At 44.5% G+C, this 243793-nt stretch overlaps 1 protein-coding gene and 1 pseudogene across 2 annotated transcripts; one reads left to right on the top strand and one right to left on the bottom strand.

Annotated features, from left to right (window-relative positions):
* The first annotated feature begins 511 nt into the window (after positions 1–511).
* On the top strand, positions 512–154447 carry LOC137326667 (B-cell lymphoma/leukemia 11B-like). 2 transcript variants are annotated; one of them, XM_067991970.1, is made up of 4 exons: positions 512–720; positions 5745–6083; positions 150265–152146; positions 153378–154447. In XM_067991970.1, the coding sequence occupies exons 1-4, from the start codon at positions 666–668 to the stop codon at positions 153391–153393; spliced, it is 2292 nt and encodes a 763-aa protein (XP_067848071.1). In that variant the 5' UTR covers positions 512–665; the 3' UTR covers positions 153394–154447. The 2 variants fall into 2 exon arrangements, with proteins under 2 accessions (XP_067848071.1, XP_067848070.1); XM_067991969.1 differs by having other exon boundaries at positions 150265–154445.
* A 64197-nt stretch (positions 154448–218644) lies between these two features.
* LOC137326183 (histone H2B 1/2-like) lies at positions 218645–219012 on the bottom strand (annotated as a pseudogene).
* Between the last annotated feature and the right edge of the window lie 24781 nt (positions 219013–243793).

The following is a 243793-nucleotide window of genomic DNA, read 5'->3' as shown; positions in this document are numbered from 1 at the left end:
TTTGAATGCAAAAACACTGAAAGAAAGTTTCTTATAAAACAAATGCATTTTTGTTTCAAATAATAATAATAATAATAATTGCAAAGAACGCTTGCGGTGAGTAGTAGGTTCTGCAAACAACCCTTGTCAGGTCCGCCTCACCTTTAACTTTCAAATTTGAACGCAAAAGCATTGAGAGAAAGTTTCTTATGAAACAAATGCATTTTTGTTTCAAATAATAATAATTGCAAATAATGCTTGCGGGTTTGCAAAAACAACACACTTTTATCAGGTCTTGTCTGTCTGTCTTGTCTGTCTGTATGTATATGTGTGTGTGTGTGTGTGTGAGTGAGTGAGTGGCTGTGAATGAAAGCTTAGTATACAATGTGATTCCTTTGCCAGTAGTAGCCCCCATTGAGCTGGCGGCCAATTCACCGCCTTGACGTTCAAGTTCGCGGGCGCGTCACGTCCGCACTTGAACTTGGATTTCTCAGTGTGTTTGCTGCTGTAATGTGTGTGTGTGTGTGTGTGTGGTAGCAGCTCTCTCTCTCTCTCTCTGACGGCTATCCCACAATCCATCTCCATCCGCCATCTTTGCATTATTTCCAATTTATTTTCTGTCAGGGGCTCTGATGAAGATATTTTTCTCTGGAGTCTCCGGCTTTCCGCTCCAGATGTGACCGACTATGTCTCGCCGCAAGCAAGGCAACCCTCAGCATTTAAGTAAAAGGGAATTTTCGCGTAAGTAAAAAAATATATATAAAAAAATTATAATATATATATATAAATTATAATAAAAATTTATGCAAGATTTTTTTAAAAAAAATAATATTTTATCCTGACGTGAAATGTTATTGTTATTTTGGCTTTTTTTTAAATAAAAAGAGACAAAAATTGAGGTGAATGCACACTTAGCTCAAATGGTCAGGATGACAACAAAACGTTGAGACTTTTAATTCTGCAGAGTTAGTTTCTGAAAAAATTTAAAAATCGATTTGAAAGAAATTATACGCGTTTTTTTTATTTAAAAAATTGCAAATGTAATTTTTTTTAACCCCCTCAGAGCAGTGCATGTGTATCTTTGTGTGTAACAACTGGACATCGCTTTGCAATTTATTTTTATTTAGTTACATTTTTTTTCCTCTTTTTTTTCTTCTTCTTTGCATTTTACTGAACACCTTCCCCCCCCCCCTCCCTTACCCCCCGCAAAAAAAAAAGTTTGTGCAATAGAGAGTTGGAGTTATTTCTTTGCATCGGTCATTGCACGAGTGCCCGCTCTTGCCTATTTTTAATGTTTATTTTGTAGTTTTTGGTTTAAAAAAAATATTTGAAAACTTGCAAGTGGCGCGTGGAGCAGTGCTGCCCAGCGCGAGACAGTGGATGGAACGCGGCGGATCGCAACGTTCGAAACGTGGCCAAATAAGGAGAAAGTCGGAATATTTATGTTTTTTATTCTGCTAAAAATTTAAATAAATATATTCTTCCCCCTCCCCGAGAAAAAAAATAGCATAAATCCACTTTGCTGCGGAGACAGCCTGCGAGGTAACCCCCCTTTTCCAAACGAGCGATCCTTTTTTTTTTGTTATACAGAAATTCTGGGGGATTTATTTTCCCCCTTTTCAAAAAAAAAATTTTGCAATTGAATTCTTCCTGGGCAAAACAAAAAATGTGTTTTTTTTTTGGTGTGTGTGTTGTATGTGTCCGTGCAAAGGTTGCATATCATTTTTTTTTGTGTGTGGCTGAAGATCGGTTGCGTTTTTGCAAACTGCAAAAAAAGGTAAATGCATTTAATACGATTGGGATTCTTGGAGGGTGGACTGCATCTTGCTTGCAGATATTGGGTACTTTTTTTTAAAAAACAAAAACACAAAAAGAAAATGCTGCAATGAAAAGGACTTCCTAAATGGGGGATAAATCCAAGGCGTCTTTCTATTATTATTTTTTTTTTGGAAAAAAAAATAGACGCTCTTCTTGCTGCACGCTCCCGTCTTTATGGAGGAATAAAGCGCATACTTTTTTTGATTTGAGAGATCTGTAACTCGCTTAAAAAGGTAAATGCTGTCTGAGGCATTGGGATTTTGACAACGTGATATTGTTTTGAGGGGGAAAAAAAAGGTAACGATTTTTCTGAAAATGATTCCGGTCTTGACCCAGTGAATGTTTTAAAAAAATAAATAAATGATGGTGAATCGGAAGGCATGTTTTTTTTGTGTGTTTGTTTTTCCCCCCCTCCTCCTCCCCCCCCCTCTAAGTTTAATTTATTTTAATGTACAATTGTGTGATTAGATATTTTTTTGTATTTCCTCCTCCTCTTTCCCCCCTCCTCTCCTCCTCTCCTCCCCACCAAAGCTTGCTCTTCCCTCGCTGTCTATCCGGACCAGAGCAGCGCTCGGGAATACGAGAGCAAACTCGCGCTCTCCCCTTTTCGATACCTTTCTCCAGTGACAGAAAATGCCACATGCGCCTCGCCAGTGAAATCTCTCTCTCTCTCTCTCTCTCCCCCCACCACCATCATCACCCCCCCACTCCTTTTTTTTTTGTGTGCTCAATGCGCGGACACTGTCCGATTTTTTTTTAATGACACATTCCGACCTGCAACTTGCATCCTCCTTAAGCATCGCGAACCCCCCCCCCCCCCCCCGGACATTGCGATTTGTGCAGAGTGCAATGGGTGCTTTCTGTTTACCGATAAATAAATCCCTCCCTCCTAACCCCGTCGAGTCGCCGGGCAGTCGATGCATTGACTTGGGAGGGGGGGTGGTGGACAGAGAGTGAGAGATATTTAAAATACAGGTTTCAATGTGTGTATTTTTTGCACGAGTTCAGGCTTTGCTATTGAAATACCGTCTTTTTTTTTTGTGCGCGATGTTAAAGTAGATCATCCTGTGCACGGCCTGGCTGGGGGAAGGTTATTGAACGGCTGCAGAGACGGAGGAGGGTTAGACATTGAACTTGGGCTTGCACCAGGTCTGAGTTAGACTCCTGCCTGCCTTTGTTTTTGAATAAAGGGTTGGGGGGGTGTGTGTGTGTGTGTGTGCAAGCTTGAAGTTCCCATAAAGCCAGATTGGGGCTTTAGATGCAGTGGGAATGTGTGCTGCATAAGTCCGCCTTGCAAAAAAAAACTCAACTAAACAAAAATAAAAGACATACAATTACTACAATGAGTCAGATTTAGATAGTTGTAATTCTAATAAACTTTGTGCAGGGTTCCAACTTGCAGCCGCGTCCCGCGCTGGCGAGGGGCAGTGACGCGCGGCCGCCGCAAGGGGGCGCTCTAAGTCAACTCATCAATGCGCTAAAGCAAAAAAAAACCTGCTCTAGTGACCAGTTGCAAAGCGGCACCATTACCTACCTGTATTACTATCAGACATACATAATGCACAGTTTACATGTGTATATATATATACATAGGCATTTGGTACAGCATTGCACCGTCGCATTTTTTCTTCAAGGCAATGTATTATTTTATTTAAAAAGACTTATACCTTTTGCAATTCAAATAAATCAATGTATGTATGTGTATATATAAAATATCAATCCCTGGTACAACACAATCAGTTTGGTCAAACTAAAATACTGTATTGATCTTCAGAGGAACTTGGACGGTGAGATTGCAATTAAAATAATGGACTGGAACATCCAAAAACAATTTTTGATATTGTTTTTATTTGAATTAATTTAAAAGGTATCCAGCATCACATAATGCAAATTTAAATTGCATGGCCATGTCTTTTTTTTTAAAAAGAAAAGATCTTTGGTTTGTGTGTTTGGTGGGGGGGTTGGGGAGAGGAAAATGTTTGTCATATCTTCAGAAATATTTAGGATGCTGCAGTGATTTGGTTTATTTTTAACCGAAGGTAGCTATCTGAGAGAGAGAGAGAGAGCTCGTTGTGTTTGAAAACAAAGAAAATATATTAATTTTAAAATATCCGTTCAACTTTGTGATGGCAGAGCGTTTAAGACAAAAGAGACCCGTGTTTGTTTTTTTTTCCGGGTTCCTTAAACTAGCAAAGCCCAGGCCAACGATAAGGAGGGGAGTACTTCTACTTTGACAAGAGCTGAATGCTTCTGAGCTTCTGCCCTTCTTGCATTGTTTTCGTGCTCGTAAAACCCAGAATAAAACAAAAAGTGCCTTAAGCAAGTTATTTAGAAATAAATTAAAGCAGAGGGGATACACTTCAGCAGTTGTACACACGTCAATGAGTAGGTTAGATGAATATCATCATTTTCTTGCTAAAGTGACAGCAGATGTGGGAATTGATTAATGATAGAACGATCACCGAGAGTATATTTGCCTTTTCTGAGTCTTCTGATATTAAATATTGTAGGTTTTATTTCATGTTTCAGATGCAGATTTCTTTTTATGTGAAGGGTAATGTAGTCGGTGGTATCTCACCATTGCACTGCGTGTGGTTGTGTAGACTTATATAGGGTTTTTTTTCTCATATTTAGCAAAAAAATAAATAAGACTGCTTTGCTCGCACAAATCTATCTGTACACTCTGGTTTGTTGGAACAGTTTTGCTGCTGATTAATATTCCTTGAGAACCTGTTAAGGGTTTTCAAATAATGCAAAAAAAATAAAATAAATTGTACCACTGAAATAATGAGGCTTCTTGTAATCCTGTGACAGAGCAAGTTGTTAAACTTTGAGCGACTGTCTGTGGAGAGCACTAAAATGTTACGTGCTTGTCGGTACAATAGCCGAGGAGCTGAAAAGAGGCAGATGAATCAGAACATTCCTATTCACGCTTTGTCTTCCCAATCTCTCTCTCTCTCTCTCTCTCCCTCTTTGTTGTCCCCGTTTGTTAATTGTACCTATTAATGTATAAACCTATATACAAAATTTCAATGTGACGTTCTTACTTATCAGTATAACTTGATGAAATGACCTCACCAGTTTATTTACATGAAAAAAATATAAAATTGGTGATCACTTTAAAGTAGAAATGCAGCACTGGTTATCCTCAGCAAGTGCAACCTAACAAAAGGCCCCACAAACCACTAGTTGTGACGTTTTTATGTTAAAAATGTATTTCTTTGTATTAAGCTCGTTTTTTTTTGTTGTGGGGGGGGGGGAATTCTACTCATCAATAACTACAGCACCCTTGTCTCTTGGGGTACCACCGTGCATTGGCTGTCTGTAAATTTACACATATTTGTGATGCAGATTGGAGGGGCAAGAACTCTGTTCTCTCTTCTACACCCCCCCCCCCCCCCGAAAAAAAGCCAGCCATGGGTCTCTAGTGAATGACTACCACATTTAACACAACAAGAAAAAACCCCAACCAGTATATCAGTAAACATTAAATTAATCTGAATTAGGCAGGGGCGTTGGAGTAGCATTTATCTAGATTTACGATATTCAACAGCATTTGTATTAGAAAAGGCCCTTTTCTTTTAGTTTTGCAGATTTGTTTCCTGAGTGTCTTGCATCTGAAAACCTGCGTCTTGTTTCACTGACAACTGTGTGCAAGGTGTAAAAAAAAATGTTTAAAAAATGCTTTTGAGCCGTTGGCTCTGCTGAGGGCGTTTTTTTCTTTCTCGCAACTTCTTTATTTCACGTTTGTAAAAGATGTTTTTTTTTGTTTGATTGAGGGTGGTGGGGGGTCAGGTTGGTGGAAGAGTTTGGTCAGGTACGCTCGCGTCTGTCTTTCCGTGTAATGTATGAATCGCCCGTAAACCCAGGGAGATACGGGACCGTGTTGTAAATTGACTTTTTTGCTAAAAGGAGGCTCTCCTCTCTCTGTTCCCCGCGCCAAGCAGAGGCCGACCATGTGGAGACGACGAGCACGGACGAAGAGGACGCGGCCATCGCCGAGCCGGGCGGCGGCGACCGCGACCTGCTGACCTGCGGACAATGCCAGGCGCACTTCCCCCTGGCCGACATCCTCGTCTTTATCGAGCACAAGAGGAAGCAGTGCAACGCTGCTGGCATCTGCTTGGAGAAGGCAGTGGGTAAACGCAGCCCCTCGCCCCCGCACCCGGAGCCCAAGAGAGTGTCTGAGCCGGTCGAAATCGGGATCCAAGTCACGCCCGAAGAAGACGATCGTCTGCTAACACCCACGAAAGGAATTTGCCCGAAGCAGGAGAATCTTGCAGGAGGTAATGCATCTAATACCACTCAATGAACTGATAATTGGTCTGTTTTTGTTCCTCATTATGGTTTAATGTGTAGGTACAGTCACAGCGATTGATTTTCTCCCCCTACCCGCAACTCCCCCCCCCCCCCCTTTTGTTGAGAGATAAATTCAGTGTTTGCTTTAACCTTCATGAGCTTTTCAGAACTTTCCACTTTCCAAATGTTCCTGAATCTGAGCAGAGTTTAATAATACACGGGGAAAAAAAATGCCTGTCTCTTATTTGTGAGCTGCCTTTGCCATACTGCTACCTACACTATATATAGCAGGCATCAAGAGAATTGTCACACACCACACACACACACACACACACACACACACACACACACTCACTCTCTCTCGTGCTATAAATAGATAGGAGGAGGGTACTTTGTGTGTTGGCCCTTTGTGTGTTTTTATTTTAAGCATTTTTCAGGGCTTGCTGTTTTTATATATAATTTCATTGCTGTCACTACAGAGAGGCTCCTGGGATGCGTACACACTTTTGAGCGTAACTCTTCGAGAAGAGCTCACTTTAACTGTTAGCGCCGAGTTTTTTTTAAAAAAGAGGCGTTCTCAAACAGTCAGTGTGACACGGCGGGTGCTTTAAGGGTTAATAGGATGTCATTTGTGTTTTTTTTTTAAAAATGTGCCGATACCGATTCTCACATGCTGTAGAGCGGGGACTGATTTTACAAAGGGAAAAAATTCACGTGTTGCACCCAGAATCTAAAAGAGAAGAGTGGCATTTTGTTGACTAGAATATAAAAGGGGATTTCAGCTGCACCTTTCCTCCTCCCCACCCCACCAAAGAAAGCTTTGCTCACCCCGGAAGGAGAGGTTAACTTCATTCTCTACTCAAAAAAAATAATCAGAATGCAAGTTAGGCCTGAAGGTGAATGGTTGCATTTCCGTTTGACACTGTTTTCAAGTCCTGGATTCCCCCTTGCAAACTGCCCAGGTTGGATACTTTGTACGGGTGTGTAGTGGTTATGGCACTGGACTAGAAACCAGCAGTAGGCCGTGAGCTTAAGTCTTTCTACAGCAACTTGTGAAATTGGATTCAATAAAATCTGGTCATTTTTGGACTGGCACGGGGATGGTGGGGGGGGTGGGAATTAGTTTCCGGAATGGCACTTGGATCAGGCCGAGGAAGGGAGATGGGCATTGCTGACCTGTGCCGGTGCCATCTTAGATATACAATATTCGAAACCAGTGAGCTGTCCCGTGTTAGCGCCGCCAATGGAAGTAAAGTTTGGGAGCGCGCGAGTGGGCGGCTTCCTTGAGGTTATCAGCTCACGTGATCAGGAACTCTGCGCTTTCTTGCCATTGCACACGCACGTGTGTGCATGTGCGTGCGCACACACGTGCACAAGAGCATGCGCATGCGTGTTTGTATTCTTGTATTGTGGAAGCCTGTGCTGGCTTATCTTTCGGAATGCTACTCAACAGTAAATCACAGAAGATTAAACACTCCACATGGTGTGGACTTTTCACCTCAGAAACTCCTCCGACAGAATGCCACTTTTCTTCTTAAAATAAAAAAAAAGTGTATAATAATTTTGAAGTAATTATTTAAAATCCTCTATAGGGATACTAAGCAGCATTGTGAGTGTATTGGAGCATTAGAATATTTTATATAAAAAAGATAAAGCTTCAATGTAAATTGGAATGTTGTGGAATTTTAATTTTTTGTAAAAGGTTTACACGATATCGTATGATTCAGAATGAAACATGGTGTAACACATTTTTATTTAGGGGAGGGGGAGGGAGATTTGGACGAATAAGTTTATGTTCAGAGTTACGAATTTCAAAGTAATATTGGGAGAGGTGGGGTTCCAGTGTTGTTTTGTTTATTCGCCACGATTGACAAACTGCTTTTGTACTTATCGGGGTCCGAAAAATAAAATCGGTAAATTGGCTGGTTTAAGGCTGTCCTTGTATCATTGCTTTGCCTTCAGACAAAGTGATATGTTTGACTCTTGCAAATCACCTATGCTCTCCACCGCCCCCCCCCCCCCCCCACCACACACACGTATTCCCCCCCCCCCCTCCTCCTCCCTAGGAAGCTACTGGTGGGCCTTTTTGCTAAATTTAAAAGAGTGGGTGGGGTACCAAGGGGGGATTTAGTGTCTACGGGTGAGGGGCTTATCCAGAAATCCCAAAGTCATAATGAAAACAGAATGGCCCTCTTTGCTTCCCTTTGATGCGCTTGGCAGCCAGAGTACTCACAAGCCCCAGTGTTTTGTTTGCGATGATTTGCCTCAGACTCACAGGGTGTCCTTTTTTTTTAAAAAAAAAAGCAACGCAGATTAGAAAGCAACAAAAAAAAAATTGGTTTCAAGTTTTCCACTAATTGACATCATGTGAACACATTTTTAGCTTTAAAAGAAAAGAAACAAATCCGGGTGTTCGTATTTGAAACCAAAAAAAAAATCTGATAACCGCCAACAGCAAATCCCAGGCTCTCACATAGGGGATGGAACTGTCTGGTTGTTATGTTTTTTTTAATGAAATAAATTATTTCCGTGCTACATGATAAAGTGTTACAGCACGTTAATTATTGTGATGCTGCAGTTAATTCTACCGATTCCTCCCTCACCTCTTCTCTAAAGTGAAAGAGCCTTTTTCAAACTGTTATCCCACAATTTCCCGTTGCATGTGGATTTTCGCACCAGGGAAATAAACAGACGGACTTTGATTATTGTAGGCTTGTCATAGCGCAGCGTCCCAGCATATCCTTATATCTAGGCATCCATGTTTGAGAACAGTGACCAGCTTAGCAATTAGTAATTCAGCAGGAAATGAGGCTTATCAACACTTTGTCCAATGAGAGTCATTTTGTATATTTTAAAATGTCTGGCGTTGTTGGATGTCAGGTACCATTTGGCGCTGGGTGCTTAAATGCCTCTTTGTTAATAGCAAGGTAGAGAAAAATATTTTTTACAGAACTTTGGAAATATAGTTATGGAACTGTCCCAGCGTCTGCTGTGCGATGCGGCCTATTATTGTTTGACTTGACTTGCAGTGCTCTTGTTGTGCTTGCTTACACTGCTCTCTCACCGATGGGGGGGGGTCTCGTCTTTGCGCCACTACTGCATTTTCACAAACGGAATAAAATTGTTAATTGCAGAAATGTTTGAAAGCTGCTATGTTACTGCGTATGGCCCTTTTCTTCATGCTCACGCACAGACCCTCACACTCACACTCACGTACTCTCACGTTCACACAAACTCACACATCAAGGCTCCAGTGCAACCTCATGGTTTACGAGCTCGCCTTGCCTTGCCTGCAAAATTCATTGGGCCATAGTTGGATGCCTGTGCCTGGCACGCCCCTGGTGCACGCCAGAAGAATCTGATTCGTGCTATTTGTCTTTGCAATTTACATTTTAGAACTGAATGTAAAACTTGGCCAAGTCGGGCCCCAGATGTGTATAAACAGCCAGAGCTCTGCTCTCACAGTCACTGCTCTTATCTGGAGCCCCTTGGTTGCATTATGGCTCTGCAGCTCCTTTCCACCTCTGTTTTATGTGTTTTGTTCAGCCAGTGCAGTGGAACGTAGCCAGTCTTGAGTAAGCTTTGCTTGAATTCCCGGCCTCAACATCAAAGTTTATTTATACATGGTGGCCCTGATATATATACACTGAGACAGAAAGGTGAAAAAGGAGACCTAATTTAAAGGGGACATGTTTAGACACAGGAAAGAAAAAAAACTCTCTCTCACTGTCTGTGTGTCTGTCTCTCTTTTTCTGTCTTTGCATGTTTCTCTGTCTCATACGTCTGTTGCTGTCTGTCTCTGTCTCTCTCTGATGCTGTCTCTGTGCCAGTCTGTGTCTGTCTCTCTGTTGTCTGTTGGGATGAATTTCTTTCTGTGTCTCTGTCTGTCTATCTCTCTCTCTCTCTCTTTCCCTGCCCTCGTATTCTGTCTTTCTATCTCTTTTTCTCTGTGTCTGACTCCCTGGTTTTATTTTCCTCTCTGTTTCTCTTACTCTCTCTCTCCCTCTCTGTCTTGCTGTTTCACAGAGGTACTTGCCTTCAATTTCAAAGGGTTGTTTTTCATGAGCCGTGTCTGTTGCACAGGAGGGAGTGGAGAGAACAAATGTGGGGGTGGGGGTGAGGGAAGAGTCCCGTGTGAAACATTGTAAAGTTTTTTTTTATATAAGTTGTAACTGTTTGCCTTAAGACACAGTTAGTGATGAGGTTCACTTGAATTTGTTGTTACTTGCTGGATTGGGCAGCATTTTGCTGTTGAGTTTCATTCATAGGGCGATTGGAGCACAACTGGGGAATGGGAATTTGTCCCCTTTGCCCCTTGGAAATGGGGTGCATTTTCCCCCACGGTTCCCCACCCCCCCTCCTTTTCCTAAGCTCAGCGACTTTTCCTGGGGTACAGTTCCACCGATCTTCTACCTTGCTCAAATGGCCTTCTTCATGTGTGAAGCAAGGCAGTGATGATTGGTAGCATATTCAACCGTGAAAGGCAGTGCAGCCAACGAACCCGACCCTGTTCCGGGAACCCGATTCGCACGCAGACAGGCGTGCACTTAGCAGGGGTGGCGGGGGGTGTGGGGGGGTGGCGGGGCGATGAGGGTGGGGGAGCTGAATGGCGTTGAGGAATGGGGAGTCCTGGCTGGTTTCCTCTCTGTCCCCTCCCATCCTAGAGACCCCAAGACTAATTTTAGGGGTTACCCCTCCCCCTCCCGGCTGCTGTCCCCGCTGCATTGTTCGGTTGAACGCGTGTCCCGTGCCCCCTCACCCCATTATTGCTCGGTGACTTCCCAATGTGTTACAAGTCGTAGACAGCACATTAAAAAAAACAACAAAAGATAAAGATGTTTACCTCAAACTCACATGGAAAAAACTCCTCCTGAAACGTGGACTAATGTCTGGAGTGACTGGTGAAACAACGGGGCCTGTGCAGGAATAGGGGGATCCTGGGGCTAACTGAAAAGCACTTTGATCTCTCCTTGTGCTTTCATTAGCCTGAGGTACCCCCAGTCCTGCATAAAACCTGCTGAATCGTTCACTGTTCTGTTCAGCATGGACCGTCTGTGATGGATAAGTGCACAGATACGCTAATGTCAACCAGATTCCACGCAGCGTCCATTTAATTACAATCCCTGCTCTCTGCTGTTAAATTCTCAAATTTCAAAAATAATTTTTTTTTTCTTTTTGTTTGCGGCCTGGAATGTAAAACTAAGATTACATGTTCATTTACTCTTCTGGTGTTTTTTTTTAAAAGACAGTTGGGAATAATTGCCTGGGAATCAAGACCGTTTTTTTTTAATACACGGGATAGATTATAATCTATTTTGTAGGATGTCGGACAGTTAAACCTTGGCATTGTTGAACTCCCTGCAAAGCTTGTGGTACACTACTTTCAAAAACGAGATTTGCCTTTTGTGGTGCTCATACAATAGGCGAATTTGAGCTGTTCTGGCCTGGAGCGGGGAGGGGGGGGGTTCTGATTCATTTCCATTTTCCAGGAAACCTAATTCAGTTTAAAGCTGTTGTATGTTTTCGCAGGAATGCAGTTTTTTGTGAATTTTTGTCTTCAACAGATTCCTTTTTTTATAAAAAAAAAAGACAACTTGATTTTTTTTGTTTTTCTCCTCTACCCCCCCTCTCTTTTTCTCCCCCCCCCCCCCCCCCCCCCCCCCCCCACCGAGAGTTGGGTGGAGGGGTGGGGAAGGAATGATCCAGGCTACAGGGAGATGGCTTGCTGCCTCACCTCTCCCAGGGATGCACAGGTTTGACTGGCAGGCGGGATGGATGTAAAAGGGGCAGCAGTGGCGAACCAGAGATTTGCGACCTCCGAATGCCAGGGCATCAGATGTATTTTACCAACCCTGACGCTGGTCCTGGTGGAGCGACCGGGGCCCACATTTTTGCACTGCTTTCTATGGCACCTATCAGGGCAATTGGGACCAGATTTGCCCCATTTATATCACAGCGTTTTGCCAGGGAGTACAGCTGACGGCAAATTGCCAATAAAAAAAAACTACCCTTCTGATTTGGGAGAAAGTCTGGCCACCTACAGCCTCTCCCTGCCTTGACCTGCCCTAGATTGTGAAAACTGTGGAGTGAAGAATCATACCGAAACTTGTAAAGGGGGCAAGTATACAGTGTAGTCTGTCCACATTTCTCCCTTCAAACCCTCTGGCCTTACATCCCTTCTAAGTGCCTGGTCCTATTGACTCTGCGGCTACTACTTTGCGGGGCGGTTTCTACGTTGCAGGAACAATAGACAAGACATTTGCTCATTGCTCAGAAGCTGGGGGCGGTATGTGGAGGCGAGAGATCAGGGAACTGCACAGCTGACAATTGCAAGTGCGCAGAGGGCTCGGTCCAAAGGTGGCAGCTGTAGGAGGCAGCATTTATATCGAAGGGCGGGGAACACAGGTGTTTCCGGAATTGCTGGCAAAAGCCACCTCTTCAAGTGTCGGCTTGGCTCAGTGTTTAGTATTCTCACCTCTGAGTCAGATGGGCATGGGTTCAAGTCCCATTCTAGAGATTTGAGCACATAATCTAGACCGACACTTCAGCAGTACTGAAGGAGTGCTGCACTGCCGAAGGTGCCGTCTTTCGGTTGAGATGGTAAAATGAGGCCCTCGTCTCCCTGTTTTGGTGGACGTAAAAGATTCCTTGCATGATTCGAAGAAGAGCAGGGGAGTTCTCCCGGTGTGCTGGCCAGCATTGATCCCTGAACCAACGCTAGATTGTCACGTCATTTATCTCATTGTTGCCTGTGGGATCTTGCTGTGTGCATTGGCTGTTGTGTTTGCCTATATAACAGTGATGCATGCACTTAAAAAGTAATTTATTGGCTGCAAAACACTTTAGGACATCTTGTGGACATGAAAGATGCTTTATATATGAAAGATTGTTTATGGTAGCGCTGGCCCATTCATTTGACCACACAGCCACTGAAAGGGGCTGTCATTGACTGCAGTGTTTTAATACAAAGGGGCATTAGTAGGCTTTGGATGTGAAATTGATTTCTCACTTAACCTGCTTTCTCTATTTCCCTCCATCCCCCCTCAAAAAAAAACTGTGCATTAAGGATCCAATGACCCACGGACTCTGAAAAGAGGGAATGAGGTGCAGTCTGAAGCTTCCCAATATTTCCAGCGTTGGGGTTTAAGATGCTGGCAGTTTGGGATTAAACACGTCCAAACATCACCTTTTGACTTAACCCCAGAAGAAAGCAAGTGCTTTGCTACAGTTCTGATTGTTTGACTTCCGACATTCTCGTCTGTTTAATCAGCAGCTTTGATTTCCGATATTAACTGAACCACTGCCGGCTTTGTCGTAGTTTGGTGTCTAGTTATTTTTATCAGTCTTGCTTTCCCCCGCCTCCCCATCTCTTATGAATTCCAATTGGAATTTGGTGGAACCTCATACTAATGGGATGTGTGTGCAGGTCAGTATTTCAGGCTGGTGAAGACTAATTAGCTTGTGCTACGTGTCTGCCAGGGCTCAATACCAAAAGTATCGGCGCGTGCTTGTGTATGTGTAAAACCGAGGATGATGTAGCCCAGATAACTCACCTTGGATTAATGAGACTCAATGAAGCATTGGATCAGATCCCATTGCTTCCCCCTCCCACCCCCCCCCCCCCCCCGCCTCCCCGGTGGTTCAGTAGGTAAAAAGGTATCATTGCCTGCAATGGAACGGAGGCCAGGGAAGGTTTCCAGGTTAGGATCCCTGGTTACATTGCTGAGTTAGCCCACCTCAGTGGGGTGGTAGTTGGAATGCATCAGTGCTCCTGGGTTTTGGTGGGGGGGGGGTGGGGTTTATGGGGAGGAATCATTCACGGTTCCCACGCCTGATGGCTACCGGCGATGTTGATAGAAGGGGCACTCGCATGACTGTCGGGATGAGGACGGGATTGGTTTTAACTGTGTCTCCCCCGTCCCTCCTCTCCTCCTCCCGTCCCGTGCCAGGCGGACACTTGCTGTTTACAATCACCAGTTAAGTGAAGTACTAATGGGCATGTAGTTGTAGGGAGCAGTCCAGATCTGTGTGTTGACTTCAAATATAATTGCAGTTCTGTATGTGTGTGTTTGTTTTACTGGCCCGGATGTAAAAAAAAGGAAGAGGACCCTTGATGCTTGCTGGAAACCTTCACCTGGAAATGGCTCTTGTTTGATGGTTCTCGTAGTTTGGTTTTAATGTTTGTATTTTTTTTTTGCTCCCTGCTTTGGTCAGCAGTGTCCTGCCTCCCTGACAGGGAAACAGAAGACTTCATTTTGTTGTGATTTTTCAGTGGAATGGCGTTGGAAATTTAAAAAATAAAATAGATTAAGCATGCATTCTACAGCAGGGAAAGAGATTTTCAAGAAGTCTTTATGGGTCAGCCAGGAAATAAAGGCAATGGGGAGGGTGGGTGGGGAGTGGTGGAGATCGGGATGTGAAGCAGTGATTGAATAACAAATTGTGGGATTTATTTGATAGATCACTGCAGTTGGGCAAGAAGAAATCAGACAGGATGTCCGCATTGCCAGAAGACACTCCGATATTCCACTGTGTCTGTTATCACGTGTATTTATAGCCTGCCTCTCCCGTAGAGAAAGCTCACTCGACTTGGGGAGTCTGCAAACGAAAGCCAGGTTTCTGGAGAGGCCCTGCTCGAGCCACAGGAGAGGAGCTCAGCCGACTTGAGACACGCGGCCCTCCATTTGTTGGCTGAGCTCCGTGGCATGAATAGCGGCCCGCGTCGCAGACCGAGCGTGGCCTGGTGATTTAGGGCTGCCTCTCGGGTTAAAATAGACGTGGGGAGAGGTGGTGCAACGCACCTGCTCTCGGAGTCTCTCTGTGCCCACGGAGACCAGCTCCCAACTCTGCAGTGTGAAGGAGGCGGGTGGAGCTCGCTCTCCCGTGTTCGCGTGCAGTAATAATAATAGCGGCCTTAAGAGTTTCCCTTTTGATTTGAAGGCAGATTGTCGTGAGCTCTAAGACTACAGTGGATGAGCACCTTGTTGGTGTTGCCTTAGCTACCAGGCTCAGCTTTCGTTGAGTGGTTGTGATAGGGTTAGATGAAGAGGGCTGGGAGGTGGCTCGTGTGGAGCATAAACACCGGCATGGACCAGTTGGGCCGAATGGCCTGTTTCTGTGCTGTACATTCCATGTAATTCCTTCAGAACCCGGTAGACAGCGATAATGTCTGTTTTTTTTTTGATTACACGGGTGGTGGTATTGCTTCCATTCCCTGGCAACTTGATAACTTCCCGTGCCACTGATACAAAATACCCCCCCTGCTGGCTGCCACCCTGCGGTCATGCCTGCCCCTAACTCAAAGTGTTTCACCGTTACCTTTTTATATTTTTATCTTGTTTAAAAAAAACGCACACTGAAAACCGTGAGACGTCGATTCAATTGTAGCTCACGGCAAGGGGATTGGGGGGGGGCGGGGAGACACAAACCCAAACCGTGTCGTAGAAATACAGCACCCATGCGCTTTCCGTTCACGGTGTGACAGAGTCAGCAGACCCTTGTGTGTGCTTCCAATCCGCGGTCTATGACTTTAAGCCACTTAAAGAAAAGAAAGAAAGAACTTGCATTTATATAGCGCCTTTCACAACCTCAGGACGTCCCAAACGCTTCACAGCCAATGAAGTACTTCTTTGAAGTGTAGTCACTGTTGCAATGTAGGAAATACGGCAGTCAATTTGTGCACAGCAAGGCCCCACAAACAGCAATATGTTAATGACTAGGTAATCTTTTTTTCAGTGATGTTGGTTGAGGAATAAATATTGGCCAGGACACCAGGGAGAACTCCCCTGCTCTTTTTCAAAATAATACCATGGGATCTTTTACGTCCACCTGAGAGGGCAGATAGGGCCTTGATTTAACATCCCATCTGAAAGACGACACCTCTGGCATATGCAGAATTGGAGTGTCAACCTGGATTAATGTCCATCAAGCCCCATGTAGTGGGATTTGAACCTATAACCTTCTAACTCAAGGGGTGAGAATGTTACCCACTGAGCCACGGCTGACACCTTAACTGAACTGTGGTGGACGGGGTGTCCCGTAGGCAGCTCCCATTCTTGTACTCTGCCCTGATTATCACAGTAGTTTGTGAATCACTCCACTTGTACACAATAATCTCTTAGGAACAAAAACAGAAAATGCTGGAAAAGCTCAGCAAGTCAGGCAGCATCTGTGGAGAAAGAAACAGAGTTAACGTTTCAGGTCGAAGACCTTTCGTCAGAATTGGAAGATGTTAAAGAGTTAAAGTTTTTAAGCCTCTTAGGAACTGATGGGTAGCCCTTTTTTTTTTGCAATTAGCTGGCGAAGCAATCAGTGACTTTCGGTGACGGAGAAAGCGCAGTGCTCAAAAACGGTCTGCGTTCTGGTAATTCTCATATTAAAGTGAGCCTCCCAAATTCAGTATTAAAACCTCCAGGAGCTCAGCCAAGTGCCCATTCCTCCTGTGTTCGGCATATCGAGCCATCCTGGAAAGCAAAGTAATTTCCTCAAAAGCAAAATACTGCGGATGCTGGAAATCTGAAATAAAAACAGAAAATGCTGGAAATACTTAGCAAGTCTGGCGGAATCTGTTACAAACAGAGTTAACGTTTCAGGTCGAAGACCCTTTGTCAGAACTCTGACGTAGGGTCATCAACCTGAAACGTTAACTTGTTACTTTCTCCACAGATGCTGCCTGACTTGCTGAGTATTTCCAGCATTTTCTGCAAAGTAATTTCCTCGCTCACCTCCCCTCAAAAAAAAATCCCCCTCAACAGTTAGGGTTAAGGATTAGCTCTGTTCCAGGTTGCCTGGGTAGCTGTGGGATTTTGTGTCTCATATTACTGTACCTGAGCGATTGTGACTGGTTGGAACCTGTTGGCATTATTAGTCCGTTAACATGTGGGATCTAACTTTAATCAAGAATCACCTTTCTATCGAGAACTTCTTGGGCAAAAACAATTCCTTTGCCTCCGACCGCTGTACTGGAGCAGTAAGCGCGGGAGGTTTTTTTTAATGCTTCATACATTCTTGACAAGTGGAAGCTGAGGCCTTATCAAAAGGTGCTTTACTAAATTGTGCAGGAGTTGTCTCGTACTGCATCTAAGAGCCCCACACCTGCCAGATATTAACTAATGAGATTTCACCACCTCTAGTCGACAGATGAAGGCTTACAGCAGATGTGGCTGTTCTGTCCTTCTCATACCTGACTTTAGATGACCAGATTTGGTTAACTAACTATGTGGAGATTTGAAGCGGGACCTTGTAAGAGATTCTGGTGGATAGCGACGGCATAATTGAGTTCGGTTGCTTTTTTTTAATTAGATTTGAGATTTTAGAAAGGTTAGGTGAAGGGCCAAGATCCAAAGTGAAAAGAGTGGGGGAGAAGGTGAGGTAAATCGAAGAGTCTTTGGATCATAGGAGGAAGGAAAGGCTGTGGGAGGAAAGGAGTTCTATAGCTGTCAGGTCCTGGGACAGAATGAATTAGAGTAAAAGACATTGCGATGGCAGAGATCCCACCCACGGGCAAGGGAATCTTCACCATCACCCTCTCCCCTACTTTGCTGTGCACTCCTGACCAGCTAGCATGGAAGCATTGATGACTGCTTTAGAGAGATCTTTGATCCAGACAGTAGAGATGCTCCCTGATGAAGAAGCACTGCACCAAGTTGGCAAGGGAAGTAAAGAGAAGACAGGAGCATACTGTGTGAGAACGTATCCCTCACAGTATGCTCCAGCAATTTGTGTTAGTCTGTAACCCTTGTTCCTCCCATTAAATCATCAACAAAAAAGACTTGTTTGATTATCATACTACCGGTAAAAGTCTCAGCCGCAATATAGACTTGAGAATCATCAGGGCCTGATATTAAGATGTGAAGTAAAAGAACAATTTTAACTGGATTTCTTAAGTAGATTGAGATTGTTTTAAAGGGTCCATATTGCAGGACGCCAGGGTTGAAAAACCTGACATGCTAAACCCAGGAGACCTTTCTTCTTAAACTTCTGACTGTGTATTGTTACATCTCAGCCAGGAACTGTGTTTAATCTTTAATATGGAAAGTTATTTCCTTTCTTCCTTCCTTTATGAAACCCCCTGGTCCTTAGCACCTGCCAGGTACCTACAGACTCTCTCACTCGCTCTCGCGCTCTCTCTCACGCGCTCTCTCTCTCTCCTGTAAAACTCTTCCCTGTCTGCAGTCACATGACTGGTGTAGCCATTCCTTCGTCCCTTGGTTCTTACTTTTCATATACGGTTGTAATTAATATTGTCACTTCACTCATTAGAGTTAACATCTGAAGCGTTTTGTAACTTGGCAAATTTACAATATTCAACAGACTGTCCTTGTTAAGAAGATGCAGAGTAAAATCAACATTTGTCTTTAGGTTTAACTGTACCAAGCTTGTACCCTGTGCTTTATTAGGTGGCTGCCCCATCACTACTGTCACTAGCTGTTTTTAATTTAACACGATGGTGATGCTTTTTTTTCTTTTGTTGAAAAACACTTGAAGTGCCTGAAAGATGACGTGGCAACAAATTGCTCACCAGAAGATTAGAGGGTTAGGATTGCCTCATCATGGGAAGCCCCCACATTATTGTAGGCAAATTCTCCTACTGCTCCAAGCAGGCCACTGCGGTAGAGATATTTTGCCTGCCACGCTGACGGAGGGGGCAGCTAATGTGATCGTGGGTCGTTCCAATCGGGTCGGAAGACTTGTTAAAGTAGGCGCCATCTTTTCCAAGTGTGAAAGCTGGCAGGGACGCAAGAGAGGGCGAGGCCCATGGGCGTGGTCAGGGCTTGAGTTGTAATGTTTTCTTTTGCTGATGTTGAAAATTCGTGGAAAGCTTGAGTAACATTAATCGGTAAGGTGTTCACATAAGTGAAAACATTGCACCTTTTGATTCTGGTATGTTCATTAAAGTGCACATGTAACGAAGCTGCCCAGATAACCAGTGATTTAACTGGTGATTATTTGAGCCATGCAGGGCAGCAGGACATGGCTCAAGAGTTCAATCGCTGGACTGTGTTTAGCTAGCTGATCTCAGTGGTAGGGTGCTGTAGTTTGCCTGAGTGCTCCCCTGAGTTGGGGGAGGGGGATAAAATCAGCCAGGCTTCCCGCTCCTGATCACCATCCAGGAACCCCTCTTGGAAGCGTTAGGTACAAGTGTGTGTGAAATTGGACTTAGATGGAATCCATCTCGCTTGTGATGCCCCCCGCCCCCCGGCCAGTGGTCACCTAGCTTGCCACCTGAACTGAGATCAGGTCTTTCGCAGAGGGAAGGGACCGAATCTGTTTATCTAAACTGATAAATTGTGATGCGCAAAAGATGAAAGCTAATTTTTTTTTTAATGTTATTTTCGTCCTTTGTCAGTGGAGACACTGTTTTACAATGGTTACAGTTGTACTTTGAACCAGTCTCGAAAACATTGTCGACACTTATTAAAGTAAGGGCCACTGTGTAGTTTAGTTAAACATTACGTTCAAATGGCCTCTAGCAAAAAAATATTATAGACCAATTAAATGTGCGCAGCCATCTTTCGAAACAAACCCATGCTGCTCAGGCACGATGGGTTTAAACCCGCTTTGGGGGAAGGAAAGATTATTCTTTTGTATTCTGATGTCAGGTATAAAAGAAACGTATCACTTTTTTTTAGTTTTTTTTTTCTTTCTGTATTTTTAGAGGTGTCCTGGGGTGGGTTTTACGGGCTTGTAAAGATCTGTACAGTGGTCGTGAAGCTTCCTGTGCAGGAAGTTTTTTTATCCCTCTTTGTACAGAGTTAGTTGAGCTTGGCTGGGGGCCAGATCACCTCCAGTAAACGAGGATCCATTCCATGCACTGATTTAGACCGCGGTTTGGGGGTTGGGGTGGGGTGGGGGTGGGGGGGGGGTGGTTTGGAGAGCACACAAGTCCAAGGGCAGAAGCACTCCTTGCAACCCTTTATCTATTTGTTACTGATTAATGCTGCTGCTTGTTCAACGTGTGCTTTGTCCTCAGCCTTCAGGTTCTACCAGTGGTGCAAGGGCTTCTTTGTCGTGTACGGTTACATTCAGCAGAGTAGAGACAAGACATTCTTTGCTTTAGAGTTCAGAGACTGTGCTAGAGTAGCAAATGCCAACGTGACAGAGTCATTGCAACAGGCTGGGAAGTCAGTCAGACCTGTTCCGCACAATAGCAGGTGACCACTGCTTCTACACCTCCCGAGTAAATAAGAAGTTTGATAACTAAACAAGGAAACTCCACATCATAAACAAGGAAAGGCAGCAAGCAGTCAGATAAGATCTCTTAAAACCTGTGCAGAGACCAATTTGGAATTGATAATTTTTTTTTTATAAAAGGGAGTTTGTATTTTGACAGGAAACCAATACTGCCTGGAACGGCTATGTAGGAGGAAACTGCAGTGGTTCCTACTGCTTATTTTTAATTTTAAGTTTTAATTTTAGTTAAAGGGGAATTGGATAAATACTTGAAGGGGAAAAGTTTGCAGAGCTATGGGGAAAGGGTAGGGGAATGGGACTAATTGGATAGCTCTTTCAAAGAGCCGGCGCAGGCACGATGGGCCGAATGGACTCCTGCGCTGTATCATTCTATGATTTTGATAAAAAGGAGACCTGTTTCAAACAAAAGTTGTGGAATGGAGGTTAATGGACTACTTATCCTCGCTTAGTGCTGGTCCGACTATTCCTACCGCTCCCAAAATGGATGAACGAACGCCATTGCACTGAAGCGGAAGAAGGAGTAGGGGCGCAGAGGACTGCGGAGGCACGTGTCTTAACTGCAGGTACACCTGCAGGCAGCGACTCTGCCCAAATGGGGCGAGCTCCCTCAGCGTCGCAGAGGAGCGGAGCACAAAGGGGCACTCGGGCTGAGGGAGGCTGGGACCGAGGCGCGACGACCTGGTCCACAAAGGGGCACTCGGGCTGAGGGAGGCTGGGACCGAGGCGCGACGACCTGGTCCACAAAGGGGCACTCGGGCTGAGGGAGGCTGGGACCGAGGCGCGACGACCTGGTCCACAAAGGGGCACTCGGGCTGAGGGAGGCTGGGACCGAGGCGCGACGACCTGGTCCACAAAGGGGCACTCGGGCTGAGGGAGGCTGGGACCGAGGCGCGACGACCTGGTCCACAGAGGGGCACTCGGGCTGAGGGAGGCTGGGACCGAGGCGCGACGACCTGGTCCACAGAGGGGCACTCGGGCTGAGGGAGGCTGGGACCGAGGCGCGACGACCTGGTCCACAGAGGGGCACTCGGGCTGAGGGAGGCTGGGACCGAGGCGCGACGACCTGGTCCACAGAGGGGCACTCGGGCTGAGGGAGGCTGGGACCGAGGCGCGACGACCTGGTCCACAGAGGGGCACTCGGGCTGAGGGAGGCTGGGACCGAGGCGCGACGACCTGGTCCACAGAGGGGCACTCGGGCTGAGGGAGGCTGGGACCGAGGCGCGACGACCTGGTCCACAAATGGGCACTCGGGCTGAGGGAGGCTGGGACCGAGGCGCGACGACCTGGTCCACAAAGGGGCACTCGGGCTGAGGGAGGCTGGGACCGAGGCGCGACGACCTGGTCCACAAAGGGGCACTCGGGCTGAGGGAGGCTGGGACCGAGGCGCGACGACCTGGTCCACAGAGGGGCACTCGGGCTGAGGGAGGCTGGGACCGAGGCGCGACGACCTGGTCCACAGAGGGGCACTCGGGCTGAGGGAGGCTGGGACCGAGGCGCGACGACCTGGTCCACAAAGGTCTCCTGTGGCACTCAGCACGCACAATGCGCTGCCGGATGCGAGAGGAAGCCGTCACAGCTTTAATGCGGGGACCTCCCAGGCGTCGTGATGTAACTCTCGCTTTCTTTCCCCTGCAATAAAATGATGAGAGAATTGCAGTTTTTAAACAGTTTTTAAAAAAAAAAATTGGGATTGCTCTCCTTGGAGCAGAGAATGTTATGGGGGAGATTTAATAGAGGTGTTCAAAATGATGAGGGTTTTTGATAGATTAAATAAGGAGACACTGTTTCCACTGGCAGGAGGGTCGGTAACCAGAGGACACAGATTCAAGTCAATTGGCAAAAGAGCCAGAGGGGGACATGAGGAGGATTTTTTTTTACGCTGCGAATTGTTATGATCTGGAATGCACTGCCTGAAAAGGTGGTGGAAGCAGATTCAGTAGTAATTTTCAAAAGGGAATTGGATATAGACTTGGAAAGGCAAAAGTTTGCAGCGCTATGGGGAAAGAGCAGGTGTGTGGGACTATTTGGATAGCTCTTTCAAAGAGCCGGTGCAGGCACAATGGGCTGAATGGCCTCCTTCTGTGCTGTATGATCCTTTGATTAAATTGTTTAGCGGTAGTGCTCTATGTGTATTACTTGACGTGCATGCCCGGTTTTGGCTGTGCTGTTAAAGGGAAAGTACTGAGCGAAGGACACGCACCTCCCTCAGAGAGAAATCTGCAGGTGGAAAGCCCTCAGGCCACCTGAACACCACCCAGCGGCTGGGTAAAGGGCAGTGTGGGCTAGAGACATTTGGCGGAGGTGGTCCGCCCGATCTCTCAGATGGGGAATTGGACCCTAGGAGGTATTGTTGGTGATACTCACTGCACAAACGATTTACGTGTTTAGCGGAAGTGTTCACTTTTTTAAGATGTCGGACAAAGCTTTTGTGTGTTAATGTGGGCAGTTTCTGGATTAAGAGTGTCAAACGGTGCCACGTGAAACTGAAGTCTTTGTTCTAAGTGGCAAAGAATAGAATCTGGTTAAACTGGTGAGCTGTGCACTAGACCCTCATGTAGCATGTTTCCAGCATGCAGCTTGAGACTGACTCCATTGCCCATTGTCCACCTGCCATTGTAAACTGGAGATTCGTTAAAGAGGGGCTCTCGAGATATTTCAAAACTGAGATGGATAGATTTTTTTGTTGGCTAAGGGTATCAAGGTATTATGGATAGAAAGAGTTGAGATGCAGATCAGCCATGATCTAATTGAATGGTGGACCAGGCGGGAGGGGCTGAATGGCCTACTCCTATCCCTATGTTCCAGTATTAGAAGCTGGCATCACCACTTCACCATAGGATTCAGCGCAGCGTGGACAATTCTATTTAGCCTGCTTTGCACTCCTCCATTTCTCTCTCTTTCATCGACTCATACTCTGTTACAGTTCCACAAGTCCCAACAACCCCAAGTGCCACTCTTCGGTGTAGATTTCCCCCCCTGCGGTGGTGGTGGGGAGGGGTTGAACTGGTGGATCGACTGGCCGTTGTACACCCTGCTCCATTGTCCTTACTATTGAAGCCCAGGTGTGCAACGGGCGGCCAATCCGTTACCGGTAGTTTCCAGCCACTGCCGTGAGGGTAAAATCTACCCCTTAATGCCTGAGCCTAGAGAGTGAGTGATGGCAAACAGTATGATCATGGGAAGGCATCCCAGCCGAGCCTGATTCTGTCCGCGCACAATGTCCACACATGGACATGCATTCCACCAGTGAGCACGAGTAGTAATTCAGCTGATTCTCTTCCCCCTCCCCACCTCCCCCCCCCCCCCCACCTTGTCCTAACTGCCCCTGTGTGAGTTCAGCAAACTCAGCACAGGTTATGGGATGGAATTAGGCCCTATCTGATCTTTGCGGCTCCGTACCAAACACTTCACCAACAGAGCCACCGCTCAACCACATTTACACCCAAGTGGAGCTTTTGTACGGCAGACATTGTGCGGCACCGCTGCCGGTGCGGAGCCTTGCTGGACCCGAGCAAGGGTCAGAGACTTGGCTACAATATCGCACAGCCCCATTCTGCACCCGCGCTTCTGTCTAACGAGGCTCCCCAACAGGGGTGGTGCCTCGCAACTTCCCCCAGTATATTTCAGCTTTCCTCCTTTTCACATCAGTCCATTAAGCACAGCTGTATTATTTGGTATTGAATGGAAAGAAAATTCAGTCATCTTCACTTCCACTTATTCTTCAGAAATGCTGAGTGATTATGTAGTAGGTTAAACTCTACGTCGAGGTTGTTAAGTTCCTGCGTGGCTGCATACAACCAAGAGAGTTAATAGCACCGGAGTATCAATTATTTGCTTTTACGTAACCAGAAAAAGGCTGGGACAGCTGGTAGATCTGCTACAATTGGCCTCCGAGTCCCTTGGACTAAGAAGAGGAAAAGTCTGTAGAGGTTCTTAATCCTTAGCGCTGTCCGGGGAGTCTTGTTGGAAAATGCGCCTGTGTTGTAGATGTCAGGCCAGGACAGGGTAAGGCACGCCAAAGCTACTGATGCTCACTATCTAGGTTAACACTTGGGCAAGGTGCCAGAGGACAACTAGTGCCTGTGGAATTCTACCCTAACAAGAGTCATTGCCAGTGCTGCCCCATAGTTGACTAGCAGGTGCGGAGAAGAGTGATACCTGCCAATTTTTATCTAATGTCGTCTTACGACCCCATTAGTGAGGGGCATTTCCTCAGTGTGTTGCTGTACCCAACTACCCGTGTTGGCTCAGGAAGTCCGTTTGCAAATGTCAGTCTGGCTGAGGTTCAAACCTCTGCTGATAGAACAGCACTCTAATGCACTGCTACCCGCTCTTATTGCTGTACTATGAAAGGCTATTGTATTTAATGTATGGTTTTAAAATGTATGCACACAAGGCATATTTAAACAGCAGATTGATGTTCCTGCTTCTCGCCTTTGCAAATGCTAATCTGTGAATTGGTGATCAAAATGGGGTCAGTTTACCACCTCATTAATCAGTTTCTACTCATGGATGTCCAGTGTTAATACAGGCCGAGTTCTTTGAGCATTCCTAAACTCTCTGCTGTTACGGAAAGTACAGGACGTTTTTCAAAATGAATTAGTTTCCACACACTTGGTGTTGTGTCATCTGACAGCTCGTGTCAGGGATCATTTTCCTATTTCCAAATTATGCACTGTAGCTGTCAGTGCAAACTGGAACATCCCGGGCACCTTGCAGTACTGTAGGTGGGTTCAGAGGAAATCTTAATAGCGAGGTTAACTGTCTTTGGATGGAGCTGTTTTCAGTTTGCTTGGGTTGCCACTGGTGCGGAATCTGTTTCACCTATATTGTGTAGCAGATCCACAGTACTGGCAATAATGGAAGTGACTTTAATTTCTTACCAGATGACTAGGGAGGTGAGCATAGGTAGGATGGACTAATGGTGGAAAGTGGCAGATATTTAGGTTGTTCCATTTTGACGTACACCTCCAGAACTGGCAAAACCCACTACCTGTCCGGGCTAATGCAACGCAAACATCTTCAGGGGTGGACAAATGTAAGGAGTCTTACAACACCAGGTTATAGTCCAAATGCTTTATTTGTTGTTGGACTATAACCTGGTGTTGTAAGACTCCTTTCATTTGTCCACCCCAGTCCATCACCGGCATCTCCACATCACATCTTCAGGGGTGGGGAGGGGGGGGGGTCTGATTTTATTGCTTTTACATACTGTAGCAAAGGAGCTCCCGGAATTTCAAAGTAATTTCAGCATTAGGATTCACCTGTATTACTGCCTGTCGATGTTTTCAGAATGTGTTTACATGCTCAAGTCTCTTTATAAAAGCTGTTGTTTCAAATTTGACGGTGGAACACTTTTGTTATGTGTTCTGTAACAGTGTTAACAGTAAGAGGGGCTGAAACTTGATCCAGGGATTGACAAATCCCTGCAATAACTGAAGTGTTAGCCACTGACGGGCAGGGGTTGGAGCACTATATACTTTTCTGTTTTTGATACTTTAAAAAAAATTTAACTAGTTGATCTCCTGTAAAATTGTGTATCTCTCTTCCTGAAAGTGTGTCTGCTTTCTATCTCTATCTGTCGTTCTCTCTTTATGAACGCGCTTCATTTTCTTGTCATTCTCTATTTCTATTTATCTGTGGCTCTTTTTCACCCTCTCACCCTTTGTGTAAGTCTCTCTTTGTCTCTGTTTCCCCTTTGCATTATGCCTCTTTTTGTCTTTTTTTTCACGTGCCTGTCTTTTTTTTCTTTATGCCTTTCTCTTTTACTATTTCTCTGTACATTAAGCATTCTGAAAGTCTCTCACACACTCCCTTTCTTTGTACATCTTTCTGTGTGTGTCGTACACTCATCGGTCATAGAGGCCTCAGAGTCAACCTTCCAAACCTCTGCTAGCTTTAGAAATTATCCGGTCTCCCTCTCTCTCTGGGAACAAGGGGTTGGGTTGTAATGAGATCTTGTTTACCTTGCAGGAGGGAATTGGTGGGTCATGGCCTAAGATGCGAGGAAATGGGGGCAGAGCCTAGGGCTGGGCTTGAACTTTGGGGTTGGGGGGGAAGAGTTTGGCTGCAGAGTGATAATCTGGGTTGGAGTGAAGGGATTGGTTCCTGGTAACCATCAATGGTTATGTAGTACATAGACTAATCAGGTATTCAGGGCAAATTCTTTTTATATATGTAGCTACCAAATGGACTAATTACACCAATATTACAAATTGCCATTACAAAATCCCAAACACATGAATATATATTTAAAAAAATTATAATCCAAATATGTAGTAAATGAGTAAATAGAAAATTATGAGCAATACCAAATGGATGAATGATTCCCATATTGTAAGTGCAAATAGTCCAGGAGTAGACTGGGAGAGAGTGAATGGGAAGCATCTGGGAAGTGAGGTCGGGCAGATAGGTTGGCCGCACTTGGAGAGGAAAGAGGCTGGTGGGGAGTTGAGTGTGGCCAGTGGGCTATGCAAAGCGTAGTTTCATGTGGCTGAATGAACAGGCATGTTTTGTGTAGTCTATTAAAAATATGGATCCATACTGAATTACAAATAAATTGAAAGGTGTAGCTATTTGCTAATTTTTTTGGAAGGGGATGGGTGGGGGAATGTTCAGGTCCTGAGATGAGATTTATGGCCCAGGGCAGCACAGTCCTCCACTGTTGCAGTACATCATTTGTGCCACTAGGGGTTGTGTTATTGCCCACCTCTGCTCCCCCACACAAAGGAATGTTTCCTCCTGGATGGTTTATGCAAGTCTTTTCTTGGTTCATGCATGCATCTGAGATTAAACTAAGGGATTTTCAGCTACAGTTTTTACTTAAAAATGGTGCTGCCTTTGTGCCTCATTTTTGTCACGATGACTTCATACATGAGGATCAGAGTGATTGTCTGTATGATGCAGTGCCCCCCTTGACCTTTTTGCTCGTCGCAGGCAGGCTGTTTATCAAAAAGACTGACCTTCAAAGCTGTTGAATTTACCCTGATCCCAAGTGTGTAAAAACCCTGATCCCAAGTGTGTAAAAACCCTGATCCCAAGTGTGTAAAAACCCTGATCCCAAGTGTGTAAAACCCTGATCCCAAGTGTGTAAAAACCCTGATCCTAATTGTATAAAACCCTGATACCAAGAGTGTAAAAATCTTGATACTAATTGTGTAAAGTCCTGATCCTAATTGTGTAAAACCCAATCCTAATTGTGTAAAATCCTGATACCAAGAGTGTAAAAACCCTGATCCTAATCGTGTAAAAACCCTGATCCTAATTGTGCAAAACCCTGATACCAAGAGTGTAAAAATCCTGATCCTAATTGTGTAAAGCCCTGATCCTAATTGTGTAAAACCCGCTCCTAATTGTGTAAAACCCTGCTACCAAGAGTGTAAAAACCCTGTTCCTAATCGTGTAAAAACCCTGTTCCTAGTCGTGTAAAACCCTGTTCCTAATCGTGTAAAGCCCTGATCCTAATCATGTAAAACTTGATCCTAATCGTGTAAAACCCTGATCCTAAACATGTAAAACAACTAGAAGACAGGTTGCTGCCGACGGACTCATTTTATCAACTTATGGGTCTTTTAACTAACATCTTTTTTAAAAAGTGCAACAACTGGTGTATGATATAGAAAAAGGCTTTGGGGTGCAGCAGAGGCTAGAGGGATTTGAGATGTTGAAGGTAACCCTATCTTGGTGAATAGAATTGTGCTATAATTCACAGTATCCTTTTGTCTGACTCATGTTTTGTTGATTTTTTTTAAATGAGGAAATCTGGGTGATGAGAGCAGGGCCAACTTGTAGGAATTTGATCGAAAGCCAGCAGTCATAACAGATACTTTTTAAATAAACTATTTATATAAATAAATAGAAATAAAATTCACAATTGCGGTTGTGTCGGGTAAACAACTATAGGAAGTGGGACAAGTGTAGAAAATACCCAGCCAAGCATTTTAAGGTCACGTTGTATCATATCGCTTTAAATGTCTGTGTTGTGATGTGCGTTTTGTTGTGACTGCTGTCCTGTTTCACTTTGATTCTGGCCATACAACCTCAGCTTTGTAAACTGTTGGAACTACCGCTCTCGTTTCAACTTCAACAGAAGCCTCTTAATGGGCACCCCAGCGTGCCGAAAAGGACGCCCCCTTTATCCAGTCGTTTTCTACTAAGGATATGTGGCAGGACTAACGAGGCGTTAATTGAGGCTTGAGCAAGTGCTCCCTTTAAGCAGGCACTCCTGTAGGCGGGCACATGCTGCATTGTCTTGTCAGAAGGCAACTACATGTTTACACGTCTATCAGGCCGGCAGAGAAGAAACATTTAAAAGATAAATAAGCGTTTAAGGCAGGAATACGATTCTTGGGGTGAAGCTAGTCTGACTTGCCTGTTCTGACTGCCAGCAAAGTGGGTTTTATTGGACTGGATTTGGTTTGCTGGCGGCGGTGGAATGTTGTACATTATATATGGCACGGCGCGTGAAGGGATGTCAGCACTGGTGCAGCCGGCTGCCCAGGGGCCAGAAGGATAGCACAGTTGGTAGATCTCAGTGGGTGCTGGGGCGAAATGGCAAAGTCAAGTCATTTTGCAAAATGCACTTCATGGATTGATCTTATGCTTGAGGAGATGTCCCAATGCAGCTATTATAGAAAACTGTAAAAAAAAAATACCCTTGGCAGGAGCAGACTGAAACTGACCGCTGCTCTTTGGGCAGCAGTGTTCTCACCGGCAGGTCTCAGTAAAAGTGTTGGGCCCTTTCCCTTGCTTCTTCAGAGCAAACAGCTCTTTGTGCAAATGTATAAAATGCTGACTGACAGACAATAGCGCTCTGTGTGATTTCTAGTAATAACAGCCCGTTCTGCTGTGTGTTTACTGCCCCTGTTTCCCCAGTAAAAGTGTCACATTTATCCTGCACCCGTTCTGCAATGTGCTTCCTTTTTTGTTTGTTTGTCTGTCTGTGGCTACGTTGTAATAATGACTTGCAGCATTGGCAAAATATAAAGCTGGGGTTCATAGAGCCTTGACCTGCAGCCCACTCTCTTCGCAGACTGGACCAACCCAATTTTTTAAATGCCTGTAAAAGTGTGTTAGAAAGCCCACTGGCTAAAACATGGCCTCAAAGTACAGGGTACCACTGAATAGAATAGGTAAAATACTGCCTTAGTGTACAAGGTACCACTCATGCAATGGGATAGGTAAAACGCTGTCTTATATTACAAGATACCACTAATCAGAATAGGTAAAATACTGTCTCAGTGTACAGGGTAACAGGGAACAGAATAGGTAAAATACTGATTTAATATGCAGGACAGCACTAAATGGAATAGGTGAAATACTGACTTAGTGTACAGGGTACGACGCATGATGTGTGATAGGTAAAACACTGCCTCAATGTACAGGATACTTCTAAATAAAACAGGCAAAATACTACCTTGATGTACAGAGCACCAGTGAATAGAATAGGTAAAACACTGCCTAATACACAGGATGCACTGAACAGAATAGGTAAATTGCTGACTTAATGTTCAAAGAACTATTGAATCGAATAGGTAAAACATTGCCTTAATATACAGGCCAGGACTGAATAGAATAGATAAAACACTGCCTTAATATACAGGCCAGGGCTGAACAGAATAGATAAAACACTGACTTAATATACAGGCCAGGGCTGAACAGAATGGGTAAAACACTGCCTTAATATACAGGCCAGGATTGAACAGAATAGATAAAACACTGCCTTGGCGGGACTGAATAGAATGGGTAAAATGTTGGCTTAATAGACAGGGCAAGACTGAATAGAATGGGTGAAACACTGTCTTAATATGTAGGGAAGGACTGAATAGAATGGGTAAAATCTTGACTTAATAGAAGGGCAAGACTGAATAGAACAGGTAAAACACTGTTTTAATAGTCAGGGCAAGACTGAAGACAGTGTTTTACCCATTCTATTAATATGTAGGGCAGGACTGAATAGAATGGGTAAAATCTTGGCTTAATAGAAGGGCAGGACTGAATAGAACGCGTAAAACACTGTCTTAATATATAGGGCAGGACTGAATAGAATGGGTAAAATGTTGGCTTAATAGACAGGGCAAGACTGAATAGAATGGGTAAAACACTGTCTTAATATGTAGGGCAGGACTGTTGGCTTAATAGACAGGGAAAGACTAAATAGAACAGGTAAAATGCTGCCTTAATATACAGGACAGAATAGAATGGGTAAAATGCTGGCTTAATATACAGGGCAGGACTGAATAGAATAGATAAAACTCTGCCTTAATATACAGGGCTGGACAGAATAGAATGGGTAAAACACTGCCTTTAATACACAGGGGACCTCTGAATAGGATAGATCAAACAGTGCCTTAATATACCAGGTACCACTGAATTAAGAATGGGTAAAATACTGCCTTCATTTACAGGGCAGGACTGAATCGAATGGGTTAAACATTGCTTTAATATACAGGGCAGGACTGGATAGAATGGGTAAAACTCTTCCTTAATATACAGGGCAGGACTGAATAGGATGGGTGAAACATTGTCTTAATATGAAGGGCTGGACTGAATAGAATACATAAAACACTTCCTTAATATACAGGGCAGGACTGAATAGAATGTTTAAAAGACTGCCTTTAATACACAGGGGACCTCTGAATAGGATAGATCAAACATTACCTTAATATACTAGGTACCACTGAATGGAATAGATAAAACTGTATTTAAATATCTGGTACTAATGAATGGAATAGGTTAAAGCACTGCCTTAATATACAGGGCAGGACTGAATAGAATGGGTAAAACACTGTGTTAGTATACAGGGGACCTCTGAATAGAATGGGTAAAACACTGTGTTAGTATACAGGGCAGGACTGAATAGAATGGGTAAAACACTGCCTTAATATACAGGGCAGGACTGAATAGAATGGGTAAAACACTGCCTTAATATACAGGGCAGGACTGAATAGAATGGGTAAAACATTGTCTTAATATACAGGGCAGGACTGAATAGAATGGGTAAAACATTGTCTTAATATACAGGGCAGGACTGAATAGAATGGGTAAAACACTGTGTTAGTATACAGGGCAGGACTGAATAGAATGGGTAAAACACTGTCTTAAATATACAGGGCAGGACTGAATAGAATAGGTAAAACATTGTCTTAATATACAGGGCAGGACTGAATAGAATGGGTAAAACATTGCCTTTAATACACAGGGCAGGATTGAATAGATTGGTCAGAACATTGCCTTTAATACACAGGGCAGGATTGAATAGAATGGGTGAAAGACTGCCTTAACGTACACAGTACCACCGAATTGAATGGGTAAAGCAGTGGCTTGATGTGCATCACTGTTGGTGTATGGTAAACTGCCGTATTTCATCCTTGATTCCTCAATTTATGTCCCTAAAGCTTCCAAAGCGAGTTCTGGCTTGGTGATAACCGTTCTAACAATGTCAGTCTGCCTTCAGTGAAATCATCTTTCCCTTTCTTCATTTCTTTGGTTTCTGTCAGAAATTGTAATGTAAATTTACAGTCCATGTATATGGCAAAAGACGGCAAATCTACATACTGCAGCTCTTGAGAATATAGAGCTGTACATATTGATTTCAAGGCTGTCATATCTGGGTATCGTCCGTGTTACACGTAGGTTTCGTTGTGTCATGTATTGCATACACTGCAGAGAAAGTGAGGAGAACCTCTGCATACTTCAGCAAGCTCTGTTTAAAGTATTAAGCACGATTGCTTCAGAAGCATTGTCGATACTTCTTGGACAATTCCTTAGAAAGGATGATCAGAAAATATCATCAATAAAAAAAGAGTTTGTCATCAGAAAAAAATGAAACTGGAATTATACTGGGGTATAGTCGTAGGACAGAGAATTACTTGGAAGAAGAAATGGCAGATAGAGTTGATTTTCATGTAACGGAATACTTGGAGTTAAAAAATAAAGGGATTACAGTTCATATTAATTAGCAAAATTATTATTGCTCAATAAAGCAAAACACAAAGGTGGCTGTAACCTGGATAGGATTGTCCGAATAGCCTGCAAAATACTCTTTCTGTACTTAGGGAGATGCAACCGCGGACTGCACAGGGTTAAATAAACTGACAGCCAGCTTTCTGCAGTACAAGATGATTTGTCGTGATTAGTTCAATTGCAGTAGGAGAAAGCGACTGCTAAAAGTACTTTGTAGGATCCTTAATTACGACATTTTTTTTGAAAACATGCATCTGAATGAGGAAGGAGCTATTGTTTGGTGGTTGCCGTGCACCGACTTCAGAGTATTCTCCTGGGCCCCATTTATTACAATCTAACAAGATACTATCTACTTTTGAAAATCTGTAAATATACTTCGGGATAAGACAGCTATATTCATAATTCATAGATACTAAAGAGGAAAAACGCTGTGTTTGATTTCGTGCAGATAGTACAGGGAGATGAAGGGGTAGGGGAGGATGAGGAGGATGTTTAACAAAGTGCTTTTTTATGCATGAGCCTTCAAAAGGCTTCTATCCAAAAGTGTAGACCGTAAGTGAAGATTTCCTCTGTGCGCTAGATGCCGTGGGATTGTAAACCCGTTCCTTTATAAATGTGTTTGTGATATCGCTACACCTGGCACACGCATGAAATCTTCCCGCGTGTTATATACGAATAAATATAGCTCATCTTTTTCTGTAACTTTCCTGTGTTGAATTAAAATCTTTGTATACATTTTTAACAATTTTTTTTCAATTCGCCCAACCCATATTTTCCTTGCTTAGTCACGGCCTTATTGTGTTTTTTTTATTAAATTAATATATATTTTTTTGCCTTGGGACTTCTTGCCAGCCATACAGCTGGAGAGGTGATTGGTGAGAACTACACAGCAGCAAAGTCGACATCCGTTTGGAGAAATGTTATTTAGAATCCAACGCAGTGTGGAGAAGGAACGTTTATTATCACTTCTTTTTTAAACTCTTACCGGCTGTGAAGATAGATTTAAAAGAGTTAAGAGGAGCTCCAAGAATGGGCTCTGAATGCATTTAATCGCACATCTAAATTTCTAATTGGGTACATCTCCCTTTCAAGATGAATAAATCTTTGCTCCCCCCACCCCCCCTTTCAAAAACAAAAACCTAAAGCATCAGTTTTCTTGGGTGTGAAGTCTGAAATTTTAACCCTTTGATACACAAACTGAACATATATCTATAGGATGAACAAATAAGTCTTTTGGATGATGTCGAGCTGCAGTACATTCTGAATTAGTCATATGAGGTAACCAGAAATGGGGTGAAGATGACTTGCCATCATTTTCCTTTACTTGGGAAGTAATATTTGAGCTGAGATTTTCCCTTCGACGACGGGACCTGTTTTATAAGGCTAAAGTGTGTTAAAAGGCATGGTGTGGAATTGCTTTTTTTTGTTGATAGTTTCGAAATATAATCTTGATAGGTTAACATGAAGGGTTTCTGCACACCGTATAAAATCGCTGGGCAGTTGCTAGAATAATACCAATTGAATCTTATTTGTATAAGTGTCAGCGGAAGAGTGATTTTGTTTCTTTGTGTTCTCCGGGAAGCTTTTGTCAGGGGGGTGGAAAATTGCTTAGCCTTTTCCGAGGACCAGCTGACTTTTTTTTAATAGTGCTACTTGTCTCTCCATTCGTGGCTGAAGAGCTGGAGTTTAGGATTAAACGTAACGCTATTTTGAGAAATGAACAAATTGGTCAGCAGGTTAACGCAAAGTTTGATGACCTAATTTAATCTAAACGCCGTTCTGTTTTTTTAAACAAGTTTACACTGTAACTCCCGAGCACATGTGAGGACCCGCTGATTTATCTCGGATCCCAGTTACCAGAGAAATAAAATGCACATTCTGTTGCCTGACTGTGCATTGTTCCCCTTGACGTACCTTTCTGTGCGCGCGAACATTACACGGCCCTTCTACTAAAACTAGGATTGTGCACGTTTCTGAATGGTATACTGACTTTTATTTCACTTTGTTAAAAAGCTGCAACACTTGACTTGACCAGGTTTGTACAGGAGTGAAATGAAAATCAGGATTATACTGAGCATTTACTGTGTGTGCGTGTGTGTGTGTAGATCTTCATTCCTCAACATGTTTTAATGCACCAATGCCCACATGTTACAAATTTTTGTAAGTTCATCCTCCCATGGGGAGACGTAGGTGAGAGCTTGGAAGGGCCAGTATCCATTCTGCCAGTGTCATGTAAATATCCAAAGTTTGTAGTGCTGACTACATTCGATGCACATTAGACCTCTTGATAGCGAAAGGCTTTTCTCTGCTTTTGCTTTGCAGACAGGGAACAAAGTTATAAATCTTCCAGGTTTCATTTATTACCATGAGGATTTAAATTTTTATTAGGCGTTATTGTGAGGCTGGCCCATCGCTGTGTATCCTGATATTCCAGTGGGTCAGTATCTTCAGCTGTCGGATACTGACACTAGAATTCCCAGTCACTGTATGTTTGTTGCTTGCTCTTGGTGAATCAGCCCTAGGTCTTTTTATACTGAAACCTGCAAGTCCAGTTTGCCTGGCAAAAAGTTCCATACATGTAGGAGACCCCCAGTTCCGTCCCTCCGCTCTTTCTACCCTAGGTGGGGTTGCCCAGCTACATGTATACAGATTCATCCTTGCTCCTTGCAGACCAGTAGCAAGGGGAAGGCAAGGGAATGCTACGTGAAGGTAGGGCAATTCCCAGCATCCATGGTGTAAGTGAAGAAGCGCTTTTAACAAGCATATTTCTTGATGGTACTTTTCACATGCTTTTGATGATCGGATAGTCTTGCCTTCTAATAATGTTCCCTTTTGCTGGAAAGCAAGATGGGAGCAGGTGCAGTACAGAATCCCATGCTTTTGGCTGGAGCGCAGGTACAGAGGGTGGGGAACAGAGCGCAGGTACAGAGGGTGGGGAACAGAGCGCAGGTACAGAGGGCAGGCTGGTTGGCAGAGTGAAAGTATAGAGGGTAAATCGCTTAATTGTGGTGAAATTGGCTTTGCTTAAATAATGTGCGCAGTAATGAATGGAATTGTATTGCTGGTGATCTGATTGTTCTGGAGATTCAGAGAAGTTACGAGTTCCATACAACTTAGCTGTGCTGTATTTTTTTATCGTAGCTTCTTGTTTGTTTCAATTCATTCTTTTGGCTTCTGATTTTTGCTTAGGAAACTGCCAGGGCCATTCTGTAACCATCAGAAGGAAGTGTCCAGCAGCAGTATGCTGAGTGACTCACACGCCTATCTACCTATATGATATCTTTTACATGTGAGCTCTCTCGTTGGTTCAGTGGAGGCTCACGTCTCAGATACGGTGAAAATAAATTCCACTCCTTTTTCTTATTGGTTATTTTTCGCAGTAGAATCACAGAAACAATCCGACGCAACGAGAAAAGTTTCAGTCTTCTTTCAGCCATCATGAGCGCTCCCTGCTTGCAGCTCAGCAAATATACTAAAAATATAACATAGCTGCGTAGTGCTTGGCGTAACGTTACTGATCCCGTCACCACCAGCACCTCCTGTCACGATCCCGTCACCACCAGCACCTCCTGTCACGATCCCGTGACCACCAGCACCTCCTGTCACGATCCCGTGACCACCAGCACCTCCTGTCACGATCCCGTCACCACCAGCACCTCCTGTAACAATCCCGTGACCACCAGCACCTCCTGTCACGATCCCGTCACCACCAGCACCTCCTGTAACAATCCCGTCACACCAGCACCTCCTGTCACGATCCCGTCACCACCAGCACCTCCTGTCACGATCCCGTGACCACCAGCACCTCCTGTCACGATCCCGTTATCACCAGCACCTCCTGTCACGATCCCGTCACCACCAGCACCTCCTGTCACGATCCCGTCATCACCAGCACCTCCTGTCACGATCCCGTCACCACCAGCACCTCCTGTCACGATCCCGTCACCACCAGCACCTCCTGTCACGATCCCGTCACCACCAGCACCTCCTGTCACGATCCCGTCACCACCAGCACCTCCTGTCACGATCCCGTCACCACCAGCACCTCCTGTCACGATCCCGTCACCACCAGCACCTCCTGTCACGATCCCGTCACCACCAGCACCTCCTGTCACGATCCCGTCACCACCAGCACTTCCTGTCACGATCCCGTCACACCAGCACTTCCTGTCACGATCCCGTCACCACCAGCACCTCCTGTCACGATCCCGTCACCACCAGCACCTCCTGTCACGATCCCGTCACCACCAGCACCTCCTGTCACGATCCCGTCACCACCAGCACCTCCTGTCACGATCCCGTCACCACCAGCACCTCCTGTCACGATCCCGTCACCACCAGCACCTCCTGTCACGATCCCGTCACCACCAGCACCTCCTGTCACGATCCCGTCACCACCAGCACCTCCTGTCACGATCCCGTCACCACCAGCACCTCCTGTCACGATCCCGTCACCACCAGCACCTCCTGTCACGATCCCGTCACCACCAGCACCTCCTGTCACGATCCCGTTATCACCAGCACCTCCTGTCACGATCCCGTTATCACCAGCACCTCCTGTCACGATCCCGTGACCACCAGCACCTCCTGTCATGATCCCGTCACCACCAGCACCTCCTGTCACGATCCTGTCACCACCAGCACCTCCTGTCACGATCCCGTCACCACCAGCACTTCCTGTCACGATCCTGTCACCACCAGCACCTCCTGTCACGATCCCGTCACCACCAGCACCTCCTGTCACAATCCTGTCACCACCAGCACTTCCTGTCACGATCCTGTCACCACCAGCACCTCCTGTCACGATCCCGTGACCACCAGCACCTCCTGTCACGATCCCGTCACCACCAGCACTTCCTGTCACGATCCTGTCACCACCAGCACCTCCTGTCACGATCCCGTGACCACCAGCACCTCCTGTCACGATCCCGTCACCACCAGCACCTCCTGTCACGATCCCGTCACCACCAGCACCTCCTGTCACGATCCCGTCACCACCAGCACCTCCTGTCACGATCCCGTCACCACCAGCACCTCCTGTCACGATCCCGTCACCACCAGCACCTCCTGTCACGATCCCGTCACCACCAGCACCTCCTGTCACGATCCCGTCACCACCAGCACCTCCTGTCACGATCCCGTCACCACCAGCACCTCCTGTCACGATCCCGTCACCACCAGCACCTCCTGTCACGATCCCGTCACCACCAGCACTTCCTGTCACGATCCCGTCACACCAGCACTTCCTGTCACGATCCTGTCACCACCAGCACCTCCTGTCACGATCCCGTCACCACCAGCACTTCCTGTCACGATCCTGTCACCACCAGCACCTCCTGTCACGATCCCGTCACCACCAGCACTGCCTGCTGGTTCTTCTTCAAGCAACCCATTCTGTGATAGGCCTCGACACTTGCCTTTCTCTTGCCGCTCACCCCACTGCAGCTGCCTACTCGCATTCGCTCCCAGACCGGCCCTCTCTCTCTAGCCTATGAGTGATGCTGCTGCAGATGTACTGGTTTTGTTAAATTTATTCTCCAGCTTGCAATGCAGCACATTCCTCTAACAGTCAGTCTGAGTGAGACTGTGAACAACAGTACAATACATAAAGCCTACTTAAGAATTAATTGGATGATACAATGGAGGTTTTGGTGGGGGGGGGAGGGCGGAGGGTATTAGGACCCCTCCAGACACATGAATCAAATGGACCGAATGGCCTTCCTCACCCATAATTATGTTGTGATCTTGCTTATGTACAAATCCAGGTTGTGTGATCCGTCACACCATCTACTGCTCTAGCCCAACTGTGGAACTCCTTACCTCCCTCAGTGTCACTTGGGATTGTATTTAAGGCTGTAATTCAATTGATTTGAATTTCCAGCCCTGTAGCTCACTCTCAGCTATCTCTCTCTTGTTCTGTGTGTAGCTGAGACCGATAACAACTGTGGTATCTTATCAAGTTGGATAAGGTGGTCGATCAATTGAAAGGAAAAAATCGAGTTTGAATTCGAGAGAGTTTTGGTGCTGGTTAGAGTCTAGATTAAAGAGGAATATTGCAAATGCCGGAAATCTGAAATTAAAAACAGAAAGTGCTGCAAATTCACAGCAGGTCAATCAACTTTTGAAAGGGAAAAGGCAGGTTAACGCTTCTGGGTAGATTGCCTTGGAGCCCAAATGCTCCTCATTTTCAGAGACTCTCCATCAAACAGGCAATAAACCGATTCAGAAATGGAACTCCGATAACATCAGTATCTTGGCAACGGTTAAAGATCTGATTATGAACTCATTAATGGCTTCCCTACAAGACTGAATGTCGATCAACTCACTCTCACAATGATGCTAAGCTGTAGGACTGATCCAGGGGGCGCGCACTCCACACTCCAAACTGAATTTTTCAGATCGCTAAAGATATCTGAGCTTACCCTGTGCTTTTAACTGCAGCCTGAGAGTTCACATTCACAGCAGCTGTGTAACCTGGATATTGCATGGCCTCGCCCCTCCCTGTCTCTGTAGCCTCTCCCAGCCCTACAACCCTCCGAGAGCTCTGCGCTCCTCCAATTCTGGCCTTTTGCTTATCCCTGATTTTCATTGCTCCACATTGGTGGTGGTGCCTTCAACTGACTAGGCCCTAAGTTCTGGAATTCCCTCCCTAAACCTCTCCGCCTCTATACCTCTCTCTCTTCCTTTAAGATGCTCCTTAAAACCTACCTCTTTGACCAAGATTTTGCTCACCTGTGTTAACATCTCCTTATGTGGCTTCATGTCAGATTTTGTTTGAAGCGCCTATGGGACATTTTAGTACGTTAAAGGCGCTATATAAATGCAAGTTGTTGTTGCCATGCAAAGACAACTAAAACAAAGAAATTAAAACACTTGTTTCATTCAGAAATAGTAAATAGAGAAACCCCTGCACTTCATTTCTCAGATCCCAGTTTTTATAAATTATTTCTTGGTATAATGTGAAGGTTTGAATTCAGCAGCTTATTTTAGATAGTTACTGAAATGTTGTATCTACTGTGCACTTTTACATCCCTTTTTATTAATGATTGCAATTTTGGCAGAAGGTGCATTTAATATTAAATGAATACTAGGCGACTGTCTACTTCTTCTGGTCTACAAAGTGCAACACACCGTAGTCCTCTAAAGGGACGGTTTGGATAATCATACTGAAAAGGATGTGTTTAATTTTCCCAAGGAGTGAGTTCCTGATTTCTTCCGGACGCTTGTCCAGGAATCAGACACGACGATAGATAGGGTGGGGAATTAAAAATTGGGAGCGGGGTTAAGGATATAAAAACCGTGAACTAATGGATTGCTCTAGTTACCCAAAGCAGATTGTGAAATACAGAGTTGGGGTAATTGGGAATTTTTTTTTCTTCCACTTATCTTACAGTTGGGAGCTTATCAACCAAATTGTTTAATTATTCGATTATCGAGCTGAGAGCAAAATACTCGACTACAAGACGTGGTCCTAAACCTTTCCGATTAAGAATGCCTCCAGCGTCCTAAGCAGTAATATGGCAGTGTTTTATTGAATGAATCCCAGCTCTTCCACGCGATGGCTTGCATTTTGTGCCATTATTAGTTTGACCTGTTCATAAACTAAAGACCATTTGTGCTAAATTACAAGTGGTGCAGCAGCAGGAGCTGAATGAACAGGGCCGTATGGGCTGAGGATTGCACCATGCCTGTATGTAGCAGCTGTCCTATGGACAGAATTTACAACAATTGATTGTTGGAGGCTAATCATCTCAGCCCCAGGACATTGCTGCAGGAGTTCCTCAAGGCAGTGTCCTAGGTCCAACCATCTTCAGTTGCTTCATCAATGACCTTCCCTCCATCATAAGGTCAGAAATGGGGATGTTCGCTGATGATTGCACAGTGTTCAGTTCCATTCGCAACCCCTCAGATAATGAAGCAGTCCGTGCCCGCATGCAGCAAGACCTGGACAACATCCAGGCTTGGGCTGTTAAGTGGCAAGTAACATTCGCGCCAGACAAGTGCCAGGCAATGACCATCTCCAACAAGAGAGAATCCAACCACCTCCCCTTGACATTCAGTGGCATTACCATCGCTGAATCCCCCACCATCAACATCCTGGGGTCATCATTGACTAGAAACTTAACTGGACCAGCCACATAAATGCTGTGGCTACGAGAGCAGGTCAGAGGCTGGATATTCTGCGGCGAATGACTCACCTCCTGACTCCCTAAAGTCTTTCCACCACCTACAAGGTACAAGTCAGGAGTGTGATGGAATACTCTCCACTTTCCTGGATGAGTGCAGCTCCAACAACACTCAAGAAGCTCGATACCATCCAGGACAAAGCAGCCCGCTTGATTGGCACCCCATCCACCACCCTAAACATTCATTCCCTTCATCACCGGCGCACTGTGGCTGCAGTGTGTACCGTCTACAGGATGCACTGCAACAACTCGCCAAGGCTTCTTCGACAGCACCTCCCAAACCCATGACTTTTACCACCTAGAAGGACAAGGGCAGCAAGCACATGGGAACAACACCACCTGCACGTTCCCCTCCAAGTCACACACCATCCCGACCTGGAAATATAACACCGCTCCTTCATCGTCGCTGGGTCAAAATCCTGGAACTCCCTTCCTAACAGCACTGTGGGAGAACCTTCACTACACGGACTGCAGCAGTTCAAGAAGGCGGCTCACCACCACCTTCTCAAGGGCAATTAGGGGTGGGCAATAAATGTTGGCCTTGCCAGCGATGCCCACATCCCATGAACGAATAATTTAAAAAATTAACTTTTTAAAAAATATTTCCTCTCTATGATATTCTATATTCTGATGAGACGTTAAACCGAGGCCCTGCCTGCCCTCTCTCAGGTGGACGTAAAAGATCCCATGGCATTATTTCGAAGAAGAACAGGGCAATTTTTTCCCCAATGTCCTACCTAATATTTATCCCTCAACCAAAGCCTAAAAACAGATTAACACAAAAGCAAAATACTTTGGATGCTGGAAATCTGAAATAAAAACACAAAATGCTGGAAATACTCAACAGATCAGGCAGCATCTGTGGAGAGAGAAACAGAGTTAACATTTCAGGTCAATGACCTTTCGGCAGAACCTAAAAACAAGTTGTCTGGTCATTATCACATTGCTGTTTGTGGGACCTTGCTGTGCGCAATTTGGCTGCCGCGTTTCCTACATTACAACACTTCAAAAAACAAAAACAAGAACAAAATGGTTGTAAAGTGCTTTGGGACGACCCGAGGTTGTGAAAGGCACTGTATAAATACAAGTCTTTGTTTTTCTTTTCCTTTCTCTTTCTCTTTTTCTTTCTTTCTCATTTTCTTTCTTTTTTTTCTTTCTTTCTTGTTATATGCATCTATATATATATATATATATATATAAGGGGTGTAAGGAGGCTTGTGTGGAGCGTAAACATCGGCCAGTTGAGAGGAATGGCCTGTTTCTGTGCTGTACATGCTATGTAATTATATGTAATTCTTCCTCCCTCCCTCTCTCTCTGTCTATCTATCTCTCTTTCTTTCATATTCCAACCCCCCCCCCCCCCTTTTTTGCTTTCCTATGCTTTTTTAGAGTCTGTGAGGTTACCTGCTTCTGGTCTCTGCTCCATAAGATGTTAATAAGCAGGGTGGGGGGGCATGAAAGCAGCCTCATGTGGACCTCCCCACCCCTAAAAAAGAGAAAAGAAGGGTTAACATTTGGACTGTAGATCATTTGTCAAACACAGTTTTGGCAAAAGGTTTTTCCTCGCTACAGATGCTGCCAGACCTGCCTTGTATCTCCAGCACTTTCTGTTCTAATTCATGATTCCTGGCTTTTGCAGTCTTTTTTCTCATGACTCCTTCTCTGATTTTCACACCTTCCTATTTGAGAAGAGTCTTGCTTCACAAGACGACCCGGAAGAGAGCGGGCCCACGTTGAGGGAAAATCACTGTCTTTCTGTCACTGTGCTTTGGTACTCCATTGTGAAGACAAAATCAATTTTGATTTGGAAAGGAATAAAAATAAATGCAGTATAGTCTGAAAGTTTGTGCTGTGACTGAAGCAAAGACACTTCCGGTGTTTATTTTTTTTTCCACTTTTGCCCTTTAAAACCTCATCTCAAATCAAAAGTTTAACCTTTGAAATCTGTTCATTTTCATTGCTGACCATTCTAAAGGGAAGACTTGCATTATTTCTAGCCCCTTTTACAATCTCGGGATGTCCCTAAATGCTTTACAGATAATGAAGTACTTTTGAAGTGTAGTCGCTGTTTTAATGTAGGAAACCAATTTGTGCACAGCAAATTCTATCACCCAGCCAGACTCTAGCACCGCTTTGTGAGATGTGCACTGCCCAGTAAGATTAGCAGTTAGAAAGGTTTAACGTTGAAAGTTGAGCGGAATGTCTTCGGGGGTCTCCCCACCCCCTCCCTTCCATCCTTTCAGTGCTAATTCCATCAGGACTTAGTCTGGAAACATTTATTTGAGTTACTTTGCCTGGCTTTGTTTCTCATGTTATACTTGTGGCAAAAGATATTACAATATTGTTCACAACACGCTGGGTTTGAAGTTCCAGCCTTGGAACTGTGTCAGGTTTTACTATTGCTCGTGATGCACAGATCTTCTGCCAGAATAATAGTGACCGACTGTGCTCTTTTCTTCAAACTATTCCATTTTTTTTCTTTTTATGTGTATTGCTACCAATGCTCCTCTTATGTAAAAGGCAGAAAACTTACTAACTTCTTGTTATGAAATCAGACAAGGGATTGGTGCTTATAACTACTTTAGGTGGTAATTTCTAAATACCAGTTCTCATTCCCCACCCCGCCACCACTACTGAGCTCTGGCAGGCCTAGCTGTGCACTGTAGGTGCAGTGAGCAAGAGAGAGCTGTGTGCCTTGAACCTCTGTCTCTGATCTGACTCGTGACCGTTTTGACCAGATTTGTAAAAAAAATGCCGAGAGACTCTTGAATAAAATATAAATGCAGTTTCTAAAAAAAATATTTGGAATGCTTAAAAGAAACAATTGCAAGATATATTAATTAAACGAAGAACGAATGATTTGATGTTCTGTAGAAGTGCAGCGTTTAGAGAGGCAGATTGCTGTCGTGGTTAAGGACAGTGTTAGTGTCCCTGCACCATATTGGTGCACTGAGGTATTCTTACTGAGGCCCTTTTAAAGTTGCGTGTGACTCACCTTTTATACAGAATCTGTGATCTTGAGCAAATTGTAACAACATTGAGTGCAACCCTTTTTTGCATTTTAATTATCCAGGGAGCAGAAACAGTTTGGGGAAAAATGACACCCACCCCCAGTAAGTGATCGCTCGTTACGGTTAAAATTCTGCCTCTGCAGATGCAACTGATGCACAGACGCACAGTGCTTCACAAAAGGCCACATTGTTCTTTTCTAACACCAAACCCTAGCTGACGTCTACCACAATAGGCTTCATTCTTTTTTTTTTGTTTTGTTTGGTGCGTTCTGAAGTGGAATGACGCCAACTTGATGCACTTGTCCCAGGCACAGGTAAGAAATCTTTGCTCATCCCGATATACTTTTCGCTTTGTAAACATAGCTATTCTGGCGTCGGTCTCTTTATCGGCATCCCACGTCCCACCGCATCGCGGACCACAATTGCCGGACCCTCTTCCCAAGTCCCTGCCATGGGTAGAGGACCACCTTCCATGCCCCTATCAATGCGACTCTTGAGTCAGCTACTAAGCATTTTTTTTTTGCCCACCTCGCCCACATGGCAGCTTTTGGCCTCATCCTGTCTTACGATATAGTTAAGGACGAGGGGACTAGGAATTCTTGCTGGTGGGGGCAATTACGAGGACAACCTTCGCATACTCAAAACTCTCTGGCACAGTCCGCTGGCACAGAGCTGCGTAATCCAGCAGCATACAGCTGATCCTAGTTTAAACTTGATGCGTTTCTGCATTGAGCGTTTCTTGTAGCTCGGAGAGTGACACACGTGCAATGGCCGCTTGTGTTTATGTTGCTAAAACCAGCTCCTTATCACTATGGCAGAATCGTGGACCCACAAACACTGCTCTCGCCCATGATCCAAGCTACAGAAATGCTTGATGCCGTGATTGTAGGACCTGGGCTCTGCAGCAGATAGTTGAGTTGACAGAGTACAATTGTACTTCCATTCACCCAGAATCCGCTTTCCACTCTGCAAAAACACATCTGAGGGTGAATTGTCCGAGTTTTTGCTCCTGCATTTTTGCTTCATCCGCCGGGATTGCAAGTCGGGAATTCGGCTGCACCGTTCAGCCGAAAATTCCTGCACCCGAATTTCTGATCTGTGCTCCCAGGGGAGGAAGCTCCGTGCCAGGAGAGCAGATTCTAAAGATAGCTCCCTCTCTAATGTAACTTTTTCGCAGAGCAGGTAAAGGGTTAACTCAGAGCATTCATTGTTTGTCGTGTTTTGGTCGTGTTTACATTCAGCTCTATTAGCACAAATGTGGAGCGGTAACTGATAAGATATTGATAACATATTTGTACTTAAATATTGAATTTACAATAATACAAATTACAAATAATACAATTTGTATTTAAAACGCTTTGGGACTTCCTGAGGTCGTGAAAGGCACCTATATAAATGCAGGTTCTTTCTTTATACAGAATGTAACCCAATCAAAAACAGTTTGGTACTTAAAGCTGAATTCTTATAGCACTGAAATTGTATGTGTGTGTCTGTGTGAATATAGTGTGTGTGTGTGTGTATGTGTCTGCGTGTTATAGTATTGCATGGTCACTCACAAAGATTACAAAATCATTCCAGATGAAGGCAGCCCTTAGGCCCACTTGATCTCATTCTTTCCAAATACAATGCCACCATCTTCCAGTTCAGGGATAGTCCTTCTGCGTACCATAAACTGGTGTCCCTATCAGACCGTGAGATACTGGAGAAGGGGAGATGATTCAGGGACAAATTAAAATGAGGCATTACTCAGAATTTTGTTTTCCATGTTTCTTTTCCGTCTGGGGATTTACTGATTACTTTTGAAGAATCAGTAAAAGTGCAGGGCTGTGTTCTTATACTGGGCAGACTGAAAGTCAGACTGATTTTGTAGATTGTGATTCACTATCTGTGTATCCTCAGAGCCGACTGATGAGCTGCTGGTAACAAATGTGTCCATGTTTTATTTTTCTCTTCTCTGTATAGATTATCCGTGTTTCATTTACTTTATTTCTGGAGATGACAGATAAAATCCCCAACCCCTCGCACAGTTGGAATCAATCCTGAAGTTCATGCAAATGTTACTGTTTCTGGCTCTTGCGCTCGAAACCTATTCTTTGGGAAAAATGAAGGCTGAGGTGCACCTTCTCCGAATGCACAAGTCCAGGTTAAGAAGGGAAGTGCAGCAACATTTTTAAATAAAATGGCATCCACCCAGCTCCGTGATGACACAGTGGGTTAATGCTCTGCCTGGTGTGGTACTGAACAGTGCAGACCAGGAAGCTCCCGGGTTCAACCTCTGGTCCATCTCAGCAGTGATGGCATTAGAATTGGTCTCTGCACCAGTCGGGTGGGGGATTCGGGGGGGAACCTGAGAGAATCAACTTCTGATCGGTGTATCCAGTGTGGTTTGCTGGAAGGTGTGAATGTCGGGTCCAGGGCGGGATCAGGCTTCACCGCGACGCACCCCACGGTTCAACGGCCTACCGCTGACGCCCGCACACGAAGGCTCGCACGCAAGGGAATTGCTACTTGGGCGAGAGACGGGGGAAGCTTCTGGGGTCTGTGTCACTGTATCCCAGGACGAGTTGGGAGAGGAGGGGACCCAAAAAAATAAGACCATTTGAAGACACGGCACAGTGTTCCCTACAAAACCCGAAAATCTATTCATTAGTGGATGGCACGATTGTGCCTTTTTAAATTTGCTATCTTCTTTTCATTGTGTTTTTTTTTTAAAAAGACATTTTAAAAAAAAACACACGCAAGTGCCAAGCTCTGGTTGTGCACCGCAGGCCCTCCCCCTTCCCAAATCTACCTCTTTCCATTTCCATTTTCTGCACACTTGCTCTTTGTTAATAATTCGGCAGCGCTCATTTGAATATTAAAAATTTCTTTAATCATCAAAGGCAGGAGCAGCTTCATGAATATTCATATTTTGACTGGATTCTAGTTCATTACCCTGCAGTAAAGCCAAACACTCATCAATCGCCTTCATTACGCCTGCTGCCGTTTTGATTGGCCGCCTGGTGTTGATCGATTCCTGATGAGTTGCTGTGTTTCTGTCAAAACTTACAACAACAGAAGAGAATTTTTTTTTCTCCCCTCCATGTAAGAGCATGGCCTTACAAACTTGTCAAGTTTCTACCTGCCCCCCCACCCCCTCCACCCTACCCACCCCCCCACCCAAAAAAAAAAATTCTCCCAGAAATTGATTCTGGTGCTGAATATTTGTCAAGAGAGTTGACGTAGGTTTAATTTGCATAATGACTTTGTACTTCTGCATTAATAAAATTTGCATATGAAGCTCTGTTAATTACTTTTGATCATGCTTTTTGCATTCATGCATGGTAATTTTCATGACTTTTGAGAATTAATGTCTTGGCGTGGGGGAGGGAGAGAGATGAGGGTGATGCTACTGTCATGTAGCTGCTGGGCCTCGCTGCTTTCTGTGTCCGCCCGTGGCTCACAGTCACCAACCATTCCCAAAAGCACTCTGGACCTACCTAGTTTTTAACTCTTGTGTGACATGTCCTCATTTTCGGGGGTTTTAAAACATTTTTTTTTTAGCCCTCTTGTTAAAGGCAGGTGACATGCACTGTTTAACCGCAGCTTTACGTATCAGCATTTTCACCATGGCTACGGCTCCTGTTGATTGAATAATCTGCTGTCATTTTTAAATCCTGACTTTATTCCCCGTTTCGGTGCTGTTTTGGTCTAGCATTCAATTTATACACAAGCACGCAAGGAGGGAGAAGTAAAAAAAAACCAGCTCGCGAGTAACTGTTAATCCTTCTCTGTCCTCCATCTATATGCAAGTGAAAGCTTATGCAAGCAGCCGCCTCTTTTGTGCTGTAGGAGTCAGGTATGAATAGCCGGCCCGGTGAGCTCACCATTATGTGCACGGGGTGAGGTGCAAATCTCTACTCCCTCTAGTTTTGATATTCCTTTAGTGTATGGAGAGATGGTAGAAGCTCTCAACCATTCCACTTTGCCGAAGTCTTTCCTGCAGTGCGGAGATTCTTCCTGATGCCCTTTGTATTGCAGTCTCACATTTCGCTGCCGCTAATATAGCTATGAGCTTGTTCAGAAATGGCGATGGAGCTTGCCTGTGATTTTTTTTTCAATCATCCATCCCTGTTCTAGCACGCTCACCGCCTACCCCCACACATGAAGAATGGGCCAGGTACCAGAGAGTGTCTGGGTTGACTGTGGAACCCTGCCCCAACATGAACTGGGATCATCTGGAGAGGAGGGAAAATAAGAGGGAGGGATGTTGAAGCCATTCCGGTTGCACATATAACGTTGATTACTCTTTGGCCCAGTTAGAACAACTTGCATTTATATAGCACCTTTAACATAGTAAAACATCCCAAGGCACTTCACAGGACCGATTATCACACAAAATTTGACACCGAGCCACGTAAGGAGATATTAGAACAGGTGACCAAAAGCTTGGTCAAAGAGACTAGTTTTAAGGAGGAGAGAGAGGTAAAGAGGCGGAGAGGTTTAGGGAGGGAATCCCAGAGCGTAGGGCCTAGGCAGCTGAAGGCATGGCCGCCAATGGTGGAGCGATTAGAATCGGGGATGCGCAAGAGGCCAGAATTGGAGGAGCGCAGAGATCTCGGAGAGTTGTTGGGCCGGAGGAGGTCATAGAGATAGGGTGGGGCAGGGCCATGGAGAGAATTGAAAACAAGGATGAGGATTTTAAAATCGAGGCGTGTCATTTTAAACAGTGCATTGCGGTGAGGAAGCAGTGCGTTGGCAGCACCCTCTGCTCTTTCAGTCCAAGGAAGGTACCGGAACAGCTTTTTAGGAAAATGTATTACTGAGTGCCAGGGCACTGAGAGGCTGACTCTCCTTCACTGCATAGAACAGTGCAGCTGATTTGCCAAAAAATAAAAGCGCTGATGATTTCTAATTTGTTAACCACAGAACAGAAATTCCTATTGAAATGTTGAAAGTTCAAACTTATGCCGAATTCTTTTTAACCCATAGTTAAAGAATAAAATTTACTGTGTCGGTGGATGTTCCCATTTTTAAAGTGGGGTGAAAAAAAAAATCAAAAGAACCCTATGTGGAGCAGATGTTTGAGGCCTGAAAGTGGGGGCACAATTTGGGCTGTTACATGGCATGACATGTGATATGCGGAAGAAGGAGATGTATTCCCTCAGCAGCTACCCCAGTGTATACAGCGCAGGTAGCATCTCAATCATTCTAAAACCCATGACTACTCGGTGAGATCCTTGTTACGTGTTGGATTGAGTGAGTATACACAATGCTTTTACGAGTTACACAGTTGTATGCACCTTTTGCCTTCCCATACCTGGTTGATTTTAACCCTCACTGGCTCAGGGAGCAGTCAGGCCAATTGTAACACCCAATTGTTGCCCACCTGAGATCAATTAACTCATTACAAATCGAACCTGGAACCTTTTTTCTGACGGTACGATGCTGGATGATGCCTTTCCCCACTAGGCTACTGGGAGAGCTCAACCCCAGATTGTTTGAAGATATCATTCTGTTAACGGTTTATCGAAGACACAATACCTGTGGTTTGAACTGTGAGTAGTAAGTTTGTTAAACCAAACCTACCGTGGATGATATTGATGAGCTTTCTTTTTTTTTTGTTTTGGTTAAGGTATTTTGACTAGCCGTTGCCAAAAGCCTACAGGATAGTTAGCAAGTATCATGACCAAAGTCACTGGTCTCCCGGGGTGATAGAAACTGCATTGTTTTTCATGTCAGAGTGCAGTTCTTATAGGGTCTGCGCTAAACTCTTTTCCTGAACGAGAAGGACGAGGTGAGCACGTGACTGGATTGGGGTGTGCTCAGCACTCTTGTGTCGAACCTCCTGCTCTCTTCCTTACGTCACCGCTTGTTAATTTATAGTTTCGCTTGTATCTTCAGCTGCTTCAACGTTGGTTCCGTGCCGTGTTAGCACCGCTGGTTCCCAGCCTCTGGGTCTGGCACAGCTGGTGGCAACCTCAATGTTACCTTGCTGGATTGACTAAAAGTCTGGCTGCTGGGAAGACTCCTTTTTTTTTCTTTTTTTTTTGCTGGCCGTGTGGGACCCACATGTTGGAAGGCAGCGGCACTAACGTGGCACAAAATCAACGTGAGCGAAGCTTCGGAGTCTCGGTGAACGTTCGTGCATTGATCCATTGGTCATCGCAAAGTTTTTTTGTTTCCCTCCCAGTTATCTGCCGGATGACTCAGTAGGAACAACATGTGGGCTTTCTGTCATCTAAGAATGGAGTATAGTGTTTGGTGGTTTCTGCACACGGCCTGATTTCCCCAGGGTCATGCCCAAAGGAGGCCGGGTAGTTTCAGGGGTGTCCGAGAAGGAAAACAAAGAAGCAAAGCGAGAAGCTGACCTTTGGTTTTTATTCTCCTTTTATTTCCCTTTGCTTGCTCCCTCCTCGTGCCATCCCAGGGCTTGCAGCTACTTCCAAGAGGCTGGGAATGAGAGCTGCCCGTCCATTTTGCTCCTCCTTATTCCCCCCTCCAACTCCAACAACAACAACAACACACTTATATAATGCCTTTAACATAGTAAAACGTCCCAAGGTCCCTTCACAGGAGTGTTATCGGACAAATAAATTTGACACCGAGCCATAGAAGGAGACATTAGGACAGGTGACTAAAAGCTTAGTCAAAAAGGGTTGGTTTTAAGGAGGGTCTTAAAGGTGGAGAGGATAACAGGTTTGGGTAGGGAACTCCAGAGCTTAGGGCCTAGACGGCTGAAGGCACGGCTGCCTATGGTGGGGCGAGGGAAGTGGGGGACACCTCTTCCTAGAGGCAGTATTGACCTCCGCTCAGAACACCGTCCCCTCCCCTCCCAGCAGTGATGCTGAGATTGGGGACTTGGTGGAGTGAAGAATCGGACCTGTGCGCAGCCTTATCTTATTACCTCAACCTCATTTTTTAATTTAAAATGCAACATATGAGAAGTTGGGTTTTGAAACTGGATCAGGGGAAATGATGAGATAAAGGAATTGTGAAACATTTCACACAATGTAAGATTTCAATTTGGTTGATTTTTTAAAAAAAAAATCACAAAATTAAAAATCCAGACAAATTTTGTTTTATTCATCTGATTTAACGCTATTTACCATCGGCGCTATAGAGTGAAATTAAGCTTCAACAAAATGTAAATCCTGTGAAAATAAAGCATTATACAGTATGTAACAATTCATCAGGAGAATTGATTGGTAAAGTATTTTTGCACGGCAAATTGTTCCCTACCACAGGGCGAAAATAGTTATCAAAGCTTTAATGGAATTAACAAATATAAATAAAGCCTAGAAAAATCATTTATGTTACACGCAGAAATTGTACTTTGAAAAAAATTCAATTTTTCACGCCCTGTTGGTTTAAAAATAGGCTTTCCCCAGCTCCTAGGTCCTTCACAAGAAAGCCTTTCAGTCCTGAGATTTGAACCAGCCGCAGAGGTGTTGATGTAGGTAATTTAGTCCCGAGAGTTGGGGCTTTTTGATAAATGCAGCAAATGAGAAGTGACGATTTGCACCAGGCCCCCTGAGTTGCTGAGGGGTATTGATTAAAGCTCTGCTAACCAATTATTATGGCAATTAAATAATCTGTCAATTATTGAAAGAAATAGTTGACTGTTCCGGTTAGGCGTGTAATCACCGTTTTTGCAGAGTAACAAGCTGACATCACGGTGAATGAACTCCTGCTTTTCTGCATCTGATTCAGTTAGCCAGCTAACAAACTAAAGTCACAAATGGTATTTCATGCAGCATTGCCGACAGGCTCGCTTAGATGGGGTTCCGAATGATGAAATTAAATGTGTACGTAGTCATATCTCATCCTCCCATAGTACCATTCTGTGCCTTCTCTGGCTTTATGATTGAATGGATGCATTGGCCATTCCCTGCTTCTGCAGTCCCGTCCCCTCAATACTCTGACTTGGAATCATAGAATTCCACAGCACAGAAGGAAGCCATCCAACCCATCGTGTCCACCCTGGGTTCTCTGAAGGAGCTATCCACTTAGTCCCATTTCCCTGCGCCCTTTCCCCGCGCACTTTCGAATTTTTCTTCAAATATTTATCCGCTTCCTTTTTAAAAGCTCTTACGGATTCTGCTGCCACCGTGGTTCCTGGAAGATCAGATCGAATGGTTCTGCCGTCCTAGTCCCGTAGACCAGTCGTGTTAATATTAAAAAGAACTCATCATGTGGAGGGAAATGGTGCATGGGTAGAGTTACCAGCCACAGTGATCTAACCGAGGGGTGCAAATCACATCACACGCCAGGGTTTGAAGGTCAAGTGGTTTCAAATAATTGTCTGAATCCCGGGATTAGATTATAGCCTTGAAGTAATTCTTTGGTTTCTGTTTATAATTTCTTGTTTTTAATGTTGCGTGGGAGCCTTACTGTGCTGTTGGTGCATTGTTGTGGCACCAGGAGCTGTGAATGTGAAAGTCTGTTGCTGGAGAGCTTCACATGATGACATTCACCCCAGAGAATTAATGGCTGCACTGTCACTGCATTTTATATATATATATTATATATATGTGTAATATATATATTAGCCTCTTCATCTCAGGGCTATTTTGAGAGTTTAAAAAGTCAGATTGTTTGCTGCACTTCGACACTTCCTTTTACTTACTGACCATTTTGAACTGATTCTCAATGTCATTTTCTTCAAATTTTGGCAGTGTCTTTACAAACTCCGTTATTATTATTATCTCACTGCCTGAAAGGAAGCAGATTCAATAGTAACTTTCAAAAAGATATATACTTGAAAAGGAAAAATGTTCAGGGCTCTGCAGAAAGTCCTACTCCCCTGCTCTAACAGGATTGCTCTTACAAAGAGCCGGCAATGGCACGATGGGCCGAATGGCCACCCTTCTGTGCTGTAAGATTCTATGATTCTAAATCGCAAGCTTATAGCACTGCGGTGACCTTTGCTCTGCGACAGTATTGGGGGGGTGGGGTGGGGGGGGGGGGGGCTTCTCCTACCCGTCGCTGGCCAGGTGTTGTAGCGGGGGTTAGTCTTCGGAAAGCAAATCTTCGCGGAGACGTTGAAGGAGGTTTGAGACGGGTATTGGTCAAGTTGTGGGGAAGCGCTGTATTGAAGGGACGGGCTGAGCTTTCCTTGAAACCTTTACGAGAATTGATTGCTGCGCAACCGTTCACCTGAGTGCGAGATAGGAGGGGAAATTCAGCTGCGGTCTGCCACTAACAAAACTTTTTTTTGCTAGAAAGATTTCTCTGTATTTTCACCCTATAACTGACGCAAATTCCCTGATTACGTTAGAAATATTCTACCTGCTTCTTTATTATTCACTGTAATAACACATATTCTTTGTTTTTTTAACCAAATTGCTCTTTGCAAAAATAAAATTCCTGTAAACAAAGAATTGACGTTTTGAATTGCTCTGGTCTCCGCGATGAAGTTGTGGTGGAAGTATATCTGGATGTGAAAATATTTGTGACAGAATCTCCTTTGCTGTCACTTCTACTGTAAAACTCCTTCGACCATTCAGGTGTCCGACGAACAGCACGGGTGTTGGTTCAATTCCCACTCCAGAGACTTGAACATAAAATCTAGGCTGACATTCCAGTGCAATACTGAGGGAGTGCCGCACTATCGGAGATGCCACCTTTCGGATGCGACATTAAACTGAGGCCCCGTCTGCCCTCTCAGAGGGATGTTCTCCTCCGGTGTCCTGGCCAATATTTATCCCTCAACCAACATCACTAAAAAAGTTTATCTGGTCATTTTGTAGAATCATAGAATGGTTACAGCACAGAAGGAGGCCATTCGGCCCATCGAGCCCGTGCTGGCTCTTTGTAAGAGCAATCTAGTTAGTCCCATTCCCCCGCTCTTTCCCCATAGCTCTGCTAATTTTTTCCCTTGAAGTATTTATCCAATTCCTTTTTGAAAGCCGTGATTGAATCTACTTCCACCACGCTTTCAGGCAGCGTATTCCAGACCACAACTACTCGCTGCGTAAAAAAGTTTTTCCTCATATCGCCTTTGGTTCTTTTGCCAGTCGCCTTAAATCTGTGTCCTCTGGTTCTCGACCCTCCCGCCAATGGGAAGAGTTTCTCTTTATTTACTTTATCTAAACCCTTCCTGATTTTGAACACTTCTATCAAATCTCCTCTTGACCTTCTCTGCTCTATGGAGAACAATCTCAGCTTCTCCAATCTATCCATTTAACTGAAGTCCCTCATACCTGGAATCATTCTAGTAAATCTTTTCTGCACCCTCTCCAAGGCCTTCATATCCTTCCTAAAGTGCGGCACCCAGAATTGGATACAATATCCCAGTTGTGGCCAAACCTGCACTCTATAAAGGTGGTTGTACTCTATGTCTCTATTTATAAAGCCCAAGATCCCGTATGCTTTTTTAACTGCTTTCTCAATCTGTCTTGCACCTTCAAAGATTTGTGTACATATACCCCCAGGCCTCTTTGTTCCTGCACTTCCCTTATTTGTACCATCTCATTGCTGTTTATGGGACCTTGCTGTGCGCAAATTGGCTGCCACGTTTCCTACATTACACCAGTGACTACACTTCAAAAAGCACTTCATGGGCTGTAAAGCGCTTTGGGACGTCCGGAGGTCGTGAAAGGCGCTATAGAAATGTAGGTCTTTCTTTTTTTTGGGTACACTAGGGGCAGGAAGAGCTGCTCTATCTGGAATTTTAAACTGTAGACGTGCCAGTCAGTACCTTATCTTCCACGGTCTCGGTGGATGGTTGATGGTAACACCTGAATCACGGTAGCCGCACCTAAACGCGCTGATTAAAGTTGGGGGTAATCTTGATGGACAAGGAGGAATCGCGCAACAAAAACTTCTAAACCGGGACCCCCTCCCCGCCTCCAAAAAAAAGGCCTGTAATAAACCAGCAGGATTGATGGAAGCTCCATCATTTCACCGTGACTATTGATCTTTTAAGATTTATCGTGCTGTCAGATTCCATTGCCTCTTAAGTCTTATTGCAGTCTTGCAAAGCAACTTTTACTGTATATGCAAGAGTTTTCAGTCTGTAGGTATTTGTGTTTTGCCTTCGCCCCCCCCCCCCCATTCAAAATGATTTGAAATGAATAATCTGAACTAATAGCAGACTGGACCTGGGCCGATAAGGTAATTTAATTTTAAACTCGCTTTGACCCAGAGATGTTCCTGCCAACAAAAAAAAGCGCTGCTCATCGCAGGCTGTGCAGCCAGCACCAGCACTGTCACTGTTCCCACATAGGGGAGGCTGCAGGACAGCTTTTGCAGGGAAGTACCAGAGATTTATTAGTGCACTACCGTATTAGTCAGGGAACAAAGAACACTTCTTTTATTTAAGGTCTACTTGAAAAATCATAGTATGAAAAATCATTTAAACAAAAAAAAAACCCAACAGGGTTTGCATATAATTTCCTGTCCCCTTCCCCCCCTCTCCAAAAATAAAATAAGTTTTTTGTTTTGTAGTTTTTTTTAAAAAGTTGTTGGCCCTTTTCTAGTTTTGGTGTCCGCTTCACTTTTCTAAGTGGGAGCCGTGTGACAGCGGGCAACTTGTGGACTCTTGTACGAAATGCAAGACCACCTGTGGGGAGGGAGGTGGGGGTGATCCTTTTCTATGGAGACGGAGTCTGTTCACTGTGGTTGCATTGAAGCCCCTCTGAAAGCTCACCTGAACAGAGAGGCAGCTGTACCCGTACCTGTCTGAGAGGGAGCGAGTGCGCTGTGTGTATCAAAACCCACTTGTCGGGTCTGACCGATCATGCTTCGCCAGGGCGCAGTTGTTTTAAAGCTGCACAATTTGTGACTTTGTTTTCTAACTGCTGTGCCTTCCCTAATGGACTGGAGGAAACTCCCTCCAGGGTGATGAGAGAAGAGAGAGAGAAAAAAAATCTTTGCACCGTCCCGTCCCCCCCCCCCGCAAGTACAGGCTGGCTGAGCTGCACAGCCCACCAGCGGCCTGGAATACGGCTGTCTCTCCCACTGGTGCCGTGTGTTTATACTGCAGCTGGAGCCTGAGGAGCAGCGGCACCTTGTTTACTGTACAGCTGCTGAAATCCGGACTGCTGCAGGGTAAATGCAGCATTAGCTGCTGGCCAACTCCGACACCATTGAAATGTACTTCTGTAGTATTCAGGTTGGAGCCTTTAGACCGACCGGACTGAAATAATTTTACAACTGCACTTGTAATTGTGACCTTTGCTCATCTTGTTAATCCCCTGTTGAGTCCTTGGCCATTTATACAGTATTTGTCCTGACCCATGATTGATGGTTAAAGCTCACTAACCCAAGTTTAGTTAAGCACCCAAACTAGTTTAGTTGAGCATCAATATGAATACGATCAGCCCATCTGAGGTCAGATCTAAAGTTAGTTGATAACATACCAGTGTATGTAGAACAGTTTATACTAATATATGTAATTCGTTAAGAACATTTATAATCAGATATATTTTGTTTAAAGAAAAATAGAGGGCTCACCCAAAGGATATGCTGAAAAGGTTAGATGAAGAGGGGTTGGGAGGAGGCTCATGTGGAGCATAAACACCAGCATTGACCAGTTGGGCCGAATGGCCTGTTTCTGTGCTGTAAATTCTTTGTAATTCCTTGCAAGTTTATCCAATGAGTGGTTGAGCTTTAGAGACCAGGAAAGTCCTAGGCCTCAGGCGTTACTGAGTGCTGAGTTAACTGATTTCAGCCAGAACAGTGGCCGGGGCAGCACAATTGGGCCCGGTACCCTGAGCTAGGAACACTGACTGCTGGACGGGAAAAGGCCAGGGTCCATCTCGCTCGCCTTCTACCATCTTGGTGGTCGCACGATACGATGGGAGGGAGCGCGAAAACTGGCCAGGGTTCTGGCTGCTAACCACCACCCTGCTGGAGATGCACACGAGTGGAGCCCAGGTGACAGACGGATGGGATCAGACTTAACCATGATGCGCTACGCAGTTGAATAGGTGCTGATGTTGCCATGGGAAGGAGAAAATGGGCGGATGGGGGACTGTCATTGGAAAAGACAATAAAGAAGGAACAGATCCAAATAGTAATTGGAGAAGAGAAAGATTTCCGATGTTTAATTTATTATTTACATATCTTCCTGAACTCTGAAAGGATTTGCAGATCCTGATCAGAATTTGCATCTATAATAAAACTCTACTTACAGGCCTGTTGGGAAGTAAAATCTAGAAAAGGAAAAGAGAATGTTATTTTTTTTTCTCCCTTTTTAAAGAAAGAACTTGCATTTATATAGCGCCTTTCATGTCCTCAGGACGTCCCAAACGCTTTACAGCCAATTAAGTAGAAAGATTATTATTTTTAAAGCATTCTTCCTTTTCTATAGACAGAACTTTGTTCTCAATCTTGCGGGACTGAGGGTATGAATGCATTGACTTATTCATAATGCATCTGTAGGTTATGTTGTGTGTGTGGGGTAAATTATGGCTCATTCTAAAGCTTTCGAGCTACTGAGAAGTATAAGATATTGCACCTGTGACCGTGAGTCACGGGCGTTCTTTCATGATAGTCCTATAAATCACAAGCGTGAGTGACTCACTTATGACGGTCTCTCACATAAGTGAAGTAATGCCCGGTCAGCAGTGCGATATTCTGTTCTTTCTGTGGGTTAGCTTTGATATGTATTCCGGAGCGTGTCGTACAGTGCGTTTCGAACCCTTTAACCAGAGAATACGGGGGAGTGGGGTTGGGTTGGTTAAACTCGATTGTTTTCGCTGCAGTTAATCTTTTGTATTCCGCTCCACCCTCTACGTGGATTCGGCGAGTAGCCGGGCCAGAAAGTCCCAGCGCCAGCCTCCAGCCTGTGCTGAGCTAGCTGATCTCAGCCAGGATAGCGATAGGGGGAGCGCAGCCTTGATCCTCAGTGCCCCCGGGTCAGGGGAGGGGGAAATAAATCGTCTCTGGCTCCTACCCTTGGTCACTGTGCACTGAAAGTATGCCCCGTGCGCAAATTGGGTGAATGACACGATTGGGGTACGTCTATGATGCAGCCCCCCCATTAGTCAAATAGCTTGTCGAGAGCCTCACTGTGAATCAGTGGGCACTCGGATGAGGTCTGGTAAGGTGATCGAGAGCTGTGGGACGGTACCGTACAGGAAGTCAGTGCCTTCAGCAGAGAAAAAAAATGTTTTAAGAAATTGGCAAGTGGAAGAAATTCCTTTGTATTCCTAGTTTGGAATCAGCATCCCATTGAAAAGATCGGAAAAATAACCGAGGAGAAGAGATGTGGAATTAATCACAAAATACTGAGCACCATATGGAGTAAATATAAATTGCACGAGGTTTTTTTTTGTGCGTAAAGTTATTTTGACTTTTTTTTTAGGCAAATGACCTGTTGAAGAACCATTGTGAAAATAGGATTGTGTTTAAAAAAAAAATTCAGAATAATCCAGTTTTTTTCACAAGGAAAATGTTCTTTTTCTTCTGGTTCAGTCAGTCATTAAAGAAAAACTTTAATCGACTGATTTTTATTTTTAACACCCTTACCCCTCCTGTGTATATGTTGGTTGTTTACTAGGACTCAAACACATAATGCTGTGCCCTCCGGGGACCAGCAATAAGCTGCTTTAAATGTAGATTAACAAAACAGTGTGCGCCTCTGCTACTAAAGCGGTGGAACAGAACACGCGCTTCAAAAACCCGTCTAAATTTAGTATTAAATCAAAGTTCTCTGTTTTAAATCCATGCAAGATGTTGCCATTTTAACTATGAAAGGGAGAGAGGGAGAGAGAGAGAGTTGGAAGCCTCTTTTTTTTTATTGCTGTCTTTAAATTGAGTTTGGTTGCCTCGCACAGCTGGTGCTCATTAAGATATGCACTATCAATAAAATAGCATGTGTAATTAATTTTTAATGCAGTATTGTAAGTAGCACTTTAAAGCAGTTCCAGTACATGGGGAATTTTTGATGACCAGTGAAGGAAGATGAAAGTGATTAGATCAGTTGTTAAAAATAGGAGACCTGACAGGACTCGGGGATAAAGTTGGGAAGCACGCAGGCGTGAATCTAGAGCCGTTTGTGCCAATAAAACCTTAAACTGAAAGGGGAGGATGGAGTGCAGTATCTGTTACCCCTGGATCAAAACTCCTGGCACCTTGACTTTGGGGGAGCATTGACCACCTATATTGCGTGTACGTGGTGAGTTGGTATTATTCATACCAATTGGTAGAAGGAACTTTATATAAAAAAAATCCTTGTTGGATATTCCATTAGGTGCGTGGGTTAATTGCTTCTATGTGCTGAGCCCATGCTCTAAACTGGGTGGGTGAGGCATCGGATGAAGGTGAGATGTCTCTTTCTTCTCTTTCCTCCCTCCGCCCCCCCCCCCCCCCCCCCCCGCCAAAAAATAAAATAATTTAAAAAACAAACGAGGGAAGGAAAATTCCAAGGCAGTCACTCAGCATGCTCCAGTCAAACTTCCCAGCAATGGGTTGGAGAATGGGATGTGGAGAGCCCTGAGAGCTGGCCACCATCCCAGCCAGTCAGATAGTCATGTTGGAAGATCTTGGTGAAGAGGGAATTAAAATGCAGCTTATGCTTAAAAAAAACACAAAAGCTGTTTGAGCTGTTCACTAACATTAAAGGTTAATGTATAAGGTTGTACAGCTGTTAGCTTGCATTTGAAGTTTGTCTGATTGTTTTATTTCTGCAGGTAATCAATACCAGCAAATATCTGTGTGGCTTTCATATAGTATACAAAACCAGTACATATTAATAAAGACATAAAAATATGTTTTATAAGCTCAATAAAATAATAAACTAGAACATAACTTTGATCTCCAAAATTTGGTGATGTACCTTTTTTTATTTTGTGTTTTTCATCAGTAAAACATGTAATGCAGTTGTCAACATAACAGGAGCTTCCATACAAGAAGACTTCAAACTCTGTGTTTACACCGACTCATAATGAAGACCATCGTTGGTCCATTGAGGGCTATTCATTCCAACGCAGGGAACAAAGGATGGCAGGCGAGAGAGATACCTGATAAAGCAAGAGAAGGCCAAACATTTGCACAGATCTAGTGGTATGGCACCACGATGCTAGTTGGGAATATGCTAGTCACGGTTTCTAAAGTTTGAGCAGGAGAATTTCTTCTCTTGGGTTCATGACCGTAGTGGAGACGGGCACCAAATGGCTTCTTTAAAAATGAATGAGACCTAGAAACTGGGCCAGAGTACTTTAAATGTGGATTTTATAGTCTGGGGTGGGAGTGTGTAGTGACCCGTCCTTGCATCTTCTCAAAGATTCTATATAGTTGAACTTGTCCTGTAGCCGTTGGATCTGTTAAGAATTACACATTGGCCCATAATACCGTATCTTTATTTTCTTCCAAGAACCTTTCTTTCTTGGATCACAAGTAGTGCATGCTTGGATTCCAGGCCATAACTGAGGTATTGTGTACAATTGTGGACACTGCACTTTGGGAAGGATGTTGAAGGCCTTAGAGAGGGTGCAGAAAAGATTTACTAGTCTGTTTCCAAGGACTTCAGTTGCGTGAACAGACTGGAGAAGCTGGGGTTGTTCTCCTTAGAGCAGAGATGGTTAAGAGGAGATTTGATAGAAGTGTTCAAAATCAGGAAGGGTTTAGATAAAGTAAATAAAGAGAAACTGTTCCCCTTGGCGGGAGGGTCGAGAATCAGAAGACACATTTAAGGTGATTGGCAAAATAACCAAAGGCGACACGAGGAAAAACTTTTTTACCCAGAGAGCAGTTATGATCTGGAATGCGCTGCCTGAAAGGGTGGTGGAAGCAAATTCAATCGTGGCTTTCAAAAAGGAATTGGATAAATACTTCAAGGGAAGACATTTTCAGGGCTACGGGGAAAGAGCGGGGGAATGGGACTAACTGGATTGCTGTTACGAAGAGCCGGCACGGGCTCAATGGGCCAAATGGCTTCCTTCTGCGCTGTAACCATTCTATGATTCAGGCAGGCTGTGAATTCGATTCAGTGAGATGCCAGGCCCTTCCTCCTCTCAGTTCACGTGAGGCGAATTCCAGCAGCTGCTGTGCTGAGTACTTAGCCCCATAAGGAGGAGGTTCATGGGAGTCCGGCTTCATAGAATCATATCTTGCCCCTTTATTGGCTAACCTGAGCCGCCAGCTAGCCAGAGAATGACGGGAAGTCCGGGGGTCGTGACAAAAGATCATGGCCTCGCCCCTCACACCGTTCTGTCAGCTGTAGGTGGGGGGGTGGGGTGGAGCGCTGGTAAAGTGTGCAGCAGATAGTGGCTCATCACAGGAGAGCAAATTAATAAATAAATGAGAGGCTCTTATTAGGATCCTTAAATAGGATATCCTGCAAGATATTTTCACAAGCCCCTGCAGCAAAGCGATCCGCATCTCCATGTCCTTTTTGTTTTGCAAGGAATTGGATGAGACAGAGTGACATTTTGTCAATACGTTGTGGTATTGCACCCGTGTATGAATCCATTAGGTTTTTTTTGGGAAATTGTTGGCTAACCTGACCTTTTTATTAATGTCAAGTGTCACAGAATTCTGTGGCACAAAATGAAAACGGGTCAGGATGAGAAATTTGATGTTTTTGCCCTCTTACCCCTCCTTTCTCATTCCGTTTCTAATTCAATAATGATAATCAACAAGAAGCTTGGATATGCGGAGAGACGACGGCCCACAGTGCCCAGGCAGCTCGGGCTGGCTCTTAACCCTTAAAGAGCTGCATCGACATGCTGTGCATGAAAGCAAACCATCCAGCCTGATTATATATACACACTGTCCTAAATTGCTTTTTTTTTGAGGGGGGTGGTGGGGGAAAGAGATTTTCTCTGTCCATTGTTTGCAGCGAGATTGTGAACACGTTCATTCGACTGCTGTTTTCAATTTCGCTATAAATAGCCTTCTCCCATTAGGATTCAGTACTTTTACAGAATTCTAATAATAATGATCAACATTAAAATGCAAGGCTGAAGCAGCAACAGTTTTTTTTCAATAAATCGCAGGCAAGTTATTGCTGGCTGTTTGGGCTGTTTCAAGCAAAATTTTTTCATTTCTGCAAGAACATACTTGCCGACTGTTCTGACTTAATCCCGCATCAGCCAGGTTTGTAGTGTCTTGTCCAGAGTCCAGATTTGCTGCAGAATTTTAAGAATGTGGTTCAAACACTTTTGAAAGACCACCGCAACCCACCGAAGGGAAATTTGCAAATTTGTCAGAAAATTGTCCTGTTGCAAATTTTGATGTTTTGTTGTGCAATAAATTACTGAAGAGATGTTGGAGCCTTTGTTATTATTCCGGGGGGTTTTAAAAGGGGGAAATGTCCCCCCTCATACAGACTCATGTACATGCACATGTGTTGTGTCTTTCACTCAAACATCAACTGGGTATGAATGTTGGAATTAAAGACCTTGTCAACCAGACAGAATAAAGATGGTAACTTGAGGTTCTGGGCAGCTAGCTAGCAGATGTTCTGTTGCAAAGATTGAAATGCTCAGTCACAAAAACACCTCAAAATCAAGTGGTAAAATATGCAAATCATCAGGTAGAAATTAATCAGAATGCCCATTGCACCACTTTTATTGGACTACTACCCAGGCCCTGAAACAAAAAAAATAGTGCCGCGATCCATCTATGTGGACATTTTGTCACTTGAGGACGCGTGTGCACATTTGGTAAAGTACGGCCAACTATCCGGTGAAGGAACAGATTGCCACATTTGGCAATCTGTTCCGAAACTGGGAAAGAGGGACAGGCTTATGGGCCTAACGGCATTTTCCTGTTTCTAAAAAAAAAATTAATTTTTTTTCAGGCATTCTTTGATCCTTCAGAGGTTTCTGAATCACAGGCACAGGGCGACACAGTAACTTCCCTTAATTGTATAATGCTGCGACAGGCAGTTTGAGAAATCGCCATCGAAAGAAATGAAGGGGATTTGGGGGTGGGGGGTGGGGGTAATGAGTCCCAGGATACAGACCCTTCATAAAAGAAAAGAATCAATTCCATTTCTGTGTTTGTCCTGCTCTTCCTAACGAACGCGAGGAAAACAGCACCAAGTGATGAAAGTATGGAGCACTTCAGCTCCCTATTGATTTTATGACTGCATTTTTATCTCTTGAAATGGTGCACTGGGCCATTGTGTCAGATCAATGGGCACTTTGACTGCTGCTGGTTAGAAGCTGGAAATCAAGTGGTAAAATATGCAAATCATCAGGTAGAAATTAATCAGAATGCCCAGAAATGCAATCAAGTGCATGTAAGTGTGTTCAATCGAGTAGGTTATGTTAACATAGGGAGACAAAAAAAAGGGGCAACTTTAGCCTCTTTCATAAATAAGTGGATGATGCAGTTAAGTGGTCGGTAGTCTTGTAACTTAAGCATTTTTTTTTTCACCTTCTGTTGAAGCTGATGCTCACAGGAAGCGAGGAGAGCTGTAATGTCGAGTGAAGCAGCAGAGGAGTAGGTTGCGAGGGTACTTACTGAAAACCAGAGAAAGCTTTTCCTTAGCGGCTCCCGCTATTTATCTGCTGCATTGCCGATTCTCCGCAGATCGGGGAGGTTCAGGATTGATGCCTTGTCCCGTGCTGAGTTACTTGTGGGCACCACAGCTGGCCTTGTCCCCGGGGTCAGGAAGGGGGAATATCGACCAGGGGTCCTTGCTGCTGATCATTGCCCAGCGATTCCTGCTGGAATTGTGTGTGCATAGTGCTTGTTGTGTAGATTCACACATCAGCACTTGGGCAAGGTACTAGACAGTGTGCGTCAGCCATGGCTCAGGTGGTAGCGCTCTTACCTCTGAGTCAGAAGGCTATGGGTTCAAGTCCCATTCCAGGAACTTGAGCACAAAATCTAGGCTGACACATATATTGAGGGGAGTGCTGCACTGTTGGAATTAAAGAACCTGTGCTGTGTCTTTTGGAGAAGAGCATGGAAGTTCTCCCTGGTGACCTGGCCAATATTTGTCCCTCAACCAACATCACTAAAACAGGTTATCTGGTCATTATCACATTGGTGATTATGGGACCTTGCTGTGCACAAATTGACTGCTGCGTTTCCTACAGTACAACAGTGACTGCACTTCAAAAGTACTTAATTGGCTGTAAAGCTCTTAGGGACGTCCTGAGGTCATAAAAGGCGCTATATAAAATGCAAGTTTTGTCTTTCTTTTATGTGGGGTTGTAGCAAGGGGAGAACATTGGTAAGCGGGTGAAAAGGAGAGCTCAGTGCGCAGGCATACAAAACTCATCCCGCCTCAGGCCAGCCTCCTGTCACCGGACCTCCCCATCCTTCACCATAGTTTGTCAATGGGGGCTCACACATGGACGTGTTACAAAGTTTTAATTGAAGTTGTGCAGAACCTTGGTTGTTTTTTTTTGTTGTTGTTGAAAATTTTGACAGGAGCTAGGCTCAGATCCCAAGATTTCTTAGCTAGGAGCTGCTGGCAGGGAGCTGAAATCTGGAGTAAGCACTAGAGAGTTTGGCAAGGAAGTGTGCGTTTCAATATCTACAAGGTGTGATTTAAGCAGGAGCTAAATTTAACTCTAAGAGATGTGGCTTCTGAACATGCAGATCTCGAGCTCCCCTTTTCATTTCAGGCCAAAGGCTGTGGCTCTGGGTCAGCTACATTACAGCACTGCCCGGTGTGCAACTAAGGCATACAGACCAGATGGTCCAAGATTTAACCCTGGTTAACATGCTTATAGGTTGCCTTCAGCTGCCTGGGTCCTAAGCTCTGGAGTTCCCTCCCTAAACCTCTCCGCCTCTCTCTCCTCCTTTTAAGACGCCCCTTAAAACCAACCTCTTTGACCAAATGGTCACCTGTCCTAATATCTCTTTGTGCCAAATTTTATCTGATAACGCTCCTGTGAAGTGCCTTGGGACATTTTACTATGTTAAAGGTGCTATATAAATGCAAGTTGTTGTTGTTGAAATTGTAAACCTGTTCTTTATAAATGGGTTTACATTTCCCTTACACTTAGTGCTCGGAGGAAATCCCCCCTCACTCAGAAGTTTAAGAGGTCGTGATGAAGATTACCGCCCCTGCCACATGTATTTAACTCGCAGTTACTGCTTCGCCCAGACTTTCGCATCGCAAGACAAAGTATACCTTCTATATTAAGTCTGTGTTCATTAATGCGCAAGTGCTCTCTGAGTCACCAGAGCTGAGTGACCCGTCGGTGCTCGTTGGCTCTGAAATGTTCTGAATTCTAGATGGCAGGAATGTCCTACGAGGTGTCCTCACTCCAACTGCTGCATGCAAAGTAAAGATTTCATACCTCGTTCACAAAGTAAACATTCACAACGCACCCTCCAGGGGATAATTTTGACTTTGGGCGATATCAAATCAGCCGCCCGCGATACGCCTCTCACGATTTTCATTTCAATCGGGAGAGATGGATAACGGGGCAGCTGATCCAATACCGCCCCGTTTGACAGTGTTGGCCAAAGTCAAAATTACCCCATCTCTATCTGTGTATTTTGACATGGTGCCTGAACCAACCTTTTTATTCCATCGCTCCGTCCCCTCCCATCCCCTTCCCGAGAACCTAAAGCAGATTTAAGGCTCCATTTCAGACCCTCGGAGTCCTTCAGTGCAGTGCAAAAAGCTGCTAATGTTTTGCAGCAGACCTCCAGCTGACTAGAAAGAATGACTTTTTTTTTATGTGTGTGTGATCTGACCAATGTAATAGGAAAGAGTCGGGGGGAAAACAAGATATCCATTTAAACCACCTCTGAGACGCAGGTCAGCTGGAACCTTTCATGTTGTTTCTGCCACACCGGCTGGAAGTAGCCACGGGAGTTGGAGACAGTAATCCTTTTGTCGGACAGCTCTGGTTAGAACCCGACTGCACGTCACTTCTCGTTATGCAATAAAGTTCAAATGGGGGAAAAAATTGGCAGTGATACTGTCCAAAAAAAAACATTTTCATTCTTTATAATAAAACAAGGCGACCAGGTAGAAAGAAAGCATACTCCTTCGTAGCCATTTAGTGGTGGAATTTATTTTATACACAGTATGCTGTAACAGTGTTTTTTGTGTGTCAAAACCAGCAGAGTGAGATTGTAATAAACCAGATTCAAATAACTTGTCTTTCTGGTTTGCTGCCTTTTCCATTTCAAGTATTATTGTATTTGTGGCGAAAAGGAAGGTTTATTTATTTATTTGGCTATGTGCCTATTTCATAATTTTTTAAAATCCTGTTGTCAGATATTTAAAAATATGTCTGCAACACCGAAGCCATGAAATGGCACAATGGGACACTAGTTTATGAACATTTAAAAGATTCATATGAAATTCCTTCCTCTGCTACTTTCACGGAGGCATTCTCTGCTTCAGATAACTGTGTTAATCACTCGATTAAATGAGCGGAATAAGGAAATTTGTCCTAACGTATTGAGCGCTTGCATGCCAGTGTCCCAGATTTTCACGGCCCCTGAGATTAATTTTGCTCCTCAGACTACGACAGACTTAAGGATAAATTTGAAACTCACGGAGCAGGGAAGCTCGTGCTATACGTGTGTATGTGTGTGTATATATGTATATATATGTATATATATATATAGTAACATGGAAACGGTACAACATTCTTCCCATCTTACCGTACACAAGAATTGTCAGCCATGATGTAATTACAGTATTTGCAATAGGTAACAACTAGATAAATAAAGAAGTATTTTTTAAAAAAGGCCCTTTTTTTAAGAACATTTAAAAAAAAAATTTTGACAAAGAATGTAACATTTGCATTTGGAAGTGAGGGGAATTCTGACATTCCACAGCATTGTGCCTGGATTAGCTTCACTGATGAAATCTCAGAGCCTTAGCTCAGAGCTTTAGTTCCTTGGGGAGGGAGGCCCAAAGTGTGAAACTCCCTTTCTGCTTTCTCGCCTTGATTTTGTGCTTTCCTTTCTCCTCTACTCCGCCAACACTCTTTTTTGAGCCGAAATGGTGTCTGAAGTTTCAAATCTTTGCCAAAGATCTTCTGGCACTCCAATTTAGAGGTCTTCAAGACTATGAAAGGTTAAGACCAGGAAAGTAGTGATGCATTGTTTCTAGTCAGTCAGTCAGACGGTAAAGGGAGAGAGCATAAATTTAAGATAAATCGCACAAAAAAAGAATTAAAAGAGGAGATCGGGGAAAAATAATCTTTAGAGAGGGTGGTTAGAATGTGGAATTCTGCACCACATTGTTGTTGAAGCTGGAGTCCATAAATTCTTTTAGAAGGGAATTATTTTTTTGATATATAGGAATATTAAAACGAGGTGGTGGGAAACACTGATGCAGACTTGATGGGTTGAATAGCCTGTTTCTGTATACTAGAACATTCTATGGTTCCAATTCCAGACTTTTTTTTAAAAACAACATCCCAACTATAGAAGTTTGGCCTCTGAATAAATGAAAAAGCTGCATTAAAAGTACCTGAATTGTACATCTTGGTGAGTTCAGATGAAGGATTTTGTCGATCAGAGCTTTAACAGTTTAAAACCTTTTCTTCTGGGATTTTCATTCAGTCTGTAATTTAAATTTTTTTTATCGTAACACACTTGTGTTTCCATTTAAAAATAAAAATGAAAGAAGGAATTGAGATTGTGAGAATGTGACGTTAAAAATATTCCGAAAATAAAACAAGACTGCGTTATTGCAAAAAAAAAGTTTTACAAATACATAGTAAGAAATACAGCAAAATAACAGCACAAGTGCAGTAGGAATAGCAACACTGAATAGTAAACATTGACCTCAACAAAGGGAAGGACGGCTGAAGAGAGAGAGTCCACATTAGCACTGTTCCATCACTAGACCTCAAGATAGCCAGAAAGGATTTAGTTAAAATTGACCATAAGAAAAAAATTGGCATCCCTCAAATTTTACTTCTCGTAAATGAAGGTATTTATGTGGCTGGGTGGTGGTGATTTGGGCAAAAGTTTGGGGTATTATGGAAGTGAAAAATTCTTTCAGTTCTCCAAATAAACAGGCTGTGTTATTTTAATGAGTGAAACTTTGGCCAGTGTTCTTCCTTTGTAGGCAGATGGTTGATTGGTACGGTTATGTGCTGTAATGCTAGTACTATAATAAGAGCCATAAGACCATAAGAGATAGGAGCAGGAGTAGGCCATTCGGCCCCTTGAGCCTGCTCCGCCATTTAATGAGATCATGGCTGATCTGATTTTTACCTCAACTCCACTTTCCCGCCTTTTTCCCCATATCCTTTGACTCCCTTGCTGATCAAAAATTTGCCTAGTGTGAGAAAGAGACAAATGAGCGCTCACTGACCCTGATCACAGTTGTTCAGAATGACTCAAAGAAAGTTTGCTGCGTTTGGCCTGTTGTACTGCTGCTGTTGTTGGCTCCCTTTTTGGGGCTGACTACCCTTAACGTTTTTCTTTGTGTTTGTTCAATTCCGTCTTGCCTCGATTTTAAAATTCTCATCCTTGTGTTCAAATCCCTCTGTGGCCTCGCCCCTCCCTCCCTATCCCTGTAACCTCCTCCGAGATCTATGCGCACCTCCAATTCTGGCCTCTTGCGCATCCCCGATTTTCACCGCCCCAGCATTGGCGGCTGTGCCGTCAGCTGCCTGGGCCCTAAGCATTGGAATTCCCTCCCTAAACCTTTCCGCCTCTCTGCCTCTCCTCCTTTAAGACACTCCTTAAAACCTACCTCTTTGACCAAGCTTTTGGCCACCGGTCTTAATATTTCCCTGTGTGGCTCGGTGTCAGATTTTGTTTGATAATGCTCCTGTGAATCGTCTTGGGATGTTTTGCTACATTAAAGGTGCTATATAAATGCAAGTTGTTGTATATTGTTGTTGTTGACTCAGGTTCAATAGTCGCTTGTGGTAAAGCATTATGAAGTCAAGTCCATGCATGGAAACCCAGGTTTTTTTTTAATTGGTTTGCAATAGCTAGCAACACATTATTACATTATAACCTGCACATAACACATGACACCCTGTGACTGGAGCCCGCTGTCAACCAAAACCTTTTCTTCTGGGATTTTCATTCAGTCCTTCATTTTTTTTCCCCTGTTGTTCATTTTCTGCCAGCACGCTCTTGTATTTCCATTTAAAAATATGAAAGAAGGAAATACATTTCTTGTTGTAAGATGTCATTATGTCCCATATGACATGTGACATTGAAGTAGCAGTGGTTGATGTGACCTTATTTTAAAATGCACCACTCTGGGAGATGGTTGTGAGCATGCATAATTTCTGTGAAGGCGTCTCATGGGCTTACGAGCATTCAAACTCTCGCTGTTGCCTGCAATCCCTAAATTATTTCAACTGTCCAGGAGGTTAAAATGCATGAAAAACAAAACGGGGGATGTAATTGTGATTGGGTCGGACGATGTCCCTCTGGAGAGATGCTGAATACCAAAAATATCCAGTGAGTTTGTTCAGAGATTGTTTTGCATTCTGTGGTTACTCGGGGGATGTTCTATTTATATAACACATTTGGTTTCCTTCATTTGTTATTTTTTTTAATGTTTTAGCTCAGATTGTGAGTGTTGGCAGGCAGCTCGCCCAATCCCGAATTCTCTGCTCCTCAACTGAGACTCAAACACACACTAGGGTTGCCAACCTTCCAGGATTGCCCTGGATTCTCCAGGAATTAAAGATTAATCACCAGGACACTGCTGCGAGCAAGTCCTGGAGGAAATTCATAGGGGCATTTTTAAAAAATTGTGTGTTTTTATAATTTTCTTTGAACATTTTAGTTAATTAGTTATAAAAATATTGGAGACGGGAAACAGAGCTGTTTGACTGACAGTTAAGAATCATCCAATTGGGCAACGAAGAGTCTGATCGCTTTCCAATCGGAGTGGGAAGGCGGAGCGCCGCGAGGATGGATGTGACGGGCGACCAATGGCAGGAGTGTGGGGGCGGGGCGGTTGGAGAAGAGGTGATGTGATGGGACCTCCAGGAATATGTCCAACCAGAGTTGGTAACCCTAACAAACACGCGCGCGCGCACACACACACACACACACACACACACACACACAGCAGGGGGGGGGGAAGGTTGGGGAGGGGCGGTCACTAGGTAGCGACTTGGCGCAGGAGCTGTGGCGTTTGTTTTCCCTCTGCAGCCCAGAGGCACTAAAGGCAGCGATGGCACCCTCACATAATGCCCTCAGTAAGCCAACTCAGTACAATGAGGGAATCAAACCCGGGGCTGCATAGCCTCGTACCACACCCCACTATGCTATCGAGGGAGCTACACAAAGATGTTTTTGTTTTGAAGTTCAAATGGGAATAAATGTACTGTTCGTGTTGGAGGAGGAAAAGAGGGGAAGGCTTTGTGCATTGGAAGCTGAATGAAATTGGGTTCTGGGTGTAGTATTGTACGTTTGATGCGTGATGCTCTTATGGGAGTGTTGTGACTGAGGTTATATTTGATAGGTAAAAGTCAACCGATCACAAATCTCATGCATGTAGTAAGGCACGTGAATGTTGATGTTTGAATCGGTGTAGAACTTCTTAGATCCACCAGTCCTATGGAGGACTCGGTCATCTGTCAATAGAAGAGCATAGTTAATATTTGTCTTTTACCTCCTTTAGGTACACGCTTCTTTGGCGAGTGAGAGTCTCAGATAGTTTAGAGGTGTGTAGGCAAATAAAGGGTTAATGTTAATGGAGTTGGAAATGACCATCACTTGTGGTGTTTGTCTTTTTAAAGGCAGCATTTCTTTCAGAGCTGTGTTTGCTAACGGGACCTTTGAAAATTATATTTATTACAACCAGGCACAGCTTCAGAAATGATGCACACCACGGAGTTGGCACATTCCCACTGTGATGGGGAAATGTACAGTCATTCCTTATTCCTGGTATCAATCCATGTTTTAGTAGCTAATGTTAAATAGGCAGTACCTCACTTTTAAAACCTTTCTACTTTTTTATGTTTCTTTTCTCTCCATATAATCCTAAAATTATATAGAATGTACCCGTGTCTGTGACATGGAATGAATCCATATGTAGCTAAGGGTGTGTTACGAGGCAGTAAAACATTTGTGCGTTCAGGTAACATCCTAAGCAATGAGACCGAACCCAGTTTAGTCGGTCAGTTTCCTCTGGACCTTGAGAATATATCATTTCTGTACATGTTCTGATTATAAGATATACGAAGGTGCTCACACCTTGGTGAGAATCAGTAGCCAGGTTGAGCAGGAGCCCACGACTGCACCATATGACTGCAAACGGCGGTGCTGTTGTGCCACGTGATTCATTACCAATGTGGACTTGGATTTTGCCCTGCTGTATTATATAATATCCAGAATTTAAGCTTGCCTTGTATATCCTGTTTAATTATCTGTTAACTGTTTTCTATCTAGCACTTTTTGCACATTACTTCCCAAATATAGCAATTTTCAGCACAGGACTCTGTGGCTGTTAACAGCAATCTGACACCCCCAGAATGTCTTGCTTTAACAAGCAGTGACAAAGCAGCACTTCACAATGATGCAAAGATGACATTGCTGCATAATTGGTTTAAAAATGAGAACGCAAATACAAGGTGACTGCTGGAAGCCCTCTATAGTACTTTGGGGAATTTTGAGATGGCTGCTATTCAGTTGCTTTAAATGGGGGTTAATTTATGTTCAGACCATTGTGTCTCCTGGTGGGCCCCACCAGTTAATGTAATTATTATCTGAGATATGATTTATTGGCTGGACCGTGGGATTAAAACAAGAGGGTCAATTTTTAAAAAATGTTACGTAGCAGAGTCTCTGCAGCAGCATAAAGATATCGCCACTGTAAGTTAGTTTTCATATAGCTTCCTATTTTCATTTATTCTCCCATTGATTTTTCCCCTCCTCTCCTGAAGGTGCTAATTGTTACTGGAGTAAAGTTCCACAGGTGCTGGCTGCCCCCTCAGTACCTCATCTTCATGTGTGAGCCCAGACAGTGAGTGTTGGCAGGGAATTCACCGTAGGGCCCGATCCTCCTCCTTTCCTTACCGAGGGCTGCCAACCCTCCAGGGAATTCCTGGAATCTCCAGGAATTGAAGATTAATACACCAGGACACTGCTGGGAACAACTCAGGGAGAAAAATCATAGGGGCATTAAAAACAAAACAAAAAAAATTTTCAACACTTTTTATTTGTTATAAGAATATTGGAGATGGAAAAGAAAAGGCTGTTTGACTGACAGTCAAGAATCACCCATTCGGGTAATGATGAATCCGTTCGCTTACCAGTTGGCGTGAGAAGGCGGTGCACTGTGAGAATGGACATGTTGAGCGACCAATGAGGGGAGTGTGGGGGCGGGGCAGTTAGAGGGAGGAGATCATGTGATGAAACCTCCAGGAATACATCCAGCCAGAGTTGGCAACCCTGTCGTTACCCTCCATCCGCACAGGCGTAGCATCCAGCAGCCGTTGGGTCAGTAACGGTTGCAAGCGGAAACCCTGGCTGATTATCTTTCCCATCCAGGCCAACTGCTCAGCCATCCCGCTACAACCTGGGATTGAACCTGGCACCGTAATGGCCTGCATGAGTGAGTGCTACATCGGGCCCTGCACTCACCATCTCAGCCATTGGGAGAGTGTCGTAACTAAGGTGAATATGTCAGCGCTCCGCATGTAACTTGATGCAGAAGCAGGCGTTACAATAGTGCCAGGGAGCAATGATCCCGTCTCTGTACCAATAATTGCACTTCCAGTTTCATAATGTTTATTTAACTGGTTTTTCGTACTGTTGGGTTCTGTTGTGCTGAAATGGTGTAGTGTGCAGGCCAACAAAGGTAATACCTAGACTGTAGGTATGCTGTACTGTGTAATGGGTACGCTAATGTCACAGATTCTCTGGTGTTTTTAGCAGTGGGTTACCAGTAGGTAAACTGCTCTGTGTGCATCTTGTGTATATCATGTTTTTTATTTCCATGCGGAAATGTTCCTGGTGTATTTTGGAAAGTTAACACCAGATTAGCTGTATGTTGCACATGTGGGGGAAAAGAAACATTAATGACATTTGGTACAGATTAGAGATGTGATTTAATTTAAACATTTAGTATTTTTTTTTAAAAAGATGGGCCTTCCAGTTCAGTGCTGTGTACAAAATTTCAATCACTTTACCAGAGAAAGAAAATCTGTCAGAATCTGGGCAGCGACATGAGATTTGATTAATTACTGTGCAAGTCTTTTCTTACCTTGCTCTTATCAAGTAATTTATTGAGTGAGCAGTGCATTCGCTCTTCCCAGTGTAGTGTGAGTCTGACTCACATGAGTGAGAACATCTAAGAGTAGTGCGAAACACACGTGAGTCCTCCACCAGTCCATAGCTGGTGGCTGCCCAGTCTTCTTTTGCAGATTGTATTTTTGTTTCAATTATATAATTTAACAATTTAAGATATCCTTCACTCCGAAAGAATAAACCAAGATATTTTATTGGCAAGTGTGAGTGTGAGGTCATCTTACAATCGTGCAAATATGGTAACATTGTCGTGCTTGGGAGATCCAGGCTCCTTTGCACTAGTTTTTTGTTCCACAGTGCTAACATACTGTCACCACGAAAATATTCTCCCTGTGTTTGATGTCATGCAGAATTGAAATTTGTTGTTTCCGCCCCTATGGAATTATTTTTGCTGTTAGAATGAAGTACAGTGTCTGATTGAATTGTAGTCGAGCTTTTTCTTGTAGGCGTTACGATAATGCACAGCAGGTAGGTAATAACTACTATAATTCCTTTCGCAAATGTAGTTCTTCAGATGAAGAATTGCAATTGAGATAATGCCCCATCTGATCAATCTGTGGGTTTGTAATCCGGAGGCCTGGACTAACAATCTGGAGGAGACGCAAGTTCAAATCCCACCACGGCAGTTTGAGAATTTGAATTCAGTTTTTAAAAATCTGGGAATAAAAAGCTGGTATCAGTAAAGAAGTGACCGTGAAGCTGTCGGATTGTCATAAAAACCTAACAGGCTCACTAATGCCCTTTAGGGAAGAATACCTGCCGGCCATACCAAGTCTGACCTATATGTTACTCCAGTCCCACATCTATGTAGTTGACTCTTAACTGCGCTCTGAAGTGGCTTAGCAAGCCCACTATATCAAACCGCTGTGGGCAACCAGGGATTGGAAATAAATGCTAGCAGCACCCATATCCCAGGAATTAATTTTTTTTTAAACCACCAAATTTTAGCTATTCAATGATTGATTAGAAAAGCAGTTGCTTGTAAACATATCATTGCCACCTTGGAGGTTTATAGCTCGGTGCTAAGAAATCCCTTGTTCGCTGTTTCTGGCGAAATCGTGAACACGTCAGTAAAAACGGATTTGTAGTTTTGCTAGAATTGGCAGAGCGAGGAACTCTTCATGAGCGCATTCACGATGAGACCGTAGGGAATTTTTACCCTCCCCCTCCCAAAAGTCTCTTGGAACATTCCAGCAGTCGGGTGAGAATAGCAGCAGTGATATATAAAAGTTGAAAATCCAATATATTAGCAAGCAGGTGTTGTTGTATTGATCGAAAAAGTTGTTTGAAGCGCATTCTTCCTTTTTTTCCTCCCATCTGCTTTATTGCTGTATATTTTGCTTGTGCATTCCAGTGGAAACAGAATTCTGTTTTTTTAAAAAAACACAGTATTTTCAAAGTGATTTATAACCCACCCACCCCCCCAATCACTACCCACTGACATTGCTTTATACTGTATTTAGAAAGATGAGTGTGACACACTGACAAAGAATTGGTGTGGAGCAATGGTCATCTGGTTTTGATTTCATTTAAATCTAATGGAAACAGTCGCAGCCATTTTAATTTAGACTGTCACTGCTGAAACTCTTTGTGTATGGTGTCTGTTGATTTGCTTTTAACTGATTTTGTTTTTCTACTATTGTGTGTGTATATGTGTGTGTGTGTGTGTGTGTGTATATGTGTGTGCGTATGTGTGTGTGTGTGTGTGTGTGTGTGTGAGAGAGAATAAGAAACAGATGCTTGTTGATTAAGCGCCTGCAGGTGATGACAGGACTACCCAAAGATACAAGAGGATCGTATATGATGTCGGAAGGGGTCAGCCGTGTTCCATTTCCACAACCAAAACGAGCCGCACTTCCCCAGGGGACCGGTTCACGCTTAAAACGTTCCTTATATTCCGATGCAGGGTTCCAGATGACTGTGAGATGCAGACACTCCAACCTCAAAGACTAGGAATTCACTGCCTGAAAGGGTGGAGGAAGCAGATTCAATAGAAACTTTCAAAAAGGAGTTGGATGTACACTTGAAAAAAATTTGCAAGGCGATGGGGAAAGAGCAGGGGTGGGTGACTAATTGGATAGCTCTTTCAAAGAGCCGGCACAGGCATGATGGGCTGAATGGCCTCCTTCTGTGCTGTATGATCCTACGATTAGCAAAAGCACACCTACAGCTTCGAAAGAGCTGATGCAGCGGCCCTCTCCCCCCGGCTCAAGAATGGGGGCTGTTTGTAAACCTGTGACGTAGTAGTCACGTGGGATTTGTGATATCAAGCTTTAGCTATACCTGATGTGTATTGGAAGTAGGGGGGAAGAAACTTAAGCTCATGTCAGCCTGAAGAGGAGTTTTGAAGGCACAAAAGAGTTTCCTGTCTCCAGTTTGCAGAGGTGCCAATATGGGCCATTGGCACCGAAAGTGCACAAAGTGGAAGTGGGAAAGAACATGCATTTATATCGTGCCTTTCATCACCTCAGGACGTGCTGAGTCCTGGAATACACAGCCAGCCTTTGAAGGTGGGAATATAAATTGGCTTTTCAGCTGGGAACCTGATGATGGGTCGCACCCAAAACGATAATTTGTATTTTCCCTTTCAGATGCTGACCGGCATGCTGTGCACTTGCAGCGTGTTTTTTGGGGGGTTTTGTTTCTCCCAACCATGGCTGCAGAAATGTATTGAGTAGGAAATTCACGTACCCGCATTTTCCACAAGTGCCATTATTTTGTAGACTGGATTCCCAGTTCCCCGGAGTCGGAGTTTCTAGTTCTTTGCCTGCGAATTTGAAAGAGAAACTTGCATCATTTGTGGAGCTTCAATGCTAGAAGTACCTGTACTGGATGATTAAAAATCAGTCAGAAACTTGGGCTTTGAAACTATTGTGTGTGAACATTAGCCTACAAATACATTTGTACGCTCTTCCTTTGCCTGCTCATTTTGACGGAGGTGCTAACCCATTGCTATTACAATCCTGCTCAAGCTTTACCGCCTGTTTTTTATTATAAAAATAGGGCCTCCTCCAACCTACAACCCTCTGAGAACTTTGCGTTCCTCCAATTCTGGCCTCTTGCACAACCCCGACTTCCTTCACTCCACCATTGATGGCTGTGTCTTCAGCCATCTAGGCCCTCAGCACTGGAATTCCCTCCCTAAGCCTCTCTACCTTTCTCTCCTCCTTTCAGACGCTCCTTAAAACCTGCCTCTTTGGCCAAGCTTTTGGTCACCTGCCCTAATGTCTCCTCCTTTGGCTCGGTGTCAGTTTTTGTCTGCTCACGCTCCTGCGAAGCACCTTGGGGCATTTTGCGACATTAAAGGCATTACATAAATGCAACTTGTTGTTGTTAAAAAGAGAGAGAAGTTGTGTTCAAGTAATGCAAAGCCACACAAGCAAAATTCACAGTGGTTATTAGATGGAAGGAGGAATTATTGGTATCAATGGAAGAAATGAACTCCAGTGGCAAATTTAGAATGGAAAAGCTCAGTAATACGTGAGAAAAAAAACCTGGAGACTGCATATTCCACAGAATTTATTAAAAAAAGGCGTGAGAGTGTACTGAAGGGTGTAGCAGTCTCTGGGTTCACATGACTTCAATTCACTGCTTCAGCATTGCTCTGTGGTTTATGAGGTCATCTGAACCGTCCGATGTGTTGCAGCCTGGTAAACATGATTGCAACCATTTTGTTGTTCTCTGCCTAATGTGCTGGTTGCATAAGAATCTCGGAGTCTGCGGGCGACGCAGAATGCAGCCGGGGTAAAGGTGGGGTTCTCAGGCTGGCCCTGTAGCTACTGGCGAATTAATGAGCGCTCCCAGTCCCACTTCCCCTTTAAATGAAAGCTGACGGTGACAGTGCCGTCTGTTGTGGGCAGTTGAGTTTGAGGCTGCACTGGTGTCCCCCTGTGGCGTGCTGACTGATGGGGCTCTGATGCAGACAGAGGGTAGCGGTGGTGCAATATTTAGCCAGAGGATTAAAAATAACTGGAATGTAAAGGAGTTGTGATTTGGGTGTCATAGAATCTTAGAGCACAGAAGGAGGCCATTAGCCCATCATGGATTCGTAGCCCTTGAATCTGCACTGTGCCATTTCCCCCTGGGTCAGTCGCTTTTCTAGTACACAGTGTGTACCTTCACTGTGTTAAAACTGTCTTCACACACTCATGCAGTAACTTCAGTTTATTATTTACACATTTCCACTCCCGCTCGGGGCCATTTTACCTTCAGTGGAGACAAAAAAGAGAGAAAAAAAAAACTGCACGGAAGTCAGAACTAAGAACAGAAAAATGCTGGAAATGCACAGCAGGTCTGGCATCGCCTGGAAAGAGAAAAGCTAGCTTAATGTTTCCGGGAGTTAGGGTCTCGAGTTCTGATGGAGGATCTACACCAGAAACGGTAACCTGTCTTTTCTCTTCACAGATGTTAATTGAATTGCTGTGTATTTCAAGCACTTTCTGGTATTTCACTTTCCCCTCAGTCCTCGATTAACAGGAATGGCTTTTCTAGAATTGCAGTCGAATATAAAAAGGCCAAAAACGCTGATCGATTACCAGTTTTAGAAACCGCCTCAGACCTGGGAAAATGATCTTGATTGTGGTTGCCTTGATTTTTTTTAAATTGTAAATTGAAAGTGGCGGATTTAAAACAACAACAACAACAACAACTTGCATTTATATAGTGCCTTTAACTTGGTAAAACGTTTCGAGGTGCCTCACAGGAGCTATTATCAAACAGAATTTGGCAACGAGCCACATGAGATATTGGGACAGGTCAGAGTGGTAGATTTTAAGGAGCGTCTTAAAGGAGGGGAGAGAGAGGTAGAGAGGCGGAGAGGTTTAGGGAGGAAATTCCAGAGCTTAGGGCCGAGGCAGCTGAAGGTACGGCCGCCAATGGTGGAGCTATTAAAATCGGGGATGCGCAAGAGGCCAGAATTGGAGGAGCGCAGAGATCTCAGAGGGTTGTAGGGCTGGAGAAGGTTACAGAGATAGGGAGGGGCGAGACCATGGAGGGATTTGAAAACAAGGTTGAGAAAACGTCTAATCATGTTATTATTCTGAGATGTACCAGCTCCAAACGTGTCAAAACTTTGCCTTCCAGAGTGTTGGGATTATTTTTCCTGACGCGCGGAATTCTAGCCCAGAAATCTGGCTTCTCCAGTGTGGTTTCCTAGTTTGCAAAATGTTAAACCTTGCTCTCTATACTATCACGTTTTAAATTGCTAGATAATTATTCCATATCTGTGACTAAAAAAGTTAAATAGATCCCACCTAGATGGCTCCTGGTCGACTACTGAACCATGCAGAGCTCCTATGCCCGATCGCTGGCCTGCGCCGAGTTCACTGATCTCCGCTGTAGTTACAGTTGGCCTCAGTTCCCCACAGCTGCAAAGGGCTGATCCGTCCTTTGCCCCATAGTGCTATCCATCGACCCTCGTTGGAAAGTTTGTGGCGGGGTTGGTGGGGGGGGTAATTTTACCTTTTGGCGATGTTGTAAAACGGGCGATATTGGATCGGGGGCTTGTTATACACCTCTTTCCATTTTCCTTTGCGTTGACTTCAACGGAAAGGAACGGGCGAGGTGTACAACGGGCGGCCGATCTGATCTGATATTGCCCGTTTTACGCTATCGCCAAAAGGCAGAATTACCCCCCCTCCCCCCCACCTGTGTGTGTTGATGTTATGGCAGTGTTGAGTTCGGCTTGGCTGTGATTTCCCCTCATTCGAATAGCTAAGACAAAACCTGCTATCGAGGCCCTGTGGCCACATTGGCAAGGCACTCCGCGGATGCTGACAATGAGATCGTGCCCCAGCCTGAGACGGTGCCTACGCAGGAGAGGTGGGGAGAAAACTGCGAGAGGGGGAAGAAAACAAATAGAAAGTCTTTTTCTGCACCTGCTTTAGGAACTCCTCTGCGGGCCAGTCCGAGAGAGGGGGAAGAGAGAGAGAGAGAAATGACTTCGAGAAGGCCTTCTTGTGTCTTGTCAGAAATGGACGTGTTTCAGTGACAGGGCTCGATGCGGAGCAGCGTTGACGGTTTTAAAATCATTGTTAGACTGGAAGTGTAATCGCATTTCTGTTTGACAGTTTCTTTTTTTAGCAGGAAATTTAAGCTGCCTGCTTGGAGATACACTATTGCACCCAGCTGAGCAAATAAGCAATCTCGCATCCTGGTTGGCAGGGGTTGTATACATGATAGACTGTGGCGAAAAGTATAATTTTTTTTCTTGAAAAATATTTTAAACTGTAACAGATGTGCGAGTAGGCACATGCCTACCAGCTTCCCTTCTCGTAAAAGAGATAAGTTGCAATGTTTTACAGGGCATGAGCTGCAGCCAATCCAGAAAGGCACCTTTTATTTAGAGGGCATTAACAGTAAATATGATGACAAACAAACTGATAACGTTCCACGGTTCCTCTTCCAGGCACACTGGGGCTAATTTTGACTTTTGGGCGATAGTGTAAAATGCCTGTCAAACAAGTATCAAAAACGTGTTTAACAGATGGTTGAGCCGATATCACACGTTTTACACTATCGCCCAAAGTCAATAGTGACCAACCCCCTCCCCATTGGGACGTAGAGTTTGCACACAGATTACTGTACATGTGCAACTTGTTGAAGAGAAGTGTTTTAACTCTCTTTGTTGCCCTTCCTCTCCTTAAGGCATTGACTCCTCGCTGGGGTACATAGGAACAGGAGTGGGCCATTCAGCCCCTGGAGTCTGTTCCGCCATTCAGTAGATCTTGGCTGATCAGTATCTTAACTCCCATCTACCCGCCTTGGTTCCGTAACCCTCAATACCCTTACCTAAATCTATCAATCTCCAATTGATGCAGGGTACAATGGGACAGTTACGGGTATCGCACTCTTAGTGGCCATTCTTCAGGTGCGAAGCGGTTTGAATGTGGAGGACATCACAGCCTGTCCTGTTCCCACACGCAACTGCACTTCTAACTTGGGGGGGGGGGGGGGGGGGTGGGGGCTGTAGTATAGCGATCAGGAGCCAGAACCCTGGTTCAATTTTTGTTTTCAATCCCCCCTCCTTCACGAACACAGTGGTGCTCAGGCCAATGATAACGCGCCTACTGCCAGCCCAGCTGAAGTCAGCTCAACTCGAAACAGATCAAGGTGGAACCTTGGAGCTTCCCGCTCTGTACGCTCGGAGGGAAAAAACCTCACTGCCAGCAACTGAGCCGTTACGTGGACACTGAATGGAAACTGCTAACTGGTGATAGTGAGTTGGTTTGTGTGTGAGGGAGCTTAAATGGGGAAAATGTTGTGGAGGAAGGCTGAGTAAAATGGGCACGAATTGTTAAGTCATATCTGTGGGTGGACATACTCAACATCTGTTACACAGTACGTGAATACATAATAGGATTATTGGGGTTATAGATGGGTGTTAGATGTTGTCATCTGATGAATGTTTATACTTTTACTGCAGGTGTGAATGTCTGCCTGTGTACGTATATGTGTACATGTGTGGTCTACGTGAGCAGACTATAATTTCCCTAAATCCCTTGATTGCACTAACCAAAGTGGGCATTCTGTGACAAAATAAAATGTTTCAGTAAGCATTGTAATTGAGACAGGCTGACAGAAGAATGACCTTTTCTAATTATCGCACCACCTGCCCTCTTAGTGTAGGGACAGTGGTGAAACGCCATGTCACCAACTTATAAAATGGCTAAGCGGCCAAGAGCTGATCGGACTAAGCAGTCAGGCAAAACACGGGGTTACAAGGATAATGTTTTTTTTTAAAAGAAATCTCATTATCCAGGTGACTCTACTAAGCAGATTCTATAGCGTATGCGCTGATGTGACTTTTTAAATCAGCTGCCTTTCTGATTTTGTACCTGTCTCTGCCTCGCTACCATTAACAGGATTTGGGCCACATTCGGATGAGGGCTGTGAGGAAGCTTTGGTATTCTGGTACGACGGCCAAGATTTGGCAAGGGGTCCGAGATAATGGGTGTCAGGGTTAATTTGTCCTTCAGTCAAGAGTGGAGAGACCATAGGTTCATCGGGCCTCGGGACAGAAACATCTCTGTCACTGCCAGACATTAGGTACCTACATCCCTCACCTGTGAGTTATCTGAGACTGACCAGTTGTCCCCTCTGTGCATGGGTGCCACCTTGGAAAAGAATATGCAATAATGTACTGGGAGTGGAGGGGTAAATGGGACGGGTTACAAATCCAGTTCGAACTCATCCCCACAAATGCATATTATCCGAACTGGATTTGTAATGCTAGTATGCTCCTTTGGCGGTTGATGAGCGCGCTGCCTGTTGTGGAACTAAGTCTTGCAGACCGGGAAGATCCCACGTTCAGATCCACTCCCCCCTTCTGCCACCACGTTGAGTTAATGACCTCATTTGGGAGGAGGATAGTGGCCCTGAGCAGGGAGAGGAAAGCGAGCTAGCGTTTCTGCTCCTGCTATCCAGTGACCCCTCTCCCGTCCACCGACTCGCTGGAGGACGGCATCATGGTTGTGAGTCAAATAGCTCGCTGCCACTCAGTGGCTAGACACGCACATGGAGAATAGCTGCTCAAGCTGATGGAGAGCAGGTGGCTAACCTGTGGAACTGAAACCCAACCTGAGTCATCGCCTTCAGGGAGAGGGGGAGAGACCATTTTAAAGCTTCAGTCTATTATTTTTTTTCTCTCTCTAGTTTCAAAGCTTGGTTTCAAGAATGCCTTTTTATCCTGGCCTCCCGCCCCCCCCCCCCACCCTCCCTATCTCATTTCCTTACCAAGCCTTCACCATATACAGTCAGAAGTACTCCACTGGGCAAACTATAATGCTAGAATTTTGACTCCAGCAGGATTGGAGAATTCAAAAGAAAAGACAGAGCCCTCTCTCTGAAGCAGCAATTGAAACCGTAGAGCAGGCTACAGAGCTCACTAAACTGCTCGCTCCTTTCTTGCGACTCCAAACAAGCAGTTAAGGGAGCGGGGCCAGTGACTGATGGCGAGAATAACTGGTGGCTTGGAATGCCGCGTCATCGGTAGGCGTTAGCCTCGCTCCACTCCAGTGAACGGCTGCCCGTTAAGAAATTGGGTTGGGTCCGAACAGTTTAAAAAAAAACGCGATCGTCTCCAGCTAGTTTTCGGAGCCTGAGCGTGGTACCTGAATGAGGACGGACCAGGTTCTGCTTGTCCTCTGCACAATTAATGCCAGATGAACCCTCAGATCTTTTGATTTAACGAAGGCCCCGTGGCTTTAAGAAGATTACAGAGCTGGTGGGGGAGAGGGGTGGGGGGGTTGGTGGGGAGAGAATAAAATAGAAAAATCCTGGGGAATGGGGCCGAAGAATTTTTTCATGAAATTCGATATGCCACAAATTACCAGTTTAATGCCTATAGTTAAAATACATAGAAAAGATGCACACACACTCTATAAATGAAGTAATTCCACTACAGTCCCAGATTCACATCCCTGTTGCAATACCTCAGGAAACAGTTTTCTTTAAAAAAAAGACATTTTACATTCTCTTTATGTTTTTACATCATATATATTTAAAGTAGAACCTTAAATTTAGAAGCGTAGCCAGAAGCTCAACATTTAGCTGTGGCAGAACGCCACTGGTCATAAAAGAGAATGCACTGATTCAGTAACCCGAGACTTCTTTGCTTAGCACGGTACAGAGCTCTGATTGAATGCTGAACTTAGGTTGCACCTTACTGTACTCAGACAGGTGGTGGGGGTGGGGGTGGGGGGGGGGGGAGTCTTCACTCTGAAATCTGTCAAAATAAATAAGTATTCTGGCATTTATCTGATTAACCCTTTCGTGTGGTAGCACTCTCGCCTCTGAGTCAGAAGGTCATGGATCCGAGTCCCGCTCTAGAGACTTGAAGCACAAAATCTAGGCTGACATTCCAGTGCACGACTGAGGGAGCACTGCACTGTTGGAGGTGCCGTCTTTCAACTGAAACGTTAAACCGAGGTCCCTTCTGCCCTCTCAGGTGAATGTTAAAGATCCCATGCCACTATTTCGAAGAAGAGCAGGGGAGTTCTCCCCGGTGTCCTGCCCAATATTTATCCCTCAACCAACATCACTAAACGACAGATTATCTGGTCATTATCACATTTCTGTTTGTGGGACCTTTCTGTGCTGCCGCATTTCCTACATTACAACGGTGACTACACTTCAAAAGTACTTCATTGGCTATAAACGCTTTGGGACGTCCTGAGGTCGTGAAAGGTGCTATATAAATGCAAGACTTTCTTTTCTTTTTTTAATGTAAAGAGTTGTTGTACCATGTTTTCCGTTACCGGTGTGATCCAATACCGAACGCTGTCATCCTTGTTGCCCTTGGTAGGCTGTATTTGCCTCATCGCCGCAGCTCTTTTTCTCATTGTATGCTCAATGTTGACAGCTCGGTTACGAAGCTGTTTGGGAACACCATGCCTGTGCGCGCATGGTGAATTACCTGCGCCTGAGGCGATGGAAGCTGGTGGTTAGTGTAGATCTACAACAACGATAAATTTGCACAATTTGGGATGGGGGGGGGAAATCACCCGGGGTTTCTCCACTCTTACCCTCTTCTCCTCTGACCCCTGGCTGGAAGGTTCACGTGCGAATGTTGGCTGGGGACAGGGTTGGACTGCGATTCTGCTCTTGCGTGTGCACGGATCGCCTGCCAACACTCGGTGCCAAAGGTTCACTGATGAAGAACGGCCCTGCGGGGTGAGGTGCCGGCAAGGCTGCGGGGCGTCTGTGGAACTGTTCCCGAGCGTGAGTCGGCACCGTCAGCATAGAAGGGGAAAGAAGAAGAAAAAGGACGGCACATGTTCAAAAGATATGTCGCGTCACCTTCCGCGCTTCGTAACTGAGCAGGAAGCCTTTGCGATCAGGCCCGGCTCTGGATGGGCCCAGTGGCCTTCTGTTACGGAGTCACCCCCTTTTTTCAGTCAGATTGACCCCCTCTAACCCCACAGTAACATAGTATGGATTTTCAGAAGGCTTTTGATAAAGTCCCACACAAGAGGTTAGTGTGCAAAATTAAAGCACATGGGATTGGGGGGAATATACTGGCATGGATTGAGAATTGGTTGGAAACAGAGAGTAGGAGTAAATGGGTCTTTATCCGGGTGGCAGGCAGTGACTAATGGGGCACTGCAGGGATCAGTGCTTGGGCCCCAGCTATTCACAATATACGTCAATGATTTGGATGATGGAACCAAATGTAACATTTCCAAGTTTGCAGATGACACAAAGCTGGGGTGGAATGTGAGCTGTGAGGAGGATGCAAAGAGGCTCCAATGTGATTTAGACAAGTTGGGTGAATGGGCAAGAACATGACAGATGCAGTATAGCGTGGATAAATGTGAGGTTATCCACTTTGGTTGTAAAAACAGAAAGGCAGATTATTATCTGAATGGTGATAGATTGGGAAAAGGGGAGGTGCAACGAGACCTGGGTGTCCTTGTACACCAGTCGCTGAAAGCGAGCATTCAGGTGCAGCAAGCAGTTAGGAAGGCGAATGGTATGTTGGCCTTCATTGCAAGAGGATTTGAGTACAGGAGCAGGGATGTCTTACTGCAGTTATACAGGGCCTTGGTGAGACCACATCTGGAGTATTGTGTGCAGTTTTGGTCTCCTTATCTGAGGAAAGATGTCCTTGCCATAGAGGAAATGCAACAAAGGTTTACCAGACTGATTCCTGGGATGGCAGGACTGACGTATGAGGAGAGATTGGGTCAGCTAGGCCTATATTCACTAGAGTTTAGAAGAATGAGAGGTGATCTCATCGAAACATATAAAATTCTAACAGGACTAGACAGACTAGATGCAGGGAGGATGTTCCCGATGGCTGGGGAGTCCAGGGGTCACAGTCTCAGGATACGGGGTATGCCATTTAGAACCGAGATGAGGAGAAATTTCTTCACTCAGAGGGTGGTGAACCTGTGGAATTCTCTACCACAGAAAGGCAGTGGAGGCCAAGTCATTAGATGTATTCAAGAAGGAGATAGATATATTTCTTAATGCTAAAGGGATCAAGGGATATGGGGAAAAAGCAGGAACAGGGTACTGAGTTAGACGATCAGCCATGATCATTTTGAATGGCGGAGCAGGCCCGAAGGGCCGATTGGCCTACTCTTGCTCCTATTTTCTGTGTTTCTATGCAACATCCGAGACAGCACATTGCCGTCATTGTTCGAGGTCAGGCGCCATTTCGCCGTTTCATTTCTACCCTGTGCTTTCCACCAAACCCAGACAACAACAACTTAAATTTATGCAGCGCCTTTAACGTAGTAAAACGTCCCGAGGCGCTTAACAGGGGCGTTACCAGACAAAATTTGACAGAGAGCAGCTATAACAGTGCCTTTGGAGAGTGATTGGCAATCGGATACCATGGCGAATGGAGTCCAGGTTGGGCAGCCCACTTACTCTCCACTCACCGCAACTTTTTAAAAAAAATTCCACAGCGTATACTTAATGTTTGGCTGAGACAGTGAGCCACATTTTTTATATTTAAAGGAAAAAAAAGGAAACAAAAAAAAAACATTCTTAAGAGAGAGAAAAAAAATACCACTACAAGGGAGGGAAAAAAAAGTTTGTCCAACTGAATGTTTTCAGATGTGGGGCCTGGTCTTCTCCTCACTGCCACCACAGCAGCGTTTGTTTACTGACAGCCTACTTGGGAGAGATGGAAGTCACTACCGCCCTTATAGTAAACCACCGGCTGGGACCCACACCTAATCCTCTGGTTTCCAGGTGGGAATCTTGGCCCGTTGTTTGCGCTGTTGAGTGCTGTCGCTGATATTGCAAAGGCCACCCATTTTTTTGCGGTGGGAACCGCAGCAAGTCCGAGAACCATAGCCAGATCCCAATAGCTGTTGTGCTCAACCTATCCTGAGAAAAGAAAGTTGCTGACTCCTTTCTCCTTGGATGTGTTTTTTTATAGGTTGGCTGAAGCCACTAAGCTTCCGTCCGCACCACATTTTACAAACAGGAGGATTTAGCCAAATTCTAATTTTCCAGGTTAAAAGCCTCAGACATGATTCCTGGATTAGCTGAGCTAGCAGTTTGGCTATAAGCGCAAAACAAAAAAAAAGACAAACAAAAAAAAAAGAAACAAATGTTAGCCAAAGAGAAGAGATGATGACATCACACTTGGCCGCCAGTTAGCTGATGGCAGTTTGAAGCCGAGTAAGCCATGTGTGTTTGTGTGTGTGTGTGTGTGTGTGTGTGTGTGTGTGTGCGCGCGCATTGGCCATATTCCTTGTTTTTTTTTGAAGTGCAGACAGTAAAAAGACGACCAAGGGAGTTACCACAACTTTACCACAGGAAAATGTCAGGCTTTGCCCAGGGAAAAAGAAAAAAAAGGGAGCGATTCCGTCTCAGTGAGCAGATAAAGACAGCAGTATTCAAGCAGTCATTCCTTTACGAAGACAACAATTACACGGGTGCCTGAATTACTCTTGTGTGCTGTTCAGAGTCGCCTCAGAGCGGGTAGCAGTGGACAAAAGGAGTTGCATTGATGCAAAAAAACAAAATCACTAAGAATTCCAGAAACAAGATGGCTGATGCCCTTTGGGGTTGCAAGCGGAATTCTGTGCTGCATTTTTTAAAAAAAAATTACATTTTTATGGCTCGTTAAGATGAGAGATGTCAATGCTGTGGAATGGGACAGTTTTCTACTTTTACCAACAACAACAACTTGCATTTATATAGCACCTTTAATGTAGTGAAACATCTGAAGGTGCTTCACAGGATTGTTATCGGACAAAACTTCACACCGAGCCACATAAGGAGATGTTAGGACAGGTGACTAAAAGCTTGGTCAAAGAGGTAGGTTTAAAGGATCATCTTAAAGGAGGAGAGCGAGGTAGAGAGGCGGAGAGCCAGTGTACGTCAGCGAGCGCTGGGGTGATGGGTGAACAGGACTTGGTGCGAGTTAGGCTACGGACAGCAGAGTTTTGGATGAGCTCAAGTTTATGGAGGGTGAAAGATGGGAGGCCGGCCATGGGAGCATTGGAATAGTCAAGTCTAGAGGTAACAAAGGCATGGATGAGGCTTTCAGCAGCAGATGAGCTGAGGCAGGGACGGAGACGGGCGATGTTATGGAGGTGGAAGTAGGCGGTCTTGGTGACGGTGCGGATATGCGGTTGGAAGCTCATCTCGGGGTCACATAGGGCGCCAAGATTGCGAATGATCTGGTTCGGCCTCAGACAGGCGGCCAGGGCGAGGAATGGAGTCGGTGGCTAGGGAATGGAGTTTGCGTGGCGACCGAAGACAATGACTTCAGTCTTCCTAATATTTAGTTGGAGGAAATTTCTACTCATCCGGTACTGGATGTTAGAAAAGCAGCGTGACAAATCAGAGGCAGCGGCGGGGTTGAGAGAGGTGGTAAGGTAGAGCTGGGTGTCATCAGCGTCCACGTGGAACCTGACGTGTTTGCGGATGACGTTGTCACTGGAAGTACTACCCATTGTTAAGCTTCATGTGTCCCAAGTCAGTCAGTTTCCGTGCTGTCTCGATGCAGAAAAAAGCTCCTTTTGCAGTGCCAAAACAATTGGCTTCAGCCCCAACCGCAAAAGAATGCGTTCCGTTTTCATTCTCCACACTCGCCATCCTCATGGCTTTTCTGAATGAGTTGCTCAATTTAGTTCCAGTCTGTTTTTTTTAAAAGTTTAATCAAGTGGTTTAAAATGTGCTCATTAACTCAAAATACACTGGAGCTCAAATTCTGTGTACTATTTGGGCCAGGGAATGGGTGACATCAGGGAAATTTAAGGACACAGTATTAAAGAGAGATTCAAAAACAGTAATTTCTATAACATTTATTTACTGTATTAAGGAGAGAGGAGGGAGTGTTCCCTAAGTCTGGGTGTAAAACAGTTTGCACAACAATTCTCTGTGACCTGACCTTTTAAAACCAATTAGACATTGGTAAGACTGAAACCATCTCCTTCAGCCTCTGTCACAAACTCCGTATCCTTGCCACCGATTCCATGCCCCTTCCCCGGCCACTGCCTCAAGCTGAACCAGACTGTTCACAAACACTCTGTCCGATTTGACCTGAAGTTGAGCTTACGACCTCATATTCTCTCCATCTCAAAGATGGCCTACTTCCATCTCCGTAACATCACCCACCTCAGCCCACCTGTTGCTGGAACCCTCATCCATGCTTTTGTCACGTACATGCTCGAATATTCAGTTCGTCCAAAACTCTGCTGCCCGTACTATTCAGCACTGTGTCGAGTTCATCCATCACCCCTGTCCTTGCTGAGCTACAATGGCTCCCAGTCCCCCAACATCTCCAATTTAAAATTCTCCTCCATGTGTTCCCTTCATGGCCTTGCACTTCCCTATCTCAGTACACTCCTCCAGCCCTACAAATGCCCAGCCCCGCCTCTACGTTTCTGTGACTCTGGCCTCTTGTGCATCACTGCCCTCCCTTCATCCCACCATTGGCAGCCGTGCCTTTAGCTGTTTAAACCCTCGCGCTCTGGAATTCTCTTCCTAAACCTCTCCGCCTCTCCACCTCTCCCGCTCTTCCTAGTGTGGGGCCCAGATGGCTGAAGCCGTGGACGCCAAAGGCGGGGCGATTGCAGGGGTTGGGGGGAGGAGGATGGGGAGACACATGCACAAGAGGCCGTAGTCAGAGCAATGGAGAGTTTTGGGAGGAGAAGGGATTGTAGTGCTGGAGTAAGTTAGAGAGAGAGAGAGAGGTAGGGTGGAGGCCTCTCCATTAGTTATAATATATACACATTCACACAATGGAAATTGGTAATCTTGCAGGTAATGACCTGCGATGGGCAGTATCTATTGATTGGATGAATGAGCACTCGATCACTGTACATTAAGTTTTGTTTGTTTTTCTCCTCCATGGTAATCTCATGGTGAGTGACTGTAACCATGAGTGGCAGAGGAAGTAATCTGCATGTAATACCACATGCTCGCAGATCGTGAAAATGATCTCCAGTAACAACTTCTGCGCGCTCATAAGTGGCTGGTTTATTAAAAAAAAGTGAGACAGGAAGCTGTGGCTACTGCATATCGGCTCATCGCATATTGGCTCATCGCATACATAACTGTCTGGAGTTAATTAACTACCTGTCCTGCTGTTGCTTCACCAGTAGAATTTTTTTTTAAAAACCAAGGAGAGTGGAGGAGACAAAATCACACCTGTCCTTGAGACAGGTATTAGAGAATTGTTCCGATATTCCAATTAAACTTGGCACTGCCCTGAATACCAAGGGATATCAGAATAGTACAGCAGCCTCTCAGAGCTGAATTAATGATTGTCTCGCTGATTGGGTTGACCTCTGCTACGATACACTTGCTAATTTTTTTGCTTTTGTTTCAGTGGTGTTCCCTTAAATTGTCCTGGGCAAGTAAATGTTGTCCAGATAGTTGAGTTGGGCCAGACTGTAGTATTTTGCTCCTTACTCAGGCACATAGGTCAATTAGTGTGGGTTTTAAAAAATTATCCCTTAACTTTGGAATATCACTAATGTTCCTCACCCCTCCATATCTCTGTCACCTCCGCCAACCCTACAACCCTCCAGGATCTCTGCGCTTCTCCAAGACTGGCCTCTTGTCCATCCCTAATTTTTATCGCTTCACAATTGGCGTCCATGCCTACCGCTGCTTAGGACCTAAACTCTGGAATTCCCTCCCTAAATCTCTCCGCCCCTCTACGTCTCTCCTTCAAAATGCTGCTTAAAACCTGCCTCTTTGACCAAGCTTTTGTCCGAATATATCTTTATGTGGCTCGGTGAGAAGAGCCTCGGGACGTTTTACTATGTTAAAGGGCTAAACAAATGCAAGTTGTTTTTGTCGTTCTAGCAATCAGACTGCCTGACAAGCTGGTAAAATGGCTCTGTAGTTTGTGTCACTGTCCACACCATGCTGAAAAAGGCATTGCGGGTTTCCATGATCGCTTGGCAAGTGAATTCAGCAAGTTACTGAGCCGCACGGACCAGCGGAGTCCAGCTTCGATGGCTGGTCGTTGTGTGCTGAGCTAGCTGATGTTGGTGAGGTGGGTGGAGGGGGTGGAGGGGAATTGAAAATTGGTCAGAAATCCTGCTCCCAAACACCATTGAGCCTGATACTGTCCTCAGACATGCATTTCTGTTTGTGGGGGGGGTCATTGGATAGTGATTAGGCAGAGGCGCCTTGGCTAATTTTCTTAGCCATATACATGACTATCGAGTCCAACAAAACCTCCAATGATCAAAACTGTGCCAAAATCCATCTTACTTGCCAAAGAATTCAGGATATTTGCAAAACAAAAAAGTAACAAAAATGAGAGGCCCACTGGATTTGCAAACGTGGGGCATAAGGAGCTGTGATTGAAATGAACCCATCGCACTAGCTTCTCGACTTGTTTGCCCTGGATTAAAGTCCGCTGGATAATGTTGGCATTGCCGCCCTGCTTCAATGAATTGACACATCCTCCCACTCTTGCGTATTGTTGAGAATAGGCCATTGACACGGTGCGAAGCACTTGTTATGTGATTACGGCCCATTAAATCAGTAATTAATGGGGCATTTTACAGTGAAAAGGTCATTTTAGATCATCGGAGTGTACAGAAGTAGGAACAAGCAAATAGTGAAAGTGCAATGGAGGTGGGAAAGAAATGGGCACATTAAAAAAGAAATCTCACACCTGCAAGAAAACTTGTCGAGGAGTTAGAACTCACTCAGAAATGGAGTGCACACCTGTTGGCTCTCTCTGATTTCCAGTGTTCATCACAGTTTATATTTTGGGGCAAGCAGTAATCTCTCTCTTTTACTCTTCGAGAAATAGTCAAAAAGCTCAGCACATTTGAGTGGGTTCATGACCTAACAACCTCGCGTGTAAATCAAATTAGAAACCAGAGCAGTCAGAGTTTCCCCTCGCGCCATGCCTTCTGTAGAAATCTGGAGTGGACCTGCTAAAATCGAAACCGCGTCACCTGCCGTTGGTTAACGCGGCCCGGAGCCTTACGGTTCTGCAAAGCTGTTAAGAACCAGAGCACCATTTGGAGCATTTCAGCCCATAGCCTCGCTGTCGGTTAAAGGTGCCATCAGCGGTGACCAGGTGCAGATTGTGTCAGACCATGCCCGGCAGGTGTGTCTCCTCCACACACCTGGAGTGAGTGGACACAGTGGTCTCCAAGTTGCTTGTTGCAGCGACACTGATTGAATGTCATGTGGTGGCAGTGTTGCCGCCCTGTGCATGCGTGCTTAGGGCCAAGGACTCTTGAGAAAACTGAGGCTGTTACAGGAGCCAGAGTGGTCTGGATCACTGCATCCCACTCCCATTACAAACAGTCCTCATGTCTGTTTTTCTTCAAAAGAAAAGCCTTACAATTTCCGGCTTTTTGCAGTGCTCAGCCTAGCCTGTATTTAATTCTGTGGGACATTTCTAAAACAAGAGGTTTTCTTCTCCCTCCTAAAGCTTGATGTTGCCTTTCATAACTATTCTAAATTTTTTGGTGTAAAACTTCAGATACCTGTGTCTGTATTAGATCATTTAGGCATGGTTACTAGATTTAATCTACCAGTACCCCCCACAATGTGAAAATAGTATTAAAGAAAATCCATTTGATTCTGACTTTGAACAGATAATAAATTTGATGTAAATATTAAAGATGTAAATATTAAATATATAAGCCTAGAAATTACTGTTAGTGATATAAGCATAAAATAAACGGGTTAAAGCCTGAGTTAAAAAAGCAGACATGTAAATGTAATGCAAATGCATTAAACATTCGTACCCTAGAAAGAAAGACTTGCATTTATATAGAGCCTTTAATGACCTTGGGAGGTCTCAAAGCGCTTTACAGCCAATTAAGTACTTTTTGAAGTGTAGTCACTGTTGTAATATAAGAAATGCTGCAACCAATTTGCGCACAGCAAGGTCCCACAAACAGCAATGAGATGATGACTAGATAATCTGTTCTAGTGATGTTGGTTGAGGGATAAATATTGACACCGGGGATAACTCCCCTACTCTTCTTCGAAATAGTGCCATGGGATCTTTTACATCCACCTGAGAGGGCAGACGGGGCCTCGGTTTAATGTCTCATCCGAAAGACAGCACCTCCAACAGTGCAGCACTTCCTCAGTACATCACTGAAGTGTCAGCCGTAGATTTTGTGCTCAAGTCTACCCAAATATCACAGATCCTCATTTCTAGGTTATTACAACTCTATTGCATAAAAGTGCATTATATAACCGCTTGTGTTCTTAACAATTTTCTGTGTTGAAGAACTCTTCTTTTGATAAAGTCCAGATTCAGACCGAAGACTGAGGAATTGTGCAGTTGAACGGCTTAAGCTAATTGTGTGTGTGTGTGTGTGTGTGTGTGTGTGTGTGTGTGTGTGTGTTAAACAGTACTAGTGCTGTGGAATGTTATTAGATTAGAGCCTTTTGAGCTTTTTTAAACCACAGATTTTGACAGTGGAGCAGAGAGCTTGCCCAGTTAATCAAAACCACCGTGTAAAAAATTTAAAGCAATAATGGACACATATGTGTGCTGTCTTGCTGCATTGAGGTTAGTTTGAATGATGGAAAGGTGAGACGCAAGGTTGAGTCTGTCAATCCTTTGCTGTGTCCTTCATTTGCCATGACACTACACATAAAGTCCATTATGGCTATTTGATCAGACCAAAAAAATTTTGAATTTCTAGATTTTTGTTTTGCTCTTGGTTTCTTTCTTTTTTATTTTCTTTTTCCTGTCTCAGATATTGGCTTCTTTGGTTTATTTAACATTTCAAATCACAGGACACTTGTTTGTACATAGTTCTTGTTGAGATCAGAATGGAAAAAAACTGAAAGGCGCAGAGGAGAAATGTTGTTTTGTCCAGAGAAACTCATTTGGTTTTTCTGAGAAAATGAGCACACTCCCTGGCGGGCCAAGCAGCAGTGGGAAACAGCAGCACCAACAAGGATGAATAATTGTTTTTTTTGAGTCCTGCAAATGAAAGAATTTGTGGACTTCTCTGAGCTGAGTCCTCCTGCACGAGAGAAAGCCCACAGTAAAGAAACACATCACTCTTCTCTCTCTCTCTCTCTTTTCCTTTCTTAAAATTTTACTTAAGTGGATTAGATTGCAGCATGTGCTGCTGGAATGAAGCACCCCTGCTGTTTCACAATACTGAGTGCGTACAGATTGTTTTACATTGCAGTCAGTGGACGACTTGATTTCCTATCTTAAGGGGCACCAGATCATAGGAACATAGGAACAGGAGTCAGCCTCGAGTCAGCCCCTCGAGCGTGGCTGATTTGTACCCCAACTCCATTTACCCGCCTTTGCTCCATATCCTTTGATACCCATACCCAACAAAAATCTATCAATCTCAGTCTTGAAGATCAAGAGTTAGCATAATAAATGAAATGTTTTAAAGTTGTTTACTATTAGTTATTGTGATCCATTAGTTGCCTTGGAGAACTTGTTGTAGAATTTTGACAAAGACGTTTTATAGTTGGGCATCCAGGGCTCACCCCATGAAGAACGTTTCTGACTGCAGCTGGGTTGTGGAGGGTGTGCGTATAATGGAGTGTAGGGTGCTTCCCACAAGTAGAGAAGAAAATTAGAGCGTACTAACTGCACACCTTGGAGAGCCTAGTTACAGTGCCATTGGCAGAAGCCTGGGAGCAAATGACCTGCCTCCATCTTAGCTAAGCCAGGCGTGGCTGGAGGAAGCGGTGTAAAAGATAAGAAAGATTAGGTGAGGGAATGCAGGGAGGATCAAAGGTTTGGCCACTGGGTTCCGTGCACCCAGTGGAAACTTGATGAATTTTCCGACACTGCCTGCTGGGAAGACCCATTAAAAAAGGGATGCTCAGAGCGGGCATACTTTGTCAAACCAGCAAGTTTACATTGGGGCTTCTGCCAGGTGTGGAAAGTGGTAGCACACACACCCCTTCAAAGCTAATAAAAACACAGCTAAAGAAGGACTTGTATTTCCTTCAGTCATCACATCCCTATGTCACTGTCCTTAAACTACTTAGCCGCACTTTGCCTCAATTTTTTAAAAGCCTCCTCAAAAGCTGTCTGTTCAACCATGCCTTCAGTCACCTCTCCTAAACCTCCCTGCACACTTAGTATTCAGTTCCTCTTAGTGATGCACCGTGGATATTTTTGCTACATTAAGGGCATTTATTGTTAATAGAACAGCTTATCTTGTCTCTCAGTGTCTTCACATGCAGTGAATTACTTTTGAAGTGCAGTGACTGTTGTTATGTAGGCAAATGTGGCAGCCATTTTGTGCACAGCAAGATCTCTCAAACAAGAATGAGATGGATGACCGGTTAATCTACTTTTGGCGGTGTTGATTGAGGGAGGGTTGCTGGGCAGATACACTGGGAGAATTCACTGCTCTTTTTCGAATAGTGGAAGGCAATCTTTAACATTTCGATGAACCACTAGAACAGGTGTTTGTCTTCACATGAGTCACCTAGTCTAATCCCATTCCCGTGTTCACTCCCCGTATCCTTTAATATTGATCTTTTCAAGCAACTATCTAATTCCCCGTTTAAAGAAATTATTGACATTACTGTTCCAGTGATGCTTTGTGGAAGAGAATTCCACATTATAACGATTCTCTGTATAAATATCTTTTTTTCTAACCTCCCTTTAATTTTTTTTATGGTTATCTTAAATTTGTGCCCCATTGTTACCTTCTCACTGACTAGTGTAAACAATCTACTGTTATTTACCTTATCGTAACCCTTCGTAATCTGGAAAACCTCTATCTGGTCAACATTAATCTTCTCGGCTCCAGTGAAAGAAGCGATAATTGCTCAGGTCTCGCTTGATAACTGTAACCTGCGACATCCCAATGAACCTCCCAAACCCGCGACCTCCACCATCTAGAAGGACAAGGGAACACAATCACCTCCAAGTTCCCCTCCAAGTCACACACCATCCCGACTTGGACATATATCGCTGTTCCTTCATCACCACTGGGTCAAAATCCTGGAACTCCCTACCTAACAGCACTGAGGGAGCACCTTAACCAGGTGGACTGCAGTGGTTCAAGAAGATAGCTCACCACCATCTTCTCAAGGGCAACTAGGGATGGGCAATAAATGCCAGCCTTATAAATAAAAATGGCATTAAGTCCCTCGTTTCCTTTGCAAACTGGAAATTATGTGGCCAGAACGCTTGAATTTCCAGATCCCCTTTTTTTAAAACCAAAGTCAGAGCCATTTCCATTGGGGTTTTCTTTACACCTCGCTGTGCTGGCTCAAAAGATTCATCCCTTCAGATTAGTAGTAAAAGTAGAAATGTTTGAAAACAAAATTAGCTTGATGGGGTTTTCTTTTTGGGTTTTGTTTTGTTGGAATACATTGGCAAAAAAAAAATAATTTGGGGATTAATTAACATCTGGGGTGGACTTGCCTAACCAGGACCATGACTACAGACAGCTGCAGAGAGACAGTTTCGGGCTGGTGTGTGAAACAAACCCAGATTATTAGGTTTAACAGTCCTCACAGTTACACTACAGTTCTCATTGACACCGAAAATGGTTTTAGCTTCACGTCAGTGCAAAGTGTGTGAGGTAATTCTAGTGCGAAGTTGTCTGAATTTCACCAGGTGAAGTAAGTCCAGCTGAAGGAGGCAGGCAGCGAAATATAAAGTATTCCCGGGAGGTCCAGTATAACTCTGGACATCGCTGTAAACAACAGCAACAACTTACATTTATATAGCGCCTTTAACATAGTAAGACGTCCCTTGGCGCCCCACAGAAGCATTATCAAACAAAAGAGCCATATAAGGAAATATTAGGACAGGTGATCGAAAGCTTGATCAAAGAGGTAGGTTTTAAGCAGTGACTTAAAGGAGGAGAGAGAGGTAGCGATGCGGAGAGGTTTAGGGAGGGAATTTCAGAGCTTAGGGCCTAGGCAGCTGAAGGCACAGCCGCCAATGGTGGAATGATTAAAATTGGGGATACGCAAGAGGCCAGAATTGGATGAGCGCAGAGACCTTGGACGGTTGTAGGCTGGGGGATGCACTAATCTCAAGCCAGTTGGTAACCTGCAGAATAATGACTCCTGTAGACCAGGCGAGATGGATGTAGGTTGTTTCTGTCTGATTCTTTCTATTAATCTTGCTCACTCACCATTGTTGTTACTGAAGCCGTTTTTTTTGTGTTTCTGCATTGTTGGCTATTGCATGGTTGGATAACAGAGCGAGACTCTGTTGAATAATGGCTTACGCCCATCCTGGTTTTCCAAACAAAAACTCCAGTTGGATTGTTAACAGTGTACGGAGTGCTCCTTGTTATGTGTAACCGATTCTTACCACAAATATGTACGGACTCACTCGGGGTATACATTTAACAGGATGTCTATATGGAAAGAATTGGTACTTTACTGCCCCATAAATTCAGACTGTTTAACCCCACTGTCGAGGATTCAATCTAATTTAAGGAACCTAAGGGTGAGGTGCAGAATATGACATTTACACTGGTTCGACTCCAGTGTTTAGTGAACTGTTGAGGCGTTAAACAGAGGCATTTAGTTGAACAATGAAAGGATTAGCATTTGTAAAGGTGAGAATAGGGTCATTAATCTGCTGCTTAAGGGTGCATTGTGTGTGCGGACAGCAAAACTCTATATATTTTAAAATGAATATTGCCCCTCATGCGCTCAACTCTTTTAACCAAACAGGCCTCCTTAGAATTGAATGGAGCCAAAGTTGCAGCTTTATACTCACTTTAAAAAAAAATGCACTTAAAAATGAACTTGCCTTTTAACACTGAGTGGAGGAGGGGGTGGGGGGGTTGCACCTACAGTGGAGTAGACTTTACTGGGGTGAAAATCATTGATTCTGTTGTTAAGATATTGGTCTCTTTATCTGTTGAGGGTCTAAGCTACAAAGCTGCATTTCTGCTAGAGGTGAAGATTAATGCGGAAATAACAACATGTCTGTAAATGAAAATGAGGAACAGATGCTTGTTGATTAGGAATGTGCTTTTGATAACAGGACTGCGCTGGTACAGTGAGCACACCGATAGAAAGCAGCTGTTTCCCAATTCCTCCGTCTGATAACTATATAAATCATTCAGTAAATATTGGAGATGAACTGATACCAGGTACCATTTATCTGGGATCTGACACACACACAAAAGAAAATTTTTGCCTGTGTTGTCGGCTGGTATCGGGTGCAGTGGAGAATTGAGGATTATCTTCTCTTAAGATCAATTTCCACTTGGATAGATTCCGATTTACCGTGGAGCCACAGAAATCACTTTCACTGTAGTATTACAAGGTTGAGGAACCGACACCGAGACTTGAGACAAAACGTAATTAGTAACGCGCAGTATTTATGTTAACTCGCTAGTAATGTGTGCTTGGCAGAATTTTAATAATAGGCACTCGTCGCACATTACAGCTTTGGAAATAATACGTTTTTTTTTCATGCTGAGTATCGTTAAACCACAATGCTAAAAGTGCTCGGAAACGCTTTTACCGAGAGTTATGAATAAATTGTAGTTTAAAATAAAGTTAAATTTTTTTTTTGCCTATGTATTTGATTAAGCTTCAAATTTTTTTTTAAGGATGCAAAAAAAACTATTTACATTCAGAAAGTGCCTGTCTCTTTGAAGATTTATTGGCCATTTTCAGAGGTATGTAATATTTTAGGAAGAGCCTTTTCTGCTCTCTAGGCTGGATGTCAATAAACAGTGACTTGTTTTGATGAGATTGTCACTGAATTCAAGTGCACGGTAATGCTGTTCAGCTTTTGGGGTTGAGGGTGTTGTATATGCCGTTCCCTTTTTGTATTGTTGGTGCAAACAATTAGATGAGTTAGAGTAAAAATTGATAGGACCGGACCATCAGGTTATTTTCAGAATGTACAATGTTAAAATCTAAAGCTGGCCATGGCCAACTTCAACTGATTAAGCTAAATAGAGCTGCCAACCCTCCAGGAATTGTACTTAAGTCTCCAGGAATTAAGGATTGGAATCTGCTGCGAGCAACTCGGGTGAAAAATCATAGGGGCATTAAAAAAAAATGAATGTGTTTTTAAAAATTTTCTTTGAACACTTTTGTTTTATTAGTTATAAAAATATTGGAGATTGGGGGAAAAGACTGTTTGACTGGGTGAGATGGGAGGTCATGTGATGGAACCTCCAAGAATACGTCCAACCGGCGTTGGTAACCCTAATGCTGTGATGGAACAACACACATGAATATTTCTGATGGCGTAGAATTTTTGTTTCAAAGGAACAGGGTGAAATGTTGGAAATTAAATTTGATATTTTAAATATCATGAAACTAGACTATTCAAAAAAAAATGCTGCCGCTCAGTCCTGATCTGTAGACCCAATCGTTGCATTTTTTATTTCATGGTGATTTTCCAAGGAACAACCTTTTCCGTATTTATATAAATACAATTTGCTAAAGTTCCTTTTGTCGTTGTTGCAAAATCCATTCGTAAGAAATGATTCCTCTTTAAAAGCTCACAGCTTTTCATGCAGTGAAGGAATCTCTTCTTGCCACGAAAATCAAAAAAGGTGCACTGCGTATAAATGAGAGATTATGGAACCCAGATGTACAGTCGAGCTGTTCTATGAACATTTAATCAACTATTCGGTAACGCAAACTTTAACGACCAGTAATAACTATGAATAAAATAGTCACCCAAAAAAAAAACGAGAGCATCTTGATTGGTGTTGATGTTAAGTGTTCACTTTCCCCCCATCATTATTATCAAACTCTTTCCATGAGGAAGAGATGAAGGGGGGGGTGGAAATTGTTCGATTATTACCGCAATGAATGCAACGTCAGTAAGACGAGGTGTGAAATTAGAGCCTGCCAACAGCAAGTGGCAGATTTAAACTAATGAACTGCGGGCTAAATAACAGAGCTATCTCACAGAATTGTCAGGTCAATTTAACACAGCTTGAGTCCCCAACCTCACTCACACAGAACATGTTAACTCGGACCTGGCCGCTGTCAAGCGACACAATAAAATGGATATCATTTAAAGATAATTCAATCTGCAATTTTTTTTTTCCGGATGCAGTCAGCATAGAATGTTTCTGTTGTGATGGGGTGGGGAGGATTGCTCATGTTTTTTCAAGCAGTCTGTGCAAGCAGCATAAAGACTAATACTGACCCAACGTCGGGAAGATTTGTATCCCTGCTGTGTCCATTTGAGACTGCATGTGCACAACAATCAGCCCCTTTCTGCCCTCCGGTATACAGTGAGTAACCCTTCCTCAGTTTATTGGCATATGTCTTGGTAGCTGTGGCTCAGTGGGTAGCATTCTTGCCTCTGAGTCAGAAGGTTGTGAGTTCAAGTCCTGCTTCAGGGACTTGAGCACAAAATCTAGGCTGACCCTCCCAGTGTAGTACTGAGGGAGCACTGCACTGTTGGAGTTGTTGTCTTTTGGGTGACGTGTTAACCTTAGGCCCCATCTGCCCTCTCAGGTTGATGTAAAAGATCCCATGGCACTATTCTGAAGAAGAACAATGGAGCATTTGTTCTTTTTCCTCCACCAAACAGACTATCTCTTAGGAAGGGAGGGGATGAGGAAGACAGAAGGATCGGCAGCAAGTATTGCCTCCTTATCATGGTGGGTGCAGAGAGCTAATGGGGCGAGTGAATAAATAAATAAATTTGAACCGTACCCTAAAAAGAAAAGTATAAAAAATGGGAGAAAATACAGTATGAAAACCAGGAGTGAGACCAATAATTATCCACTATGTGGAGAGAGTTAGCAAGCAACAAGTCACAATCGCACTTCCGGTTTAGAGCTTCATGTATCCTGATTTAAAAGTGCATCCATTTTTAAAAGCCTTGAATGCCTCCGCCTTGCTCCGTACCTTTAAAACCTTCCTCAAGAACCTACTTTGACCGTGCTCTGGAACGCCTTGCCTACTTATGTTCCATTTCAACTTGGTGTTCCCCCAAACCAATTGTTCAATACGTTGGGACATGGGGTTATGTCAAGAGTGCTGTAGAAGTGCAAGTTGGTATTGTCTCTGGCTGCACGGCTTTATGTACATGATATGAAAGAAAGAAAAAACTAGCATTTATATAGTGCCTTTCATGATCTCGGGACATCCCAAAGCGCTTTACAGCATGTGAGGGAGAAAGGAATAAGTATGATGATAGGGTGAGATGAAGTAGGGAGGAAGGGAGGATGCTCATGTGGAGCATAAATGCCAGCATAGATCATTTGGGGCAAATGACCTGTTTCTGTGCTGTAGTTTCGATGTAACAGCCAATGAAGCACTTCTGAAGTGTAGTCACTGTTGTACGTAGGAAACACAGCAGCCAATTTGCACACAGTGATAATGACCAAATAACATGTTTTAGTGATGTTGGTTGAGGGATAAATATTGGCCAACACATCAGGGAACTCCCCTGGTCTTCTTCGAAATAGTGTCACAGAATCTTTTACATCCACCTGAGAGGGGCAGACAGGGCCTTGGTTTAACATCTCATCTGAAAGTTGGCACCTCCGACAGTGCAGCACTCCCTCAGTGCACTGGAGTGACAGCCTTGATTTTAAGCTCAAGTCTCCGGAGTGGGACCATGAACCTACAACTTTCTGATTTAGAGGCAAGAGTGCTACCAGCTGAGCCACGACTGACACCTCTGCGTAGAGCAGGGATCAAACCTCGGGGCCTCCCTGGCCTGAATGGATCAGTTCTGCGCAGGTCGGTGCAGTCACTTTCCGAGCCAGTCGGAGGAAGCCTGACCACAGTCTTGTGAACCGCCCCTTTGTTAAATCGAAGATGACAGCCCGGCTGCAAGCTTCCATTTGTGGGAGGGTGTGTGCAAACGCAAAGCAGAAAATGGTGAACCATGCCAAAGCATTCTGTGAGGAAATGGTACGGTGTTGACTTTGGAGCTGTTCAGACATAAACCTGGCCACGAGGGTTGACGCGCGATTGGCCATGTAGCACTCTCCATGTCCCGTGTAGGAGCGAGCTGGCGCCAAATAAAAATCAAGAGTGGCCTAATGGGAAAGCTAACCTTGCAATAAAATCTGAGTGAATTTACTGTTAGTTGGTGGCAGATTTGAATGCCGCAAAGAGCAGTTTATTGTGGCCTTACTAGTGTTGATTTCGTCGGGTTATTAAGATCGCGGGCGAGCGAGCAGAGGTTAAAAGAAAGTGACTGCAGCTTTCCCAGCTTCCCGGGAGCCAACCCGATTGATTAAAAGAGCTTAAACGGCAGAAAAATGTCTGGTGAGATCAGAACTCCTGGAGAAGTAGGTGAAAAAATTAATCTGGACTCGGCGATTTCCTTAGAATATATATATCTTCTTATTGTGTATCAATAACTCTTAATTTGACGTGTGCTGTGACTGGCTCTCGACTTCATATTTTTATTTACTTTAACTCGAACGAGAGGAAATGAAGTCTTGATCAGTGGAGTAGGAGTAGGGGAAAAAGCTGCAGCAGAGCACCAAAAAAAATCCAGTGTGGCAAGAAGGCAAAGGGGGATTGTAGACATGGTGCCGGGATTGCCTGAGCCCGAGCAGACTTTTACTAAAATGTTCCTGCGTCGCTTTAAAACATCTTCCTGTGTACCGTTGTCCTGTCAAAAGCTGAGGACAGCCCCTCGGTGAGTGGGGTGGAGAGCGGGGGGGGGGGGGTGGGGGGTGGGGGGAAGGGGAGCTTGGTGGAAGAAACTGCAGCTATAGCAACGTCATTCTCTCCCACCGTTCTGGGGGTTGGGGGAGACATGGCTAGCGGGTGAAACAGCAGGCCCCACCGCTAGAATCCCTGGTTAAAGGTGTGGTAGAGGAACCGCAAAAATTTAAAGCCAACTGTGGTTCCCTCCAGAAGGGTACGGGAAAGCTACATTTACAATTTAAAAGAAACACGCACCGTGCTCTGCACCCGCTTTACTGCTTGTGTTCAGACTGCCTGCCTGAATCCCCGGTCTGTTCTGATCCCCTCTCCATGATGTTCTCCAGCTGGCTGGCCCTTTCCTCTGCTCCCTGAAGCGGAGATCGTTGTGCATGTTGTTAACCTAGTAAATCCCAGTTGCAGCTGTTTTTCGCCATACTAGCAAAGTAGTTTGCTCCGGACTAGTTAGGGAGTGGATTTTTTTACAATCTGGCCCATTGGGCATCAGTAATTTCATGTGGATGTGACTTTCAAAGTACCCGGGGTTTCTGGTGAGAGTTCATTCTCCCAGAGTCACTTTGGGGTGTTAGCTTGTACATGAAGAATCATAGAAAGGTTACAGCACGGAAGGAGGCCATTCGGCCCATTGAGTCCGTGCCGGCTCTATACAAGAGCAATCCAGCTAGTCCCACTCCCCCGCCCTATCCCCACAGCCCTGCAAATTTTTTCCTTTCAAGTTCTTACCCAGTTCCCTTTTGAAGGCCAAGATTGAATCTGCCTCCACCACCCTCTGGCAGTGCATTCCAGATCCTAACCAGTCGTTGTGTAAAAAAAGTTTTTCCTCATGTCACCTTTGGTTCTTTTGCCAATCACCTTAATTCTATGTCCTCTGGTTCTTGACTCTTCCGTCAATCAAGGCTGTCACTCCAGTGCACTGAGGGAGTGCTGCATTGTCGGAGGTGCCATCTTTCAGATGAGATGTTAAACCAAGGCCCTGTCTGCCCTCTCAGGTGGACGTAAAAGACTCTGTGACACTATTTCTCTCTATCTATTCTCTCTAGACCCTTCATGATTTTAAATACCTCTATCAAATCTCCTCTCAATCTTCTCTGTTCCAAGGAGAACAACCCCAGCTTCTCCAGTCTAGCCACATAACTAAAGTCCCCCAACCCTGGAATCATTCTAGTAAATCTTTTCTGCACCCCCTCTAAGGCCTTCACATCTTTCCTAAAATGCGGTGCCCAGAACTGGACACAATACTCCAGTTATGGTCGAACCAGTATTTTATAAAGGTTCATCATGACTTCCTTGCTTTTGTACTCTATGCCTCTATTTATAAAGCCCAGGATCCCATATGCTTTCTTAACCGCTTAAGAGAAACGATAAGTGTTGTAATTTTCACAAAACATTTAAAGTAGGTTAGTATATATACCTCCTGTCAGAACATTGCCACATCAGTGAACCTTTGCTTAGTCTGCTGAAGGTTACTCACACTAAGCATTCTGAGCGAGTTTTTGCCTTTATTGCCCTACCTCGAAGAACACTTCAGATATTAACCACACTGTGTGAAGAAGTGCTCCCGAGCGTCAGTCCTGAACTTGCCTTTTTTTAGTTTGTGTCCATGCCCCTCGTCCTACAGCCAAGGTTTAACAAATTAGTGCCCCATTTCTATTCTGCATATTATCTTGTATATCTCTGAGATTCCCTTTCAAGGCGAAGGAGCCCGAGTTTCACTAACATTTTCTCATAGCTCATTCCTCCGAATGTGGCCCTCCCCTGCACCACTTCCAGGCCTTTGTATGATTCTTTTGTGCTTTGATGATAAGAAGTGAAAGCAACGATCAAGGTGCAGCCTGACCAGAGCAATGCACAACTTCAGCATCACGACTGTTGACTTGTACTCTACAGTTTGGCGGTATAGCTCCGCATCCTGTTTGCTTTAATTGCTGCGTTGCAGTGACCGGGCATGGTCATAATTAAGTCTACTGTCACTCCCAGATCTCTCTCAGTCCCCCTCCCTAGATAGCTCACACCATTCATTAAGTCAGCACGTTTGCCATTTTTTTCTTTTAATCTGTATCCCCCCCTACTTCTTGAATTTTAGCTCCCAAAATCTTACCTCCTTGCAGCTTTTTTTCTAGTTTGAGTAGTTCTTCTCAAACTAGCAGGGCTATGGGGAAAGGACGGGGGAGTGGGACTAGCTGGATTGCTCTTGCAGAGAGTCGGCACGGACTCGACAGGCCGAATGGCCTCCTTCTGTGCTGTAACCATTCTATGATTCTATAATTCCATTGCCTTCTCCAATTTAGTGTCATCTGTGATACTGATCACCTTGCATTGTGCTTCATTTATGTAGATCGGAAACAAGGGGCATAACCTTAAAATTAGAGCTAGGCCATTCAGGGGTGTTGTCAGGAAGCACTTCTTCGCACAAAGGATAGTGGAAATCTGGAACTCTCTCCCCCAAAATGCTGTTGAGGCTGGGGGTCAATTGAAAATTTCAAAACTGAGATTGTTAGATTTTTGATAGGCAAGAGTATTAAGGTTTACGGCACCAAGGCAGGTAAATGGAATTAAAATACAGATGAGCCATAATCTAATTGAATGGCGGAAGAGGCACGAGGGGCTGAATGGCCTCCTCCTGTTCCTGTGTTCCTAGTAAGAGCCCCAGCTCTGATCCCTGGGGCATTGTACTCAATACATCTCCCAGCCTCATATCACTCCTTTAACTAGTACCTGCTGCCTCCTCTCTCTGTTTCAGCCAATTCATTATTAACCCCCCCATAGTTTTACCAGTTGAGCCATTGGGAGTGCATGGCATTCATTTTAAAAATACTTGCTCCATCTGAACTCTTGGACTGGTTTCAATCGCCTAAGAGGGTTGGAGAGGAATTTTCCAGAGTACTTTTTCCCTTATTGGCCCCGGGTTTTTTCCCTCTTTATTTTCCTGTCCTAGGAGATTACATGGTTGGGGGTGGGCGGGGAGGGAGGGAGGGAGGAAGGAAGGTATTGTTTAGTCATGATGCTCCGGCCATCATTGTATGGGGCAGGTTTGATGAACCAGCTAGTCTTTTCCTGCCCATCAATTTTGCACGTTCGTAAAACGTTTCATGCCATTGTACTTGCGGTTCTCCAAAGTAGTGTCTTAGCGCCAAGTACTCTCTGTGTTATACTGCACAGGCGTTTGGATGCTAAATAAAAAAAAGCACATGCTGTCCACTGGAATCAAACAGGCTTGTTGATTTCTGGGCAAGGATTTATTTTTGGGTCAAGCTGTGAATTGGGGATGACCTGGGGGAGCCTTCAGGTCAAACCTCTACGGCCGTATTGTAAACAGGAGAGAAATCAAAGTATTGAGATAATGTTGGAATTTTCCTGTTGGTAAACCTGCAGAATGTTTTTGGTGTAGCTGTGCAACGAAAAGGTAGGATGGTCAGAGAAATAGAAGAGCAGCAATAACTTGCCCCACCATTTTTTTTCAGTGGCCGTTAGAATGACCGTTGAAGTGAAACGTCAGTCTGGGAAGTGCACCCTTGTCTTACCCCACTCTATAATGTGCTGTTTTAATCGGTTAATATTTCTCCCGTCTCTAAGAGGCGACATTCCAGTTGTGCCTGCTACACATCAGTATTATGGAGGTCCAGAACAAAAATCTGAAAATGCTATTAAATGTCAGGCAGCATCTGTGGAAAGAACAGATGAGTCAATGTTTCAGGTGTGGACCCTTCATCCAGACCCGAAATGTGAACTCGGATCTGTTTCTCTCCTTGCGGATGCTGCCTGACCCGCTGAGTGCTTTCCAGCATTCTCTGTTCTTGTTTCAGATTTCCAGCATCCGCAAGCTTTTGCTTTTTTCTTTACCAAGATCCGGGATTGAAGTTCTGAGTTGCTGGAATCAGCATTCAAGGTGGGGGGGGGGGGCGCGGGGGGAGTGATGCCGCTCCCCACTGCTAACCTCACTGATTACCCGAATGGGTTAGCTATTGCAGAACACCGGTGCTCGTACTGCTGCTGGCAATATGGGAAGCACAGTATCCACGATACGGCATGTCCCCTTTAATTGCAGAATGTCAGGACCACAGGCAGTTGTGCAATTAAATAGTCTACATTAACATGAATGGGGAAGTCTTGGTCCCCTCGTCCAAACGTTTGATTTTCTGTTGATTGGTTTGCTATTTCTATTTCCAAAAAGGAAGTGAAGTAAGCAGTACGTACTACCGAAACAATGAAACACTTTAAAAGGGGTGGGGGGGCGTGATCGTCCCAGTGGGGCGTTTCCTGGGACAAGCCATCTCTGACAGTTCACCACTGAGCTGCTGTGCTTAGCCACTAGGGAAAGTTTGGTGCTGCAGCATGGGAAACTTTTTCATGGCAGTGTTGTATTTCTAGCAATTGTTTTACTAGCCGGGGTTATTAGCCTAGACTGTAATGTATTACGCTGTGTGAATATTGGCATTCAAATGCTAAATGTGTCCATGTCTGCTGCTGAAACCCTCATCCATGCCTTTGTTACCTCCAGACTCGACTATTCCAGTGCTCTCCTGGCCGGCCTCCCGCCTCACACCCTCCGTAAACTCCAGCTCATCCAAAACTGTGCTGCATGTATCCTAACTCACACCAAGTCCCGTTCACCAATTCGCCCCTGTGCTCGCTGACTTACATTGGCTCCCGGTCCATCAATGCCTTGATTTTAAAATTCTTATCCTCGTGTTCAAATCGCTCCATGGCCTCAAATCTCCCTATCTCTGTAACCTCCTACAACCCTCCGAGAACCCTGTGTTCCTCCGACTCTGACCTCTTGTGCACCTTCCTCCCCATTTCTTTTGCCCCACCATTGGTGGCTGTGCCTTCAACCGTCTGGGCCCTAAGCTGTGCAATTCCCTCCACCAAATCTCCTTGCCTCTCCACCGTGTTCTCCTCCTTTAAGATGTTGCTTAAAACCTACCTCTTTGACTAAGTGTTTGGTCACCTGTCCTAATGTCTCTATGTGGCTCGGTGTCATTGTTTTGTTTGATACCTCTCCTTTGAACCTTGCGAAGTTTTGCTACGTTCAATATGCTGTGTAAGTGAAAGTTGTTGTTGTTGCAAAATTTCTTTGCTGTCTTCACGAAAGGATCAAACTTAAATTAAGTGGTAGAGAAAGGAATGTAGGAACATAGGCGTCAAGCGTTGGTTAGCATAGGCGTCAAGCGTTGGTTAGCACTGGGTAATTTAAAGTTCCTGATTGGTACCTAGTGACACCTTATGCATGTGGGCGGCAATGGGCTGCCATGTTTCTTCTCTGCCCTACGACCAGAAAGCCTGATACTTGTTCTTCAGGTTCAGGTGAGACAAAGGTCCACTCGCAGAAGGCACCAAACGCCTGTGCGAAACCCTTGCCTGCAGGACCGTGCCCAACCGGGAAAGACTGACTTCAGATAGAAGGGAAGAAAATTGGAGAAGAGAGAGGGAGAACTAAAAAGAAAAATTGCCATTGCAAAGTATGTTAGCCAGCATCTGAAAGAGTAAGGTAGGTTGATGTTTTGGATGGGGACCCTCATTAGAACTTTAGTTCTTGGTTGATTTTATCAGTGTGTTTCTGGCGGCATGTTCTTGAGAGCTCTCTGTGAATATCATGGATGCTCCTGACTGTCGCTGGTTAGACCAGGAGACCAAACGGTGTTGGAAGATGTAAATAAGCAGGTGGAACTCAATCCAAAGGCAGAATTTCGTATGCAAAAAGCATTTTATGCATGCAAGTCCATTTGATTAATAACGTTACTGTTGCAGGGGAAATGGGAGAAAAATTAAGAGACTTCAGACTCTTATGCAATTAAGTGGGTATAAAATTGACTGCTGTAGAATTAAGTGGGAGGTACTGTCCTGGAATAGCAATTTCATTGCCATTGTGCCTATACCGCGCACGGTGCTCCAGTTACTAAAGGATCTTGTAAAGGAAACAATGGGTGCTAAATTGATACAGTGGTAAGAGGGAAAAGCTGACGGCAATTCTACATTTGAATTGTGTTCATTGAGTAACACCTGAGTATCAAGGAATTTTCTTCTGGACTGAATTGCGCTTTGTGCTTTCTAATGGCATGTAGGCCATTGTATGTGCAGAGATTAGCATGTAGCAGCGGTGCAAAAAAAATCGGCAAAAATTAATTTGTAAATAAGTGATTTAAGACTTTTTAACATTGAACAACAAAAAAAAAATTCAAACCTGTCCTTTTCATTGATTTTTGTTTGGTAAGGGTATTAAAGGATATGGAATGAAGGTGGGGAAGTGGAGTTGAGATACAGATCGGCCATGATCTAATTGAAGGGTGGAACAGGTTTGAGGGGCTGAATGGCCTACGCCTGTTCCTATGTTCTGTTCACAGGGAGGAATTGAACCTTAGCATTGTGCTTTGTTGTGCAAAGGCATTTTCCTCCTTGATGCTTTTTATATATCCAAGGTGCCCACAATAATTCTAATTATCTTAGTGATAATATACTGATCAGCTGATCAGCTGCACAAGTGCATCATAGTAACATAGTATCACAGTAATATGGTAGGTCCAGCACAGGAGGAGGCCATTCGGCCCATTGTGTCTGTGCCAGCTCTTTGACAGAGCTCTCCAATTAGTCCCATTTCCCTGCTCTTTCCCTATAGCCCTGTTCATTTTTTCCCTTCAAGTATTTATCCAGTTCCCTTTTGAAAGTTACTGATGAATCTGCTTCCACCACCCTTTCAGGCAGTGCATTCCAGACCATTACAATTTGCTGCTTAAAAAAATGTTTCCTCATGTCACCTCTGGCTCTTTTGCCGATCACCTTAAATCTTAAATCAAAAAATAGTGGGTTTGTAATCTTAACTCTAATGTGTAGCACCAACAATGGTTTCTCAGGTACATATAAGCTGTCCCTTTTACTTCAGAATATACGTATGCTTATTATTAAAAGTGTACCATCAGTGCTCCTTTGCTGCTTGGAGTGTTGGCCAGCATGATTTTGGTTATACTATTTGACACTGGAGAGCTTCACAGCCAACCCGATCCTGTCTTCACCCAATGTACGTACACGCGCATACTCACAATTTTCAGTAAATATCACTGGATAGCAATCAAGAGTGGGAGCCTTCGCCTATTTCCCTCCTCCCTACCCACCCAGGGATGCTACAAAACAATTACAGCAACCCTGATGCCGGCTTAAATTGAATAAAATTGGCTCGATTAATAATGTTTCCATCCCAATATTTGCTGACAGGGTTAGATGAAGTAGGGTGGGAGGAGGCTGGTGTGGAGCATAAATACCGACACAGACCAGTTGGGCCGAATGGCCTGTTTCTGTGCTGTAAATTCTGTGTAATTCTATGATGCATCACAGTGGGATGGCAAGTGGTGGGTATGGGAGGAGATTTTAATGGAATTCATCTATGTTGTGGCAACATGAGTTTCTCTTATTTCTCCAAAGTGGTCTACACAAGGGAGGAGGTGGATTGTAATTAAAGAGGACGATATGTATGATGTCAGAGAGGTTATCCCAAGTCTATTCTTGTGCATTTTCTGACGTCAGAATGTGCAACGTAGAGGTTAGTTAGGTTTTGCCTCGAAGATACAGTACGAGTCTGGTCAGCTGCACGAAATCCACTTGCAGATTTTCCAAGAACTTCAAGCCACAGCTGGTGCTACAGTACAGATCACGTAAAACTAATCAGAAATCTCTGTCGATTTAAATTCCCTCCCTCCCCCTTAAATAGAGAAAGGTAAACCACATTCAATTGCTGTGTGTTGTAATTGCAATAATTTAATTTAGCTATTTAACCTGTAATTCAGCAATATTTATTAAAGCGCTGTTCACAGAATGAGGCCATTAAGAGCAAATGATGAATACATTTAAATTAAAATTAACAGTTCTAAGAGCTAGTTGACCTCCATTTTGTAATGGTTTTATTAGACTGGTCACACTAATTATAGCCGATGATTCACTCTAAAACGAAAACATTTTTGCAGTGCGATTTTTCTGTTTATTTGAGAGCATTTTCTATTGAAATGCAAAGAGAAAGTCTTTATATTTTTGAAACGAAATGAAATTTTGTTTCTGTGCGCTAGTTATATAAATTTCCATTACAGTCCTATTTGTTTTGTGCACACATTCCTGGGATGTAAGTGTCACTGAACAACGTTAAGTGTTACTAGTGGTATAAATGAGACTGGATTTCTTTTCTCAGTGGGGGGGGGGGGGGATGGGGGTGGGGTGGGGAGGATTGTTAAGGGTTTGCAGTGCATTCTTAATCAAAATAATCTACCACAAAGACACCGACAGGGTTGCCCCATGTCATCAGGGGGAAAAGAGGGGTGGGTTGGAAGAGTCCATTGGATAACTGAAGCTCACAGCACCCTACTGGTCACCCCAAGAGTGGAGCTCCATGAGGCACATTCACCACCTTTGTTGGAATGTTGTGTAGGGAGAAGCGGAGTTCTCTCCGGTGCCCTGGCCAACATTTATCCCTCAACCAACGTCACTAAAAACAGATTATCTGGTCATTATCTCATTGCTGTTTGTGGGACCTCGCTGTGTGCAAACTGGCTGCCGCATTTCCCTACATTACAACAGCGACTACACTTCAAAAAGTACTTCATTGGCTGTAAAGAGCTTTGGGATGTCCTGAGGTCGTGAAAGGTGCTCTATAAATATAAGTCTTTTTTTTCTTTAAGGGACCAAAAGATAGGGTGGAGGAATATTGGGAAAGGGATAAAGATGGCTTTCCATTGATATCTCGTATTTCTGTTGATATCTCGGTTATTTGTGCGTCTTTTATCCTGTGTGGCGGTTTATCTTTTGCGCCTTGTAAGCTGCGGATATTGATGGTGGTAGACGAGCTGTTTCGAGCTCGTCCAGTCGAAGTTGTGACAGATTGGAAGGTGCCGGATTTCTTCCCCCCGACGTTATAAGGTGTTTTCTACTCACCTGGCAGCCAGATGAGGAACTAGCCCTCTCAAGGCAGGCAGATTCCAATTCTAGGCAACCTCTTGGGTGCATAACCACATTGCTCCACTCTACGTACTACCTTAAATATACAAGACTCTCACTCTGACGCTATCAGTGATGGCTACCGGTGTATCGTTAATTTAAAGATAAAAAAATCCCTTTTAAAATGACTTCCCTTTTGTAGGAGGTTGGATGTTACATGGAGTGAAGATGTGGAGATGCCGGTGATGGACTGGGGTTGACAATTGTAAACAATTTTACAACACCAAGTTATAGTCCAGCAATTTTATTTTAAATTCACAAGCTTTCGGAGGCTTCCTCCTTCCTCAGGTGAATGTTGTTGGAAAACACATGGAGTGAAGACACTGCCTTTCCCTCAATGACCCAGTTGGTAATTGAGCCATGCAGACCAGAAGGTCCAGGGCCTGTTTCCCATTCTGTGTTGAGCTAGCCGAGGAGACAGTCGAGGTGTTACAATTGGCTTCAACCCCCGCCACCCTGGTCCTCCTAAGCTAGGAAGGGGAAATTCAGTCACTGTTCCCATTCCTGACTACTATCCAGTGAACCCTGCTGAGAAGATATTGGGTAAGGATAGGATCAGCTGTGATGCCCACCACCCCCCCGCCCCCACTCCACCCTCCACTTTGCTGACAGTCAGTGTCTGGAAGAATATAAAGATTAACTGCTATATGGGGAGAGGTGGGGTGGGGGGGTTAACAAGAGGGCTGCTGACACCCCCCGAACCTGACCCGAGCAAGAGTCAGTGCCTCCAACAGAAGAGGGAAGAAAAAGAAGAAAACATTAGGTTTTGCCTTTGTGATGTGCGTACAAATCCAAACAAGACTTACGTAAATTTGGGGCTGAGAGCCTAATATGAAAGAAAGCTGTAAAGCACATCAGGACGTCCCAAAGTGCTTTACAGCCAACAAAGTACTTTTGAAGCATAGTCACTGTTGTAATGTAGGAGTGAAGTTTCGAGCAGTCTGGAGCAGGTTGCTAGTGAATGAATAAACCGCCCATATAATTCAGCATTAGTTGGACTTTCTCCAAGAGTCCATAAAGGTGGCTGGTGTGGGAAATCAAAATGTCACACTGGTGCAATATGAGTGCTTTTCTGAGTGTGCGGTTAATACTGAATTGCAATTCCAGGGGGTGAGATTCTGAAATGTTGGCTAATTTTGAAGTCCTGTTACATTATCCAGAGCAGTGAGCTGCTGGCTACTGACTCCTAGTAACCTGTGGTATGGCAGTGGCTCCAAGATCCCAGACAATATTATTAGTGGTGAGAGTTCTACTGAATGGCTTAAAGCATTTCGTACGGACTGAGCTGATACTTGGAGGAGCGTGGGCCAAAGAAAACCAAATTTTAAACCGGGCCAAATTTGAGAAATCTTGAAGTTGGGCTAAATCTTGATAATTCACCCGCTACAAGCAGTGAGCCCTGGTCTGCGGCATGTTTTGTGAATGGCTGTTGTTCTGCTCACTGATTGGGCAGCATTGTTTCTGGAGCACGGTTGTAAGTTGTAGTATTGGTGGAACCCCCCTACCGCACTCTCTCCTACGTAGTATGCTCTCCGGTAATCTGGCTGGACACTGCCCCAACCCAGCTTGCACGAAGGCCTTTGGAACGTGAACTCGGGACCTTCTGGTCGAGAACAAGCTACCATATAGCTTTATGCTGAACAATTTTTTTTTAAAAGAATGAGATAACTGAGGAAAACTGTTAGTGTTAAATTAACATCACACCTACGCAGTCGCGACCAAAGATGTACTTGATGAGGAGCCACTTTAAAAAAAAAATCTTAAATGATGAAGTTTAAATAGTGACTGAGGCGCGTGGAAAGAAGGGAAGGAAGTGGTCCATCAGAGGACATTCTAGTCAGTCAGTGTTGTCCAATAGATGTTGCTGACTAGCCACGTGCACTAATTTCAGTAGAAAACACCTTACATACACTCATACAATACATGTAATTCCTTGGGTATGGTAATGTTACAGGACTAGAAATCCTGAGGACTGGGCTATTAATCCAAGGGAGCAAGGAAGGATCTGAAACGAGGAGGATGCTGCGGTTCTGTGTGTCATTGTTCGGCCGAGTTTCATAGCTCTCCTGCCCAGCCGGATACTGAGCTGCTATTTTTTTTTGCAGGCTCTTAAGTAAATGAGTACAGCTCTCCTGGATAATGTGCTTGTTAATCCATATTCAACTCACAATTGTGGTGTCACATTCAAAGCCATTAATGATTTAATAAGCGACTCACTGGATCAAAAAAAATACTAAAAACAAACTGACACTGAAAGCGTTCTAAGTTCTGCCCTTTTTGCAGTTGATCTCTCTTTCTGCTTCGTCATTTCCTGATTTTATTTTTGTCATTGGTAATGTTGACAGTGCAGTTCTACAATTTAATACAGGCCCCGTCCTTTGCGGGTAGCAATGTGCTTTCCTCACTCACCAGCCCCACTGTTCATTGAAGCAGATGCATTTAAAAAAATTGTGTCATGATGCCATGTACTTGACACGTATTTTTTTGTTGGGATTTGCATGTTACTTTGCCCACCATATCTACACTATCCACAGCCCCTTGAATGAGGGGAGGAGAAGGTGATGGTTTAGCCCCACAGATCATTTCCATGGACCCTGCAAACGCTTCTCATCAGTTGATTTACTGCAGTGTTGTCCAATACATTAGCCACTAGCCACATGTGGCTAATTGGGAATCCAGATGTGGCTAATTTAATTTCTGATTAGTAAATAAAAAATGAGTAATGGACACCGTTGTTGGGCATATGATCTTAGTACTCACATTTGCATGGCATATGCATATGCACTTTAACCTTTTCGTGCTTTTGTTGGTAAAATGGTAAAACGAAAAGCAGAGTGTGCGAGTGATTTTTGATCGTTCTGTGTGTGCTTTATTTCCTTGGGTAATGAATGGTGGGGGTAGATATTTGTTTAGTGAATACATGCACGTGAACTATATTTACTTTACTTGAATTTATTCACTCTCAGGATTTGGATGTCACTGGCAAATTGGCATTTATTGCCCATGCCTGAGAAAGTGGTGGTGGGCTGTCTTTTTATAGTGGTTTGAAACAACTTGCTAAGCCACTTCAGAGGGCAGTTAAGAGTCAACCATGTTGGTGTGGGACTGGAGTCATAAATGGGCCAGACTGGGTAAGGACAGCAGGTTTCCTTCCCTAAAGGACATTAGTGAACCAGTTGAATTTTTATGACAATCCGAAAGCTTCATAGCTACATTCACTGATATCAGATTTTTATTTAAACTGAATTCAAATTCGCAAACTGCCATGGTGGGATTTGAACTCATGTTTTCTGATTGTTAGTCCAGGCCTCTGGATCACTAGCCCCATAGCATAACCACTAGACTACTGTAACCCATATATATATATATATATCGTACACACAAACACTCCCATGTGCACGTTCAGTGTTATTAGGAGTAAGGAGGAGTCTGCGATGCTGCGCTTATATGAAACCTAGAGTTAGATTCCAGGTCACAGCTTTGTAGTCCCATCTCCAACCCAAGCTTCCCCACGAGCACGGTTTTCTTATTGGGAGCAGGAGGCCGCAGAATCACTTTTTTAGGATTCCATTAGGTGCAATGGTAGACAGGTCAATTTTAAGAAAATTATTATGTCTAGTTGAACTGTGAAAAACACCAAGTGTATAAGTTAAAAGGCAACTAGATAGAGACTTGAAGAATATGAAATGGTAAAGGGAAATTGCAGGAAATGGAGTTACCGTCGGTACATCTGATCTGGAGCTAGCAAACGCACCACCTTCTATGCTGAATTTTTTCTTTTGTTTGTGTGATTTTGCCCTTCCAAAGTTGGTAGTGCCTAGAGAGAAAATTTGGAGCGATATAGTACTGGGTTGCATTCAGGCCACTGGGTTGAGTACTGGACCGGGGATGAGCACTGGACACGAGGGATGAGCAGTGGACAGGGGGATGAGTACTGGACAAGAAGGGTGTGTATTGGACACAAGGGCTGAGCACCGGACCGGGGGGCTGAGCACCGGACCGGGGGGCTGAGTACTGGACATGGGGGGCTGAGCACTGGACATGGGGGGCTGAGCACTGGACATGGGGGATGAGCACTGGACATGGGGGATGAGCACTGGACAAGGAAGGTGTGTATTGGACACAAGGGCTGAGCACTGGACCGGAGGGCTGAGCACTGGACAGGAGGGTGTGTACTGGCCATTGGCAGTGGTTGTGGTAAGAGCTGTTTGAGAGTAAGAAATAAGCATCGCCCAGGAAGCATATTGGCACACCATGACAGCGCTAAAGGCTTACGTGATTCCCCTCTCCGTTGCACGTTGGAACCAATCCCAGTGACAACATTGTGTAATGCAGAATCATAGAAGTTTGCAGCACAGAAGCAGGCCATTTAGCCCATCGTGTTTGTGTCAGAGCAAATCAAAACTAATCCCACTGCCCCGTGCTCTCCCGATAGCCCTTCCTCTGCTTCAAATATTTATCCAGTGTTCCCTTAAAAGATGCAGTGGTCTCTGCCTCAACCATTCCTTTTGGCGAAACGATCCATGCTTCAAAACTTCCGGGTCAAGAAATTTCTCTACCCATTCTCCTCCCTCTCTTAGTGACACTTTTAAATTGATGACTCCTCGTCACTGACTCCCCAAACAGAGGAAGAAGCCTAATACATATTTGCCGGCTTTGATATCACACCAGCAACTTTATATACAAATTTATCTGGAACTACTTGATGGCCTGGAAAACGTTAGGAAACACAACACAGATAAAATTAAGACCACAGAAACAAAGCCACCTCCCAAGAACACGGCTATGACCCTAAACTTCGGTTGGTTTGAGACGGTTTGGTTGTTCATATCCGGCTTCACACCCCCATTGTTTTTTGGTGACTGTGCATTAACTGAACTGTTTAATGGAAGGCGAAAATACATCATAAAAAAAAACCCCAAAATGTTAATAACCCATTGGCGTTGCTGGTCTGATGGACTCTTTCATTGTAGTCTGGTGAAAGAAAACTAATCACTCAGTAGCTAGCCTGTGCCTCTTAATTACTGCAGCACTGACATTTTTATAGACTGTGGCACGTAGCCCGTGCAGCTGATAGCCCTAATGTGCACGACCATGACGACTGCTCAGCTCAGAACAGAGAGCCGAGGCTGGTTTTTTTTTTCAATTCATTTTCAGCTTACGCTCGGGTTAAATAGTGTGACTCTTCCCCCTTGTTCACCCTGCTGTCAAAGGTAGGATCCTGCTCCTGGAGCCCCGGCCGTGCAGACATCTTCCTCGGTTGTCCTATTTGAATTGGGATTTCCTGACGTCGAATCGTGCTGCAGAGTAAAAGTGGCAGCGCGGGACTCCCAAGCCAGTAAAATCAGCCGCTCTGGTGGGTTTACAGAAAAACCCGCCCTCCCACCTCGAGTTGGGACCCAATCCCACCTTTTCAGCGCATTGCTGGTAGGGTTGCCAACTCTGGTTGGACGTGTTCCTGGAGGTTTCATCACATGACCTCCCATCTCTAACCGCCCCGCCCCAACCCTCCCGCCATCGGTCACCTGACACGTCTATCCTCGGGGTGCCCCGCCTTCCTGCGCCAATTGGAAAGTGAACAGACTCTTCCTCGACTGTCAAGCGACCCCCAATCTCCAATATTTTTAATAATGAACGAAAATGTTCAAAGAAGATTGAAAAAAAAAACACAATTTTTTTTAATACCCCAATGATTTTTCTCCCTGGGTTGCTCACAGCAATGTCCTGGAAATTAATCTTCAAAATTCCTGGAGACTCCAGGACAATCCTGGAGAGTTGGCAAACCTAATTGTAGGTTGAGAGGCACGAGTAATACCTGCAGCAAAGTTGAGCAGAGTTAAGAATGCAAGAGAAGCCGTGGTGGGACAACTTGGCGATGGAAGCTCTAGTACATTAATTCTCTGATCATAGATCTAACCGTTGGGAGGGAATGTCGGAGTTGGGGGGGGGGGTATGAATTAAGAATGGGTCAGATGAACCACCTCCTTCCTTCAAGCCTCCCCTACCTCCCAGACTGTCAATTTCTAAATCATGATGTAATCGTCTTCCAATCAGAACGGCTTGCTTTCACTGCGAACACCTTATAATTCATTGGACAGTAATCCACCTTTGACGGCTCTGAACAGAGGCCTCTGGTGATGTCAGTGGGGGATGTACTGTCAAAGAAAGGCACTTCTTTCCTTAAATGATTCAAAATACATTAACATGTTGAAAATTTCAATGTATAAGAAAGCTCTTAATACAGATGTTTTAACTTCAAAAATATATTAAAAGATTTATGAGCTGCATATAAAGTGCCTGTTTGCTTTGTCCTGTCAGTGTAGAACAGGGTTACGGGTTATAGCTCCCTTGGCTTATTGTGCCACATTTAACACCTCCCCACTTCCACCACATCCTGAGGAGAACAAATGAATGGGCTCTCTTTAAAGGTGACGAGAGGTGTTGTCTCCCTACTGATTAGTCAATATAACCAATACAAAATAGAGTATTTAAAAAAATTCCATACCTCAGTCACGAGAACACCCTGTGGATTGGCAGTTCCCCTTTTATTGTTATTCGTGATTTATGCTGTCACAGTTGCAATGAAATCCCGTCCGTGTGTGTGTAAAAAAAAATTGGCCCTTTTCTTGGGGAACAAAAGATTGAGTCCTTTTTAAACAAGGTGTTCTTATTAACGAGGTTTCAATTGACTGTAATTAAGTAATATTTATACTGTAACTGTTTAAAAAAAAATAAGGTTCAGAAGAGTACACACATAAGGAATTTAATGGGACGGCACGACACAGAACCATAAATTATACAGGGAAAAATAAATGGCCATTGGCCCAGAAATCCTGCGTAGATTGAACTGTGATTAACCCTAACTTTACTGAATGAATGGGAACTTGTCCCATTGGCACGTTGAACATTATGTCTGTTGATTTGAAGAGTTGAATTACACATGGTGTGTTATAGTCTTAGCTGCCGTTATATTAACCCACTGTTGGTGCAGCCAAAACAGTTGTTTTCTGGGGAGGATTTATTAAGGCTAACATAACTGGTTAGGATAAAGTGTTGCAATCTGTCTGTAACCCACTCCCTGCTCTGACTTGTGTTGGGGGTTACAGTTTCGCAGGTGCTGGCTGCGCTCTGGGCTTTGAAAACCCAAGTGGGCTTTCTTCAGCTGTGCACCTGGACACGGGACATTGCTGTATTCCTGTTCTTGGATAGTGATCAGGAGTGACTGATTGTTCTCCTTCCTAGCCCAGGAACGCCAATTGTACCATCCCTACCGCCACTTTTTTTTCATAGAACAGCTTCAAGGGTCAATCTTCCAAACGCGTGCTCCTGAAGTGGAGTCCTTCTTGTTGGCGCGTTGCCTTGATACGCAGCTTTTGCAGGCGAGGCTCCATGCTGGGAGCTCGTATTCGAAAAAAAATCATCCCTTTAATGTTACTGCAAATTTATTGGACTAAATAAAGTATGTCTCTACGCAGCACGGAATGATAGTATTTGTGTGTATGAAATACAGGCTGATGGATTGGCACAGGTGGATCTATGCATGTTACAGGTTTCCAAGTCAGATTATTGGAAAATCTACTGCTTTACTTTCAGTGGCAGGTGTAGAACAGATTACAGACAATACTGACTTTAACCTTTTATTAAATCACCAACCTTTTAAATGATTTATTCCCTGCCCTCCCACATAAAATTGCAACTATTTATTTTATACCACTCTACAAAAGAGGATGTCTGGCAATTTTTTTTTTCCCCAGCAGTCTTTCAGTTTCACATGTCCATAAATGTGACACCTCCCAGAGACTATCCGAATGGGCTGTCGCTAATATAACTCGTAGTCATTCAATGTCGCTGTGAAATGCAGTGTGACATCTCCCCAGGGAGCTCAACAGATCATTTCAATAATTGAAAGGGCACATGGAGCTGCCATATGACAGCTCTCCTGTTGCGTTCAATTAACCCTTTCTTTAGTTTTCATGACTCCGGTATTGTTTGAAGCATTTCTTAATTTAATGCCAGCCTGGTGCATCGCACTACTGTATGCAATTCTATATTTGAAATGTGCTTCTGAAAAACACAAACTGTCTGACTTACAAAGGCAGATTATTTTTTCAGGAACCTCTAACTACTCGGGTATGGCCACGTGAGAACACCAGGTATTTGCCACTACTTCAGATTACATATATGGTGTGTACACACACACACACACACTTTCATATATATACAACCACTATGTACACTCACGCACACATATACATCCATATACATACAATCACTATGTAGTTTACATATGGTGTGTACACACACTACACACACACTATATACATCTACTACTACACACACACACACACACACACACACACACACACCCCGACCCTCCTTCCCTCTCAAGCTCTATAGGGCAGAGTCCTTAGATTACACTTGGATGTAAAGGACCACCAGAGCGCATCACAAAGAGGGAACTCAGGCAGTGAGGATCATGCACTGTACAGCGCCCACGGATATTCCTCCCATGTGCTGTGCCCTGACAATCCTTTACCTTAAAGTGCAGTAAAAGGAAAAATCTGCCCTTTGCCTCTCTGTCACCATCACACATATACTCTAATGCTCACACATTCTTCAATTACATATGCTCTGTCCTTTTCACACTCTCAGTGCAAACTCTGTCTCACATTGCAATGCTCATGTACTCTTTGTCCCTACCCCCTCCCCTCCCTCTCATGCACACAACCTCTCACAGACAGAGGCATGTGATTTCACTCATTCTCTGTCCCCTGTTTGGCCTTTGATGGGGATTCTTTAGGCAACAGGGGCAACAACTTCATGCATCTGTCCTCTTTCCAGCTGATGCAAAGAATAGAGAGGGGATTGGTGGGATGATGCCACCCACCAGAATTCCTGCCTCTTGCCTGGATTTTGTGCTCAAGTCCCTGGGTGGGACTTGAACCCACAACCTATCTGACTCAGGCGAGAGTGCTCCCAACTGAGCCACGGCTGGTTGGCATTGTGATCAGTGGAACATTCAGGGATGCAGTGGGGTTGCAGTGAGCTCGGGATTGAATAAGTAAAAAGCCACATGTGCTTTTAGAGGTCATCAGGAAAAACACCATCAGCAATGGACGGCGTCTTTAATCAGTTGTAAAGATGCAGAAGTTTGCTATGGATTTGATTACATGATGGACATAAGGGAGCCTTGCCCAGTGCACATAATTCTCCAGTAGCTTTCTTGCACTGCACAATTGAACTGCAACCAATAAAAATGATAAAGCACCCAACACATCAAAACCTTTTCCAGAGTTGAAGGAAAATATGTTCACCTTCACATGCTTCAAATAATTCTTGATTAACCATTTCACCAACCCATTGTGTTCCTCACAGAAAGCAGGCACACTGTTTTGGTTGTTACAGAGTTCAGCTTTTCATGGGGTTGGGGAATTAAAAAGCAGTTTTCAGACTTTTAAAAGTGTACTTTATTTGAAGTGTTTGTGCAAATTGTTTTCTTGCTGGTTTACAATAACATGAACTGCCTTGACATGCATCACTGTCTCACTCGTGTTTAACATTATCGCGGCAACATTTGCACTCATCATTTCTGGCCTACTCCTCCATCCCATTAAAAAAAAGTTTGCGAAACATTTTGGCCCTGATAGTGGTGCCTGTTTAAGAAGTCAGCAGGGCTCAAGTCTGCTAATTTCAGTTATTCCAAACATGTCAGAATTAATCACAGTTGTTAACCTGCCTCTTGTATTCTGTGCAGATTTCCTTCCCCTTTCCAAAATACAAAATTCTTGCTTGGCTCTTTATCTCTGTTGGCAGGAAAGGGCATAATATTGGGTGGAATACCAATTTTGAGATTTTGCTTTGCAAAGCAGACTCGCTGGCTTAGATTCTGTCCCCTGGCTGGAGACTTTGAAGGTTCATGACTTCTTTTTTATATTTAGAAAGAAAGAAAAGACGACTTGCATTTATATAGCATCTTTCACGACCTCAGGACGTCCCAAAATGCCTTACAGCCCATTAAGTACTTTTGAAGTGTAGTCACTGTAGTAATGTAGGAAACACGGTAGCGAATTTGCGCACAGCAAGATCGCACAAATAGCATTGTGATAATGACCAAATAATCGTTTTTTTTTAGTGATGTTGGTTGAGGGATAAATATTGGGCAGGACATCGGGGAGAACTCACTCCCCTGCTCCTCTTCAAAGTATTGCCATGGGATCTTTTATGTCCACCTGACAGGGCAGATGGATAAAATCGCAAGTGCTGTAAATTGAACATAAAACCAAAAATTGCTGGAAGGATAGGTTAACGCTTTTTGTGGGGCACTTCACTGGAACTGACGACTGTCTCGCCTGAATTCTCGGCCTGTTTTACCCTTTCATGTGCTGACTGGCCCCGGCTGTGTACTTCCAGCGTTTTACTTTGGGAAAAGAAAATCCCAGCTAACTGTTCACCAAGCTGCAATTCTTTTTCTATATTTCATTTGTAGAATACAATGCAGAACGTTTTGTATTGATTGAAAATAAAATTAAAAAGTTGAAGGTCAAATAGGTTATATGCAGATTTGCCACTTGCCGTTTTCTCAGCGCAGCTTCTAAGTTGAAGCCCCACAAATGAATGAACTGCTCGCATGCTCATTGATTATTCAGTACAATCAGTGCATCATTCTTATAGTGAAGAGCTCCTCAGTTTAAATATAGCTCCAGAGTAATGTAAATACAGCAGCCTCCAAACATCGTAGCATTTATAACGTTTGCCAGTTCCTCAGTTTCTTTCATGCAGTTACTGCAGTGAGCTTGTTCTGTACTGTTAAAGTCTTTGACATAGTTTTGTCTATTGCCCTCTAAGTTATAGAAAATATAAGGCACATTTCAGTCTTCCGGAGGAATTTTTTTTGTAATCATCTCCGTTTGATCACGTTGCCTTGTTTTAAGTCAGTTGCTCTCTGGGAACGCTTAGAGTGACCATGACTGTTAGACCCATATATCCAAAGGATCTATAATTTTGAAGAAACACTGTCTACTCCAGGGACAAACTAATGACGGTCTCTAAATACCGTAAATTTCAAACACTTGTATTGGAATCGTCCCAAAGGATCAAAGGCAACACGGTGACCTTACTTTTCATGTAAAGTGTGAGGCCAGGATATTTATGAAGAATTAAATAATTTTGTATTAAGCAGAAACAATTAGAATATTAGATTTTACAATCGGGGTGGGGTGGGGGCGGCGGGGTGGGGAGGATGGTGATGATCACGAAGAAGGGAAGGATAAGGATTCCCATTGTATTAGTGATGAGGAGATTTTAATCCAGTGCCTCATCTAGGTTGAAGATTTGGGTGAATACTGAGCAAAATATCAAAACGTTAAGTAAATGTAACGCACTGGGTGAAAACTGAATCTTACATATATCGAACGCAATTTAGAGACGACATAAGCTCAGTTAAAAAGCTGACATAAGCTTGTTTTTATTTGTGTCTTTAAATTAAATTATTGAAATGTAGATAAATTTTATTTCAGTGACTTATTTTACTGAAAACAGTAAGTTAAAATTAGTTTAATTTAAAAAAAAGAAAATACAATCAGCGCCTGAAAGAGGAGTACAGGATTCGACATGTTCGCTAATACGAACATACAAAATTGATGGGCAGGAAAGACCAGCTGGTCCATCGAGTCTGCCCTACACTCAGAAAGGCTGGAGCATCACAACTAAACACTTCCACTCACCCCCCCTCTCTCCCCACCACACACCCCGCAAAAGAACAGAGGCAAAAAAAACAGAGAAAAAAACCCAGGGCCAATAAGGGAAAAAATGTTTATGTTTGCAACAAAGGGAGTAAAGTGGGAAGACCCACTTTTATACTCCAGGCCAACTTTCCATTAATAGTTAAACATCTTCTATCCTGTGTTGTATCTGCAGCTGCTTTAATATTGCTCTTAGTGGGGTGGCAGGGTCTCTCTGTTCCTGGCATGTGGGTCTCCCACAATTGGCGGACACTCCAGGCTAAATTTACCAGGTCTTCCCGCTGGCAGGCCTCAGCCAGTCCGGCTATATTACTCTTTAACTACGACCACTGGTTTACAGGAGTGATTCGCTTCGACATGCCAATTGGCATTATTTTCAAGCCGAGGGTGATTTGTTTTAAATGGGTTACCGCCGGTGTTAGGACAACATCGATCGGAAAATGTTGGCTAATTTTTTTTTGGATTATCATTTGTTCTTAGAATGTGGGCGACACTGGCAAGGCCGCATTTCTTGCCCATCCCTAGTTGCCTTAAGAGGGCATTAAGAGTCACATGTCAGCCAGACCAGGTAAGGGTGGCATGTTGCCATCCCTGAATGTCATTAGAGAAGCAGTTTGGTGATCAAATCCCATTTTTATCACCTGTGATCCTGGGATTCTCCCATGAAAACGTAAAGCCAGTGTGGCCCTGATCATTTACCAAGCTAAGTGTGGAATGACGAAGTAACGCATCAATTTGTCACCGTATTTTTTTTAACATCATTGTCCCAGATGCTAATTCAAAAAAAAAACTGCACGTTGAGTGATCACTTTGTGGACCAAATTCAGAGCCAGGTGCAAATGGCAGAGACTGCAGGAACTGGAGCAGCATCGCTGGGAATGGGATACCCAGCATGATGCATTTACATTGGCACTTATAGTTCGGGCTCCATGAAACCAGCATCCGTGAGGTGAATCCTGGTGTTTATACAGCTCGACCTGGCTCCCCTATCCGGAGTCAGTATAGAACGGTGGAAGTCGACTCAGTGACCCTGGAATTGGAACTAAACAAGTGCCGGTGTAAAAGTGGCAGCATAGAGTGACACCACTCTTCCCGGCAAGAATGGAGATGTTTGGGTAATTCCCCCGCTGCTGGAAGGGACTGGGATTGACCTTCCGCCCATAATTTGTATGTGAGTATTCTCCACTCAGGGCATTTTGCTGGAGAAATAATCAATTTATATTATGTGACAACCCTCCACTCACTGCATTTTGCTGGAGAAATCACCCTGCTTTTATCGGGAGAAGTTGCTGCAGTTTCAGTCGTGAGTTCTGTTTGCTGTAGTTTGTAGAGACTCTTTTTAAATAGACTCTGTCGACTGTTTGCTGTAGTGCGCTGTTTCAATAGACTTTGTTTGCTGTAATATAGACTGTTTGCTGCGAGCCCTGCCGTAAGACCCTCCCTGCCTCCAACTCATTGGCTGACACAGTGGTGTCAGTAAACATTCTGTGTAAAAGTGGGCTTGCAGGGTATGGCCTAACATGTCAGAGATTTGCTGTCTGCCTTTATCCTCTCATTATCTAAGGAGATGGAGCCTCACTAGACAGAAATTTGGGTGAGAGGTAGGTGGCTGATACTGTAACCAGCATTTCCGCCCAGCGCAGCTGCACGCCAGGAGTGTCACCTTGCAATATCATCCCTACAATGAAAGCAAGTTATAGATTGGCAAATCTGATGGGATTTTTTTTCCTTTTTAAAATAAAAACAGAGAATGTTGTAAGTGCAGAGTAGGTTAGTCAGGATCTGGAAAGTGAAAAGGCTAATTAGTGTTCCGGGCGGACATTTTTCCTTTAGGAAGATATTTTAGAAAGGATTATAGATACAGTATCACTCAATCAGTGTTAGATGCACTGTTCCATTATAGGGATGTTCATAGGCCATATTAGTGTACATTTAAAGAAAGGAGCAATGAGGGAATTATCAGCAGAACAATCTTCCACAGGACTTTCCTTCCTTCCTTCCTGCCTCTCCTTTCTTCCTTTCCTTTCCTTCCTTCGGACAGGTGGGGGGGGGGGGGGGGGGGAGGGGGAGGGAACGGACAGTGTGTAATTTCCGCCCCTTACAGACCCCACCAGATTTAGCTTTCCATTGAAGTAAATGTAACCAAAAGAACCAAAGGTGACATGAGGAAAAACTTTTTTACTCAGCGGGTGTTTAGGATCTGGAATGCCCTGCCCGATGGGGTGGTGGAGGCAGATTCAATCATGGCCTTCAAAAGGGAACTGGATAAGTACTTGAAAAGAAAAAAATTGCAGGGCTACGGGGATAGGGCGGGGGAGTGGGACTAGGTGGATTGCTGTTGCATAGAGCCAGTGCGGACTCGATGGGCCGAATGGCCTCCTTCCATGCTTGTAACCTTTCTATGATTCTGAAGGGCATATAACGAGCGGCCCATCTGATATCGCCCATTTTGTGCCCCTGCCGATGTTGAATTTCACCCCCGTACAAGTTTAATTTGACTTTAGTTGAATTGCGCAACACTAACCTTTTTTGAGTTTTACTGGAAATGTCACAAGCCCATGCAGCTCTCAGTCTACAGAACCTGTCTGTTGGTTGTTTTTACTGGATGAAGATCATTTACTAGTCTGGGCTTGTGTGTGATCAGTGTTAGTACAATCCCCTTGAGGGCTATTGAAGTATTTTGAGGTTTATATAAAACCCGTTTTGTTTTTAATGGAAAGTCCGCAGATATTAAAATGTTGTTGCTGAATCTGCCAAGATTAGAAAATTGCAAGTTGAGTTCAGGGATTTCAGATTATTACCATTTATTTGCCAGTATCGTGAGGTTTTTTTAGCACAGTATTCAGGAAAGGAGTTAAGTTATTTTGATTCTGCCAGTGAAATGGGAAATGTTGGCGGGTATTTGTTCTGTACTGTACCTGTATGTAGAATCTCAAGGGTCGCACTGGTGGGTGCTAGGCTTACAATAGCAGTGTTATTAGTACCGCACACAAACACAAACACACACACGGTCACACACACACAGTCTCACACACACACACACACACATATACACACACTCACTACACACACACATACACACACACACACACACATATACACACACTCACTACACACACATATACACACACACACACACACACACACAGAGTTAAAACAGTATCCTTTTAGCCCCGGGGCCTGGAATCTAACTCCAGCCAAGTGGAGGGGATTATACTGTGGTGAATTTCAAGGCATGTTTATATCAGGAAGCAAATGCCACGCTGGTGATTGTCTTGGCACGAGATGAAGCCGAGTGCTGAAACGGACATAGCCGTGGTAAATAAAAACACTGATGATATATGCAAATCCTCAAATTCCTTTTTGCCGCGTTATTCTGGGGTTTTATGGTCAGCCTGCCCAATAGTTGAGTTTGTTTCTGTTACAGTTTTTTGAGATCTGTTTGGCTTAAAATTCGTTTATTTCCTGTGATTATTCATCTCCTTTACCCCAGTTCGCTCCACCATGACCAAACCTGGTCTCGTTTCTTCTGGTTCCTACTTTATGCGTTCCAGCCCCGACGGTCTGTCCTTGAACACAGGAGCCCATAAAACATCGGTTTTGGGGGGGAGCGATTTAAAAAAAATAGTTTCAATGCCGCCAAGCCCCACTTTAGTAAACGGGACGCAGTCTAAATCCCCCTCCCTGGCTGCCAGTGCAGTCCCAATCTCAGCCAAGCTACGGGGGGAAGGTGACGAAGGACAGCCGGGTGCCTTCTCCTACAACACAGAGGGCGGGTCGTAACTGTAACGCTGTCGTGCTCAAGGGCACCACTGGCATTGGGCTGAGAGTAGGCTCCCAGCTGGCAACCTCTTAGCTGCAAGTGTTGCTTGACCTGAGAAGTCAGACGAGGGATGTGGGGGGTGGATTGTGTGGAAAGAAAGAAAAAACTTGCATTTATATAGCGTCTTTCACTACCTCAGGACGTCCCAAACGCTTTACAGTCAATGAAATATTTTTGAGTGTAGTCACTATTGTAATGCAGGAAAGTATAGAGAAAATAAGGGATTCATATCACGGTAAAAATATTAGAAAGCCAAGAGTGCATTCCATCCCTGTGCTTGTTTGGAGGTTTGTATCGCCCCCAAACCCCCCCCCTCCCCACCTTTGCCTGCCAGCTTCGTTTTTATTTGAATAGGTTATTTGGAACGTTTCCTCATAGATTCATAGACAGTATACCCGATCTCCTTCCCTTCTCCCAAAAAATGCAGAGTTGCTAATGGTGTTCATAGCATCTGTCACAGAGCAATGAACATTTTTCAAGAGCCACTTTTAAATTGTAAATTTGCAAAGGCCTTGCACCTATTCCCATGAGTTGTGTTGTAGTGTACAAGTTTATTAACAGCGCCAAGAATTTCTTGGATCCATTCCATTTCAGGCAACCAAAAAGAAAGCTCCCTTGCTTTTAAATGCTAAAGTGACACTAAGCCTCGGATCTGTTACTTAAAGGTGGCTTACGAGTGTGTTTCATTTTCAGTGTGAGACCAGATTGTGAAGTAAAGGTTTTTCGAGCAGAAGTTTTCATTCTTTGATTTTTTTTTACTGTTCTGTTCCCTTACCCAGCCCAAAAAAAAACAGAAAAGCAGATCAAAACTTTTTGATTGCAGTTGTGATAAGGCGAAAACTGACCGCATCTTTTAATTTGTAGCGGTTCGAATTTCACGACACAGGCAGGGCTGCAGTTTGTCGATTAAGCAGCCTGCCCGATATCCATGATCCAGTCTCACCCATGAAGGCTGGTCACACCACACTGGAGGGGCTGTTGGCATCAGCGGGACCCATGCTCTAGTGACGAGTTGGTGCATTCAGGGGGAGAATGAAGGATGGAGGAATAATTTTTAAAAAATAGCAGAAGAAACAATCCAGAAATGCCTGGACGGAGATGAGCCCCGCAGTTAGATTTCTGTCCCCGTTAAAATGAATGCCATTGAGACTGAAGTCAATCTAACTCAATGTGGCCTTTATCTAAAATCAGCGAGAGATAACCTTAGCTGTAGTTTAAAGAGGAAGTCAGCAGAAGCTGTTAGACTTTAGGAAGACATCCAAAGTCATCATTTGTGTATATAAAAAGCTGTGCCTAAATAAACACTTTCTATAAGTCAGGGGAGGCTGCATCTGAAACGCAGTATGTGAACACATGTTACTTCATTATAATATAAAAATAAATAAACACTTGGCAAGCCTGCGCTGAAAAGGTTTTTTTTTGATCTTGCTTCCCTTGGCATGTGCGATGTTAGAAAACGGATGATAGGAACTGTTAGGATATGAGTGTGAACTTCTTGACGGTACTTTTACTGTGCCCTTTCCAAGCAGCCCTTTGCCAGCACACTGTGTGAAGTGTCCAAAGCAAGCACAACATTCCTTCCAGTAACAGCTCATGCGGACTGACTAGATTTTTTTTTAAAAGGGCTTTCTTGTGCGCATGCTTCCGCTTTCTCTCACTATTCTATCTCTCCTTTTCTCTCTCACTATCTTTCTCTCTCTCCCTCTCTCTCATTCTCTCTCACAATCTCTCTTTCTCTCATTATCTCTCTTTCCCACGATCCCTCACTAGCTCTCGCTATCTTTCTCTTATTATCTCTTTCTTTCTCTTTCTCTCTCACTATCTCTCTCTTCCTCTCTCTCTTTCTCTCTGTGTCACTCAATTTTATTCTACCTTGCACACTCTTGTTTTCTCTGTCTGTCTTGTTAACACATAAATTCCTAAAGGGAAGAGATGTCTTGGACACTGGCGATGAAACTTGAAGTGGAGATTGTGTTTTTACTATTCTGTTTGGAAACTCAAATGTTCTGAAATTAATGAAGATGGAGATATTGCATCATGTTCATATTTCTCGTACTTACGCCATATGAAAACTTTTTTGAATCACTCGGACCCAATATAAGTTTATAATTCTCTAACAGTTAATTTCAGAAAGATATATTTAATTTTGATTAAAAAAAAATTGAAACCACCAGTGCCACACCTAGGCTCACACATAAAGAATGGTTGCCCATAGAATCAACTACAACAACTTGCATTTATATCGTGCCTTTAATGTAGTAAAAACGTTCCAAGGTGCTTCACAGGAGCGATATCAGACATGATTTGACACCCAGCCACATAAGGAGATATCAGGACAGGTGGTTTGGTCAAAGAGGTAGATTTTAAGGAGCGACTTAAAGGAGGAGAGAGAGGTGGAGAAGTTTAGAGAGGAAATTCCAGAGATTAGGGCCTAAGCAGCTGAAGGCACGGCCGCCAATGGTGGAGCGAAGAAAATCGAGTATGCACAAGAGGCCAGAATTGGAGGAGCGCAGCGATCTCGGAGGATTGTAAGGCTGGAGGAGATTACAGAGATAGGGAGGGGCGAGGCCGTGGAGTCATATCGTAGCATGAGTTGGGGAGAAAATGGGGAGCAGGGAAAGGTGTGGCTCAAGCAATTAACCAGTCTGCGGCCGAACTTAACTTACACAGCTTGCATGTCTCTTTAAAGAGCTGGGCAGAAGGCAGTGGGAGCATAAAACCCCATTAGTTTAATCTGGTCATTTTCCTTTGAATAGTCAACACGGATGTGTTCTTCTGTAAAATATAGGCGTCCTCATAAATATGGGAGCATTGGGAGTCGCATCCTGGCTCTCCCTCGCTTGTGCGACAGACTTTCGTAAACTAAAATGAGGTGCAAGGCAATAGCTTTAAAACTTCATTGATGGTCTCGCTGCGAAACCCAGACATCTGTTCCCACGGACTGAACCTGCTGACCTGGGAAGACTCGTGTACAGCAAGTGGGTTTCTCTTTCATAAAGATATCCTGACTGGGCCCTTTTCCCACCATCTCCATGTCATATGGAAAACGATCCTAGACATTGTATGCGGAAAGACAGCGGTCCTCGGGTCCGTAAATGGGCGTCAGTTTTGAGAAGGGACACATTGGATTCCTTTCGAAATTATCGAGGAGACGTGCAATTGGGGAGTGAAAATGTTCACGTTTTCTGCAGTGTGTTTAACCCTAAGTTCCACCTTATTCCAATATCGCGTTTTATAATGTTTTTGATATTTTTAATTAGATTCTTTAACAAAACATTTCCACAGTGCGTTGTGTGAAATCCCGGGTATTGTTCAAAAACTTATAACTCATTTGCAGTTTCACCAGGAAAAACCAAACAGTGCGTGAATTCCCTCACACCGTCACTACACACAGTGACCAAGGGAATTCTTGGCCCCTTTATCAAACTAATCTTTTAATATTCCCCGGCTCGACAGAACTTTTCAAGCCCAGTGTTAGACCAGGTGCATCCTGGCTGGGGCCATTACCACCACTCGTGGATATTATTAAGTATTATAAGAACACTTATAACTGTTATCCGGCACAGATACGATGGGCTGAATGGCCTCCTTCTGTGCCGTACCGTACTATGAATGTTGAATGTCCTGAAATGATTGCCAAGACCCTTCCTTACTCTCCCCTCCTTTCCGCACCATCTCCCCCCTCTCTGCCACCCAACCACCGCCTGATCTATCCGTCTCCTCTTCTACCCTTTTCAACTTTGGCAGTGTCGTACCCTTGTAGCCCTTCACCTAGGTTTCTCAGTAAATAAACCAGATTGGTTGCAGCTTGTATCACTCTGTCCAGTTTGATCTCATAATCTATGTCTGCTAAAAAAAACATTGACCCCGCAAATCCAGAAAATTATTCTGAGTGCGGCTGTACAAGAGGTGGGTGCTGGAAAGGTAACTTGCCACAATTTAGTTGACGTTAACTTTGGGGGATTTAAAGTGTTCAGAATTGGGTCCCTATGACTGGGTGCACAGTATAGATAACGTTATTGCGCGAATGTCTCACGGTCTGCTCCATATAGCCAATGTAAAGCTGTAACCTTGGCTGAGAATCATTTCCATAGCAAATGTTCTCGTTTACCCCTCCCCCCCTCAAACCCATAGCCATACTCAAAACTGTAAGAGGCCTGTGAATAGACATTCTGAGACTAAGCATTAAAACAGTCGACTTTGCTCTTGGCTGCGACTTTGAAAATCGAGGATAGGTTTAAAATATTAAAGACTTGGATTGAGTAGGTGAGTCTTGTCATCTTCCTGTCTGTACGACAGGCCCTGGCTGCTGCTCAGTTGCAGCTGGTGACATTTTTATTTCTCTGTTTCAAGTTCGTAGTGTTACTTTCCTCCACCAAAAACAAAAAAAAAAACAAATGTGGTACCTGTAGGTCGCACTTTGCCGCCTGTGAGTGAATCCAGTGTGATTATTACTTCTTTAATGCATTCCCCCCCTCCCCCAATCCAGTTTGACTATGGGGCAGCAAATTTAGCTTTGTCGTGCTGCTTGGGGCTTAACAAAATAGCGCAAACACTGAACCGATACTGTCTCTGTAGCGCTTTCAACAGGGTAGGCTGAAAAAAAATTAAAATCTTCCTAGCTCCATTCATTCTCTGTAGGAATAGCAGCAGGTTTTGGATTAATATATCACACTGGGGGATTTAAAAATTCTATCTTGCACACTGCAGTCACCCACTTTACATTCTAGCTCTGCCTTATTCAAATAAGGTGTGATTGAGTTCCTATTTGACTCTGCTTCTGTGTATCACATTTGTACTTTAGGAAATAGGAATGAATCTTGCATTAATACCCACTTTTTATACCCGCCTTTGATCGCCCGCCCCTGTAGCCTGAGTCTCCTCTAGCCGGCGGGCAAGTGAAGCTAAGACCGCTGGGATGTGAGAGACCTGCGGCTGGGAAAACCCGCCTTTCTCTGAGCCTTGGCACCTGCCACCGGCGTAACCACGCCGAGTAACCGGCAGCAACGGAACATAAACATGGCTCCCCTCAGTGACGTCACATCGTGGCATCATCACCTCTATTTCCCTGTTTCTGCCTGTGTTTTTTGCGTGTCGCAGCGTCACTTCTCCATGACGGAGTTGCGGAGTGGCCAGCTTGCTGCGTCAACTCGGCGCACGTTTTGCTCTTTAAGTGAACGACGCTCTCAGGCAGCTCCCCCTGTGATATAAAAGGCCCTTAAACTAATGGGAGGTCATCCGGCTCCTAACCTGACGGAACGGATCGCCCGCCCATTGTTGATATCCAAACCACGATGGGATGCGTTCTGGGGGATCAGTTTACCGCCCAAGTGGCGAAGTCGAAGATTACTCCCCGCGCTTCCCAACACAAATTTGTAAGCTGATTTTTTTTTTTAAGTGACCCTGAATAGGTCACCTCTAACAATGACAAGAGGTGGAAAAATACTAACCTTCAAACTTGTTTTTTCTGGAGAGGGGTGAGCATAGAAATGTTGCTGCGGGCTTGCTAGGGTTAATCGTTGAACTTTGCTCTTTTTGCGAGGTATATTTCCAGTTTATTATTTGAAGAGAGAGGCGGAACCAATAAAAGCAGCGCTGCATTTTTAGAGGCTGCGGCGATCTACAGAGTTTATGGCGTCAGTTATAACTGTTTGGATCTACAGCCTTGTTGGTGGGAAGCCTTATAAGGGTATCAGTGGTGGGGCGGGGTATGTAGGTCAGCAAGAAGGCAACACTGTAAGTCTGGTAGGAAGTGTACACCTGCAAACATAGGAGTGGCAAGGCAAATGAATAACAAGGTTGTCCAGATAAGGTGGACATGACCTTTCTCGCAGCCTTTATCTTAGCGAACCAGCCTTATGTTCCTCAGAATTGTACAAATTCACAACGAGGAAGCCTCGAGACATTTTAGCACCATTTAGCGGGCGGTCGGTTTAATGATACGGTTGACCGCATTCACGTCAGCTAAGTGGCTGCTTTAATATGATTGTTGAAAAAAGGTAAAAGTCAAATCAAAAGAAGAACTGAGCTGGAGTGAAAGCATATGGGAGTGAGATTCAGAGATGCTTTTTTTTTTGGCTTTGAAATGACCACTGTCACAGAAATGCTACCTGTGGCTTTCTTTGTGGGGTTATAGGAACATAGCTTTCAAATGCACGTCCTCCTCTATATTTGCCACAAATAAGCAAAGAGGGGTGTAGAAAGGCGCAGAGTTGCAGTTTCACAGATGAGGTGATGAGGGTGGATACGAGTGGCTAATGTCACCTCTACACCGGCCTCTCGACCGGCTGGCGTAAACCATTTAAGAACTGCGGTGGTATTCGGTTTAGAGAGGTTATTTTCGTCATAAGGGATCTGAATTTCCTCATTCCGCCGCTGTAAGTTCACCGGAAATGAGGCGGAAACCCCAATGTTTTGAGACTGAATATGTTCCTTCCTCTGATTGCATTGCCCAATGTCACACTGAGCCACAAGGTGCCCATGAAACTCTACCCCAGAGAGGAAAGAAAACCGGTGAAATACTTTCTGAAAGAAAAGGTAGGGACAGGCACGGTAGTGTAGTGGTTATGTTAGTGGGCCGGTAATCTAGAGGCCTGGACTAATGATTTAAGAGTCGTGAATTCAAATCCTGCCTTCGTGGTTTCCGAATTTGATTTCAATCAGTTTAAAATTAATAAAAGGATGCTTTCAGTAAAAGTGACCAATAAGCTGTCGGATTGATGTAAAAACCCAAATGGTTCACTAATGTCCTTTAGTGGAAGTAAACCTGTTCTCTTTACCCTATATGTGACTCCAGTCCCCCAGCAACCAGCATCAAGAGATGAGCAGTGAATGCTGGCTTTGCCAGTGCTGCCCACATCCCGATAATGAATATTTTTTTAAAAAAGGTAATATCCCCAGTTTGAAAGCAACAAAGGCACAAGGTTTAAAGCTGTTGTTCAAGGGCAGCGTTCATTAAGAAATGTACAGTCTGATATGGAATCGATAAGGATGTGACGAATTATGTTTCACAAGTACACGTACCTCAGTGTGGCTAAGGTGTAATTATTCGAAATTACAAAATGAGGAGAGGAAAAATAAACTATTCTGACTGAACACGGCTCCCGAGAAAAGGAAGAACAATGACCCAGAGCTGAGCGGAGCTTCAAAATGGTGTACTTCAGCTTAGTAATTGGCTGTTTGGACCACACTTGGAGTACTGTGTACAGTTTAGTTAGCGCGCTTCAAAAAGGACGTACATGCATGCACTGGGGAGGGTGCAAGGAACGAAACAGGAATGGTCACAAGATTGCAGAGGCCTAAGCTCCACATCCTAGAGAGGAGGTCATAGGGGAGACACATCAAGGGTGTTTATTCCATGACCCATGATACCTGTGAGTACAGTTGGAGCGAGCAATCAAAGAATTATCTCCCCCCCCCCCCACCCCCATAAAGTATTAACTTGTTCAGATAAGGTGAGCCTGTAATATTACTTCAAGTCAGGCCAGTAGAACCAGAGCAAGTCAATTTAAATTGGTGAAAAGCAAGTTTAAAATAGATATTGGGATTTTCTTTAACTTGAAATGTTTGGAATAATCTATGAGGCAAGGTAGCAGAATCGGACATCAGAGGAGTTAAAAAGTAGTTGCACACTAGATTTTATTAGCTGGAGTACTGGAGGGACGTCTTAGATAGGCTGAAAGGCCTTTACTTATCCCTATCTCCTTGTGTGCTTTAAAACAGGCTGTTCTTCTTGATTGGCTGTTGGTTGTGCCATTCTGGAATGTAGTAATTGTTGTGCATCAGGGCATTCTTGCCAATCTCACATGGCAGCCCCACATCAATCAGTATGTAATGGTACCCTGATAAATTCTCGACAACAAAACCAATCCCATTTAGGGCATCACGACTGTGGGCTCGATGGTTGATAATTGAGTAACCACTGGGTTTGGAGATCGGGTTTGCTGCTGCTGTTTTAGTAAGCGAGCTGCAGGTCTGAATGAGGTCCTGCTCTCAATGAAGCTCGAATATCCTTTTTGAAATGGATTCAAAACCCTGAACTCCCTATTTATGAATCTTATCGTAAGCATCTATACACTAACTGACTCCCTAATAACTTTAAAGATTCTGTAGTATAGGCCTTCTCTTTACCCCTCCGTCATCCCAAATTTCCCGTTCCCCCAATTGTGCCTAGACAGTGAGTATCAACAGACTATTTGATTTGCCGAGGCTGATCCTACTCTCACCTGACGACTGCATGTAGACTTTCAAACACGGATCAATGGATGGCGATCAGGAGTTGTAACCTTGGCCGATTTTTAACCCTTCTTTTCCCACAGGTGCTTGTTTTAGAAAAAGAAAGACTTGCATTCATATAGCGCCTTTCACGTCTTCCAGACGTCCCAAAGCGCTTTACAGCAACGAAGTCACTGTTGCAATGTAGGGAAACGTGGCAGCCAATTTGCACGCAGCAAGACCCCATAAACAGCAATGAGGTAATGACCAGATAATCTGTCTTTTAGTGATGTTGGTTGAGGGATAAATATTGGCTGGAACACCAAGGAGAACTCCCCTGCTCTTCTTTGAAATAGTGCCATGGGATCTTGTTTACGTCCACCTGAGAGGGCAGACAGGACCTCGGTTTAATGTCTCATTTTCGCTGCTGCCTGACTGATCAGCTAACTCAGGCCAGGGATCAATCTTGGGTCTCTGTGGCTCAGTACCACACCAGGCAGTTGGTCCCTTAGAGGCTGAGACAGGAGAAATTATAATGGGGAAATCAGGAAATGGCAGATGCGTTAAACAAATATTTTGTATTTGTCTTCACAGTAGAAGACACAAAAAGCATACCAAAAATAATGGGTAACCAAGGGGTAAATGAGAGTGAGGAACTTAAACAATTAATATCACTAGAGAAAAAGTACTGGACAAACTAATGGGACTAAAAGCCGACAAATCCCCTGGACCTAGCAAATGTTACCCTGCTATTCAAGAAGGGAGAGAGAAAACAGGGAATTATAGGCCAGTTAGCCTGACATCAGTCGTCGGGAAAATGCTGGAATTCATTATTAAGGAAGTGGTAACAGGGTACTTAGAACATCATAATATGATTAGGCAGAGTCAACATGATTTTATGAAAGGGAAATCGTGTTTGACAAATTTATTAGAGTTTTTTGAGGATGTAACTAGCAGGATAGATAAAGAGGAACCAGTGGATGTAGTATATTTAGATTTTCAAAAGGCATTTGATAAGGTGCCACGTAAAGGTTGTTATGCAAGATAAGGGCTCGTGAGGTTGGGGGTAACATATTTGCATGAATAGAGGATTGGTTAATGGACCGTTAACCAATCCTCTATCCTATTCTAGGAATAGGAATAAACGGGTCATTTTCGGGTTGGCAGGCTTTAACTAGTGGGGTACTGCAAGGATCGGTACTTGGGCCTCAGCTATTTACAATCTATGTTAATGACTTAGATGAAGGGACCGAGTGTAGTATATCCAAGTTTGCTGACGATACAAAGCTAGGTGGCAAGTACAGCGAGCAGTTAGGAAGGCAAATGGCATGTTGGCCTTTATTGCAAGGGGGTTGGAGTACAAGAGTAAGGAAGTCTTACTACAATTGTACAGGGCTTTGGTGAGACCTCACCTGGAGTACTGCGTACAGTTTTGGTCTCCTTATCGAAGGAAGGATATACTTGCCTTAGAGGCAGTGCAACGAAGGTTCATTAGATTAATTCCTGGGATGAGAGGGTTGTCCTATGAGGAGAGGTTGAGTAGAATGGGCCTATACTCTCTGGAGTTTAGAAGAATGAGAAGTGATCTCATTGAAACATATAAGATTATGAGGGGGCTTGATAGGGTAGATGCTGAGAGATTGTTTCCCCTGGCTAGGAGGCATAATCGCAGGATACGGGGTCAGCCATTCAAGACTAAGATGAGGAGGAATTTCTTCATTCAGAGGGTTGTGAATCTTTGGAATTCTCTACCCCAGAGGGCTGTGGATGCTGAGTCATTGAATATATCCAAGGCTGAGATGGATAGATTTTTGGACTCTAGGGGAATCAAGGGATTTGGGGATCGGGTGGGAAGGTGGAGTTGAGGTCAAAGATCAGCCGTGATCTGATTGAATGGCAGAGCAGGCTCGAGGGGCCGTATGGCCTACTCCTGCTCCTATTTCTTAAGTTCTTGTGCTCTTATTTATCTATTCGATGGGAACTGTGTGTCTGTACATAAGGTTTGGTTGTCTTTTAGGCACCGGATCCTGTAGAATAGAACTCTTGTTTCAAGTGGGATTTTTTTTTTAATGAGTGGCCAAAGGTTGGCAGATGCCAGAATCTAGAGCTGAACCACAGCGATGGACCATTTCTGTAACATCTTCTGTGTCAGTGGCAAATTTGAGCTGCAAATCCATCTCGGTGGCTGGCAGTTTGGGCTAATTGGTTGACGTTTTCTAGCTTCCGGCTATTTAAATCAACCCCTGTAACTTGTACAGGCTTTGTGGGAATGCAGCAGCTGCATTTTTGATTATTATTATGTGGGAGTTTTTTGTTGTTGTCCTTTCCGGGAAAGATATTAGTGACCAGTGCAAATTCAGTTCTATAAGCTGAGGGGAAAGGCAGCCATTGTAGCAAGGACTGTGCAGGAGCTGCTGTGGGTTTTTTCATATGGAAATGCAGAATAATGGGGTGATTAAATAGAGCTGTATATAAAAGTACATCTGACATTAGAATTAGCATAATACTATGTAGCCTAAGGCTGAGGACTTTATTTGCCATCTGTGACTGAGCAAAATCCCCCCGGGGGCGGCTAAAATATTCTGAATAAACTCAACCGAAAGCCTTATTGAAAGTAAAATACCATTTCTGGCACATCATATTGATTTTGCTTAATTGCGGTGCAGCTAAGAACATTTAGTTACTGATGACTTTTGTACTGCGTGACAAGTCTGCCAGCGTCTTTCCGACTTGAGAGGATGGGTTTACACGGCTAGCTTTTGCCCCGCTATTGACGGAAAGGAGTAATCCCTTCGAACCCTCGGGTCGATATTTTTCCTCTCTGTTCAGGATTTTAGCCCAACGGCATTATTATTCTCCTTTTTTTTTTGTTAATTTGGGGCTGGAGGAATCGAAAATGTTAAAAGTAAAGGATTGGCACTCGCTTGGTCAATTTTAGAATTTTGCAGGGAACTTCAGGAGGCTTTTATGGTACGCAAGCCAAAAACTCGTGTTGACAAATACGCTTTAAAACTTGTCCTGAGATGCAAAAATACAGGATTGGGACAATATAAACATTTTTTGTGCATTCACTCATTGTGCTAGACTCCCTTCTGAAAACCGTGTTCTGTAGATTGTACTTTTGTCCCTATTTATTTGTCCCCATGCTGGGGTGCATTGCGTCCTTTAGATATGCTAGAAGGCACCTAGGCAACAAGTGTCAGCCGGCTGTTCTACTATGGAGCCATCACATCTGAGCCTGACTCCCATCGTCACCTGACATTCACAGATGCACCTTTTTCTGGGAAAAGCAGGAACAGGTTAAACAAGTATTTTGTATTTGTCTTCACAGTAAAAGACACAAAAAGCATATCAGAAATAGTGGGGAACCAAGAGTCTAATGAGAGTGAGAAACTTAAAGTAATTAATGTTAGTAAAGAAAAAGTACTGGAGAAATTAAAGGGACTAAAAGCCGACAAATCCCCTGGAACTGATGGCCTACATCCGAGGGTTCTAAAAGCGGTGGCTGCAGAGATAGTGGTTGCATTGGTTGTGATCTTCCAAAACTCCACTTGCCTGGATGAGTGCAGCCTCCAACAACACTCAAGAAGCTCGACACCATCCAGGACAAAGCAGCCCGCTTGATTGGCACCCCATCCACCACCCTAAACATTCATTTCCTTCACCACCGGCGCACTGTGGCTGCAGTGTATACCATCCACAGGATGCACTGCAGCAACTCGCCAAGGCTTCTTCAACAGCACCTCCCAAACCCGCGACCTCTACCATCTAGAAGGACAAGAGCAGCAGGTATATGGGAACAACACCACCTGCACGTTCCCCTCCAAGTCACACACCATCCCGACTTGGAAATATATCGCCGTTCCTTCATTGTCGCTGGATCAAAATCCTGGAACTCCCTTCCTAACAGCACTGTGGGAGAACCTTCACCACACGGACTGCAGTGGTTCAAGGAGGCGGCTCACCACCACCTTCTCAAGGGCAATTAGAGATGGGCAATAAATGCCAGCATCGAAAGCGACGCCCACATCCCATGAACGAATAAAAAAAATATTCCCTAGATTCTAGAACGGTCCCAGTGGATTGGAAGGTAGCAGATGTTACCCCGCTATTCAAGAAAGGAGGGAGAGAGTAAACCCGGAATGATTAGGCAGAGTCAACATGGTTTTATAAAAGGGAAATCGTGTTTGACAAATCTATTAGAGTTTTTTGAGGATGTAACTAGCAGGGTAGATACTAGTGGGGTGCCGCAAGGATCAGTGCTTGGGCCTCAGCATAGGAAAGTAAGCTGTGAGGAGGACACAAAGAGTTTGCAAATGGATATAGACAGGTTAATTGAATGGGCAAGAAGGTGGCAGATGGAGTATAATGTGGGGAAATGTGAAGTTATTCACTTTGATGGGAAGAGTAGAAAAACTGAATATTTTTTAAATGGTGAGAAACTATTAAATGTTGGTGTTCAGTGAGATTTGGGTGTCCTTGTCCAAGAAATACAGAAAGTTAACATTCAGGCACAGCAAGCAATTAGGAAGGCAAATGGCATGTTGGCCTTTGTTGCAAGGGCGTTGGAGTACAAGAGTAAGGAAGTCTTGCTACAGTTGTACGGGACTTTGATGAGACCTCACCTGGAGCATTGTGTACAGTTTTGGCCGCCTTATCTAAGGAAGGACATACTTGCCTTAGAGGCGGTGCAACAAAGGTTCACCAGATTGATTCCTGGGATGAGAGGGTTGTCCTATGAGGAAAGATTTAGAAGAATGGGCCTATTTTCTCTGGAGTTTAGAAGAATGAGAGGTGATCTTATTGAAACATATAAAATTCTTTGAGGGCTTGACAGAGTAGATGTTGAGAGGCTGGTTCCCCTGGCTGGAAAGTTTAGAACTAGGGGATATAGTCTCAGGATAAGGAGTGGACGATTTAGGACTGAGATGAGGAGGAATTTCTTCACTCGGGGTGGCGATTCTTTGGAATGCTTTACCCCAGAGGGATGTGAATGCTCAGTCGTTGAGTACATTCAGGACTGAGATCGATAGATTTTTGGACTGTAGGGGAATCAAGGAGTATGGGGATCGAGCGGGAAAGTGGAGTTGAGATCGAAGATCAGCCATGATCTTATTAAATGGCGGAGCAGGTTCACGGGTCCATATGGCCTACTGCTGTTCCTATTTCTCATGTTCCAAACCCTGGGCTGATTTTCTCGTCCTTCCCCTAGGCCGGGCACGCTGAAACCAATGGTCACAGCTCTACTGCGACCCCCCCACCCCGGGCTCAGATCAAACTCTGTTTCGTCGCTCATACAAACTCGGAGCGAATTTGCTGTAAGAAGGCGCTTGTGCCAGTTTCTATCCCGCCCGCCGCCGGTCCACTTCCCGCCCGGAATGAGTAGGTAAAGAGGGCACAGAGCAACCGCTGACTCCTGAAGATCAGGTGGCTCGGCCGCCTTTCGGCTTGTAGGCACGTAGTGGGGGGGGGGTCGCGGTGGTGTCGGGGAAGGAAAGGCTCGTCCATTCTCATTCTCACCTGCACACAACACGAGGGCTGAACCTCAGCAGAACCCCTGCTGTGCTCCCTCGTACTGTGAAGCCTCATATCCGGCAGAGGCCAAAGGCCAGCAGTCAGATTAATTCGTAGTATATATTCAATTAGCCTACTGATTTAGGGAGAAAAAAACTCCACAGCGCACAGCTCCCTCCTCCCCCTCCCATCCCCTGTGAATGCACGTGGGCCTTGCATCCATTATTTGTACTGTTGAACTTCAACTTGCCTCGTTACGCTTCTCCTGTTTAATGTGCACATTTTGGCTGTACGGTTGGTTTGAAGTCGTATGTGGGACCTTCAAATTGGCTGTATTTTAATTTGTGCATCAGAGGAACAGCTGCACTGGGCACTGAAAAGATAAGCAACCAATCCTGAATTTCTTGCTGCATTCTCCCACACACACAGTTTTCTCCCTCCTCGAGGCACTAACTCTTGCTGGGGTAAATCCCAGCAGTTAAAAAAATATCCTGCTCTCACCTGAATGTCCCTACTGTCCACCCCCAGAGGTAACTGGATAGCAATCAGGGAATGAACCCTGACTGACAGTTCCTGTCTTCCCCCCGAGCCAAGGGGCATTGAGACCAACTTCAGTGACAACAACTACTTGCATTTATATCACTCCTTTCACGCAGTAAGGCGTCCCAAGGCGCTTCACAGCCGCAATTATCAGACAAACTTCGACACCGAGCCACATAAGGAGGTATTAGGACAGGTGAATAGGTTTTGAGGAGCGACTTAAAGGAGGAGAGAGAGGTAGCGAGGCGGAGAGGTTTAGTTGGGGGGGGGGATCTCCAAAGCTCGGGGCCTAGGCAAGTAAAGGCACAGCTGCAAAGGTGGAGCGATGGAAATCAGGGATGCGCAAGAGGCCAGAATTAGAGGAGCGCAGAGATCTCGGAGGGTTGTAGGGCTGGCGGAAGTTACAGAGATAGTGACGGGCGAGTACCCGAGCTCTGGATCGTATCTGCTGGGCTACTGGGGGTGCTGTTGGATTTCTTCGACATTTTAAAATCTGTGGCGGTGGCGGGGGAGGGGAATTGGCCCAAGTGGGGCATTCACTGGTATTGATAGCAGCCTGGGAGATCCTAGCAACCTGTCTCATTTATCAGTTGGTTACAGCTTCTTACATAGTATTAATTAGGGTACGGTAGTGTAGTGGTTATGTCACTGGACCCGTAATCCAGAGGCCTGGACTAATACTGCAGAGAATGCAAGTTCAAATTCCCACCATCGTAGTTTGAGAATTTGAATTCAATTTAAAAAATCTGGAAATGAAAAGCTGGAATCAGTAAAAGTGGCCATGAAGCTAGCTGTCGGACAGTCATAAAACCCAACTTGTTCACTAATGTCCTTTAGGGAAGGCAACCTGACATCCTTACCCAGTCTGGCCTATATGTGACTCCAGTCCCACACCAACATGATTGACTCTTAACTGCCCTCTGAAGTGGTCTAGCGAGTAACTCAGCTGTATCAAACCGCTACTAGCGGTTCAAGAAGAAGGCCCACCACCGCCTAATCAGGGAAACTAGGGATGGGCAATAAATGCTGATCTAGCCCCCAATGCCCACATCCCAAGAATGAACTTTTTAAAAATTGGGGATTCCACAAACATCTGTCCCTTGAATTCAGCACAAATGATGTGAACGCCCCAGGAGATTTACCTTTTAAAAAAGGAGGTGGCTATAGAGCCTCCCACGGTCAGTTTCTCTCCCCCACCATCTGTACTGTGTTAGTCGGTCTCATGTCTGAAAGTGCGAGTGTCTGGATCTCTGGTGAGGACAGGATCAGGGTCAGCTCCACATAGCCTCTTGACATTCATTAACAAGGTACCAAAGGCAGCTAGTGCCCAGATTGAGTCAGTGCCTTTAAGAAATGAGGGTGAAAAAGGAGATGTAGTTTTGACATTTGGAAGTTAAAATATGTTTAATTTTCAACCCCCAGCTCTCGTGTGTTGCTCTCTAGGAGACGCTGTTGAAATCCAGGTCAAGATTGGCATTCACAACCTGACATTCATTTGTCTAGGTTTAGTCATCTCAGGACGGAAAAGGAAACCAGCCGAGGAATTGGTTTGCACATCACTCAGATAGGCATTCTGACCAAGAGAGGGTTTTGGACTTTGCAGAGGGTCCATATTCCTCACCCCATCTCCATCCCCCAATTTCTGCTCTTCTACCACCACCCCATCCCAGCCCACCCCTTGAAGAAACACTAGCATTAAAGTACAGTAGTAGCCAAGGTTTGGGTAGAACGTAACCACAGAGACTGTACATCCGGACAGTACACTCTGCATGTTACAGCTCCACCCACTGCGTGTGAGACCAGAGGAAATCATACAGGGCTCACTATGGTCTGGCATTCGTCTATCTTGCTTAAGTATAAAGACAATTGGTCATGTAATTTTCCTTTGTAAAGCACATTTCTGGAGGGCATTGATTACCAGTAAAGCAAAGACATATTTCACTGTCCAGAATTTCTTGCATCTTTTGAAGGACGAGAAATTGAAAAGTTTTTCGTCCATTACTGAGTGCAGTGCAGTTTGGTAACATCAACTACGTCCCTCTACTTTTTAATTGGGTCACTTGCCTTTGATATTTCACTGTTGTGAATAATGACCATTAAGTCACTGCTGTCTCATTTGCTTCCAGAGAAGAATTAATTTGTATTAAGATAAAAAGAATTGCAAATGGTGGAAGTCTGAAATAGAATCAAAAAGGGCTCAAAATACATGGCAGATCCGGCAGCCTCTGAAAAGGAAAGAGGTGGATTTATGTTTACACCCTTTATCAGCACTCAAGGAAGAATTCACCTGTCGATGCATCAACTTAGAAAAAGAAGAACCTGCGTTTACATAGCAGCTGATCCTCGGGATGTCCCAGCGCATTTCACAACCAATGAAGTTCTTTTGAAGTAAAGTCACTGTTCTGTTGTTATGTAGCCAAATGCAGCAGCCAATTCTGTGATCATCTCGACTCCACAAATAGCAAATGAGCTAAATGACCAGTCAGTCTGGTTTTTGGTGATGTTGGTCGAGTGAGGAAAGTTGGTCAGGAACACCAGGAGAACTTCTTCAACTAGGACCACGGTTCCACCTGAGCTGGTGGACGAGGCCTGGGGGGGGGGGGCGGTTAACATCTCACATGAAAGACTAGCTCTTTTTCAACGCTGCACCGAAGCGTCAGCCTAGATTAGGTGCTCGAGTCCAGGAGCGACACTTGAACTCAAGACCTCCTTGACTTTGGAGGCGAGAGTGCTACCAAGTGAATGAAGCCGAAACCAGGAGAAAAAATTTGGGTGTCTCTTAAAGTCAGATTGAGTAAGCACCGACATAGTTCTACTCTGAAGTTACAATATTTTATTGTGTTTCAGGTCAGAAGGCTGACCTTTAATTTAATAGACAAATGAGACAAATTTACTAGTGCTCAGTTGCCATTTTTTCTGTTTTATAAATCCCACAAGACCCAACACTCTCAATATCACATCATTCAGCACTGCATACATACATTATCATTTGTTTGCTCTGCCCCATTAATGACTCCCCTCTGTATTTGCTAACCTATATAATGTGGCTACGAGACTGTGTCTGTGTAATGTCAATTACCACTTAGTTGCTAAATGTATGCTCTGCATAGCTCCATTAAAATTAAAATACTGTCTGTACATTGGCTCGTGGGATTAGGCAGGAGGTTTGTGTAGATTTACTACGATAGGAGCTAATGGAAAACATAACTGTTAACAATCTGAGGTTTTCAATTAGCCATTCTCTGATTGATTTTTATGAAATCTCATCGGCTGATAACTATGCATCACTGAGCTAACCGCAGCGTACGCTGGGAAATCAACAAAAACATTTTTTTTAAAAATGTAAATAAAAACACATTTATACCTAGCAAGGTTTAAAAAAAAAGTAGCAAGTGGACTCTGAAGGAATTCAAAGCCCTTTTGTAAGTTGCTCTCGACGATGGTGTTCCTTTATTGCCTGTTTCATAAACCTGTACCAAAGTTGAATTATTCCTGGCCTGAATTTGTTGAGAGGTGGCATTGCAATTTCACCGTCTTATTGTTATGGTCGGATCAGGAGATCTGTCCAATCTTACATGACCTTGTGTTAACACAATAGCCGGATCTGAATAAGTTAAGTTCCACTTTTATATACAAGGGATTTTCACCGACGTTTTGCGGCTGTATTCTCTGAATTTGCCTGTTTTCCCCTGAAAACTCTTGGGCTTGATAATTGCACATGATTTAAGCGAGCTCTCCTACGTGATGGATTTAGCAGTTTATTTCTGGATTATCCACTGTTTCTTCCGCTTAGCAAGTATCAAAGCTTCTGAAATACAGATCTTCCGAAGTTAAAACTGCAGCAAAGTATGTGAAAGAATTTCCCTGCAGGTCTGAGCAAACCAAAGCAGCGCCCCCTTCAGGAGATCTGACCGACACAGATCTGTAAACTTCCCTTCTTCAGAAGAACTATCAGAATATGTCAAAGTAATAGTAAATGATCAGGACTTAAAAGGTGGATATTTTATTCAGCAGGCAGTGCTTATATGTAGATAAATACATTGGTAAAGGGTATATCAAATGAATAACCAAACTCAGTAGCCTGAAAACTGTTTCTGTAATTATATGTGAAAGAAATATTGGACACAGTTGGTCCTTCACTGTATCATTGTCTGAAATAAATCTGTCATCGAAAAGGGAGCTAAATGCGTCACCCTTTGAATGTCTTGTCTTATAGGGTAGCCCGTTTCAATTATGAATGAGCCTGAATACAGAGAGCGAGAGAGATCATGTCATGTTTTCTGAATTCAACGAGGTGTATTTTATCAGATCTCCACAGGACTGCTGAAGGACAGTGGGGGTCTTTCCACTCCAGGACAATGGAGGTGGCAGGTGGAGGGGGTGGCTGGCCGCTGTTTAATGGCAGCGAGTACTACGCTCGCCCCTAGCTGTCAGTTGGTCATGAGTATCATTCACAGTAATAGGCTGAAGAGACTGGATCAGGAAAAGTGGCACCTGAAGGAGGCGGGGGGGAGGGGGGGTTGCGGGTGGAGGGGTCGGTGGGTGGTGGGTGGGGAGAGTTCATAGTCACACTTCGATCAAAATACTTAAAACTTTGCCGTGAATTTACTGTACCGATTTCAATTAAAAGCTCACTCGCTTGGAGTTTATTTCTTGCATATTTCTCAAAAGGCTAAAATCCAAAGTCTGTCAGCCAATAAATTCACCTTTAACTGTTAATAGCTTTTTTTCCCCCCTGCATTTCAACTAATTCAAAAAAAAATTAAATTCTGAGTGCTCGTGGCATCATCAAGGGAGCTGGTTTGAAGGAAGTGTTGAGCCCAGCAGTGTGGGTTAGCTGAATTAACATCACTATTCTGGGTTAATGACTATCTCTTACTGATGGCTTAATGACTCACTCACTCTCTCTCTCTCTCTCTCTCTCTCTCTCTCTCTCGCTCTCATTGATGGTTCAGCTCGCTTATGCTGTTGGGTTCATTCGTTCCTCCAAGTCAGAACTCCAATGAGATCATGAAATGTCATACTTTAAAACAAAAATGTGAACAAAGCAAGTTGTATTAAGGTTGATGCTAATTTTTGGTAAAGTGGTACACCCAGTCTATCCTATTGAGTGCGATGGGATTGCAGTTCATTCTGGGCTTGAATCATTTTTCCTTTGCCTTGGCTTTCACCTGTATCAAATGTAATTGCTTTGTATAGCCCAGTAGGGGCAATTATTTCTGTATTAAAGAATACACTGATTAACTGATACAGGAATCCCAGTGGCTCAGAGATAAAGGGGATAATTTTAACCCCCAAGAACGGATGGGTTGGGGGTGGGTGGGAGGTTAAAATAAAAGCTTTTTGGAGTGAGACCGCAATGAGCCCACTTCTGGATTTGACCCAGGCAGCTTTGTATGCATGTGCACAACAGACACCAACTTAAAGCCGGCGGGCCAGTACTTAAAGGGGCAATGTACCTCATTGAAATAGTTGAGAGAGCTTAAGTTTTTCTGTATTAGAAAAGTAAAACAAATTTAACCTTACCTGTTCGGGTTTCCCACCACTTCTGAGTCACATCAGGTGAAAGCAGGCGGGAAGGGACAGATCCATGAGGTGAGTGCCTTTATTGCACTGCTTGTGCCTGGAGGAGCAGGAGTGTTTTATCCAGGCCCAAAAAGCCCACCTGGTGCGACATGACCCTATCATCGGCCGACCCATTCCCCCAAGGATGTGGATCCATCCCTCCCCCAATGCTGGCTGGACAACCCCCCCCCCCGATTTGTTCCAGGACCCATGATCTCTCCCTCACTCCCCCCTCTCTGACTCTGCATTCCTCTCCCTCCCGACAGGCTGGCTGCCCGGCGTGTGGGAAACTTACCTGCAATTGAGAGGTAATCGCAGATTGCGACGCACTCGTTTGGCTTCCGGGTTCCCCAGGCGAATGTTTAGGGACGGGCTGGGTTCCTGGCTCCAAGTTAAGATCATGCCCAAAGTGTCTGTCTCTGAGCCATACAAAGCAGAAGGGTCACAGGCTCAACCTGCAGTCTGTGGCCTCAGCTGACCTCAGTCAGGGAGCAGTAGGACTTTAAGATTGGAGGGGAAAATTGACCACGGTTTTTATTCCTGATTTGCTGTACAGCATGCTCGTTTTGTAAGTACGCAAGAGTGCTGGGAGGTCCTGAGCAGTCAGCTAGCCTGCCAGCATTCACTGTCAAGGGTCACACGCGAGTAAAGGTCACTTGGCCAAGGTATCCAGGAAGAGCCAGGATCCCAGGGAGTGAGTCACCACCTTCAAGGCGGGAGAGGAGGGAAGAAATACAAGAGAAAATAGGAAAAGTCCTACTGGTTAGATGTCAAGTGGCCTCTTGGGTAGGTGCGTTCAAACCAAAGGTGGCATTTTCTTTATTGGTATCAACCACATCAGGGACCTCTTATTCTTACACTTAGAAATGCAAATATTAAGGATAAGAACCAGCATTTGAAAATTAAAAAACATATACCATTTGATCTAATAACTATTGGGAGAGTGTAGCAACAATTTTATACAGAGACACCATAGGAAACTAAGACTTTTTAGGACCAGTAAAAGACTGTTGAACCAAACAAACCCATTGCTTAGATCAACCCACCCACCCGCTTTCTCATTCCCTTCTTTCTCCAGAAATATATCTCGTTGCCAGTCGCACCCATTGATACAATCTGTTCACTTCAGTTGCCTTCCCTCGTGATTCACTTCACTCACTTCTAACACACTAATTTAAAATAGGGTTCAGAAACTGAGCAACGTCATTTAAAAATTAGCAGCGATTAGGGAAGTTGTGCAAAGGGTAATGGACATAAGGAATACGTTACAAAGGAAAACCTTTGAAACAAGTGTTACGGGGTTTAGGGGAGATGTATTTCTTGAGAAGCGAGAGGATGGAGGGGTTACGGTGAGTGGGTTGAAAATGGGAAGTGGGGGGGGGGGGTGGGGTGGGGTTTGAGTTCACTCAAACACCTGGTGAGCTTGATTGGCCGAATGGCCTCTCCCAGTTCCAGTGGCTTGAAGCCAAGGACATGCTTTTTAACTGACAAGAGGTTCACAGTGCAAGGCATTGTTTTCTTTCTCCATAGAGATGACTGATCTGTACAGATCTGTTGCTGGTACTGTGCTGAAGAGATCTGAGAGAACTTAGTTGGAAATGTTTAAAAGCATCTTTGTGGAAATGCTGGCGGGTAGCGTGAGAGTGCTTTCTAGGGTCAGTGAGAACATATCAAAACTCATTCATTTTGAGAATTCTGATTACATTGCAAGTTCACCTCTGGAACACTTCTAATGAAAAAGCCATGTGTTAGGTGGATGTGTGTATTTTAAAGTGGGGGGCCTTGTTTGTTTCTAAAGACACTGTATATTTTGCTTTCTTCCTTCTCTTGGCGATGCTTCAATCTGAACCTGTCGAAAGCTGTTGCCTGGTCAGATGGCTCGTGCTGAATTTCAGCAATGTGAGGAGATAAATTCCCAGGTCAACAAAATAAATGTTCTTTGTACTATGTTATGTTTTAACAACTGTACAATGTCTATGCTTTGTGGGGTGGGGGGTGGCGGTGGTGGAGGCAAGGTTTGTTCTTGAACTGGCAATTTTCTCATCTGCCTATCATTCCGAATAGCTTGGGGGGGAAGGGGGGGGGGAAGATAAGTCCTGTCAGTAAAAGATAAAGAATTAGGCTATCATATTAACACAATGCACTGGGACAGCCTTAATGAAAAAACATTAATGGCATTCTTCATTGAGTATTGCAGCAGTGAGCAGGTCATTAAAGTTCTCCTCATCAGGAACCATATGGAAATGGCTGTAGAGATCTCCAGTAAATTTTTAGAAGTATAATTGAACAGCTGTCTCTGATTAATTGATTAATTTAAAGCCAGGAAAAGCAGGTAAAACCCAAGGTGAAGGATGCGACTGCACATTAAATGGATAGTATACCACTCCTGGGACCTCCTTACAGGTCCTGTGTTATGGGGATGCACTCAATCGACAGTGTCAATATCGAGCTGGCGGCTTCTGTGACTGGAGCTGGAGAGGACTGGGGTCTGATCAGATAACGCGCTTTGATTCAAAAGCTGCTTACCACTGTCTTCATGGGGCAGATGAGCGTTTACAGCAAGCTACTGTAAGATGTTCCTATTGTGTGTTTTGTAGTTTTAATTTACTTATTCTGGACCTTTCCTTTTAAAATAAGATCACAGTAAGGTAATTTATTTGAGCAACCATATACACAATTTGCGTCATAATGCACATTTCAGAATAAAACCTAAGAGATTGAAAGCAGTCGCTGATGAAGCCTGCCAGCTTCCTGCTGTTCTGAAGCACTGTACTGTCAACCAGAAGTCCAGCACTTGGATCACAGTCTCCCGTTCACACTCGGGATTACCTTTGTACAATTTCCAGTCAGGTTGTCAGAGGAGAGGAAGACGGAACTTCTCCCCTGGACTGGTCACATGCAACATCTTGTGACTTGAACATGGGAATTATGTTTATTGCATTGGTGGAGATAAGTACAGACTGGATCATGCTGGCCAAGGAGGGTAATGTGGGCATCAGGCAGAGCTAACTTAGGCTGAGGAGGGGTGGGGTGGGGTGGGGTGGGGGGGGGCGGTGAAATTGACTGAGGAAGATGAGTTATAACAGCAAAAGGAACCATTCCATAAGGAAACTCTGATTCATTCCTGCTTGTCTTCTAAGTACTGACTGACTAAAATATTCCACTACCAGATATTTCACTGCAGTATATCAATGGCTGCAATAAATTGAGCTGTGAGAATGCAACTGAATAGACAAGGACTGACTGGTCTTAACAGTTCACCTCTGTTGCTGTTAGAGGTCTCTGCTTTTATATTCGTTTACCAGCTGAGATAATGCTACATGATTCAGTCCATGCTTTGTTTGCTAATTATTGAAAAATAGCTTTTGGATGTCTGTGTATTATAATTGATTCTGTCACAGCATTAGATTAAACTAATAGAAAATTGGCTTTCGTTGAAATTTAAAAGTGATGAGAGCAGCTACACATCCTACAACCTCGCTCTTTCTCTCCCCTGCACCCCCATTGTGTTGAAATCAAAACTCATCGCACTACTCTTAACTCCTACTCTAACCCATCCTGTCTGATGACTTCAAAACTAGAACTCCTTACTTGCGTCAACCATCCCTTCTTCTACAATTTTATAGAATCATTCGGCACAGGAGAAGGCCATTCGGCCCATTGTGCCTGTACCGGCTCTTTGAAAGAGCTATCCAATTAGTCCCACTCCCCTGCTTTTTTCCCCAAAGCCCTGCAGATCTTTCCTTTTCAAGTATATATCCAATTGCCTTTTGAAAGTTACTACTGAATCTGCTTCCACCACCCTTTCAGGCAGCGCATTCCAGATCATAACAACTCGCTACGAAAAAAAGAAATTCTCCTCATCTCCCACCTCTTTTCAGGCTTTAAAACCCAAGCTTGCCGTCCCCTAATTGTGACTTTCTGGGTTATCTTTTCTTTTGTTCCTATTCATTTCTGCAGCTTGGCGATACCCCTGCATGACGCCCCTAGGTCTTTAAATAAGAAAAACACACAGAGGCGCAGATTTTCCTGTTCCTGCACCTGAGCGCATTGAATCACCTGGGCACACGGAGTTAAGGGAACATTGGGCAGGCAACAGCACACTCTTCTCACTGAACCTGGTTGATTTTGTTCCACCCAATTTATTTAAAAGGATAGAAAATCAGGCAATATTCCCTTTTAGCCATGTGATCTTCTCTGTCTGATTTTCCTGTATTTCCTACACATACCAGTGATTCAATAGCTGTAGGTGCAGGAATAAGAAGATCCACCCAAGTAAGATAATGTTGCCTTCCATTGATTCTGGGATTCAGGCTGATACCCTAACTCACACCAAGTCCCGTTCACCCATCAACCGCTATGCTCGCTGACCTACATTGTCTGCCGGTCTGGCAACGTCTCAAATTTAAAATTCTCATCCTAGTGTTCAAATCCCTCCATGGCCTCGCCCCTCCCTATCTCTGTAACCTCCTCCAACCCTACAACCCTCCTCTCTGCGCTCCTCCAATTCTGGCCTCTCGTGCATCCCCGATTTCCCTAGGCCCTAAGGTCTGGAATTCCCTCCCTAAACCTCTCCACCTCTCTACCTCTCCTTGTTTAAGGTGCTTCTCCTTTTAAGACCTACCTCTATGACCAAGCTTTGGATCACATGTCCTAATATCTCTTCATGTGTCAAATTTTGTCTCATAACGCTCCTGTGAAGCGCCTTGGAATGTTTTACTACATTAAAGACGCTATGTAAATGCAATTTTTGGTGATATTTTAATAAAATGCATCTTTCTGTTTTCTTGCAGGTAAAGATGAGCCTTCAAGCTACATTTGCACAACATGCAAGCAGCCTTTCATGAGTGCTTGGTTCCTGCTCCAGCATGCACAGAATACTCACGGATTCCGCATTTACTTGGAGACGCACCCATCGAACAGCCCCCTTACACCACGGATTGGCCTTCCACCCTCCTTGGGCCCAGACACCATCTCACAGTCCCCTCTCACTACCTTCCTCGGTGAGAACAATCCTTTCAACCTGCTGCGGATGACTGGACCTATCCTTCAGGAGCACCCAGTCTTTGGAGATGGCCGTCTCCCCAATACCCCCCCCATTTTCAGCCCGCCGCCTCGACATCATCTAGACCCTCATCGTCTGGACCGCCTTAGTGCTGATGAAATGGGCTTGGTATCTCAGCATCATAGTGCCTTTGACAGAGTAATGCGCTTGAACCACCCACTGGGTATAGAATCCCAGACCATGGACTTCTCCAGAAGGCTCCGAGAACTGGCAGGGAACAACAATTCCACTCCTCCCTTGTCGCCCAGCCGTCACAATCCTATGCATCGCTTACTTCAGCCCTTCCAGCCCAGCCCCAAGTCACCGTTTCTGAGCACTCCACCACTGCCTCCCATGCCCCCCAGCAGCACAACCCCTCCTCAGTCGCAGGCCAAAAGCAAGTCCTGCGAGTTCTGCGGGAAAACCTTCAAGTTTCAGAGCAATTTGATTGTCCACCGGCGTAGCCACACGGGTGAGAAGCCGTACAAGTGTCAGCTCTGCGACCATGCCTGCTCCCAGGCCAGCAAACTGAAACGTCACATGAAGACGCACATACACAAGTCAGCCTCCATCACGGGGAGATCAGACGATGGACTCTCCGTCACAAGCTCCCCTGAGCCCGGCACCAGTGAGCACGCTGCTGGAGAAGGCGGCGGCCTAAAAACCAACATAACAAATTTCGGCACTAACCTTGTGAATGAGAACGAGGAGGAGGAAGAGGAGGAGGAAGAGGAAGAGGAGGAGGAATTAGAAAATGAAAGCAGGCCTGAGTCCAGTTTCAGTATGGACTCTGAGCTGAGTCGCAACAGAGAGAATGGCTTCAAGCTGCCAATGAACGAAAAGCACTGTGTTCTGGGCAAGGTCATGGAAAATGTAGGCCTCCGTGCAATCCAGCATTACAGTGACGTGCTTACTGACAAGCAGAAGCGTAATATCTTCTCAAAACGATCTTCTGATGGTCAGAGAGACACTGGAGACGAAGACTCTGTTGCAGGAGAACTGGATCGACCGGAAGACGGCACAGTGAACGGCAGAGGCTTTGGTCTCGGTGAGTCTTTCCCTATCATGCTGCCTCGGAAACCTCCTCTTATCACCAGTCCCTCTCTGTCAAACGCTTCTGCTAAAAGAATTAAAATGGAGAAAGATCTAGACTTGTCCTCGGCACCTTTAATTCCCTCTGAGAATGTTTACTCTCAATGGCTGGTGGGCTATGCAGCATCAAGGCACTTCATGAAAGACCCGTTTCTAGGATTCGGCGACTCCAGACAATCCCCCTTCGCCACTTCTTCCGAGCACTCCTCGGAGAACGGCAGCCTGAGGTTCTCCACCCCGCCCGGGGACATGCTGGACGGGGGGCTCTCGGGTCGTAGCGGCACGGCGAGCAGCGGCAGCACCCCACACATGGGCGGGCCAGGCCCGGGCCGGCCGAGCTCCAAGGAAGGACGCCGGAGCGACACTTGCGAGTACTGCGGCAAAGTGTTCAAAAACTGCAGCAACTTGACAGTGCACCGCAGGAGCCACACCGGCGAACGGCCTTACAAATGCGAGCTCTGCAACTATGCATGCGCCCAGAGCAGCAAGCTGACGCGCCACATGAAAACGCACGGCCAGATCGGCAAGGAGGTTTACAGGTGCGACATTTGTCAAATGCCCTTCAGCGTTTACAGCACCCTTGAGAAACACATGAAAAAATGGCACGGAGAACACTTGCTGACAAGCGACGTAAAAATCGAACAAGCAGAAAGAAGCTAAAGCTCCTTGAAGTAAAAGAGACTTGGTTTTAAAAAAAAACACACACAAAAATTCAATTGTAAAGCTTAATTAATTGCCAACTGAGAAAGTTGGCCCAGAGTGCCTCCTGTGGCACTTAAATATTTTCAAGGTATAATTTGTGTCTGAGAAGCTCAATCAAACCTGAGGGTGATGTAGAGGCAGTAAAATAATGTTGAGCCTTTCAACTGTGCAATAATTTCTGTATTTATTGTTTTTTTAATATTTTTTCAAGCATCATGTGCAGGTACTTTTTTCTTTTCCTTTTTTTTTCACTGTTTGAAACTTTTTATTTTGTTTTGTTTTGTTTTTTTTGGGTATCCCTTTTGATTTTACCCACTTTTTAAAAAAAAACCTGAGATTACTTGCATTTTGAGGTGCAGATCTGTAGAAATAACCCTTTTCTCGGGCCGCTGCTTATGTGGAATTGAATAGTTAAGCTACTCAACACAGTAATTTCTTGAATAGAAGCCGCGTTTGTTAATTATTATTTTTTTATTAAAAGGGGAGGATGGATTGGAATTGCACAAAAATATTTTTTTTTAAAAAAAAAAGCCACAGCGGATCACAATCCTAATCGTAGCACTTAACAGGTTTTTATCGCAAGCTGGGTTCGAAATGTAGCACTGATCTCGCCAACCTCTTGGTGTCTGGAACTGCCATCATCGGTCTTGTCAATGACGCCTGGCTAAAACTAATACAGTTTATAACAAAGAGAAAAAAAAAATAAAAAAAAAATAAAAGAAGATGATGCAGGCAATGAAAGAGGCAGTTTACTATCTGGTGGCAGTTGTACCAGGGAGAAACTTAACCTAAGCAATAACGGACTTTTAGTTGTGTTATTAATTAGTGAATAAATGCACAGTGAAGCAAATCTGAGCAAAGTCGAAAGTGCATTATTGCCAATGCCCGGACACCTACGGAAACATCTGTGCTCGATTGTGAGCGATATGCATTATTGTAGAAGTGCACTGGTATTTTGCCAATAGGAGTAGATGGTCTTTGGCCATTGTGTTAAATAGCTAAATTTGTACCTGAGATATTTCCTTTTTTTGAACCCGCACCTTAACATATTTGTTTTCTTAATTATAGAAACTGCGACTTCTGAACAAGAAACTATGGGAAATCTATGGTCCAAAAGGGTTATGGTATACATTAGGGAACAACTGAGATTAAAAGTGTCAGTGTTGCTTAGCATAGCATTCACAATGCTGGCACTATAAAAAAAAATGTTAATGTCAGTTGACGGTTTTTATACTGCCATTCAATTTGACATGAGTGCCTTGAATATTTGATCTTCCTAATGAGTCTCTGAGACAAATGCAAAACCATTTTTTGTGAAGTTAAAAAAAAAGTACTGATTTGAAGAAGAGAGAAAAAAAATCACACAACAAAGAGAAAAATGTACGTCATATTAGATTCTAGAGTTCTACACGCACCAACAATCCAGCATTTGTAAACAAAATACAAACAAAAGTATCAGCGGACCTTCACGCCAGCCGCTACAAGTTGGTGAAGACGAGACAACATCCCCCTCCCCCACTTACCCCCTACCCATCTAATCAACTTCGGAAAACCAGTCTGCCGGTCTGTGCTCATCAATTGACGCTGCAGGACGCTGCTTAAACTGTGGGAACCCCACTGTAGCAAGGCTCAAAAGTAAAAAAAAAAGACGCCTCCAGAGTCCCAACGAGAACGTAAAGACAGTTACTCATCAGGAACAATGGCTACTCCTTATTTTTTTTTTGTTCTGAACAGAATTTAGTGCACTCAGTCTCGAATAAGTTTACAGTATTGAATATATACAAGGGTGGAAAAAAAACAACAAAAAAAAATTGTGTGTGTGTGCGTGCGTGTGTTTGTTGAATGATCAAGAGTTTTTTTCCGAAGTTTGCTTAGTAAATACATGGATGCCATTATGGCCATGTGTATATTGGTTCTCTGATTCAACTGGTGACGGGGTTTAATATATATATTACAGTTTCTTGATCACTGTAAAAGTGTACCAGTATTTGTAATAATGGAGAATGCCTGGGCATTTTACAAAATGGAGAAAAAAAAACAAAAAAAATTTTTTTTTTCAAAAATGGAAATTGTTGCAGTAAATTTGTGGGTCTAAAATTGTACTTGTCACTGTAATTGTAAAGTCTAATTGACTATCAGTTTTAGTAGACTTTTTTGCCTTGGGTGTTTTATCTTTTTTCAAAATTGTATAGAACTTGTATTGGGAAGAACGATTACTGCTACTATATGTAGACAAGAAAAAAAATAGTAGAAAAGTGCATATTCATGTAATTGCTTTGCTTAAATCACATTCCTGACCTGTACTTTTTTCCCTCTCTGTTTCTCTGGAATGGTTACTTGGTATTGGTTCATAATAGTGTAGGCACTTGCTGTATTTATACAGGAGCTTGTATTTTTTAACTGTTTGCTTGTCCTTTTAAAGGTACAACAAAAAAAAAGTACCTTTTTTGGTAGTGGATTAGAAAAAGAACACACAGGCTGCCATAATATATTTTTTTAATTTTGGCAGGATAAAAATAGTGCAAAAATAATTTGTATGTTCTGAAATCTTATTGTACAGGAGAAAAAAAAAGGTCGTGTAACGACCTTTTGTTAAAATAATACAAAAAGGAATTAGGAAATGCATTGCTGGTCACTGATAATTCGATTTTCAGTTGTACAGTTTTTTTCCTCCTCCCCCAGATTCCCTGTTGGGTATGCACGGTTTACAGTTTTGCCCATCTGTTTTAAGTTTTTTCTTTGTGCTTTGCTGCCTTCATTCTCCCTGTTCACATGGACTCTGTTCAGATCCATTGTGGTCAGAGGTAGATCAATGTGAATCCCACTGAATGAAGACTAAAACGTGACGCATCTCGCACAGCTTTAAGGATCATTCAGTACGTGGCATTGAAGACAGCAGATGAGTTATGTCGTGTACGTGCTGGGCAGGTGTATGCTCACAGGGATGAGAAGCTTAATTATTTTGGGCACATTTCTGCCTTTTCTTTGTTTTGTAAAATAGTTGCCCATAAATGAACGATTAAATTAAACAATGATTTGTGCAGTGATTAGTTACCACTAGATGTCACTAATGCACCCAGTCATTAGTGTGCTAGAGACCACTAGTGGTAGTGACTAGACACTGCATTTCTCCACAGTGGAACTACCTTCATTAGTTCCACAATTTTATTTTCTCTTGTAGCTCCTCTCTTGTCCCTGATGCATCCACATTGCGCGCATGGCACTATTTTGTTCAACGTTTCCATGGGGATTTGGGTTTCGGGCCTCCTTGATCTGCTGCTGTGTAAAACTGATGAGGCAGGTAAAAGTATATGTTGATCTAAACTGCCATTTGGTTTCTTGTGTTAACAGGGTCATTCACTCTTTATTTCACATTCCACGGGTTCCTTAACATATTTAATGATAATAACTAAGAGGTGGGATGAAACCTTTTGTATTTTGACACTTTGAAATTTGCACTAAAGGCGGGGACAAAATTAAACCATTCTGGACAAATAATCTGTACAACCGTTAACTATCAAGGTCTGAAATATTAGCACTCCACTACCTAAAGACATGGGCAGCATTCATTAACCTCCACGTATTTCAAGTTACTTTTCAGCTTACGGGCTAAGTGACTTGAAGTATCCAAATGTTAGTGAGTTTGATATTCAGGCATTCCAGTGCATTTTCTGTAAATAAAATGTAGCATGAAAGCTGTAGAGACTCCATTGCATATCTGTTAATCTGCAACTATTGCTGCTTTGGGCTAGGTTGTGTCAGCTGTTGACAATTATATATTTTTAATTGATTTTTAAATTTTATTTATATAAGGTGACAAGTGACCATTTGTCCCAGTTTTCTAAAGTTCTAGTAGATGGTGTTTTCTATGATGCCTTTGTTTCCCCCACAGCATTGCATCTATCGCAGATAGATCAATGAGGTGGAAGGAAGATCATTCCAAACCAGAGCTGAGTTTCAGCCCCAAAGTGGGACTTTACACCCAATCAATGCAAGAGATGCACCTCCCAGGGGTTGGGCAACAGAAACAATGGTGCCAACTTTGATGCATGTGAAATTCTCATTGGCCAAACAAAAAGAAATGTTGAATTAATCATGTCAGTTAAGTACAATTCATGAAGCCAACCTCTTCTTTAGTGTAGAGTTGATAGCCCTTCTCAAGGCTTCTGCCATTGTCCCTAACACGTCAGCCTAGGTTTTCTGAGCACGCGCTGGTGGCAGAGAGCCGTGGAAAGTTACGACCCCGTTACGTCTTCCTTACGAGGTGCACAGACGGTGAAAAGAGCATGGAGGTTAATTCTGCAAATGACATCTTCTGCCATCACTGCAGTATAAGGGTGGAGCACACTTGGGAAAAATGCATTGACATCAAATGGTAAATATGATTAGGTTCAAAATAGACGTGTAATTATTTTTGGAAATATATCTGGTACCCGCCCGGTTCCAACCAGGGTCTGTTTTCCCACTATAGTGTGGTAATGTGCCCTCGATGTACTCTGTCCTCCAAGTGGTGCTATGCAAAAGAAGGTTTCCATTTTTAAGAAAAAAAATTATATCAGAGAATAGGCAACAAATCAAGAGTGTATAGGAAAGACAGGTATCTTTTGTTCAGGAAAGGTTTCATACCACTTAAAGGAGGCAGGGAACTGCATCTACAGTTGTGTTACAGCAAATGTTCTACAACACAGCCTTTCAGCCCACAAAGAGAGAAAGAGGTATTCATCTTGGTGATGACTAAGGATCTGTGTATTGACAGACACCACATAGACTCCAATGGACACTGGTTTACAGAACTAAGCTAACCTAGATTATTTTCCTAAGCTGTCACTTTTCATCTCTGAGAAGCCAAGGATTTACAGTACGGAAGGAAGCACCTTCTGCTGAAAGTGCCAGATGCCATTACTTGGTACCAGGGCGTAATGAACTCTAAACTGAACCAGTGTAACACTTACACAATGGGTTCATGTGGAGAACTTGTGGAACCTGCTTTCCTAAAGTTGACAAACTTTAAAAAAACTGGACATGGTAGTTTCTTGTACAGGTATCCCACCTAGGACCATTTTACATTAGGTCAGTTTAGGATTCATTGATTGCTCCTTTGTGTAGTGGTGTTTAATTCTCTGACATTGGCCCCCATCATTATTTAGTGTTCTGGCTGTGCTGCTTTAGCTGTTTCTGGCATTGTGTGCCACGACACAAGATTCAACCCCCCATGCTGCCCTTTACCACAAACCAGTCAAGGTTGTGTACTTTTCTGTACTGACACAAACATTCAAAGGTTAAGAGCTCACGTTTCATCCCACCTCTGTTAAAAACAGTCCACAGGTTATTTTCTCATGACCAAAACACTTTAATGGTGCTGTTGTATTTTTAAGAATTGTACTTAAAATGCAAAGCAAATCAATGCCACTTGAGTTGGACCTATTTGTAACGGCAAGGCAAGATATTTTATAGCTTTTTTTCTATTTCTGTATTTAGAGCTTTTTATTGTAACTTGAGATTTGGTCTTATACTACAAGTTTGAACTATTTATTATTGCTTGTGTTGTGCTCTGTTTAAAACAGATGCACTTTATCCTTTTTTTATGTTGAAGTGCTGACCAGAGGTCACATCAGCTTGGCTTTGTGAAATATTTATTGTTCTGTTCTCTGTACAAAATCAAGCCCTTTCCTAAGCCACACTGTTTTCAGCTTGTGTCTACCATTTCATTCATACACTCATCCAAAATGTTTGTCCCATTTTCAAGTGAAAGAAATAAATCCGAAGTTATCTTTACAATCTTCAAACTTTTACCTTTCTGCCTACTTTTTTTTCCCTTTTCAGTATCTGGGTTTAACGGTATATGTTTAGCAGTTAGCACCTGCATGACTGATGATATCACAGGTCAAGTTGAGCACAGTCAAGACTGAGTGAGATAATAAAACCTCCGATAGTACTAGAAATTATAATGGAACATTTGTGCGATTCACTTTGTGACACCTGGCTGAGTCCTAAAGGCCCACCCATCCCATTCAGTGGGTCAGTAATCATCAGATTTTTTTAAAAATAGCTTATCAGTCAGTATGCGACCAAGAGCACGATGTGACATACCATTGGCGATTAACCAGTATACCCTGTTCTTTTTACCATATTTTTAATAAAGAACCCCTTAACCCCAATTCATACCTTTTGAGCAGCATTCCATCCTTTAGGTATTACACACAAAAAATCCATTGGTACTTTTTTCACTCACAAATGAAACAATTTTGTTCACTCTTTGCTCTCCCTTTATTTTCGGTAGACAGTTGTCCCGTTGTTTTTTTTTACAATTGCACTTATTTCATATCCGTTGGCACCAGTTTATCCAAAGTTGAGTAATAATAAAAAAGTTGACTGCTTATATTTATAAAAAAAACCTGGACTCCTCTGTGTCTACTTATTGTAACGGTTCCTTTATTTAAAGAATGACTTAAACTGATCATTTTAATTAAGATTTTTTTCAAATCTGGTTCTTTTCTAACCATTGCAGAAAGCAGTTGAGCCTTTCAAAATGCACACTTTTTGAAGGGATGCTTTTTTTTGGATTTTGCAATCTTATTAATTGCAATGCATCCATGATAGTTCGATCACTTTCTGAAACAAAACCTAAGAGTCTTACTGGGATTTAATTTTGCAGTGTCTGCAATAAACCAGATAGAATTGGTGTCAAATACACACACAATGTAATGAAAAGCAGAGCAAAGTCTCATGGACAGTGGACACATTGTGAGGAGGGCTGCTTTATTGAAAGGGAAAGCTTATTCAACAGAAGTAATTTCAGTTACGTGCCAGAACCTATTTGGTAAAATGAATACAAGCAACGATGGACCTCCTTGAGCTGGAGGAAGCCAAGTACAGTAGAGGTACAAACCAGCATGTATAATGGCCATAAAAACGATGAACAAAATCATTATGTAAATGGCCTGAGCAAGAAAAGGAGTACCTTGTGAATTTTTCAGAATGGGGAAAAGCCATTAGGCCTAACAAGCCGCGCCCATATCACTGAAACCCTTCATTCCCCAGAAACACATTTAACGATCTCTTGTACTCATTTATACTGTCCATGTCAATGACGTTCCCTGAGAAATTATTCTACAGCTCTTACCCTTTGAGTGAAAAGGTTCCACCAACCTCTCACTCCTAATATTATAACTTGAGGCCTCTGGTTTAAGTGAACAATTTCATTGGATCAACTCTTAACAATCCTTTTCATTATCTTGAAAACTTGCATTAGATCACCTGAAAGTCTTTTTCTCTGATAAAACAAGCTCAATTTCTGTAACTGTTCCTGTCATAAATTCCTGATACTGGGAATTACCTGTGTTATTCAAGTGGTTTGCAACATACATGATTTCTGAACATTCCTTCCTGGTAACGTTCAACTGGATCCTTGGAATGAAGTAGTTGTTGGCTGTTAATAGTCAAAGCGTAAAAGTCCAGTGTTATTCTATAGATCACAGTCAGCATAGACAAGTTGCAAGCGTGGGAGGTGGGACTGTCATATAGATGTGACTTATAGTGGGTATAGAGGAACATCGCTGGAGAAGACAGCAGAGGAAGAGCTATAATTTGTTTCTGACCTGGAAGTGTTTGGTATTTTGTTGGGTACAAAGGGAGAAATTTGCACTTTGTAGCAGTTGTAACCTCTCAAGTACACAAAATAGGGCAATTTGGATTATACTGCATTAAATGTATACCTAATAATAAATAAAGTCTTATTTTCTAGTAAAATAACCTCTTCCTGCATAGCATGCACATCAGTAGTACTTTTATCATAACTGTTTGGCTTATCCTTCTTCCTGTCACATGCACAATAACCAAGACTGAACTAACTGATTAAAAATAAGCAAGTCTACCTTCTAACCACTAACTTTCAATGACAGGCTCAACAGATAAAACAACAGTGAGACAAGACTTGCACATTAAGATGTCCAAATGTCTATATCATCAAAAAGGTCACAGGAGACTGAAAACGTGCACAATAAAATTTCCCAGCTCCTACTATTGAAACTGTCGTGAATAATAAAAGATGCATAAAAGTGTGCTGCAAGTTATAATGTCAAGGATCAAATAATGTTACAAACTGTGAGATTTATTCTCATCATTTATGCTTTCATTGGAACTTTTTAATAGTCTTCTAACATACCGCCACTATTACAGCTTGTGGTAAATTTTTACTTACTCCTGCCCTGCAGTTCTCATAAACGGGTTTAAAAGTCCTGCTGGTTGCTATCTTACTGTAATAGTGATTATATATTCATTTTCAATACTAAATTCTACATTAAATCAATGTACCAGCTGGATTGTCCTGAGTGGGGTTGAATAGTACCAACTGTCCCAGACCTAAACAATGTTGGAATCAAAGAAATTGTTGAAAACTTGGCTCACCTTCAAGATTCTTTGTTTTTTTTTAATAGAGGAGGGGCTACGGAAGAAAAATTTCTACGAGACCAAAATTAACAAAAGCTATCCACATGCCTTGAGTAAAACCAGTAATTCTCACCAGGAAGTTTGATCGATGCCTATTGCTCATCTCATCTTTTCATGGCATAACTGCTTTCTCCCTATAAACTTAAATTACTTCTTTTGTCATCTGCTTTGATGGTAGTCATACTGCTTCTGTAAGCAAGTGGAGCATTCACTGTAAAGCATTCTGTCCATTTTCAGCCTATGGGCATGACCTTTAGTAAGTTTCTAATGAAAACATTTTAGAAAAAACATTTATGGACATGCTGGCCATTTATGGAAATTTGCCTAAGTTACAAGATGGTTATCATAGAATCATAGAAAATGATTATGATTGCATCCACTTGGAAATGATCTTACATTGCATACATACTTCTGAGGAAGATCTAGAGAGCATTAATGAGATCAATGTGTAGGGTAAGTGCTAAGGCAGGGATCAGACCTGTTTGTTTTGATGGTGGTATTCATTATAGTGTATTAGAGACATATCTCCCCACATTTGTCCCTTGCCACATCCATGACATTAGGCAGAAGTTGGCTAGCTGCTTATACAGTGAGGAAAAGCCTTCTATCCTGAGATCGAGCAGGTCCTGCTTCGTCTCTCGTGACCATCGCTTCTTGACCAGTCATCTCAACAAGTGCAATGCTAAGATGCCCAACTTAGAGTGAGTTGGACTTGGAAGGGAAGGAGAAAGGAGAGAGAGGCTCAGACTCATTGCTTGTAAGAAAAAGGAGTCCCATGCAAGGGGCTAAAGACACTGAGCACCAGAGATAAACCACCTTTAATTACTTTATCATGAAGCTAGCAGACATGAGAATATATTTTCCTCAGTGTTAGTTTACAAGTGTTGTTCATGAATTATAATTATTTTATAATTAAAACAATTATGGAATGTGATCTTATAGTGGTCACTTGAATTCTGTAGGGAGTTCCATGTACAAATTTTCTATGAAAAGGACAAAGATAATTTAATCAGCCCATAGTGATGAACTTCATAAAGTGCTCCATCAGCATGCAAGTGGTCCTCTTCACCAATCTAGAATACAGGGTGTTAATCTCAGTCCAGACAATTTAAAGGAAGTTGTTTTCAATCCAATACTACAAAATCTACGCATTTTAATGCCTACAGAGCTATTTTATAGAGGAGAGGGGAAATGATAGATGCAGATTAAAACAACCAAGTGTACTGTGCAAATATTTCAGTACCAGCTTAGAGACAATCTATGTGCAGCACTGAAGACCCATTCCATGGAAGGCTCTGATGCAGTTATTCAACTCCAAGGGGACTTTGCTGTCACAGGCTACATATATACTGCTACGTTTGCTTTAATGCAAAGTGCTTTTGAGTGTACATCAATGCAAAAGTGGCAATATAAGTCAGAAGATGACTGAGTGCACTAAAACCCTGAGGTGCAAGACACCAAGGAGTGCAGTATAAATCCAATGTTAAGTACAAGAATTCCTGCTTTTGCTAAGGTAGTGCTCCTTTGCAGGCATATCCTGCTATGGCCCAGGACGTGCAAAGGGAGACTTTCCTCTGCTCTGTGCCTGAGGAAATGCGTTCACCAGGCACAGGACAGAGGAAAAAAGAGTGGTGTTCTCTTACGTCAGGTGTCAGCCCCCCCATTGTGCTGCCCCAGGATTTCCTGAGACTGAAGCTAGTGATGCAACTGGGTCTGCACCTATAGTAGGCACAGTCTCAACATTGATATTCAAATGAGACAGGAGGGGAGGTTTCATTCTCCAACAGATCTGTTCAATAGGTCTCCCAGTACTGTGGTAACCTTGAATACCTGGTGTTATGGTTTGTCCCTGGTCCCCCATCCTGACCAGAGGGACTGTCCGGGTCCCAGGAGCAGGCTGAAGACTGAACAGGCAAGTGACATATTTAAAAAAATATATTCCATCCCCCTTTGACGATTGGAGTTGCTCGAAGCTTTCTGGCTGCTGATCTCGAGCACGGTTGCAGGCCTTTCAAGTCTGCAGTTGAACTCTGATTTCCTCCTGATTTTTAGGCACAAGGCCCAGCCAGGGGCTGGCCTGTACCAGGAGTTCCCCTAGGGTGGAAGAACATGGGCAGTTATCTCCTCTCAGGCGCAGGGGGTGGAATTAAACTTCATGCAGAACTACAGCTTCTTGTTTGTAACAGTAAAAGTCCTTCCTTCAGGCTCAGAATGATCAACACTTTCCAATTAAAACTGTTAGCTCAGTGGTCATGCAAGTGCTGCCTCCCTTCGCAACTGGTGATGGTAGAGCGATCCTAGCTAAAACATCTATTGAGCAAAGGATTGAGGGGCATCAAGTAGGAACAGCTATCCACTTGTCTATCATTGACTACAGATGCTTGCCCAACAGGATAGTAATATATCTGATAAAACAAATTGGTGCAAAGGGTTTGGTATCCCAAGGAAGCAAATTGGCACATCAACAGACTGGAGATGAAGGCAATTAGCCTGTCTTTCCGTCACTTGCTGTAACTATGTAACTATGGTTCCTACTATCAAGAGATGGATTACCCAGGACTGCGCTAGCTAATCCTCCTCTTGATAGTTGGCACTGTAGTTACAGGAACAAAGCCAAGTTGTTCACTTGAGATTGGGCTCTATGAAAGGCGATACATAATACCTATGGCTCAGCACTTATCAGTAAAATAAATAAGTTTACAGACCTTCTAAGAAGGAGAAAGTGTGAAGTGATACATTTTGGTAGGAAGAATGAGGAGAGGCAATATAAACTAAATGGTACAATTTTAAAGGGAGTGCAGGAACAGAGAGATGTGAGGGTTGCACATACACAAACCTTTGAAGGTGGCAGGACAGGTTGAGAAGACTGTTAAAAAACCATATGGGATCCTGGGCTTTATTAATTGAGGCCTAGAGTACAAAAGCAGGGACATTATGCTGAACCTTTATAAAACACTGGTTAGGCCTCAGCTTGAGTATTGTTTTCAATTCAGGGCGCCACACTTTAGGAAGGATGTTAGGGCCTTAGAGAGGGTGCAGATGAGATTTGCTAGAATGGTACCAGGGATGAGGGACTTCAGTTATGAGGAGAGACTGGAGAATCTGGGGTTGTTCTCCTTAGAGCAGAGAAGGTTAAGAGGAGATTTGATAGAGGTGTTCAAAATCATGAATGGTTTTGATAGAGTGAATAAGGAGAAACTGTTTCCAGTGGCACAAGGGTCGGTAACCAGAGGACACAGATTTAAGGTGATTGACAAAAGAGCCAGAGGCGACATGAGGAAGTATTTTTTTACGTAGTGAGTTGTTATGATCTGGAATGCACTGCCTGAAAGGGCGGTGGAAGCAGATTCAATAATAACTTTCAAAAGGGAATTAGATAAATACTTGAAAGGAAAACATTTGCAGGGCTATGAGGAAAGAGCAGAGGACTGGGACTAATTGGATAGCTCTACCAAAGAGCCGGCACAGGCACGATGGGCAGAATGGCCTCCTTCTGTGCTGTATCATACTAGGATACTATTTCAATTTTATACTCCATGAGGGCTTTAGATATGGTGTTAGACAAGGAAAAGTGATTGTTCCTGCTGCAGGTGATAATTAGAGTTACAGGACTCTAGCCCCCTTAACAGACTCTACTCCATAAAAGTGGACGATGTTTTTCCCTCTGATCTCAGAGTGGCAGGATTATCATGATAACTGTTCAGTAGCCCTCAATGGCTTAATTATCAGATATTTCCAATCATTGTGGTACGGAGGGAGTACCTGTCTGCATTGTCCCAGGAGCCTAAGGCTCCTTCCAGTGGTTCAGGTAGATGTTAAAGATCCCATGGCACTATTTGAAGAAGAGAAGGGAATTTTCCTAGTGTTCTGGCCAATACTTTTCCTTCAACTGACACCACTAAAGATAGATTAACTACTCATTCATCTCATTGCTGTGCCTGCGATGTTGCTGTGCAGAGAATGGCTGTTACATTTGCCCATGTAACAGTGACTGCACTTCAAGTAATTCATTGTATATGAAGCTCTTTGGGATGTTTATGAGTGATGTGATAAAGCACCATATAAATGCAATTTCTCCCTGAGGTAAATTTTTGTTTTTAGTGCTCTCAACACACAAAGCTCTACACTGGGAGCTCTAAAGATGAGAATTTACCTTCTTCTCTCTTGCTGATTGAACTTCAAGCTCTCCTAGAGGTTCTGGCATCCTGTATTATCCACTATTTGGTTGAGCAGGGAAGAACAAGTGCTGAAGGGTTAGTGTAGATGATGGCTTAGTTTATAGTGAGATCTGCAAAACCCAACACTTGGGCGTATATAACAAATAAATGAGAGAGGCTTCCTATTTCATCCTCAAATGCCCAAGGACCATCAAGGTCCTTTCCTATATCAATTGCTACCTTATCTTCATTGATGTATGAAGGTCTTGCTGGTTTTCAACATAATTACTACTTTTAAAATGATTTTCTCCCTTTTTCCTTCCCTTTTGCAAGTTGTCACCTTTCTATCAATAAGAATTGGATGGTCTGGATCACAATCTTTGCCAATCGCATTTATTAAACAGGTGACAAGATGGTTGGAAGACTTAACTTGCATGTAGTCCTCCCTTTAGGAGCCCGGTTTTACAAAGGCGGATGACGTCAAGTGGCAAGATGTGCTAGGACCCAAATCCAAGATAGGGTTGAAAGCATTCTCTCATTTACACTAGTGAAGTGTTATTAAATGTGTACTTAATAAGAACATTATGCGCATCAATGCACTCTGATATATTTTCCAATTAATTACGTACAAAAATTGCTATTAAGACCTCACAAGTGGATACGAATGTGTAGTGACATTGTAAATGGATTTCCAATAGGACTCCTCTGGTGGCAAAATTGTAAACAAATTCTAGAAGACACAATTACAGTTTCATTGGAAATACTGAACAGGGGGAATTTTCACAATTCATTTACAATGTGGACCAGAGGAACCTTTATCACAATGTTATGTGTTGTGTGCTATCAGTTTAAATTAAAAGGTATCCAAGATAATGTCAATTTTTACTGTTACTTTTGTAGGTTAAACTACTTAACTAAGCAATTAGAATTTCAGATCAAATAATACCATACATTGAATCTTGTAGCTTTACAGCAGTCACACATTTCATCTTATATATTCTGGCTGTGTTTGAAGGATGTTTTTTTTCTGACACAATATTGTTCAATCCTACCTCTGCTGTGGCTAAAAAACAGAAAATCAAAATCAAAAGTAAGAAAGAAAACCTAAGACATGAAGGAGGAAAATGCTGAAGCAAAAATAAAAATGCTAATTATGCAAGGATTGAGAGCAAAATAAATGAGTTACAACTTCACACCAGGATCACTTTTGACCTCACGTGAGTTGCTTTATGTAGGTGGCTGTTGAAACTGAATGACAAACAGTGAAGTGTTATACTTGATATCAAACTGGAATTCTCGTCAGTCACCCATTATTACATATAAGGGAAGCTGCAGACCCAGAGCAGGTCCTATTGACCAATATTGTTGAGGTTTATATCATCATTGGCTCTGGCATGTCACTATTAAATGGATACATCTGGGTTCTTTTGGCTCTGAGAAAAAAAGTTGGGTAGTGTTTTAATTAAATTATCCAAGACATGGTTTGTTATATATATGAGAAAGGAATTAACATTTATGAAGTACCTTATCACACTCTCACGATGTCCCAAAGCATCAATTTTGAAGTGTGGTTACTGTTGTTATGTAGGCAAACACAGCAGCCAATTTTCACCCAGCAATGAATGAATGAATGATCACCTCCTCTTAACATTCAATGGTATTACCATTGCTAAGTCCCCCACTATCAGCATCCTAGGTTCACTATTGGCCAGAAATTCAACTGGACTCGCCATATAAATGCTATGGCTACTGTAGCACGTCGGAGGCTGGGTATTTTGTGACAAGTGGCTCAACTCCTGACTCCCCAAAGTCCCTCCACCATCTACAAGGCACAAGTCAGGGATGTGATGGAATACTCTCCACTTGCCTGGATTGGTGCAGCTGCAATAACACTCAAGCAGCTTGACACCATCCAGGACAAAGCTGTCCGCTTGTTCAGCAGCCCATCCACCAGCTTAAACATCCACTCCCTCTACCACTACCATGGCTATGTGTATTCTGTCTACAGGATGCACTGCAGCAAGTCGTCGTAGCTTCTTCAGCAGCACCTCCAAAACCCATACCCTCCATCACCTAGAAGGACAAGGGCAGCAGATGCATCGGAACAGCATCACCTCCAGGTTCTTCTCCAGGTCACATTCCATCCTGACTTAGACATGTATCGCCGTTCCTTCATTGTCGCAGAGTCAAAATTCTGGAACTCCCTGCCTAACAGCATTATGGGAGTACCTTCACCACATGGACTGCAGCAGTTCATGAAGAAAGCTCACCACCACCTTCTCAAGGGCAACTAGGAATGGGCAATGAATGCCGGCCTTGCCAGCGACATCCACATCCCGAGATTTAATTTTTATAAAATCTTTTTTTGGTGGTGGTTGAGGGAAGAATGTTAGCCATGATTCAAGGAGAACTCAATGTTCTTTTAAGAACATAAGAACATAAGAAATAGGAGCAGGAGTAGGCCAATCTACCCCTCGAGCCTGCTCCGCCATTCAATAAGATCATGGCTGATCTGATCCTAACCTCAAATCTAAATTCATGTCCAATTTCCTGCCCGCTCCCCGTAACCCCTAATTCCCTTTACTTCTAGGAAACTGTCGATTTCTGTTTTAAATTTATTTAATGATGTAGCTTCCACAGCTTCCTGGGGCAGCAAATTCCACATACCTACTACCCTCTGAGTGAAGAAGTTTCTCCTCATCTCAGTTTTGAAAGAGCAGCCCCTTATTCTAAGATTATGCCCCCTAGTTCTAGTTTCACCCATCCTTGGGAACATCCTTACCGCATCCACCCGATCAAGCCCCTTCACAATCTGATATGTTTCAATAAGATCGCCTCTCATTCTTCTGAACTCCAATGAGTCGAGTCCCAATCTACTCAACCTCTCCTCGTATGTCCGCCCCCTCATCCCCAGGATTAACTGAGTGAACCTTCTTTGTACTGCCTCGAGAGCAAGTATGTCTTTTCTTAAGTATGGAGACCAAAACTGTATGCAGTATTCCAGGTGCGGTCTCACCAATACCTTATATAACTGCAGCAATACCTCCCTGTTTTTATATTCTATCCCCCTAGCAAAAAAAGCCAACATTCCGTTGGCCTTCTTGATCACCTGCTGCACCTGCATACTAACTTTTTGATTTTCTTGCACTAGGACCCCCAGATCGCTTTGTACTGCAGTACTTTCCAGTTTCTCGCCATTAAGATAATAACTTGCTCTCTGATTTTTCCTGCCAAAGTGCATAACCTCACATTTTCCAATATTGTATTGCATCTGCAAATCTCCGCCCACTCACCCAGCCTGTCTATATCCCCTTGTAGGTTTTTTATGTCCTCCTCACTCTCTACTTTCCCTCCCATCTTTGTATCATCTGCAAACTTTGATATGTTACACTCGGTCCCCTCCTCCAAATCGTTAATGAACCATTTATCCCAACTCTCTGCTTCCTGTTAGATAACCAATCCTCCACCCATGCCAGAATATTACCCCCAATCCAGTGATTCTTTATCTTGAGCAATAATCTTTTATGTGGCACCTTGTCGAATGCCTTCTGGATTCAAATTGTATCATGGAATTTTTTACATCCACCTGAACTAGCAGACAGGGTCTCAATTTAACGTCTCATCCAAGTGATAGCACTTTTGATAAGGTAGCACTCCCTCAGTACACTACTGAAGTGTCAGCTTAAATTATATGCTCAAGTCAGTAGTGGGGTTTAAACCCACAAACATCTGATCTAGAGGCACATGTGTACCACCTGAGCCAAGCTAGCACAGGTAAGACCTAATTTTATCGTTCTAATGATTCATCTAATTCTTGATCCTATACTGATGAACCATCCTGCTATTTAGGGAATTGGGGAGCTTCATTATTCATGGGAATTCGTCAACTGACTGCAGCTTAAGTCCCTTTTCTGTTTTTTGTTCGTGTCATTTTTATCTGTTGAACTACGAACTGGTTTACCTCAGAATGGATGCCAGAGAATAGTGAACCTCTGGAACAGGTTGTCGGCTCGTGCGATGGACGCTGATTGGCTGAATTCCTTCATGCGGGAGCTGGACCTGTTTCTGGCTGGGGCGGAGATCTCCTCTTACAAAAGGTAGGTAATGTATAACGTTAATTAAGCCCAGAGTGGTCTCCTTGACCAGTTTTGATCACCTAAAGGAGTCGGAGAGGAATTTTCCAGATTTTTTTTCCTTAATTGGTCTGGGTTTTTAACTGTTTTTTTTGCCTCTCCCAGGAGATTACATGGCTCTCGGGTGGGGTGGGGAGTGTATATGTTGTGATGCACAAGGTATCACAATTGTGTGGGACAGGCTGGATGGACAAGTGGATCTTTTCCTGTCAATCATTGTTTGTATGTCCATAAGTAGAAGGAGTGGCAATTTCATTTAAAAAAAAACTTACTCTGCTACTTTTCTTTCCTTTTTAAGACGTTAAACCTTTTAGCTTCATAGTAACAAACCTGAGTGGAAACTTAACCAATGTTCTTTAGGCATTTGCAAAATTTATGTCTGTGTATGTGATAGTCCAAAAATAAAATAAGAATAAAAGAAAAGACCCACTATACTTACAACCAAGGAACGCCTGTGCACTGAATGGATCACCATATTGTTACCCTCTGAGATCACCAGGTGATACCTTGCCCTTATATTCACTTGGAAGTTGAAGTCCATACACGCGACAGCTTAAGTGTAAGCTAAGAATTAACTTAGTGGCTGTGGCTGCCTGATAATGGTGCTGTTTTTATATTCACAAGCTCCCTTGCACACGATCCAAGTTGCTTCATTGTCAGTCCCCACGCTGAGCTAGTGGGCTACAGAATCCTCCACAGCTACTCCTACCGATGCTGTTCCATATATTGAGTGGTGGGAGGCGTACAAACTGGAACAAGATGAAAAGAGCTGTCAGACTTAATATCTAATTTACAATAATGCCATCAGTCTACGGGTTTGGTTCTTATAACACCCAATCATTCACTCTGACAAACTTAATTAAAACCACAAATGAGTTGAAATGCCATGTCCTATTATGATCAGTTCTTGTTATTATCTAGCTAAGGATTGCTTCTGGCAGTAGAAGTTGCATGTAGATCATGCAGGTGTTTAAGGAGTAGTGACTATGTGTGGTGGATTTGGCTTCGAATGCATCAAATGCAATGTTTCGGAAGGGAAATCCCTATTGCAGCCACTTTGATGTTGGCAGAAGCTTCCGATTGTACGACTGTGCTGTGAGCCCGAACCTCTTGTTGCAAACAGTCTCACCTCAACAGGCTCTTCCTGGTGTAGGAAAACATTGTCCAGTTTTGTTCACTGACCATACCACTGGGTATAGTTGTTACTGGAGCTGTGAAGCAACATCATTTCCCTGGGCCTGCTTTCTCAGTGAGATATTTAGAGGTTGCCCTATGTTAAAAATGGAGGGCCAACTGTGCTCTTGGCATGGAATTTGATGCTGCTGCTTCCGTAAATCTTGTCGTCCATCCATTGATGTGTCCTATCATCAATTCCTGCTATTAAGGCGACCTCATATCATGTCATTGGGGTTTTCTTAGATAGGGATGTTTTAGTCATGGAATGCTCCTGGGCATTAGATATTTCAGACAGATAGCTTTCATTATCTTCCTTTTACCAATTGACTATCAATTTGATGGAGCAGTGTTATAAGATACTCCAAGAGCTTTACAAGAAACACATTGGCTCACTGTGTAGTCAATCTCAAGCCATTATTAACACAAAAGGTAGACTACCTTGAAGGTGTGCTACAGCGGGCTCAAAGAAGATAGAAAATAATAAAACAAAGAGGATTACTACAGCTTTAAAAACCGCTGAAAGGAAAGTGCACTTCAGTAAAGTGCCACTTCTGAGGTGCGTGAGTGAAGCTTTTTTTTTTGATATTCAGATTTCCCTGCCTACGCAAAGCATTATGGCACATTCTCTTGGCTGCTTCGTGGGATTAAGTGTCTTGTCTTGTCAGTTCCGACAACAATGGTATGAAATAGGTTGCAATTTTCGCACAGCTTTTTTTTTGTGTTATTACAGGCAGGTTTAGAGATTTTACATAATTCTTTGGGTTTAGGTAGCGAAAGGTTTCTTGATAATGAAGAAAGAGCAAGATTTGAAAATTTTTAACACTTCAAATCTCATATGCCACTATTACTGTCAATGAGGCTGTACTCAGGCAATCCAAAATGGTTGTAAGTAGAGACAAGAAAGAATCATCTGTGATCTGAAAACCAAATTTGTCACCGATATACCAAATTTCTGTTGATTTCAAATGAAGGCCATCTCTAACTTAAAACAAAACCTTATATTCGGTTGTTTTGACAATTTCTGCTCTTTAATTAACTATGATTGTAACAACTGTATAACAAAAGGAAAGTTTAGGTTATATATTGTACGTACATTAGCAAGGGAAGTAAGGGAGTGATACTTAGGAAATGGTGCCGACTTACCATAGAAACATAGAAAATAGGAGCAAGAGTAGGCCATTCGGCCCTTCGGGCCTGCGCCGCCATTCAAAATGATCATGGCTGATTGTCTAACTCAGTACCCTGTTCCTGCTTTTTTCTCATATCCCTTGATCCCTTTAGCATTAAGAAATATATCTATCTCCTTCTTGAATACATCTAATGACTTGGCCTCCACTGCCTTCTGTGGTAGAGAATTCCACAGGTTCACCAACCTCTGAGTGAAGAAATTTCTCCTCATCTCGGTTCTAAATGGCATACCCCGTATCCTGAGACTGTGACCCCTGGTCTGGACTCCTCAGCCATCGGGAACATCCTCCCTGCATCTAGTCTGTCTAGTCCTGTTAGAATTTTATGTTTCGATGAGATCACCTCTCATTCTTCTAAACTCTAGTGAACACCTGACGAAGGAGGAAGCCTCCGAAAGCTTGTGATTTTCAAATAAAATTGTTGGACTATAACTTGGTGTTGTAAGATTGTTTACACTAGTGAATATAGGCCTAGTTGACCCAATCTCTCCTCATACGACAATCCCGCTATCCCAGGAATCAGTTTGGTAAACCTTCGTTGCACTCCCTCCATGGCAAGGACATCCTTCCTCAGATAAGGAGACCAAAACTGCACACAATACTCCAGATGTGGTCTCACCAAGGCCCTGAATAACTGCAGTAAGACATCCTGCTCCTGTAGTCAAATCCTCCTGCAATGAAGGCCAACATATCATTTGCCTTTCTAACTGCTTGCTGCACCTGATTGTTCGCTTTCAGCGACTGGTGTACAAGGACACCCAGGTCTCGTTGCACCTCCCCTTTTCCCAATCTATCACCATTGAGATAATAATCTGCCTTTCTGTTTTTACAATCAAAGTGGATAACCTCACATTTATCCACATTATACTGCATCTGCTATGTTCTTGCCCACTCACCCAACTTGTCTAAATCACATTGGAGCCTCTTTGCATCCTCCTCACAACTCAGATTCCACCCCAGCTTTGTGTCGTCTGCAAACTTGGAAATGTTACATTTAGTTCCCTCATCCAAATCATTGATATATATTGTGAATAGCTGGGGCCCAAGCACTGATCCCTGCGGCACCCCACTGGTCACTGCCTGCCACCTGGAAAAAGACCCGTTTATTCCTACTCTCTGTTTCCTGTCTGTCAACCAATTCTCAATCCATGCCAGTATATTCCCCCCAATCCCATGTGCTTTAATTTTGCACACTAACCTCTTATGTGGGACCTTATCAAAAGCCTTCTGTAAATCCAAGTATGCCACATCCACTGGTTCTCCCCCATCTATTCTACTAGTTACATCCTCAAAGAACTCCAGTAGATTTGTTAAGCATGATTTTCCTTTCATAAACCCATGCTGACTTTATCCAATCCCGTTAATGCCCTCCAAGTGTTCTGTTATCACATCTTTTATAATAGACTCTAGCATTTTCCCCACTACTGATGTTAGGCTAACTGGTCTGTAATTCCCTGTTTTTTTTCTCCCTCCTTTTTTAAATAGTGGGGTTACATTTGCCACCCTCCAATCTGTAGGAACTGTTCCAGAGTCTATAGAATTTTGGAAGATGATCACCAATGCATCCACTATTTCCAGGGCCACTTCTTTTAGTACTCTGGGATGTAGATTATCAGGCCCTGGGGATTTGTCAGCCTTTAGCCCCATTAATTTCCCTAGCACTTTTTTTTACTAATACTGGTTTCCTTCAGTTCCTCCCTCTCACTAGACCCTTGGTTCCCTAACATTTCTGGGAGTTTATTTGTGTCCTCCTTTGTGAAGACAGAACCAAAGTATGTGTTTAACTGTTCTGCCATTTCTTTGTTCCCCATTATAATTTCCCCCATTTCTGACTGTAAGGGACCTACATTTGTCTTCACTAATCTTTTTCTCTTGACATATTTATAGAAGCTTTTACAGTCAGTTTTTATCTTCCCTGTTAGTTTACTCTCATACACTATTTTTCCCCTCTTAATCAATCTCTTTATCCTCCTTTGCTGAATTCTGAACTGCTCCCAATCCTCATGCTTGCCGCTTTTTCTGGCAATTTTATATGCCTCCTCTTTGGATCTAATACGATCCCTAATTTCTTTTGTAAGCCACGGTTGAGCCACCTTTCCTGTTTTATTTTTGTGCCAGACAGGAATGAATAATTGTTGTAATTCCTGCACACGTTCTTTAAATATTAGCCATTGCCTATCCACCGTCATCCCTTTTAGTAAAGTTCCCCAATCTATCATAGCCAATTCACACCTCATACTTTCATAATTTCCTTTATTTAGATTCAGGACCCTAGTTTCGGATTCAACTACTTCACTCTCCATCTTAATGAGGAATTCTATCATATTATGGTCGCTCTTCCCTAAGGGACCCCGCACAACAAGATTGTTAATTAATCCTTTCTCATTGCACAATACCCAGTCTAGGATTGCCTGTTCTCTACCATATATCGGCCATCCTGCCTGTCCAAAAATGGATGTAAGAAGAAACTTAAGCCGAATTGTTTTTAATACACCAGCTTAGCACGTCTCTTAGAAATAGCTCAAAGCACCTCACAGAATCATAGAATCATAGAAATTTAAGGCACAAAAGGAGGCCTATCGTGACTATGCTGAGCGAAAAAGAGCTATCCAGCCTAATCCCACTTTCTAGTTCTTGGTCCATAGCCTTGTAGGTACTTCACGTTCGATGCTTACTTTGACGTGCAGTGATGGTTGTTATGTTGCCGCTCTTTGTCAAAGTTTACCTGTGACTGCCCAAGATTGTTTCTTTCTCTTTCACAACTGTCTTTGGTAAAATTCAAATGACTCCATCTGACCAGGTGCTACCTATACTGCGAAGCCTCGCCGAATGCTAACCGTTAGAACTAACCAGAGAAGAGGGATCCGTGGTCACTACAGCAGTCTCGTTGCGTAAAACAGGACACCTACAAGCAATCTATGGAGCTCCTGAGAAAAAGCAATGTGTTAATGTGTTACGGTAAAGTGGTATATATCTCGGGATTAGGTGAAACTTTAACAGTAGGGAGGTTCCAAAAACATTTTATTTTGTCTGAAACAAGGAGATCCATGCACCATAGTCTTCATTCCCCGCTTTTTAAAAAAAAGTAAAATTGATTTGGTTTGATTCAGTCTGACATTATTGAAATGCCTTTTTAACACTAGCAATAAACATTGCTTAGGAATACAGGAACAGGGGTAGGCCATTCTGCCTTTTGAGCCTGTTCCGCCAAACAGTTAGATCATGACTGATCTGTATCTTAACTCCATCTACCTGCCTTGGTTCCATAACCCTTAATTCCCTTACCTTAACAAAAATCTATCAAGCTCAGTATTGAAATTTTCAATTGACCCCCAGCCTCAACAGCATTTTGGGGGAGAGAGTTCCAGATTTCCACCTCCCTTTGTGTGATGAAGTGCTTCCTGACATCACCCCTGAACGGCCTAGCTCTAATTTTAAGGTTATGCCCCCCTTGTTCTGGACTCCCCCTAGGAGAAGAAATAGTTTCTCTCTATCTACCCTATCAAATGTTTTAATCCCTTACTCATCTTAAAGTTCATGTACATCTGATTCATGAGAACATTTGTTTAAAGGACAGCTTTATTCAGGTAAAAGTTTCATTCACCAGACAGTGATCCTGAGGGAAAGTCTGTTGGTTTATAGGAACAGTTTGGATCAGGGTTTACATTATAGGCATGATTCTTAGCCAATACAACAACTGGTCCATTATTGGATTAGCAGGTATGCACACACAATATGTGGATGAATTACATAATTCACCGACTCATAGGGCACTATTTTCGCACCCCCGATCGGGTGCGTTCGTGGCGGGGGGGCTGCGAATATCGGGGATTCCCGGCCCAGGTCTGGAGCCCAGCTCCAACCCGCCCACTTCCAGGTTCCCCACAGACGCGCTGACATGCGCGCGCAGCCCCCGCATGTGGGACTCCCACTGGCAATTAAAGCCGGCGGGGTGCCACTTAAAGTAATTAAACAGGTACTTCAGATCATTTACAGACCTGATTGACCTGATATTTTAGGAGGGCTGGGATTTTGAAATTAACTGTGGCTGTTTCCCGTACTGGGGGAAACACTCCCAGTTCAAATGGACGTGTTGCAGCCATCAGCCTGTGGCAGCTGCAAAGGTCCATTTGACAGGTGCGGGAGGAGACCCTCACTCATTGCAGGAGGCCACTCTGTCACTTTGGACAAAGTTTGGCCTCCACCACCCTCCTCCTAATAGTAAAATTCACCAACTTGCACACTTACCCCGGTGTCCAGACACATTTACCTACCTTGCAGACCCCCTCAGATGTACATCTTCCGGATGGGGGCTGCCATAGCTGCAGTCATGACCTCCTCGGAGGGCGAACAGCATCACCAGCCTCGCCGGCCACGCCGTTCACCTCTGACACGTGGAGCTCCACAACACAGTGCTGTGACACATCCACCTGCACAGCAGGAGGGAGGGCAACCACAGAAAGAGATGCGTCGCAGAGGGCACTACCCTCGCCACAGGGTCTACAGACCAAGGCTCAGCTTCCTGGACCTCTCTGAGCAGCAGTGCACATGGAGGCTCAGAGTCACTCGACATGTAGTCGTGGACATCTGCAGCCTCCTTCATGCCGAGCTGCTCCCGGCTGGCCCGAGCATCATCTTCTTACCTGTCGCTGTCAAAGTCACCACTGCCCTCAACAACTTCTCCTCCGCATCCTTCCAGGGTGCCACCGGGGACATCGCCAACGTCTCTCAGTCGTCTGCACAAAAGAACCCTGCAAATACACCTACACCCACTCTGCAGTGATACAATGGGTGGCATCAAGTGTGCGTGTTCTTGGTGAACCCCATGAAAGGGCATTATTCCACAAGCCAGTCAAGAATGGGCAAGACGTGGCAGTAGTGGTGATAATAATAATATTTATTGTGCATGTGAAACAAAACAAATATAAATAAAAAACATGACAAATCGTCAGACACCCTTGTGCATTCCCTTTGTGCTCACAAAACCTTCGCCTTGCGTTTCCGGGAACCCCTACATGGTGCTACCCCTGTGGTTTCAGCAGAGGTAGTGGCAGGTTGCTCTTGTCCATGCCTTGACCGATGAGATGCTTTGGGCCGACGCCCTCTGGGTTTCGGTGCCCGTGAGGGTCCTTCTAAAGACTGCTCCACCTGCACCTGTGCAGGGCCAGACTCGGCCACCTGGAGAGGGGGCAGCATTGCGGGTACTGGTTGAGAGGGGGGCAACGGGTGAGACGTGCTTTGAGTGGCGTCCCCACTTCCAGGTCCCCTGTCACCATCATCCCTCTCATGGCCCAGGCCCACATCACTCCTTCCACCCTGCTGGACGGCAGTTTGGAGGACTTTTGTGAAGCCTTGGAAGGCCACCTGTAAAATATCTGTCAGCCTGTTCAAGGCGGCAGAATATTGCTCACCCTGAATCCGAACGGCCGCTGTCAGGGCCTGAATGGACTCATTGTTGAGCCGTGCTTGACGCTCGAGAGAGGCTAGCCTTTCCTCCACCGCAGACATTCCCGCACCTACCCGCGACACTAACTCAGAGATGCCTTCACGTCCCTGCGACACTATCTCGGAGATACCCTCCTGTACCTGTGCCACCATTCCCCTCATGCAGGAGTTGGACTCCTCCATCCTCTGCGCGATTGTGGAGAGTGCGCGTGGCACCTGTTCCAGTGCCTCGGCAATGTGCTGCTGCCCCTTGCTGACTCTCCTTTTCATGGCTGGCCCCCAGGGTTCAGCATCTGGGTCCAGCTGAGCAGAGCCTGGAGATGAGTGCTCCCACCGACACGGACTCTCCACGGCTGCCCCTGCCACCAGGGTCTGCTCGTGCTCACATATGCGTGGTGACTCACCATGTGCAAGCCCAACTAAGTGAGGACGGGGACCCACCGAGGTGTGTGTGTGTATCTGTGCTGGTGGATGCATGGCTCAGATGTGACGATGGACCCTCAGTGGCCAGCAGGTCCTCTGAGGAATCGGCCTCCACGGTCACAGCGCTCGCAGATGGCCCTGCAAGAGAACAGAAAGCAATATTAGGCATATGGATAGATGTTGAGGTGCTGCAGATGCCAAATGATGCTAAGATCATTCGCTATCATGAGTGCTGAGTGTTAGCTTTCTGTCACCGGCCGCTTGTGCAATCCCAGCCTCGGCATCCACCACGGACAGGCACTCCAGCGTGCGGCTGATCTCCAATGCCTGCTGCTCCGCGTCCGTTAGGACCACCTGGTGTGGCGGGCCCCCTCCGGTCCGTACCCTCTCACGGGCATTCTGGCATCTCTTCTCCTATCAAGGCAAAACACAGAGGCGTGATTGAGTGATGGTTGCATGGTGAGCCGCTGCATGCATTGGTGTGGGTGGGGTTGAGCGTGAGGGAGATGCATGGGAGGGTGCGTGTGCGACATAACCATGATATTGTATGAGGATTGGATTGCGTGGTAGTGTTCGAATGGGGACAGGGGCGGTGAGTTTTTGCAGGCAAGGTGAGGATGATAGTTGAGTGGATGTGAGGAGTGATGCAAGAGTGTTATGGTGGCAGTGCAGAAGGGATTGTGTGGTGGTGGAGGTGATGTGGAAGACGGAGTGTGGGAGAATGCGTACGTATACTCACTTTGGCTGACCTGGTTAGGTCATTAAATCTCTTCCTGCACTGGACCCAGGTTCGTGGCACATTGCCACAGCTGGTGACCTCCTCGGCCACCTCCAGCCAGGCCTTCTTCATGGTGGAGGGAGGGCACTTCCTCCCATCAGACGGGAAAAATATTTCCCTCCTCCTCCTCACCCCATCCAGCAGCAGCTGGAGTGAGGAGTCCGAAAATCTTGGGGCAGCCTTCCCTCTGGCCTGCTCCATGGTTCAGCATTGGTTGTTTGCTGCAGGAGGAGCATTGGTGGACTGCCCCTTTAAACAGCTGACAGACCTTACTGCACATGTGCAGTCTGCCCACCGTGCAGCTTACCAGCGGAAAACCCGGAAGCACAGGTGAGTGGCTCCAATTAGCCTGTAATTCCGTGCGGAGCACACTGATTTCACCGGGCGCGTTACCCACACGCCCAGTCGACCCCACCCTGAGAACCCACCGCCCTGCTAATATCGAGCCCATAGTGTGAGTGAATTCCATGTTCTGAAGTCTTGCGAGTTTTTTAAGACAACTCTATGGAACCAGTGTTTTATATTTTAACCGGTTGTGAAGTTATAGTGTAAGAAACAATTCTTGTACTTCAAATACCATTGTAATGTAATCTGCCAAAAGAAGGAATTTGCCATTGTAGATCTGCTCCTGTGTAGTCCTTTATTAATGTCTGAGTAATGATGAGGTCCTTGCACTGTTGTTGGTAATGCAAGGACCCCCAATTAGGAAACAGAGAGTAGCGGTGAACGGTTGTTTTTTGGACTGGAGGGAGGTGTACAGTGGTGTTCCCCAGGGGTCGAGTCTAGGATCACTGCTTTTCTTGATATATATTGATGACTTGGACTTGGGTGTACAGGGCACAATTTCAAAATTTGCAGATGACACAGAACTTGGAAGTGTAGTAAACAGTGAGGAGGATAGTGATAGACTTCAAGAGGATATAGACAGGCTGGTGGAATGGGCGGACACGTGGCAGATGAAATTTAACGCAGAAAAATGCAAAGTGATACATTTCAGTAGGAAGAACAAGGAGAGGCAATATAAACTAGCGGATACATCTCTAAAAGGGCTTCAGGAACGGAGAGATCTGGGGGTATATGTGCACAAATTGTTGAAGGTGGCAGGGCAGGTTGAGAAAGCGGTTAAAAAAGCATACGGGATCCTGGGCTTTATAAATAGAGGCATAGGGTACAAAAGTATGGCCGTCATGATGAACTTTTATAAAACACTGGTTTGGCCACAACAGGAGTATTGTGTCCACTTTGGCAAAGATGCAAAGGCCTTAGAGACGGTGCAGAAATATTTACTAGAATGATTCCAGGGGCTTTAGTTACGTGGATAGACTGGAGAAGATGGGATTGTTCTCCTTGGAACAGAGTTGGTTGAGAGGAGATTTGATAGAGGTATTCAAAATCATGAAGGGTCTGGACTGAGTAGATAGAGAGAAACTGATCTCATTGGCAGAAGGGTCAAGGACCAGAGGACATGGATTTAAGGTGATTGGCAAAAGAACCATGAGGTGACATGAGGAAAATCTTTTTTACACAGTCAGTGGTTAGGATCTGGAATGCACTGCCTGTGGGGGTGGTGGAGGCAGATTCAATCATGGCCTTCAAAAGGGAACTGGATAAGTACTTGAAAGGAAAAAATTGCAGGGCTACAGGGATAGGGCGGGGGAGTGGGACTAGCTGGACTGCTCTTGCATAGAGCTGGAGCGGACTCGATGGGCCGAATGGCCTCCATCCGTGCTGTAACCTTTCTATGATTCTATGGTTCTATGATTGGTGCATGTGTTGATGATGATGGAAATAAGATAGGACTGGAAAATAACCAGGTGAAAACCTGCAACTGTAAAATGGGACCCCAGGTCAGTGCCGGGAGGGGGAGGGAAGAAAGCAGGAGCGGGCGATAGTGGCCGGCAGTGGCCGTGAGGTATGCTGAGGTGCTGGGAGGAGCAATCTTGCTCCCCCAGACTTTAAAAAAAAATGACTCAAACTTAGCTTTGCGATGGCGGCCTGTTGCTGGGCAACATCCAGCTGAAGCTGAGCCCAGTGCCTGCTCCCCCCCATCAGGACCCCAATATCCCGAGGGGTCCTAAACCAGGAGTTGGGCCGCTATTTTACATACATAAAGAGCCTAGCGCCTGTTTTGGGCGGCTACCAGGGATGCCTGAAAAATCGTCTGATCCAATTCCGCCCTGGACGTTGGTTCCCAAAATTGGGTCACGATGCGCCTATTTTGCGCCTATTTTATGGGTGCAACGAGGTCCAATTTGCACCCCAGTGAATGGGTATGTAAGTGTGAAAGAGAATATGTGTGAGTTTGCATGTGACTGTGAGTGTGTGTGAGAAAAGAAAAATGTGATAGTGTGTGAAAATGTGAATGTTTGAGTTGGTGAATGAGTGTCACCAACACCCAGAAGGTGAGGAGACTCCTCCATTACTTCAGAGCAGTGCTTTTTAAATGCAGCGGTTCTTTGTATTTTCTCCCCCCCACCATGCACACGTACATGCACACACATACACGCACACACACACACACACACACGCACACACATACACAGACACACATACACACACACGCACACACATACACACGCGCACACGTACATGCATACACACACATACACGCACACACATACACACACACGCACACACATACACATACACGCACACACATACACACACGCACACATACACATACATGGGCACACATACACACACGCACACATACACACACACACACGTACATGCACACACACACGCACACACAAACACACACACGCACACACATACACACACACGCACACACACGTACATGCACACACACATGCACACACACATGCACACACATACACATACTCGCACACACATACACACACACGCACATACACACACATACACACACACACGCACATGCACACACACATGCACACACACATGCACACACATACACATACTCGCACACACATACACACACACGCACATACACACACATACACACACACGCACGCACACACATACACATACACGCACACTCACACATGCTTGTGGTTTAATCTGAGAGGAGAGGAAACGTGTTTATATAAGCCGACATCAGGTATCTGCAAGAATTATCAGTTGTGTGTTTTTGTGGGTCACAACGACATCCTCCTCCCTGTGAGGGAAAAGAAACAAAGCCCCCAGCTCTGGGCAGGGCTGTCAGAGCAGAGAGTCTGCTGGAGAATAACAACAAGCAGAATAAAAACAAAACAACTGGAAGAGAATAAGAGCTAGAAGAGAGAAACAGAATCAAGAGAACACCCCGCCAGAGACACGAGCTAGAGGAAGAATTCAGTGACAGCAACAGGCAGTGATCCATCCGCCAAAATTCAGATGTTTTGCTATCTGTCTGTATGCAGCTATCTCTGACCTTTTCTCAGTTCCGTTTTGTTAGTTATTCCATTGAGGGGCGCTTTTAAATGACTGCAGATTGATTCCCATCATTTGCAAATCTGATAAAATCTCTCGAGCACAGAATTTTTAAAAAAGCAAAACAGTGTTGGTGGTTTACCGGCTAACCCATCTTGATCAGCAATTCACTGGCAGGGTTGATGGGTCACCATACCTGGCATCGTACTGTGGGCTGGCTCTGGTAAACCATCGCTCACCAATACGTTTCCTTCATAGCGACTTTCTATGTTGATCATTTTGCCGGAAGTGCAGATTTGCAGTCGATGCACAGTTTCTTCTCTCAGGCAGGACACACAGCATTGTTGCAAAAAAGCCCATCACACAGGTTTACACATGGGCTGCAGTTGAAACTTTGGCCTACATTAAGAGGTGAAGGCACATGAGGATATCTATTCTGGTCCAGTCAGGTGCTCAATGCACTAGAACTGGAGTACGGTGAGACTTGTGCTTGTGTGTTTCTGAAATGGTCCAGACTCAGCTTCATTTATTATTTGTCTTGGATTGGGCCCTGCCACTGGGAGATTGCCTAACGCAGCCAGCGGGAAAACCGTTCACTGCTCCTTTAAAGGGCTGCAGCGGTATTTAAAGGGCTGCAGCGGTATTTAAAGGGCTGCAGCGGTATTTAAAGGCAACTTTTTTGTTTGTTGGGTCAGCGGGAAATCTCAGGCTCAAAATCTTTGCTTTTCATACAATGGAAAGTAAAATCAGTCGGGGTGCAAAATCAGGCAGGGTGTAAAATCGAGCGGGATGTAAAATTGGGCAGGGTGTAAAATGGGCAGGGTGTAAAATGGGCAGGGTGTAGAATCAGGCAGGGTGTAAAATGGACAGGGTGTAAAATGGGCAGGGTGTAAAATGGGCAGGGTGTAAAATGGGCAGGGTGTAGAATCAGGCAGGGTGTAAAATGGGCAGGGTGTAAAATGGGCAGGGTGTAAAATGGGCAGGGTGTAGAATCAGGCAGGGTGTAGAATCGAGCGGGGTGTAAAATTGGCAGGGTGTAAAATCGAGCAGGGTGTAAAATGGACAGGGTGTAAAATGGACAGGGTGTAAAATTGGCAGGGTGTAAAATTGGTAGGGTGTAAAATTGGTAGGGTGTAAAATGGACAGGGTGTAAAATCAAGCGGGGTGTAAAATGGACGGTGTAAAATGGGCAGGGTGTAAAATGGACAGGGTGTAAAATCGAGCAGGGTGTAAAATGGACAGGGTGTAAAATGGACAGGGTGTAAAATTGGCAGGGTGTAAAATGGACAGGGTGTAAAATGGACAGTTTGTAAAATTGGCAGGGTGTAAAACGGGCAGGGTGTAAAATTGGCAGGGTGTAAAATCGGGCGGTGCATAAAATCAGGTGGAGTGTAAAACCAGGCGGGGTGTAAAATCGGGCAGCTGATCAGATTGTGTCAGTTTCCCGCCATGCGGGTTAGGTTAAAATGACCTAACTTGTCTCGAAAATCCAAGCCATATCTCCGTTATATTTACCATGTCCCTCCGTAATTATTAATGTTTATAACTCTCCAATTTAGTTTTGACTGCTTTGTACATTCACATACATTGGGCCCGATTTTACCAGGGGTGCGGGTTCTCGGCGGGTGGGCCAGCGGGCGCGTTTTCAATGCGCCCGGTGAAATTAGTGGGTTGCCCACGTGATCGTAGCAGGCAACACACGAATTGGATTCACTTACCTGCTCCTCCGGGTTCCCCGCTGCTGATCTGCGCGTCGGGCGGGCTGCGCATGCGCAGTAAGATCTGTCAGCTAGAGGCGCTCTATTTAAAGGGGCAGTCCTCCACTGACAGATGCTGCCACAAACAGCAAAAATTACAGCATGGAGCAGCCCAGGGGGAAGGCTGCTCCCAGTGTAATGATGCCTCACCCCAGGTATCATTAGATGGGGTGAGGAGGAGGGGGAGGACAGAGATCTTCCACCCGGCGGGCGGGAGGAAGCGGCCTGCCTCTGCCACCAAGAAGGCCTGGCTCGAGGTGGCAGAGGAGGTCACCAGCGCCACCAACATATCGCCCACCTGAATACAGTGCAGGAGGCGCTCCAATGACCTCAGTAGGTCAGCCACAGTGAGAACACATAGGGCTCGAATTTAGCAGGCCTGCGGGTTCCCAGCGGGTGGTCCTCCGGGAGCGTCGAAAACGCGAACGGCGAAATTAGTGGGTTGCCCACGCGATCGTAGCAGGCAATCCACTAATAGGATCCAATTACCTGCTCCTCCGGGGTCCACGGCGCTGGCCTGCGCGTCGGGCGGGCTGCGCATGCGCAGTACGATCTGTCAGCTGGAGGCTCTCGAGTTAAAGGGGCAGTCCTCCACTGACAGATGCTGCAACCAATGGGACAAATTGCAGCATGGAGCAGCCCAGGGGGAAGGCTGCTCCCAGTTTAATGATGCCTCACCCCAGATATCATCAGATGGGGTGAGGAGGAGGGGGAGGACACAGATCTTCCCCCCGGCGGGCGGGAGGAAGCGGCCTGCCTCTGCCACCAAGAAGGCCTGGCTCGAGGTGGCAGAGGGGGTCACCTGCGCCACCAACATATCGCCCACCTGCATACAGTGCAGGAGGCGCTGCAATGACCGCAGTAGGTCAGCCACAGTGAGAACACGAAGTCTTTCCCCTACACTCCGTCTGCCACAACACTGCCCCCACCCCAAATCTCCTTCAGCACCGCCAACACTATTCTGTCACATCACCCTTCATGCCCACTCACACCCCATCCTCATCTTACCTCCACCTACTCACCTCGCCAGTACTCATCCTGCCACTAACACGCGACCCAATCCTCATACAATCTCATGGCTCCATCCCATACTCACCCTCTCGTGCATCTCCCTCACGGCCAGCCTCACTCAACCTGCCACCACCTGTGCTGCAGCCACAGGGCATGCATCACATATGTGCAGTAGGCAGGGTAAGGCAAACGTCTCGTCAGCATGAAGGGGGTACACAAGGGTGTCTGAGGGTTTGTCATGGGTGTTACCCATATTGAATTTCAGAGCCACAAACAGCACACATTATATTGACACCACCACTGCCATGTCTCCGCGAATCCTGTCCATTGTGTCCAATAATGCCCGCTCCTGGGTATCACTATGAGGACCCACCACTGATGCCACCCATCGTGTTACTGCAGAGTAGGTGCAGGTGTATTTGCAGGGCTCGTCCGCGCAGACAACTGAGAGACATCGGCGGTGTTGCCGGCTGCACCCTGGAAGGATGCGGAGGAGAAGGTGTGGAGGACAGTGGTGACTTTGCCAGCGACAGGTAAGCAGTTGGTGCTGGGGCCAGCCAGGAGCAGCTCGGCATGAAAGAGGCTGCAGATCTCCATGACTACATGCCGAGCGAATCTGCGCCTCCCTGTGCACTGCTGCTGGGAGAGGTCCGGGGAGCTGCGCCTCGGTCTGTGGACCCTGTGGCGAGGGTAGTGCCCTCTGCGACGCGTCTCTCTCTGCGGTAGCCCTCCCTCCTGCTGTGCAGGTGGGCGTGCAACCACACCGTGTTGGGGGGATCCACGTCTCTGCGGCGGACGGCGTGGACTGCGAGGCTGCTGGTGGTGGTCATGCTCTTCGTCCTCCGAGGGTGTCCACACACCACCCAACTGGCAGGTGTTGGTCTGAGGGGTTGTGCAGGGTAGGTGTGTGGGTCCTCGGACTGGGGCTGCGGTTTCGTGTCGGTCTGTCCTCTGGCTTGGCCGGGGGGTGGTGGGGGGCAGGGGTTGCCCTATGTGACGCAGTGGCCTCCTGCGTGGGTGAGGGCGCTCCCCCGTGGAGCGCACCTTGGCACCTGCCACAGGCTGCTGGCTGCAACACGCCTGGTTTGAAGGGTCCTGTTTCCCCCAGTGTGGGAAACTGACTGCTTTGAACGTAAAATCCCACACTTCCTCTTTTGACAGCTGCTTCAGCTCATTAACTGACCACAACGAGCAAGTTAAGTGCTCTCAAGTGGAACCCCGCTGGCTTTAATTGCCTGCGGGATTCCCACCAGCGGGGCTTGTGCGCGCAGCCCCGCACGTCAGCGCGGTACCCGGACGTGGCCGGGATTTCGTCCGAATCCGGTCACGTGATCGGAGATCGGGATTTTCGGGGCCCCCCCGCTGGAAACCCGCAGGTAACCCGACCCTAAAATCGAGCCCATAGTCTTTCCCCTACACTCCGTCTGCCACAACACTGCCCCCACCCCACATCTCCTTCGGCACTGCCAACACTACTCTGTCACATGACCCCTCATACCCACTCAAACCTCATCCTCATCTTACCTGCACCTACTCACCTCGCGAGTACTCACCCCGCCACTACCACGCAACCCAATCCTCATACAATGTCATGGCTCTATCTCATACTCACCCTCTCGTGCATCTCTCTCACGGCCAGCCACATTCAACCTGCCACCACCTGTGCTGCAGCCACAGGGCATGCATCACATATGTGCAGTAGGCAGGGTAAGGCAAACGTGTCGTGAGCATGAAGGGGATGCACAAGGGTCTTTGAGGGTTTGTCATGGTTCTTACTTCTATTGAATTAAAGAACAACTCACATCACACATTATATTGGCACCACTACTGCCATGTCTTCGCAAATCCTGTCCGGTTTGTGCAATAATGCCCGCTCCTGGGTATCCCTATGAGGACCCACCACTGATGCCACCCAGTGTGTCACTGCAGAGTGGGTGTAGGTGTATTTGCAGGGCTCTTCTGCGCAGACGACTGAGAGACATCGGGGATGTCCCCCGTTGCAGCCTGAAAGGCTGTGGAGCAGAAGTTCGGGAGGGCAGTGGTGACTTTGACAGCGACAGGTAGGAAGATGGTGCACGGGCCAGCCAGGAGCAGCTCGGCATGAAAGAGGCTGCAGATGTCCACGGCTACATGTCGAGTGACTCTGAGCCTCCGTGTGCACTGCTGCTCAGAGAAGTCCAGGAGGCTGAGCCTCGGTCTGTGGAACGTGTGGCGAGGGTAGTGCCCTCTGCGACGCATCTCTCTCTGCGGTAGCCCTCCCTCCTGCTGTACAGGTGGATGTGTCACAGCACTCTGTCGTGGAGCTCCACGTATCAGAGGTGGACGGCGTGGATGGTGAGGCTGGTGATGCTGTTCACCCTCCGAGGAGGTCATGACTGCAGCTACGGCGGCCCCCATCCGCAAGATGTACATCTGAGGGGGTCCGCAAGGTAGGTACATGTCTCCGGACCCCGGGGTAAGTGTGCAGGTTGGTGACTTCGACCGTGAGGAGGAGGGTGGTGGAGGCCAAACTTTGTACCAAGTGACAGAGTGGCCTCCTGCAATGGGTGAGGGTCTCCCTCCCCCACACCTGTCAAATGGACCTTTGCAGCTGCCACAGGCTGACAGCTGCAACACGTCCATTCGACCTGGGAGTGTTTCCCCCAGTGTGTGAAACAGTCCCCTGTTGATCCAAAATCACACACAGTCCCTTAATCAGGTCAGTTAATGACCTGAACAAGCAAAGTAAATACACTCAAGTGGCATCCCGCTGGCTTTAATTGCCTGCGGGATTCCCACCAGCAGGGGCTGCGTGCGCACGCCGGCGCGTCATCGGGGAACCCGGAAGTGGGCGGGATCGAGGCGCGATCCGGTCCCGCACCTGGATTTCGGGATTTTCGGGGCCCCCCCGCCGAGAACGCACCCGGTAGCGGGTGCTAAAATCGGGCCCATTGACTCCAATCTTTTGACATGTTGACCCTGATTCTTTTCTCTGGTTTTCTCAATAATTTTTTTTGATACTCCTTGCCCTGCTACAACGTTGTTTTTTTTTTATCTCTCACTGCCTCCTGGCCTCTTTCTTCCCCTTTCTCCCCAATAATATTTTTTCACTATTTATTTCAGCCAAGCCTTCTGCTTCTGTTACAACAACTTTATTAATCCCACTCTCCCTCTCCAATCTCACTCTTTACCCCCACAATATTAGTTTATTGTTATTAGTTCACAAAGATAGTGGTACTGCTTCTGTTCAGAGGAAGTTCATCTCTTTTCCGTAACCTTCCCTTGGTCAGGACTCGCTCCAATGCCCCAAGAATGTGAACCCTGACCTCCTGCAGCCATGTGCTGACCTTCCTAATCTTTCTTTCCTTAACCTGTCCAATAGATGGCACAGGAGGTAATCTGGAGATTACCATCCTTGAGATCTTGTTTTTCAATCTAGTGCCTCACTCCTTAAACTCTCTCTGCAAGACCTCTATCCATGTCATTTGTTCTAGCGTGAACCATGACTTTGGACTACTCTATCAATGTTTCTATTGCTCCGTGATGTCTTTCACCAGGGAGGCAACATATCATTTGGGACTCCTGGTCATGACTTCAAAAAAGCCTATCTATACCTCTGACTATAAGATCCCCTATTACTACCACTACTTTATTATTATAGTCTACCTGCTTCTCACCCCCCCACCCCCCCGGCGTAGTCCCTTGCTGCACAATGCCACAATCTTGCTCAGAACCACCCTCCTTTGAGTCACTGTCACTCTCTACCTCATACTTGTCCAACGCTATTGCCATTACTTTCTGTGGGATAGTCACCCACTTCTCTCTTTCTACACTATCCTTGTGCCCTGAGCTGTCCAATACAGTCTCGTAAATGACCACTTGCTGCAGAGTGCAATCCTGAAATTCCTTTGAGATGAAAGGAAAATTAAAGTAATCAGCAAACAAAATGAAATGTAGGAACAAAAAACCCCCCTGAACAATCTAGTTTCCCAGACACTTGAGTTTGACTCTTAAACATCGCCATTTTGCTGCAATCTTGCCTTACGTTGTTTTAGAGAAAAGTAGAACACAAATACTGGTGGCTCTGCCCCCTCCCTAATCACTGAAATTTGCGCAATTAATATGTAAATTATGAGAACAGGTGTTTTGCATCACAGTTCCATCTTTGGATGGCTGTTGAAAAGCAAGAATTTTACAATCTAAGTAGAAAGTGACATTGAACATTAAGAGGTACAGAACTTCAAAAATAAAATATACAGAATGTAAAAGAATGATCGGGGCACCAGGAGAATATCCTAGGGACGAATACAATTGTCACACAACTAACATTAACACTTAAGAAAGTCCAGCCTCAGAAATGGACATTCAGGCCTTCAGGCCTACTCCGACAAAATCTATGGGGTTTCCATGAGCCTCCCCCCATCACTTGTTCATCCCTTACTTTAAGGAACACTAAAGGGACTGGTTATGCAATTGACCACTACCAGTGAAGTGGTGCTTGAAGGGAGCACAGTATGAGAAATCATGGGTAAGCATCCTGTGAATTTGCAATCATTAAAATGAATGGACTACGAGCCCATGATTCCCTGACCTGTGTTCGCTGTGAGTACCTTCCCTCGCTGGGAATGTCTAATCGTGGAATCGGCCCTTACACTTCTTCCCATTCCTCACTCGGGAAAACAAATTCAGCGATGACCTGATAGAGGTCTTTAAGATTAGTAAAGGGTTTGATACGGTAGACGTAGAGAAGAAGTTTCCACTTGTGGGGAGTCCAAAACTAGGGGCCATAAATATAAGATAGTCACCAATAAATCCAATAGGGAATTCAGGAGGAATTTCTTTACCCAGAAAGTGGTTAGAGTGTGGAACTCGCTACCACAAGGAATAGTTGAGGCGACTAGCATAGATGCATTTAAGGGGAAGCTAAATAAACACATGAGGGAGAAAGGAATAAAAGGTTATGCTGATAGAGTGAGATGAAAAGGGGTGGGAGGGGCTTGTGTGGACCATAAACACTGGCATAGACCAATTGGGCTGAATGGCCTGTTTCTGTGCTGTAAATTCTATATCATTCTATGTAATCCTATACAGTGCTACTGACATCGCCATAACCTTCAGTGGTCCTGCAACTTGAAACCCCCCCTAATTCTGGTCATTTGAGCCACATATGTTTACGACTCTTGAACCCAGAGAGCCCTCCTGTGTACCTGTAACTCTGTCTGCTCACTTTGCTCCAGACTTCGTGTTACTACCACAGTCTAAGCAATCTTGAAATTGAACTGGATTCTCAGGACACTTGACAAAAATGTGTTCCAGATAGGAATGACATCCATATTTGTGGTAAATTGCAAAAACCAGAACTATTTTGTGAATCAAATGCCAAGCATTTTCTTTGTCAATTAAAATGCTTCACTGTTTGAAAAAAAATCTAAAGGCAAGGATGAATTGATGGACTGGGGGTAAATGGTTTGTATGGGAGGGGGCTCCTTGAAAGCTCAATGGGTAAATATGTTGTGTAGAGGGGGACGCCCTGATGATTCAATTGGTAAATGCAACATTTTGTTGGGTGGGTGGGAGGAGCTCTGCCTTGATGTTTTAGTGGATAAATACACAGTATGACATATCCCCAATGACTCCCTGGCTAACAGTGCTAGGTAGTGTTTTTTTTTTATTCGTTCACGGGATGTGGGCGTCGCTGGCAAGGCCGGCATTTATTGCCCATCCCTAATTGCCCTTGAGAAGGTGGTGGTGAGCCGCCTTCTTGAACCGCTGCAGTCCATGTGGTGACGGTTCTCCCACAGTGCTGTTAGGAAGGGAGTTCCAGGATTTTGACCCAGCGACAATGAAGGAACGGCGATATATTTCCAAGTCGGGATGGTGTGTGACTTGGAGGGGAACGTGCAGGTGGTGTTGTTCCCATGCGCCTGCTGCCCTTGTCCTTCTAGGTGGTAGAGGTCGCGGGTTTGGGAGGTGCTGTCGAAGAAGCCTTGGCGAGTTGCTGCAGTGCATCCTATGGATGGTACACACTGCAGCCACAGTGCGCCGGTGGTGAAGGGAGTGAATGTTTAGGGTGGTGGATGGGGTGCCAATCAAGCGGGCTGCTTTATCTTGGATGGTGTCGAGCTTCTTGAGTGTTGTTGGAGCTGCACTCATCCAGGCAAGTGGAGAGTATTCCATCACACTCCTGACTTGTGCCTTGTAGATGGTGGAAAGGCTTTGGGGAGTCAGGAGGTGAGTCACTTGCCGCAGAATACCCAGCCTCTGACCTGCTCTCGTAGCCACAGTATTTATATGGCTGGTCCAGTTAAGTTTCTGGTCAATGGTGACCCCCAGGATGTTGATGGTGGGGGATTCAGCGATGGTAATGCCGTTGAATGTCAAGGGGAGGTGGTTAGACTCTCTGTTGTTGGAGATGGTCATTGCCTGGCACTTATCTGGCGCGAATGTTACTTGCCACTTATCAGCCCAAGCCTGGATGTTGTCCAGGTCTTGCTGCATGCGGGCTCGGACTGCTTCATTATCTGAGGGGTTGCGAATGGAACTGAACACTGTGCAGTCATCAGCGAACATCCCCATTTCTGACCTTATGATGGAGGGAAGGTCATTGATGAATCAGCTGAAGATGGTTGGGCCTAGGACACTGCCCTGAGGAACTCCTGCAGCAATGCCCTGGGGCTGAGATGCTTGGCCTCCAACAACCACTACCATCTTCCTTTGTGCGAGGTATGACTCCAGCCACTGGAGAGTTTTCCCCCTGATTCCCATTGACTTCAATTTTACCAGGGCTCCTTGGTGCCACACTCGGTCAAATGCTGGACTGGTGATTTAGAAGCCTTGGACTAATAATCTAGGTGTATATAAGTTCAAATCCCACCATGATTGTTTGAGAATTTGTATTCAATTTTTAAAATCTTGTATTAGTAAAAAGTGACCATGAAGCTTGTTGTAAAAATAGCCAACTGGCTCACTAATTTCCTCTTGGAAAGGACACCAGCCGTCCTTACCTGGTCTGGACTATATATGACTCCAGTCTCATATTGACTCTGATTAGCCTTCTGAAGTGGCCTAGTAAGCCACTCAGTTGTATTAAACTTCCTCAGGGCATCTAGGGATGGGCAATAAATGCCAACAACACCCACATCCCGAGAATGAATAATTAAAAAAAAGTGCATGGAGATGTCAGGCTATTGCCACAGTCATGACAAGAATGTAGTTTCAAGCCAGGTTGGACGAATATAAATTAAGATGCTCTACTTAGTGTCTGTCGTAGGAAAACCGCAGAGTGACTGGAGCCAAATTGGAGCCATTTTATCGCTCCCAAAATTATCTGCGCAGCCATCTTTCAACCAAGTTGAATTTATGCTCTAATTCCAAAATACCTTCCTTTAAGCGGGCCAGCCTTTCAGTGTAGTGATTAGAGTTTGTGCTTTGATTAATGTTTTGACACTCCACGCAATGTGTTCTACAGATTATCAATCACAGTGCCTCCATCACCACTTTGACTAGCAAGAAGAGTGAAACGTGCCAAAGAGATTAGCACAGGCTCAATAAATGATTTTGTCTTTCAACTGAAAAGCAGCTTTGCACCAGGGATCCACTTTTACTGACTGAGAGACCGTTTAAACAATCATTTATTTTTCCTGCTGGAGCCAACAATATTCCACTATAGCCAAGATGGCTTTTCATGACTCTGACTCAGATCTGACCAGCTCGGATCGTCAACCCCTCAAGTCAAAGGCTTCAGTCGGAGCTAGCCTGCTGAGTTGGAAAATTTCTAAGACTTAGTTAATTCATCAGCACCAAAAAAAGAGTATGTAATAATTATATTACTCGAGAGGGAAATTGTTTGCCATTAGACTTATACTTGCAATCTACGGGGGCCATTTTGACTTTGATCGATTGTGAAGGACAGCGTAGATGCATTTAAGGGCTAGTTAGATAAGTCATGAAGGAGACAGGAAAAGAAGGATATGCTGATAGGGTTAGATGAAGTAAGGTGGGAGGAGGCTCGTGTGGAGCATAAACACCTCTATGGACCAATTGGACCGCATGGCCTGTTTCTGTGCTGTACATTCTATGTAATTCTATGTAAAACAGGAGATATCGAATCAGCCGCCCTGTTATACATCTCTTCCGATTTTCATTTCCACTGACTTCATTATACCCAATGGGCTATAAATTGGGCCGCACAGCACTCGTTTTGTAAGTGCTACGTGGCCTCCTAAGGACCCAAATTGGCATCCAGAATGCGCACGCATGCTTCTAGCGGACGTACGCCGGACGCCAACTTGGTAAAGGTGTTTGCGCACGCGTGGATAACGAATGCCGGCAGCATGTAAAGTAGGGAGAATATGCGGTAGATCAGTGTGCAACGCGGATTTAAAGGGACAGATTTTGGAACTCTTACTCCAGCCAACACACTGTCTCAACCTCGCACAGTTGAACAGGTCGTAAACGGCCTGGAGGACCCCCCACCAGTCCTATTTAAAGGGATTATGCAGGTGTTGCAGGTTAGTTGCTGGATTATTGCTTCTGGCTGCTGGTACAATTGGACGTGTTTGTTGAAGCTTCCTATACTTGGAGAAAGTTGCAATATTATATATAGAGTGGTCTGGCAGATCCTGCATTACTGTTGGTGGCATTTAAAAGTGTGCTGAACAAGGTTCCTGCCAACCATGGATGGCCTGCCAGGGCTCCCGCAGGGCATTGAAGATGACTAGGAGCATGGAGAGAGGCCACGCAGGGCAGGTCAAGCTGTGAAGAGAGGGAGAAGGAGGGGGCGCAGGGCAATGAGCCGGAGGCCATATCCAATGAGGGCCTTCAGGGACCAATTCTCTTACCTCAATCTGAGCAAAGACCAGTGCATCAGACGGCTGCGGTTCACAAAAGAGGTCATGACGGAGATTTTTCAACTGCTGCAGCCACACTGCAGTCTCAGAGCAGGGCAAGGACAGCCATGCCTGTGGCTGTGAAGGTAACCATGGCGCCGAACTTTTACGGCTCTGGATCCTTTCAGTCTGCTGCCGGTGATACATGCAACATCTCGCAGTTTACAGTGCACTGCTGTATAAGGGAGGTCACTGAGGCACTGTACGAGCTGCGCAACAGATTCATAACGTTCCTCTTGACTGAGAGCAGCAGAATGAGCGAGCTCGAGGGTTTGCTCGCATTGCAGGCTTCCCCATGGTACATATATTGCCATACGTGCTCCACATCTCAACTTGGCCATCTTCATGAACAGAAAGGGGTTGCACTCCCTCAATGTGCAGCTGGTGTGCGACCACACGCAGTGCATCATGCAGGCCAATGCCCGCTATCCTGGCAGCAGTCATGACACCTTCATTTTGCGGCAGTCCAATGTGCCACCTATCTTTCAGCTGGCATGGCAAGTCAAAGGCTGGCTACTGGGCGACAAGGTCTATCACCTCATGAAGTGTGTCAGTGAGTGTCCTGCAAGATGTTTGGGTGATGTGCCTGTCATGGTCGAATAGCAGCTATTGTGTGTTAGACCTGTGCGTTGTGGGTGCGTGGATTGCAAGAGTGGTACTATATGAGAGTGAGATGCAGCATCCGAAGTGCAGCGTTGCGTACGCATGGGATGCATTTGTTGGTGGGTGGGTGACGGGAGGGTGTCGTGCATGGAGCAGTGGTGCAGTTGGTAGGATATGCCACTTGACACTTGAATTCACTCACCTTGACCACTCATGTCAAATCTTTGAACTTTATCCTGCACTGCATCCACATGCATGGTACAATGCTCCTGGCATTCACTCCCAGCACCACTTCCGCTGCCTCTGCAGCTGGTGTCTGGAGAGTCTCCTGCCACCCTGCAGCCCTCCGTGCATCCACCTCCTCCACCAAGTCCTCCAGTGCGTCATCCGAGAACCTCGGTGCACATTCTCTTGCAGGCCCAGCCATTACACTTGTCTTCCACCACCGATTGCATTGACAGTGCACCTCCCCTTTAAGAGGTGCAGGCTGCCTTTAAGTAGTGCTGGCCATGCCCAATATTGGGCCTCCTGCTAGTGGGTTATCCAGTTTAACCCCCTATAACTCTGCATGCCAGATTTAGGTAGTGTAGGGGGTGGTGGTGTGTGTCAGCTTCACCTCTGACTACTGAGCGGTTCGAATCGCTCCCACTCCCTGGGTTCTAGACCTTGGACTTATTTGGGGGTTGTGACAAAGTGCAGCAGACAACTGGTTTTGGTGCAAGAAACTTTGACCTTTATTCAAGAGAGGAAATACAACACAACAATCTTAACACTCTAATAAAATGGGGAACACTACAGTACACGCGAGGGAAATTACAGTAGAAAGATACCTCACCCCTCCCAAATCCCACTGTACTAGTTAGGTTGGACTCTAAAGGACCAGGGATAATGCTCACCAAACGAAACCTTGACAGTAATTCACCCAGAGGTAGGTCAGAAATAGATTGTAGAGTGGAAACTTTGCGGATCTTCGGTTTTCTCCCAAGTTGGTTTTCTTTGGTCGCGGTGGCTCAATATTACCCGGTTGGTTGGTGGTAATATTCGGTTGGTTGTTTCGTAAGGCCCTTGTTGCCGCGAGGTGTCTGATGGTCACTGGGACTGTTGCTCTGGTTTCTTCTTGTGTGTCAGCCTGCTTCTAGAGCTGCTGTCCTTCCCTGTCGAACTGTTTTCCTTGTTGTCTGCTGGAAACTGCTCTTCTTTCCAGACACAGGCAGAACCAAGACAGTTTCTTCTTGTGTGTCGGCCTGCTTCTAGAGCTGCTGATCTTCCTTGTCAAACTGCCTTCCCCTCGCCTTGTTGTTTGCTGGAAACTACAAACTGCTCTTCTTTCCAGACACAGGCAGAACCAACACAAGCAGCCCACCAGAGCCAGCAAGCCAGAGAGAGAGAGAGCTTTCGCCTTGTGGCTGTCTTTTCTACAATGGTCTGTTTAAACAGTTCTTACAAAGTTCTTTGATGGCCTTTTGATGGTCACAATCATATTGCAAATTGCTTCTCCCAATGTGTCATTGTTTTTAATTCTGATTTAGAGCTTGTCACATAAGGCTTCCTTTTGTATCCAACATCCTAGGTGTTGATAGGTTTTGCATTAAAACAAAAGCATGGCCCCACCAGTCTGGAAACAGTTATCTCTTTCAATGGGAGTGCTTATCGACCCCCTGCTGTCCGTTTTGCATTAAAACAGAGACATGTCTGACGCAGTAATTCTCCCACCTTCCACGTGTGGGTTGTAGATTTCGTCTGGTGACCTCTCAACTATCCTTCCATTTTAGGATTATAGTCAATGGCCAAAGTTTTCCCATACTCAGGGTAAAGGTGAATTTCTTTAGGGTTTTTCTCTGAGTTTTTGGGGGATCTGTGAATTTTGAGAATCTTACAGTAGTGCGAACAAATACATGTACGTCTCTTGACTCAATTAATTAGTGTTTTTCTCCTTCTAGGTAATCATTCGATGCATACCATGGAAATGATGTATCATAAAGGGACACTGCCATTCCTATTCTGCAAAAAGATTTTCTAAATCTGAGCAACCTAGCGACAATAGTGAATCTATAGACTTTTCAAACCCAAGCTTGGTGTCACTGAATCATTACTTCTTAATTTGCCTCTTCATCTCGCCTACCGTTTTGGTGGTGTCCTGCACTAGGAGGCCTTTCCTTCACCTAGACTTCATCGTAAGACCTCTCCAAGGCAAATAGCATTGGGCTCCTGTTGTTAACAACATGAGCTTGATTGACAGCTGGCAATATTTCTCAAACTGAAGTGCCAGTATCCAGCTCTCGGCTGAGCAAGTGGTAAATGGAGCACTCCGTACTGGCAGAAAATTTCTTTTGAACAAGAAAGAAAACATGACCGAGGCAGCTTCGCCCCCTCTACCCCGGCAGGCGCATGCAGATCCTTGGCCTATTATAGAATGTGGAATCGTTGACAGCTTGGAGCGTTCCCCCTTAGCTTAGGCAGAATATGAGACAGCGTAAGAAATGGCGGAGGAATGGGGAATGGATCGTAAATTTTTCACGAATTCTAAATTGAAGGGTTCTAAATTGGATTTAGAGAAATGCAGAAAAAAGGAGGACCTGATCTTCCTGCTGGCTCAATTCGTAGGTGCATGGTCAGTGTGTGGACGTGAGCCATACAGACCTGGAAGGTGCCAGCACCCAGGCTCAATCACTGGCCTCTGCTGAATTTGCTGATCTCGGCCTAGGTGGCAGGCCTCAGGCGAATTCTTGCTCCTGGTCATGACCTGTTGAGACCTGCTGGAAGTGCACGGGCAAACGCCCCCAAGGGAGGACAGGACTGGGCCGAGCGGCGATGCCTCTCCATGGTCGAAGGGCTTGCTTGACACCCACTGTCTAGGTTCACATATGATGTGGACACGTGGAAAGGTACTGGAGGGAGGATGGAGTCTGTGCATCCGTCCCACGCAGTCTTCGTGAGGAGGGCGAGAACATTGGAGTGATGAAAAAATATTTTTTTTAAAATCAGAATCCATGTGCATTGTCCTTCAAAACAAAAGAAAGACTTGCATTTATATAGCACCTTTCACAACCTCAGGACAGCCCAAAGTGCTTTACAGCCAATGAAGTACTTTTGGAGTGTTGTAACGTAGGAAATGCGACAGCCAAATTGCGCACAGCAAGTTCCCACAAACAGCAATGTGATGATGACCAGATAATCTGTTTTAGTGACGCTAGTTGAGGGCTAAGTGTTAGCCAGGACACCGGGGAGAACTCCCCTGCTCTTCTTTGAAATAGTGCCATGAGATCTTTTCCATCCACCTGAGAGGGCAGACGGGACCTCGGTTCAACGTCTCCTCTGAAAGACAGCACCCCCGACAGTGCAGCACTCCCTCAGAACTGCACTGAAGTGTTAGCCTAGAGTTTGTGCTCAAATCTAAAATTTCCAGAGGCCCAGCAGTACCTCAGCCACTGGCGGTGATTTTCCAATAAGCCAATCATACCAGCTTTCATAAAATTCACCTCTGTCATCATTTCATTCTAATCCAGATATTTTATTGTAACTTCGAAGGGTTAATCCTCTGTCGTTAACAAAATAGCTTGCCCGTCACTTTCTCAACTACATTCATTACTGCAAAAGGTTAAGGACTGAAGATATTTTTGGAAAGTCAGGCTGATTTAATCTGAGGCATATTTATGCAGTGCAGTTATGATGTAAGATTAAGAACCTGATACAGAGGAGGAGATAATTCATTTTGTTGTTACTGGCCCCTATTTCGCACCTCCTCACTGAAGTGACACCTCCTGTGACAAATAATCATTGATAATGTTAAGGCTTGTGAGGGTGTTTGGTCTGCAGTGAAGCTGCAGGTTCATGTATTTCCTGAGGAGGGTCAGATCATGGATGAAGTGATTTAAAAAAAAATTGGTCTAAGGGAGGGAACAAGCCTCACATGTTCCTCGTACAAAGAGCAAGGATCTGCTCCTGCTCTGGATCCGAGCCCCCCCATACTCCCCTCTTTTCTTTTCAGCCATTTCTGGTCTCGGCTCTGCTCTCTGCTCTCCCTCATCCCAACAATGCCCCCTTTCAGCTTCTCTTCATTGGCTGTGAAGCACTTTGGGATTTCCTGAGGTCATGGAAGGTGCTATATAAATGTATGTCCTTTCCTTTTTCCTGTCCTTCACTTTCTCTAGCCTTAATCCTTACACCATTCCTCCCCCAACTTGGCACTGCTCCTCAGCCTGCCTTCTCTCCTACTGCTGACCCAACTCGAATCCCTCTGTGCCTTCCTTGGTATTCTTCACCATGCCCATCATGGCACCCATTGCTGGCACAGCCAGAGCAGCAACCACAACCGTCTCACCCTCCACTCCTGGTGACCATCTTGCCCAGCTCACGCCTCGGTGGTTAACCTTACCATTCCTTTTACCTCTTCCACTGGCATATCATCAGCCACCATCCCAATCTGAATGGCCCACCAGAACGTTTACTCCCTCATGATCAAGGCCCTGGCCAATCGGTCACCTTATCATGGATAAATCTATTAGCGACCTGATGCTAACAGAAGCCTGCGTTATGGCCAGTGACTCCTTTCCCCTCACCAAAACCACCCTGCCTGGCTGCAAATTTCACCACTCAGCCTGCCCAAACCACTGCGTTGGTGGCATAGATCATTGACAAATCCCACCTTGTTCTTGTCTCTACTACTCTGGCACTTCCTCCATCTTTGAGCACCTCACTCTCTTCTATTTCTCCTGCCTCTCACATAAAATCCCCGCCATATACTCCCATCACAACCCCACATTAGATCCTCCCTTAGCTAAAGTCACTCTAGACCATTGGTAAACTACACCTGGCCCCCTCTTCTCTGACTTGTTTGCCTTCCTATCACATTCAATCTCATCCTCACGCAAACACTTGAACCCATGGCCACCCCCTCAACTACGCTATCTCTCGCGCCTCTCCGCTTTCAAAGTCTTGATCAGAGATCAAACTATCTCTGACCACTTTCTTGTCTCCCTGACCACCCGCCACTCCCGTCTTCCCCACCACCCCCAGAATCCACCCCTGAAGAAACTCTCTCCCAGTCCTCTCACAAATTCAGTCTCAAACTCCCAACTCCCTCTCTTCCACGAGATCCACCTCAACAACAACGACAACAACTTGCATTTATGTAGCGTCTTTAATGCAGTAAAATGCCCCAAGGCGCTTCACAGGAGCAATTATCAAACAAAATTTGATACCAAGCCATATAAGGAGATATTAGAACAGGTGACCAAAAGCTTGGTCTGAGAGATAGGTTTTAAGGAGCGTCTTAAAGGAGGAGAGAGAGAAGGGGAGAAGTTTAGGGAGGGAATTTCAGAACTTTGGGCCTCGGCCGCCAATGGTGGAGGGATGAAAATGGGGGATGTGGAAGAGGCCAGAATTGGAGGCCTCAATTTCCTCAATCCAATCAAATCTTAATCACTCACCGACCTCTCCTGGACTCCTTACATATGTACGAACTTACAAATCAAGAGCAGGAGTAGGCCATTCGGCCCCTCGAGCCGGCTATGCCATTTGAAAAGATCATGGCTGATCTGATTGTGGCCTCAACCCTACTTTCCCATCTACCTACTATAACCTTTGACTCCCTTATTAATTAGGAATCTATCTAACTCAGCCTTAAAAATATTCACTGACCCTGCCTCCACTGCTCTCTGGGGAAGGGAGTTCCACAGACTCACGACCGTCTGAGAGAGAAAAATTCTTTTACTTGCCGACATTGTTAGTGCCTCCCTCTCAATGCCACCATCAATAATCTGCTACTCAAAATGCACAACCTTGACCCATTTGAATTCAGTGTCCTTGAACAAGGGCAAGGGCAAAGGTGACCATTATACAGTGACCTTTGTTGGAAAGTGCATGTGTGTGCACATCTGACGAGGGCAGGACTGGACTTGGCCATGATGCCCTCCACCGTTGAGTAACACTCACCATCTCGGCTTGTATGATTAAGAATGACCACATGGGCTGCAGCATTTCTAGTGCCAATGGAAACGTACACTCGGAATGAGTCACCATCTTCAGGGGAGGATGGGAGAAAATTGACGGTGGGGGTGGGGGGTGGGGGTGGGGGGGGGGCTGTGGAGAAGTATTTTATTTTAATTTTGTGGCACAGCACCCTGGTTACGCCACCTCCAAGTCTGCACAGTGGCCAAAAAAAACAGTTAATCAAATAAGTGCCAGAGATGCATGGAGCAGGAGCCTGCTGTGATTGGAGCGAGTGCACTCCTTCTAATGCTCTGTGGCTCCAGTTCTCAGTGCTGGCACTGGTAAGAATAATTAAAACGATAGCAAGGATCCAAAATGTTTGCACAGACATACTAGGAAGGCGTCCAGGTGGCTTGTGTGGAAGTACCATACTGTGTAACAAATTAACCTGGCACTAGCTGTGTGAAAATCCAGTCATCTGCTTGAACAGTTTAGATTTTGATGTCCAATCAAATAGTTAAAAGCAGCAATCTAGCTTTGACAATTTGGTCCTACTTGATCTGATATTTCAGTCGGAACTATCCGATTAGCTTAACTGATTTTCTCACACCTCCTGTCAGGCCAAGGGTGTTACAGGGAAAAGGTTAGGGGGAATAAAAGGACTTTTTTTTGAACTTGCATAAATTACTTATTCCCCTGATTGGAACTTTAACCAGATTGTGAGTGCCAAAGAAAGGAACAATATAAATTATAGACAGAGACGATGACCTATTTAGTGAGGGAGAAGAGACTCAATAGGTCACAGGGGTCAGATACAGCAAGAAAACAGACCGAAAAATTCCCTTGATGGCTCAGATGGTAAATGCACTGCCATGCCCAGTGTGGAAAGAAAGAAAGAAGGAAAGAAAGTACGAACTTGCATTTTTCATGGTGCCAAAAATGGCCTCGGGGTTCTACAACCAGCATAGGACCCTGATTTAAATATTTGGGGAGCATTTATGCCCGTTTCGAGGCCTGTCTGAAAATGACGCCAGGCGAGGGTCTTGGAAAATGGGGCCTCCGGCACTTGACTTTTTTTTAATTGCCTACGAGTGGGCAATTAAAAAAAAGTCAAGTGCCGGAGGCCCCATTTTCCAGTGAAAACAGGGGGTGGGGGGGAGGGGGCAGCAGTTGAAAATGGTCCCACTGTGTCCAGGTTTGGTGTTCCTACTTCAAAAAGGATATCAGGCTATTAGAGAGGGTTCAGCGAAGAGTGACAAAAGAACTTAGGGGACTGCACGGTGAAGACTAGTTGTGTAGACTTAATGGAAACCTTTAAGATAATTAGGAAGTTCAATAAATTGGAACAAGAGTTTTTTTCTTTGCTACGTACAGAATTCCAGAACCGGGGCACAGATTCAGGGTCAGGAAAGGGAAGTGAAATAAATTTCAGACAGAATTTCTTCAACGAAACAGTGATCAACATATGGAACAAACCATTGGCGCAGGTGGTTGTTAAAATGAAAGGAAATGGATAAGTTTCTGACATCTGAAAGTGTTCATGGTCAGAATACATTATTGGTTATCATACATTATAATATATTATACTCATGGTTACTGGAGGAAAAGTGGATGGACAGGCCAGATGGACCAATGCTCTCTTGCCTTAAGTATGTTACTATAGCCTAGAATTGACTGTTGGCGATACTAGCGGTCTAACGTGCTTGTATGATAGTCCCCTGTTCCCATTACTTTAAATCAGGTGTTAACCTGTGTATTTTAAGAAAGGGTTGACATCTCCACTAAATAGGAGACGTTTGTCATAGAAAGCATTCATCTGCAAAAATCAGCAACTGCCATTTCTAGGTTTATGAGTCGTTTGCCTTCGGGGGGGTTAAAGAAATGAAATGACAACATGCTGGGTTTGGCGTGAAGTGCATCTTATATGTTGTTTCCCCCTCATCCCCCAGTTTGCTCTCTTCCACTTGTGAAAGCAGCAACTAACACTGGGATATGGGCAGCGGTCAACCTGCAGTGTTGCTACTAACTTATCGACCCGTGTCATCTGCACAGGCCAGGTATTTCATTTGAATGGGTAAATGTGTTAAATTTATACAACGCCAACCAATATCTGATAGGGTGGCGTAAATTTCTGTCAACAGAATGCCGGATTCTTGAGAAGCCAAAAATGGGGTATGACCATCAGTTCAACGGAAGCTGAAGAGAGTTCTGATGCTGCAAAAAAACTTTCATGTCTGACAGTCTGAGAATTCCCCCACAAGGTCGCAAAAGTCTACGGGTTGAGTTGTTAGATGTCACAGGCTGGTAGTGTAATCAGTTAAGGCACTCTTCACATTGTTGGATGATTCTAGTTGAAATCCCAGTGTCTGGATCATCTTTAAATGTGCCTCCCTCATTCATGATGTGTTTAGTCAGTTCCCAGGCAGACGTCTCGACAGAATGCCACACGCAGCTGCTTCAGTTGATCTTGACAGGAAATTGTCTCAATTCTCTTGCAGTGAGGTCACTTCCTTGCTGCAGAGCATTAACGACCGCCATTATAGAGGTGTTCACCTATCCACCTTCCCAGGTGAACAGGGCAAAAACCATGGAATTATTTCAGAGCAAATTGAGAGCTGCTATTATGGCAGAGGGGGACTTTTGGGTCATTCTGGATAGATGAACTAAGAGCGGTCAAATGGCCTTCCTCATCTGGAATTATCTTGTGACCTTGTGATACAAGGATGCAGGAGCCCTTGAGCTGAACAACATCAACAACAACAATGTGCATTTATATAGTGCTACAGGAGCCGAATCAGACAAAATAAATTGACACCGAGCCACGTTAGGAGATGTTAGGACATGTGACCAAGAGTTTGGTCATAGGCGTAGGTTTTAAGAAGTGTCTGAAAAGAGGAGAGCGAGCTGGAGAGGTTTAGGGAGTGAACAGATATAAAAAAGATGGGGGAGGGGGGGAGTAATTACAGCGTCTTGATAATACAGGTTACGGTGTGAGGGTCTCCTGACCAGCGAGTCACAAGGTCCTGTCCTGGAGCAACTTATTTATTTATTATCTTTTCACACACAGTGCAGAATACCATGAGGTGCTGTTACCAGAAAAGAAGATTAGCGTTTAAACAGCGCAGTGAATTTTTCATGATGGATTTTCTGCTTCAAAAATATTGGATGGATACACAACCTCCTATGTATCAGAATTGGTGGATGTGGAGATGTCTGAAAAACTATAAGGTGCTGTGAAGGAGTTACTGATGGTTTTTCTCTTTGTGTAGACAGGTATCTGCTGAACTCCCTTGATGGCTCAATTGGTAAAATGCGCTGCCCTGTGTGTAACTGAGCCGTACAGATCAGGTCCAGCCCTGGCCTAACTCTGTGTTGAGTCACCTGCTGATCTCAGGCAGGTCAATGGTAGGGGCGCTACAATTAGACTCAACCCCCCCCAACTGTGGCTAGGGATAGGAAAAAAAAACCCAAGCCAGGGCTTCTGCTGCTGTTTGCTGTCCAATGACCCCTGCTTGAAAGTGCTGATGCCATAGACATGGGTTGAGGATAAGATTGGGCTTGGCTGTAAAGTCCTTGTGGACATCAAATAGGATCCTGCAACTCAGTGTGGCTCCTTGTATGTGAAGAATGGCCATTTGAACAAGGAACCAGAAGGTAGCTGTTGCCCATGGAACTGTAACCGGTGAGTCGGCATGTCCAGAAGAGACAAGGAAAATATAATAAAACAGGGTATCGGTGCCATTGGGAAGAAGAGGCAATGTTTGCAAGGGCATCAATGGTGGCCTTCAGGAAGGTAGTTATGAGGTTGGGAAAGGAAGTGATGATAATGAGGGTTTGGGGGGGGTGGTGGTGGTGGGATGTGCACTGCTGACTTAATGCACTGAGAGGAAAATAGCAGCAGAAGAATAGACGTGGATATGAAGAAGTGTTCCAGAAGATTCTGTTTTTCTATTTAATCATCGCCTGCATAATGATCAAGAGGTCTTTATTGTTATTACTGGTGGTCCCTCATCATCTAATTGTTAGCTTAAGTGGTGTTAGTTCATATCTAGGCCACTGGATGGAGTGCCTTGCTGATTGGGGGGGGGGGGGGGGGTTAGTGGGGAGGAGGTGTAGGAAGGGAAAGTGTTCCATCCCAGGGGGAGGCAGCAAGTAATTGACATAGTTGGCCTTCCCTGCTGTTGGCTGATTATGGAATCGGATTGATGCCAGTCACGGAGAAGTCCATAAACTAGCCTGTCCTCTTTCACTGAAGCAACGTGGTGATGAGCAGCTCCTGTGGGGAACATAAACAGCAAAAGATAAAGCAAAAAATAAATAAAGAAAGAAAGATCCTAGTCTACAATGCAGCTGCACTTTTGAGCCATAGATAATTTAAAAAAGCTCAGCTAATTCAAGCTCTTGGCCTGGTTTCACCAGACCTTTATAGTTATAAAAGCTCACTCACTGTGCGAATCCCTTGGTCGGTGCGAGCCACTTTGTCTTAATTACCTCAGGACAAGCTAGTGTCCCCGAAGCAATCATCTGTGTTTGTTAACACTGTACATGCTTCAGTACTACATATAAATAAAACATGACCAATATTACAATATCTTGTTTTTGCGGACCTGAAACCTTAGTAACTGCTTAAATAGAACACAAAATATATCCCAGAGCACCCTAACGCATTTCTGGGTCACCATGACTTTCTTCCTAAGCAACCTGGCATATGTTGGCACATAATATTAGGCCTGCTTTTAAAAATGCAAAATATTAAACTGCATTGTCAGATTAACGTCAGTGCAATGAAAGATCAACCTCGTCCTTTATCATTTTTTTTCTCTCTTTCTTATCTCTGCTTCAGTCAGGTCTTCGGAGAATTTATTTTAAACGCAACCCATTATTGCAAATATTAATTAGGGGCGAGGGAGCGAGTTAAAATCCAGTGTAGTGTGTTGTTTCCTTTGGCATATTTTTGAACTTTCTCTTGTGTCAAAATATACTGAAATGAAGCCAGCTTAAGAGCTCTCCAACACTCCCATCAACATGGATTTAATAGGAAAGTTGGGATTTCAATACATAAGGAGGGAATCCACTATTGTATGGGATTTTCCATTCTGCTCTTTCCTCAACAGTTTTAGAATGGATACTGATTGATTTTCTGGGGAATTGGAAAATCTAAATTGGTGTCATGGAATTCATTTGCTCCATCCACAGCCCTGTCCGCCCCCATTATTTTTGTAACGCCACAATTTTAAATCATGAACTTTAACAGGAATTTTCTTATTGGCGTTGTAACACAAACAAAATAAGCCTAAAAATTACACTGGGCAACATTACTAAATAAACAGGTTATCACCTCCATTAAAATAGCGGACAAAGGAAGTTCACTTGAATGTGTTAAACGTTCGGAGTTAGAACGTCTTGCTGTCCGAATGATGTCATTGGACTGCGGCTTAATGACTTAACTTGAGCCCCCGCTTCCTGGGGGCAGGCGTCCCTCCTGTGCCTGATCTAAGGTAAGTTAAGGTGGTGGGGGTGGCAATGTGTCAGGAACGCGATGCGACCCCCCCACCCCGGTCATCTTAATCTCCAGCCCACACTGTTCCTGCCTGGGAGGGAGGGTGGGGGGGGTGAAAATTCACCCTATTGAGGCAAATTTCATCTTCACTGTCTGGTAGAATGATCAACTGCCCATTGTAAAACCTGCCCGATTTTCAATCAAGGCTCACTAAGGAATGGCTTATCCAAGACACGAGTAAATTAACCCATGGCTTTTTGTACAGAGAAAGAGAGGGAGAGAGGGGGGAAGGAGAAAGTTAAATTATCATTTTGTGAAATCCATTAGTGTGCAGTTTTGAAACTCACACTTCCTTGTAACATTGTAATCCCAATTTAATGGTCTAAACAGGCAAACTACACTCCAGAGCTGATCTAGGGTTGCCAACTCCTGCCAACGTATTCCTGGAGGTTCCATCACAGTGATTGGTTGCCTAACATGTCCATTCTCATGGCGCATCGCCTTCCCACACTAATTGGAAAGCGAAAAGACTCTTCGTTACCCAATGGGATGATTCTTGATTGTTAGTCAAACAGCCTATTTTTCCCATTTCCACTATTTCTATAACTAATAAACAGAAGTGTTCAAAGAAAATGAAAAAAAGAGTAAAAGATTTTTCTCCCTGATTGCTCGCAGCAGTGTCCTGGAGATTGATCTTCAATTCCTGGAGACTCCAGGGCAATCCTGGAGGGTTGGCAACCATAGGTTGAACTGTAACCAGTTGTATATTAGAACTTATTATTCTCCAACAACTGGAATTCATAATTTAGAGCGCTACTGTGAATTGTGTGAAACTCTCGATGGTCGGTGGATATTACATTTGCCTCCTGGTTTCATCTTGCTTGTTATGGTCCTGGCCCTGTGTAATCCCTAAGGAGTTTTCCTTAACAAATTGCATGGAAATTTTTGGAAACTGCTAAATAACAAGTTTAATGCTCCCGGATCATGGTCAGGTTTTCCCTGTGTAACATGCCTTTCATGTTATACATTCATGTGTCCGTGCGTGTGTAGTTAAACATTCAAGGGTTATAGAAAAAACAGAGGGAACATGAGATTTAGGTACAAAAGGCTTGTTCACGATGTGGAATTATTGGGTCTAACACTATAACATTGGGCTTCCATCTCAGAACATCACAAGTTCAAGTTCCCAGTCTTGACAGATGTTATAACATGCTTAGTCTTGAAATTCCAGCTGGATCAACTATATAATTGTACAGATAAAATACCAAACTATACTGCTGTAAATTATGTTATGGTAAACTGGCTCTATGTTGTTTTAAATATATTAATTTGTTATTCTTAGCTTTAGATGTAACCCTAAAAGTCACTTGATAACATTATTGTTTCAGCATTTAAGTTTTAACATAAACCCATATTTTGAATATCCTGCACTGTCTAATCTTCCTAGATCCAGCCATGACACATTGCTTGTTTTGAGAGAATACTTCACTGTTACTAGATTCTCATTTCTACGCCTGGTGTTGCATTGTGACAGCTCTCATTTGTGAGATTTCCGCTTCCCTTCTAAGGGTTGGTTGTAGCAATGATGCAGGGATCTCAGCAGGTGGACTTCAATCCTAGGTATTGAAACTAGATCACAAAATCTCAGAAGACTGGTGTCACAGTATCTTGAACAAGAGGTCACATCACACAACGTAATGCAGCACAGGCACAGTTAAGATAGCTGACCTGTGGCTTATATCTCACACGCGCTGACTGAGGCACAAAAGAGTTGTGCACCACTACAGAAAGAGATGTTAGCTGTTGTGACTGAGTGGGGGAATTCTATCAACATATATCTGGACACAGGGCCAAAAACTACGTGACCACACCAAAACTAGGGGCCATAAATATAAGATAGTCAACAATAAATCCAATAAGGAATTCAGGAGAAACCTCTTTACCCAAAGTGTGGTAAGAATGTGGAATTCGCTACCACAAGCAGTAGTTGAGGCGAATAGCATAGGTGCATTTAAGGGGAAGCTAGATAAGTATATGACGGAGAAAGGAATAGAAGGATATGCTGATAGGGTCAGATGAAGAGGGTTGGGAGGAGGCTCATGTGGAGCATAAATGCTGGCATGGAACAGTTGGGCCGAATGGCTTGCTTCTGTGCTGTACATTCTATGAAATTCTATGTAATTGTGTAAAACCCAATATATGCAGTGCACAATAGCTAACATCACTTTCTCTAGCCATGCATAACTCTTTTGTGCTTTGGTCAGTTCATGTGAGGTATAAGCTGCAGGTTGGCCATCATGGAAGAACACAGCACCTGACCCGGCCTATGATGCGTAAAGTTGCAGTATATCAAAATAATGTAACACTGGTACAGGAGATTTGGTAATCAACCCAGGATACAGAGTACTTTAGTTATATAAATGCAAATTCTTTCTTATTTCTTATGACGATATGTTGCTCCGGCACGGGTTCAGAAGTGGTAAGATCTGGGTGTGTCTGCCTTTCCAGTAACAACTGCAGGTTTCCACGACCCACTGCAGGACTCTTTCCCCTGCTGTTTTGTTTTCCTTGTTCTTGTGATTTCTGGTTTTCTTAGCAGGCTGTGCATGACTGTACAACCTCCTAAATGGTTCTGGTCACTCCAGGCCAATAGACTAGGAGGTGGAGTTGCAGCAGGGTGGGACTTCTGTCTGCCCACCCACCCCTGAGTGCCCCAACACCAACCCATTTTCTTGGCTGGGGAGGGGTGCTGGGGGGGGGGGGGGTGGGGGGGGGAGTTGTTCAATGACTCCCAACAGCAAGAGTTTGCTGACCAGTGTCCATCTGCAAAATCCTGGCGGCGAGATCCCTCCTTTGTAATTCTAGTCCTGGAGATGTTGTGGTCAGTTGCTTTATTTCTTTGAGTTCCTTATCAAAGTCGGTGTTCCCATTTGGAAAGTATTTCCTTCCCCATTAGTTTACACCGCTCACATTCGCCTTAGAGCAAATTTCGGAAAGCGGTTCAAAAAAACCTCATTGTCTCAGGTACTTTTTTCACAATTGCTTTTGACCTCGAGCACTTCATGTTTCCATTTGACGCCAATTCATTTTTTGAGGACTGTTGGCAGTAACTGTGGGGTAAATTTTCGTCTGCACACATAGGCGGTAATCCGGCAGGGCGGATCGCCCACCCGTTACAGAACCTGGCCGATTTTCATTGCAGTGGAATCAAGCGGAATGAACATCAGGGTCCCTCCCTTCCCCGGCACTGATGAGTTCCTGATCCCAGCCACGTTGCAGGGAGGACAGGCTGAGGGAAGGCCTGGAGTCCTTTACTCAAAGGGCATGAGGGGAGGGAAGGAGACTGGAGAGAGAGTCACTCACTCACGCTGCCGTCACGCACCTCTCCATGCACCAGCTGGCACAGGCAGACATCGTAGAGCACTGCGCTCACCCATTTTTGGTACAGTTGGTGCACACGCGTGCCTCGAATGGCATACAATCAATGGAAGGGGAAACTACCAAAAAGGGCGTAAAGATGTAGAAACTGAGAAGCAATTATCTAACCCTCTGGGATCTCTGCGCTCCTCCAATTCTGGCCTCTTGCACATCCCCAATTTCCTTCACTCCCACCATTGGCGGCCATGCCTTCAGCTGCCTAGGCCCTAAGCTCTAGAATTTCCTCCCTAAACTTCTCTGCCTCTCTACCTCTTTTAAGTCTCCTCCCTTAAGTCATTCCTTAAAACCTACCTCTTTGACCACGCTTTTTATCACCTATCCAAATATCTCCTTACGTGAACTCGGTGTCAAATTTCGTCCGGTAATGCTACGTTAAAGGCACTATAAAAAGGCACGTTGTTGTTGTTGTTGTTGTTGTTGTAGTAGTAGTAGTAGTAGTAGTAGTAGTAGTAGTAGTAGTAGTAGTAGTAACTTAATGTGTGACCAATCTGGGAAACGCTAGGTGTGCTAGAGACTGTTTTGAACCACGTCAGATAGAGTCCAACCTCTTCATACTGTATACAGGAGGGGGGAGTTCTGTCATATTTAAGAGCTGCTCTGGTTTTCGACATACAGTGTAACTGGGGTATCAGAAAAGCTGGCAGCATCGAACAACACTGCAGTTAGAGTGCTATAAACCATAAAACAGTGCTGTCAGAGCAGTAAAAATGTCAACAATAGGCATTATGGCAGAAATACTCTTTACTAGGCCAGTAATCAGCACCCCAGGGCTGGAAATCACCCTTTAAATTGATGCTATTGCTAGATTATAAACCTGTACATCACAACCATGCACTGCAGAGTGCAGTATTAAACAATGGCCTGTAATCAATTTTTCTTATTAAAGTTTAATCATGCTGTTTATTGAACATTTTTCAACAAGATAACAGTTGTTGACCAAGACACTGTCACATGGCAGAACATCGGCCAATAGAAACATCGGTGCAATTAGAAAACAATTCGAGTGGTTCTTTTACAGTTCGAGAACTGTAAGGAACACTGGCCCTCAGTCATAATAGTTCAGAGGAAACTTTGTGTTTTATCAAAACTTTTGAACTATGTAAATGGGCATTCATTATAAAAAGAGGTTACCTGAACACCCCAGTTGATTAGTGGGTAAATACTATGCCATATGTAGTACTAGGGTTGCCAGCCCTCCAGGATTGCCCTGGAGTCTCCAGGAATTAAAGGCTAATCTCCAGGACACTGTTGCGAACAACCCAGGAGAAAAATCATAGGGGCAATAAAAAAATGTTTTAAAAATTTTTTCTTTGTACGCTTTCGTTTACTATTTATAAAAATATCGGACATGGGAGAAAATGCTGCTTGGCTGACAGTCAAGAATCATCCAATTGGGTAATGAAGAGCCTATTCGTTTTCCGATTAGCGTAGGAAGATGGTGCACCAGGAGGATGGACATATCGGGGGACTAATGGGGGGACTGTGGGAGCAGGGCGGTTGGAGGCAGGAGGTCATGTGATGAAACCTTCGGGAATATGTCCAACCAGAGTTGGCAACCCTATGTGGTACTGAGCCATATAGAAAAGGCCCCACATTAGAGTTAGCAGCCCTGCCCTCGTATCTCCAGGCTAGGGAAGGGAAAAAGATGAGCCAGGATTTCCCTTCTAATTACACTGAGCATTCCCTGAAGGAAAGGGCAAGGCTGTGAACATTAGGGTGGGTTGAACTTCTCCACGGGTTCGTCCCGGAGAAACAGTCTCCGCGAATCTCCTACCGAAATTAGAGAGGACGATCGGGAGAACACCTGATGGGAAGTCAACTCCTAGGTCAGGATCAGGCTCGGCTGTGGTGACTTTCACGGTGAAATAGTCTGCCAACACTCATTCTCTTGAGTTGGGCATTGGAGAGCGGGAGGCACCCGTGGAATGGTATGCCAGCACTCCGAGCAACCCCCAAAATGGCAGCGCAGCATAAATATAATGAGAAACCCACCTCATACAGAATTATCGCAGAGCACACCGTTGAGAGCCTAAAGCAAAGGTTCCACCATATGGACTGCTCAGGCAGTGTTCTCCTTGATAGCCCAGCAAAGGTGTCCAAGGTAATCACAATACAAAGAGCAGTAAACACCCAGCAGGACAAAGAGAAGGCCTATGGTGTAGCAGTAGTAGAGAAGGAGGAAATGAAAGAAGCAACCAGGAAAACCAATACAATACCAATTCCTTCCCCTTCAGGCTGTGACCCCAGGCAGCAGCTTGCTTTTCCTTGGCTGCCTCCTCTACTTGGCCCTCCTCACTTGTGCTTCACCTCGTGCTCTGCCCTCAGTTTTGCTATCAATATGCCCTGGAATGCTTGGTTCTGCGATGGTATTGAGCCCGTTGAAGTGTGTGACGGAAGCTGCTGTGAAATGCTCGAATCCTGGCTTCCATCAGATGACGCCACGGTATATTGGGAAGGCCCAGGGGAAGATGTGTTACTATGCCTCCTAACAGAGATAAGATGCCAATATTTTGTGTGCCATGCTACTGTTGTGTTATCCCTCTGTGTTACTGAGTGCAAGAGTGAGTAAAGGGTAACACTGAGAGTAAAACAAGCAGTGGCACCATGCCTCCAAACTCTGTCTCCCCTTCTCCTTTCACAGAATCCTGGCCACAAAGTGCTGAGGGCCAGCTCTTCAGATCGGGTCAACCCCTTTGAATTGGGAGGTCACTGCTGGTGTTCATGCACCCATGATGATAGTGAGCAGCCTTCTCCCAAAAGCACAGACATCTCTGTGGCCTTTGGAAAATGGCAGGGACCCAGTTATGCTCTGGCAAGCCTTGAAAGGGGTGTAACTTTGCCTGCTCCTTACCAGGCTGTTGTTGTCAGGGAAAGGATTGGTGGTGGGGGGGGGGAGGTGCAGAGCCAGGAGTGGGGACTTGCCACACACAGGACTTCCCACTTCTTTGGCTCGTTCAGGATCCAGCACAGTACTGGAGACTGGTGTAAGGGGTTTTGTTTCACAATTTTAGCAATACCCCTTTAACTCCCACCCTTACACCTAGCTAGGTTGTCTTGTGGCGGCCAGAAAAAAAATAATGCTCACTGTGAAACAGATGAAAAGGCCTGGCCCCTGTGTCCTGCTGCTGCCTTCGACATGTGGTTGCGATGTTTACTGGACGGCCTTCCTTCTTGGTTGCTAGCAGGCAAGCAGGACACTGGGCCAAGGCGAAGAGAGAGAGAGAGGTTCTTGGATGCCCCCAGTTATACCCTCCCGGTAATGGGTTAATTTCGCGCCTCATCAGTTTGCTCCATTGTCCGATTTGGGCGTGAAAACGTAAGACAATAGGGTCCCGATCTTGGCCCATTTACATTAATGGCTGGTACCTGTACTGATCTGTTCCATAACTGCTTTCCATTGTTCCGAATGTTCCTTGATGGGCTACCTTTAATCCTGGGATCACTCCTGCTCGAATTTTGATGTGTAGGCCAGCAATGTTGATGGCTTGCCTCAGGGTATGAATGCAACTGCATTGTTCAAAGAAACCTGTCTGAAACACGAAGCCTGCCAAGCTGATAGAGAATGCTGCAGGCCTTTGGCCATGTGTCTGACCGCAGCCATTTTGAAAGACCCTGGATTTGTTAAAAGACAGTCATACCAGGGTTTCTTTAATAACTCCAATAAATCTTCGGGGGGGGGGTGGGGACATGTGAAATTTTGCGAATCCCTTCAGCTGTTGTAGCCACACTTTGCATATTCTCTCCCTGATGCTGTTCAGCTACAGTTTTGATCTGTGCCATGCAAACTATGAACAGTGCCTCAATAGTAAAATAACGTATGCAAAGGTGGGCACCTACTTTGGCACTCCTCCTGATACGACAACATTTCTTCATGTGTTCTCAGGCATTGTTGACCCGGTAGATTCTATACGTGCACAATTCCACAACATGCAGAAGGGTATGCTGATCAGGTTAGATGAAGTAGGGAGGGATGGAGGAGGCTCATATGGAGCATGAACACCAGCATGGACCTATTGGACCGAATGGCCTGTTTCTGTGCTGTACATTCTATGTAATTCTGTGTAACACTTCCATGCATGTACACTTCCAGCAGGAGTTTCTGGATAATGATTAGGAGCAGGATGCCTAGCCAAATTACCCTTCCTAAACCTGGAACACGGACATCAATTGTATCACAAAACATCTTCCCCATTTATTCCTAGATCCTTTGGACCTGGGAGATTCCATTCCATGTTATGGCAGCCTCCATCCAGAGAACTTTAACCTCTGCTTTGACTGGAGGCTGGCCTCAGTCTGCGAGCAGGGCCAACCTCCTTTGTTGCATCTCTTGCAGCAGTAGCTTAAAGGAGACATTCCCAAAAAGGGTGGGTGGGGGGGCGGGGATGTCTTCCCCAAAACCCTCCTTGCCTCCATTGACCTCATCAGCTGCCGCCTGAGTTGAGGTTAGTTAATTCAGCGCGGAGTGGTTACCTGAGGCCTTCCTGGTCCGCATGGATCAGCTACTCACTGAATATAGTTGCATTATTGATCAATATTTACTCACTCGTGTCAGAAAGTGGAAACCTGCAGGTATTTACAAGACAAAGGGTGCCGCACAAACTTAGTGACACAAAGGGCTCAATTTTAAACCTAAATTGCATCCAGCTATTCACTGTTCCTTTAGATGCAAAAGACCTTGACACATGGGAGAGGTTGTTTGGCTCCAACCCGCCGACTTCCGAGTTTCCCACAGACGCACCTGTGTGCGCGCAGGCTTCCTGAATCCGGAAGTCCCACCAGCAATTAAAGCCGGCGGGATGATCGTTAAAGAACCAAATGTGAGGTACTTAAGGCATTTTACTTGTGACATATTAGGTAGTTAGAACGTTTTAAACTTATATGGGCGGCTTTCCCACGGCTTCAGGCAAAAACAAACAAAATAAATTAAATAAAAAACTATTGCACAAAATTAAAACACAAAATCAACCTACCTTTCCACCCTGCTCCGATGTCCGATGTCTCCCTTTCCGATCTCCCCCTCTCCTCCCCAATCTTCCCCTCTTCCCCCCCCCCACCCCCGATCTTCCGTTCCAGTACCAGATGACGTATCGCTCTCTCTCTCCCCACCCCACCGGCGTTGCAGCTCCTGTCGGCAGCCAGCCTCGAAAACCGGAAAGAACTTTAATCACCATCAATTACATTGTGATCAGGTCGGAAATGGTAAGTTTTTTTTTAAATTCGGGTTTGCCACGTGCACCTTCATTTACCCCCACCCCCCCCCCCCCCCGCCTCCCGCTGCCAATTTGCCACCATTTCAAAATTGAGCCCAAAGAGTGGTGAGAATGTGGAACTAGCTACCATAAGGAATAGTTGAGGCGAATAGCTCAGATGCATTTAAGGGGAGGCTAGATAACCACATGTTGAAGAAAGGAATAGAAGGGAATACTGATAGTGTTAGCTGAAGAGGGTTTGGAGGAGGCTGGTGTGGAGCATAAACACTGGCATGGACCTGTTGGGCCGAATGGTCTGTTATATTCTATGTGAGGATAACCATCCCTTCAAGTAAACAGCTGATAATTAAAAAAGTCACGGTATGGAGCATAAAATAACAAATCTGCTAATTGAATTTAAGTCAGCTCAATTCATTTTAGTAACGGCTGTGCTAGACTGTCAGCTTTCTGGCAATCCATGTAAACCCCTTGGTTGTACATCTGCCTGTCCTCTAAAACTCACTCCCAGTCACCATTGTTTTACACTTAGGCACGATATTTCCTTTTTAAGTGGACCTCGAGCCATGTTTACAACAGGTCGCAGACAGATCTACTCAGGTAGCAGTTGAACTTGTTTTTTTTTTAATATTAATCCTCCGCATTCACATGCCCCAGCGCTGCCTCTGAAATGTTGCCCATTTTGCCTCGGGGCTTGGAGTGAAAGCAATCAGAGAAACCTTCAGACAAAGAAAGCCCTGCTATCACTTTTGTTCCTGCCTCAAAAACTGCGGCCAGTGACATTGCTCTCTGCTGCTGTAGATAATACAGCTCGAGAATAAAGCTCTTATACATTTTAATGTGACCTTAGCCAAGGGTTTTTTTTTCCCTCTCTCCCCCTTCCTTCTTCAATGCAGATGAACAGCTGACTACACTTGAGCCTGAATCAGGCTAATGGCATCCAGCTATTCACTGTTCCTTTAGATGCAAAAGACCTTGACACATGGGAGAGGTTGTTTGGAGGTGGGGGGGGGGGGGGCGGGTGGAGAGGAGAGCTTGAGGATTACAGATAGCATGCAAAAATCTTCATGATTGCCATGTGATAAAAAGTGGCCTGCACCTCTCAGACCCTTGGGGGGTTGCTAGGTGTCCACGCAATAGTTGATTTGAGATGGAATCTTCTCTCATTGTATGACTTAAGAAATTCCATTGTTGCCACAAATGTGGCAGGGAGATAAGATGACCTTTAAGTTGTTCTTATTTAAAAATTGTATGGGACAGTATTGCAATAATACCATCAGCTGCATTGTTAGAAGAAATGTTTTTACTGGTGAAATATATTCAGCAATTATCACAAACTGAATCAGTGTTAGGGCCCGATTGTGAACTGTGTCGTCTGCATGAACTGCATAACCTTTCAAAATAACTTCTAGCTTTGTGCATACCATGTGAAATTCTTTGTGCAGACAACTGCCAGATACTAAGCAAATTTTGCAGCAGAAGTCAGTATGAAAATACAATGGCCTCTCTCCATAATGCTGTCTTTAGGAAATTCACTGACATCATGTTGAAGTAAGGGGGCTCTTTATGGTTTTGCCATTAATGAGGAAGCTGTGAGAAAGTATCTACTCGCAGTATGTCAGAGGGGGAGAGACATAGTGAAAGACTGCCGTCTAACTGTTAGAGACATTTAACAAGTACAAATAGGTAAAAAATGAGTGGTTGGAATTCTACACCTTTTTGTTCTCCATTAGTTTTCAATGCCTCTGCCTTCCAGTCTCTGTGCCATGATTCTCGAGTTGAGGGGCTGGTCAATCTAGGGCATCAGCCACGAGCTACTCATTGGTTGCCATCAATACTGTTCCACATTGGCTGACAGAAGTGCACATTGCAAAATGGGATAAACCCAACCACCTGCTGATTCTCTCTGAGGTCGAGACACTCCACCTAGAGTGAACCAACAGAAGACACCCAGACACTGGAGTCAGTAAGTGTCAGACTGGAATTTAAACCTGAGTCCTTTAATGAGAATGTACTACCGGGCCACTCCAAACTACACCAAACTACTGGGCCATTCCAGACTACTGGGCCACTCCAAACTACACCAAACTACTGGGCCATTCCAGACTACTGGGCCACTCCAAACTACCGGGCCCCACCAAACTACACCTTCGCACCAGACAAATGCCAAGCAATGTCCATCTCCAACATGAGAGAGTCTAACCACCTCCCCTTGACATTCAACGGCATTACCATCACCGAATCCCCCACTATCAACATCCTGGGGGTCACCATTGACCGGGAACTTAACCGGACCAGCCACATAAATACTGCGGCTACAAGAGCAGGTCAGATGCTGGGTATTTACAGTGAGTGACTCACAATCAATCTACAAGGCACAAGTCAGGAGTGTGATGGAATACTCTCCACTTGCCTGGATGAGTGCAGCTCCAACAACACTCAAGAAGCTCAACACCATCCAGGACAAAGCAGCCCGCTTGATTGGCACCCCATCAACCACCCTAAACATTCATTCCTTCCACCACTGGCGCACTGTCTGCAGTGTGTACCATCTACAAGATGCACTGCAACAACTCGCCAAGGCTTCTTCGACAGCACCTCCCAAACCCGCGACCTCTACCACCTAGAAGGACAAGGGGAGCAGGTGCATGGGAACAACACCACCTGCACGTTCCCTTCCAAGTCACACACCATCCTGACTTGGAAATACATCGCCATTCCTTCATCGTCGCTGGGTCAAAATCCTGGAACTCCCTACCTAACAGCACTGTGGGAGAACCTTCACCACACGGACCGCAGCGGTTCAAGAAGGCGGCTCACCACCACCTTCTCGAGGGCAATTAGGGATGGGCAATAAATGCTGGCCTTGCCAGTGATGCCCACATCCCATGAATGAATAAACAAAAACTACCAGGCCACTCCAAGCAACCGGGCCACCCCAAGCTGGGCTGCTACTACATTGCAATGTGTTCCATTACAAAAGCCCCTTGCGTTAGGCGGAGACCATAAACTCCGTCTACATTACTCTTTATTTACTCCAGCTGACAGACAGTATCAATGTACGGCTGTTTTACATTCATAAAAAACCGGGCCACTCCAAGCAACCGGGCCACTCCACAATATTACTTTAATCCTTCCAAGAGGTTACTGCCTCGAGACATGACAGCTCTTATGAAATGCTGGTACAATTCTAAACTATTGTCTAATATTTTTCACTTTGGACTTCAACCTGTACACTTCATTACACGCATTAAAGTCTGACCAGAATACAAAATTAAATTAAAACTTTCATCTAAATAGAGTAAAATTTAAAAAAAATTCAGCACAAAAGATGAATAGATTTAATACCAGTTTCTCAGTACTCAGAACATAGGAATGCAAGAGGAGCTTTGCAACAAACACAGTGGCCAATTAGTATTATATATGATCTGTATATTTCAAATATGCTCAGTATATTGCTAATAATGCCAATACATCTAACTACAGTAAACAGGAAACTGATCTTTTCTTTTATGAATGTAAAACAGCGTCACATTGAATCTGAATGCAGAAAGTACTGTGTGTTACTGTCGGTCAGCTGGAGTAATTAAAGAGTAATGTAGACGGAGTTTATGGTTTCCACCTAATGCAAGGGTTTTTTGTAATGGAACACATTGCAGTGTAGTAGCAGCCCAGCTGATGTCTTTTCTTTTCATTTACAGCAGGGTAAGGGGGAAGTGGGGAGAGAGGGGGAGGGGTGGGTGGTGGTGACCACTGCAACCTATGAGTGAGTGGAAGTGGGCTTCATCAGACTATCACCTGCGTCCTCTGACAGATGGGCGGAGGAGTCTCCGAGACCCTCTAATTGCATGCTTTCTCCTGGCCCTCAGGTTGAGCAAACTGTCCCTCTAATTAAATCTCTGAAAGCTTGGAGTGCTGAAGTGGGCAGGGTTGGCAGAAATAATCAGAAAATAATAATTTTGTAAAGATCGAGGGGGCCAATGATTGTCCAATTAATAGACTAATAGTGAACTACTAGATCATTATTTGTCGTTAAAATTCCTAACACATCTACATATTTTTAAATTCAATTTTCATTTAGCTACATCACCCTCTCTTTGTCTGCTGTCCCCATGCAGCTGCCCTTTGTCAGGGTGACTTCAATGGAGCGTAAAATTGGGTGGGGTGTAAAACAGGAACCCAACCCTAACCTGCTCCGTTCCCACTGGGCAGGTTAGGTTAAAATGACCCCCCAGGGTAAATTATCCACACTCCTGGCAAACCAGTGTCAGTTCTCTCCCACAAGCTGTAACAGGCTGCTCTTTCTCCCCCCCCCCCCCCCCCGCCCCCGCCACCCCGGCTTATTTCTGAGGAGGATTGACCCCAACCCCCTCCATGATTTTAACAAGACAAATGCTGCTCGGGCTGGGGATCCCATCAAATTGGAGAGAGCCAGCTAACAGACTCAGCAGATGGCCGTGACATCGGACTGGAGCGAATAGAGAACTTGGTATCACCATTAAATAATTACCTGTTGTTTTGCAAGCCATTCTGGAGATTTCAGCAATCTGTTTCAATTTTAAAAAAAAATAATTTTTGCAAAATGTTTCAAAGAAATGAAAGTGATAATCCATTTGGAGAATCCATGAATGTTTGAGGTTGGTTGAGGCGTTTTATTGGCTTTTATTTTGTTGATTGATTTCCTTGGTCCTGAATACGAATCCACTCTCTTTGCCTCTCCTTGCCATCTAGGTCTTACCTTCTCCACTGTCTAATGTCATGCACAGGAAATGTATATCCCAGAAACATACGTGCAGGACAACTGAGCCCGGGTGGCCCATGGGGTAACCTTGCATTGTTTATTTTGTAACATGTCGGGTTTTTTTTCCAGTATATTGTGGAGTTTTACTCGGGGCTCGTGTACTTGGTCACGGCCTTTGTCCTTTCCCACACGGTGAGCTTGGCCAGCTCCCCCCGGGGCAGCAGCAGTTTCACGGCGGTCTGGATCTCCCTGGAGCCGATGGTCGAGCGCTTGTCGTAACGGGCCAGGCGGGAAGCTTCGCCCGCGACGCGCTCGCAAAAGGAGCTCATGATGCTCCCGTCCTTGGAGGAGATGCCGGTGTCGGGGTGAACCTGCTTCATCACTTGGTAGATGTAGATCGAGCAACTCTCCTTCCTCCACTGTCTCTGCTTCTTGCCCGCTCGTCGCTGGCACTTTATTCACTGTTTTTCTCAGCCCCCTTCTTGGGTGCTGCTTTCTCCTCCTCAGGCATTTTCAAAATCAATTTGTTGTGAGTGGTTGGAGAAGTTGAATTCTCGTGTGTCTGAGCGTGAGCACAAAAAAAACCAAGAGCAACTTAAAAGGAGATAAACCCTGGAAGGACTGTACCATCATACATGAAAGTAGGGGAGGTCTGTATATTAAAAAAAGCCCAGTGTTTCGATGTGGTACATAAACAGGAGGGTGTAGAATTCCCACCGCTGGAGGGGTTCCCCGATCTCCCGCTATAACTTTGGCGGAAGATTGGAGGAAACTCTGGAGAAAGGTGTGAACAGCCACTCACAGCGTTTCTCCGGGATTTCCGCCGATCTCCCACCGGAGTTACGGCGATAGATCAGGAGAACCCCTTGTGGAAGTTAGTGGTGGAGCTCTCTGATACTAATGGATCCTGTTGCAGAAGTGTGGAAGAAGGAAAGTTGCCAGTTTGTTTCAGATGTTCTCGATTTTGTTTTGGCATGAAAAGCCCACCCTCCGGACTGATGGACCAGTCTTTTTATTTGATTGTTATCACTTTTATCAAACTGATCAAACGACTTCAGTGGCAAACAGAAGTTATTTTAAACAACACTCAGCTGATTCCTGTGCCTATTTGGAAGTAGGTACACACACACACAGGAGACAGAAAGAGAAGAGAGAATACAGAAATAGAGGAGAAAGAGAAAGAGGGACACATACACAAAGAAAGGAGACAGAACAAGAAGAGAGCGAGAGGAGACAGAAACAGAGGAGAGAGAGAGAGACACACACACACACACACACAAAGAAAGGAGACAGAAAGAGAAGAGAAAGAGAGACAGAAAGGGAGGAGAAAGATAGAGGAGGAAGGAGAGAGAGAGAGAGAGAGAGAACAAATATAATCATCCCTGTGACTCAGGAAATTTGAAGCACAATGATTTTCACCAGCACATTGGATGGACCAGCAAATTGCAGAGGTTAGGCAGGCTTGCGGGAGGATTATGGAGCAGAACCACCTACTGCACTGTGATTGTGAAGGGACACAAATCATCAGAAAGAGTCTACAACAACAGAAGAGGATCCTTCCCTGTGGCAGGTTTAGGATTGCCTTGAAATAATCAATTTCACTCTTTTCTCACCATCAACATAACACTCTAGACCTTTCTCCAAACGACATGTCACTATCGCTTTTTTGGATTCACCAAAACAGGGGGGGCCAATTCCCCACCTATCAGAATTGGACAATATCTATGCTTACAATTCTAATTGCATAGAAACATAATGAGTCATAAAAATAACGCAGTATTTTGGGAACTGCGGCACTCAAATTTGTGCTCCAAAAACAAAAAAAAATTGTTGTGAACTTTAAGGCCTCAGGCTTAGTGTGGCTTTAAAATACTTTTTCAAGTAACTAATGAACCCCAGTGGACCCCAGTATATTTGCAACGCTGCTTAGGGCAAGAGACCCCTTACTCAGCAATAGGACATCCCACTGCCAGTGCCATTGAGGACTGATGAACTCATATGAGGAGAAACTTCTTCACTCAGAGGGTAGTAGGTCTGCGGAATTTGCTGCCCCAGGAAGCTGTGGAAGCTACATCATTAAATAAATTTAAAACAGAAATAGACAGTTTCCTAGAAGTAAAGGGAATTAGGGGTTACGGGGAGCGGGCAGGAAATTGGACATGAATTTAGATTTGAGGTTAGGATCAGATCAGCCATGATCTTATTGAATGGCGGAGCAGGCTCGAGGGGCCGATTGGCCTACTCCTGCTCCTATTTCTTATGTTCTTATGTTCTTATATCTAGGTGGTTGAACCCTCAAGATCAGAGCCAGGTGAGATTCCAACCCAAGACAGCAGATGTGCATGGCAAATTTGGCTACCCTAAGTTCCCCTTGCATGTGTAGGGAAGTCCTTTCTAACTGGTCAAACTTCTTGAACTTGTGCATCTGCTCACCACCATAGTGTTTCCCGTCCAATCTGATCAGCTGTAATTCTTTCATCTGTTGTGAACAGGAACTGTAGGGTCAACTTTGAGAGTGAGCAGTCCTGGAGCCTGACGGGAGAACATTGGGCCATGGAGGTCAGAATGTCCGATTTGCCAGCCTCCCAATTTTTCGGTTATTCCATTTTAACGACTGGAAACTCAGGCACTAAGCTCTGCACCAATTGCCTGAGCTGCTGTCCTTTCAAACAAGGCTCTGCGCTGGGAGCACCAACTTGTAAAACTTAGCCCATCGTCACAATGAAAGTGAATTACACCTTATGTGGTGAGTAACCAACTTATATTGATCTCCAAATATTTTCTTACCTTCATCCTCTCACAATTTTCATTAGCTAGGAGTGTGGGATAATCCAGGACATAGGTTCTCCAAAAATGCAACCCAATGGGACTTCGATTAGTGCTAGGGAGTGGACACTTTTGATATCCAGTACCAGAATCAAGCACTCTCAGGTCAAGTGTAGCACGGTCAGATGCAGTGCAAAGCTCCTTTATACTCGGCCTCAGTCACAACCTTGGAAGATCACCTCCTACTGCACCCCTGTGCCGTGCCAGACATCCTATGCCCTCTTTGAGTAACAATGCCAATTAATAGTGAATTAGGGGCGGTTTTGACCTGCGGAATCATGCCCACCAGTAACTGGATTGATTAATTTCAAGCTCGCTGATCACCTGTGCAATTGGGTAGTCTGGATCCAGAGCACAATTGTGATATTCAGTTGCTAGGATTGGGCCCAACCCAACCTATTCCCTTTAAGGCCACTGCTTTGGTACTCACTGTGGGGAGAGGTCTAAAATCAACATACTTTGAGGTCAATTAGAGACTGGGATTGTCCTCTTAGCGCCCGTGTTCTGATGGGGTGGGATTTCTACCAGCCTCTCTAAGAGGGTCAGGAATATGACCCCGTTTCCTGGGTTGAGCCTCATCACATGCCTGGATGAGTGCAGCTCATCAAACCCAGCATCTGGAGTACTGCGTTCAGTTCTGGGCACCGCACCTCAGGAAGGATATATCGGCTTTGGAGGGGGTGCAGTCCAGATTTCACCAGAATGATACCGGGGCTAAAAGGGTTAAGTTATGAGGACAGGTTGCATAGATGAGGCTTGTATTCCCTTGAGTATAGAAAACTAAAGGTTTTTTTTTATTTGTTCATGGGATGTGGGCGTCGCTGGCGAGGCCAGCATTTATTGCCCATCCCTAATTGCCCTTGTGAAGGTGGTGGTGAGCCGCCGTCTTGAACCGCTGCAGTCCGTGTGGTGCAGGTTCTCCCACAGTGCTGTTAGGAAGGGAGTTCCAGGACTTTGACCCAGCGACGATGAAGGAACGGCGATATATTTCGAAGTTGGGATGGTGTGTGACTTGGAGGGGAATGTGCAGGTGGTGTCGTTCCCATGTGCCTGCTGCTCTTGTCCTTCTAGGTGGTAGAGGTCGCGGGTTTGGGAGGTGCTGTCGAAGAAGCCTTGGCGAGTTGCTGCAATGCATCCTGTGGATGGTACACACTGCAGCCACAGTACGCTGGTGAAGGGAGTGAATGTTTAGGGTGGTGGATGGGGTGCCAATCAAGCGGGCTGCTTTGTCCTGGATGGTGTTGAGCTTCTTGAGTGTTGTTGGAGCTGCACTCATCCAGGCAAGTGGAGAGTATTCTATCACACTCCTGACTTGTGCCTTGTAGATGGTGGAAAGGCTTTGGGGCGTCAGGAGGTGAGTCACTCGGCGCAGAATACCCAGCCTCTGACCTGCTCTTGTAGCCACAGTATTTATATGGCTGGTCCAGTTAAGTTTCTGGTCAATGGTGAACCCCAGGATGTTGATTGTGGGGGATTCGGCAATGATAATGCCGTTGAATGTCAAGGGGAGATGGTTACACTCTCTCTTGTTGGAGATGGCCATTGCCTGGCACTTGTCTGGTGCCAATGTTACTTGCCACTTATGAGCCCAAGCCTGGATGTTGATCAGGTCTTGCTGCATGCGGGCACGGACTGCTTCATCATCTGAGGGGTTGCGAATGGAACTGAACACTGTGCAATCATTAGCGAACATCCCCATTTCTGACCTTATGATGGAGGGAAGGTCATTGATGAAGCAGCTGAAAATGGTTGGGCCTAGGACACTGCCTTGAGGAACTCCTGCAGCAAAGTCCTGGGGCTGAGATGATTGGCCTCCAACAACCACTACCATCTTCCTTTGTACTAAGTATGACTCCAGCCATTGGAGAGTTTTCCCCCTGATTCCCATTGACTTAAATTCTACTAGGGCTCCTTGGTGCCACACTCGGTCAAATGCTGCCTTGATGTCAAGGGCAGTCACTCTCACCTCACCTCTGGAATTCAGCTCTTTTGTCCATGTTTGGACCAAGGCTGTATTGAGGCCTGGAGCCGAGTGGTCCTGGCGGAACCCAAACTGAGCATCGGTGAGCAGGTTATTGGTGAGTAAGTGCTGCTTGATAGCACTGTCGACGACACCTTCCTTCACTTTGCTGATGATTGAGAGTAGACTGATGGAGCGGTAATTGGCCAGATTGGATTTGTCCTGCTTTTTGTGGACAGGACATACCTGGGCAATTTTCCATATTGTTGGGTAGATGCCAGTGCTGTAGCTGCACTGGAACACAAGTCTTCAGCACTACAGCCGGGGTGTTGTCGGGGCCCATAGCCTTTGCTGTACCCTGTGCACTCAGCCGTTTCTTGATATCGCGTTGGGTGATCTAATTGAGGTGTTTAAGATGATTCAAGAATTTGACAGGACAGAGAGAGAGAGAGAGAGAGAGAGAGAATATTTCCTCTGGTGGGGGAGTCCAGAACAAGGGGGCATAACCTTAAAATTACAGCCAGGCTGTTCAGGGGTGATGTTAGGAAGCACTTCTTCACACAAAGGGAAGTGGAAATCTGGAATTCTCTCCTTCAAAAAAGCTGTTGAGGCTGGGGGTCAATTGAAAATTTCAAAACTAAGGTTGATAGATTTTTGTTAGGTAAGGGTATTAAGGGATATGGAACCAAGGCAGGTAAATGGAGTTGAGGTACAGATCAACCATGACCTAATTGAATGGTGGAACAGCCTCGAGGGGCTGAGTGACGCACTCCTGTTCCTAGCAGACAGAGCAGACTTCCATCCAATCAGCCTGGGCTGGATTTGAGCCCAATGCACTATTTTTTTTACAAGCCATCAAGAAGTGTATTGCAGGAGTGTAATGTCATGTCATTTTACCCATTATGCTAAGGCACGATATTCCACGTAATAGAGCTGATGGAGACACTCAGCAAATATTACTGCTGCCAGATCAGAGTATTAAGCAGTCCTGGCATTTGAGCATCCATTAAAAAGCAGATTCTGATTAAACAAAATAAACTTCTCTCAAAACTGGAGAGGAATGTTGGGGCTGCCAGCAATGTTAGATAAATCCAGCATAAATCATCATTCTGTGGGGAGGGCATGGTAACCGAGAATTACAGTTTCATGAAACCAACTTTTTCTACATCTCTTCACTGCATGAATTTAGTTGACTCCTTCCTTTAGCCAGGAGGGCAGAGCAGATAAAGCCCACAGACATTTCCAGGGCCATAACAGACACTGTCTGATGAACGGCCAGCCGGAGGTATGTTTCCACAGGGTCCCACCCTCCTTTGAAGATGGCAGACTGTGCTGCCTTCCAAGGAGATCCTTCTAGTGTCTCAGTTCGGAAATGACAAAACTCATCCAAGGGGTTCGAACGTCAGTTGAAGCAGAGATTCAGATCAGCACTTACGTGCGTTGGATACCCTGCATTGTCTCGTTGCAAGGACCATTTATTGAAGAAGGGGATTTTTTTCACTTCTGTGGCATTAGTATCACTCCCTGTTGAAAAGCAATGCAGCTACATTGGGGCTGAAACTCCCCAGGACGCGATTCCAGCAGATTTCGTGGGGTCAGTGGGAGAACAGCTCATTTCCGTGGGGCAGATGGGTATGAGCGCCACTGAAGATCCATCTCCGGTGCCCACTCGCCACAGTGAGAGGTTTCCCATGCCTCTCTCTGATGCTGGTTATGTTCCCCTCCATACCCTGAGCAAGAGCGTCGATCTTCAATCCTGGGGGTACCATGCTCCATAGATACGCTGGGTGGTGAATGGGCCAAAGGAGCGGAAAGCCCCAGTATAGTGAATCCCTGCTTCTGGCTCCACTAGCTGGTAATGGGTGGATGGAGGTTTTGCCCCTTATAAAGGCGAATAAGAAACCCTCAGAAATCGTGCAGACCCGGCACAACCGAATCCCCATTGTTCTCTAGGAGTTCCAGCTAAAATTCCAGTGGAAATTGGCAAAACCCCCAAGGAATTTCAGCTTAATTCTTTTTGCACTGCAGGGATTAAAGCCGACCGACAAATTCTGGGACAGTGTTCCAGTTCTTGGCTCTCTGGGTTCTTTATAGTAACGGTCCAGACCATCTCACAAGATTTCCAAATTTGGCCATTCAATCTTGTGTGATTAGTGAAGACTTTGCACGTCTACCTTAATCTAAGACCTTTTGTGTCTGACATGTTGACATGCGCTCACAGATCAGTGCCATTTTTTTTATTGTCAAGATTGCTGCTTGTCCCTGCTCGGTTTGTTGGTGCTACTGTTTCTCTCCCCATTGCTGTCACTTTAACCAACGCACTAAAACTAACATATCCATTACCCTTTCCCCCTCCCCAAAAGGCGGAGAACGTTATGGCAACCCAGAAGCAGGTCTGCTGGATTTTTCTGGGGAACCCTGTCAGAAAGGAATGATTCCAAAAGTTTGCCCCTTAAATATGTTTTGTTGCAAGACTCAGCTGTTCCATGCTGTAGCCACCATATCATTTCTAATAGGTTGGATCAACCAATATGGCTGGGAGGATAGGATTGTTCAGATCACCTGAGTTAAGAGAAAAGAAAAACTTGCATTTATATAGCATTTTTCACAACCTCAGGGCGTCCCAAAGTGCTTTGCAGCCAATGAAGTATAGTCACTGTTGTAATGTAGGATATGTGGCAGCCAATATGCATACAGCATGGTCCCTCCAACAGCAATGAAATAATGACCAGACATTCTGTTTTTAGTGACGTTGATTGAGGGATAAATATTGGCCAGGGCGTACTGCCCTGCACTTCTTCAAAATAGCACCATGGGATCCTTTACATCCACCTGGGGCCTTACTTTAACATGTCATCCAAAGGACGGCACCTCCAACAGTGCAGCACTCCCTCGGTACTGCACTGGAGTGTCAGCCTGAATTTTGTGTGCAAGTCTCTGGAGTAGGACTTGAACCCATATCCTTCTTGACTTAGAGGCAAGAGTGCTACCAACTGAGCCACAGCTGACACTGCAAGGACACCTTCAATTTCTGTCCTTGATTGACCTTCCATGAGGTGCCAAAGAGAAGGTAGAAGATTTTTCCTCCATCTCATAGATGATCCAGTCTGTGAAATTTTCTCTAATAAAGCCTAAGTATGTGTATGATAAAGACCATTATTGGATTGTGGATCTTTCAGTCACATTGGATGGCTTGTGTTTCACAGCTCGACATTCCTGCACTATAGGATGAACGTATTATGCATCTAGTGGCTGTATATGAGCTGGTCCTGTGTGAAATCAGTATATAAATGTCATTTAACTAGCACAGTGCAACCTTCTGTCCCTTTAGAAAGAAAATGCTCTTGATAATACACCTTCATTTTGCTTTTCTTCAAAGCTGGAGGAATAAGTGGTGGCAGAAAAAAAAAAGGTTTCTCTGATTTTAGAAGCTTTTTCTTATTATACTTTATAATAACTTTAAAGACTGCAAAGTAGCCTAATTTGCAAGGCCAGCCATCCACTGCGATTGAATAAATCAGATGAGAGGAAAATTGGAACTTGTTAAAGTCAGGCCCAATTCTCATACCATTTATCCCTGTTAATGATAGACCTAAGTTGGTAAAAAGACATTCTGAAATTAACGCTATAGTTATATTTCTGTCAAATCATTTTATATTCCCATCAGCCTTCACTGGAATAGCCTCTTATCATAAAGAAAGACCTGGTATCTGTGTGCATGCAGATGTATGATACCATCTACTGTGCGTGCTAATCAAGATGAGGCAAGTGGTACAGTTTTAGGCAAAAACAATGAAGAGTTTGAAACTATTGATGTTGTGCAATTCTCTATTTCAGAGTTAATCCCCTGTGGAATATTTATGCTGTTTAATGCTGTGGTGAGGTATAAGAAAATGGCACCAAGTTCAATGATTTCACCTTATTTCTAAAAGCTTGTTATTAAAGTTTTGTTCAGATTCTTTACTGCCTCATGTATTGATTCTATTTTCTCGAATGCTGCTGTACGTAATATATTTACGAATATTGCCCTGTTCCTTTTTTTGAAATTTATTATTCACCCCTCTCATCATCAACCTTTGCTATGCATTTTCCTCAGCTGAGAGGACCAGAAGGAGATCTGTAGCTGACTGCTAGAAGGTAAAAAGAGTGGACTTTAGTAAGCAGTCCCCCAGTTCTCCTTCCCTTTATTTGCGACTCTGCCCCGTGGCTCCGTTCATCCTCTGCTTAATGCTTTGTCACGGCAACATGGTTGAGACTAGCATCTCACCTTATGGGAACTCATAGGTAACACTTTGTACAGCAGTGATTTGGAGCTCTAATCCAATGTGTGACAGTATTGCCCTGACCTGCACTACTTATATTACCACCATAAAGGCCATAGTCTACCTGTTCGTATCAGTTGTTACTTACTAAAGATTAAATAACGTTTAACATCATTCAGTGCTTAACATACACATGATGTGGAGATGCCGGTGATGGACTGGGGTTGACAATTGTAAACAATTTTACAACACCAAGTTATAGTCCAGCAATTTTATTTTAAATTCACAAGCTTTCGGAGATTTTCTCCTTCCTCAGGCAAATGTTTCAAGATCTCCTTGAAGCTTCAAGGAGATCTTGAAACATTTGCCTGAGGAAGGAGAAAATCTCCGAAAGCTTGTGAATTTAAAATAAAATTGCTGGACTATAACTTGGTGTTGTAAAATTGTTTACAATTAACATACACAGGTAGCTTTTGCTCCCACTGGACAATTCTAGGTGATGGACGTGGGGGGGGGGGGCGGGGGGAGAAACCCAACAATGTGGGGTCCCACTATAACCTCATCCTAAGCAGAGATTTTCTATACCACTGGTAGCAGAATTCATGCAAAGGGCCAATTTTACTTTATAGGTATCTGACTTCAGAGCAAATCTTTAACCTACTGTCTGGATCAAAAGGTTGGCAATTCAGCATTATTATTGCGTTGCCCTGCTGCAAAATATCAAGATGATTAACTAACATAAGATATAATGGTGACTATCAGCCATATAATAGCATTGCCATAAAGACAATCCCAAACACGATGTTAGTTGTGGCTTTTCCATTCTTATGTCACGTAAAACTCTCCCAGAAGTCGAAGTTGAATAGTCTAATTTCTGGCAGCTTTTTAGAGGCCTTGTCCATCACATCAGTTTAAAGCCTAATGGATTGATGGAAAATGTGATTCACATTGTTCTGTAACAGTGCTGCTAAGAACATTTACCCAGATTTTGAGGCAGGCAAATCCTAGACCTGCAAACCATTAAACAAATCTATAGCTAATGTGACCAGACTGCGCAATTTAACCTAGTCTGGCTAGCCCTTACTGCAGTGCAGATTCTTGAGTAACGATGACATTTCCCTTGCAATCCCTGGCGTTCCTCTTTTTCTTCTCTTGAAGCTTTTTTTTCCCTCTATGGGATGCCCTTCACCTTAATCTTTGGACTAATTCAGGAGATAAGCTTTTTTATAATTACCACTGGTGTTCCATGTTTAACAAAGAGGAGCTATAGTGGTGAGATGGCAGATGTTTCCTCTCCTCTGAGGTAAACGTTGTGCTACATCACAAGATGCCTCACCTGCTAATACCCCAGAGCTGGTTCAAACTGTGGTAAAGTGACTGTATAATGACAGTGTGTTGGAACTGAGGTAAATGAGTGCTGAGTCAAACAGCTTGGTGATGTAGTTACAATGTTCACTTCACGCTACTGTGGCAATGAGCTTTAATATCCCAGCACTCTTTAATCCATCAGCCATGTGTGTGATGAGTTTTGCCAGTTACTGACTAGATGCCCATCCCACCTTGAAAAAAAAGTAATTATATTTAACATTCCTGATGATAATGGTCACTAAGGATTAATAGCTGTGCGCAGTAACATTAGCAAGGTGTAGTGATATTAAACCCCAGAAACAACTTTCACTGGGAATATGTGTGTGGTTGTTTAACTAATTTATTAATTGCTTACCCATTTATTTATTTTCCTACTGAAAAAAGAGAGAAAAATCAATGGTTATGGAACAATGCTTTCAACAGTGGTCCCAGAGCTTATTAATGTTTAGCAGATAGAAAGTATTTTTAATTCTGTTCCTGATCTGGAAAATGTATTGCATCGTGTTAGGACACCAATTCCTGCCTAGAACACACCACTAAAACTCTGAATGGGACCAGGTAGTTAGCTGTTAGTTTACATGGCGGGAAATAAAGCTGACTTTGCAATCTGAACTCTGAACTCTGAACTCTTGAGGATACCAAGCAGCCTAACATGATATCAGTGTCCCTAACAGTTACAGAATATATCATATCCTGACTACTGCCCCAAACAGTTGCGAAGAGCAGACAACTTCCAAATAGAAGGGGTTCAAATGCAAGTCATAGAATAGGTACCTATATTGGATATTTATTTCTCAGTTTCCATAAACAGGATAGAGAACCTGCATTTACATAGCACCATATTGTGTTCTCAGGGAGGTCCCCAATGAACTTTACAACCAATGGATTACTTTTAAAATACAGCCACTGTTGTTATGTAGGCAAATGTGGCAGCCAATTTGCACTTAGCAAGGTCTCACGTACAGCAAATGAATGAATTAACCAGTTAATCTGTTTGGTGGTAGTGGCTGAGGGTGGAATGTTGTCCAGTACACCGGACGAAATCCTGCTCTTTTTCAATAAGAGCCGTGCGACCTTTGACATCCATCGGTGCAGACCTCAGCTTAACATCTGGTCTGAAAAAATAGCCCCTCTAGAACGCCACTGTAGCATCAGCCTTAAATGATGTGTTAAAGTCTGTAGTTCAGCTTGAACCTGCAATCTTCTGACTCCTAACTGAGGGGTGCTATCAACTGAGCCAAGCGGACAGTTGATTGGTAATCTAGCTCCTCTATAGAGGGCCAATCAACAATAAGAGCCTTTTGTTGTTGTTCAGACAAGAACAATGAAAACAAGTGCTGCAAACAAGATTATTTGTAAGTCTGAGAAGCTATGAAATAGACTGAAGGACAAGCCTAGAACAGCAGCACCGTTGCGCGCAAAGTAATTACCAGGAACTACTAAGGAAAGCCTCATCCTTTTGGGTCTGCACCATACATGAACCCCAGCATTCAATCCTTAACTTCAGAGATTGAAGAACAAACACCACATCAAGAAAAAAAAATAATCAGTGGCCGGTTTGTGGTGATCGATGGCCAGGTCGGGGGCTCAGTAGCCAGCAGTGGCGGAGGGAGCATTCTTTTAATTTGGGATCCTGCTCCTCCTGGCTCCACATTCAGGTAAGTATGGGGACCCTTCCTTCCGGTTAGTACCACGCTGTGCTGTGCGAGTTCAGCACGTGGCAAGCAAAGCGCTGGGGCGTTCTTACTGCGCAAGAAATGCAGGACCCTAATTTACACACATAATTTCCACCTTTGATTGTTCCCGGTGTGCGGTCCCGATGCCATTTAATCCAATGTGGCGGGTGGCACACTTCCTGCCCACCATATTGGAGGCGTCGGTGACTGCGCGGAGTTTCTAAAGAAGGAATTTTATCATTCTTATCCAAGAAGAGAATGGAAGAGAAAATTGCTGCTCAGATTCTTAGGTGCATGTTAACTGCACATTCTTGCAGTGGAGCAAAACCTGCATCGGCCTTCAGCCAATGTAAGAAACACTTTGAATTGGATGTCCTATAATTAATTCAAGTTGTAATATTTCCAAAGTACTTTTCATAACTGAATAATAATGATGTAGACTATCCTCGTGTTATTCTAATCATAATCTTTGATTTAAAGGTCATTAAAATAACTTTGTGTAGAAGGCTAAGAGAAGTGCAATATAATAAAAATGCATAAGGTAACCTGTCTTGTGAATAATCAGTTCTGTTTATTATTCATTACATCGCAGTAACTTTACAATGTACTTCCCCCCACAACCGCCGTCCGATCCCTTCATATCATTTCATTTAAATGTGACAAAATTAGTTTTCTCCACAGTTTTTCAACAGATAGCACAGCAGATAACTGGTTGTAGGGTTAAATGTGTTCATGTAGATAGTATATGATAATGAAACAAAGAGCTTGGAACTATTGCTGCGTCCTTGTTGAAGATTTTACCCCTGATTAAAAACGTTACTGGGTCAGTTATAGAAATCGCTTGTTCCTTTTTGTTTTGGTTAAGATGCATTTGCATTGCAGCCAACAGTCTGAGACTGGTAACAGTTCCAGGCAGACAGCACCTTGTTTCTATAGCCAGGCACTGATTCGAATTCTCGCACCCAGGAGAGTATGTAGTGCATGCGTGTATTACAGGTATACATAGAGCGTCCCCCTCCTTCACCACTGCCCCCACCACCCAACACCATTAAACTGAGCATGGCAGGTACGTCTTCACTGTATACCTGTAAACTTACCCAGAGTTGAATTAAAAAGTGCTCAAGAGGTCCAATGGACCCTCAAGCCAGTTGTAAACCTGGTCTGACACTTATATTCTAAGCCAAAAGTAAGCAGTGTGAGATTGGCTGCTTCAGGGAGTTGGTCCCCAACTCAGGAGGTATACTGTAATGTTAACATCTGAAATGGAAACTGTTCTGCATCGATTCTGAAGGGGTGATGGCAGGAAGCGCTTCGTCACACGGCACAGTCACGACGGGCTGAATGGCCTCCTTCTGTGCTACATCATACAATGGTACAAAGGGCAGTGGAAATGTAAAACTCTCTCTTCCAAAAAGCTGTTGAGGCTGGGGATCAATAGAAAATTTTAAAACTGAGATTGATAGATTTTTGTTAGGCAAGGGCTTTAAGGTTTACGGAACCAAGGCGGCAAGATGGAGTTAAGATACCGATCAGCCATGTTCTAATTGAATGGTGGGACAGGCTCGAGGGGCTAAATGGCCTACATCTGTTCCTATGTTGCAGGATAAATGCACCCTTATTTTGGTCATTATTCTAATATTTACTTTACGCGGCACATATATATAAGTTGTCCTTTGGGGAAAGATTGAGTAGAATGGGCCTATATTCTTTGGAGTTTAGAAGAATGAGAGGTGATCTCATTGAAATGTATTAAAATTCATAGAGGGCTTGACAGGGTAAATGCTGAGAGGTTGTTTCCCCTGGCTGGAGAGTCTAGAACTAGGGGTTATAGTCTCAAGATAAGAGGTTGGCCATTCAGAACCGAGATGAGGAAAAGTTTTTTCATTCAGAGGGTTGTGAATCCTCTACCCCAGAGGCCTGTGGATGCTCAGTCATTGAGTATATTCAAGATTGAGAGCAATAGATTTTTAGACACTAAGGGAATCAAGGGATATGGGGATAGGGTGGGAAATTGGAGTTGAGGTAGAAGATCAGCCACGATCTTATTGAATGGCGGAGCAGGCTCGAGGGGCTGTATGGCCTACTCCTGCTCTTATTTCTTATGTTCTGATGTAATGTTCTTACCACAGAACATGGGGGCCTTTGATCGATGCTTATTCGGTAATGATTACATAACTGATTGCTGGATTCTTAGACAGAGCTGTAGGTAGATAGTGAGATGAAAATAGGCCACAGGCAGAAGCATGGAAGAGATAATAATACAAGACGCAGAAAGGGAATGGGCTCTAGTGTTACGAAAGGTCATGGAAAGGAGCATAGCCTGAAGAAAAAGTCAGCAGACTGGAATAGACTATAGGATGATTGGAAATGTTCATGAGATGCGAATAAATTACAGGATGATTGGTGAAGGAGGAGATTAGGATGGAAATAGACAGCATGAGGAATTGAAGGAAGTTATAATGGGGAGAGGCTTTGGTAGAATTTGAAAAGGACATCACGTTTTGAATAAGTTATGGTAATTGTTTGAGGTGGGAATAGACTATATGAAGGCTGGAAGAAGGCGGAGATTTAATCAAGCTGTAATAGAGCTGAGAAGGTCAAGAGGTTGGGAATAGATTACATGTAGGATAGAAAAGAATGCTACGGTGAGAACAGACTGAGTGTCATAAACATAGTGAGAAGGTTTCCTCTGTCTCTATGGGGCCAGATTTAAGGATCGAGCACCCTCGACAGAAACCCTCACCCTCTTGGAAATTGTAGGCGTGTGGCCCTTGCACTTTTCAGACAATTTATTTTAGTGAATAGAAAATCGTAGGAAAATACCAGTGATTTCCCAATCTGCTCTTCCAGAGGGTGAGGCTTCCTGCTCGGAAGGTGCAGTCATAAAATTGATCTTTTGTTATTTAACAATGTCATAAAGTTAGAGAGAAGATTTCCTACATTCTCTACGTCTAGTGAAATTGTAAAAGCTTTCTAAGAACTGTGTTCACTATTTCATAGAAATAACAACTTGGAGGAAATCTCCCCACTGTGTTTATGTTAATAGTGACTAGATGAAATACCCCCACTTCAGTTCCGCCAATTCTACTATTTAATTTTTCAGTAGGAATGAGTCACATGTGACTTTTTAGTTTTACCTATCTCACTGAGAGGAGTCAGATTGTAGTCTTCCTACACTGGAAGTTCATCGTGTGGTGAATCTTAGCTATGAACCTGATTCCTATCATGCAGCCCATGAACCCGCTACACCACACAGCCACACCTATTTGCAAAATTTCTCAAGTCCTAAAAGGGACTTCCTATTTCCTGGCCTTTCCCCGTATAGCAGCAAGTCAGATCTGATCAACTGAAAAGAGTTTTGCTTATCAGCTTTAGAGAGTGGCGCAGCTTGGTCATTTTCTTGCCTTAGAGTCAGAAGGTTGTAGGTTCATGTCCTATTCCAGGACTTGGTTGTATAATCTAGTCCGAGACTCCAATACAGTTCTGACGGAGTGATGAACTACTGAAGCTGTTCTCTTTCAGATGAAATGTTAAACGGAGATGCTGTTCACGTAGATGTCAACAGTTGTATTGGGAAGATGGTATCTTGAAAGCATAAGATGAGGGCTGTGCAGTAGACGTGGTCTACATGGACTTCAGCAAAGCATTTGACAAGGTACCGCATGGTAGGTTGTTACATAAGGTTAAATCTCATGGGATCCAAGGTGAGGTAGCCAATTGGATACAAAATTGGCTTGACGACAGAAGACAGAGGGTGGTTGTAGAGGGTTGTTTTTCAAACTGGATGCCTGTGTCCAGCGGTGTGCCTCAGGGATCGGTGCTGGGTCCGCTGTTATTTGTTATTTATATTAATGATTTGGATGAGAATTTAGGAGGCATGGTTAGTAAGTTTGCAGATGACACCAAGATTGGTGGCATTGTGGACAGTGAAGAAGGTTATCTGGGATTGCAACGGGATCTTGATAAATTGGGCCAGTGGGCCGATGAATGGCAGATGGAGTTTAATTTAGATAAATGTGAGGTGATGCATTTTGGTAGATCGAATTGGGCCAGGACCTACTCCGTTAATGGTAGGGCGTTGGGGAGAGTTATAGAACAAAGAGATCTAGGAGTACAGATTCATAGCTCCTTGAAAGTGGAGTCACAGGTGGATAGGGTGGTGAAGAAGGCATTCGGCATGCTTGGTTTCATTGGTCAGAACATTGAATGCAGGAGTTGGGATGTCTTGTTGAAGTTGTACAGGGCATTGGTGAGGCCACACTTGGAGTACTGTGTACAGTTCTGGTCACCCTATTATAGAAAGGATATTATTAAACTAGAAAGAGTGCAGAAAAGATTTACTAGGATGCTACCGGGACTTGATGGTTTGACTTATAGGGAGAGGTTAGACAGACTGGGACTTTTTTCCCTGGAGAGTAGGAGGTTAAGGGGTGATCTTATAGAAGTCTATAAAATAATGAGGGGCATAGATAAGGTAGATAGTCAAAATCTTTTCCCAAAGGTAGGGGAGTCTATAACGAGGGGGCATAGATTTAAGGTGAGAGGGGAGAGATACAAAAGGGTCCAGAGGGGCAATTTTTTCACTCAAAGGGTGGTGAGTGTCTGGAACGAGCTGCCAGAGGCAGTAGTAGAGGCGGGTACAATTTTGTCTTTTAAAAAGCATTTGGACAGTTACATGGGTAAGATGGGTATAGAGGGATATGGGCCAAGTGCAGGCAATTGGGACTAGCTTAGTGGTATAAACTGGGCGACATGGACATGTTGGGCCGAAGGGCCTGTTTCCATGTTGTAACTTCTATGATTCTATGATTCTATGATCAAATGCTCCCCTTTACCAACCACCTTCATTGGTAACCTTATGTTCTTCTCTTTCAAATAGCTGGTAAGGTGAAGCACTAGCTGGAGCCTACAATTTTTTTTTCATTCATGGCAAGCCCAGCATTTGTTGCCCATCACTAATTGCCCTTGAGAAGGTGGTAGTGAGCCGCCTTCTTGAACCGCTGCAGTCCGTGTGGTGAAGGTTCTCCCACAGTGCTGTTAGGAAGGGAGTTCCAGGATTTTGACCCAGCGACGAAGGAACGGGGATATATATAAGTCGGGATGGTGTGTGACTTGGAGGGGAACGTGCAGGTGGTGTTGTTCCCATATGTCTACTGCCCTTGTCAATGGATATCAAAGAACTAAAATGGATATCAAAGAACTAAAACTGCTAAGAAGCACATCGGAGCTAGCAAAAATAGTAGGCGTGGAGTGTGGTGCTGAATTCCATAGAGCCAGTCGGAAGGAGACAATGAAATGTTTAAGTTCTCGAGAAGTTACAGTTGGGGGAAACGAAGGCTCTTTGAGGTGTCAGAAATTGAACTTACAAAAGGGTCAAGAAGTTGGGCTTGTTTTCGTTGGAAGAGAAGATATTCCAATTTATCCTATTCGGAGCTTTCTAAATTATGACAGTTTTTCAAAGCTGCTGCAGGCAAATTGTGGCAAAGGGGATTCGCATAACAGGGACAGAAGTTAAAAATGAGGAAGTTAGAAGTGAGAAGGGCAGTTTGCTGTACATCTTCGCTCAATGGGTAATAGGCTGTGGGATAAGTTAACCAGAGAAGGCCATTGAGGCAGACAATATAAATGGGTTCAGGAGGTAACTAGGGCCAAGATTTTCTAGGAATATGATGAGAAGACAGATGTAGCTTGGGTTGATCCATTGAAAAGGGGCAGACTTTGACCTAGTGGCCTCTTCCTGTTTTTAAAAAAAAATTCTGTTCTGAAAGTCCACCATTGAATGTCAGTAGCCTGATATGTGGAGGTGGAAATGAGCACCATCCAAAAAATGGACTACAGGGTCACTTGAAATGATGAGTATGGTAGAGGTGTCACATTGTCACGGTCAATTCGCCAGCTTAAAAAAAACAGCAATGACAGGGCTTTAGCCCAGTAAGATATAATTTTACCCCAGAAACATTCGAGGTGAATTCCTTCACTATAAAAAAAATCACATGAAATAAGCATTGCAAGGGGACTTTATAGATGACTTGTAAGGTGTTCCTTTCCCTTCCGCCTTGCACTGGTTCTTGGACCTCGGAATTACAAGAACAAAATTGCACGCGACAAACAGGCTTTGGCTCAACCCAAACTTGTTAGTTTATTAGACCAACAAAACCCCAGTACAAACCCTTCTATGATTTGACTGAAACTTACAATCACCCATGCGGCTAGTCGTTACCGATGCTGATCGTAGGCCTGGACCTGGAAATGACCGGTTTCCATCCTTCTTCCCTTGACTGCAGCCTCCGCAGTGCAAACCCCTTAGTGATTTGCCTGGAACTTACAATCACCCACATGGCTGGTCGTTACCGACGTTGATTGTAGGCCTGGATTTGGAGGTGACTGGTCTCCATCCGTCTTCACCTGACTGCAGCCTCCACGTGCTGCTGTTGTACCTTCTTATTGTGTTGCAGTCATGCAAACCCCCACCTGGGCCTCATCCGTGGCTTCAGCTATCAATCTGTTGGATTGCTTGACATTCACACCTCTTCATCTGGGCATCTCGGTGATTCAAAACTCCCTAGCTGTGCAGAGCTGTGAGGTCGAGAGACAACTCCTTATCTCCTCCACCGCTACCTGCACAGCATCAGGACAATGCGGTATTCCTCACTGTGATGGGCCCTTGGCTCACAGCACTGTTTAGGTGCCTTCCATTCTTGTCCGAGACTGAGCATGGCTGAGAGGCTACGTTTGATTATACATTGCCTTGATGTTAATGTGTCTTCGCCAGGGGATCATTGTTTGATGTAAATGAGTCTCCGAAACTGATCATGGGCTGGAGTCTCTTTAACTGGCACCTGGGGTTAACTGTTGCATATCTCGCAGCCTGTTTCATGTCTTGCAGTTTTAGAGTATTTTTACAGTATTCTCCATATATGTAGTCTTACAAACTGCTCCTGTAATTTTGTGGAGGTGTTGATTTGGTCATCCATTTAGAAAGGAGCAGTGGAAATATGCACTTGACTGCTTAAGGTGCAGCTGAGTCTCATGGCAAAATACATTAAAATTTGTTATGAGAATAGAAATATACAAAATTGGAGCAGGATTAGGCCATTCGGCCCTTCGAGCCTGCTCCGCCATTCAATATGATCGTGGCTGATCCTCTATCTCAATACCATATTCCTGCTCTCTAGAAATCTATGTAGCTCCTTCTTAGATATATTCAGTGACTTGGCCTCCACTGCCTTCTGTGGTAGAGAATTCCACAGATTCACCACCATCTGAGTGAAGAAATTTCTCCTCATCTCAGTCCTAAATGTCCTACCCCGTATCCTGAGACTGTGACCCTTCATTCTGGACCCCCCAACCAGGGGAAACATCCTCCCTGCATCCAGTCTGTCTAGCCCTGTCAGAATTTTATACATTTCAATGAGATCCCCTCTCATTCTTCTAAACTCGAGTGAATACAGGCTGAGTCGACCCAATCTCTCCTCATACGAGAGTCCTGCCATCCCAGGAATCAGTCTGGTGAACCTTCGCTGCACTCCCTCTACGGCAAAACTGCACACAATACTCCAGGTGTGGTCTCACCAAGGCCCTGTATAACTGCAGTAAGACATCCTTGCTCCTGTGCTCAAATCCTCTTGCAATGAAGGCCAACATACCATTTGCCTTCCTAACTGCTTGCTGCACCTGCATGTTTGCTTTCAGTGACTGGTGTACAAGGACACCCAGGTCCCTTTGTACATCAACATTTAAATAATACTCTGCCTTTCTGTTTTTGCTTCCGAAGTGGATAACTTCACATTTATCCACATTATACTGCATCTGCCATGTATTTGCCCACTCACTCAACTTGTCTAAATCACCTTAAAGTCTCTCTGCATTCTCCTCACAACTCACGATCCCACCTGGTTTTGTGTCATCAGCAAACTTGGGAATATTGCATTGGTTCCCTCATCCAAATCATTGATATATATTGTGAATAGCTGGGGCCCAAGCACTGATCCCTGCAGTACCCCACTAGTCACTGCCTGCCACCCCGAAAAAGACCCATTTATTCCTACTCTCTGTTTCCTATCCATTAACCAATTTTCAATCCATGCCAGTATATTACCCCCAATCCCACGTGCTTTAATTTTGCACACTAACCTCTTTCGTGGGACTTTAACAAAGGCCTTCTGAAAATCCAAATAAACCACATCCACGGGTTCTCCCTTATCTATTCTACCAGTTACATCCTCAAAAAACTCCAGTAGATTTGTTAAGCATGATTTCCCTTTCATAAATCCATATTGACTTTGTCTAATCCCATTGATATTTTCTAAATGTCCTGTTATCACATCCTTTATAATAGACTCTAGCATTTTCCCTAGGTTAACTGGTCTGTAGTTAGGTTAACTGGTCTGTAGTTCCCAGTTTTCTCTCCCTCTCCTTTTTTTAAGTATAAGTATAAATGCACACACTGTCTTGTGTTGAATTTGGGAATAGACAGAAAACAAAGATGATATTCAAAAAAGGTATCCATATGGAGAAACAAAGCAAAAATATGCCATTTCTGCTATGTAAAAGTTTATATATATGTTTATTTGTAATTTAGATATGAAGTATTTTTTCCATTAATGTTTATTGATACTAATGCCCAACAGCAGAAATATTGCCACATAATACACTTGTAATTTTATTTTAGAGTAGGAAAATGAATCAAAAGTTTTAAAAAAAAATTATATTTCCTTTCAAAATCATGAGGGGGCTAGACAGAGTAGATAAAGAGAAACTGTTCCCATTGGCAGAAGGGTCGAGAACACATATTTAAGGTTAGTGGCAAAAGAACCAAAGGCGACATGAGGAAAGATTTGTTTTAGGCAGCGTGTGGTTATGATTTGGAATGTGCTGCCTGAACGGGTGGTGGAGATGGACTCAATCATGGCTTTCAAAAGGTAATTGGATAAGTACTTAAAGGGAAAAAATTTGCAGGGTTACGGGGAAAAGGGTGGGGAGTGGGACTAGCTGGATTGTTCTTGCAGAGAGCGGGCACGGACTTGACGGGCCGAATGGCTTCCTTCTCTGTTGTAATCATTCTATGATTCAATTTCTCCCCCATCTCTCTTGATCACGGTGACTCATGCTGGGGATGGGGGGAGGGAAACGTACCCTCTGATACCTCACCCAGGGGGGCATTCATCATATGTAAACCTAGGCAGTGAGTATCAGCAGTGTATTCAAATATGGGGACAGAACATCACAACTAGCTCGAATCAACAACATCCAGGCTTGGGCTGATAAGTGGCAAGTAACATTCGCGCCAGACAGGTGCCAGGCAATGACCATCTCCAACAAGAGAGAGTCTAACCACCTCCCCTTGACATTCAACGGCATTACCATTGCCGAATCCCCCACCATCAACATCCTGGGGGTCACCATGGACCAGAAACTTAACTGGACCCAGCCACATAAATACTGTGGCCACAAGAGCAGGTCAGAGGCTGGGTATTCTGCGGCGAGTGACTCACCTCCTGACTCCCCAAAGCCTTTCCACCATCTACAAGGCACAAGTCAGGAGTGTGATGGAATACTCTCCACTTGCCTGGATGAGTGCAGCTCCAACAACACTCAAGAAGCTCAACACCATCCAGGACAAAGCAGCCCGCTTGATTGGCACCCCATCCACCACCCTAAACATTCACTCCCTTCACCACCGGCGCACAGTGGCTGCAGTGTGTACCATCCACAGGATGCACTGCAGCAACTTGCCAAGGCTTTTTTGACAGCACCTCCCAATCCCACGACCTCTACCACCTAGAAGGACAAGGGCAGCAGGCACATGGGAACAACACCACCTGCATGTTCCCCTCCAAGTCACATACCATCCTGACTTGGAAATATATCGCCATTCCTTCATTGTCACTGGGTCAAAATCCTGGAACTTCCTAACAGCACTGTGGGAGAACCTTCACCACACGGACTGCAGCGGTTCAAGAAGGTGGCTCACCACCACCTTCTCAAAGGCAATTAGGGATGGGCAAAAAAAATACTGGCCTTGCCAGCGACGCGCACATCCCATGAACGAATAAAAGAAAATCCTATCCTCACCTGATGCGCACACGCACACATCCTTTCCAAAAAGAGTCACTGAATGGAGATCTAGATCTAAGAGTGGGAATCTTGGCTGATTGTTTTTCCTCTTTCGCCTAGGGCTGCTGTAATTATAGCACCCTACAACTGTCCTGGCTGGGATCAGCTAACTTGGCACTCACTAGGGATCAAAACTGGGACCGTCCAGGTTGCTATGGCTCAGTTCCACCATGGGCACCGCAGTTAGCAAAGAAATTGGCAGCTCAGATGGAAGTGCAATTGTCAGTCTGGTGATCACTTCCATCAGCTGCGATTGAATTTGGTGCTCCCTGCAAAATGACTCGCAGCAGAAAATTAAATCCTCTACCAATATCTCCAGCAATGGGGAGTTTGTTTTATTTTTTAAAACATGCTGGGGTAGATCTTGACTGTACGATAGTGTAAAACGGGTGATAGCAAATTGGCAGCCCGTTTTACAACTCTCCCGATTTTTATTTCCATTGACTTCAATAGGAACATAGGAACAGCAGTAGGCCCTCGAGCCTGTTCCGCCATTCAATTAGATCATGGCTGATCTGTATCTTAACTCCATCTACCCGCCCGCTCCATAACTCTTAATACCCTTACCTAACAAAAATTATCAATCTTAGTTTGGAGATTTTGAATTGACCCCCAGCCTCAACAGCTTTTTTGGGGGAGAGAGTTCCAGATTTCCACTACCCTTTGTGTGAGGAAGTGTGTCCTGACATCACCCCTGATTGTTATAGCTCTAATTTTAAAGGTTATGCCCCCCTTGTTCTGGAATCCCCCACCAGAGGAAGTAGTTTCTCTCTATCCACCCTATCAAATCCTTTAATCACCTTAAACACCTCAATTAGATCATCCCTTAATCTTCTACAAGCCTAATCTAAGCAACCTGATAGAAATAAAAATCGGGAGAGTTGTAAAACTCGCTATCACTCGTTTCATACTATCGCAAGTTCAGCCCCTCTTTCAATACAAGCAAATACGTTGTAAGACACTACAGCTTGTAGTTAATGCACAGTGATGGCATAACAAAGAAAGGAACGCTGCTTACGTGGAATGTTATGAGTTGAATTTCTCTACAACAGAGCAGCACATGGCGCAGAACAGTTGGCAAAAGGGACTATGTTTGAAAGTAACTATGGAAGTGTCCTATTTAGGGGAAAAACCCCATTGGGATAGAAATTCCAGCCAGCCGCAGAGAATGAGTGGGATGATTACACATCAGCAATGGTTTCTGAAATGGCAGAGTCAAATGCTATTAGCTTCAGTTGGGGTATTATCTGATCGGTCACTCATTGGAATATAATGATTTGGGTTTGGAAAGCAGGTTTCTGAAACACTCGCCACATGTACTGAGCATTCATTGGACTCATGCAACATTGGCAGTGTTTGATACTGCTGGAATCGCAAGCTATGAAGTAGCACAGAATGGCAAATTTGAATAGTGTCTGTACCCTCCCCACCTCACCCAGCCAGACAACCCTACTGCATATAAAACAATGCAAATTAAGTCTCACTGAATCCTAGATGACTGTTTGTTGTAGCTATGGCTTTTGGCTCTTGGTAGCTTAGCTAAAGGGTGAGTCTGGATTGCTTAAGCATGAAATATTTTATTTTGTGTGTCTGTGCTCAGGCAATAAATAAGATGTTGGTTTTGGTCTTTGTAACGGCATTAGTAAAACCTATGGGGCAGATCTACTGCAGAAAACCAACCTTACATAAAAAAAATAGAAAGATGTAAGTCTGCCCTGGTCTCTGGGTACATTTTCCCAGAAGTTTGATTTTAACTTTGGCTTTCTTCCTTGGAAGATGGGACTCTTGGGCCTTAATTTTAACAATGAGGCAGGACCTCAGCAGTGGGGGGGGTGGGGGTGAAAAGAAAAAATCAATAAGCAGGCGGGAAACACGGAAAATTTTTTTGTGCGTGTTCCTGAGTGATCGTGACTCAATTGAAGCCACTTGCCTGAACTTCTGGATTTCATGTCCTCAAGCTGCACTGCTGGTGGACTACGCACCTGCATGATGCACTTAAAGCCCACTATTTAAAGAGCCACTCCAACAATGCATTTTGAAGGAGAAAAGAAGGAAAAAGGAGTACGGAACGTCCTAAAGCAAAGCCTGCATCCAGGTTCTCAGACACCGCCCAGGAGACACTACTGGGCGCTGTCAGAAACAGGAGGGTTCTGCTATACCCACCGGACAGGAGGAAGAAACCTGTTCTGCCACAAAGAAGGTGTGGCTGGAGGTGGCAGACCGGGTAAGCAGTGGGAGCACGGTGCCCTGTTCGTAGCTACAATGCAAGAAGCGATTAAATAACCGAGCCAGGTTAGAAAAAGTGAGCACGGTTACTGATTCACCTGCATTCTGTGGTGAACATTACCCCCCAGCCCCCCACCTTACACTGCCCTGCGAAGCCGACTCCATCACATCACACCTCACACCCACTTAAGACTCAATGTCAAGATTGCCTTCACTTTCTGTGCACTCCTTCACCCCCCTATATGTGTACCCACCTCTCCCACTCATCCCAATGTTGTTGCAATGTGATCAATCTGTCTGATAGTCACCCACTGATGCACCTGCTTCATTGTCATCCTGACACAAAGCAATGCAGCCATCGGGTGACCATGTCACCCTCACCTCACTCAGACATCTGTACTTTCTCCCCTTGTAGGATCTTGAGAGACTGGAAATTATAGACCAGTTAGCCTAACATCTGTGGTGGGTAAAATGTTGGAGTCTATTATTAAGGAGACAGTAGCAGAACATTTGGATAAACATAATTTAATAGGACAAAGTCAGCATGGCTTTACGAAGGGGAAGTCATGTCTGACAAATTTGCTTGAGTTCTTTGAGGACATAACGTACAGGGTGGATAAAGGGGAACCAGTGGACGTAGTGTATTTGGACTTCCAGAAGGCATTCGACAAGGTGCCACATAAAAGATTATTGCTCAAGATAAGAAATCACTGGATTGGGGGTAATATTCTGGCATGGGTGGAGGATTGGTTATCTAACAGGAAGCAGAGAGTTGGGATAAATGGTTCATTCTCGGACTGGCAGCCAGTGGCCAGTGGCGTTCCGCAGGGGTCGGTGCTGGGTCCCCAACTCTTTACA

The sequence above is a fragment of the Heptranchias perlo genome, chromosome 10, assembly GCF_035084215.1.
Source record: "Heptranchias perlo isolate sHepPer1 chromosome 10, sHepPer1.hap1, whole genome shotgun sequence".
In the NCBI taxonomy this organism is placed as follows: Eukaryota; Metazoa; Chordata; class Chondrichthyes; order Hexanchiformes; family Hexanchidae; genus Heptranchias; species Heptranchias perlo.
This window is presented reverse-complemented; position numbering and strand designations above follow the sequence as displayed.

Excerpts from the sequence above, each read along its gene's own strand:
- LOC137326667 (XM_067991969.1), top strand. The coding sequence starts at position 666 with ATGTCTCGCCGCAAGCAAGGCAACCCTCAGCATTTAAGTAAAAGGGAA. Across the intron at positions 721-5,744 it reads AAGTAAAAGGGAATTTTCGC|AGGCCGACCATGTGGAGACG; the intron begins GTAAGTAAAAAA and ends CGCGCCAAGCAG. Across the intron at positions 6,084-150,264 it reads GCAGGAGAATCTTGCAGGAG|GTAAAGATGAGCCTTCAAGC; the intron begins GTAATGCATCTA and ends GTTTTCTTGCAG.